The 259,497-nt window shown below is 45.9% G+C and overlaps 9 protein-coding genes and 2 pseudogenes across 18 annotated transcripts; 6 read left to right on the forward strand and 5 right to left on the reverse strand.

Annotated features, from left to right (window-relative positions):
• Positions 1–42,729: 42,729 nt before the first annotated feature.
• On the forward strand, positions 42,730–48,221 carry LOC310922292 (membrane-associated progesterone receptor component 1; the record flags this gene model as incomplete). Its single annotated transcript, XM_083882746.1, has 3 exons — positions 42,730–43,051; positions 44,976–45,131; positions 46,288–48,221. 3 exons carry the CDS (start codon positions 42,730–42,732, stop codon positions 46,386–46,388), a joined length of 579 nt encoding a protein of 192 aa, XP_083738872.1. The 3' UTR covers positions 46,389–48,221.
• A 38,520-nt stretch (positions 48,222–86,741) lies between these two features.
• Positions 86,742–120,692, forward strand: LOC310922125 (solute carrier family 25 member 43-like; annotated as a pseudogene). The gene is made up of 5 exons (XR_014592767.1): positions 86,742–87,018; positions 90,265–90,504; positions 91,495–91,667; positions 119,233–119,361; positions 120,409–120,692. The product of XR_014592767.1 is annotated as a solute carrier family 25 member 43-like (transcript).
• A 2,902-nt stretch (positions 120,693–123,594) lies between these two features.
• On the forward strand, positions 123,595–125,588 carry LOC310922252 (ADP/ATP translocase 2-like). The gene is given in 5 exon segments (XM_083882705.1): positions 123,595–123,729; positions 123,846–124,055; positions 124,059–124,332; positions 124,448–124,588; positions 125,193–125,588. Coding segments are annotated over 5 exon segments (894 nt in total). The 5' UTR covers positions 123,595–123,618; the 3' UTR covers positions 125,351–125,588.
• A 5,703-nt stretch (positions 125,589–131,291) lies between these two features.
• LOC310922285 (STING ER exit protein-like) lies at positions 131,292–164,836 on the reverse strand (annotated as a pseudogene). Its single transcript, XR_014592768.1, has 7 exons — positions 164,695–164,836; positions 164,400–164,517; positions 164,215–164,256; positions 163,966–164,104; positions 162,952–163,041; positions 162,737–162,829; positions 131,292–131,771 (listed from the first exon to the last, which is right to left on the reverse strand). The product of XR_014592768.1 is annotated as an STING ER exit protein-like (transcript).
• A 1,126-nt stretch (positions 164,837–165,962) lies between these two features.
• On the forward strand, positions 165,963–174,288 carry LOC310922107 (ubiquitin-conjugating enzyme E2 A). The gene is made up of 6 exons (XM_083882458.1): positions 165,963–166,153; positions 166,399–166,479; positions 166,589–166,614; positions 172,229–172,318; positions 173,327–173,415; positions 173,812–174,288. The coding sequence occupies exons 1-6, from the start codon at positions 166,110–166,112 to the stop codon at positions 173,938–173,940; spliced, it is 459 nt and encodes a 152-aa protein (XP_083738584.1). The 5' UTR covers positions 165,963–166,109; the 3' UTR covers positions 173,941–174,288.
• A 1,056-nt stretch (positions 174,289–175,344) lies between these two features.
• Positions 175,345–186,628, reverse strand: LOC310922106 (NF-kappa-B-repressing factor-like; the record flags this gene model as incomplete). The annotated part of the gene is made up of 3 exons (XM_083882457.1): positions 175,345–180,019; positions 181,956–182,077; positions 186,426–186,628. The coding sequence occupies 3 exons, from the start codon at positions 186,626–186,628 to the stop codon at positions 178,032–178,034; spliced, it is 2,313 nt and encodes a 770-aa protein (XP_083738583.1). The 3' UTR covers positions 175,345–178,031.
• Positions 186,629–187,539: 911 nt separating this feature from the next.
• LOC310922309 (septin-6) lies at positions 187,540–216,624 on the reverse strand. 6 transcript variants are annotated; one of them, XM_083882771.1, is made up of 11 exons: positions 215,895–215,949; positions 209,587–209,701; positions 202,467–202,662; positions 200,572–200,758; positions 200,180–200,341; positions 197,185–197,281; positions 196,761–196,929; positions 195,710–195,842; positions 194,853–195,043; positions 192,503–192,546; positions 187,540–188,277 (listed from the first exon to the last, which is right to left on the reverse strand). In XM_083882771.1, exons 1-10 carry the CDS (start codon positions 215,919–215,921, stop codon positions 192,543–192,545), a joined length of 1,281 nt encoding a protein of 426 aa, XP_083738897.1. In that variant the 5' UTR covers positions 215,922–215,949; the 3' UTR covers positions 187,540–188,277; positions 192,503–192,542. The 6 variants fall into 6 exon arrangements, with proteins under 6 accessions (XP_083738897.1, XP_083738896.1, XP_083738898.1 ...); XM_083882772.1 differs by lacking the exon at positions 187,540–188,277 and adding an exon at positions 188,290–189,712; XM_083882770.1 differs by lacking the exon at positions 192,503–192,546 and having other exon boundaries at positions 187,541–188,277.
• Positions 216,625–231,794: 15,170 nt separating this feature from the next.
• LOC310922028 (ankyrin repeat domain-containing protein SOWAHD-like) lies at positions 231,795–233,022 on the forward strand (the record flags this gene model as incomplete). The annotated part of the gene is given in 2 exon segments (XM_083882314.1): positions 231,795–231,884; positions 231,888–233,022. Coding segments are annotated over 2 exon segments (1,008 nt in total). The 3' UTR covers positions 232,806–233,022.
• An 8,880-nt stretch (positions 233,023–241,902) lies between these two features.
• Positions 241,903–243,915, reverse strand: LOC310922312 (large ribosomal subunit protein eL39). Its single transcript, XM_083882778.1, has 3 exons — positions 243,807–243,915; positions 243,477–243,580; positions 241,903–242,206 (listed from the first exon to the last, which is right to left on the reverse strand). The coding sequence occupies exons 1-3, from the start codon at positions 243,807–243,809 to the stop codon at positions 242,158–242,160; spliced, it is 156 nt and encodes a 51-aa protein (XP_083738904.1). The 5' UTR covers positions 243,810–243,915; the 3' UTR covers positions 241,903–242,157.
• Positions 243,916–244,024: 109 nt separating this feature from the next.
• On the reverse strand, positions 244,025–251,128 carry LOC310922310 (regulator of nonsense transcripts 3B-like). 3 transcript variants are annotated; one of them, XM_083882774.1, is made up of 10 exons: positions 250,893–251,115; positions 250,556–250,662; positions 250,337–250,443; positions 249,507–249,605; positions 249,042–249,152; positions 248,309–248,352; positions 247,527–247,715; positions 246,881–247,023; positions 245,869–246,181; positions 244,025–245,042 (listed from the first exon to the last, which is right to left on the reverse strand). In XM_083882774.1, exons 1-10 carry the CDS (start codon positions 251,070–251,072, stop codon positions 244,896–244,898), a joined length of 1,440 nt encoding a protein of 479 aa, XP_083738900.1. In that variant the 5' UTR covers positions 251,073–251,115; the 3' UTR covers positions 244,025–244,895. The 3 variants fall into 3 exon arrangements, with proteins under 3 accessions (XP_083738900.1, XP_083738902.1, XP_083738901.1); XM_083882776.1 differs by lacking the exon at positions 244,025–245,042 and having other exon boundaries at positions 246,043–246,181; positions 246,940–247,023; positions 250,893–251,128; XM_083882775.1 differs by lacking the exon at positions 244,025–245,042 and having other exon boundaries at positions 246,043–246,181; positions 246,889–247,023; positions 250,893–251,128.
• A 68-nt stretch (positions 251,129–251,196) lies between these two features.
• LOC310922311 (NADH dehydrogenase [ubiquinone] 1 alpha subcomplex subunit 1-like) lies at positions 251,197–252,234 on the forward strand. The gene is made up of 3 exons (XM_083882777.1): positions 251,197–251,557; positions 251,753–251,842; positions 252,139–252,234. The coding sequence occupies exons 1-3, from the start codon at positions 251,456–251,458 to the stop codon at positions 252,157–252,159; spliced, it is 213 nt and encodes a 70-aa protein (XP_083738903.1). The 5' UTR covers positions 251,197–251,455; the 3' UTR covers positions 252,160–252,234.
• The last annotated feature ends 7,263 nt before the right edge of the window (positions 252,235–259,497 follow it).

Raw genomic sequence — 259,497 nt, forward strand, 5'->3', positions numbered from 1 at the left:
GAGCAGGTCCTTTAACTTTGCTTTTTTTTATAGCATATCTAGCATTCAGGAGAATCTGGATGATTTTCTTTTTTTTCTTAAACACTTCAGCTTCAATATCTCTTCATACAGTGATGTTATTGATGTACTGCAGATGTTCTGGGGCCTCACTCCTTTTTAATGCAGTATGAATCAGTCCATGGCAGATGGTAGGACTGTGCTTTTAGTCTTGGGGCAGTTGGTTTTAAGTGTACTGCATATCTCTCTACATGAAGGCAAACTGAGGCTTGCATTCTGCTGCCAAAAGAATAGAGAAAAATGCATTGGCAATGTCAATAGAGGCATAATACTTTGCTGTCTTGGACTCCAGCTCATACTGGAGCTCTAACATGTCTGGCACAGTAGTACTCAATGGTGGAGTTACTTCATTCAAGGCCTGATAGTTTACAGTCAGTCTCTATTTTTTTTAGATTTGCGCACAGGCCAGATGGGGCTGTTGAAGGGTGAGTGGGTTTTGCTGACTACTTCTTGGCTCTCTAGCTCACAGATCATCTTGTGGATGGGAATTACAGCATTTTGAGTTGTTTTGTACTGTCAGCAATGCACTGTTGAAGTGGCAATTGGCACTTGTTGCTCCTTTCCTTTCAGAAGTCTTACAGCAGATGGGTTTTTTGATAGTTTAGGCAAGGTGTTCAATTGTTTTACACTCTGTCTCTACAGCTGCTATCTTAAACGCTTATCTGAGTCCCTTTGGGTCTTTGAAATACTCATTTTGGAGGAAGTCTATGCTCAAAATGCATGGGGCCTCTGGGCCAGTCACAGTAGGGGGCCTCTTTTACTTATTTTCAGTTAGACTAACATCAGCTTTTACCAAGTAAAATTCTGTGATCTTTTTGTTACACTAGCAATAGAAACAGATTTTTCTTCTACGTCTTGATGGGAGTATTGTGCACTGTGCACCAGTGTTAACTAAGGCTTTGTATTTTTGTGGTTCTAATGAGTCAAGCTAATGAATCTACACAGTTTAAAAACCACGTTTTTTCTTAGCCTCAACATGGCTAGAGGCAGGGCCCCTCTAAGCTTGGTTATCTGTCTTTTTTTGGGTAATTTGAGTTACTTTTTTCTTAGTGGAACTTCTTCTTTGAGTCTTGCTGTTCAACAATTCATGCTACTGTTGTGCCAGATCATTAGTAGATTTTTTATTTCATCTTTTCATGGTTATTTCACAATTACGCAGGAGGGACCACAGCTTACCTTGTGGGATGTTTCCTCTATCTTTATCTGGAGAATGTCTATGTTTGGTGCTAGAACTTCTGACTTGTACTGCTGAGATTTGGAGAATATTTTCTTTAAGTTTTTTGTGGTTCTTTTTTATTTTGTCTTTTAATGTCTGCATACGTGTTTTCAGAGCTGCAATTCTTGCATGTGTTGGACCATGCAGGGCATCTGCATATGGTTGGAGCTTCTTTGCTATATTCAGCACAGTCTCCTCTGTACCATTCTGCTTTATTATTGTTAAAACAGAAGAGTATTCTTGTGGCCCAAGTTGTACAAGTTTTTGCCACATCACGGGTGTACATGGTACCAAGTCTGGGTTCCTAGTGTTTAGGTCATCTGAGAAGACAATCTCCACCACTGCCATTTTTTTCAAGCGTTGAAATCTTTGTTCTATGATCTATTGGGTTTGCTGCATATAGATTGTCTGCACACAGATATCTTTGTGCTGCACTTTTCAGGACCTGTTTTTAGACACTGCAAGGGATAGCCTCTTTCATTATTCTTTGGTTGATAACTGGATTATGTGACAGGGATCTTAAATGCTTTGCTTTAGTGCCGTCCAGCATTGTAGCTTTGCTTGCAGTATTCCAAAGATGGACTAACCAACTAATATAGATTCATCTGGTCTTTGAGTGTAATCCTTTCTTAGATTATGAAGGTTTTTCAGGGAAAAGGACTTAATAGTGGTTCCTGATCTTGTGTCAGCTGGTTGGGCATCTGATTTTGTGCTAGCTGGTTGGGCTCCTGATTTTGGGCCAGCTGGTTGGGCTCTTGACCTTGTGCTAGTTGGTTGCACTCTTGATGTTGTGCCAATTGGTTGGGCTTTTGATTTTGTGTTAGTTTGGTTGGCTTCTGACTGTGTGTCAGTTGGTTGGGCTTCTGATTGGGTGTTGTCGGGAGGCATTGAGGGTCTTTTACTTGCATCATCATCTACTGGTTGATCTGTTTTGTATGTGCGCTTTTTTGCTGGGATGACTGCCAGTGTTTTAGACTCACTGTTTGGTTTAGTTGCGGTCTTGGGCTTATTGTCTGGTTTAGCCGCTGACTTAGGCTCCCTATCTGGTTTAGCTGCTGACTTAGGCTCAGTGTCTGGTTCAGCTGCTGTCTGAGTGACTGGGGTAGCTGCTGATTTATCTCTTTGTCCCCCTGCTTCTATTTGCTGTCTTACTGTATCTAGCACCATGTGATAAGCATATGCCAGGGCCCAGCTTATTGCAATAATTTTTTTCTTCTTGCAATTATCTTGTCACTTCTCTTTTAAGTATTTCTCTATTTTAGCTGGGTTTTGAATGTGTTCATGTGGAAAGTCTCAGGCTATAGGGTCAGAATTTTTTTTCAGGATTTGGTTCATATCTTTCTATTCTTCACACCACTCAGGATTTTCTACACCTGGGCCTACTTTTGGGTCTACTTTTGAGTCAGGGGTCTCATCAGTTTCTCTGGAAATCTCAGACTTCACTCTGGAGAAGCTGCAAACTATATAGAGGAAGTTCACCAGTTGAAATACAAGGAAGGTGGTTTTTTAACATTTAGGGGACACTGAACATTCCCCAAAAGTGAGGTAACTGACTCAAAAGATAAGAGGGACAGGAAAGACTGAAAAGCTTCATCTTTATTTCTCTTCTAACAAACTGGGTGCAATTATTCATAAATTTCCAAAACATGCTACTGGAACTAGGACGCAGGGTAGGACAAAGAAACTATAAACTAAGCATACCTGGCACAAACTCTAGCACCTGTATAAACTTTCTATAAATCATGATCACTGAGCTTAACAAAATAGAAATCTAAATTTGGGCACGTCTAGTGTAAAAATTATGTCTTAAAGAAAACACTGGAGCTATTCCTGAAAAAGAAAACAAACTTAGGGACCAGAAAGGTATTAAAACTTCAAAAAAGCCTAGGGAACAGAAACATAGAAAGGACTCTATTCTAAGAGACATTAGGAATTCAAGGAGCAACATGGCTACTTTATTGTACACAAAATACAACTAAAATGCAATTATTCATTAATACAAGTATTTTCTACTTTCTCGAGCCATGCAGTTGGGTGCCAATAAAAGCTATATTGTCCTGGTTTAGGGAAAATTTGGGAGGAAACCTCCGAATGGGGTTCCTCTGGAGAGAAAACCCTAAAGCCCTGCTCCCCTGCCGGTCAGGAAATGAACTTCCTAGGAGAAAAGTGGAAAAAACTACTTATTTGACAAACAAAATGCCGACAAGCATAAGGAATGAATAATATGAAACAATAAAACATCTCGCCGCTCTGAAAAGAGATGGCAAAACTGAGAGAAGTCCTTGCCAGGAGTTAGCTCAACTCTCTCAGTCTCTTATCAGTCCCAGTCCCTTCGGTGCTGGAAAATGCCAAGGTCCAGGCCCGGTGGGCTGCAGGCACAAGATCCCAGTCCTCCTCTGGGTTTTTCAGTCCAGAGCAGATTTAAACAGTCTTAAGAAAAAACAAAAAAACAGTCTAGGAAGCTTCTTTGCCTCAGCTAGCTAAACTAACTAAAAGGAAAAAAAACCTACTTTCTGGCTGTCGTCTGTGTATCCGATGAACACATCATCCTGAGGAAGAAAAAAAAATGCAGAGGAGTGAACACTGTTTTTCAAAACAAACTGTGCACTTCATTCCCTGCTTCACTCTCAGAACCAGTCTTAAAGGTACAGAACACACAGCACACACAGAACAGACGATCGGGGATACAAGCATCATAGTCACCCTAGGACACCATCTGCAAATTGAGCAGGTCTGAAGTGCAATTTGCCAAGATGTACACTGTTGCCATTTTTCTGAGGAAAGCTGCACTTTAAATACACTGGCAAACTTATACCAGAAAAGTCCTGACTCTGAATGGGTATTTTCAATAAAATTCTCACTTATCATGATCGATTCTCAAAAATAAATTATGCAAAATCACAGCCTATTTGCCAGACCTTTATATCCCCTCCAGAAAATCCATATTGCAGCTATTTCATTTATGAATAAGTTGCTTATTTTCTGTAGTTTTTCTGCTAGCGGGAAGCACAGAAAACACACAGGGCTTCTGCCCCAAGCAAACCAACAGAAACCCCCACAGAGGCCACAAGCTCTACTGTAGAGGTGTCTTGTCTCTGCCTCGGCTAGCCCTGACACCTCGACAGTAAAGGGTACGGCTTGGTAACAGGATGAACTTCACCGATCTCTATGAGTTTTTGTTTGCCCGAAGGAGTGAAGCAACGACAGCAGGAAAAAAGAGGGAGGCTGTTCAGGGTTAACTGCTGGCTTTATTCATCAGGGTATCTGCCCCAGCAGACACTCCTCAGCAGAAGCAGCGGGAACAAAGAGAGCGGGGAAAAAAGCGGGAAACCCCCCAATGTAACACCTTTTATTGGGGGGAGGAACTCAGGGATGGGTTTAACTGGGGACAAATCAGGGACTCTGGGGAAATGGCTCTCCAGGTAAATGACACACATTGTAACAAATCAATAACTCGGGTGGGGAGACAGCTGAAGTCTTGTCCAATCACTTGGGGTCCTTACTGGAACTTTCCACACTTTGGGGAGAGACCTCAAAGTGACAGACAAGACCCAGGGGCTGTATAACTTATGACTGACATATAACTGGGGTTGGGGTAAAACCAAGGAGGGTTGAACATGGGTGACATGGGGCAAACCATTACAACTTATAAAAAAGAATATTGTCCTGGGCTGACAGTGCTCTCTATCCCATAATCCCATATCGTGGACTCCTTTGTTATGTCTAAGAGGTGTCCCGTCCCTGTTAGGGGGGCGGGCACTTTCCTGCGGGTGCTTTCCGCTGCTGCTGCTTGGGCTTCCTGCTTTTTAGGCGTGCTTTTGCTGTCTCGCAATTCTGCTATTTTCTTGCCCTTTCGTTCTTTTGTTTTTTCTTCCTTTCTTTCTGCCGCCTCTGTGCTCTGTTTGGTTTTTTTTCCCCTTTTTCCTCTTCTCCCTTCCCCCCCCCCCCCCCCCCCCCCCCCCCCTTTAAGATTTAGGACCGGCACCCAGAGCTGATCTGGCTGGAGGAGTCCGAAGAGGATCGAGGATCGCCGGGGCTCGTAAAAGAAGCTGCGCGCCCTCCCCCTCACAGTAACCTGAGCTTTTTCTGTTCTTTTTTTTTTTCCCTTGTGTCGGGGGGTGTTTATTCATTTGTTAATAAACCGGTTTTCTCCACTTTGTGTTCAAGAGATTCCTTCCCAAACCCAGGGTTGGGGGGAGGGGTGGTAGAGGTTTTGTTATTAGGGGATTCATTGAAGGTTCTCCCCTAATTCAAGCCAAACCAGAATATATTTTTGGTGCGTTGGCCCGGGAAACTGAGTCAAAGAAAGTGGAAAAAACCTTAATAATAATAATGGTGATTCTAATTGTTTGGTGGGTGTATCAGGATTTTTTTTTCTGGACTCGTAATGGCATTCGGGGTGAAAGCCTGTCAATATTTCTGATCCCTAGGGTTTTTTGAGGTTTTATTGCCTCTGTTGTGTCTAGGGTTATTTCCTTACCCAGAGATAGCTTTAGCATTTCTTCTTATACGTAATTTATGTAGCCGTGGGGCACTAACCAGAATATTGAACGGGCTTGGATTGTTTGTGATTGTTTACAAGAAGCTTGTAAATATGTTTGATGATTCATTGTTATGGCTGGGCACTCAGTTTGTTAGGGGAGAAGCAGGGGAAGAGGTTTTTCAGCCTCTGTTTTCCCTCTTTTCCTTTGAATTGTTTATATCTTTATTAAGAAATATTCAGTTTCCCCTGAGTGTTAAAGAGACCATCTTTCTGACATTTAATTTAGTAAGCATTCTCTATACTGTCTGCAGTTTATATAAATTGAAAGCTGTGATTTCCAAAGGGGCTAATGAGACTTCTGAGTTACCAGCAAACCCAAGTAGGAGAAATCTTGAGTGGAGTGGGAAATGGGAAGATATGGGCCAAATTTTAAAGGAATTTTCCGACCCTATAGCCTGGGACTTTCCATCCGAACAAATTCAGAACCCAGCTGAGGTGGCAAAGTATTTGAAAGAGAGGTGCCAGGGTAATACCAAGGAGAAAAGGATTATTGCAGTGAACTGGGCCCTGGCATATGTTTATCGCACTCTCTTAGATACTGAAGGGCAGCAGACAGAAGACAGGGAGCAGGGAGATAAACTAGTTACTATCCCAATCACTCAGGCTGCAGCTAGTATCCCAGGCCCCAGGCCAGTAGTCGAATCAGACAGCAGGGCTCAACTGAGGGCTGTTGCTGCTAATAGAAGAGGCGGAAAGTGTACAACTAAGACCGATCGCAAGGTGGAGGATGATGATGATAATCCAGGAGAAGGACCTTCACCAAAATCAGAAACTACATCGAGGGGTGTAGATTCTGGAGCCAATATTGATTCCTTTTCCCTAAAGGACCTTCGAGGCCTGAGAAAAGATTACAGACGACAACCTGATGAATCTATAATAAGTTGGTTAGTCCGCCTTTGGGATGCTGCAGGGGAGGCTACAGTTCTGGATGGCACTGAAGCAAGGCATTTGGGATCTCTGTCGCTAGACCCTGTTATTGATCAGGGCATGATGAGGGAGGCTAGCCCTCACAGCCTCTGGGAACGGATTCTGGATGGTGTAGCACAAAGATACCTGTGTGCAGATGACCTTTATTTGCAGCAGACACAGTGGAGGACCATAGAACAGGGGATCCAACGTCTGAGAGAGATGGCAGTAGCAGAGCTTATTTTTTCAGATGATGTAACAACTAGGAATCCAGACCTGGTAGCATGTACCCCTGTAATGTGGAGGAAACTTGTGCGACTTGGGCCATCTGAATACGCCTCTGCCCTAGCAATAATGAAGCGAGAGGAGACAGATGAGACTGTGCTCGATATGGCGAAAAAGCTTCGAGCATATGCTGACGCTGTACATGGCCCAACTCATTCCAGAATTGCAGCTGTGGAAACACGACTGCAGAAATTAGAGGACAAAATAGAGGAGAATCATAGGAAACTCAGGGAAGAGATTAAGGAGGACTTCCTCCAAATCTCGGCTGTGCAAATTAGAGGCCCTGGTATCCAACGCAGGCGCTCCTTTGATGGGGAGAGAAGGTACACCCCACGAGCTGAGTTGTGGTTCTTCTTGCGTGAATCTGGAGAGAACATGAGGAGATGGGATGGAAAGCCCACTGCTGCTCTGGCACAACGGGTACGTAATTTGAAGGAAGGTAGGATTCAAAGAGGAAGTCTCAATAAACAGAGAGCAGCTCCAGTTATTCGCAGCCAAGATGTCAAGTATGATGTCGATGATGACATGTCCGATCCCCTTGAAGGAACCTCTAAGACATATACCCCAGGAAAGAAGGATAATCATGCTTAGAGGGGCCCTGCCTCTAGCCAGGTAGAGGTTAGGGAAAATCGTGTGTTTTGGACTGTGTGGGTTCGTTGGCCTGGCACATTGAAGCCACAAGACTATAAGGCTTTGGTTGACACTGGCTCGCAGTGTACCTTGATCCCATCGAGATGTGTAGGGGCAGAATCGATTTCTATTGCTGGTGTGACTGGGAGATCACAGGACTATACATTGGTGGAGGCAGATGTGAGCCTGACTAAGAATGAGTGGAAGAAACACCCTATTGCGACCGGCCCAGAGGCCCCATGCATCTTGGGCATAGATTACCTCCGGAGTGGGTATTTTAAAGACCCGAAAGGGTTCAGGTGGGCCTTCGGAGTAGCGACTGTGATGGCAGAAAGCATTCGACAGTTGAACACCTTGCCTGGACTGTCCGAGAACCCGATCACCGTAGGACTTTTGAAGGGAGAAGAACAAGTAGTACCAATTGCCACTTCAATAGTGCATCGGCAGCAATATAGAACCACTCGAGATGCTGTGATCCCCATCCATAAGATGATTCGAGAGCTGGAAAGCCAAGGGCTGGTCAGCAAAACCCACTCACCCTTTAACAGCCCCATCTGACCAGTGCGGAAATCTGACGGAGAATGGAGATTGACTGTGGATTATCGTGCCTTGAATGAAGTGACTCCACCTCTGAGTGCAGCCGTACCAGACATGCTGGAACTGCAGTATGAGCTGGAGTCCAAGGCAGCAAAGTGGTACGCCACTATCGACATCGCAAACGCATTTTTCTCTATTCCTCTGGCAGCCGAATGCCGGCCTCAGTTCGCCTTTACATGGAGGGGAGTGCAGTACACCTGGAACAGACTGCCCCAGGGGTGGAAACACAGCCCCACCATCTGCCATGGGCTGATCCAGGCCACACTAGAAAAGGGTAAGGCCCCAGAACATCTACAATATATTGATGATATCATTGTGTGGGGAGACACAGCAACAGAAGTGTTCGAAAAGGGAGAGAAAATCATCCAAATTCTCCTGGAAGCCGGCTTTGCTGTTAAGAAAAGTAAAGTTAAGGGACCTGCTCGGGAGATCCAGTTCCTAGGAGTGAAGTGGCAAGATGGATGGCGTCAGATTCCTACGGATGTTATTAACAAAATTACAGCTATGTCCCCTCCAACGGATAAGAAGGAAACACAAGCTTTCTTAGGTGCCATAGGTTTCTGGAGGATGCACATTCCGGAATACAGTCAGATTGTGAGGCCCCTTCATCTGGTTACCCGCAAGAAGAACGATTTCTATTGGGGCCCTGAGCAGCAGCAAGCTTTCACCCAGATCAAGCAGGAGACTGCTCATGCTGTAGCCCTCAGCCCAGTCAGAACAGGACCAGATGTGAAGAATGTGCTCTACTCTGCAGCTGGGAGTCATGGTCTGTCCTGGAGCCTTTGGCAAAAGGTACCTGGTGAGACCCGAGGCCGACCACTGGGATTTTGGAGTCGGAGCTACAGGGGGTCTGAAGATAACTACACCCCAACAGAAAAGGAAATCTTGGCCGCCTACGAGGGAATCCAAGCTGCTTCAGAGGTGATCGGTACGGAAGCACCACTGCTCCTGGCACCCCGACTACCAGTGCTAGGGTGGATGTTTAGAGGAAAGGTTCCCTCCACCCACCATGCCACCTATAAGTGGGCACGAGACCGAGGGGTGGATCTAACCATGGACAGCATTTCTCAAGTTATCCATGACTGTGAGACGTGCGCTGCCATTAAACAAGTCAAGCGGATGAAGCCCCTCTGGTATGGAGGGCGGTGGTCTAAGTACAAGTATGGGGAGGCCTGGCAGATTGATTACATCACACTGCCTCAAACCCGCCAAGGCAAGCGCCATGTGCTGACCATGGTAGAAGCCACCACGGGATGGTTGGAAACCTACCCTGTGTCTCATGCTACAGCCCGCAATACTATTCTGGGCCTTGAAAAGCAGGTCCTTTGGAGGCACGGTACTCCCGAGAGAATTGAGTCAGACAACGGGACTCGTTTTAAAAATAATCTTATTAAAACCTGGGCGAGGGAACATGGCATTGAATGGGTGTACCATATCCCCTACCATGCACCAGCTGCAGGTAAAGTGGAGAGGTACAATGGGTTGTTAAAAACCACCCTGAAAGCATTGGGTGGGGGGTCCTTAAAAAACTGGGAGCAGCATTTAGCGAAGGCCACCTGGCTAGTTAACACCCGAGGTTCTACCAACCGAGCGGGTCCTGCTCAGTCCCAGCTCCTTAATATAGTAGATGGAGATAAAGCTCCAGTGGCCCATGTTAGAGGTTTGTTGGGAAAGACAGTATGGATCAACCCTGCCTCGAGTACAGGCAAACCCATCCGTGGAATTGTCTCTGCTCAAGGACCGGGTTATACATGGTGGATAATGAAGAAAGATGGAACAACACGATGTGTACCTCAGGGAGATCTGAATGTAGGGTGAAACAGAAGGAAACTTGTAAGTGTCAAAGGTTTGAGCAAGTAAGATGAATGGAAATGTGTGTGTCAAGGGTCTGAGTAAGTGAGATGGAAGTTTTTTATTGTGTGTCCACGATATGGGATAAGGGGTGGAATGTCCTGGGCTGACAGTGCTCTCTATCCCATAATCCCATATCGTGGACTCCTTTGTTATGTCTAAGAGGTGTCCCGTCCCTGTTAGGGGGGCGGGCACTTTCCTGCGGGTGCTTTCCGCTGCTGCTGCTTGGGCTTCCTGCTTTTTAGGCGTGCTTTTGCTGTCTCGCAATTCTGCTATTTTCTTGCCCTTTCGTTCTTTTGTTTTTTCTTCCTTTCTTTCTGCCGCCTCTGTGCTCTGTTTGGTTTTTTTCCCCTTTTTCCTCTTCTCCCTTCCCCCCCCCCCCCCCCCCCCTTTAAGATTTAGGACCGGCACCCAGAGCTGATCTGGCTGGAGGAGTCCGAAGAGGATCGAGGATCGCCGGGGCTCGTAAAAGAAGCTCTGCGCCCTCCCCCTCACAGTAACCTGAGCTTTTTCTGTTCTTTTTTTTTCCCCTTGTGTCGGGGGGTGTTTATTCATTTGTTAATAAACTGGTTTTCTCCACTTTGTGTTCAAGAGATTCCTTCCCAAACCCAGGGTTGGGGGGAGGGGTGGTAGAGGTTTTGTTATTAGGGGATTCATTGAAGGTTCTCCCCTAATTCAAGCCAAACCAGAACAAATATAAAACGAGGAACAAATACATACATAAAACTGTTAAAACCAAAAACACACCACTACACTCTACATGCCGCATTCTCTCTGTAAAAGAGAGCTTGGGGTCGCTGACAGCTCTGACATAGAAAACAAGCAACTAGGCAGCAGGGGCTTGATTCTTGCTGCTGCAGACATGGGAAAACTCCAACTGCAGGAGAATGTCTTCCAAGGCTGGAAAAGGCACCAGCAGTGCTGCAGTAGCTTCTCTGCTTGCTGGGAGCACAGAAAACACACAGGGCTTCTGCCCCAAGCAAACTGACAGAAATCCCCACAGAGGCCACAAGCTGCGTGCAGTGCACTCTCTGCAAAAGAGAGCTTGGAGTTGTTTAAAGCTCTGTCATGGAAAACAAGCAACTAGGTGTAGCAGAATTTCTCAAAGAACGATGGCATGATCTATATTTCCATTGAGGTATGAGCTACCCCAGCCTGGGCCTCAGATTCATGCCTGTGAAGCTTGTGGCGCAGTTAAAAATTATGTTAAGGTGTTAGCGAAGGACAGTGGTTTTTCTAGGTATTAATAGTTATAGTGAGTAGTGTAAACATTTTAGCCACTTTAAGCATGAATTAAACAATGTCTGTTTGCATTTTCCCTTATGTTGTATGCCAATGAGAATGTATTTGTAATTGTAAACTATATAGAAGTGTATATAACCTGCCATTTTAGATGGAGTAAACGGAGAACGAATGTTGACCATATTGGTTTAGACGTGTGTTTGCTCCCATCCAGCTTTCCATTATTTTTAATGGTTTCCTTACATCGACTAAGCAGCAGGGCCTTGCTTCTTCCTGCTAGAGACACAGGAAAACTCCAACTGCAGCAAAATGTCTTCCAGGGCTCGAAATGCAAGACTTGTTCTGCAGGAGCTTCTCTGCTTGCTGGGAGCACAGAAAACACACAGGGCTTCTGCCCCAAGCAAACCGACAGAAACCCCCACAGAGGGGACAAGCTGCATGCAGTGTTTTCTCTGCAAAAGACAGCTTGGAGTTGCTGACAGCTCCCACATGGAAAACAAGCAACTAGGCAGCCAGGCCTTGGTTCTTGCTGCTGCAGACACCCGAAAACTCCAACTGCAGCAGGTTGTCTTCCAGGGCTGGAAAAGGCACCACTGGTGTTTTAGTAGCTTATCTGCTTGTTGAGAGGACAGAAAACACACAGGGCTTCTGCCCCAAATAAACTGACAGAAACCCCCCCAGAGGCCACAAGCTGCATGCAGCGTTTGATATAATTAGCCCTCCGCCCGCCTGCGAGGGCTTTGGCTGGCTCAGTCCTTAGAGGCTTTGGAGGGAAATATACCAGGAACAAAACAAAAGATATCAGAAGAGGCTCTATCCCGGGACCTTTGTCCCAGGTGTTTATTCTTCAAGGCTTCCAGTGGGGAAAGAGACAAAACAAGGAAAAGCAGGGGTTTATATAATCTTCTTCACAGGAAGGGATGGCTGGACCCCAGACAATTAGGGCGAGAAGGGAAGGAAGGGTTAAACTATATGGAAGAAGGTTCAAGGGGTCCTGGAATTCCTACCCACACCCAATCCCCACAAACCATTCCCTAGCTGAATTACAATTACCCCTTTTTTTGTTTAACAAAGTTAGAAGAAAAACATTAGGTTCATTTTGACACAGAATGTGGCTTTTCCCACCACTTACAACTGGTGGGGAAGCCAGACTGCTTCCAATTCGCTAACTCTATGTGGTTGACTTCTGAGGTAGAAGGTATGAGACCATTGATAGCCTTGAAAACCAGACGACATAGGATCCCGAACATAATTGTTACAAGGAAAAGAATTACAAGAAATAACAAAATTGTTTTAACTATAGAAGTCCACTGCCCTGTGAATCCCCAGCCCTTGAACAGTTCTTTGATCCAATCCTCAGATTCTTGTTTCACTTGTCCAATCAAGCTGTTCATGCTTCGAAGGGCAGCGTGGATGTTTGGAGCTTTAGAGGTCAGGTTCATGCAACAGAGTCCTTCAAATTCCTGGCATTCATGTCCATGCAGTAACAAGAGGAAATTGATAGCAGCACAGTTTTGCAGTGTTGCTGTCTGGTAATTTCCTCGTCTTCTAGGAGAGAGCTGACGGTGGTGGACGTCAGGTTTGCCTGTTTGACCACCCAGCACTCTAGATGGCCCAATTCACCTAGAGCTTTGGCTGCTGTGACCCACGGAAGAAACGAGGACACAGCAACTCTTTTTGACTTGGCCCAATGAAAAATTTCTGAATTACAATTTGGGTCCAATTTGCGAGCACTCCTCTTTTGAATTTTGTTTGCCAATTTGTTTTTGTGAGTCCATTCACCAATTAAGGTTTGGTTGGGTGTCAATACAGACAACCGCCCTATGGTACATGGCCCTCCTAAAAGTCGAGATCGAATCCCTGCCCATGCCCGATCCCCACAAATCAAGAACAATCCCTTAGGGAGGCTTTTGGGACTTCAGTGAGATGGGTTGTCAGCTGCAATATGGCTTATATTATGACACCACCTTTTTGCAGTAAACTTCCCACGATATTGTCTTATATTGTGGTACTCGTCAGTGCTATAAGGTTTTGGGACAACAGAGAAATGTATGCAGTATGACACAGGGGAAGAACCCAATAACTCTAACTCTTGGGGTTCCTGAGCAATATTGGGCAAACTTCACAACCACTCCTCTAAGGGGTTCATGATCACCACAGCTTGCTGCTAATGATCTTTGTGTGATCGAGGGATGTGTGACTCTGGAATTTCATTGGACCTATATGTGTCCAAACCTGCTGGAAATTTTCCAGCCTGCAATGGAATTCCTACCAGACAAGTGGACATAGGATTCTTTGCTGCTGCAGTGGACAAACATATGTTTTCCTGCTGAAGTGTCTGTGCCAGGGTCACCCAAACGTTTTGACGTGGCTGAGGGACGATCCATGCCGTTACCAGACTGTTTAGCATTAACAAGGTGACAACTTGGATGGGGTTTATCACAGGGTTGAGTGTGAGGTAGATTTTCTCTAAAAGGGGAAAACAAACATTTTAAAATATGTTAAAAGTTTCTGTTTCTGCCAGAAGGAATCCACACCTAGGAAGATTCTTTTTCCTCCATCCGGCGGCGTCTTCTCTTTGAAGCAACGGCTACTTGCCTCTCATCCCCTTCCGCTGGAGCTGGATTTTTGGGGACAAAAGATTTCACCCACTTCTGGGGAATCCACCGAGGGCCTGAGGGAGAAGCCACACATGCATAGCCATGACCCCAGGTCACGAGCTCATAGGGACCTTTGGTTTCCCAAGTCTCTGGGTCCCTAATCGAGACTGGTGGACGCTGCGACAGTTTGAACTGATTGCCACTGTTAAAATGACGTACCACTGGTGGACTGATGTTCTCAAATGAACAGTTCAGAAAACTGATGGTAAACATGGCTTTGCAGAGCTTCTGCTGCAGAGACATCCACACGGTTGAACTGCTCTGTCTAGCCAAGACCTGCTTGAGCGTCTGGTGTGCACACTCAACCACAGCTTGACCTGTGGGGGAGTGAGGGATGCCAGTTTTATGTTTCACTCCCCACTGCTGGATAAATTCCAGGAACTCCTTGGACACATACGCTGGGCCGTTATCAGTTTTGATTTCTTTTGGAATCCCCAACACTGAAAAAGCTTGCACTAGGTGCTGCTTGGCACGCACAGACTTTTCTCCTGCGTGGGCAAAGGCATAGACTGCACCTGAATATGTGTCAATGCTCACATGAACATATTTGAGGCAACCAAAACTAGGAATGTGTGTGATGTCTGTCTGCCACACTTCACAACTGCCAAGGCCCTGGGGGGTAACCCCCATGCCAATCGATGGTATGGCCTGGAGCTGGCAGTTGGGACAGGTGGCTGCAATGGCTCAAGTCTGACTCTATGTTAGCTGAAACTGATGAATCAGACCTGGCACATTTTGATGATATTGTTGGTGACTCAGCTTTGCCTGTTGGAAGACGTCATGGAGACATGCTTTTTCAACTGGGGCAGCAAGGGAGTCTGCATGACGATTCGCCTCTGCAATTTCACCTGGCAAATCAGTGTGTGACCTTACATGCATCACATAGAACGGATGCTCTTTAAGAAAGATTAAATAAATTAGCCTTGAAAGCAACCTGAAGAGATGTTCATTCTCTATTTCTTTGAGCACGGCCTGCTCAGCTCTGGACACTATCCCCGCTACATAGGCAGAGCCTGTTACCAAATTAATTGGTTCTGAGAACTTCTCAAAGGCTCTTACCACTGTGGCCAGTTAAGCCACTTGGGAGGATCCCTCCACAAACTCAACATCAGCTTCCCAATGCTGAGTCTGTGGGTTTCTCCAAGTCATCACCGACTTGTGAGAAGCCCCAGATGCGTCCGTGAACAGTGTGAGAGCCTTGAGTGGTCTCCGACTCCTCACGAGGAATGAGGTGGAATTCCTCATTGAACAACTTGTGAGATGGGGCATGGACTGATATTTGTCCCCTGTAGCTGTCCAGAGATAACTGGAGACTGGCATTGCCCTGGAGCAAATGCTCAAACATCTCTTTGGTCAATCTCACAGGAGAGTTCCTTCCCTCCTCAGAAAGTTTGACCAGGAGGTGAATACATGCAAAGTCACAACCCGCCAGTTCGCACAATCTCACCCTGGCCTTCCGAATCAGCTGAGCTATCAACTCTTGTGGCTCAGTGATGGTCTTGGATCTTTGGTGAGAGGAAAACCCACTCTGTGATCAAGAGTGAATCTCTCTGCCCCTCGATCCATTGGAATATCAAACGGTGCAAATGTGGCAGCTTTCCTAGAACAATGAAATGGAAAGGCATGTTCGGCTCACACCGATGAGCCTGCCTCTCTGACAAGGCCTTCTGTACTTTTTCAATTGCCGTCTTTGCCTCTGGGGTCAGTTCCCTGGGAGAAACCAGCTCCCTCTGTCCCTTCAATAAATTGAAAAAGAGAGGTCAATCCTCATTTGTGAGGCCTAGCCAGGGTCTTACCCAATTCAAAGACCCACACAAGGAGTGGAGATCTGCCAGGGTTTTGAGATTGCACTGAATTTCCAATTTCTGTGGGACAAAGGTCCTTGCAGTGATTTCCAAGCCCAGGTACTTCTAAGGTGGCATCCTTTGAACCTTATCTTCCTGCAATTGAAATCCAGCAGAGGTTAAAACCTTAACCACTAGGTCAAGCGTGTGTTGGAGTATAGAGTCATTGGAGGCACACACAAGCAAATCGTCCATGTAATGCAGGATGATGGCGTCATTTCCCTCGGCACGTACCGGAGACAGCAATGAGGCTACAAATTGTTGGCATATAAAAGGGCTTGATTTAAAACCTTGCAGCAAAACTCTCCAATGATATCGCTTCATTGGGGCTTCTTGATTAATGGTGGGAACCGAGAATGCAAACTGTGGGGCATCTTCTGGGTGTAATGGGATTTGGAAAAAACAATTCTTGATATCTAGGACAGCAAATTGCCAATCTCGAGGAAGCATTTTTGGAGTAGGCATCTCTGGTTGGAATGATCCCGTGTTCTCTATAATTTTGTTTATTTCTCGGAGATAATGGAGTAGCCTCCACTTGTCCTTCCCCAGTTTCCTTATTATAAAGACTGGGGAATTCCAAGGGTTTGTTGTCACTTCTATGTGTCCTTGAGCTAATTGCTCTTCTAAGAGCTCCTCAAGCGCCTTGAGCTTCTTTTTATTTAGCGGCCACTGTGCTACCCATCTTGGGGTATTATCCAACCACATTAACTTTTGGGTAGGGCGCTTCACAGTGGCTATTTTCAAAAATCCTAGGGTGTCTTAGGAATGACCAATTGGACTCCCCACTGGGACATGGTGTCTCTCCCCCACAGGAGGGCCTTGTATTCAGCAACAAACGGATGGACGCTTGCCAATTTTCTGTCAGGTCCCTCAATTTGCACTATGTTTTTTGAAATATTTCCCAATGCGATTCCTCCTATGCCCTGACGTTTGCCTGCTACAGGTTGCAATTCCCAATGTGATGGCCACATGGTCCGTGGCCGTGTCTAACATGCCGTTCTCTTGGAGGTGGTCTGAGCCACAGGCTATGTTGCACACCATAGAGGGTCTATCTTCTCCCACCACCTCCACCCAGTACACTTCTAGGAATTTTGGAATTAGGTTTGAACTACCCAGCCTGGGCCCCACACCAAGGCCAACTGTAAAGACTGTGGTGCAGCTAGAAATTAGGTATTAAGGTGTTAATGGGAGATAGTGGGTTTTCTAGGTGTTAATAGGTATAGTTATTAGTGTGAACCCTTTAGCCACCTTAAGGAGTAAGTGAAACAATATCTATTTACATTCTTTCTGTGCTGTGTGCCAATGGAAATGTGTTTGCATTTGTAAATGTCCTGGGTTGCAGTGTAGGATGTACAAAAAGTATTAATTCTATCGCCATCTTCATGAACTGTTGAAACCAGGTGGGCTAGTGTTTTCCCAAGCCCCCTGCCTCTTCTGCTAATGGCCCATGAGTCACAGGTAACTCCCTCCAGGGGTTATCTCTGTTAATGGGCCATCAAGGACCCATTTCACACTTCTCATGCTATTGTGAGATGCTCTGCCCAGGGGGAGGAGCCAAGCATTCTCACCTGGATATAAGCTGGTATGTGGGACAGTGCAGGGGCACTTATCCACTGGATTCCCAGAGGAGCAGGGCTACCAGACCTTTCTACAGGATCACTGCTTCAGGAAGAGCACCTCACCTGGACTGCTTCCATCATCCTGCTCAGGTTGTATTCTGACTCTCTCAGTGATCCTTCGTGTTATTGCATTTATTTTATTATACTTTTACCTTTTTACCTTTCTTCTTATTAAATTATATCTCTGACTTGGAGCCTCTCATTCGTTTTGCTTTCAAACCACAACATTTTTTGGTGCCCAACGTGGGGCACGAGGCACTGAGAAAAGTCAGAACTACAGTTTTGTATTTGAGAAGACACCTGTTTGCTATGATGCTCAACATGCTTACATGTGTCTTATACCTATCTCTCTATATTTTTCCACCCATGGGGCACTATCTGCCGGTCTTAATGCTCCTGTGTAGACCAGGGCATGGTACTAAAATTGCCTTATTGATCTATTATGTCCATTGCTTGATAAACTCCGAGGCAATGAACAGCATTCAGAATATATACCCAGTTTTGGATTCGTGTCCTGGTCTAGGATGCTACATCTGGGGCCTCAACAATCTCACTCAGCCCCTGTGGGGAGGAGTAAAGAATGATTTTTTTCCAGCTTTTTAGGCATCACACAGCAGTTTTTGAAAATATTGAGTACCCTCTGGATGCCAAGGACAGTATTATGTTATTGTCAGCCCTGCTTTCTCTTCTCTGCACAGCCCTTTGTTTTTTCTGCACCATACTTAGGATCAAAACACCACCTGGTGTGATACAGCGTGTTCCTAAGGAAGAGGAAGAGGGAAAGAGAAGCAAAGCAACATCATCAGCATCTACACAGACTGTCACAGAGGAGAAGGGAACCAAAGGCAAGGCAACAGTGTCCTCATCTACACAGACTATTGCAGAGGAGAAAGAAGCCAAAAGTGAATCAACAGTGTCCGTGTCTACACAGACTGTCACAGAGGAAAAGGGAACCAAAGACAAGGCAACAGTGTCCTCATCTACACAGACCACCACAGAGGAGAAAGAAGCCAAAAGTGAGGCAACAGTGTCCACATCTACACAGACTGTCACAGAGGAGAAAGGAACCAAAGGTGTCGTCAGCATCTCCACACAAACCGTTACTGAACTGGAACAACCTAAACCAGTAGCAGTTGCCACCACTCAGAAAAGAAGTCAAGGAGCAAATCAGTCCGTGTAGTGACTGACAAGGATGCAGCAGGACCTTCGCAGCCAGCAGAGGAGACAGAGATAGAGATTATTACTCGCTCTCTATCCCTGGGTGAGTTGCGTGACCTACGAAGGGAATTCACCCGCCAGACCAACGAGTCCATCCTGACCTGGCTGCTCCGCATCTGGGACGCTGCAGCCAATGACACCATTCTGGATGGAATTGAGGCCAGGCAACTGGGATCGCTGTCCCGGGATGTGGTCATTGACCAGGGGATTGGGAAAACCCAAGAACCTCTCAGCCTCTGGCAGCGACTGCTAACAAGTGTGAAAGACAGATACCTTTGTAAAGAAGACCTCCAAGTGCACCAAGGAAAATGGAGCACAATAGAACAAGGTATCCAATGCCTGAGGGAATTTGCTGTGCTGGAAATAATTTTTTCAGAAAACGAGAGATTTCCTAAAAACCCAGATGATGTCCAGTGCACATCACGGATGTGGCTGAGACTTGCACAGCTTGGACCAGAGATGCACTCACGTTACCTGGCAACACTGCAATGGAGGGAAGGTGAGGACAAGGTGAGTGTCTTGGCTAATAAATTAAGAATTTACGAGGACACTGTCACCGCCCCAGTTCGCACCCATGTCTCGTCTGTGGAAACGCGACTGGCTGAGCAAGTCCGGAGCCTGATTGAAGAAGGCCATCAGAAATTAAAAGAACTTAAGGAAGAAATTTATCATATCTCACCAGAGCCGACGAGAGTCTCTGCCATTAGAAGCAGGCATCCCCCAGCCAGGGAGAGAGGATACACACCACGAAGTAACCTCTGGTCTTTTCTTTGAGAGCATGGAGAAGACATGAAGAAGTGGGATGGAAAACCCACCTCCTCCTTAGCAGCCCGGGTACGTGAACTGAAAAGAGGAACACCTACCACAAGAAGCCCATCTAGAATCAAGGTTGCCCCAGTCTCTCAGAACTCCAGACGGTACAGGAATGATGATATGACTGATCCTCAGGAAGGGACCTCAGAAACATACGTACAGGAGGAGAACAATGTATGCCATGACCAGGAATAGGGGTGCCCTGCCTCTAGCCAGGAAGAGGAAAGGGATAATCGGATCTACTGGACTGTGTGGATCTGATGGCCTGGCACATCTGACCCACAAAAATATAAGGTCTTGGTTGACACTGGGGCCCAATGTACCATGATGCCATCAAGGTATGTAGGAACAGAATCCATCTCTATTTCTGGGGTGACAGGAGGGTCCCAGGAACTGACTGTATTAGAGGCTGAAGTGAGTTTAACTGGAAACAATTGGCAAAAACACCCCATTGCAACTGGTCCAGAGGCCCCATGCATTCTCAGCATAGACTATGTCAGGAATGGATATTTCAAAGACCCGAAGGGATATTGCTGGGCTTTTGGGATAGCCGCAGTTGAGAAAGAAAACATCAGACAGTTGAATACTTTGCCTGGTCTCTCAGATGACCCCTCTGCTGTGGGACTGCTCAGAGTCGAAGAACAACAGGTACCAACTGCCACAACAACAGTACACCGCTGCCAATATCGCACTGACAGAGACTCTGTGATTCCCATACATGAGATGATTCGTAAACTGGAGAGCCAAGGGGCGGTCAGTAAGACTCATTCACCTTTCAACAGCCCAATATGGCCTGTGCGTAAGTCCAGTGGAGAATGGAGACTGACGGTGGATTACCGTGCTCTGAATGAAGTCACGCCACCACTGAGCGCTGCTGTGCCAGACATGTTAGAGCTTCAATATGAGCTGGAGTCCAAGGCAGCAAAGTGGTATGCGACCACTGACATTGCCAATGCCTTCTTCTCCATTCCTTTGGCAGCACAGTGCTGTTGGAGTCCAGGGCATCCCTCTGGGCGCCCTGGGAAGTCACAGACCTCGGTAGAGAGGCCTGGGACCCAAAAAAGAGGGTCTGGGGTCTGTGCAGGGGGATTTGCCTGGCACAGAGCCCAGGAAGACACAGGCTTTGATTTTGGTCCATGAGAAAAACATCTAACACGGAGAAGAATTGCAAGTCACAAAGGTGTTACTGAGAGTAGTGTAGTTATCACTGTGCAGAAGATTTTGTAGTTATGGATTTTTAGAATGTAGATGCAAAGGGACAAGATGGTGATTTTAGGGCGGTGCCCTGGGTTCTTCTTCTTCTCCCTTGGCATCCATCTTCTGCAGTGACGTGGGCACAAAATAGTTTCAGTGGATTGGATCAAAGTAGAAATGACCCTGTTAGTATAGGTGATAGACATTGGCATAGAATTGTAAACAATGGGTACGTAGTTATCTGTATAAGAGGTAGCGACCTCCCATCACACAGGGGAGTCGCCTTGTGTCCGAGCTGCTGTGAACACCATGGCCGGACACAGGAGGGGAGTCGCCTTGTGTCCGAGCTGCTGAGAACACCATGGCCGGACACAGGGGAGTCGCCTTGTGTCCGAGCTGCTGTGAACACCATGGCCGGACACAGAGAATTGTAAGATAAGAACTAATAAACAACGCGAGAAACCAGAAAAGCAAGACCTTGAGACTCCTCATCATTCTCGCGCCGAACACCGAGCACCGAGCTCAGCACAGAACACAGAGACACAGAGTCAGACAGCAGACCCTAAATCCTTCAGAGGTCAAGAGGGAAAATCACTCCCTTTGTGCCCACACGAACCACCAGCCAGCCTTGGAATCTCGGGTGAGGAAACAACCGGATTTAAACCCCGAGAATTGGCGTCCCTGGGTGGGCACATGGATGGGCACACGAGTGGGCACATGGATGGGCATGAACGGGCACGAATGGACACAGGTGTGGGCAGAATCGGTGCTTTCCAGTGGACACAGCAAGACCTCTGAAGGAAAGAAGACAAGCTGAGAAGACAGGGGAAGAAATCTCTAACCAGAGACGGCAGCTGATTGCAAATTCACCTCGGACCGACGAGTTCCAAGGGCCCAGGACTCGTCTCCTGAAATCTGCAGGTCGGTGATCAGGAAACCTCCGAACTGAGTTTGAGAACACCTGCACTGCATTCTTCGATTTTGGTAAGAACAGTTAAATTTAGAACACGGGAGGAGACCCTCTCCCGGGAAAAATAAGGGAAAAACCTCCGTGCAGCAGCAGTGTAGCGGGGAGGGAGGAAAGAAACACTTTACCAGCTGGCCTCCAGCAAGCACCGGGTTTGTCTGTGGCCAGCCGCGAGCAGCGGGTTCTTTTTCTGGCCGGCAGCCAGGCAGGTCCTGTCGTCTGTTATCAGCAGACGGGTCTCATACACCTCTTACAGGAGGTGGGGAAGGGGAGAGCCATCAGCCTCCTCTGAGATTTAATAGGAAAGGAGAGATATCAGCACCCTCAGGATTACCGCAGGGAGGTAAAAAAACCCTCGAGACAGGAGAGTCAGCAGGTCTCCTTGAGTTTAGCACAGGGGAGACACCAACTTTCCTTGTGTTTGCCACAGTCCTCAGGAATTCAGTCCCAGAAATTCGTCTCGGGAAAGTCAAAACTTCTAATCCATCCCAAGACAAGGGCATGCTTGTTTTCGAGGCATGTTCCGTGAGCACGGGACACTTGCCGCAGCAGTGGGGGAGGGAGAAGTGAGACAAAGTGCATCCAGGAGTTTTTTCAGCCCCCCTCAGACACAGCGCGTTCAGACACAGCGTGAAAGTTTTCCACTGCCCTTTCCCCTTCAGCCCGTGGACAGACAGAGAGAGGGGGGAAGGGGGAGTGGAGGAGACACCAGGAAAACAGGGAAAACAAGCCCAGATCGCGTCAGTGGTGAGAGATAACACTGCGGCGTGTGCGCGCGAAAACGATCGCGATGGGGGCAGCCGGGGAGTGCCCCGTGTCGGGACAGCGTGGGCTGCGGGGGCGGCACGGGCGGAGCAGGGCCTGTGTCCCGGGGCGCGAGTGAGGAGCCGAGACAGGCAGAGAGAGCAGAGTTGGAAACTACAAACCCCAGAAAGCCTTGCGGTTGGCGCATGTGCAGTAACAGAGCCAAGATGAACGGCGCAAGTGCAAAGCAGGAAACTACAAATCCCAGAAAGCCTTGCGGCAGGCAGAGAGCAAGTGGGATGCAGCTGGAGCAGTGGGATCGCTCCAGGCGGGACAAACCCCGACAGAGAGCGAGACGCGGGCAGCGCCGGGGCGGCACAGGCAGTGCCGAGGCAGGCGGTGCCAGCGCAGGCAGGACCGGGGCAGGCAAAGGCAGAGCAAGCAGGGAGGAGGCGTGGCCAGGGCGGAGAGTTTCTCCAAGGCGCCACCCCCTCAGAGCGAGCGCTGTGAGCCTGACCCCGCCCATAAGCGGCACTTTGACATTGTCAGTCCAGTTCCCTCAAGTTTTCCTTTCAGCAAAAGGTAGCCAGGTTTCCCTTAAATTCACTGCACACACCCTTTCTTCATTTATCCTTCGGCTACATGCTGGGTTTACCCTTTTCTTGGAGTTTTAAGGTTCCCACTCCTCATCCGGGAGAGGGAAGGGTTTTTCTTAAGCAGTGCTGCACAGGGATTATGTGCAGCAACAAGAGTTTTAAGGTCTCCACTCCTCATCCAGGACAGGGAGGGATGCCAGGGAAGGCAGTAACCCTCGGGGTTAGGAGGGGCTGCATTCAGGCAAAATAATAATTCAATTAAAGTTACAGGTTTTCTGAATTCAGAAGCAGAGATCTGGAAATCATTGGATGTTTGCAAAGCAGCTGCATGATCAGGAGCAAAAGACTTATTGTCATGACATGGAAAAGGATTTTTGATTATAGTGTTGATGTATTTGGATCCAAGTTGATTTGTGTTTTAGTATTGTATTGACATTAGAAGTGATTTCTATGTGGTTTTAAGTTTAAGATTTGTTAAGTAGGCAAAGTTGAATTTAAGATAAGGATTGATAAAGTTTAAGTAATAGATTTATATTTTATAAATTTAAAGTTTTATTGTATGTAAGTTTTAAGTGTATTTTATGTTAAGATAAGTTAAATAAGTTGAGTATATTAAGTTTTAAGATAAGATAAATAAGTTAAGAGAATAAGCTTTAAGAGAATAAGTTAAGTTTTAAGTTAAGTAAGTTAAAGTTAAGATAATAAATAAGTTAAAATAATAAGGTAATAAGTAAGATACGTTGGTAAAATAAGATAAGTTTTAAGATAATAAGTTAAGTATATTAAGTTATAAGATAGATAAGATAAATAAGAGAATAAGTTTTAAGATAATAAGTTAAGTTTTAAGTTAAGTAAGTTGAAGTTAAGATAATAAATAAGTTAAAATAATGAGGTAATAAGTAAGATAAGTTGGTAAAATAAGTTTAAGATAATAAGTTTTAAGTAATAAGTACTGTGAATTGTATCATGATACATTTCAAAATTCTTCTTTATGTTCTTTAGTTGTTTAAGCATTTCATAATTGTTGTTGTTAAGAGCTTTGTTCCAAAAATGTATTAAAGGATATTACTCTAGATAAGGCCAGGGGTTTGGCCACACCTTGACTTTAACTAGAGGAGAGATGTGTTCATCAACAAGCACAGATGTTGCATGTGAAACTTTTCCTGATGGATTTCAGGTTTTAACAAGAGTTGTGCATTTTCCATCAAAGTACAGTTTTAACTAACCTATGGCAAAGAAGTAGCTTTTGTTTCTGCAGATACAGAACATAAGTGAATTTCTGCAAAGAGTGTGGAAATCATGTCAGGCGAGGAAGCTCTGATGGCTTCAAGAGTGGAGAGGAAAGCAGACCAATGTGAACCAGTGTCAAGACTGCAGACGTCTTTCAATCTGCGTGCAAGGAGTTATGGCTTGGGTTTTCTTTTCATTCTGTATTGCATGAATTTGTCAGATGGTTCAGAATCAATTCATGAGAGCACAGAGCGGTTGGGAAATGGAGTGAACAAACTCAGAGAAGAAACCAGATCACGGATGAATGGCATGTTTGATTTCTTCAACCTTTCACGGTTGTGGAAGAAAATTTTGAAAAAAATTGTATGTATTTTATTGAGACTTGTAATTCTTCTCATGATCAAGTCGTGTTTGCTTTAATGCATATGGCAAAGCAGCCAAAGAGGTGTTTTTTGGTGAAAACAAAGGGGGGAGATGTTGGAGTCCAGGGCATCCCTCTGGGCACCCTGGGAAGTCACAGACCTCGGTAGAGAGGCCTGGGACCCAAAAAAGAGGGTCTGGGGTCTGTGCAGGGGGATTTGCCTGGCACAGAGCCCAGGAAGACACAGGCTTTGATTTTGGTCCATGAGAAAAACATCTAACACGGAGAAGAATTGCAAGTCACAAAGGTGTTACTGAGAGTAGTGTAGTTATCACTGTGCAGAAGATTTTGTAGTTATGGATTTTTAGAATGTAGATGCAAAGGGACAAGATGGTGATTTTAGGGCGGTGCCCTGGGTTCTTCTTCTTCTCCCTTGGCATCCATCTTCTGCAGTGACGTGGGCACAAAATAGTTTCAGTGGATTGGATCAAAGTAGAAATGACCCTGTTAGTATAGGTGATAGACATTGGCATAGAATTGTAAACAATGGGTACGTAGTTATCTGTATAAGAGGTAGCGACCTCCCATCACACAGGGGAGTCGCCTTGTGTCCGAGCTGCTGTGAACACCATGGCCGGACACAGGAGGGGAGTCGCCTTGTGTCCGAGCTGCTGAGAACACCATGGCCGGACACAGGGGAGTCGCCTTGTGTCCGAGCTGCTGTGAACACCATGGCCGGACACAGAGAATTGTAAGATAAGAACTAATAAACAACGCGAGAAACCAGAAAAGCAAGACCTTGAGACTCCTCATCATTCTCGCGCCGAACACCGAGCACCGAGCTCAGCACAGAACACAGAGACACAGAGTCAGACAGCAGACCCTAAATCCTTCAGAGGTCAAGAGGGAAAATCACTCCCTTTGTGCCCACACGAACCACCAGCCAGCCTTGGAATCTCGGGTGAGGAAACAACCGGATTTAAACCCCGAGAAGTGCAGGCCCCAGTTTGCTTTCACCTGGAGGGGCGTGCAGTACACCTGGAACCGACTGCCCCAGGGGTGGAAACACAGCCCCACCATCTGCCATGGGCTGATCCAGGCTGCACTGGAGAAAGGTGAGGCTCCGGAACATCTGCAGTACATCGACGACATCATCGTATGCGGGAACGCCCCAGGGGAGGTCTTTGAGAAAGGAGAGAAGATTATCCAAATTCTGTTGAAAGCTGGTTTTGCCAATAAATGAAGTAAGGTTAAGGAACCGGCTCAAGAAATCCAGTTCCTGGGAGTCAAGTGGCAAGATGGACGTCGCCAAATCCCCACAGAGATAATAAACAAGATCACTGCCATGTCCCCACCTACCAACAAGAAGGAAACACAAGCTTTCCTAGGTGCCATAGGCTTTTGGAGGATGCACATTCCTGAGTACAGTCAGATTGTGAGCCCTCTCTATCTGGTTACCCGCAAGAAGAACGATTTCCACTGGGGCCCTGAACAGCAACAAGCCTTTGTTCAGATCAAACAAGAGATAGCTCACGCAGTAGCCCTTGGCCCAGTCAGGACGGGACCAGATGTGAAGAATGTCCTTTACTCTGCAGCCGGGAACAACGGTCTGTCCTGAAGCCTGTGGCAGAAGGTGCCTGGGGAGACTCGAGGCCGACCATTGGGATTCTGGAGCCGAAGATACAGAGGCTCTGAAGCCAACTACACTCCCACTGAGAAGGAGATCTTGGCCGCCTATGAAGGAGTTCAAGCTGCCTCAAAAGTGATTGGTACTGAAACACAGCTGCTTCTGGCACCCCGATTACCAGTGCTGGGGTGGATGTTTAAAGGAAAGGTTCCCTCCACACATCACGCCACTGACACCACATGGAGCAAATGGATTGCTCTCATCACACAGCGCGCCCGTATTGGAAACTCAAATCGCCCTGGGATTCTGGAAGTTATAACAAACTGGCCAGAAGGTGAGAATTTTGGATTATCATCTGAAGAAGAAGAAAAGCAAGTAACGCGTGCCGAGGAAGCCCCACCGTATAATGAGCTACCGGAGACTGAAAGACGATATGCTCTCTTCACTGATGGCTCCTGTCGAATTGTAGGCGCTAACCAGAAATGGAAAGCTGCAGTTTGGAGCCCCACACGACAAGTTGCACAGGCTACCGAGGGACAAGGTGGGTCAAGTCAGGTTGCAGAGCTTAAAGCTGTCCAGCTGGCTTTGGATATTGTTGAACGAGAGAAATGGCCGAGGCTCTATCTCTACACTGACTCATGGAGGGTAGCTAATGCTCTGTGGGGGTGGCTGAATCGCTGGAAAAAGGCCAACTGGCAGCGCAAAGGAAAACCCATCTGGGCCGCTGACATTTGGCAGGACATCGCTGCCCGAGTAGAGAGACTGACTGTGAAGGTTCGACACGTGGACGCACACGTACCCAAGAGCCGGGCTAATGAGCAGCATCACAACAACGAGCAGGTGGACAAAGCTGCCAAGGTGAAAGTATCACAGGTGGATCTGGACTGGCAGCACAAGGGAGAACTGTTCTTAGCTCGTTGGGCCCATGATGCCTCTGGTCATCAAGGAAGAGATGCGACATACCAATGGGCCCGTGACCGAGGGGTGGACCTTACTATGGACAGCATCTCCCAGGTCATCCACAACTGTGAGACATGTGCTGCAATCAAACAGGCCAAGCGAGTGAAGCCTCTGTGGTATGGTGGACGATGGCTGAAGTACAGGTATGGGGAAGCCTGGCAAATTGACTACATCACCCTTCCCCAAACCCACCAAGGAAAGCGCTACGTGCTGACCATGGTGGAAGCCACCACTGGATGGCTGGAAACCTACCCTGTGCCTCATGCCACTGCCCGGAACACCATCCTGGGCCTGGAAAAACAAGTCCTGTGGAGACACAGCACCCCTGAGAGAATTGAGTTGGACAATGGGACCCATTTCAAAAACAGCCTTATAAACACCTGGGCCAGAGAACATGGCATTGAATGGATATATCACATTCCTTATCACGCACCAGCTGCCGGAAAAGTTGAACAGTGCAATGGACTACTAAAGACTGCCCTGAAGGCACTTGGCGGGGGGACCTTCAAGAATTGGGAAATGAACTTAGCCAAAGCTACCTGGATGGTCAACACCCGAGGGTCTATCAATCGAGGTGGTCCTGCCCAGTCTGAACCCTTGCACACAGTCGATGGGGATAAAGTCCCTGCAGTACATATGAAAGGCATTTTAGGGAAGACTGTTTGGATTAATCCCACCTCAGGAAAAGGCAGACCCATCCGTGGGATTGTCTTTGCTCAAGGACCTGGTCACACTTGGTGGGTAATGCAGAAAGATGGGGAAACCCATTGTGTACCACAGGGAAACTTAATTTTGAGTGAGAACAGTGTGTCACATTTTATTCTCTATGTGTATGCATATCTTTGTAAGAATGTATTGATTTGGATATGATGTAGATGGTAATAGAATAAGGGGTGGATTATGTCCTGGGTTGCAGTGTAGGATGTACACAAAGTATTAATTCTATCACCATCTTGATGAACTGTTAAACCAGGTGGGCTAGTGTTTTCCCAAGCCCCCTGCCTCTTCTGCTAATGGCCCATTAACGCCTTTGGGGTGTCTTCTGCTAATGACTTTTGGGGTGTCTTCTGCTAATGGCCCATGAGTCACAGGTAACTCCCTCCAGGGGTTATCTCTGTTAATGGGCCATCAAGGACCCATTTCACACTTCTCATGCTATTGTGAGATGCTCTGCCCAGGGGGAGGAGCCAAGCATTCTCACCTGGATATAAGCTGGTATGTGGGACAGTGCAGGGGCACTTATCCACTGGATTCCCAGAGGAGCAGGGCTGCCAGACCTTTCTACAGGATCACTGCTTCAGGAAGAGCACCTCACCTGGACTGCTTCCACCATCCTGCTCAGGTTGTATTCTGACTCTCTCAGTGATCCTTCGTGTTATTGCATTTATTTTATTTTACTTTTACCTTTTTACCTTTCTTCTTATTAAATTATATCTCTGACTTGGAGCCTCTCATTCGTTTTGCTTTCAAACCACAACAGTAAACTATATAGAAGAGTATATAACCTGCCATTTTAGACAAAATAAACTGAGAACGTAGCATTAATCATAGTGATTGGATCTGCATTTGCTCCCGTCCAGCTTCCCATTTATTTTAAGGGTCCTCTCAGTTTATAGACTTCCGGTGATTTCCCATCTGCTGTGACCTTTGCTGGAACAGGAATGGCCTGGGCAAGAATTTGCCCCTCTGCCAGGTAAAATGGTGGGTGCATGCTGCGTGCCAACAGCATCAGGCCTGTTATCTTTCCCTTAATGTTCATAGGAGCTATCTTAATCTGTGAGGGCGTGTATGCTGTGTCCCCAGTAACAAAATACTCACTGTCCAGTCCCATGTAGTAAACCGTCTGGTCCTGTGAGGTATTTGACAGGTCCACTGTAACAACAGCCCAGTCAGTAGACCTGAAATGAAAACCTTTGGTAGTCATGAGCCTAAATCGGCCTCGCGGCTGCCAAACCTTGTTAGTTGAGCATTTGGCATTTTTTTTTCTGCACCTCCACACCGTGTGTCCCTTCCTCCCCCTTTTTTTTAAGAGAGAGGCTTTTGTCAGTGCAGGTCCCGCTATATTTATATCTTTGTGCGCAGTGATATTAACTGTGGGTACACACTGTAAACTCAGGTTTTTTGTTTGTTGAACTTCTGTTTCTGGTTCTGTGGGCAGGCTCTGGCGAAGTGTCCTGGCTTTTTGCAATGGAGGCAGATGATGTGCTGCAGCTGTTCTGGTGACGTTGGTTGCCTCCTTTTTCCTCATACCGCAGCTGCCGCTGACTGTGGGTGTGCCAGTCCTGGATTCCTTTCAGGTCCTGGATTCCTTTCAGGTGCACTGAACAGTTCTGCTTTCTTGGTACAGGCTTCTATCATCCGTGTGAGGCTAGGAGATGCCTCCAGGGGAAGGCTGAGAATAATTCTACGACATGTCTCATTAGCATTCCTTTGAGCCATCTCTTTTATCAATTCTGCCTGCACCACCAGGTCTTGCACCTGTCTTTCCACTTGTGTTTTTAGCCGGTCCACAAACTGCAAGAAATTCTCTGAAGGAAATTGTGTTATATTGAGGAGGGTGGGGTTATATGGGAGGAAGGGTGGGGCGGGGAAGCCAAAGGCGGGAACGGGTTGGGTGGGGGGTAAGGGGTAGGAGTGGGGATTAGGGAGGAGAAGGGATTGTGGGAAGAAGGAGGAGGAAGCTCATGGCAACCTCCACAGCACTCCACCACATGTTTCTGTGGGTGAGTCGGGAGTCCTGTGCTGATATGGTCTGTCCCAGGGTGCTGTTTCTGTCAGGGGGCTCGTTAAACCGCTACGGTTCAGGAACAGAGAAATCGGGAAAGAAAAAAGGATTATTCGAAGGATTTATCTGTGTCTGCCTGCTGTTCTCTGCCTCCAGCAACTTCTTACGAGCTTGTAAGAATATTGGAATAAATAAAGAAGCTTTTTTATCACCATTTTCAGCTTTTAGAGTTAATAATTGTCCAATTTTGTCCCAAAATGAAACGGAATTTAAATCCTGCAAATCAGAATCTGGAATTTCAGTGGTTAGCCAGCAAACAAAACTTATTAGTAGCTTTTTAGGTATTTTAACATTGGATAAAATATTTTTAAGGTGTGTTAGTATTCTCTTCTGAGGGACAGACAGCCACACGCACATATTTCTTGATGTTTTAAAGGCTATTTGTCCAATATCTACCTCCTGTCGCAAAAAACACACAGCACGATTTTCCCAACCCCCGCTCTCTGCCGAGAGAACAGAGACAGGCGGGGATAAACCTGCGGTGCCGGGAGACAGCGTCAGCACCACATCCCACCGGCTCCACAGGCACGGGAAGGATCCCGCTGAAAGGTATAAAATTTAAAAAACTCCTGAGTATATGTTAAAAGTCTAAAGTGTTAGAGCCCTTAATTGTTGTATAATAAGTATATTAATATTTTAAATAATTTGTAATTGTAAGTTCCTGTGATGTGGCAGTGGGGAGCCACCTCCATGGTCCCCCTGAAAGGGCAGGGGGGCCTATTTGATCGCTGAAGGCCAGCAGCCACCCCCCCCCCCAATGCCGGAGCAGGCCCGCCTGCCATCGGAGCTGTGGGGGGGGGGGGAGGGCCTGCCGCTCCCGGAGCTGCCGTGGCGCCGCCGGGACCCCAGCCGCCGCCACCTCTGCCATGGAGCTGCCGAGGTGGCGCGGCGCAGAAAACCCCTGTGCTCCCGGAGCCGCCGCAGCGCCGCTGGAACCCTCGCCGCCAGAGCCACAAGCTAGCCCCGCCGCCGCTCCTCCGCGGCGCACACCCCCACCGCCATGAGACCCCGGTCGCCGCTGGGGCCGCAAGCCGCGAGCCGGCCCCGCTCCTCCTCCACAGCACCGCCGGGCCGGCGCGGCACACCCAACCACCCGTCTCCACGAGGCAGCCGCCTCTGCTGCCGGCGACCCCGTGCCGCCGCATATGTAAATTTAAAAAACCCCAGTGTAAACTGGGACACTTTTAGAACCAAAAGTCCCCCGCCAAAACAAACCAATATAAAATCTAAACCCACAAAAAGACAGTACTGAACTGGCTATACCCTAAAGTGTTGATAAACTGCTTTTTTGTAACTCGCTGTAACTTAAAAAGTGCCCAAATGGGAGGGGTACCCCCGGAACAGCCTGGCAAAAAGTGAACTCCTAGCACGCCTGCGAGGGCGGAGCTCCTGGCTCTGCAGTGACCTAAGACTGCAAAGCCGAACAGACCCTCCTCCTCAAGGTGAACCAGGAAGGGCTGACCATCCCTCGAGCCACCCTTTTGAGAGCTAATCAATAAAGGCATTTTAAGGAAAAAAAATACTCTCTCCACCCATTTTTAACACCGCCACTATAATTTGGCCCTTGGGACCCGACCCGTGCCATGCAACCCCCAAAATGTGGTCCAAGCCAGGCTGGGGCGACCTCACCGCTGTGGACCTCTCCGGCCAGCAAAAACCCGAAGGAAAAAAACCCACGTTTATTCCCAAGCCATGTCTGTTGGATCTTAGCGCCTCCAACAACCACGGCTTCCACGATGATCCACTGGCAAAACTCCTCCCTCGCTAGGAGCTAATCCCAGGTAGCCGCAATATGGAGAGATTTTTACCTGCTTCCTGTGGACTGTGGAATAGCGTCAGAAGTTCTTGTCCCGGGCTGGATCGCGTGGGGTGGTGTGAGTTATCGGCCCTTCCCCCAAGCACCCACAGCCACGCAGAAACGGCTGAGAGAGGTGGGGGTAGTTGGATCCAGTCAAAAACTTATGGGACCCCTAAATAGGGCTCCAGCTACTGCATGGGCTTTTAATATTTCATAAAAACCGACAATGAGCGCCAACTGATATAATTAGCCCTCCGCCCGCCTGCGAGGGCTTTAGCTATCTCAGTCCTTAGAGGCTTTGGAGGGAAATATACCAGGAACAAGACAAAAGATATTAGAAGAGGCTCTTTCCCGGGACCTTTGTCCCAGGCGTTTATTCTTCAAGGCTTCCAGGGGGCAAAGAGACATAAAAAGGAAAAGCGGGGATTTATATAATCTTCTTCACAGGAAGGGATGGCTGGACCTCAGACAATTAGGGAGAGAAGGGAAGGAAGGGTTAAACTATATGATAGGAGATTCCAGGGGTCCCGGGGGAAAAATCATTCCCCTAGAGAATTACAACTGGAACCCAGACTTGGTACTATGTACACCCATGAAGTGGCGAAAACTTGTACAACTTGGGCCACAAGAATACTCTTCCGCTTTAGCAATAATGAAGTGGGATGACATGGGGGAGAGCGTGCTGGATATGGCAAGGAAACTTCGAGCATATGCAGATGCTGTGCATGGCCCAACACATGCCAGAATCGCAGCTGTGGAAACCCATCTGCAGAAATTAGAAGACAAAATAGAGGAGAATCACCATACACTCAGAGACAAGATTAAAGAGATGAAAGAAGGCTTTCTCCAAATCTCAGTGGTAGAGGTCAGAGGTTCTGGCACCAAACACAGACATTCCCCAGACAGAGAGGGAGGGGGCATCCCATGAGGTAAGTTGTGGTCCCTCCTGCGTGATTGTGGAGAAGGCATGAGGAGATGGGATAAAAAATCTACTGATGATCTGGCACAACAGCTGTGTGAATTGTTAGATGGCAAGACTCAGAGAAGAAGTTCCACTAAGAAGGAAGTAGCTCCAGTTACCCAGGGAAAGACACAAGACCAGGCTTAGAGGGGCCCAGCCTCTAGCCAAGTAGAGGCTAGGGAAAACTGTTTTTTGGACTGTGTGGATTTGTTGGCCTGGCACATTAGAACCACAAAAATATGAGGCCTTGGTTGACACTGGTGTGCAGTGCACAATACTCCCATCAAACCATGTGGAGGAAGAATCTGTTTCTATTGCTGGTGTGGCAGGAGGATCACAGGATTTTACTTTGGTGGAAGTTGATGTTAGTCTGACTGGAAATGAGTGGAAGAGGCACCCTATTGTGACTGGCCCAGAGGCCCCATGCATTCTGGGCATAGACTACCTCCGAAATGGGTATTTCAAAGACCCAAAGGGACTCAGATGGGTGTTTGGGATAGCGGCTGTAGAGACAGCGGGTGTTAAGCAATTGAACACCTTGCCTGGACTATCAGAGAACCCATCTGCTGTAGGACTTCTGAAGGGGGAAGAGCAACAAGTGCCAATTGCTACTTCAACAGTGCATCGCTGACAGTATAGAACAACTAGAGATGCTGTGATCCCCATCCACAAGATGATCCGTGAGCTGGAGAGCCAAGGGGTGGTCAGAAAAACCCACTCATCCTTCAACAGCCTCATCTGGACTGTGCGCAAATCTGAAGGAGAATGGAGACTGACTGTGGACTACCGTGCATTGAATGAAGTGACTCCACCGCTGAGCGGTGCTGTGCCGGACATGCTGGAACTGCAGTACGAGCTGGAGTCCAAGGCAGCGAGGTGGTATGACACTATTGACATTGCTAATGCATTTTTCTCCATTCCTTTGGCAGCAGAATGTAGGCCTTAGTTTGCCTTTACGTGGAGGGGTGTTCAGTACACTTGGAACCAATTGCCCCAGGGCTGGAAGCACAGCCCCACCATCTGCCATGGACTGATTTAGACTGCACTGGAAAAGGGTGAGGCTCCGGAACATCTGCAGTACATCGATGACATCATTGTGTGGGGGAATACTGCAGCTGAAGTGTTTGAGAAAGGAGAGAAGATCATCCAGATTCTGCTGAAAGCTGGATTTGCTATCAAGAAGAGCAAAGTTAAGGGACCTGCTTGAGAGATCCAGTTCCTGGGGATTAAGTGGGAAGATGGACGGCGTCAGATTCCCACTGATGTCATCAACAAGACCACAGCAATGTCTCCACCAACCAACAAGAAGAAAACACAAGCTTTCCTAGGCGCTATAGGCTTTTGGAGAATGCACATTCCTGAGTACAGCCAGATTGTGAGCCCTCTCTACCTGGTTACCTGCAAGAAGAACACTTTCCACTGAGGCCCTGAACAGCAACGTGCCTTTACCCAGATCAAGCAGGAGATCGCTCATGCAGTAGCCCTTGGCCCAGTCAGGACAGGATCAGATGTGGAGAATGTGCTCTACTCCACATCCGGGAGCCATGGTCTGTCCTGTAGCCTTTGGCAGAAGGTGCCTGGGGAGACTCGAGGCCAGCCACTGGGATTCTGGAGTCAAAGCTACAGAGGTTCTGAAGCCAACTACACTCCCACAGAGAAGGAAATTTTAGCAGCCTATGAAGGAGTCCAAGCTGCCTCAGAGGTAATAGGCACTGAAACACAACTCCTCCTGGCATCCTGACTACTGGTGCTGGGGTGGATGTTTAAAGCAGAGGTTCCCTCTACCCACCATGCCACCAATGCTACATGGAGTAAGTGGATTGCTCTCATCACGCAGCGCACCTGTATTGTAAAACTGAATCGTCCTGGGATTTTGGAGATAATTACAAATTGGCCTGAAGGTGAAAACTTTAGTCTCACAGATGAAGGGGAACAGGAACAAGTGACACGTGCTGAAGAAGCTCCACTGTACAACCAACTGCCAGCAGAAGAAACACGCTACACTCTTTTCACTGATGGTTCCTGTCACATCGTAGGGATGAACTGGAAGTGGAGAGCAGCCGTGTGGAGCCCCACTTGACAGGTTGCACAAGCTACAGAACAAGAAGGTGGATTGAGCCAACTTGCTGAACTCAAAGCTGTTCAATTGGCCCTGGACATTGCTGAAAAAGAGAAGTGGCCAAAGCTCTACCTCTACATTGATTTGTGGATGGTAGCCAATGCTCTGTGGGGATGGTTGAAGAAGTGGAAAAAGGCTAATTGTCAGTGTAGAGGAAAACCAATTTGGGCTGCTGAAGAGTGGAAAGACATTGCTACTCGGGTAGAGAAGCTACCTGTAAAAGTCCACCATGTAGATGCCCATGTCCCCAAGAGTAGAGCTACTGAGGAGCACCGAAACAATGAGCAGGTAGATCAGGCTGCAAAGATAGAGGTGTCAAAGATAGATTTAGATTGGCAACATAAGGGAGAGCTGTTCCTAACTCGATGGGCCCATGAAGCCTCAGGTCATCAAGGCAGAGATGCCACCTATAAGTGGGCACGAGACTGAGGGGTGGATCTAATTATGGACAGTATTTCTCAGGTTAGCCATGACTGTGACACATGTGCTGCAATCAAGCAGGCCAAGCAGGTGAAGCCCCTATGGTATGGTGGGCGGTGGTCCAAATATAAGTATGGGGAGGCCTGGCAGATTGATTATATCACACTACTCCAGACACTTCAAGGTAAGCACTATGTGCTCACAATGGTGGAAGCCACCACAGGGTGGCTGGAGACCTACCCTGTGCCTCATGTTACAGCCCGTAACACCATTCTAGGCCTTGAAAAGCAAGTTCTTTGGCGGCATGGTACCCCTGAGAGGATTGAGTCAGACAATGGGACTCATTTCAAGAATAGCCTAATCAACACCTGGGCTAGGGAATATGGCATCGAATGGGTGTACCATATCCCCTACCATGCACCAGCTGCTGGGAAAGTGGAAAGGTTCAATGGACTGTTAAAAACCACCTTGAAAGAATTGGATGGGGGATCTTTCAAGAATTGGGAGCAGCATCTAGCAAAGGCCACCTGGTTAGTTAACACCCGAGGTTCCACCAACAGAGCAGGCCCTGCCCAGTCTGACCTCCTGCATACAGTAAATAAAGTCCCTGTAGTACATGTGAGAGGTTTGTTAAAGAAAACAGTTTAGATCAATTCTGCCTCAAGTACAGACAAACCCATCTGTGGGATTGTCTTTGCTCAGGGACTGGGTTGTACATGGTGGGTAATGCAGAAAGATGGAACAATATGATGTGTACCTCAGGGAGATCTGATTGTTGGATAAGAACCATGTGTAAATATCACCTTTTGTTGAATGTCACTGCTCATTGTCTGTAAATAGCTGTATATTGTTTTTATATAGATATATGCATATATAATGTATGTGTTTGTAGAGTGAGAATTCAATTAGTTTTGGTAGGTTGACGATATGGGGATAAGGGGTGGAATGTCCTAGGGTGACTATGATGCCTGTATCCCCAATCGTCTGTTCTGTGTGTGCTTTGTGTTCTGTACCTTTAAGACTGGTTCTGAGAGTGAGCAGAGAAAGAAGGAGGGCGAAGTTTGTTTTGAAAAACTATTCACTCCTCTGCACTTCTTCCTCCTTGGACTGTGTGTTCATCGGATACACAGACAGCAGCCAGAGAGTTTTTTTTCCTTTTAGTTAGTCTAGCTAGCTGGGGCAAAGGAGCTTCCTGGACTGTTTTTTTTTTCTTTTTCTTTTTCTTGGGACTGTTTAAATCTGCTCTGGACTGAAAAACCCAGAGGAGCACCAGGAGCTGCACCTGATGCCCACCGGGGCCTGGACCTCGGCATTTTCCAGCGGCAAAGGGACTGGGATTGATAAGAGACTGAGAGAGCTGAGCTGACTCCCGGCAAGGACTTCTCTCAGTTTTGCCATCTCTCTTCGGACCAGCGAGAGGTTTTATTGTTTCATATTATTCATTCCTTATGCTTGTGGGCAGTTTGTTAAATAAATAGTTTTTTCCACTTTTCTCTTAGGAAGTTCTTTTCCCGGACCGGCTGGGGGGAGGGGCCATTTGGGTTTGCCCTCCAGAGGAACCCCATTCGGAGGTTTCCTCCCAAATTTGCCCTAAACCAGGACAGTTTATGGATCTGACCCTTTACAAGACTCTACTACTTCTCTCACGTCACTGCTGCACAGAAGCTCTGATATCACATGGATTCTCCCAGTCCTCCACACCAGTGTTGACCTCACACCTGGGAGACAGCCACCAGTTCCAGCAATTCTACTAACAACGCAAGAGACAAAATAAAGTCCGGTTTATATTAACAACCAGCTACCTAACTCCAGCTACCTAACATTTAACTTTTTTAACCTTAAAAACCTCATTTGGAGCATAAAACGTAGAGGTCCGACACTGGAAGACTGCAAGTCTATAAGTTAGGGATGAGGATGTCCATGTAGCCCTCCAGTCTCTCCGTTCGCAGCCATACGGAGCCGAGAATACAGCATTGGAACAGAGTGCCTCATAGAAAGTTCAGCCGCTCGCCTCCGCCACGGAACACCCGCCGGCGTTACCCCAGCCCTGCCGCCAGCCAGGGGCTTCCCATGTGCAGCGCCCGTCCGAGTAGCTCCTCCGGCACGGCGGCTGCCGAGGGGCCGGTCGGGCTGGAGCCTTTCCCGTGCCGGGAACTGAGGCCGTGCCCGTCCCGATGACCACCCGCCTTGCCTGGCCCCGCCGCCACTCACCGGCCGCCGCCCGCGCCCCGCGCCACTCCGCGCCCACTGCCCCGGGCAGCCCCGCCCGCTGCCGCCGCCCAGCGGGCACTGGGCACGGGGCATCGGCCCTAGCTCCCGCGCACCGCGGGAGAGCGGCTCAGCCCGGTGGGCATCACTGCCGGGACGCGCTGCCTCCGCCCGAAGCCTGTGCGTGGCCTGGGAGAGCACCTTAGACAAAGCGGAAGTGTTTGACACTGAAGGAATTTTGGCTCTTTCTCAAGCCTTTGGGGCATGGGAAATCCCTCCTACCTCCAAGGCTTCCTACTGGTTTGTTGTCCATGGAATCGTACAGACTCCAGCCTGAGAAATTTGTAACAACTCAGCTGTGAAGGCACAACCATGGCATGATCATGGAATCACAGAATATGCTGAGTTGGAAGGGACCCATCAAGATCATGGGGTCCAACTCCTGACCATACACAAGACACCCCAAGAATCACATCAGGTGCCTGAGAGCATTGTTCAAACACTCCCTGAGCTCAGACAGGCTTGATGCTGTAACCACTTCCTTGGAGAGCCTGTTCCAGTGCCCAACCACTCCGGGTGAAAAACCTTTTCTTGGTATCTAACCTAAACCTTCTCTGACTCAGCTTCATGTGATGGTAGTGACAGTTTTTGGGGCTTGGTTCCTGAGACACAATGTCTCGGGAAAGCATTCAGCTTGACCAAAGTCAGCACTCAGCACATTACCTGGAGGGCTCAAGACAGTGCAAGGCATCTTCTCAGCAACATGATTCAGGTAACATTGTTCACGCTGTGGGATAACTTTGAGGGTCTGAAAGATTTTCCCATTGAGGGCATTGTATAACTAGAACAGATGGAAATGCATCAGGCCAGGAAATCAATGGAGTGCTTCCTTAGCCTGTTGAAAACTGTGTTCTACTGGATCACTATGTAGTGTCAGTTTGTGTCAAATCAAGTTCAGTGACTGAATCAACCTCAGCTAAATAAACTGAGATGAGAATCCATTCATCTTGTTGAATTTCTGCAACTAAAATATTGCAAGGTTACACCTGGAAAAACTTACAGTTTATTGATAACTCCCATCTTCTAATCGTTGAATCTATTAATGTTGAAGTTGGTTACCAATTCCCATTGAAACAGACTGACCTGCTCTGTTGCAGAACTGGCACTGCATCACATTGGCAGAGAAGTAACAGGCCCTCCTTCAGGGATGCAGTGACACCAGTGAAGACAGCTCATGTGTTCCAAAATGCAAAGTGAATGTCTCCAGTGTAAGTAAAAATAGGTCCTTGTGAACATGTGTACATGACATGAATAACACTTCCACATCCAACACTAATGGAGCAGAGATAACATTTCCTAATCCCTCTAACAGTGCTACTGGTTTGACCTGATCTGGGAATGCATCATTTTTCCTTCACATCATCCAGTTATTTCTGATATATAAAATCCTTCTGGCTCATTAGACCTGGAAGGAAATCCAAGTTGTTATTTTCAGGAAGTCAGGGATTTCATTTACTCTTTCAGTGTCAGAGTGTGCTTCCTAGGGATACTAAGACTCTTATATTGCAAGAATCACATGTGGATTTGTTTTCTTTTTTCCTAGCCTCTTCCAGAAGTATCTGCAGCTTGTGTTTTGACATCTGCCTTTCAAAAAAAGGAGCCAATACTGAGAATTCACACCTGGATTTTCATCTGAGCATTAGCATTTATGAGCATTGCATACATTAGCATCTATGCAAACTTGTAGCCTTAGTTTAAATTAAAATGGTCAATCAGGTAAATCAGAGAAAGGAATTCCTGTGAAGGGCTTCCAAAGGAACAATGAGATAAAATGAGGCCCAAAACCAGCTTGGCAAGAACAATATCATGGGGAACCCAGGAAAAGTACACTTCATTTAGAATCATTAAATTTGCTCTAAAAAATGCATTAAATCTACCAGACGATACAAAGTGGAAATAGCCCAGTAAGAAGGATGAGGTGTAGCAGAGCTAATTTTGCATCATCTCTAATAGGTGTACGCTGCTTATTTAAAAATACAAGTAGGAGTATTTTAAAACTGTTTGAACTATCCTGACTTGCAAGGATATTAAAGTTGTCTCAGTTGCAGTGTTTTCTTCAATTAATAAGAAGAGAGCATTATACTAGAACACTGCTGAAGGCTATCAACACATCTCATAGATGTAAACAGAATAGTTTCAAGGAGAAAGCTACTGTTGTCTATAAAATGGAGAAGGAAATCTGTGTGGGAGCATAGCTAATGCCAGTGGTGTTTAACTAGAGCTGAGGCCAACTCCTCTCTGACTAGAACCTCAGCTCTGTTTAAAGGAATTGCCAAGTAGGCTTGCTAGAGGGAAATGTATAACAAAAGGTTCATGAATTTAGGTATTTCCAACCAATGTATTACAATTTTATTTATATCCTTTTATCTCTAAATATCTGCCCTTATTTTTTTTGCTTAGGATGCATTCTAAGGCATACAAATTTTTTTTAATAAAGAGCTTAAAAGTTGGACCACTGTAACTTCCAGTACCAGCACTTGCATGGCAAATAACTTGAGATTGTATCAATCTTGGCAATGTTTCCTGACCCTTCTTAATCTAAGAATGAACTGTTCTTAAATAATTTCTCTTGGATATTAGGCATAAAAAGCTTCATTTCCCTGCCTCAGTGTCTGGTTCAAGGTCAAATTCAGGGTTGGAGTTGTTTTGGAGTCTTGGGGTTTTTTCCTCACTGTTTAAAAAAATGTAAAAATCCCTCCAAATTTCTGCTTTTTTTCTACATCTATTCATCTACAACCTAATATCAACACAATGAAGTGTGTCATGTCTACACTGAGCAGAATTAACTAGGTGATACAGCTCCCAGTTTTAATAATTCTGAAGTTTCAGAGATTTCTCTAGTATCCAAAATAGGGTCAAAATGCAGAGCTACTTTATTAACAAGTACAAATCTCAATAATCAGATCAATGAAACAAGGAGTTTTTCAAGTTACAGAGCAGGTGGAAGCAAAAATCAGTGCATACCATGACAGGAGAGATCTAAGTGCTGATCAATAAAACAAGGAGCTTCCCAAAGGAAAGAGCAGGTGAGACCAAACACCCTCCCTTGCAAGAGCCAACATGTCTAAACATCTTAGTTCTCGAAGTCCTTGCGTGTATCCCAAAAGGCAAAACTTTATCCATACCTGCAGTGACCCACAGAGTTAAAAAATTTCCTAACACCAAGAATTAGAAAGTAAATGAAATGCACTTCTTTCAGTTTTCTATAACTACATGTCCCAGTGTTTAGTAAAAGCTGCCTGCTTCCCCTGAAGCAGTGATATGAACCATCTGCCAAGCTATAATGTGAGATTAGGTTAACAGTTGGACTCGGTGATCTCAGAGGTCTTTTCCAACCTTAATGATTCTATGATCAAGGCTGGTACACTACATTTCTTCTCTATGTGTACCCTGAGGTACTGACTTGTGTAGAGGGAATGACGATACTCTGGCAGGACATTGATTTGTGTTCTTTTTGAAGGACACGATTTGCAGAGGCAACTACTCAGACCTAAATCATCACTTCTGCTTTCTCACATTCGATAGTAAGGAGCAGATGTCACCGGTTGTATTCTACCTGTATTTGGGGCTCCATTTGCTCCACCATATGAACACCATACCAAGTAGATACATCTAAGTTAGTGAAGCACAGATGGCACCAACGAAATACCTTTCAACTGATTTAGTTAAAAGGGGATGTTTATTTCAGTGCTGGGCTCACGCAGGATCGCTCCCTAAAGGCGTGAGCAACTTTCTATTGCTCCAGCTCTCTATTTATCCATAAAAGTCATGCATATTCCAAGATGCCTATACATATTCATCATCTGTCTTCACCCATTCCCCACTCGGTATTAAAATTAGTTGCATACTCATTGCGGCTGCATAGTCCTCCTCTTCTTTTGGGTCAGTGGTCGTTAAAATGAGTCAGGCATGACAAGAGGAAGTAAGGAATGTCTTCCTCGCTTACTGAACTTTTCACCTTTGTCCCATTGCTATGACTACCTGACCTGCTGATCCCTTCATTCTGGTCTTTATTAGTTTCAGTGTCCAAATTTATGATGTATGGGTCTCTCTTGGCTGGCTCAGAGTATTTATCCAATGTATATCAATTTTGCTTAAATGTTTCCATTTGTGCATTGCCCCCACTTTGGCTGGCTCTGAATTTACCATATGTAAACCATTAATCTTGGTCAACTTCTAATTCTTTTACTACATTCCTTAACTTCTAGCTCCTAAGCATCTATTTCTTTAAGCTTAACAGAATACCATGGTTCATTAGTGTTTCCTTTAGCTTAAGTTTTAATTCACCAAAGCCTCCACTGAGAAGAAACATGAATACAGAACTTTGTGACAGGACAATTTTCTTTTTCATGTTATATTAGTACATTGTGGTTGCTGTTTCTGTAGTTTTGTGGGGCCTGGAGGTAATATCTGAATGAGCAAAACCCAGAAGTTTGGTAATTTCTTCCCTTTTCTTCTATGTTAAGTTTGACAACATTTCTAGAGCTACTGCCTTGCCAAGAGAGCAAAGATGTGCACTAGCACAGCTGGAGCAAGTGCAGGGAATCACAGAATGGGTCAGGTTGGAAGGGACCACAGTGGGTCATCTGGTCCAACCTCCCTGCTCAGACAGGGTTAACCCAGAGGCACAGGATTGCATCCAGATGCTTCTTGAATCTCTCCAGTGAGAGACACTCCACGAACTCTCAGGACAGTCGGTTCCATTGTGTAGTCACTGCACAGTAAAGAAGTTCTTCCTCATGTTCAGATGGAACTTCCTGTGCATCAGTTTCTGCCCGTTGCCTCTTGTCTCAGTGTTAGGCACCACGGAGCTGAGCCTGGCTCCATCCTCCATCCAGCAGTACCCGGCTGGTTCGCAAAGCCCATCGCGGCAGCCCTGACACGGGTCTAACGCCACCCTGAGGCTATTTTTTCCGAAATTTCTGTGGAACCGTGTGCCACGGAGCCGCCGCAGCGGCCTGGCCTGACCCGACCTGCGGCCGGGGAGCCGCCGCCATGGCCGGGCCCGCACCACCCCCTAGCACCGGCGGCAGGCGCAGACCCGCCAAACCCGCCCGGCCTGGGGGCGACCCCGTGCCCGGGCCTCAGCCCCGCCGTGCCCACCGCCCCTCCCTTCCTGCTGCCGCCACCACCCCTCGGTCCGCCCCACCGAGCCGGCTGTGCTCCGTGCCGCCGCTGCGCGCTCGGAGCCCGCGGAGCCGCCACACAGTACAGCGCCATGGCCTCCAAGGAGGTGGCGGTGGCCGGCGAGGAGGGGGCGGCGGGGGAGGGCGGCGGGCTGCTACTGGAGATCGCGGGCTCCCCGCTCAACCTGAGCCTGCTGGGCCTCTGCCTCTTCCTGCTCTACCAGATCCTGCGGGGCGAGCGGCCCGCGGCACCCGCGGGCGAGGCGGACCCGCCGCCGCTGCCCAAGATGAAGCGCCGCGACTTCACGCTGGAGCAGCTGCGGCCCTTCGACGGCGTGAACGACCCGCGCATCCTCATGGCCGTCAACGGCAAAGTCTTCGACGTGACCCGCGCCAGGAAGTTCTACGGGCCCGGTGAGGGCGGGGGCCTGCGCACTCCGTGCGTTGTGCCCGGAGCCACCGGCCAGGGGGAGCGTGGGGCGGGTCAGGGCCGGTGCTGGCCAGCAGCGCCTTCCCTCAGCGGGAATCAGCGCTCCTGCCTGACCCCATCCTGGCCCTGGTCCCGATGCGGAGGTTTGGAAAGGGCTCGGCTGGCCAGGAGCGCCTTCCCTCAGCGGGAATCAGCGCTCCTGCCTGACCCCATACCGGCCCTGGTCCCGATGCGGAGGTTTGGAAAGGGCTCGGCTTGCTTACAGCCGGGAAGGCTGTGCGCCCCTGCAGCGCTGGGAGAGCTGCGTGCCGGTGAGCCGGCGGGCAGGGTGACTGCTGCCGCCTGAGCTCCAGAGTCGGACCCCGGTGTTGTAGAAACTCCGGCTTTGCCAGTTTACGTTGTTTCATTATTCTCAGTGTTTTCCCATGACAGGCTACACGTATCATAAGGGGTTGGGCGGCTTTGTCGGCCTGGGTTGCCTTTGCCTGATGGCAGGCAGCAGAAGCGTTCTCTCGGTGTTGACATTCCCTTCCCAACTTTTAGTGGGTATCACTCTATTGCATAATATTTATACTAAATACTTGACAATTTAGATTAAACCAGCTTTCTACCAGGAGCGTAGTTCAAACGTGCAAAGATTGAATAACCTATACTCGTAGAGCAGCCAATGATGAGGTGGATGGGAGTATGTGTATCCAGGTGAAAGAATTTTATCACCTCCACGAGGGCAGGGGGTTTTATTTTTATCAGAGGCTGCCTGTTAAAACGGCTCACTGAGGCTTGCTGATTTTTACCAGGATCTGCCTGGCATAACCATTCCTGAGCTGTCCAGGCAGCCTAGTAGCTGCAGTAGTGAGCTGCCAGTGCTACTTAGAGACAAGGAGAAAAATGCAGGAGACACCATGTTTTTGGAAGCGTTATGTTACTATTTTTGGGCCAAACATAGATGAGGCTGTCACTGAATGATGCCAGGCTGTAACTTTGCATTCTGCAGCAGTCAGGATGATATGTACAGCAAGTTAGATGTGTAGCTTTGTATTTGTGCAAACTAAAACCCACTTGACATAAGATCCAAGCTTTAGATGCTGCCTTCCTTGATGACAGTAAAAGCTGCCTGTTGCATCTGATTTTGTAATTGCTGAATGGTTCACCACAATGTCTGGCTAGTTTGATTTTCATTTTAATGGAAAAGCAAGATTCTTTTGATTAATTTAGGAAAAAGCACACTCTGGAAGTTGGCATGTGCTCTACAATAACCAGAGTTCACATCTAACTTCCTTAAGCTCCTTTTAGAAGAACTTTGAATGTCTAGTTGAACATGCAGTATCTCAATTTTTGACTTGTCATGCAAGTTAATAATTAATAAAGTTTAGTAAGAGTTTATCTTGATGTCTCTGATCTGCTGTGAGTTGCATGTTTTGATCATTTGAGTTCATCTTGCATTTTGTTTTAATAGATGTTTCCTCCAACTTGATAATTTTTAGTAGCTCCACTATATTTTCTGTCAAGCCATCCTTTCATCTCAAGTCATGAGTATCTGTTAGAAAACTTTTATTTCACCCCAGACATAGAAATCCTTCCTCTGTTCCTTATTCTAAGGATGTGCGTCTCAGTCTGTATGCTTATCCTTACCCTGTTTATATGTGCCATGCACTGTTGTGTGGTTCGTTGTCCTGATGTTTCAGCAAACCTCAGTATCTTTCTCCATGATTTTGTTTCTTGTCCTCTTCCTCTGTTTACTCTTATTACCAATTAGAATAAAACTTTAAAGGATTTCAGAAGCTTGAGGCACCTGATGCATGGCTCAAGGTAGAAACTCATCTATTTTAGTTTAGGGACTCTGATCCACGAAGATAACATAGCATCCATTACCTCTGCAGTAATGCTGCTTATGTTTTTATTTTAAAGAGGGCCCGTATGGGATCTTTGCTGGAAGAGATGCATCCCGAGGTCTTGCCACTTTCTGCCTGGATAAGGAGGCACTGAGGGATAAGTATGATGACCTCTCTGATCTCAACGCTACACAGCAAGAGACCTTGAAGGACTGGGAGTCACAGTTCACTTGTAAGCAATTTTAAACCTATTTACAAAGAAGTAGTTAACTGGTAATAGGGGAAGCAATAGTTAAAAGGCTGTAACCAGCCGGAAGCATCATATATATATATAAATGATGGAAATTGCATGCACTGATAACTAGTATAGTGGAAATAAAATGCGTTTTCTTTTTAAATCTAGTGTTGAAAGATTTACTATAACCAGCTACAATGGAATTTTCTCCACATGATGTCATTAGAAATCTCAGTTCTGACCTGATGTGCCCCTACTATTTTAGCCCTCTTCCTGTTTTAATTAAGACCATTAATCATGCCACACTGAATGGCTGTTTTATTATGCTAACAAGCTTGTCACAGAAACCAGAAGTGTGCTATCAAATATCTGACTTGAACTAGTGTTAAAATCTACCTTTACAAGTGTTGAGCATCAGGACTGACAGTGAAGTCCACTCTTTTTATTACTGTGTTCCTATTAAATATGGCAAATAGTTGCTTTAAATTGTTATGACAACATTGCTAGTCTGAAATACCTGTAATCAGGGGCTTCTTTTGCTTTGTTGAAGTTGACAGATAAGCAACATAGTATAGCTCAGTCCTTATATGTATATGATCTTGACATTTTTACATTCTCAAAAGGAGACATAAAATAAATCAGAGGCTTAATCACATAGTCGGATAACAGATCCATCTTTATCATTGTAAGAAAGGATCTCCCTTCTGTCCTATTGAACATTCTTAATACACATTACAAAAAATAAAACCCCCTCCATGTTGCGTATATGTGTGCACATATGTAAGTGCGTGTTTAATGGATGTAAATAGTCTAACAATGCCTTTGGTTGAAAAACCAGCTTTGGCATTGGCAAGAGAAATAATCTAGGATTCTGTTTCTTTGGCTGGGTGAGTCCATCAGTTTGTGTTTATTCATGTTTTGGTTTAGGCAATTTATTGAGTTACATTCACTTCACATGATTCTTACAACAGTAATAGTAGTTCAGGTAGAAGTTGATTTTAGCTTTTCTCCTTTCCCCTGGTGTTTGGAACAAGTTGCTCAGAGCTTTTTTTATTAAAATATAGCCATCCTGTTCATTCAGAAAACAGTTGGAGGAGTTTTAAAAGGTGTCTCTTCAGGGCAGAAAAATTACTTGGATTTTTTTTTTCCCCAGTTAAGTATCATCATGTTGGTAAACTGCTGAAGGAGGGGGAGGAACCCACTGTGTACTCTGATGAAGATGAAAAAGATGCCCAGAATGCAAAGAAAGAGTAGATATTGCAGTGAGGAAGAATCTATTTTTGAACAATAAAGGATCATTTGTAACATTCCACTTCTGTTTCACAAGGTGAAGCAGCAGCAGCAAGGCTTACAAAATGTCCAGAGGTAGAGTGAATGGTTTCTTTTCAAAGATTTCCTTTTCAAATTCAGTGGGAAGCTTCTGAAAGTATTTTGATCTGTCTTCCTTTAAACCCACATAATAAGTATGCATGACAAATGTCTGTGCAAAAATAAACTGCAATTTTGGTAATAAAGGACTATTTTTCTGCTATTATCATTTAGTGCAAAGTAGGTCGAAATCAAGTTTTTCATTACCAACCTAGCACTATGGACACAATCACATTAATAACTTCACATATGTAACACAAACATCACTAAATCTTTTGTGTTAGCTTCTGCAGGATCTGGCCCCTGGGTTGTAATTCCTTTAGAAAAGGGACTATATCTTGTTTATCCACAAAGCATTATACTCATTTGTTGTGCAATGTAATTCATTATTATGTAAGATAATTTGGCTTTCAAGGCATTGCATTAGCGACTTACAGATGAAACACTAACTGCTTTTCAAAAAGATCAAGAATTTGAGAAGTTAAATCACTTTTAAATATTTAATAAAGACTGATGAATGCTTGATGTATTCAACATGCATAATTCTGCATAGACTAATATTCTCTGTTCACTTTTAAAGCATATCTATAGTGTTAGAAAAGTTTAGATAGAGTGGAACTAAGCATCCCTAAAGGTACACCATGGAGTGTGACTTGACTATTGTTCATTCGATTTTCTTCTTAGTAAAAAGCGCTCCTGTGAGAGTTAATGGAATTATATTCAACATGGAAGATCAGCTGCTCTTAATTCCTAGGCCTAAAAAACAAGAAGTTGCTGGTATGGCATGCTTAGCAAGTGCTCTTGTACATGCATCTTTACCTAGCAGAAAACATTACTGGTCAACATAGCTTACATAAGTTACATACAAAATAAAACAGTGTAAGCTGTTTCTGCATTGAGGCCTTTGTTGGTTTGGAATGCTGCCATTAAAAGAAATGGCACAATCTCATGCATAACCAGCAATGCTATACCTGTGGACCTGACTTTTGAGTTGCTTTTTACTTATTTTCTCTCTTGGCTTACCTCTATGCTTAATTACTAGTTTTTTTCTACGTGACCTGCGTCCTACCAGAGAGGGCTGGGTAAGTGGATATGACCAAGGAAAAATGTAAATGTTCATCATCCAAAATACTTCTCTAAAACTTTCTTATAAATTCCAAGATAACTAATGATTTGCTGATCACTTGTGAACTTGTCCAGGTGATTCTGCTAGTGCAGAATATCCAGGGTGCCTGTATGGTGTAGTTTCCTCTATTTCATTTCTCTGGCTCAGCTGTCTGGTGTTTCAATTTGGCAACATGACCAAAATGATGAACCGAGTCCTGAGTGGGAAGGTGTAAATTAGGCAAAAGTGTTCGGAAGTAGAGTGTGTTGCACAACAGCAGCTTTCATAAACAAATTGACACAACATATTAAAGTGCCTGAGACCATCTGTGGTGAGAACAACTGACTCTCCCTCAGTCCTAACACTGTCCTGGGATTTTCTCTTGGTTGCACTGGGCCTTCCAATGAAGGGTGAGGTTGTTAGAGCCAGAGAGCTTGTGTAAAGTGGTACTGTATGAACCACCTAACGAAGGTCTAGAGAGATGTAGACCTTGTCATGACCTTTGTGTTGCTATTTTATTTCTAGAGACATTTATACTCTTTGCAAACTACTACTAATAGTTTACCTCAAATTGGAAATGTGCTTTTATTTGTTTAAGGCAGAAAATAAAATACCCTTGCAAAATGGTGGTGTTTGTTTTTATTTACTGCAACCAAATGTTATATTTAATACTCCCCTAATGTTTTGAGTTTTATACTGTCTTTCTCCAATGTATCACATTATCCAATACATAGATTGAGTAAAATATGTTCTAATGGAATGCTTGTAAATGCAGTTTGCTAGTAAAACTTTAACAGAATATTAAATAGAGAACATGCTCTATTGCAAAAACAGTGTTAGGCAGGAAAAAAAAACCCAAGTAATTGTTAATACAGAGCAAAAGCTGGAGCTTTGGAAGGCTGTAACCTATCCTTCAGTGGACCTAACCACCTGACTCCTAAATTATTCCGTAACGTCTCCCAAGGAACTAACATTATTTTAAGTATTAATCAGTACATCAAAATATTATGCATCACAAAAAAAAAAATAGTAACAAAAATAATGCAGAAAACAGGCAATAACAGAAGACAAAGCTTATTGTTAATACTTCTTGGTGAGGAGGTATGACACTGGTAAGACTGTTACTTTTTCAGGGAAAACAGAGAACTTCTTGTGAAAAGAGAAGCAGCATGTCACAAAAACTGCTCATAAAACGCCAGGCATGGGTTTTACTTCCTTCCAAAGTGCTGAAGAAAATTGATGAGTTTTAGCTTCCCTTTTAGTCTGTTCATTACAACTTGAACCCTTCCTTCAACAGTGACTGGCAGCAACGACTATGCAAAAAGAACTATACCAGGTATCTTATCAGGCTGTACATTAACCAGGTAGGACATGATGTCCTGGGTTGCAGTGTAGGATGTACACAAAGTATTTATTCTATCACCATCTTCATGAACTGTTGAAACCAGGTGGGCTAATGTTTTCCCAAGCCCCCTGCCTTTTCTGCTAATGGCCCATTAACGCCTTTGGGGTGTTTTCTGCTAATGACTTCTGGGGTGTCTCCTGCTAATGGCCCATGAGTCACAGGTAACTCCCTCCAGGGGTTATCTCTGTTAATGGGCCATCAAGGACACATTTCACATTTCTCATGCTATTGTGAGGTGCTCTGCCCAGGGGGAGGAGCCAAGCATTCTCACCTGGATATAAGCTGGGATTTGGGACAGTGCAGTGGGCATTTATCCACTGGATTCCCAGAGGACCAGAGCTCCCAGACCTCTCTACAGGATCACTGCTTCAGGAAGAGCACCTCACCTGGACTGCTTCCACCATCCTGCTCAGGTTGTATTCTGACTCTGTCAGTGATCCTTTGTGTTATTGTATTTATTTTATTTTACTTTTACCTTTTTACCTTTCTTCTTATTAAATTATATCTCTGACTTGGAGCCTCTCATTCATTTTGCTTTCAAAACCACAACACATGATGACCAATTAAATGCAGAGAATTTCACTAATCTCCCTCATCTGACATGTCCAACACCTGTCACAAAGATCTACTCTAGGACAAATCAAAACAACTGTGTCATATCATATTTCCAGCCAGGAAAACTCATACTGTTAATTGCTTTGTAAAATTCAGGTATTCTTTCACCTGGACTTCACCTGCCCTTAATCACCTTTATTAGCTCTTCCTGCTGTTTCAGTTAAACAAAAACAAGTTCAGTATTGAATGCTTCTGTTGAAAGTGATGTAAGAGGTTTTATGGAAGGTGAGGCATTTCTATGCATTGCCTGGAATCCCTGGATTAAGAAGAAAGGGCTTTATATTATAATTGCTGTATTGTATTGTATTTCAAGCAGATGGACTGATTTAATAATGGGCCTAGAGTATTTCTGCTTTAAAACCAGCCTGTAGGATTTTGACTTCAGCATTCAGCACAAGGTACGACCCACAGGTCCCATATTTTCAGTAACAAAGCATTGTTCACCCAACTTCTCTTCATACCAGCTCTATGAGGAGGCATTTTCACTAGTTCTGTACAGAAAATTAGATTTGATGGCAAGATCTGCAGTCTCAGGGCCCAACTTCATACATGTCAGAATAAACAGTGTTTCTATAAAAAGTACCCAGCCTCTGTGGGGATTCACGAGAATGAGACAGACTTAATTAGCCTATCTAGTCTGGTGACTAGGATGCCTTGGTGAGGACAAACAGAACTTTGAGCTTATGAGAAGATGGGATTAGAAACCTGCTTAAGGAAGAAGATTCAATCAATCCCCTACGACGAAGATGTTGAAAAATGCATGAGTTATTTGTATGATCTTTTAACCTAACTGTTGTAGTAGAAATTATTAACCTTACTGAAATGGTATAGAAGTTCTTGGAAAACCTGAGTAAAATCGAATTCTGATCATGAATCAGTCTTCCCGTCTCTCCATCAATCGCCGATAAGCCTCTTGGAACAGCAGCTGGGCACAATAGCACGTCAGGTTCAAACTGAAAGGTGTGAAATTATGCCAGAAATGTCCCACATTTCCATTGCTGAACTATATAAATGCTGCTTTTAATGCATCTTTTAATCTAATAAATGTTTTAATTGCCAAAACATCCTGTAACTTTCATATGTGGGGGTGTGACATTTATAACAACTAAAATACAATCTATAAAGCCATGCATTTTAAAAGTTTTAAAGCAAGCTGTTACATGAATCTTTAAAGATTAGCCTTCAAGATAATAAAATTATATTAAGCAGTCCAGTGTATGAAAAGGTAGGGCTCATATTAAATGTGCTGACAGGAAAAAGAAATTCTTCCCTGTGAGCATGGTAAGGCTGTGGCAGAGGTTGCCAGAAGAAACTGGATGCCCCATCCCTGGAAGTGTTCAAGACCAGGTTGGACACTGCTTGGAGCAGGTGGAAGGTGCCTGTGCCCTTGGCATGTGGGTTGGAATAAGATGGTTTTTAAGGTCCCAATCCAAACCATTCTATGATTTTGTGAAAAGTAAAATTATTATTTAAACACCTGAAATCAGGTTCTAAATAATGTCAAATAGGAAACACAAGTTCTCTTTTGGTATGAAGATTACAATGATGTCTCACATTTTAAAGTGCATGCATATTTTATTAACTAACAATGTTTTACATGGAATGAGGACTTGGGAGATAAAGCAAATCCTTTATCAGTTTCAGTTAATGCAGGTGAATGCATGAAGCAATTACAGAAATGAAGTATTTATTTGTTATTGGTTATTGTGACAGCATGTTGATAAAACACTGGAAATTTACACTGAAGGTAATCTACTTCCTTCTCCTCCAGATTAACAAAAAGAAATACTTCCTCACCTGTCACCAAAAGGCCTGTCTCATGGGAAATATGTACTCATGGACACAAAACTGTCTATAGATTAACAAAGGGGGAAGTTTTGTTATCTTTATCTTTATTCTGCAAATATTGCATAGAGAAAAAACACCCTTGGTATGTCACATCAGTGCAACCGAAAACATTTTACACAGTCAACAAATACAATAATCCCTCTTAATTATAACTGTATAAAATACTAAAGGGGAGACTTAAGAGGGGCATAAATGTTCTCCAAAATAGTCAGAAAATATTTCTGTCAAGAAAATAACATCTTTTTAGATAAAAGTAATAGATTAACAGTACTTTGAGTTGTAGATATTTGGAGTGAGGTTTGAGCTACCCCAGCCTGGGCCCCACGCCAAGGCCGACTGTGAAGCCTGCGGTGCAGTTAGAAATTAGATGTTAAGGTGTTAACGAGGGACAGTGGGTTTTCTAGAGGTTAATAAGTATAATTATTAGTGTGAACACTTTAGCCACCTTAAGGAACAAGTAAAACAATATTTGCATTTTTCCTGTGCTGTGTGCCAATGAGAATGTAACAACTGTAAACTATGTAGAAGTGTATATAACCTGCCATCTTAGATTAACTAAACAGAGAATGTAGCATTAATCATAGTGATTGGATCTGCATTTGCTCCTGTCCAGCTTCCCAATTATTTTAAGGGTTTCCCTTATCTTTATTGAGTAGCAACCATTTGTCATTCATGATCCTAAAAAGGCACTGAACATATGAACAGAAAGACTGATGAAACCTGGCTTAGAAGCCTATAGGAATCACCAGTATTGAAGACTGGGGGAAAACCTATCTACCACAAACAATTACAATTATTCTTTTTTATTACTATTTATTAGAGCAGAAGTTACAAACATGGGTAAGATCTTATGTAATGAAGGCAACATTTTCACATTAACTTCATTTACTGACATGCAATAACTAAAGCATAAAATGAAAGCTGCAATAATCAGTGTATTGAACTTCAAACTCTATCTTGCTAAGGGACTTTGTCCAAAAGCAATTGGGGCTGTCTTCTAGATATAGCCAGATGAATAAATATGGATATAACTCAAGCTCCTAGACTGCATTTTCACATTTTTATCTACATGCAGCACAACTCTGACAACATTTCACAATTCCTCTGGAAAGCGTTTGTAAGCAAACTCATACTAAACAGCTACATCACCACATGTGCTTTCAAAATCTTGTGAACTGTCAATCTGCATTTACATGGGGACTGTCAGCAGGCTGACATGCACTGCCCTTTCATTATCTAACAGTCAGAGCTTTGCTTAGACAACTATTCAGATTCCTGGAAGCACTACATTGAGCATAAGTTCAGTGAAATCCTTCCTCCCAAAGGCCAGCAAGTTTTCAGAAACACCTCTAGAATTGTGAATAGAAAACAAGGATTTTTCTAGTGTGGGTTTTACAGAAGATGGGACTTTTTTCACATTTGGAAATCTATTATTTCTCAAAATTGAGTATAAATATCCCCCACACCTTCCAAGTTCCATCATTATAACAATCTGATAGAGGAGGCACTTCATATGCTTGCTCTAGGATTGACAATTAGGGTTTTTTCCAATGACTCATTATTAGTAAATACTGTAATTTACATGATTCCCTGCATTCAATCAAAGTGTAATGCTCCAAGATCTCAGTCTGTGTCCTTTCAAGTTCTTTAGCCACTAGTCCATCAAAGTTTGTTCTGGCTCTGGGGAAAGTTTTGGTCCTGTTATCCAAAAGGCAAATACAGATTCTGCTTATGTGGCTCACTACACCAGTTAGATATTCTAACCAAAGGAACTACCTAAACAAAAAACAAAACAAAAAAAAAAAAAAAAAAAAAAAAAAAACCACCCAGTAGTTCATATACCTTTTAATGATCAAAGAGCTTTCTTCTCCAACTTCTTTATAAAAACTTCAGAGCTATAATACAGTAGCTGTTCAGCATCCTCTTCTGGGCTCTCCTCCACAGAAAGTATCTGAGAAGGGGCTTGTCTGAATTATCTCAAGAGGAAATAGAGAGCATCCTCTGACATCTGCATCCATCTCTCTTCTCAACATTAATTTCCTCTCATCTCCTATAGATAAGAAAAAGTTTCTTGAAATGAGTTTGCCAGGTTGTCGAGGTTTGAAAGCAAAACGAGTGAGAGGCTCCAAGTCAGAAATACAATTTAATAAGAAGGTAAAAAAGGTAAAATAAAATAAATAAAATAAAATAAAATAAAATAAAATAAATGCAATAATACAAAAGACCACTGACAGAGTCAGAATACAACCTGAGCAGGGTGGTGGAAGCGGTCCAGATGAGGTGGTCTTCCTGAAGCTGTGATCCCATAGAAAGGTCTGGTAGCTCTGGTCCTCTGGGAATCCAGTGGGTAAAGGCTGCTTGTATTGTTCCAAATCCCAGATTATATCCAAGTGAGAATGTTTGGCTCCTCCCCATGGGCAGAGCATCTCACAATGGGATGATGAGTCATGAAGTGGGTCCTTGATGGCCCATTAAACAGAGATAACTCCTGGAGGGAGTTACCTATGAGTCATGCAGCAAGGCATTAATGGGCCATTAGCAGAAGACAGCCCAAAGGAAGGGGGCCTGGGAAGAACACTGCTATTGCCATAATACAAAGCCTTCTGATGATAGTTTACATACCTTCCTGCAAAGTCTCTCAAAACAATCTTTATTGTTTTCATTCCTTTCAGTGATGGACTTCTGTATTGACCACTGGGGTCAGAGAGGTGTTCCTCTCAATGACCAATCCTTGACCAAATCCCAAATACTATATAAACCCTAAATCATAATAAACTGTTCTTCTTTTCCCTGCTTCTACCTGACAGGTGAGTGTGGTTCTTTTTGTGTCCCTAACTGTGACAAGTGGTGACACCATCCATGTCTGGACTGCAGCTGGGTCACATCTGGTGACCGCTCGGGAGAATTGCAGGGCGTGGAGTCAGATTGTTTTCAGGTAACGGCTGTGTGTGTGTGTGAGTAGCCTTTCTGGAAATGATATTCCATCTCTCTGTGTCTGAGGCTGTGGCCTTGGAATTCTGGCAAGGCAAGCTGGAGCAGAAAAAGCCTCCCATTTCTGGCAACGATCTTAGGCGTTTGTATTTTTGTGGAAAATACTACTTTTTTTCCCTGACGGTGTGAAAGCCCTGGCATGGGATGCCTGGGGCCAGTTTGGTGTCTTCCTCATCCGGGCTTTGACTGCACGTCGCGATGCAGCTCTGGTGGAGTTAGTGGAGCTCTGGAAACAGGTTTATGATGTTGTGGCAAATTATAAGAGCTGGGTAGCTCCCGTGGGGGCCTGTGTTGCCCCTGGGGCCGCGCCGGCCCCGCCCATCCCGCCCGTTCCTGCGCCCAGGAGGCGGAGGACTGGGGGGCTGTTTCCTCCCCCCTGCGCCCTCCCGGCGCCGGGGGGGAATGAGGGGTCGTTAACTCGACCCGCGCCTCTGTCGGAGGCCGGAGCCGGGGCGTCTCCATGTGGCATTGCTGCAGAGGCTCCGCCGGAGGCGGCTGCGGCGGGCTCGGCGCCGGACTCGACGCCTGGAGCGGTGAAGGAGACCCCAAAGGGTGAGCAGTCCGTTCCGCCCCACACGGGGAGGACGGCGCCCCCGATGGGCCCCCGCGGCACAGGCGGGACCATGCCGGCCCCTCCCCTCCCCGTGGCTGCCCCGCCGGGCGCGGTGAGTGCCGTCGCCCACGGCGCAGGGGCTGGCCCGGGCCCGAGCGGCCCTGCGCCGCACCCCGGCCTCTCTGCGGGGACTGCCCCGCCCGCGCTGCCTGCGCCCGTTCCCTCTGCGCCTGCCGAGCCTCTGGCTGTGGCGGGGGGCGGTGCCGCGCCAGTCCCGCCCCTCCCGGCGCCGCACCCCGCCCCCTTCACGGGTGCAGCCCCGCCCGCGCCGCCTGCGCCGGTTCCCCCGCCGCCTGCTGAGGCTGTGGGTGTCCCAGGGGGCGGAGCTGCGCCGCTTCCAGCCGCGCCCCTCCCGGCGCTCCGTCCCTCCCCCGTGCGGGATCGGCGGGGCGGCGGGGCAGCGGGGCGGCCTTGGTCCGTCCCCCGCCGGGTTCGCATGCCCCGGCTCGGCCCGTGGCTGAAGCAGGGTCCCCTGTGCGGGCTGCGGTGGCCAGCGCTCCTGCGCTGCCGGCAGACACGGGTTCCGTTGGGGCTGCAGCGCCCCCAGAGCCGACGGGCCCGGGCCCGCCGCCCCCCACAGAACCCGGGGCTGCAGCGGTTGCTGGTCCCAGGGAATGCGCTTCGGGCACAGGCGGGGGCATGGGCCCCAGGAGGCCAGCGCCTCCCTGGGGAGATCATGACTGTTCACCTTGTGTTTTTTTGAGTTTTCTCTTCACAAGACAGAGAGCCGGTGGCGAGAAGACGGCTTGTTCTGAAGCTACTGGGCTGGCTCAAGCTCACTGAATTGTGGTTCTGGCCAGAGACTGTTCTGAACTATTTGTACCCTGTCTGTCCCTGGAATGGACATTCTGATCCTCTCCCTTGCCGCTTGGCATTCTGGAAAGGACTTTCTCTCAAGACAACCTAGTCACCCTTTGAGAGTTGTTCAAGAGCTGTTGGACCAGGATCGTCTGGAACCTTCGACCAGTCAGTCCTTGGGACACTCCTGTTTTCTGCATCAAGACAGAACTCTGGGAAATGGAGGTTGTTGCAAGACCTCTGAAAAGTTATTGCCATGGTGAAAAGCATGGGGATGTTGCAGGCTGATATGCTGTCGCCCACCATGCTTCCCACAGATAGGCTGATCGTCATTGTGAATCTGAAAGATTGTTTGTGATTCGGTTGCATCCTACAGGTATCATGGCCCAATGGAATGATGAATGTCCGATCCATTGCACGTTTTTGGACTTGGTCATCCTGCCCCATCTGCCACAATAGACGGGAAAAAATAATTGTTTGAGCTAATTGCTCGATTTCAGCCGCAAAAGATGGCGAGATACATTGTCTGAGCAGATTGCTCGACACCAGCTGCAAAAGACGGCGATCCTTTTGTTTGAGTTTTGCTCGATTGATAATTAAATGCAGGCAACAGTGCTTGCAATTGATGGGGGCAGATTTTTGTAAAATCCATACTCTCGGTTTTACGGGAGGCATTTGAATGGAGCTTTGTAAGCAGTGTTTTTCTGCAAAGTGCTCTGAAAGTTTTTTAGGGCAGATCACCTGTCATCTGCCCAGCCATGAGCTATTGCACATGGCAAAATTCTTTAATAATACCCAGGAGCCAGTGCACTGTCGTTACTGATGATTTGGGAAGGACAGGAAAGGCCATTGTTACTTGGAGGATGGATCTGAGTGGCCAGTTTGGTAGGTCATGAAGATGGGTCAGCCCAATTGCATTGAGGGCTGCTGTCATGGCATTTCCAAGTTTTCCCAGGAACCTTTCAATTTGGTCACAGATTTCGCTTGTGTTGCCGACATGGCACAGCAGTTGAGTCATTCATTTTTGAAGAGAGTCAGCGATGCTGCTTTGTTTCATTTGTTGATGACTCTGTGTTGTGTCATTGAGGCAAAAAAAAAAAAAATTTTTAAACAAAAATGAGGAATGCAGGGTGAAACCCTGCAGAGTCGATTGGCAAAGCTTTGCATGCCATCAAGCACCTTACTGGTGCCACAGAATTCTATGAACCCTGCCATGTTGAAAGCTGAAGACCGTGACCAAATGAAAGGCAGCAAATGGAAGAACCATCAAGTGATGATTCAGATGCAGAGGATGTGAGTGTTCACTCCGATGGTCCTTCCACCAGACTGAACAATGTTCATTTTTCTTTTTTCCTTTTCTTTTTTCCTAATGCAGAAAGGGTGAGATATTGCCATAATACAAAGCCTTCTGATGATAGTTTACATACCTTCCTGCAAAGTCTCTCAAAACAATCTTTATTGTTTTCATTCCTTTCGGTGATGGACTTCTGTATTGACCACTGGAGTCAGAGAGGTGTTCCTCTCAATGACCAATCCTTGACCAAATCCCAAATACTATATAAACCCTAAATCATAATAAACTGTTCTTCTTTTCCCTGCTTCTACCTGACGGGTGAGTGTGGCTCTTTTCGTGTCCCTTACTATGACACACTGCCCCACCTGGTTTCAACAGTTCATGAAGATGGTGATAGAATAAATACTTGTGTACATCCTACACTACTTGTGTACATCCTATACTACAACCCAGGACACAGGTGGACAGGGAGGGAAAGGGAGATGTCTGTAAGGGTATCCACCAACCAACTGGAAGCACAGTAAATTGTAAAAAAGTCTGTAAGAACAGCCAGTAGCAATCCTGTATGAACATCAGATGTATTTTAGCTATGTAAAAATTTACTCACCTGAGACAGTATTTCCCACACAGCTGTGCCACACATTGAATTGTCTATCAATGTTTTAGTTGTCTAAAGCATGTCGTTATCATGCATGTTGTTAACAGTTGTGGTGGTGGGTTTTTGTTAAGTTATTATCCCAATGGTTTGTTCCTGTTACCCCCTGATGGTTTGGTTCTACCTCAAGTTTTCCCCTCCCTTGCCAAGCTGCCATTCACCCCTAGACACACCTGTTGCTTTATTCACCTGATGTCAATCTCCCCAAACACCTGCCCTTATTTCCAGAGGGTTCTCTGTCAATCCTAAACCCTGCCTGGGAAATCCCCGTTTCTTCGACATCCCGTTGGTGCACATGACCCTTTCCACTCCCCTTGCCTTCCCTATAGGCTGTCAGACTTTGGGTCCCTCCTCATCCCCCTCCCCGTTGTATCCCTGGTTGGCTGGAAATCTGTAATCTCCCCTCGTTCTTCCCCCGGTTAAAAGACACTGTAAGCGAGGGCTTTTTTGGTTTTTGCCGTGGCATCCCTTGGGGTAATAAATCCTCAAGAAGCACGCAGGAAAGCCTCTCTCTGTCCTTCGCTCTGATCCAAGGCGCACCACAGCCGAGAGCCGTTGAGAGCAGGCAGCTCTGCTCTACACTGCAATCTGAGCTTGAGAAACAGCAAGCACAGGAGTGGCCACTCCAGGTGTGGGGGCCGGGGGTGTGTGAGCTATCCAGGTGTCTCTGGCCCATTGCGCCAAACAGTATAACCACCCATCTGCTAATGGCCAGGACAGATACTGTGCTACCCAATTAAGTAGACAAATATTACTCTTGAGCTGCAGCTGTGTGTTTCAGAGCTAAACTGAACAAATCCTTAATTGCAGAGAAGTTGCACTGTTTTTTTCATGCCATGCTTATACCTTTTAAAACCAAAAACCATTCATCGCTGTAAGAACTGTGGCAACCTCACCTGCCACAGACCTGTCAAATTAAGTCCCCTTAGCTGTGGTGTCCCTCTCTCTCACCTCTCTGGAGGGTCTCCTGAAGGGGCAAGCCATCATGAGGGGTAACATCTGGTGCTGCCATAGAGGTGTGATGTGTCTTGAATTTCACTTTTTTGTGCAACATTTTCTTACATTTTTTCTGTATCTTTCTGAGCAACTCCAGCTGCATGCAACTGTCCATCTCTGAAAAGCCACATTAATCAGATAAAAGATTAGAAGAAAGCTTTTTTTGCTTTTTCTTCATTTTATGAGCATTTTTCTCCTTTTTCCTGGATTGTCTCTCACTTTCCTTCATATCTTAATTTACTACTAGACCTCTTGCACAACTTTTTAAGTTTATGTTCACACTGCCTTCCCAAGCCCTCATGGACAGAATTAGAATAGGAGTTACATTGGCTGATTTCCTTCTCTTGACCTTCCAGAGCTACATTTTTATGGTAAACCAGTAATTTTCTTTCCCTGGCTCATGCAGACAAGCACCCTCTATTACAGCTGCAGTAAATTTCTTCATACTTTTCTGCTCTCTTCACTGAGCCGCCACATGCCTCTCTAAAGTACTCAGAATCACTGATCTCTTTGAACAAATCCTTTAATCTGCAAGCAGATCTACATGTTCCATATGGTACAGTGCCTTCATCTCTACCATCTTCTTGTTTGAATTCCTTATTATGGATCTTCCAAGCTGATCTCCTGGCCAGCTCTGCTCTTCAGATACCATATAAACAAATTATTATCTGTGGGTCCAGATTCCAGACAGAGACGTGTCCTTGGCTTGGAGAAAAGGAGCGGACTCACACTTGGTGGTAATTAGGAAGGTTTATTCAGGGCGATGGCCCCCCTGTGAGAGTGCGAGTGAGCTTTTGGGGTTCATACCTGCCCCTAAGTACAGGGGCGTTCCCTTTGGAAATGATACAGGGAGCATTGACATGGCCATTTTGGGGCAAGAGGGGTGTGGGGAACTTGAAACTGGGCTGAGTCACCTAGCTTCGCCAGGGTACTCAAGTGCTAGGGTGTGTCAATAGGTAAGATACAATGGAAGACACAATGGGCTGGGAGAGGGCTATTGAGGGGGTAACGGCAGGTATTTGGGAAAGGGGGATGGGTAGGAATGAACTATTACAGAAACTTATTAACAAAAACCATACAGAACTTTAGAAAACTCAAAATGCACTGCAACACCTTATTATGAGTAACAGTAGTACACTCCAAAGAATGATTCAGTTCAGCATGTGGTAAGTTATCAACAATGAGTGAGTCATTCCTCTGCACTTGCAGCTTTTTTGCAAGCTTGCCCCCATGGACCTCACTTTCTAACACTTTTTCTGTTGACTCATGTTGCTTCGCGTATCTGTCTCTCAGGCCAGTCCAGCGGTCGGCTGGACCACCCTGCTAGCTCTGATACGCCCCAACAGTACCTTTGCGTGGGTCTTTGGCTCCGCAGTACCTTTGCCTTGGCTGTCACGGCCGTGGTTCGAAAGAGGGGACACTCTTAAGGCTCAGGAAGAAGGTTTTATTCGGGGATCACAGGGGCAGTCCCTGATCCCAGGCCTGTGCCTCTGGAGAGTGACCCAGGGCCTGGTTTGCAAGGGGTTTTTGTTCACCAGAAATCTCAGGGGTGGGCACAAGTTACAAGACCAATGAAACAAAGCAAGGTGGCTAATGCCAAATGCAATACACAACATTAACGAATCAGGTAAATTGGGGTGGGGTCCTGGGAGATCCACCAACTGTCCGACACCTCTCCGAAGGTTTCGGGCCTGGGAGATGATGGGCGGGGAGGGGAGATGAATTGAGATGAGGGAGAAAGACAATGGGATGACTGAAACTCCAGGCAAAGGATTAGGTTGCCTTGGAAACTCTTATCAACTTCTGATAAGAACATTCCAGGACAGGAGCTTTACCTGGCTAGGGTTAAAGTCCAAATCACATCAAACTTACAACTAAAAAACCTATGAAACAATTCCAGCACCCCCACACCTCCCCCTTTTTCTTTTATTTGTGTTACTGTTCTGGAGTGTAGATATCTGAATCGCACTCGCTGCTGGAGTCAGAGTCTGGTGGGAATTCGATGGCAGGTGTCACTGAATGCACCGAGGGGGTAGTAGTGGGGAAAATTGCATTCATGATCAGGCTTTTGACCAAACCAGAAGCAATGGCTACAATTAAAATGATGAACAGAAACAGCAGTCCGGTTTTGACCCTCGAGCTGGCAATGTTAGAGAGTCCAACACCTTTGAAGAGGTTGTCAAACCAGTCCGCTGTTTCTTGCTTGATGGAATCGACCATTCCGCGCAACTGTTGGATTGATTTTTTGACGTTCTCAGCCTTGGATGATAGAACTCAGAAAAAAGGGTTAGTTAAACAAACACTGAAAACATTCAGCTGGAGGAAACAGCTCTTCTGCTTCCTCTTCCTGCCAGAAAACCCAGGAGGGAAGAGTAATTGGGCGAGAAGGACTTGCCTCTGGGCCCGCTTTCTCTTCCTCCTTTTTCCTCCTTCTCCAGGAGGCCACAGTGACCTGGGGTACTTTTGTTTCTGAAGCCTTGGGGACATAGGGTCTCACATTTCTGGAGGGGATCCACCGCAAGCCGGTGGGAGTGGAGACGCAGGCATACCTGCGCCCCCAGGTGATCAAATCGTGAGGACCCTGTATCCTCAAAGTTTCTGGATCTTTGACAAGGACTTTTGGCCTTTCCTGGGGCTCTAACTGTGAGCTCCCACGGAAGTGCCTTGTCACCGGCGGGTTCATGGTCTCAAAGGAACAGTTAAGAAAATTCAAAGTGAACACAGCACGGGCTAGTCTTACAGATGGTGGTTCAATTTTGAGGATCGGTTGCTGCTGGCTGAGGACTCTTTTGAGGTTCTGATGAGTCCTTTCCACAATCGCCTGACCTGTCGGAGAGTGGGGGATGCCGGTTTTGTGTTCCACTCCCCATTGCTGCAGAAAGCTGCAGAATTCCTTGGATTTGTACGCTGGCCCATTATCTGTTTTCAGGGACCTTGGGATGCCCAGGACAGAGAAAGCTTGGATGAGATGCTTGATAGCATCCCCAGCCTTCTCCCCTGTGTGGGCAGAAGCGAAAACAGCTCCTGAGAACGTGTCCACAGAGACGTGCACGTATTTCTGCCTCCCAAAGGGGGCAAAGTGCTTGACGTCTGTCTGCCACACTTCACAGCTGGACAAACCACGGGGATTCACGCCTGTGGGCATGGATGGGATGGCACATTTGTGACATTGTGGACAGCCGGTCACAATCGCTTTGGCCTGGTCATGGGTTAAGTTAAACTGCCGGACCAGACCTGGCGCATTTTGATGGTGAAGCTGATGGCTGATTCTGGCTTGCTCAAAACGGTTTGGCAGAGGGGCCACCTCCACAGGGGCAGCGAGAGCATCGGCTCTCCTGTTTCCCTCTGCTATGAACCCTGGGAGCTCTGTGTGTGATCTGGTGTGCATCACATAAAAGGGTTGCTTCCTGTGGGAAATCAGTTTGACCAGCTTGGAAAGCAACTGAAACAGCGTGACGTTGGAAACCTCCTGCAGCACAGAATGTTCTGCTCTAGAAACCATCCCTGCAACATAACTCGAATCTGTTACCAAATTGAAAGGTCCAGGGAACGTCTCAAATGCTCTAACGACTGCGGCCAACTCAGCGACTTGAGGCGATCCTTCCACCTCAACAACCTCTGATTCCCACCTCTGGGTGAGAGGGTCCCGCCAAGTCATAACTAATTTGTGGGACTTTCCGGACGCGTCAGTGAAGACGGTTAGAGCTTTAAGAGGCTCCTTGCTTTGGACACTTTTTAACTCCAATCGAAATTGGGCATCCGAATTGAAAATTTTGTGGGCAGGCCGATGAATAGAAATTTGGCCAGGGTAGTTATCTAGGGCAAACTGCAGTGCTTCGTTCTCTTGAAGCAAGTGCTCTAACATTACTTTTGTAATTTGACCCGATGTTAATTTGATTGGCATGTGAATGCACTCAAAGTCACAACCAGCCAGTTCCCTAAGGCGAACTCTGGCTTTCCGAATCAGGTCAGCCATCAATTCTTGTGGCTTTGTCATCCTTTTGGTCCTGTGGTGGCTCAGAAAGACCCACTCTATAATAGAGAGAGGATCTTCTTTGCCTTGGACCTCCCTTGATTTTTGGAGGGTTTTCCTGTTCCATTGGAAAATCATCCCATGGAGATGTGGCAGCTTTCCTAAGATGATGAAACGAAAAGGCAGGTCAGGTTTACATCTGTTGGCCTGTCTGGTGGACAATGCGTGTTGAATGTTCTCAAGTGCAATCTTTGCCTCTGGGGTGAGGGCCCTGGGTGAACTCAGTTCAGCTCCCCCTTTTAACAAATTGAAAAGGGGGGCCAGGTCTTCGGTAGAAAGACGCAGCCAAGGTCTCACCCAATTCAAAGCTCCACACAGCTGATGGACATCTGCAAGGGTCTGAATTTGGGTCTTGATTTCCAATTTTTGAGGAACAATTGTCCTCTTCCCAATTTCCAGCCCTAGGTATTTCCAGGGTGGCATCCTTTGAATTTTGGATTCTTGCAGCTCAAAACCTGCAGAAACCAGTGTGGACACTGTGAGGTCAAGTGCATGTGCCAACAGGTCGTCTGTTGGTGCGGAAATCAACACATCGTCGATGTAATGATGGATTATTACTTGGGGCACCGCTGCACGCACAGGTGCGAGCAGGGAAGCAACATACCTTTGACAAATCACAGGCAAATTTTTCAAACCCTGAGGAAGGACTTTCCACTGATACCTCTTTCGCGGAGCCTCTCGGTTCAAGGTGGGCACCGAGAAGGCAAAGCGTGGGGCATCATCAGGATGGAGAGGAATGTGGAAAAAACAGTCTTTTATATCAATGACAAACTCCAGTTTTCGGGGAGCATGCTTGGGGCGTGCATCCCTGGTTCCAGGGATCCCATGTCCTCGATTACCTCATTAATTTTGCGGAGGTCATGGAGGAGCCTCCACCTGGTCTTATCTGCTTTCTGAATGACAAACACTGGAGAGTTCCACGGTGAAGTGGTCTCTTCAATGTGGCCTTTTTTCAGCTGTTCTTTCACAAGCTCATTGAGCGCCTTTAACTTTTGCTTAGAAAGTGGCCACTGCTCTATCCAGACTGGTTCATCTGACAGCCAATTCAGTTTCTGGATAGGGCGCTCCCCAGTGACCACTGCCTGAAAAACCTTTGGAGGGTCAGGAATGTTAATTGTGACCCCCCATTGGGACATCAAATCTCTTCCCCACAGAGGTTCGTCAAAATCCAAAACGAAAGGGCGTAGAGTGGCCAATTGCCCTTTTGGCCCTTCAATTGTCACTGCCTTTTTTGACTGCTTGGCCAATTGCAAACCTCCAATACCGTTTACATGTTTGACAATGTCCTGCAGTTCCCAATTTGATGGCCACATCCTTTCTGGGACGACCGTCACATCAGCAGCTGTGTCCCAAGCTCCTTTAAGGAGTTTGGATTCCCCACCCACGGAAAGCTTACAGTAATCTTTTGGCCTGTCTGAGCCTATCTTTTTTACCACAGCGACAGTGGTGTCTCCGTCCCTTTCTCCTTTGCCACTTTCTGTGGCACTGTCCTCTGGACTTGCTTTTACTGCAAGCCCTTGCACTGCTGGGATGGCCTGGGCAATAATTTGCCCCTTTGGTAGAAAGGTGGGTGGGTTTTCACTGCAGAGCCACACAACAAATCGCTCTGGGTCAGTTGTGATTGTCCCAGGGGCAATCATTATGTCTGAGGGGGTGAACTTACAGCCTCCGATGACCACAAATTTTGTCTCCACCATGTGCCACGTGCCGGGTTCCTTTGAGACCATGGCTGTTTGCCACTGACTGTCCCGCAGGTGAAGAGGCTCTGCCAACTGGAGCCTAAAAGGCTCATACCTGTCCGTTGTTGTCAAGGATCCTGTTGGCTCAGGCAATACTATGTGCCTCGGTTCCCCTTGTTTTTCCAGGTCCTGTGAAGAGAGAGACAAATCTGATTTAGATGACCTTTTTTCTTTTTGGGTTATTTGGGCTGCCCGATTGGGGTCTTCACGCTGGGCAGTCCCGTGCTCCCTACTTAGTTTTTTGACAACCTGGAGTTCTTTTTGTTCTCCCTCCCCTCATTTTCCCTTTCCTGTTTTAAAAAATTGTCAAATCGTCCCTTCAATGGACACTGGTTGATCCAGTGACCATTCTTTCCACACAGAAAACATGGGCAGTTAGCTTGTGCAGGAGTGTTCCTCTTGTGTGGCTCTGGTGTTTTAGGTGTTTCCACGGCAGCAGCGGTGATTTTCTGGCATGATTTCCCCTCTCTCAGGGCTGGTTTTCTGCAGTGTGGGACGATGGCGCTCACGGCTTGCAGCATCTCCTTGAGAGGAGGCGTTGAGCCTGGTTGTCTGGGTATGAGGTTTATGGCAGCAGTGCATTCCTCGTTCGCATGAGAGTATGCTAACTGCTGTATCACTTGTTTCTGTCCCTCTTCTCCAATCAACTGCTGTTCAACTGCTGATGCAAGTCGCTCCACAAACTTGACATAGGGTTCTTGTGGTTCCTGAAAAATCTCTAAGTAACATTGTGAGGGACCATATGGTTGCATTTTTAAAAAAGCTTTGCAAGCTTGATTAGCTACAAACTCAAGGACATTTGGAGGAATGTTGGTGGCCTGGTCTGAGGCTGCTTTCCAATCACCCTCACCTAACAGGTGGTTTAGGGTAATAGAGTTGCCTGCGTTGTCAGTTGCTGTGGTTGGATCTTCCCGCAAACTTGGAAGGGCATCTTTCAGCAGTTTTCCCCAAGTGACCTCCCAAAGCTCAAACTCCATTTTGCTTGAGAGGCACTTGAAAATCTGCCTTAAATCAAATGGGACAATAGTGATCCCACCAAAGGAAGAAAACAACATGCCTTTGAAGTAAGGGCTATCTCGTCCATACTCCTTCAAGGCCTTCATGAGGTCCTTAACAAGCGTCTGTGACAACGCTTTCCAGGTGGCAACAGTCGTTCCCTGCCCCCGGCTCCTGCGGTACGTCACCGGAGTAACTGTGGGCACACCACCTGGGTTCATGCCCCCCGGCTTCTGACTCTCTCCCGCTGGGTTCCCAATCGCAGCATCAGCTGCGGGCTCCGGGACAACTGAAGCTTTGCAGCATGTCTCAGAGCCCCAGTTGTATGCTGGGGGAGGCTCCCAGCCTGCCTGTGGCACGGGCGGCTGGAAGCTCGGAAGAGCGTTCCCCAAAGGAGGTGCAGTTGGGAAAACCGTGTCACCGGGTGGGGGGTAGGGCGGGAGTGGGGGGGCAGCAGCACCTGCGGCGGAAGGGGGCTCTAGGGTCCATGCTCCCATCGGCAGCGGCTGCAGCTGGTGGAGGGGGGCCAGGCTGGACAGGGGCGCCCCGGCCGTGCTGCGCGGGGGCTGCGGGGGGGCAAGCTGGGGCAGGGGCGGCGCCTCGCTCGCGCCGCAGAGGGCGGGGAAGGGGCTCCACGGCGCGATCGGGGACTGCCGCGGTGGGGGAGGGGGAGCCAGGATCACGCGGCCCGCTCCGTCCGGCCGCGGCTCCGGGAACGCGGGAAACGCGGCGGCGGTGCCGGTGTTCGGGAGGGCGGGGGGAGCAGCAGCCGTGGTGCGCGGCAGGGGAGGGGGGGCCGGCCAGGTGGAGGGGAAAGCAGGCGGCCACAGCTCCGGGAACGGCTGCTGCGGCGCCGGGAAAGTGGGAGGAGGGGGGAGGGGCTGGGGCGGGTACAGGGCAGTGCCGGCCCGGCACGGAGCACGAACACCCCACTCCAGGGGCGGGGACGGCAGGGGGGAGGTTTGGGGTGGAGTCGGGGCAGCGCCTGCACTGCAGGAGGCGGGCACACCCTACCCCTGACTCTGCGGGGGTGGGGAAAGGGGTGGGGGAAGGGGCGGGGGCAAGCCTTGAGAGGAAAAGAGGGGCGGGTACAGGGGAGGGCCGGTGGGAGGGGGAAAGGGATTCTGGGAGAAAGAAGGGGGATGGGGAAGTGAACAAAGAGAGGATGGCTGCTCCTCGTGGCTGCCGCCATTACGGGGGCACTTTTCTTTGTTCTCTGAAGAGGGGGGGCCCTCTGCGTCTCCCTTTGGGGGGTTTCCACAGCTGTTTTCGCTGCCGATCCCGACAGGGGGTGTCAGGGGCTGTTTTTCCTCCTCGGCAAACGAAAAACGGACTCTGGGTTTGTTGGCTGGGGAAATCGGGGGGGTAGCGGGGCGGGGTTTGGACGTCCTGGCCAGCCAGGCTGCCCCGGGAACCCCTCGCAGCCCGGCCGTGGCTGCAGGGGGGAAGGGACCCCGGAATTCTTAAAGCGCCCGGACAGGGGGACCCCTGGGGGGGTCGGAGCACTTTTCAGAATACCTGGGGGGGTTTTTGGGGACTTGGGAGACTTGGAGGGGGGGGGAAAGGGGAGACTTGGGGGATTTGGGGGACTTCGGGGAGGCAGAGGGACGGGACAGGGGGGGCTTGGGAGATTCGGGAGAGGCAGGGGGAGGGAGAAGGGGGGAAGGGACTGAGGGAATGCTTTGAGAGGATGCAACTTTGATTTCTTGCATTCCTGTGATCTCTTTTAAAGCGGCTTTTATCTGCCATGGCCAAAATGCAAATTTTGAAGCTAGGACATCTCCTGACTTCGCTAACTGTTCCAACTTTTTAGAAGCATTTTCCCAGAACCAAATGCTGTTTACCTGGTCTGAATTAACATTCGGAAAATGCAAAAACAAATACCTAATAAATTTTTTCAGTTCCTTTTGTGAGTATTTAATTTTGGCGACAATTAAAACTCCAATTTAACTTTTAAAAACCTCTTTCTGGGTGGTGTTTAGTCCGTTTCCCATTCCGACTAGCTGTTACTTTTTTCACCACTCCTTCCCAGCAAAACCACCCCAAATCCCTGTGGGCGTCCTTTCCTGGGGGTAAGGGCCTGCTCAGGGCAGACCCCCGGTCCCCCCTGTCCCGTCCCTCCCAGGCGTTGCGCAACCTAGATCCCTGAGGCTTTTCCAAGCCTCTGTGGTGGGTATCCTCCCTTCCCTTCGAGGAAAAATACTCACCCAGCCCTCGGGACGCTGGAGACGTTGCTGGGGCAACCACAAGCCAGAAGGGGACTCCTCTGGGCAGGAGCTGTTCCCTTCGTCCACCAGGGGCGCTTTTTGAGCCACCCCAGTGGTCTCGTGGAGTGCTGAAAACCTCGGGACACGACAATGCGATATCCTCTCAGAAGGTCTCTGGGTCACAGGGTCCGAGCGTTCCCTCAGGCCTCCGTGTCAGCCCCCACGGCACAGCCGGGTCGAAAGGCATCTGCAGGCCCCACGTTGGCGCACCAATCTGTTCCTTCGCGTATCTGTCTCTCAGGCCGGTCCAGCGGTCGGCTGGACCACCCTGCTAGCTCTGATATGCCCCAACAGTACCTTTGCGTGGGTCTTGGCTCCGCAGTACCTTTGCCTTGGCTGTCACAGCCGTGGTTCAAAAGAGGGGACACTCTTAAGGCTCAGGAAGAAGGTTTTATTCGGGGATCGCAGGGGCAGTCCCTGGTCCCAGGCCTGTGCCTCTGGAGAGTGACCCAGGGCCTGGTTTGCAAGGGGTTTTTGTTCACCAGAAATCTCAGGGGTGGGCACAAGTTACAAGACCAATGAAACAAAGCAAGGTGGCTAATGCCAAATGCAATACACAACATCAACAAATCAGGTAAATTGGGGTGGGGTCCTGGGAGATCCACCAATCACTGTCCGACACCTCTCCGAAGGTTTCGGGCCTGGGAGATGATGGGCGGGGAGGGGAGATGCATTGAGATGAGGGAGAAAGACAATGGGATGACCAAAACTCCAGGCAGAGGATTAGGTTGTCTTGGAAACTCTTATCAACTTCTGATAAGAACATTCCAGGACAGGAGCTTTACCTGGCTAGGGTTAAAGTCCAAATCACATCAAACTTCTAACTAAAAAACCTATGAAACAATTCCAGCACCCCCACAGACTCAAGTTCTCCAAGAGTGATCACCAGCCTATAATTACTATCTACTGCAATTTCTCTTGTGGAGGTTTTGTACAGTGTAAGAAATAAAATACAAGTTCCCGAACTCAGTTGAATGTTGTTACTGTAAAGTGCCTTCTTGGTTAAATACCGTTAACCTCGTACCTATTGTAAGGCCTTATCTGTTAAATACTGTTTACCTCATACCTCATACCTATTGTTATTCTAATTGCAAATTCCTTTCCTAAATGACTTCTCTGTTAAATGCTACTTACCTTGGACCCATTTCTTTGTAACTGTATCCTTCCCGTCCAGTATCGCCCCTACTGCTCCCCGCATGGCAACTGATGACACCACCCGGCATGCAAATGAGGAGAACTCCTATGGGCCTTAGCACCCAGCAGAAGTGGGATTGACACCTAAAAACCCCTAAAGCCAGCGAGCCATGGCCCAAACAGAACTCCAAACTACGTCAGTGAGCAGGGAAAAGCATAGGGCTACCTGCTGGGGCTCCATGTCTTGTCACCATGAGTTGGACAGCATCTTCTCCGCATGACTACCCCAGACTTTAAATGAGCCAACGTCTTCCCAGGGACTCTCGCGAGGACAGAAGCCCCAGCTCTGCCCTGCGGCTAAGCTGAACACCTCCTCCCCTGCGTCGTCCATCGGGAGCAGCAGTGGTGTGCGCTATCCCTTGGGCCCCCACCTAGAGCTGACCTTAATAAAGGCATTAAAAAGGAGCAGATCTCCTTGCCCATTCATTTCATACAGGACTCACTTCTATGAAGTGCTGACCATGTTTGTTACTCAAGCTGATGTCAAACCCACTACCATCATCAGACACCACTCGCTTCCACCAGGATTTGTTTGTAGTGGTTTTTGGCTCTAAGCAAACATGTGCATAGTGTGGTGTCTGGTAGTAGTTTAGTAAATAATGGATGAATTCATCAGTTTCATAAACCTTCTGCTTTTTGCAATCATCTTCCTCAGACACAGTCTGCATGTGAACTACCTCCAGTGCTGGGTGGTGCCTTCCACAGAGAGGTTCGATGACCCTGCTGTCCTGGGTAACTGTGATCAGCAAAGGCCCACAGCCTTTGGCGGAGGAGTTGCACACATCTCTGCCAGGCAGTCTGTCAGAGCTCGGGGCTGAAGAGGGATCATTTAAATTTGTCCTGACTATGTGACAAGTAGGTGCATGGAAGTTACTCACATCTCCTTCCTCACAACATAAACCACTACCTTTTTGGGTTAACGAGCACTTAAACTCCTTACATTTCAGCTCTTTGTGTGTACAATAAAGGGAGTTATCAGCTCCTGCTGTGTGTCTTTAAATGCGGTTTTAGAAAATAAATCATCTTTCTTTACACACAGTGAATGATCCGCTTTTTGATTTGCCAACTGTGAAACCAAGAAAAGAGAAATTTATTTAACACACCACGTTCACAATTAAGAAGGCCAACGTCAGATGTAATGGGGTCCTAAAATTCATGCAGAATGACAAGGGTAGCCTCTAACTTCAGCTCACACTAATTACAGTCCTTTAGAAGTCTTTTACATTAAGGATTGGGAAAAATACACATCTTGTTAAAAGCTGCAAGCAAATTTTTCTCTGCAAATAGAGGAGACAAAGCCATATTAGAAATTAAAACCCCTGTTTTCATTTGAAACCTTTTTTTTTCCCAAAGCACTAAACTAAACCTGCAAACATTAATCTGTGTGCAAAACTGTAGCAGAATTTCTTAGAGAAGGAGGGCATGATCTATATTTAGAGTGAGATTTGAGCTACCCCAACCTGGGCCCCACACCAAAGCCTGTGAAGCCTGTGGCGCAGTTAGAAATTAGATGTTAAGGTGTTAATGAGGGACAGTGGGTTTTCTAGAGATTAATAGGTATAGTTATTAGTGTGAACACTTTAGCCACCTTAAGGAACAAATAAAACCATGTTTGTTTGCATTTTTCCCTGTGCTGTATGCCAATGAGAATGTAACTGCAATTGTAAACTATATAGAAGTGTATATAACCTGCCATTTTTGACGAAATAAACGGAGAACGTAGCATTAATCATAGTGATTGGATCTGTGTTTGCTCCTGTCCAGCTTCCCATTATTTTAAGGGTTTCCCTCGCTTTACAAAACACTCAAATTTTTATCACTTCTCTGCTGACTTTCTCAAGACATTATCTGAATCAAACTGAAATAAGCCTGGTAATGAGTCCTGGCCAAGAAAAAAGAAGAGGCTATTAGAAATGCAGCTGGTATAATCTGTGCCAGTTTAATTCAGTCACTTGTAGACCTGAGACCAAAACAAGCAGAGAGAGCATCACTTACATCTCCACTCCAAAATTCCTTGCTTGCAATACTGGATCAAGTCTAATAAGGGATAATACAGCCTTTCCGGCCCTATTTTTTACTCAGTAAAGATAAGGTCTTGAAAAAGAACCAAAGGCAAAGTTTCTGGGTAAAAATGCACTACGTTTGCAGTCAGGGCAAGACTGAGAGCAGATTGTCACAAGACATGAGCCTCAGGCCTTCTCAGTGTTCAGTCAGCCCCAAAGCAGTCTTCTGAATAGCATCAAGATATCAAATGTCTAGTGAATTATTCAAGCTCTAATAAATATCCTTAAAAATTTAAAATATGTTTTAAAATAGTCTTACTTTCACCTGATTTAACAGTACTGTAAGCAGTCTGACAGACTCCACTCTTCTCTGAGCTAGCAGGGATTTCCTTTCTTCCCATTCAGGCATATTCTCTGGCCACTGCTATTCTTCAGCTGGTACCTTCTGCTGCTTTGAGGGATGTTCCTCATCTCCATCTATCTGCCTCTCCTCTCCTCTAGCACTTAGCTTTCCTTTTTCTCTCTTGAACTTCTTTTCATCATCACTTCTTTTTCTAGGTAATTATCAATATGGGACAATTTAGATGACACTTGTTTTAGATTTTGGATCCTGGGCAATTGGATGTAAGTCTTTGAAGTGCTAATAATAAGCAGTCCTCAAGAATCACATGTGGCTAACGAGGAATCTCATTTGCTTAAATAACATGTTAAAAAAAACCCATAAATTACATACACCCAACTGATCACCACTGTTAGAAAGTTGTCTCTTCAAATAGTTTGTATTCTTGGGGTTTTTTTATAAGCACTGCCAAGACAACAGCATCACATGATTGTTTGTCCCCAGGGACATAACTAGAAACTAATCATTTGGATCTAATCATTTGGATCTAATTCTTAAATTAACAAATCTCCCCTACAGATTAGCATGAGGGTCCCATTCAAGAGGTATTACAAGAGTAATTCAGGGGCTATCACTGAGCAAGGCTTACCCAGAGCCAAGGCCGTTTCTGCTCCTCACACACCAGTGAGGAGGCTGGGGGTGAACAAGGAAATGGGAGGAGACACAGCCAGGACAGCTGATCTCAACTGACCCAAAGAATATCCCAGACCATATGACCTCATGTGCAGCAATGAAGCTAGAGGAGAAGGGGGGGGGGGGCATTTAGAGTGATGGTGTTTCTCTTCCCAAGTCACTGCTATGTGGGGTGGAGCCCTGCTGTCCTGGGGATGCTGAGCACCTGCCTGTCCTGGGGAAGTGGGGAATGAATTCCTTGTTGTGCTTTCCTTGTGTGTGTGGCCTTTGCTTTACCTATGAAACTGTCTTGATCTCAACCCTCGCATTTTCTCACTTTTACCTTTGTGATTCTCCTCCCATCCCACTGGGGAGAGGGGGAGGGAGTGAGCAGCTGTCGTAAAACTTAATTACCAGCTGTGGTTAAACCACAACAGGCTATTGTCCCTTTTTAGAAACTTTGCCCTGTAGGAAGTGGCTCTACCAAATAATCAACATGACACATCACAAAAACCTCCAGAAAATTCAAGGAACGGTGTTCACACAAATGGCTTATTAAAAATAGGGTTTTAAGAATTATTTGAATAAGGAAGAATTAGCAACGAAAGCATAGCAATGCTTTTAGAGACCTAGCATTAGATTCACTATGCTCTGCATTCTAAATGTCTGCTTTTTTCAAGAAGGTGCATAACATGATTGATTACTAGTGAAAGTTTAGGATGCCATCAAAACACATTATCTAAAGAATTAAAACTTCAATATACTACTATTACTCATATGCAAATTTTAGAACACTGCACTAAAGATATCAACAATAAAAAATAACACGCAAAAATGGGTAAAGACAGAAAAGTATTCATTTCATAGCTTTGGACTTTCTAGTCAACTGGGAGGCACTGAGAAATGTACATCACATTAATTTTATTTCAGGACATAAGGACATTAATTTAAGATGTTGCAGCATAAAGCAATACAAAAAGCCCACATGCAGAACCTTAAGGAATCAATCCTCAGAACAATTTGAGAGCAACAGCTCTCTGATTTCACTGTAGGCCCACAGAATCATAGAATAATCCAATCTGAAAGGAACCTTGGCCTATCTCCAGTTCAACCTTTCTCATAATCCAGACTCCTGCTCTTGGGTTTCGGTTTCTTTGCCCAAGATTCAGGTGGTGGTTCTGGTGGGTCTTTTTCTACCCTCTGCCCTCTGAAGGCTTTGAGTCTGTGCTTGGCGCGAAAATGAACTGGAGTCTCAAGGTCTTGTTTTTTCTCTGGTTTCTCACATTGTTTATTATTTCTTATCTTACAAGTTCTCTGTGCCCAGCCTAGGTGTTCACAGCAGCTCGGACACGATGTGACTCCCCCCATGATGGGAGGTCGCTTTGCTTTTATACAGATAACTACGTACTTATTATTTACAATTTCATACCAATGCCTAGCACCTATACTAGAAAGGTCATTTCTACTTTGACCCAATCTCCTCAAACTACCTTGTGCCATCACCACATCAGAAGATGGAGGACAAGGAAGAAGGAGAAGAACTTAGGGCAATGCCCTAAATCCTCCATCTTGTTCCCCACTCTAAGAATCCCAAAACTACCAAATTTTCCACCCGGTGATTAGCTACACTACTGTCTGTCACACATTTGTGACTTGTAATTCTTTTCTGTGCTGGAAGTTTTTCTCATGGACTGAAAGCTTGTGTCTTCCTGGGCTCTGTGCCAGGGTCTCAAACCCCCCTGCACAGACCCCAGACCCTCTTTCTTGGGTCCCAGGCCTCTCTACCGAGGTCTATGACCATCCAGGGCGCCCAGAGGGATGCCCTGGACTCCGACACTTTACCTCTTCTCTTGGATCAATACAGTTGTGACTAGGATGGGTGATGATTGTGGGATACACACAGGGCTAGGGGCTGCGGACAGAGGGGATGTACTAACCATTTCTACTCTGCAATGGTCTAATTGTTATGTATGCAATTACAACCCGAGACCAATGGTTACACATATATTTACCCACAGTAGGAGTTTATTTCTGTTACAATTTTGTGTGCCTAAAAGCATGTCTGTGTTTTCTCACTGTGAAAAACGAGATTCACTTTCTTAGAAAAAATATATAAGTTTATTAAAAAAAATTTTAAAAATAGACAATTAGGCGACAGAATGAAGCAAATATAGTTTCTTGGCTGAGGGTGCCTGGCACCAAGCCAGCCAGCATACCTTTACCCTTTCAGATCCTTTGCTTTTAAGGATCTCTGTGTTACATATTCAATAGACCCTAATGCATGATTCAAACATTCTTTTTGGGTTTGATTTTCTTTTGTTCAGTTTCAACTCCCCCCCCAATCATTTTATCTGGTAGATCCATCTGTAGGTGGCTCCATTCCTTCTGGTAACATAGGTCTCATAAATTCTTCTCCTGAGGTTCTGGTTATCTTCATTTGGATAAGATACTTGATATCAGAGGTTCAATAGCTTTGGTCAGCAATCTTCATGCAGGAATGCAGGGTGACTCCCTCTACCTTCTGGTTTGGTCAGTTTAGATATTACAAAGAGAAAAAACCCCCAGTCTTTTACTTTTAACACTATGTTACAATCAGAAATACATTCATCACCTTTCTAAACTCTATTAATAAAAGATAATACAGTACAATCTTCTCACATTATACATATAGTATTCATTTTAATGTTTGCGAAAAGCCAACTATATAATGTGCATTTATAACACTCACTATACAAGCTGATAAAACAAAGATACTATGTTTACCTACAAATGTTTTTCTGGTCTGGTTGCCTTCTCCACAATTGTTGCTTCTTGTGTTAGGAAGGTTTCCTAGGAGTTATTATATGCTGACATTTGTTTGAGGGTTTTTATCTTAAAAGATAAAATTGTGCTTTGATGATACAAGTTTCCAATATACTCTAAGTTATGTGATTTTTTTTCCTCCTACATAATTTTTCCAAACCCAAACAGGCAAACTGGCATTTGAGATCAGTTTGCAGCAGCAGTGTCATTATATTCCCCTACTGCTTTTCCAAACCTTCAACAAGTTGAGAAACTTTAATGTTTTAGCTCTTGAATAGAAGGTTTAATGTAGCCATAAAAAGCTATTTCTTTCAAGATCTGACTGTGCCCCCTGGATGCAGAAAACCAGTTCCTTGCTGGTAATTAATCAAATTACGTGTCTATACAATCTATTTTATATTCTGTATTTCAGGGAGCAAGCCACTGTAAACTGTGGTCTTTTGCAATTGTGGAATATCCTGCCTGCTGGGTTCGAGCATGGAGCTGGAGCAGTATGGAGGGCTTCTCTGGGAAAGGAGTCAGGGAATGCACAGTGCCATCACAACCAAATGAGTTTGCTTTAAAGCCTGGCAACCAGGGCAGATAGACAAACTTCTCTGGAAGCTTCAGGATTAGGCTGAGGAGGAAGATGGTTGGAAGAAACTCTGAACATGAAGCTTGTTTAAATACATAAAAGGAATACTCTTGGCTATGTTTCTGCTTGTGGCTTCATAATGTCATTCCAGGAATTATGTCTGGGTGTTACGTACTGCTTAAGTAATTTAAAAGCTAAGATAACTTTCCTGATTGAGAATATAGGTGTAGGTCCTCTACCTCTAGGTTGTAGAGTCTTTAGGAAAACTTAAACATCAGAGTTGTATTTAATTTTGAAATAGAAAACTGAAACCTGTTCCAAGGGACAGTAAGAAAACACAGGTTTTTTTCATAAATAACAATGATACAACCTTGCTTACTGCAGTTTGCTGTCATTGCAGGTTTGACTCAGGAAACTAAGTTGTGCAGTGATGAAATATGCTTTCCTTAGATACTAATGTGATCAATTACTGAGTGAGAGGCAGCTCACCTACACAACTGCTTTCTAGCAAGGAACAAGTGAATAATAGGTTGAATGCTGCCATCCCCTAGCTGGCTGTACAGAAAACTTGTTAAGCTTTCATGTCTTTAAGGTAATATTAGAAAGTAGCTGGTGGTGTTTTCTTTTTTCAGTGTCTAACTTCCCTGTCCAGACTTTCTAATCATTCTGTATGGTGATAGGCTTAATCTACAAGGTTACTTCAGAAATACTTTGTACATAAGTGGGTGAATTTGCTTAGAGGGAAAGAAGGAGAGGAAGGAGAGGAAGGAGAAGGAGGGAGGAAGGAAGGAAGGAAGGAAGGAAGGAAGGAAGGAAGGAAGGAAGGAAGGAAGGAAGGAAGGAAGGAAGGAAGGAAGGAAGGAAGGAAGGAAGGAAGGAAATTACTTTAAAGATCATCTAGTTACAACCTTCCTGCCATGGGCACAGACACTTTCCACTAGATCAGGTTGCTCAAAGCTCTATCCAACCTGACCTTGAACATATCCAATTTTTTAATGTATGACAGGTTTTATTTTGGAAGGTCCCTTTACAAAGGAGAAAAAAAACAACAGACTCACACCAACCACCTTCTCCAAGGATCGTTGTGGGAAACTGAGGTCATCTGGTGATTTTTTTAATCAGCCAGAACAAGTATGTAAAAACTTGCCCCAAAATGAGTAATGGAAATAGGAAGACTATGGAAAATACCAGTGCTCACTAAGAATCTTAAGTTTAGGCTTGCCTTGTGCAGATGAGAAACAAAAGAAAAACCCTGGAAGAAATATCACCCTTTTCTTTGAAGTCTTGAAGTAAGGTTTGAAATCTTCTGTTTCCAAGCACTATTAATGTATAGCAAGTTATAACCATTTATTGTTGTTTTTCTCCTCCTTGATGGTTAAATGCTTTCTTCTCACCAAGAAAATACAACACCATAAGTAGCTGAGTTACTGGAGAGAGATGCAATTCTAGAGAGATGTCTTTTAGGTCTTTTATTGATCTGAGAATAGTCCATTGGATCAGCAGCAAAGCATTTTTGCCAAAGGCAGACTAAGAGTCATCTGACGCTTCTGTTAGATGCACTGTAAGAAGATACTGAATATAGCTTTCAGTTCGAGTGGAGTTTTTTTTGTTGGTTGTTTTTTTTGTTTGGGGTTTTTTATTACAAGAAACGGAACATCCTGTTTTGGAGCAAATCTGTTCTACTACCTCCATACTGGCTGTTATCTCCTCACTCCACAGATTCTGGTCTCAACTTGTATCTCCTTTCCACTTTTGTCTCTTCCCTCCCTGTGCCTTTTTTACTTTTCTCTGGCTGCACACCAAGAAAACCTGAACTAATTGACCTCGTAAATCTTATTAATGATGTTCACTCAGTTACTCAGTTCCAGCATCAACACTGTTTTAAATGTATATTATAAAGTTGGCTTTTCGCAAGATGTGTGCTATATGATTAATAACGCTGTGGTAAGGATATAATTTTTTTATTTCTGCTATTAATAAAGAAAATTAGGCATAGTGGTAGTAGTTGATGTAAGTATGCTTAAACTGTCTGTTTGGTCAGAATAACAGCCAGTGAACATGTAAAGAAGACTCTGCTACTGATATACCAACTATCAGCATCTACCATCTGAAGAAAGTATGGACCAAGGCCCAAGCTGGAGGTGATAATGAAGACACAGCCACGAAACACGCATGCTCTAAAAAGGCAGACCCAAGGAGGGACCATGCTAAACAGTTCCTAAAATAGGGAAACTAGTTTATGGAAGAATATGAATATGCAACAGACCAATGCAATAGAACGGGTATTTAAAGAATGTCTCTGCAATAGCAGGGGGTGGACTTGGCATTTAGCCAAGTCACCCAGCTGTCCATACTTTGCTTTTTTTCTATCTCCTAATTGTCTTAAATTTTTTATTAAACCTATTTCTTAAAATTTACTGAAAAAGTGAACCTCGTTTTTCACAATTTGAGGACTCATCCAGCATATACCTCGTCCCTAAAACCCAAAAAAATCCAGAGCAAAAGAGGCGTCCTGCCTGAGTTTTTGGTGGCCCAAAACTTTGTTTTTCCTAGTGAGAATTGAGGATTGCAGATAAACATCTGAAAAGACAAGCAAAAATAAAGAAAAAGCAAGTAAGACAAAAGTAAAAGGCTCCCTAAAACTGCAGTATTTTTTGCTCCCTAAAAACCTTGTGCACGAAGAACCTGAGAAAGAAAAAGGATTATAAGTATTTCTCAGGGGAGCGGGTTAAAGGGGGTCTGTGTGGTGTGTGAATGAGACACTGGCTGAGTACTCCAGACCGGTGAAACGAATGTGGTGGCTTCTCGAGCTGCAGTTTCATTCTCTTGCAAAAGGAATGGCCAGTACAGAAGCAAAGTGAAAGATAAAAAAGGAGTGAAAGTGACCCCCGAGTGGCTAAAATAAGAGTCCCAAAAAAAAAAAAAAAAAGGAGTTGTAAAAAAAAAACCCAGGTGGCTGAAATGGTCCCAAGGAGGAGTTGGACCCCTCAGAAAGAGAGCTGATAGTTTTCCCATACAATCCACTAAAAAAACGGAATAAAAAAGGAGATCCCCTAAAATGTTGCCAAGTTGAGGGTTATGTAAGACCCAAGAGCATTTGGGGGTTGGCCAAATATAGGTATTTTTCTTTTTTGCCAAACTGAAGAAAAAAAACCACAAAAAGGCTTGCAAGTGTAAAGTCCAAGACAGCTAAACTTTAAAAAAGCTGCCAGAATGAGAAACACTAAAAGCTTAAAAAGTGTGATAATCCAAGAACATCTGGGGGTTAGTCAAATACCTATGAGTAAATACTAACAAATAACTTTTAAAAGGCACCAATCTTTTTGTGTTGTCTTTGTGTAAGTAGAAGTAAGTGCAGCTAAAGAGAAGGTGTGCTTGTTGTGGAGTTCATTTGTGTTAAAGAAGTGAATTGTTGAAAAAGTTAAAATGTCTGAATGGCAAAGAGAAGGGAACTGCAGGCCAGAGTGGAATTCTGAGAAGTTGTGCTCGCAAAGAGAAAGAATTGCGAAGAAATTAATGAAGAATTTAGGTTTAGGAAGGTTGTTTGTAATGACAGAAACGCTGAAAACAGAATGGGAAGAGGAGGAGAGGGAGGAAGATTGGAATCTCTTTGAAGTGTTGGCCCGTGCTGCTGCCTGCCTAAGCTCTGCCCACAGTCACGCTGTGCTGCATCTCTGCAGCTGCACCGCCGCCCGTGCTCCCGTTCACCTCAGCCCCCGCGTCAGCCCTAAATCCACCGAGAGTTCGGTCTCACCCAGCCATGGCTGCCCTGACCGCGGCCACTCCGCCTGCCACACCAGGGGTCCCATTGACTTCGACCACTCCACCCTCATCCACTTTCCCCGCAGCCCTGTCCTCACTTGCTTATGTTACAACACAAGCGGCTCACACCCCCTCGTTGTTAAAAGACTCGGCTTGGAGTCCTGTTTTTCTCCCCTCTGCCTTAGAAAAATTAATCCATGAAACAAACTCTGTTCTTATATCTGCAAAAAATAACTTTCTCTTTGAGACAGGAAGCCTAGTTAGAGTCCAAAACTGTCTCGATTTGAGTTTTGAAGACAGAAAGAAGGGAGAAAACCAAACGCCGACAGTTACATCTAAAAGAAAAACAAAGAGTTTGGTTTTCAAGAGATGAATATTTTATAAAGCCTTTAGCGACTTTAAAAATAGGTCCTAAAGAGGAAGTATTCCAATTTTTGGTTGATCTTAAAACAGAGAAAACATGTATCATTAAAAACCCAATAAGATGTAAGGTAAGTAAAGAAATCTCAGAAATGGTGACTGTAAAAAAAAAAAAAAAAAAAAAAAGTTTGAAGCATCTGTCATAAAAAAACGTAGTAATTAAAAGGAATACCAACATATGGATGAGAAATATATTATTAATGCCTAAATTGGGTCTTAATGTGTTGGGAAAAGATCTAAGAATATTATTAAGAATGAAGGCTATATCAGAAGAATAATGAAAGTTTGGCAAAAGTAAAAATCCTCTTAGAAGAAGAGAGAAATTGTATTGATGGTTTGTAAGAAAATCTTACCAAGAAAAGAATGTAGCTTTAAAAGTGTAAAATGTTTACTGATTGGGAATAATACTTAAAAAAATAATTAGGAGAAAAGAGGACTGTTTGAAAAGGGATTAATGCAGTTTTACAAATTAATAGAGAAGTTAATTTTAAAGAGTTTTTGGTTTTGTTGTTGTTTCCGAGGGATGTATATGATAAAAATGAAATTTGAAATGTTTATCTTGTAACATAACAGTAAAAAGCCACCTCCATGGGCCCTCCCCTTGGGGGGGGGTGGGGGGGCAGTGAAGGGGGAGTTGCCTGGTCGCTTAGAAACCGCCCGCAGACACTCTCTCTCCGACCCCAGAGTAGACTGCCTGCCGCCCTGAAAGAGAAAGAGTCTGCCCCCCCGCCAGACCACCTTAAAAACAGAGCTCCATTCAAAGAAGCCCGGCACTGCGACTCCCAACCCCGATGCCGGAGCGAAAAGGACCGCCACCGGAGCAGCCGGCACTGCCGCCGCCGCCGGGGCCGGGGAGAGGGAGGGCTTGCCTGCTCGCCACTGCCGCGGGGCTGGCTCCCAGAGTCCCCGCCGCTGCCGCCACTGCTGGAGCAATGCCGTGTGTCCCCGTGGTCCCCGCTGAGCCGCCCGCCCCGGCCCCGACCCCCGCCGCCGAGCAGCCGGCCGCCCGGCCCGAGCCCGGCGCGAAAAACCCCAAAGCCCGCAAAACCACCATGTGGCGCGCCCAGACCGCCACCCCGCTCCAAAAAAAAGGGAACCCACGCCCGCCACGTTCCATCCCCACCACACAGCCCCGGCGCTGCCCACCATCGAAACTTCCAAGACACCATATCTGATTGTGAAACTGCCATTAGAGCCCGCAGCCCCTGCTTCCCGAGGGCGACCCTGTACATGCAAATTAGAAATCCCAGGTGCATCTCGGGACTCTTTTAACACCAAAAACCCCTTATAAAAATAAAACTAAGTAAAATTAAAACACACAAAAACCAATACTAGGCCGTGTAAACCCTAGAGTATCAGGGGAACTGATTTTTCCAGTTTTTGTGACTCGCTGTGACTTGAAAGTACCAAGCCAGAAGTGAGACCCCAAGGAAAACAAAGGAAATTCAGAACTCTGGGAACACTCCCAGCGAGGGAAGAGTTCTCCAGCTCTGCTGAAACTGCCTGCAGCAGAGCTGACAAGACCCTCCTCCTCCACGGCGCATCAGGCAGCCAAAACCCCTCGAGCAACCATTGTAAGATCTGATTAATAAAGGCATTTTAAGGAGATTAATATTATCTCCGCCCATATTTATAACATATATGTAATATAGACTGTTGGTTTAAATTTTTTTAAGAAGGTGCATAGTATTATGTTGTTAAAAGAAAAAGTTTTCTGTGCTTTGAGGAAGGAGAAAGGTGGTGTTCAAGCTATTAGAGACAGTAGAAAACAAAGACCAAGCGATAATTAAGTAAATCAGTCTTCTCTGCCCCCGCCACCCCCCCAACTGACCCTGTTCCCCTGCCGGCTGCCTCCGTACGTGGCCATCTCGCCCGCCCCAGTCCCCGTACCAGCAGCTGCCCCCCGCACGTTGCTCCCGTGCCGCTGGCTGGCCAGCTGTCCATGGCTGCCGCGCCTGTGTTTGCTCCAGGCCAGACCACATAGCCGAAAGTCGCTCCAATAGACATGTCGGGGCATGTCCCCAGCCCCAGTTCCGGCAGCATAAGTTGCAGCAGCTCCACCGAAAACCCCGCCTGTCCCAACCACAGCCGTTTCGATCACCCTTCCCCTGCCCGAAGCTGCTCCAGCTGTCCCGGCTCCAACGGCTCTGCCCTTGATGGCTCCGGCTGTGCCGAGTGTAGCCAGCAGAGACCATGTGCAAAAGATCCATGCCCCAATTTGGTTTCCGCCGAAAAACCCTGTCCTGTCGGCTGTTCCGGCTGCAGCCCCCGCCAAACCCCTTTCCTTTCTTGGAGGACTCAGCCCCGGGGCGGACCCCTGCCCCCATCCCTCCCTCTCTGCCAGGCCCAGCCTTTGCCACTCTCCCCATAGTAAGGACAGCCGCTGCTAGCCAGAGGGCTTCTCCTCTTAAAGGGAGAACACCATACCAACATAAAAATAAAAACACAAAAAAAGCTAAAATAAAAAAATTAATTTATTCCCATTACGAGAAGTTCCTATAGGAGGGAGAAGCACAAAGTTTGCAAATACCCTTTGACTTCTTCAGAAGTCAGAAATTTTAAAAAGGAAAAGGGTTGATACATGAAGATCTTATGTTAGAGGTCTTAAAAAGTTTTTTTGAAAATTTTGGAAATTTTTAGAAATTTTTTAGAGGTCTTAGAAGTTGGGTTTTTTTTTTAATTTTAAGAGCATTGATATTGCCTGAAGAGATAGCTATAAGATATCAAAAGGAGGGATGACCTCAAAAATAGAAAGGTATTGTTTTGATGGAACAGACGATTAGAGTCAAAAGAGTTGTGAGAGTTCTAGCGTTTGATAAGAAGAAAGTAGAAGTTTAAAGAATGTGGTGAAGAAAAAGAAAGAATTATGAATTAAAATAATTTTTTTTGTTATTGAGAATATTTTTCTAACAAAATTAATGCTCAAATGCCATAAGTGAAATGTGTGTTAGAAGTCCAAGTGTAACCCAAATTGGAACCTAAAAGTAACACCCTAAAAAGTAATGTTTGAATTGTGAAACTGTTGTTTATGAAGTAAAGAGAAATAAATGTTAAAAAGGTATATCTTCACAATTCCAAAAATAAGAAGGACAGTTCTTTAACCCCACAGCCTTAAGATGCTTTTTCAAGTTTCACAAACAACTGAAGCTGCAGTATGACTAACGACAAAAAACCTGCAAATTTTGAATCAACACCAACAAAATCAATAGACCAGTATAAAAACTTAAGAATGAACTGTAACATCCAAACCAAGTGATACCAAATTGAATTTTAAACAGAGCTAAGTGGTGATAAACTAAAAAAGACTCAAGTAAATTTAGACGTTTTGAACAAAGAATTTTCTCTATTTTACTTCTCTGCATAACACTTAAAAATCAGTCGTCTGTCAAATCCTCCTACCTCTGTTTCTTCACAGATACAAAAAAATAGACTTTTAAGTAACTCTACAAGTGTGAGTAATTAAAATTGAAATATGTAATATTGTTTTAAAAGTGTTTGTCACCCCATTGTGTAATATTGCAAGTACATAAAAATCACAAAAAAGGACTGACTCCATATCCCTAACATTTTGGCTAATTTATTTTAAGTTCTATACCTTACAGAACAGACAATATGTTTTTACCTCTTTTATTTTCCCTACTTTTTTGTGTGTTTAAAGTAGCTCTTTCATACTAACTTAAAGACATTTTATTACTTATTAATCTGTCTTGTTTAAAGAAGGAGGGCAGAGAAGAATGCCTATGTGAAATACCAAGAGGATATGTTAGTGCTCACAAAATATAGGGTGAACTACTACCCGGCAGAGTGGGAATTAAGGAAAGAGTTTTCAACTAAACTGGTACTGTGTCAGAGTTAATACAGTAGCTGTGATTCCTTTGTGTACACACACAAACATGCAGATATTTGTAACCAACAAGGGACATTCTTGAGTTATGCTGGCAGTGTTGTCCCCACAAAAAGGTACAAATAATTACTGATAGAAATCTAGTTCTGTCAAGTTTATTCTCAAGAGCAAATTTTTCTTCTACTATTTGAAAGTCACAAAAAAAGATATAAAAATTTGTTCTTCTAAGTGGGTGGGTCAAAAATAATTTAGGGTACTAATTATATAACTTTATAAGGTAGAAAACTTTGTCATTCACCTCTTAGACAGAAGTTAAGATATTAGTTGAGATAGATTTTTTTCTTTTTTAGGAGAATTCTTTGTGTGTTTGTTAAAAGACTTTTAAAGGTGTTTTGTTTTTCACTATTTATATAAGATGTCAAAATTTTTCTTGTAGTGAAATATGAGGAGAAATATTATGAATAACAAAATACTTGCTGCTTAGAAATATCATTGCGGTATATGCAAATTTTTTTAGTAATTTTGTTTCTTTCCCTGCTTAATGGCATTAAATAGCACTAAATTATTATAAATTTTGCAGAAACTGTTTTGGAAGTTTTACTTAGTTTTCCAGCTTTTTGCAGATGAGACCTATCTCACAAAACTGGTGGTGCTAATTGCTGTCAAAGGGGGTTCTCATCTATGTTTCTAAGGAGTATCTAATCTCTCAAATCAATGCATAACAAATTGAGTGAGTGTTTTTGCCTTAAATAGAAATAAATCCTATAGTGTATGTATCTTTCTAAGTTCTCCTAAAATAGTGAAAAAAATCTTCTAAAATAGCAAAAATTCATTGTCTTCCTACCCCAAAAACAAACTGAACAAAAGATCTGCCCACCAAAAACCTTCAATATAATAAAGCTCTAACATTAAAATATTTATTAAGTTAACAAATTAAAAATAGCCCATAAATACCTTAATAGAAAAAAAAGAAGTAAAGGAGTAAAAGTAGTTTCCTTTATTTTGCACTCTGTAGTTTAAGTTTTTTTTGTTGAGTAATTTTTTTTCTCTTTAAGTTTCCTTTTAACCTATCCCTCAATCCTAGTTACAGTTAAAAAAAGTTGAGGCTTTCAAAAATTAAATAGTTTTAAAAGTGATTCCCTAAAGAAAAAGATGACACCCTAATTTCAGTAAAATAATCATGCAAAAAAATCACAATACATTAAATAGCTGAATTGAAGATGCAATTATTTTAGTTTTACTCAAAGTGCAGCTCTGGCCAGCACAAATAATTGTCAGTTCTAAAAAGGCTTTGCAGCTGGCCTTTGGATTAAAAAGACTTTACTGCCTTTTAGTGATGCATGTATACATATATCCTAGTAAATGGAGATTACCAGTGCCTATTGAGTGAAAAAATACCTAAAAAACGGTAAGAAAATTACAGTTAAGAAGTGTCAAAAATGATTTGCCTAAAAACAAACAAAAAAAAAGGTGACAAAAAATAGAGAGCAAGACTGAGTTAGCCACTGTACTTGCCACCAAAAAGATCATATACTCCTACTGTAGATTGTGACCCCATAAGCATAAAGAGTGAAGGTATAAGCCATACCAAACCTCTGTTATTCCTTTTTCTGTCACTCATTCTTTGTCTTTTCCCTTATAAGATATTGGCAAAATCATGCTACAAATGCTATAAAAAGTTGTATATGAAAAAGACACCAAAGTTCCTTTCTTATTACACATACCCATATCAACAGTCACTGTTATAACCCATCCAAATTAGATAATTGTATTCACAATGGGAAAAAATATTGGATTGTGGAAAACTTAAAGACCAATAGTAACAAGTTGGAAAGTAAGTGTCCAAAAGGGGAAAAGATGGATTTGTTTCACATATGCTGTTAAGAGTAAAGTCCAAAATTTAGTAGAAGAAAAACTAATAAATAAAAAAAAACAAAGCTAACACAGCAATCAAACCCAGTACAAATTTCACTCCAAAATTTGTATACTAAACTAGACCAGCAATTAAAAAAAGAAATAAATATCTCAAAACCGAAAAAAATCTGTTTGTTGAATTAAGAGAAATAATAAACAAAGAACTTAACATAACCAACTGTTGGGTCTGTAGAGGGGCTTTGATGTCAAAAGAACAAAAAAATCATAGTGTTAAAGAAACAAAATAATATAAAAAAAAAAACTTTTGAAGAAGCAAAAATGATCTGTAAAAAAATGAACAAATAATGCAGGCTAAAAAACAAAGAATATGGCTCAAGCCAAATGAATTATAAAAGAAAGAGTGAGGAATTGTTATAAATGTGTATTATAAAGTTGGCTTTTCGCAACGTGTGCTATATAGTTAATAATATTGTAGTAAGGATGTAAGTTTTTTATTTCTGCTATTAATAAAGAAAATTAGGCATAATGGTAGTAGTTGATATAAGTATGCTTAAACTGTCTGTTTGGTCAGGATAACATCCAGTGAACATGTAAAGACTCAGCTACTGATACACCAACTATCAGCATCTACCATCTGAAGAAAGTATGGACCAAGGCCCAAGCTGGAGGTGATGATGAAGACACAGCCACGAAACACGCATGCTCTAAAAAGGCGGACCCAAAAAGGAGCCATGCTAAATAGTTCCTGGAATATGGAAACTAGTTTATGGAAGAATATAAATATGCAACAAACTGATGCAATAGAAAAAGTATTTAACAAATGTCTCTGATATAGCAGGTGTGGACTTGGCTGAGTGCCAAGTCACCCGGCTGTCCGTACTTGGCTCTTTATCTATCTCTTAATTGCCTTAATTTTTTTATTAAACCTATTTCTTAAAATTTACTGGAAAAGTAAACCTCGTTTTTCACAAACGCAGAGTGCTTCAGGAGCAGTACGCGGTGGTTTTGTGTAGTTGTGCGGTTGCTGCATTCACACCCTGTGGAAATACGTTTAATTGTAAGGAGAAAGGGGTGTGTCCTGAGTGCAGCTGGGTCACTGTTGCGAGGGCGCTTTTTTTCCGGCTACATAAATGGAAATAATGTCATAATCCATGAATTCAGGTGCAAACAGGGGTAGGGGCACAGTCTGGGCTCACCCGCGGGCAGGGCTGCTCCGCTCCGGACATCCGCTCCCGGTTTTCCGTTTGTCTCCAGAGCGCGCGCCCGGGGCGCGCGGAGCCCTGCACCGCACCCCCCCCCCCCCCCCCACCAGCAGCCGAGGCGGGCGGCGCCACCCTCACTGTGGCCGGGCCGCTCCGTGTGCTCCGCTGTGGCGGGGCCGGCGAGGCCGGCGGGGCCATGGCCACCCTGCGCCAGGACGGACGGGTCACCGCCCTGCAGCGCCTGGGCTGCGCTGGGCTGGCGGGCGGGCGGGCTGAGTCTCAGCCTGACGGCGCCGCAGGAGCTGCTTGACGGTGCTGGCGCAGGTGGGCACTGGGCACCGCCGGCGGTGGCTGCGCGGCGCCGGCCGCAGCCTGTGCTACACCGAGGGCTTGCAGGCCCTCTGGAAGGGGAGCCTCACGGCCTGCCTGCGCCTCTGCCCCTACGGCACCCGGCAGCTCGCCGCCTCCCGCCGGTAAGCGACCGGCCCGCGCGGGGGCTCCAGGGGTCTCCGGGGACCTGCGCTCCCGCGCCGGCCTTGGTAACAGCGGAGGGGACCGGATGGAAAGTGCCGAGTTTAGTCTAATGTCTCTGTCTCTGCCGGGTGGTCAGCTGGATGTGCGCCCCTTCTCCCCAAAGACGCGGACCCTTGCTTATGTTAGGAAAATTAATCCGCAAACGCCAGAGGTTTATGTCCAAAAAGGAGACAGAGTTCTTTGACTTTATTTGAATAAAGGGAGAGGCCATGGAGCATTTCCCCTGGGGTCTCTCAGATTTTTGGAGGACGCAGCCTCCTATTTATCCTAATTTCCTGGCTGCATTTCCCTCTCTCTTTCCCCATTGGCTGAGGTACTTCAGTGGTACAGACTTCCCGGAGTGCCTAATACCTAAGATTCCCCTTTAATGTATAACACCCCTTTTAATTTTTAATTCTTATGGAGTTTATGGGTTTTCCCCATTGTTTCTTTCAATATCCAATTTCATTTATCAGCAAACCTACAGTTTGTTTGTAAAGGCAAATATCTTCTTTTCCATTCATCAATCAGTGGACTCGTTCCCATTGTTTCTTTTATCTCTCAGTGCTAGTTTTACCTACCAGCAGACCCACTGCTTGTTTGTAAAGACAAATCTGTCACTTATAATTTTATTTACCTAATTTATTCAGTGTGTAGCAATTGTTAGGGCCTGGTGATATGCCAGCAATTGCTTATAAAATCCTAAGTATTCTTCACATGATGAAGAGTCAATAGTCTGTTAAAATTCTTTTGCTTAGGTTCATTTAGAAATTAAGTTACAATGCAACCTGCAGGTGTGGCTGTCACATCTGTTCTTTGCAACCAATTTGTTTAATTAATTTATACGCTCTCAAGTATTTATGTTGTCTGTATCAAAGAAAATAACAAAATCACAAGTCAGATATTTTACCCTATCATGCAGGAGTTGTTAAGCAAATTTGATCAGTTTTCACATTGATAAGTTGTAGCCCTGGTTCGTGCCTGAGATGTTTGGTTTTCTGAAATTCCTTTCCCAGGGAATTTTCTGTAAACAAGAGACATGTTTTGGTAATGGCAAAATTGTTTACATATTTTCCCTAGGAGGGACTTCTTCATGTCCCTCTGGCATGACCAATGTGATTGAAGAGGTTTGTCTTCTTGTCACCAATCAAATTGGTCTGTGTAGAATAGTATAAAAGGGGAGACACTTCCTGAGAATAAAGGAGTCGTTTTCAGCCTTCTGAAGTCAGAGTCTTTGTGTCATTGTGGTGTACTACAGCATCAATAAGTGACATTATTTGTTTTAAGATCTTGTTTTTGATAATACACAGATATTAAACTAAGTGCTGGAAGGACTGCAGCAGGACGAACATGGAGCAGTGCTGTTGGAGCTCTGCCAACCATGCTGTTTCCTAGGATTCCCTTCTGTTGCCAGTATCTCAGCCTTTGCAGAGTGCCTGACTGCGCACACCAGAATGTTTTGCCACTCTGTGGGCTGGGCTTTTTTTTTTTTTTTTTTTTTAATTGCAGTCAAATGTTCATGGTAGCACATGACATTTCCATCCAGCTGGGTGATGAGTTGTTCTGTTCTGGGCAGCAGCACAGCCCCACTGGTGCTGCCAACCCTCTGGGTTTGTCACTCATCTGCCCCAGCAATTCACTTGCCCATCACTGCCTGCACCCTTCAGGACACCACAAATTAAGTGACCCTAAAACTGGGTAGCTTTTTTGTGTCATAATAGATGCAGTGGTCAAACAAAGAGCAAGATAATGTGAGTGGGAAGGCACAAACAGTAATTTAAATGTAATTTAAAGGTCACAGAAAAGGCAGTGTGTTGCACCAACATAAAGCAGTTGATTTTGAGCAAAATAACTTCATTGTTTGTTCAGCTTCAGACAGTGTATTCCTTTTGCAAGGCTAAAGTTTGTGTCTAGTTTTCACAGGGTATTCTGAACTACAGGTAGAAGTAGGCTACCAGGAAATTAAATACAAGGTGCCTATGCTTAATCCTTGATATAGCATTTGGGGGTTTTTGAAAATCTTTTCTACTGGGAGAATTGTGTGCATACAGGCAAGAAACACAAAAAGAAATGTTACAGGGCAGCTTAGGTAAACAGTCTCAGGAGGAGCAGGACTGAGCACAGTCAGCACCCCAGGGACGGTGACTTCACGCTCCCTCAGCAATTACTTTGCATGGATTCTTGTCTTTCCATGGTCATTTTAAATGTTATCAAGTAGAGCTTAGAGATACCCCACCACCTTCCCCACGTATTTGTGCACACACAGGAAAATTAGGCTGTGGGTTAGGGACTGCCTAAGACACAAGAAAAAAGGTTTATGCCCTTTTGCTTCTGCTTGGCTGGGCTTTCTGCCCTGGGTACTCCCAGGACTCAAGACAAGTAGATTCAGAGATTTGTAATGCAGTAGAAAATGCACATTCATGTGAAAAAAAAATCAAGTGAGTGAGCAGTGACTTGTAAATATTCACAAATTATTTTGTTCTGCACATGGTTACACCATGCAGGTTAAATGTAGATGTGCTTTTTAGATGTTTTAGTTAATGCTTCCAAAATAGAATAATATATTTCTTTACCTCCAGCTAAAGCTCTCAAATGTTTTTACTTGCTTCTCGCTGCCTCTAGGACATTACTCCCTGATGTAGGAATTTCCTGTCATAGAAAAGTCCTTCAGTGCACCACGAATGCATGATTTGTGTGTGGGTTTTAAAACTGTACTACAATTTCAAATTTTCAAATTGAGACTTAAACTCCTGAGCATAATAGCGCCTGGACATAAGTCTTCTCTAGAGGCGTGTCCCTGTGAACCTTCCTGTCCCAACATAAGTAACAGAAGAAGATTCAGTTGCTCTCAGAAGGCCTGTGATGTCATTATCTACATATTTCCTCTTACATGATAACCCTAAATGGCAGGTTGGACCAATGTCTTTAACTGATGATCGGATAATTTCTTGCAGATGTGTTTTAAATCATGGTAATTTTCATCCTGTATATGGAAATATTAAAGAAAGATTTTCATCCTGTAGATGGATGCTTGTGTGGTGTTACATATAATAAGATTGAGGATGAATCACATGTTAAAATTTCAATTCCTGCTGATGAAGTGGCTTGTGGACAGAAGAACGTTTGCATCAAGAATCATCTGCCCTAATTTTTCATGTGTTTTCTTCAGTGTCATTAATAGTACTTCTTTTATGTGTTTGCTTTAGACTTGTTACCCTTTTCATGGATGAGCTGGGCCATATCTCCCATTGGAGAGCCATCATGGCAGAAAGACTGGCTGGCATGGTTGCCACCATCGTGACATACCTCACTGATGTGATTAAAACACGGCTCATCATGCAGAACCAGCTGGAACCATCTTACAAAGGAATTTATCATACTTTTTACAAGATTTATCATCAAGAAGGACTCTGCATTCTACCATGGTGTTTCACCAGCAATATTAGGTAAAACAATACTGGGGTGAAATCACCTCACTGACTGGTTTTTGTTGCAGCTGTGTAGTGTGTTTACTTGCTCACTTGATTTCAAAACCAAATAGGAATGTTTTCTTGTAGAAGATGTGGAGATTTGCAAGGCACTGCAATACTGATAACCTTTGCTGCAGCTTTATTACTACAAATTAGGACCAAGTATGTAGCATTTTATATATGATTAAGTGTTCAGCAAAATACTCTTTTCCTTCTTTTATAGATTATCTAATTGTGCTTGGATGTACAATTTTCACCATTAAACTCTTAAAAAACATTTATATACACACACAGAGTGCTTGTAATTCCTGTTGAGTGTGTCTCCTGAGCTATTCAGTGAAACCAGTGTGAGCTGTAGCATATACTAGGTGTGAAAAGTGAAGATTAATTATATTCTCTTTACATTAAATTAATTTTAATTATTTATTTACTCTCCATAGCCTTTAAAATGCCATTTAACTGAGTCCACTTTTTCACAATATGGCATTAAATAAAATGCGTAACAACAACAATAATAATAAATTTATAATCCCACTATAAAACTGATGAGAGCATGAAACAAGCAAAAGAGGACAGAAGTATCCCTCATCAGCCTGACTGAAGACATAGCTCTGTTTACCTGTGCAGGTGCTGGGGTTGGGTTGGACTGGGAAAGAGCTTGTCACAAGAGAGAACCTGGAGAAACACCTGACCTGTCATGAGACTATAGCAGTTAATAATTCTGACAACATGCACATTCTGATAGGTAAATGTATGCCCTGATCAGCATATCTAGGTGGTACAATATGGGTGTTTGGTGGTAAACCAGGGACTAAAGAGTAAAGTTCTTCAAAATCTGGATTAGGTTTGTGGAATGTGAGGTGTAAATTGGCAGCAGCTCCTCCCATCTTCCTAGTTATGTGATGGGCAGCTCTCTTCTCTTGGTGTACAGTGTGTTGATATAATCCTGTCTGGTTTGCTTTCTAGGTGCTGCCCCATTTTCTGCAGGCTCATTCTTTGTTTACATCCGTCTGGACAAAATCTGGCAAGAACCCATAGTTTGTTTCACTCCTCTTCAGAACTTCATAAATGGCTGTGTAGCAGCTGCTGTGGCACAGACACTTTCTTTCCCCTTTGAGACTGTCAAGAGGAAGATGCAAGTACAGAACATTCATGTTACCAGTACTTTGTCGTAGGTGCTTGGTGCAAGAGCTTGGGGCAAGACTAGCCAGGTGATGGTGATCATGGGGGCCACTTTATTTCTCTTACCAGTAGACTACAGAGACTTTGGCTTTGGGTTTTTTGGGTTTTTTGCTCGTTTGTGGGAGTTTGTTTGTTTGTTGTTTTGTTTTTAAAGTCTGGAAATCATTGCTACAAATGGGTTGTTATACCTTTAATGTGAGTTCAAGTACTATCATGGGATATGTGTATACTCTCAGACTCCGTCTCTGTAGCTTTTTTTTCTTTTTTCATAGCAGTTCCATCAAATTCTCAAATTTCAGAATTGGAAAACCTTCAGTGAAATACAGGCTGAAAGTTTGCCAGCTGAAGAAATTCAGTCTCCTTGGTGGTAGGCAGGATGAATGAGATTCATGTAATTTTCAAAATCTGTGTGTCTGCTGTTTATGCCTCACCACAAAACAAACTTCCTCAGTATTAAGTGTGAAGGATCATAACTGTCCTTGTTCTTATTTCTGACTCCTCTGGTTAACAAGTGGCTTACCATCTGCAGGTGCGCCTGTTTTCCTGGAGCATCAGCAAAACAAGAGTTACTATATCTTCCTGATCCTTTCTCCAGAACTATGCAGGTGTCTGGTGCAGCCTACCGGCTAGCTCGTTCACTGATCCGCATACAGGAGTACAGCCTTGTACCATTTAGGTTTGGTGGGTCTGAACCTCAAGCAGGAATGTGGCAATTGGCATGAAAGAAAGGAGGACTCTTCACGTGGGTAGCAACCAGGTTTATTCCACCCAGAGACCCACCTCAAATGTGGTCTCTGGCCCTCGGGTTTCAGGTTAAGTACAGGGGGCGTAGACAGAGCAAGGGAGAATCTAGAACCAATCCAGGAGGGAAGGGGTGTGACCCAGAACAGGGGGCACTTAACAGAACAATAAAAGAAGGAGAGAACCTGAGAACTTGCCAAATCACCAAGCATCTCCACCAGAATTTTCCAGTCTTTTGGGCAGGATTACAGGGTGAACGACAAGACCCACCACCAGGGAAAAACCACAGGGGATTTGGGCATGGGGACATTGGGACAAACCATTACAAAACAAATAACAAAAACATACAGCATTTTTGGGAAACCCAAAATGCACGCCGCAACACAGAATTTTAACAATAATGATCTAAAAAAGACCCAAACCCCAAAAAACAACCACTATCCCACAGCTTCCATCTCACTGACATAATTCACTTGCTGATGTTGACTTTTCATTAGAACTTCATCAGTAGAGAGACAGTGAATAGCTTTCATCATATGGCCATTCTCTGGCAGGGGCAGATGAGTTTGGGTTTTCAGCCTAGTTCCTGGGAGTGCAGATTTATTATTTATTTATCACAAAGGGAAGCTTTTGTGATGTTATTAGAAAAACAGTCACTTATTGTGGCAGCCTTATATAGCTCCTTGCCCCCTTCATCAAGTGGTAGCCAGGTTGCCAAGTCACGAGGTAGCAAAAGGTCAGTGAAACTGTGAATTTCCCTCTCCTGCTCTCTGAGTTCCCCTTTTCAGGGCTCAGATGCTGTGTCACAGAAGCCTTCACTGCTCCCTCTCCATCTTGTAGCAGAGAACCTCAGCAGAAGGAGTAAGGGCTTTTATCAGACCACTTCATGTAGCTGATGTGTCCAGAAGTCAAGGTTTAAACTGAACACTTTCATCAGGTATCTTATAAAATATTTCATACAAGAAAGAGATTCTGAGAACTAAAACTTGATCATTTTATCCAGCTGTACCAGTGGGTCTAAGAAAAGCAAATACACCTTACAAGCCTCCTTAGGCTCACAGCAATACTGCTGCCCTGAAGAATAAAAGAAAATAAAAGCATTTACTGTGCTGTTTCCCTTTTAATATTTTCTGTTGATGCAACAGTTACTTGAACATTCAGCTTTTGTGATCAGTTCAAAAGTAGATTTTGGCTGTAACTGGTGTGATGTTTTGTGTCAGGCCGTGTCTGGACAGGCATGTGAAGTGGGACAGGCCTGCGTTTCATTTTCCTGCCACTAGGCCATGCTCTTCCACCGAAGGAGGCTTAATCATCTGATCAGCACTTCCAGCAATACGGGAACTGGATTTATTGCCTAAATATGTAGGATATGGAGAGGCTGTTAGACATTAAAATCTGTACTCCAATATTTAATAAAAATTTTAGTTATTTATTAAATTATGTTTGGCAAAAAGCGAGCAAGCAGCGCTGGGTGCGCGGGGAGTCTGCGCTTCACCAACATGCACACCAACTGTTACTTCTGCAAATATTTATTCCATATATTCATACATATGCATAAGCATTTCTCGGCAGTTCTCAGTAGCCACCCCTCCTCCTCCCCATTTCCCGTTGTGGTGCCTATTGTCTTTATCTGCACATGCTGCGTATGCATGGGCTCTTTCTTGGTGGTCTTTTAGCCTTTTCTGGTGGTCGTTGGGAGGAAGGTGATCTTCCTTATTCATTTTTGCTGATCTTAGGTTCTCATGCAATTTTGCTTGCATACGCAGTTTACATGTTTGTCAAATTTTCCACCTGTTGTTCACCATATTCCATCCAGTTGCTTCCCCTCTAGCCTTATCTGGCAGTTTCTCAGAATTCATCTTTGTAATAGTCTTCATTCCCACAGTAAAATCTCATCATTATATATTTTTTTTTCTGACACGAATCATAGTTATATCTCTCACAAGGCTAAAAATACTTAGCACAAAAACAAAAGTCTCATTAACAGAGAGGGTTTCTTCCTCATAAGTGCATTGCAACACTGAACAGTGATTTTCTGAGCTTAAAGACACTCCTCCTGTTCAGTGATTTATTCTGAAGGCATGGGAGAAGGCAAAGGTATTTCAAAAGAACGAGCTGCCTAGGTGTAAAATCCTGTAATTTGTTGGGTACTGGAAATTAATTCATGTAGAGTTGTCCAGAAAAGAGACCTGTTGAAAACTGCAACCCACATTGATACCAAGAGCACACTGGAACTCCTGCAAGGTTATCCAAGAAGTTTGGGTTTTCCAATTAGCACCAGAGTATGGCCCAGCTTTGCAGGGATAAGCTCTGCTTTGTGTTTGCTGGTCTGTGCAGTTTGTAGGGTGCTGGTCAAAAGAGAGAAATGCCTAGTACAGCACCAGGAAAAGTATCATGCAAAGGGATGGACCTAGAAAAGGGGAGAATAAAGAAAAGGAAAATAACTTCAAGACATTTCAGAGTTCTGTAGAAAATGGGGGAGCAGATACTTCTGATCACAGTTTTTCTCAGACATCTTATTCTGAGCAGCCTCTAGTGATTCAGCTTTCTGGCTGATAGAAAGAGGGAGTTACCAAAACCTTCAGCTACCTTTGGGCCTTGGGTGTGCTCTGCAGTGCACATGGAGACGTGCTGGGCTTTTTTTAAACAGTGAATGCTGGGTTTATGGTGTATGAAGAAGAACCCAGAACGCTGTGGAAGTCAGTATCAGATTCCTTTTCCCTCCCTTTTGTCCCACCAGTCTGACAGATAGAGAGAGTATGTTGCTAAAGAAGATTTTTCCAGTGAAGCTGCTGGTGATGGAGAGCTAGGGAGTTGTAAGACAATCTCAGGAGCTTCAAAAACTGAGAAACTAGGACAAAAGGCTATCTCCATTGATTCTGGGGTGGAGAACAAACATGAGACCAGGACACCCAGTTCAGATCTTTACCTGATATGCTAAGCAGTCTTAGAAGAGTTAGTTCCATTCATCTCCACATCTGGACAATGCTTGAATTGTTTGCATAGACTAGGAAATTAATTCTGTTATGGGAGGAAGGATAAGGTGCTATTTTTGATCTCCATTGTAATAATCTTGCTTCATCCTTTCTCACTTTACATATCTGAATCCTACACTTCTGACATTGGCTGCTTCTGTCACTGACAGCTGTGGGAGTAGGAGCTGACTGTCTGAACAGTTCTTGAGGAAGAATTGTGTTTTGGTGATGCTTTATGATGTCAGATTTGCTCTGTAAGCATGGCTTCTGCCTTTGCTGTTAGAATTAGCTTTATCAAGTTTACTTTTTTATTTTAAAGATGCTGTGTTTGCTATATTTACACTGTTAAAAATGGGCGGGAGATAATATTTTTCTCCTTAAAATGCCTTTATTGATCAGCTCTTAAAGGGATGGCTCAAGGGATGGTCAGCTCTTCCTGGTTCACCTTGAGGAGGAGGGTCTGTTTGGCTTTGCAGTCTTAGGTCACTGCAGAGCCGGGAGCCCCGCTCTCGCAGGCGTGCTCGGAGCTCCCTTTTGCTGGGCTGTTCCAGGGGTATCTTTTCCCTCGGGTACTTTTTAAGTTACAGCGAGATACAAAAAACTGTTTATCAACACTTTAGGGCATAGCCAGTTCAGTACTACCTTTTGTGGGTCCAGATTTTACATTGGTTTGTTTTGGCGGGGGACTCTTGGTGCCAAATATGTCCCAGTTTGCAGTGGGGCTTTTCTAATTTCCATACTAGTGGGCCGCACGCGGCAGTGCCTGGGGGCACGGGGCCACCGGCTGCAGCAGCGGTGGCTGCCTCGTGGCGGCTGTGAGGGCGCAGGAGTCTGGGCAGCTCTGCAGTGGCGGGGCCGGCTTGGGGCCGCTGCAGCAGTGGCGGCTGCCTCGTGGCGGCTGTGAGGGCGCGGGGCCGGGCCGGTTGTCGGCGGCTCGGGGGTCTCGCGGTGGCCTACAGCAGCTCCATGGCGGCAGCAACTGCGGGCCGGCTCTGGCGGCCTGGGGGCTGCTCTGGCCCCAGCGGCAGCTGGGGTCTCATGGAGGTGGGGGATGTTGCACCGCCCTGGCAGCGGCTCCGGCGGCAGTAGCAGCGGCAGCTCCGGCGGCCCGGGGGCTGCTTTGGCCTCGGTGGCTCCTCGGCGGCAGCGGTGGGGGGAGGTTGTCAGCTTCTAGCGAGCAAACAGGCCCCCCTGCTTCTGCAGGGGGACCACGGAGGTGGCCCCCACTGCCACACCACAAGGACTTACAATTACAAATTATTTAGAACATTAATACACTTATTATACAACAATTAAGAGGATTTTAACACTTTAGACTTTTAACATATACTTAGGAGTTTTTTTAAACTTTATTTCTTTCAATCCCTCCTCTTTCTATTTGATCGGGTTTTTGACTCGCATCAATTTTACTCTTGGTAATTATTTTTTGTAACTTCTGATATTGGTTATAAATCTTTTCTGCTTTATCAAGTTTTTTTGCACTAGAGGTCAGTTCTAGTACACTTGCAGGCTTTCAGGGGCTGATTCTTAAAATTTGAAGACTTGCCTGTACTGTGGAGGTTATACCTCGAATAAGGAGGAGACTTGCAACTGCACTTAAAATTATGAATTCTATTTTCTTCCACCAGGCTTCTTTTAGGGGCTTAAAATTGTTTCACCAATTGATATTAATTAAGGGTGTCCACTTTTGGGTAGTTACATAGGCAACTTTTCTTTTTCTTTTGGAAATGTTTTGGATTACTCTATTTTTATTATCTGTTTCAGAGCAGCATTTTGATGAATTAAACTTCTCACAGATGCTACTTTCATTTGCTAGCAAATAGTCTACAACGAATTTTATTTGGTATACTTCTGCTCTTGTTTGGGCTATTTGATGGCTCATATGATCTAGGGCCAGGACTGTTTTATTTGATACAACTTTTAATATTGCCTGCTATCGGATAATCTGGTTTAACATATAAATTAGGGTTTTGTACCTCCAGGACTTATCTTGTACCCAGGTGGCTGACTTGTATGTTTTTATGATTTTTTCTGGGGTCTAAACTTTACTTTTCCAAGTTTGAGAATTGCTCATATCAATCACAGTTTGGTTTTGTTTCGCAATTACTTGCCCAATTTTTGGGGCTTTCCCTGAGGTGTTTTGGGTGTTGAAAGGGATCCAATTTTGGGCCACATCTTTGACCACTAGGGACTTTTTACAACCAATTCTCTCTATCAAATCAATAAACAAGTTCTTATTGAGGGGTTTGCCTATTTCAGTTTTTCTTATTGTTAGTGGTTCTTCTTCTATGAGGTCTATAACTCTTTCTAAAATATTTATTTCTTTTAGACAAAACCATTCTCTTATAGAGCACTCTCCAGTCAAGCACTGCCTAAAGGTGGCAGCATTTCTTGTGATCCAATATTTTTTTCTCTCTTCCTGACAGGTTGAGAGTTGGGAGTCAGCAAAGCAAGTGGGATTTGCGTTGGTATAAACTCTGATTAAGGACTGCGAGTTCTCCCCATCATAGATGGGGGAATATCCTTTTGAACCAGCTCCTTCTATCGGTCTACTCATCATTAAGACCATCATCAGTCCTCCCAAGAGTCCAGTATGAACCTTTTCCATCTTTAGGTCTCACCTGGCCTTGCCTCTTGGGTTTAGGAGCTCCTCAGGTTCAGCTTCCAGAGTTTTTCTTCTATACCGTCACACTTGGCTGTTAGTTTTAGGTAGCTTTCTTGGGGTGTGCTCTATGAGAGATTTCCAAATTTTTGATTTTTTTTATTAATAAGTATTAGTAATTCTTCTAATAATTTATACTAACTAAAAGCAACAAACAGTCCCACAACTTCAGTGATTGATATGAGTTCCCAATAACAACATTACAATTTCAACAACAAACTCTTAATAACAATATCACAACAATATCTATACAAACAGTAATCCAAAATTGTTTTGTATGTGGTAGCTGACTTATATAGGAGTTTTTTGTTTGGATTTTTTTTTGTTTTGTTTTGTGGGGTTTTTTTCACTGGGTTTTTGCTTTTTTCTTGAGGGTTATTTTTAAAGGGTCTGAATGTGGAATAACAGTCCACTTGGGAAGATTTCTCGGAAGGTTTGGGCTTGACAGATTGTTCGGAGGTGGCACTGGTCCTTTCACTCGGGTAACATGGGTCCAGCCTTTTTCCTGTGTTCAGACCGCAGTATGGGTAGTTAGCAGCATCTGGAAAGGACCTTCATATTTTGGAGTCAATGGAGTACTACTCCAGGACTTAATTAATACCCAATTCCTCAGGTTAATTTGGTGAATGTTTGAGTCAAGGGGAGAAGTTTGGGGAAGATATCCTTTTTTTCTGAGATTTTCTAGTGTTTTCCCAATTGTCATTATATACTTCTGGGTTCCGGTTTCTTCTTCTTGGTAACCTCCAGTGCTATAGGGGGTTAACAAGAATGGAAGTCCAAACATCATCTTATAAGGGGAAACCCTTATGTCAGATTGGGGCCTGGTTCTGATTCACAAAAGAGCAAGAGGCAAGCATCTGAGCCAATTTGGCTGTGTTTCTTTAATTAATTTGGTTAACACATTTTTGAAAGTCATAGAGTTTATGACACTTCTAATTTTCATTACTTTCCCCCTTAATAGCTTTTCCAATAAGTCTTGCTCCTCCTTGATTGCCTCATCAAGAGATAACTTCTGGCAATCTCTTTTCAGGTGTCCCGCTTCCCCACAGTAGAAACACTTCCGATCCTCTCCTTGCTTTTTAGGGGTCACCCAGGGTGGTAAAACATTCCTTTTTCCTCTTACTGGCTTCCCGTCCTCTCCGTTGGGTGGACTTTGGTTGGACACACTTTCCCTAGCCACAACTACCATAACTCTGGCTTTCGTTTTGGCTTTCTCTTCCTCCCTTCTTAGATAGACCCTTAAAGCTTCTCTTAGTAATTCATTTATTCCTTTTTCTTGCCAGTCCTCCATCTTTTCTAATTTCCTCCGAATATCGGGCAAAGACTTGATGACAAATTGGGTCTTAAGTAGCACCTGGCCTTCAGGGCTTTCAGGGTTAATATTAGAATATAACCAGAAATTTTGTTTTATTCTATTCAGCCACATGGCCAGGGTTTTATCTTTCCCTTGTATATTATCAAAGGTAAGCTTTGAGTTGTTGCTACAGGGAACTGACTCTTTAATCCCTTTAATCATCAAATTTCGATAATCATCCATGTTTCTCCTGTCTTCTTCCCTATTCGGGTTCCACTTTGGGTCACTTACTGGTAGTTTATGATCACCTGGGGGCCCCATTCTATTCTCCCTTTCTCAAATCTGTATCCCCGCAGTTCGAATCATTCTCATTTCCTCTGGGCTAAATAAAATCTTAAATATAGAATTCATCTCCACCCACATAAAAGTATTGGGACCCAAGAATTGATCTATTTGTTCAGACGCCCCTACTGGGTCTTCTACTAAGGTTCCCAGTTCTTTCTTGAAGTTCCTAACTTCTGAGGCTGTCAGGGGGGCATTTACAAATCCCACCCCTCCGGCAACTCCACCCATTGGAACTTCTCTTAAAAGAAAAAGTTTAGCTCTAGATCGGGTATTATAGCAATGTCCTCCTGGATTATTTTCAGAGGAAGGCTCTATGCTTGAGGTGAGCAAATTCGGTTCCAAATTGGCAGGTGGTGCTGGAACCATGGATGGCAACGGAGAGGGAATATGGCTACTGTTAGGGGAGACCAGAGGTATTACTGTTGAGTAGAAGGGGTTCTTACTTGATGGAGGGAGACTTATTGAAGGGCTGGTTAGGGAGGGGACACGGGTATTTGCATGTAAGGTCTGAGGATTAGAGGGAGGAATAGGGGAATCAGTTTGAGGAAGTTGAGGGGGACTTATAGGTGGGGCGGAAGGTATGGGAGGAGAGACAGGGGTTACAGTCTGGGAATGTCGAAAGGGGTTTACAGGTGGAACCTGGGGCATATCTGGATAAGCGGGAGGGGGAGGTAAGTAGCTGAGTGGATCCCAAATAGGGCTATTTTCTTCTTCCTTGTTCTTATCACTCTTTTTGCCCTTGTAATTTACAGATCTTTACATTCTCCCTACTTCTGCTCTGTTCTTGCCAACAAGCAGCATACTGTATTTGTTCTATTTCTATATCCCCTCGGGCTCTCAAATGTTGGTTTGAGTACACATCCAAGGGTCAATTGTTCCATGCCATGGCCATTCTCCAGGTAGACTTAGAGTAGGCCATACCTCTACACAATAATGTATCATTTTGATTTTATTCAAAGCTTTAATACTCTCCTCCCTGTCCCACTGTTCTAACATTTTTCCCAGTGGGCTCCCTGGAGGAATATGAGGTATTTTCTCTTTCTCCTGTTTTTCAGCGTCTTTTGGCTTACTTATCCAAGTACCCATTCTCACTTGGTAACTTCAACTAAAAATTTTTTAAAGCACTTTCACTCAAATCCACTCAGACTTAATTCACACTCACTCGTGGGCTCTGGAAGCAGTTTGTATGACCCGCCCTTAGGGTCTCGACCCCTGCTACAGCCAGCCCCCAGTACCCGTCAGTGGCCTGAGCCCACCCTGTTAGGGCTTCAGCCGCCACCCCAGCCGGTACCCTCTTTCACTCCTGCACATCCGGGGAATCCCCATAAGCAGCCGGCCAACCTGGGCCCAGGGTTCCAGTTACTACTTACTGCCAGGATTCACACACACAGCATGCGACTCACTCATACGCCCTATCGTTAAGTCCCTCGCACTTTGGAACTTCCCTAATTTTTTCACTCTCTGCACCCAGTAGCATCCTTTTGGGCACCCCCGACCAGTTCTACCTCTCCATACTCAGTAGCATACACCTCTCCTGGGTACCCCCGACCAGTACGACACCCTCAAACCCGGTAGCGTACCCAAAAAGACCCCCGACCAGTGCACTCTCCATACCCAGTAGCGTACCCCTCTCTTGAGCACCTCCGACCAGTGTGATCTTTCCTGTACCCCCGTCAGTTACCTCCAGCTAGTAACCTTGGCCAGTACCCCTTGCTCTCCCCACACCCCTTCAGGCCCTGGGAGCAGCCTCCTAGCCACCCCTCTAACCTGTGCTGGTGTGGTGCATGCCTCACACATTCATCCCTGGCCTTCCCGCACGCTTTAGGCGACCTGGGCGGTTTGCCCCTACAGGTCTAGGGAAAACCTACAGCACCACTCACCCTATGACGTGCCACTCACACTCTAATCAGCCTCCACACGTCCGGAGGGGGGTTCACTACACCCCTGGAGACGCCTCTCTCACTCTATTTCCTTTCGCTTCTCCCTGTTCCCGACCACACTCCTCGCGGAGGTGTGGAAATGTGGTAATTAGGAGTCCTCAATCACTCTGGGAGTTGGAACTGCCGGCTCCCGTCTCACACATACACACAGTCGCATATTTCCACTCCCGCCACCAGGTTTATACTTACCCGATGCTCCTCAATGGTATCCCTTGAGGCTGGCGTGGTGTCCCTCGAGGTTGGCGTGCGTTGTCCTCTTTGGTCCAGGAGGCCAGCTGTCCAGGAGATCCAAGGTCGGGCGGCGCCTTCCCGTCCTGGTCCTCTTCTGGGCGTGGCCAATCCCAGACGAGCTCCCCAAATTGTTAAAAATGGGCAGGAGATAATATTTTTCTCTTTAAAATGCCTTTATTGATCAGCTCTTAAAGGGATGGCTCAAGGGATGGTCAGCTCTTCCTGGTTCACCTTGAGGAGGAGGGTCTGTTTGGCTTTGCAGTCTTAGGTCACTGCAGAGCCGGGAGCCCCGCCCTCGCAGGCGTGCTCGGAGCTCCCTTTTGCTGGGCTGTTCCAGGGGTATCTTTTCCCTCAGGTACTTTTTAAGTTACAGCGAGGTACAAAAAACTGTTTATCAACGCTTTAGGGCATAGCCAGTTCAGCACTGTCTTTTGTGGGTCCAGATTTTACATTGGTTTGTTTTGGCGGGGGACTCTTGGTGCCAAATATGTCCCAGTTTGCAGTGGGGCTTTTCTAATTTCCATACTAGTGGGCCGCACGCGGCAGCGCCTGGGGGCACAGGGCCGCCGGCTGCAGCAGTGGCGGCTGCCTTGTGACGGCTGTGAGGGCGCAGGGCCAGGCCAGTTGTTGGCGACTCAGGGGTCTCGCGGTGGCCTACAGCGACTCCACGGCGGCAGCGACTGCGGACTGGCTCTGGCGGCCTGGGGGCTGCTCTGGCCCCGGCGGCAGCTGGGGTCTCATGGCGGCGAGGGGTGTCGCGCTGCCCCGGCAGCGGCTCCGGCGGCGGTAGCGGCGGCAGCTCCGGCGGCCCGGGAGCTGCTTTGGCCTCGGCGGCTCCACAGCGCCAGCGGTGCAGGGGGGGACTGTCGGCTTCTAGTGAGCAAACAGGCCCCCCTGCTTCTGCAGGGGGACCACGGAGGTGGCCCCCACTGCCACACCACAGGGACTTACAATTACAAATTATTTAGAACATTAATACACTTATTATACAACAATTAAGGGAATTTTAACACTTTAAACTTTTAACATATACTTAGGAGTTTTCTAAACTTTATTTCTTTCATACACCTGAATGTTTTTCTTAAAAGAAATGTTAATTAATATGAGTGAATCTTACTGAATATTTGTGTCCTCTATGTTGTGCTTATCCTAATTTTATTCCTTTGTCTTCCTTTTTTCACTTTGCTCCTGATTGGCATGTTAGAGAATTCAGAGGTACTGTATGCATGTTTCAGCATGGAAATATGGCTTTTGTTGTGCATCTGTAGAAGGGGATTCATGAAAGAGAGGGTTATGTTCTATATTAAGTCTTTTCCTGACTTTTATGATGCATCAGTTTCTGAACAAAAACTTACTGGTCTTTATATCATTCTGACTGTTATTCTTGGCTTTTCTTCCTTACCTCACAATATAGTATTCTTTGTTAAATCCAGTTTCTAAGCCATATTCAAGTACTGCCCTTTTTACCTTGCAGACTTGCATACAAGAACACTTTTTTCTTTTTCAAATTTTTTTCTACCTTTGTAGTGGTGTGGAATTGGGGTTTTTAATTTTTGTATAATTTTTGTATCTAAGTTCTGTAAAAGGTTTCCTTCCTACCCCCACATCCTCGCTTCCCTTGATCACAGTCTTAAGTCACATAATAGGCCCGGGCTAGCCCATTGTATGTCCCTTGATGGCCCAGGCCCAACCCATTGTATGTTATCAATACCCAAGTCCAGCGCCTTTTCTATGCTGATAGCCTTGGCTCTAGTCGTTAAGAATCTATTATATCTTATCTGTGAACACACCCAAGGGTCTTGATGGCCCAGGCAGGCCAGATGGCCAGCCAGGGCCTCCGGTATCATCCCACCCCTTTCAACCCTAAATGGTAATGTCACATCCCCTCTTTTTGGTCACTCCCCTTAATTTCCATTGAGTTCCACCCCTGTTCATAAGGGCAGAACAGACCCAAAAAGCTCTCTCTGGTCCTCACTCTCGGATACACACTCAAGACTGGAACACCTGGGCATATGCCCTGAACAAACACCTTTTTTACCACTGATTGTGAGTCACTCCTTCTCCATAATAAGCACGCTTCTGCCCGGGGTCCGGACCTGCCTAAAACTTCACCATATCACGACAGAGCCCAGCTAGCCAGAGGGTTCTCTGAGAACGGTGATATACCTTTAGCAGGGAAAAATTCCTTTGAATGACTCTGGGTCTAAGGAAGCACTGGTAATGTTTCTACTTTCCCACATCTTTTTTTGGCCAATGATAACCTTCATAAGTGCCTATTGGACTGAGCTGTGGCATTTCAGTAAGGGAAGATGAATTGAAAGCTGTTACAGGCTGTGCAGAAGATTATTAGAATGGCATCCATCCCAGGCTATGTATGGAACTGAAAACATACAAACATGCAAATGGTCAATGCAAACCCAATAGCCAAGTTTGTCACTTCCCTCTGTGCTCAGGATGTGCAGAGGTGGGCTCAGACACCCCTGAGTGGCACTTTTCAGCCTCTGTCCCAGACTGACCTGTGACCTTGGAAGATTTTTAAGCAAAATGCACAGATGTCCTTAAAGCTTCATAGACACTCTGCAATTACTCCTCACCTGCTTGCATGAGCAAACCTTGGATTCTTGTATTTTGAGTCCAAGATTCCCCTAATTAGTTTTTTTTTCCTTTCAAAGTTCTGTGCCAGGGTTTAAAAGATGAGCGGAACTTGCAGCTCGGTTTTAAAAGGAGTTTATTAAATTTCTTATCTCAAAAGTCTGCGCACTGCCCTACACCAAGCTTAGTGTGCTGAAAGACACCGCTGCCAAGAACACGAGACCTGGTGTTCAAGGTCTTTTAAAGGTTTCTAATCCAATTAACTCTTAAAACGTACTATATTTACAGTTTTATACCAATAATCACTACCAATTATGGACACACAATTTTCTACATCACATCCATTCTACCAATGTCTTTGTGCCACCGTCACAGCAGAAGATGGAGTCGAAGAAGAACTTAAGGCTCTGCCCAAAATTCTCCATCTTGCTCCTATCTACTTCCATTCTAAAAATCCAAAACTAGAAATTTTCACCCTGTGACAAACTAAACTACTATCTAATTTAAATTTTTGTTGTTTTCATTTCATCCATAAGTGTTGGGAGTTTTTCCCATGGACTAAGGTCAAAGGCACTGCTTTCTTGGGGTCCCAGCAAGGGTCTCGAAGCCCCCAGGGCAATTTGAGGGGTTTTCCCCGTGCCCTGGACTCCAACATTGCATGGTTTTCAGAAGCTCAGCCCTGTCTCCATATTTTAATATCTTTGACTAAAACCTTTCTTAAACTCTTCTTCACCAGTAAATGCTACTCACGTATAGCTTCGCCATCAAACCTTTGTAATATAGAATAAATCATACTGTGTCCTGGTATTTATTCTATCACCATCTTGATGAACTGTTGAAACCAGGTGGGGCAGTGTTTTCCCAAGCCCCTGCCTTTGGGCTATCTTCTGCTAATGGCCCATTAACGCCTGGCCCATGACTCACAGGTAACTCCCTCCAGGAGTTCTCTCTGTTTAATGGGCCATCAAGGACCCACTTCACAACTCATCATCCCATTGTGAGATGCTCTGCCCAGGGGGAGGAGCCAAGCATTCTCACCTGGATATAAGCTGGTATGTGGGACAGTGCAGGGGCACTTATCCACTGGATTCCCAGAGGAGCAGGGCTGCCAGACCTTTCTACAGGATCACTGCTTCAGGAAGAGCACCTCACCTGGACTGCTTCCACCATCCTGCTCAGGTTGTATTCTGACTCTCTCAGTGATCCTTTGCGTTATTGCATTTATTTTATTTCATTTTTACCTTTTTACCTTTCTTCTTATTAAATTATATCTCTGACTTGGAGCCTCTCATTCGTTTTGCTTTCAAACCACAACATACTGTGAGTAAAGTGCAGGATTCAGCTCATTTTTGGTGTTGACTGTGCTGCATCCTCAAGTTGTGAGGACATCTCTGTGGGGAAAGCATTATTCAGTGCTTATCTTTTTTTTTCAAAATGCAGGCTTTGACTTTGCTTCACTCCTGCAAACAAACAGGCTTCCTGGCTTTGGCTGGTGTAGATTGTTGCCATGCATCGCCCAGGAAGTAGCCTCTTTTCAAATTCAATCAGTTTGGCCTCAGCTGCCTATAAATCTGCAATGTCTTGGGGTTTTTGTTGGATTTTTTGTTCTTAGGAACACAAGATGCTCTGCAAATGTGAAATCTGTTGTAAGTTATGTAAATGTTATGCGTTAATAATGTGAAGAAATCTAAGCAGTCCTTTCCTTTGTGAGATACCTTGTTTAAAGTAAAAGCCTCTTTTTAAAAAGGAATACAGTTATTTAAGTATTTATTTAAAAATAGTCCCCTTGCATGGTAAAAGTTAGTCTAGCAAGAACCCAGTGGCTGGGTTATAAAGAGTTTTGAAAAAGAGAATGATAAATGTTCCTTCTCTCTGCTGAGATGACGAGCAGTGCTCCTGCTTTGCTTAAGCATGAGTGACTTGCAAAGAGTTCTGTCATTGGGACAGTCACTGGGCTGGTGTGCAGCCTCTGGAAGCTCACAAGCTGTAGTGTCACTGCTGGTGGTGAGATCTGTGTTCTTGTCAGCTGGGAATATGAAAATTATTGGAGTCATGACCTGGTTTAAAATTAAGAAATCCTTTTTGGATCATGTGGTTCACACAGCATCTCAAAAGCATACATGCTCTGAGACTTTGGGCAGGAAAACCCTTTAATAGTGAACAGCATGAAACAAAAGTTTTCAGAAATTGAGCCATTTGACCACATGAATTCCATAGCATGGAAGCAAATAAGGAGCAGTATTACTACTTCTAATATAATTTCCTCAGTGAGGCTTATATGGTTACTAGCTGTCTGTCCTTGTCCTTGCCCTTACCCCCAATAACTTTTGACTCTGCTGTCCAACTTCAAGTAAACTTGACAAAAGAGTGGAGATTTCAGAGATATGAACTTCCATCAAGTGTTCTGAAAACAAGTGCAGATAGGTGAAATATTTAGAATCTCATATCTAAGGGGGAGGCTGCAGTGTGAGTTCTTACTTTTCTTACTTATCTCTATGATCTCACGCTCACCACCTTCTTGCTGCTGGGGTTCAGGCATTAGCCAGGTTCCCATGCCCTGGGTGGTACTTGAATTTGAGACCAACCTGGCTCCTCTGATTATCAGCAAATACATAATAGATGACAGACTCCGGTTGTGGTAAAATCCCTTCTTTTCTTCTCTTTTTTTACTATATCTGAATAATTTGAGCTACCTGAACTTTTAATTGTTTCATTGATGTTGTTACAAAGATATTTTATACCACTTTCTGAAGCTGTTGCAGAGTACTGCTCTGCTGCTTAGGGAAGTATTTGGTCTGGTAAATGGTCAAGACAATGCCTGAAAAAAGCTATGGATCATAACGTAAGTTTTGCCTTCTGTAACAGCCTAGATCAGCTTTTATGAATCTGAACAAATCTCAGAAGCATTTCTCTTATATCCCCAGACTTCCACAGGAGAAAAGCATGAGGATTGACTGTCTGTCAAGTTGGAACACCGAACAGTGTTAGTAGGAAAACTGGATAAGAGGAAGAAGTTGTAGATCAAGAACTGGAAGCAGGACTGGGCTGCTTTAACTGTGAGGTCTGCCTTGACTCTAAACCTGTTCATCCAAGAAGCTGTGGTGTGATAATTATGTAATTCTCACCTTGAGGTAGATTACCTTTGCAGTGCATCACAGTGGCCTGCTGAAGAAAAGCGGGAAAACACATTGCACCTGTTTGAAATGCAGGAGGTCTGAGGGATGGCAGAATGCAATTCTCTCCAAATGATCTTCCCAGACACTAAAGTGGCCACAATGCCCCCAATCTGAGATTTGGTAGTTGTTAGGAAAGATGGGACAGGAAGGACTTATGAATATGACTGCATGGTAAGAAATACTGTAGATGTAAAACCTGAGTGAAATAGGAATGAAAGCCAGTTTCGAGATGTGTGCATGGCAGGCAGGAAGATGGTGATTAGCTGAAGACAGGAAAACAAAACACAAGAATGTTGCCTTTCCACCTTGGCAAAGACATCCAGGAACAAGTACATAAGAAAGAAGTCTATAGAGTTTAGAATATAAAATGACATGGTAATGTAGTAGTTCTTATAGGCTGCATGCAAAGTTTGTAGGTTTTGTATCTCACGCCAGTTGGTCACTGTAAATTAGAATATTCATCACAAAAAGAGATATAATGTATTGTAACAAGGTGATCGCTCTCTTCTCTGGCCCTCTCACCCCTCTTCCCTTACCTCTCTTCTCTTGGCCCATCCCCTCTCCTCTCTTTCACCTCGCTTGCTCCTGTTTTCTCCCCACGTTTTTCCCTGCTCCTACCCTGTTTTTACCCCTTAGCTCTCTTCTATATCTCTCTCCCCCCATTCTCTCTTTAGGGCTTTGCTCCAGCCGAGGCTGGTGGCTGGAAGCAGGCCCGCTTTACCCACGACCCTTGTAATAATAAAGCCACGTGTTTCTAGAACATCTCAGGTCTGCAGAGTTCATTGTCCCTGCCCTACATGGAAAAATTTCTACAGGTAGTGTCAGCTGATCATGTGTGGCAGCCTGTTACAGCTGCCTCAGCTCTGTCATCAGTGTGGTGTGAGCGAGAGCTCTTTAATCTGCTTTGGGACAGATCAGATGGTGTTGGGGGAGATGAAACGAGGAAACCTTATAAATATGATTGTTTGGCAAAGGATTCTGAAAATATGAAACCTATAATCGAAGCAGAAATGAAAGCTAGCTTTGAGATATAGGATACCAAGCCTTAGTTACTATATAACCAAAGAACAATGGTCTAGCCAGCTGAAGGAGAATCCCTTTTGATTGAACAATACCCTCCTGCTGGGTGAGGGATCCAAAGGTCAATGCAGCAAGAGAAGAGTCTAAAGAGTAGCTTTTAGAGTTTAAAATGTAACACAGTATGGTAATGTAGTAGTTCTTATAGGCTGTATGTAGATTCTATAGGATTTTGTGTCTTGTACTGGTTGGTTAGTGTAAATTAGAATATTCACCACAGAAAGAGATATAATGTATTGTGACAAGAACTTAGCTCTCTTAGCTCCTTCTCCCGCTCTCCTGATCTTAGCTTGCCCTCTCCCCCTCTCCCGCTCTCTCTCCTGCTCTCTCTCCTGCTCTCTCTCCTGCTCTCTCTCCTTCTCTCTCTCTCACTCGGGCATACTTATAGCTGTGGCTGGCAGCTTAAGCAAAGCTCTTGCACCCACGACCTATGCAATAAACCGCATGTTTCAAGAGCTGCCCTGAACTCCAGAGATCTCTCCCATTGCCATCCCACCTGCTCCTACAAGATGGGTTAACTCAGTCCACCTTTTTAAACTCCATAAGCTCACTCAGCAGACAGGACCTGACACAGTCTGGGTTCGCTGCTGTTCATACACAGCTATTACAGACTTAACTTTCAGCCAGGAGACAATAATGTCTTTGGAGTTACAGCTATTACTGTTACCCCCAATGCGGGTACTTCTGCATCAGTTATACAGGACAGCCTTGTATCCATTTGTCTGTGCTTAGAGTGATGTGCCTATGACATGAGGGGTGACTAATGATGGAAAATACTCCATAAACAGGGAGCTAAAACTTGATTGACGCTCTCTTGTGGCCACAACAACCAACTGCAGCGCTACAGGCTGGGGACAGAATGGCTGGACAGTGACCAGGCAGAAAGGGACCTGGGAGGACTGGTCAACAGCTGACTGAACATGAGCCAGCAGTGTGCCCAGGTGGCCAAGAAGGCAAATGACATCCTGGCCTGTATCAGGAGTAGTGTGGCCAGCAGGACAAGGGAAGTGATTCTTCCCCTGTACTTGGCACTGGTGAGGCCACACCTTGAGTACTGTGTCCAGTTCTGGGCCCCTCAGCTTAGGAGGGATGTTGAGATGCTCAAACACATCCAGAGGTGGGCAACAAGGCTGGTGAAGGGCTTGGAACACAAGCCCTATGAAGAATGGCTGAGGGAGCTGGGGTTGTTTAGCCTGGAAAAAAAGGAGACTCAGAGGTGACTTTATCACTCTACAACTACCTGAAAGGTGGTTGTAGCCAGGTGGGGGTTGGTCTCTTCTCTCAGGCAACAACTGACAGAACAAGAGGACACAGTCTTAAGACTAAGTTAAACTTCTCCTATGCCAGGGGAAATTTAGGTTAGACATCAGAAAAAAGTTCTTCACTGAAAGAGTGATTGGGCAATGGAATCGTCTGCCTGGGGAGGTGGTGAAGTCACCATCCCTGGATGTGTTTAAAATAAGACTCCATGTGGCACTCGGTGCCATGGTTTAGTTGATGAGGAGGTGTTATGTCATAGGTTGGACTTGATGATCTCAAAAGGTCTTTTCCAACCTAGTTCATTCTGTGATTATGTGATTCTGTGATTCTTTTATAGGTGATTTATTTTTATTTGGTGTAAATCCTTAACTCAAGGTAAATAAAAGTATGACCTGTGAAAAGCCCCAATCCTGTTAAAAATTAGTTTTCTCCTCAGTTCCTAGATAAGCAGCAAGAGATGCAGAAACTAGCATTGCCATCTACTGTAAGAAGTGTTGGACCAAGCCAGTCTGCCTAAGAGTTTGCACAATTAAATAAATTAGTGCTAATGTGCATGAAAATGATGTACCCATTTGTAGGGCTTGAGCTGAACCATCATGAGGCATTTGGAAGCCACCCAGAGCTGCCCATGCAAGGGGTCTGCACTGCCTTGAGGAAAAAGACTTCTATACTCTGTATTAAAGACTTCTTCACACAGCAAGTGTTAAAGGAGAGGAAGCTTAGGCTCAGCAGCAAAGGATGTATTCTTCACAAACTGTGAAGCCTCAGGGTACAACAGGCCTGATGATATATGTTTAAAGCAAAGAGTCAAGCTTTTGACCAATCATGAAGCTGTTTTGCTCACTTGGTGCCATTCTTCCCAGGAAGGCATGATTTGGCCTCAGTTCAGGTTACAGAGGAGGGGACAAGGTGTTCCTGGAATGCAGGACGCTGGAGGTCAGCTGTGCTGCTCTGAACCAACTGTATCCTGATAGCTTGCCATAGTTTACCATCCTCTGTGCCTGAATACCTTTGGGTGGACTTTAACCAGGTGTAAGTCAGCATTACCAAACCACTGCCAGGGAATGACTGCAGAGTTAGGCTGACCTTTAGGAGGAAGAATTGATTAAGCCCAAGAGGAGGCCTTTTCCCCAAAAATATTAACACATATTTGCATTTTATTTTTTTTCATTGCAGTTGAAATAAATGAAAAGCTAGACTTGACAATACATTGAGTAATATAGCCAATTTATTAATTTATCCGATAAAGAGGGTGAGCAAAGCACAATGCTGGGTGGGCGAGGGGTCTCTGCCCCAAGCAACGCACAAATTCAGCTCTCAAATTCAGCCCCTGATCCCCCTATTGCTGTTCTTCAAACAATTTTTCATCTATCTCCCACTTTTTGCAGTCTCTTTTGAAGTGGCCTTTCCTCCCACAGTAGAAGCAGGTTAATGAAGTGGGATTTTCAGTTTTCTTTAGGCTCCCATTTGTTGTTTGAATAGGGATTTTCTTAAAATTTCCTGGGGACGCACCCCCTTCTGAACTTCCCTCACTGCTGCCACAAAAACCTTAGCTTTTGCCTTTGCCTTTTCTTTATCCCACCTTACATAAACCTTCTGTGCCTCTCTCAACAATTCCTGTAATCCCCTCTCCTGCCAATCCTCCAATTTTTCAAGTTTCTTCCTTATATCTTCCCATGATTTCACCACAAACTGGGTTTCTATTAATGCCTCCCCAACCGCTCTGTCAGGGTCTAACCCTGAGTACATTTGTATATATGCTTTCTCAGTCTTTCTAACCAGTTGGTTGAGGCCTCATCTTTTCCCTGGTGTTCACTAAAGGCCTTGCTGATGTTTTGTCCTCTAGGAACTGCTTCTCGGATCCCTTGAATAATCATGTTCCTGAGATCCACCATGCTCTGCCTATCCTGGTCACTATTGTGGTCCCAGTTAGGAGCCACATTTGGCCATTTCGCATCTCCCAAAGGTCCCAGTGGATTATTTCTTTCCCAAATCCTCATACCCACTTGTCTTATCATTTGCTGTTTCTCTGTGCTCAATAGAATGCTTAAAATTGCTTGTATCTCTGCCCAGGTATAGGTATTGGGTCCCAGGAACTGATCCAACTTATCAGACACCCCCAGGGGATCTTCAAGTAATCTCCCCATTTCCTTTTTAAAGGTTCTTACATCTCCTGTGTTCAGGGGTACTGATGCATATCCAATAGCCAACCTCCCTCGGTCCCCTATTATCGGTACCTCCTTCAATGGATACAACTGGCCTCCTTTCATTATCACTTCCTCTTCATTATTACTATCTCTGCACCTCTCCATTGGAGCCTTTTCCCTGCTTCTTGTTTGGTGGAAAGGCAGTGAATCTGGCACGGGAAGTAGAGCCATAGGGGCTTGAGGTGCAGGAGGAGCCGTAGGAGCTTGAGGTGCAGGATTAGGTACCGCTGGGGGCAAGACCAGCTGCGGTGGATAAGGAGGGGGTAAATTGTCTAGAGAGTGCCACAGTTTCCTATCTTTCTCCTCCTCCTTGGTCTTTAAAGTGAATAATGGAGAAGGCCAAGACCCATGCCACAGGGCAGCATAATCACTCTCCTGATTAAAAGGTTCCTTCTCATTTACATATATGCTTAAATCTTGACAAACCAACCCTCAAATGACCCATACATTGGCCAAAACAAATTATCAGGTTGTATCATTTCCTTAGTCCATTCTACCATACAGTACTGTATAATTTTCTCCTTACTTTTCCCTTTTCTAGATTCCCATTCATCCCAAAATTTTAACATTAAACCCAGAGGACTGTCCTGAGGTATATCTAGTAAAGTGCTCCCTTTCTTTCCTGTACCTTGGCCCTGTCCTGGCCCTTTGGTACTCCGCTGGTCCATGCCAGCCTCTAGGTCCTTGCCTGAACGTTGACCCATTTTACCCCGATTGGTGTTCCCTCTAATGCCTCCAGCCCCTGATTTTAATAAAAATCCCCTCAATCAGTGCCTCCAGCCCCCGATCTTGAGATCCCTTCAGTCAATGCCTCCAGCCCACTGATCTCTATTAGAAATCCCTTCACTCGCTTTGTCCCTTCACCTGCCGATCCCCTCGCGGGAAGTCGGAACTGAGATTAGAAGGACCCCACTCTCGCTTCATGACTAGGCCATGTCTCACACACACACCAATCATACCCCACCCAACTGAGTGATACTTACAGTCTGATCTTCTCGCCTGGATCTTCGTGCACTAGAATTATGGGTGATTTTATTTTACTGCAGTATTACCAGGGAGCTCAAAATTTCTTGCTCACATTTTTATTCTAAAGATCTCCTTTCTGCCGGGGAAGTCCTCCAGTCATCCAGGACCATCAAAGGTGGGGCACACCCTCCAGGGATCAGTCATCCTTTCCAGGCATCAGGATATCATGTTGGGGTCACCAAATTGAAAAAAATGAAAAGCTAGACTTGACAATACATCAAGTAATATAGCCAATTTATTAATTTGTTCAATAAAGAGAGTGAGCAAATCACAGTGCTGGGTGCACGCGGGGTCTCTGCCCCAAGCAATGCACAAATTCATCTCTCAAACGGTGGTCTCTTATACCATTCTAGGCACTTCACTTCCCCAAATTTTCAGTTATTTTTAATGCTTTTCTTCATAATAAGCAGTTGTGGTTTTTGAAGATCTGTTGGGGAGGTGGTCTGAGATGGTCTTCTGATGTCTCTTCAGTCTCCTATTCTTCTTTTAAAATATCTTTTTCCACTAGCATTATTTTTGGTTATACAGTCTGCTTAAGCAAGCATATATATTTTATTAGTCAGCATACATTTTGCAAGCCTCCTCTCAATTATTACAGAACTTAAAGCTTAACATACCTCAACACCTGTTGAGGGCCCCTCTCTCAGTTACAAAACCGCAAAGTCAGCATGTTTCAAAATATCTTTGTAAAGCCTTTCAGTTTGTTAGTCCCACTTCCTCTTGTTAAAGGATTGCAAATTCTTCTATACTAAAAAACGACTTATACAAAGGATAGTTTAAAACTTATACTACAAGGTGGTTTAAGGCTTATATTGCAAATAATTACAATTTTGTTGTTAAAACAAACTGTTAGCTAAAAGCCTACTGTTGTATAGTTGCCTTGTTAAACCCTACTTCCATGCCTTTCTTAGTTGACTTTTTTTAAAACTCTTCTTTATAATAATCCCATGGTCTCTGTCTACATTGCCCGCAGACGCACATGCTATTTGATTGACACGAATCGCAACCTGATTTCTCACATAGTGGAATGAAACACTTTCAAGAATCCAGTTTTCACTTGAGTGAAATTTCTGTTGGCTGGAGTGGTATTAACTGGAATGAAAACTGCAGTCCTTGACCTTCAGTTTCCTTTAAACTACAACTGCACTTGCCTGTTGCATGTGCCCTTATTAACCCAGACTGCAAAGACTTCTTTTTTTAGCTTCCAGATTAAGTGTGAACTCTTGAGCTGTGTGTAAATTGTCTTCCTGTACTTTTTTTTAAGTGATCAGAAGTGTTGGACACCTGAATCTGTTGAAAATATGTAAATAACAAGCAGTTTTACTCTATCCACTATCAGGGTAGCATACCACTGATGACAGCTATTCACTGTTAGTTATCTTCCATTCTCTTTGCCAAGAGTACTGCGTACTCGAAAAATAAATAGTAAATATTTGTACCAACAAACTTTATGAACAGGGAAGAGGGGAGAAGTACATGAATTAAATTCATGAATTCATAGTCTCTGATACATGTGAATACAAATAATTGCACACCAAAATGTCCCAAAAAGCAAGTGAAAAGTTTTTATCTGCACAGGAGAGGAGCTGAGGGAGGTAATTGAAAAGGTCTGTGGGATCAGTTCCCAAAATGGGATTATGTTGTTCTGGCAGTTACCTTGTAATGCAGACAATGGGAGAGACGGTGTCTGAAGAGTCTTCAGGTAACAATTAACAATTAACCTGCAGTTGTGACACTATACCCTTATTTAAATAATTTGTTTATTTTAAAAGAATATGAGTGGAGGTATTGGAAACCAGATAGAAATCTTCCAGGACCCTGTGCACACAGGTTCAGAGCCAGAAAGGAATGCAGGAGTTGGTTTGAAACCCTCGGAGAAACTGAGATACATAAAGTCACAGAGACATGAAGTGGGAATGTAAGTTTTAGTTTTAGGTAAGTAAAAATATGCCTTAAGTGCCTTAAGCAAATAAGAGACTGCATTATTTAATAAAAAAGCCCTAAAATCCAGTTTAAAGTTCAGTAGCATTGCCTTTTCCAAAGTTAACTAAGTTCTTGATATAACATAAACATAGCATAGCATTGCTAGATAGAACAGATAGATTATGTGCGTTGACCCTGTGTAAGAAATGCGACCATTGTTGTACAACTGTGTTAGACCAGGATAGGTGCAAAAAGACAGTAATAGCATCGTGTTTGTAGCTGATTGGATGATTTATTAATATAATGCATTGTATCGGGGGTAGTGCGGCCATTGCTTCTGCTTCTGCTTGGGACATGGGGACTCTATGCTAGGCCTTTTGCATAATGGCACAGACTCTCTGAACTTATTACCTTCGTGAGACTGATCTAGCCATGTAATAAATTACTTTTACAACAAACAACAGCTGCTCCTGTTCCTCTGTTGACCCGCTCAACCTCAGCATGCAGGTAGTTGGGCATTTTTTTGTACATGACTCTCTTGGATTTAGAGTGTTGCAGTAGAACCTCTGTGGATGTGTTGCAGTGACATAGTCAACTTGGTGGGCTCTGGATATAAAAATACTGTGTTTGTGAGAGAGCAGGTGAAGCCAATTCTGCATTTGATGTGCTTTAATAATTTAGAGAACCCACTGTCCATCAGAGGTAAAAAGATAAGCAACTTAGCCCTGCTACTACTATGAGTAACACCTTGGCTCTGTTATCAGCACAGGGAGCTGTATCCCCAGCCTCCTGCATTTTGAGACAGCTGCAGCTGGGAGGAAGTCTTTTAAAGAGTTCCTAACAAACAGGTTTCCATGCAGCAGCCCATAGTGTCAAGGGGTGTCAAAAGCAAGGAATTCCAGCTGCATTAAATTCTCTGTCATAAACCTGACCTTTTTGGAATGAGATTAGCTGTTTGATTTGTATGTCATGGTAGGTTTCTACAAAAGAGGTAGAGAAACCAGTTTGATCTCTTTTGTTGCTTCTGTTTTCTGGCTCTGGTGCCATAGGGTGGTTGTGAGGGTTGCAGTGTGGTGGACATGCTTAGATGAAGAAACACCAAAACCCACAGCTACTGTTTTTCATGAACAACAGTGCCAAATGAAACACATTTGCAGTATTATTCTTTTATTAATACATTTTAATTTCATTTAGCTATGTTCCAAAATACTGAAGCTTTGACTACACACTGACACAGTTTTTTGTTTTCCTCTTGCAGTAGGTGATTCTGAGATTCTGTGGACAATTGCTATTTAAATACTGTGCAAAGGGTCCTAGAAGCATACAGCTTCCGTAAAGCAGAAAGGCTGGCAACACATACTTCATTTCATAGACTGAAATCTTAGAAACAGCTCTGTCTGTGGGGAATGGTACTATAAATAATTTCAGTAAATCTCTTAAGAGATCAGTATCTATGGGCAGATTGGAAATCTAGAGGTTTGACTTACCTGTTCCTTTTTAACCGCCTTCTGGAGGTGTTCATTGTGTTACTGAAACCTGCACTGTGCTTGTCACTTCTTTTGGTGTTGCAGGCAAGAGTACTGTAATCAAAACCTTTGATCTGTGCCTTTGCAGTGTGTACAGTAATGAAGGAGATTAAGTCAAACTCACACAGTTAAATTCTGGCAGGCCATGCCCTGCCTACCACAAAGGGACTGAAAAAAGAAGGGAATCACATATTAATAGCATTCTTGTGTTCCTGAAACATTTCAGAAACCTGTCTTTCTTTACTGCTTGGCTACTTATAACTTCATTTACAAAAAAAAACTAATGGAACCTGGCTGACAGTCCAGAAAGCAGAGCAGAGTTTTGAATTCAGTTCTCCTACAACTGCCATTGCATTTTTAGGGATACTTTAATCATTTTAGTTTTCTTCTAAGCACTGCTGGTGCTAATATCACCATTTTTATGGAACTGGTTTCTGAAGTCTCGGAGCACTCAGCATCTTCTGCAGTACAGACTTGAAAGTCTTTGTGCAGGTTTTTACCTGTTACCTGCCGTAAGAGGTATTTCGCATGCATTGCAATGAGGCAGGGAAAAAAAAGAGAAAAAAAAATCATGATCTGCGATTTTTTTAGACAAAGAAGACTATGCCTTTAGTGTGGGGGGTAATCAGGGGGTTGTTTTCAGGCTTTAAATTTTAACAGTAGACTTGCCAGTAACTATTTGATTAGCAATTTCTCTTATATACATAGAGCATGAGTTTTGATCTGTTTGCCTTTCCAGCATCTCAGTTGCCAAGTACTTGAAATGCTATTGCTAAGGCACCTAGAAAATGTCATCACCACTTGTGAATTGATGAGGCTTGCCATAGGCTTAGCAGGTCTGAGAAGCTACAGGTTATTCTGGACAAGGAGTGAAAAATCGCTACACTATATGGTGTTTCAGATCAATGTGGGGATCATGATACTCATGTTCATCAATCAATTAACTGTACAAGCCCCATTTTTATCAAACTTCTACCTTAGGATGATAATTTTGCAAGTCATCAACCTGTGTCCTGGGACCCCTGACAGCAAAGTGTCACTTGCCATGTGTTTGAGTGAAACCCTGATTTGTCAATGCAAAATAAAACTATGGCTGCATGTGCACAAATGAGGATGGGATTATTCAAGGTCAGGTTATCCTGTCTGTGCTAACTCAGTAGGAGATTATTGAAGAAAGGATTTAGCTGTTAAAAATGACCAACTACACTTCTTCCATGTGAACAGACACTATACTGCAGTTTGAAGTTCAGCTGCTAGCCAACAGTATTCTCCCCAGCTAACTTGAACTAGTCCCTATCAATTGAACACATTGATATTGGAGCATGGGCACCAACTGCTCACATGCAGCACTTGGTAGGCCTGAACAGCCTGGGCTGAAATCTCCATCCTTCCATTTCTGCTGTGCTGCTGCTCCTAAGCCTGTAGTACAGTTCATGTTTCTCACAGCAGTGCAGACAGCCTCAGCAGCCAAAGATAAGTCACCTGGTTTGATCAGTTACAGGAAGGCAGTGTGACTCTGTTGCTTCACGTATCTGTCTCTCAGGCCAGCCCAGCGTTCGGCTGGACCACCCTGCTAGCTCTGATACGCCTCAACAGTACCTTTGCGTGGGTCTTGGCTCCGCAGCACCTTCGCCTTCGCTGTCACGGCCGTGGTTCGAAAGAGGGGACACTCTTGAGGCTTGAGGACAAAGGTTTTATTCGGGGATCACAGGAGCAGTTCCTGGTCCCAGGCCTGTGCCTCAGGAGAGTGACCCAGGGCCTGGTTTGCAAGGGGTTTTTGTTCACCAGAAGTCTCAGGGGTGGGTACAAGTTGCAAAACCAATGAAACAAAGCAAGGTGGCTAATGCCAAATGCAATACACAACATCAACAAATCAGGTAAATTGGGGTGGGGTCTCTGGGGAATTCACCAACCACTGTCCGACACCTCTCAGAAGGTTTCGGGCCTGGGAGATTGATGGACGGGGGGGGGAGAAGATGCATTGGGATGAGGGAAAAGACAATGGGATGACCAAACTCCAGGCAGAGGCTTAGGTTGTCTTAGAAACTCTTATCAACTTCTGATAAGAACATTCCAGGACAGGAGCTTTTGTCTAGCTAGGGTTAAAGTCCAAACCATACTAAACTTATAACTAAAAACCTATAAACAATTCCAGCACCCCCACATGGCTCCAACCTTCCCTCTCATAGTGTTCCACTGCCAGGAATGTGAAATATCTCTACCTGGACCTGAGCAGCTGGCATGGGGCTGATGGGATATGTGGCTCTGGTTTGGATGGTTTGTCCTCACAAGGGTGGGATTTATTGCTAGTAGTGACATGGCAGAAAAGGAGGTACTGTGTGAAATTACTGTTCACTTTCATACCTATCAAAGAGTGAGTTCTTCCCCTTTTTAATTTATATTTTAATGCAAATTAGATGTTTTCGGGAAGAATCCAGATCAGTTTGTTGAAACCTGGTGTTGACTTATATACCAGAATGGAGAAAATAATTAATTACTTAGGTTTTTCTCTGCTTGTTCTAAATCCCCCTGGGTGTCTCTTGACAGGCCCAGAGTCCTTGGCTTCCCCACTATAGAGGAGTCCATTTTACTGGCATGGCTGACTGCTTCCAGCAAACTGTGAAGAACAAAGGTGTGCTTGGACTTTGGAGTGGACTCACACCCAGTCTGCTCAAGGTGAGGTTTTGCTTTCATCCCAGTCAAATACTATCCTGAAGGAATCAAGACAGTTTTGGACAGTTGGGGATAGAAAGCTCATTACATACCTTTGTACTTAGTAGCTTATAGATGACAGAATCAGTGACAAAGCAGGTTATAAACCAGCCTTGGAACTTGGTTTGGTTGTATTTCCCCAAATGCAAGCTCGGCTTCTAGATGTCACCACTTGAAAGTTCATTTCAACATCTTTGAAGAAGGGAGTGCTCCTAACACACAAGGTGTGGAATGCATGGGGGATTGCAAGCAATCCACTTAGGACAGCTAAACAAGTTCTCCTTCTGACCTGAGCTTCAGTAATTTGACATGTTGTTGTGAGCTGTAAAAAAAAGTGTGCTTGTATAAGCCACTTGCTCAGAAGTTCAAAGCAGTGCTTTCAGCCAGCTATTTAATGCATGTGTATCAGTTACTGCAGCCCTTGCTGAGTTGAAAGCATAAAATAAAGCATGGTAGCTTAAACAGAAGGTAATTTAATTTACATAAATACATTTTATAGTGCTGTGATGAGGATTACCTACATAGAGTACTACAGGTCAGCTAATGAGTGCTAATTGAGTGACACTGGGATTGATTGTGATGGCCTGCCTGTGACTGCCTTACCTTAGCTGATACAAAGCCAGTAGCTGCTGGTTCTGCATGGGGCTAAAGAAGAAAATTGTGGAGTCATTCTACTGTATGTAGAATAAATTCCACATTTCCTGCCAGGTTTTTCTGAGATTGCTTAGGATGTGCTTGGGTATTTGACAAGTTCTGGTAATCTATAGGCTAGCATAGACCTTCTTCCTCACAATATTGCTATAATTAGTTATGTAACAACAATAAACTCCTACTTTTAGCACACTGCAGCTGCCAGCATAGTTTGAGATAAGACTCTGATTTTATATAAATGAGGACAAGGTCTATAAACAGATAAGATCTGAAGTCCTTGAAGTTCCCTTTTTTTAAACATCTAAGCTATGGATGCTACTAGTGAGTCTAATTTTTTTTCTTCTATTGCTTTTTTATCAGATTGTGCCATACTTCGGTGTTATGTTTAGCACCTTTGAATTCTGCAAGCAGGTTTGTTGCTACAGAAATGGTTATATTGAATCTCCTTTAAATTACAAGCTAACACCTGGCGTTGACCAGAGCTTACACCCACAAGAACTGAGAGAATTAAAGCTCCTCCAAAGGGAAAAATTTGAGCCAAGGAAATCAGCACTTGAAAACTGACATCAGAATGTCCACTGCAAATATACAAATACCTTTCTTAAGGAACTTTGCAAGAAAGACATGCTGAGCTACAGATACTGACATTTTAGTGGACTGCATGGTTCTTGTAGTGAGACACCTGTGACAGGAAAGAATAAATCTGTATTGCATTTGCAGAATGGATATAAAGAATATGACTGGCAAGGACATACTGAAGAGGAAAGATGCAACTAGTTTGAAAACTCTATACTACTGGAACTTGAAATGACATTATTTTAGGTGCTTTTTAATACTGAATAGCCATTTGAGATTAAACCAGTTGCAGAAAGGCAAGAGAATAGAGATGAGAGTATAAATTGTCTTTGAAAACATTAAGAAAATTGATTTTTTAAAAGCAATCTGAGATACTAAGTCAGCCAAAAATAATAAAACAGAATAAAATACATGCAACATGCAAGAATTTCTATGGAAATCTCCATGGTTTTTAGTAATACTGTGTGGATGTGGCATTCTACAGTCAGAATTAGTTCAGTCACTCCTAAATACACTCCTCAGTTTTTGAGATGTACTTGAGAATAATAATTTTGTCTGAATCTCCAACATAAAGATGAATGTATGCTGCTGCAACTGTGCTTTTGCTAAGACAGAACTGTAATGTGCAAAATGGACTGTAATACACTGGAATGACAATCTTGCAAACTTTAGTGCATACTCAAAAATATTCCTCCCTTTCTCATGCATTGTTACTGCATGTATGTGAATTATTTCACACTTTGAAAAATAATTTTCCTGAAGTTCTTTTACTGAAATATTTCCTGGAAAATGCAGATCTTAAATGTGTTAGATATTTCAGAGCCACAAACTCTGTCATGTTGTTTAGGTACTTTTAAAGCTCTATTTTTTATATTTTTTTTTATTAGACCACTTTTTAGTTCTAGTGCACAGACCTAAGCCTACTATGCTGCTCTGAACTTGCACACAATATAGCACCATGTATACCACCTGTGATTGATCCACTTGAACCATGTGCTCCAGGAGCTGCAGACAGGCCCTGTAGGTAGGAACCTCTACAAGAGCACCAGGTTACTGCCAGTGCCACTGCAACAGATGAGCCTCTTGGGAGCTTTTGGACAACAAAAGATCATCTCATGTTATACCTGAGGAACCATGGTGTTGCTACAGTTCCTTCGTAGAAGTTCAACTATGGAACAGTGCCATCCCACTGCCTTCTGATAGAAATCCCAAACCCCATGTCCATGTAGGAAGCTGGCTATGCCCCTGACAGCATGGGAATCACGGCAGCTCACAAAGGTGTGTGCACACTGGCTCCAGCTTGAGCTGCAGCAGCCTGGGCTCAACAGCATTTGCTGCTTTACACAGCTCCTCATGTGTTTTTGTATGGTTTATAACCCTTGATGGGTGAAAATAAGTAAATCTCAGAAAGTGCTTGGTTAGAACATGTCACAGCAGGATGAGACATTGGCAAATCCATCCAGGAACAGTCTGTAACTGTGAAGAGAAACTTGCAGAAAGATTTGGGATAACTGTAAGGCCTGCCTTGCACCTAGAACTCATTGTTGATGTATCTTACAGCTGAAGTCTTGCAGTATCTCTCTTAATGGACTTGCTCTGTTCTGCTGCAGTGGTGCTTCATACTGATTTTTTTTCTCAGCAAAAAAATGCAAGCATAGATAGCAAAAAATTAAGATGGTAGAGAGCAGATCTGGTGGCTCATGCATCACTCTGAGGCTGTAAGTGCTTTTGGTTCTAATCAACCTGCTTAGTGACCATGTTTCTCTGTGCCTCAGTTTTCCCATGGGCACAGTGCAGGTATAATATTGAGACTTACTGGACATGTATGGATATGGAGATGTGAATTGTAAGCATGTTGGGGAGGAATGGATTTCTTGCCTTGTCCAAGCATACCTGTATGTGTTTTTACTAACACTGTATTTCTAAATAGATTTTAAAGATTGAATGTGTACATATGAATGTCTGATCAGCTCTTCAAACCTTGTAAGAGTCAAGTGAGTCAAAAAGTTATCTCTAACTTGTTTCTGATGTGCTACTACCACCTTTGTATCATAGTGCACTCCTATGACCTATCAAGCACTAACCTTTTATTAACCAAGCCTGTCCTTTGTAATCACAAATACACATGATAAATCCCCAAAAGGCAGCACTAAAATATTTAAGATGTCACTGTAAGAAAGCCCTTCATCAGTGGTTCACTAACATGTGAAATGGTGTATGACCAAGAAGAACCAGTCAATAGCAATGCTAAACTCTTGGATAGGGGAAGTTCTACTCGAGTGATGTTTGGATGCCCCTGTGTGATAGGAGGGTGGGTAGTACCTGCTGGGATATGTTTGTCTGAGCATCTCAGCTGAGCTCAGCACTGTGACTACAGAAAGACTCGATATACGACCTGGAGCTCGGTCACTCCTGGAGCCCTGTGTCTGCAGGGTGACAGTATGCCGAGGGGCCTGTGAGGGCGGGTCTCGGCTACGGATGAGAGAGATGGGGGCTTGTACGTGCCCGCAGATGAGGCAGCCTCAGAGCCCGCCCTGTTCCAGCCTGCGCCGCGGCTTCTGCTGTGCCTGGCTGCTCTCGCCATGGCATTGGGATGACGCAGAGAGGCTGGGGGGTCGGGGTCACGGATGGCCCCGTCACCGCCATGTGGTGTGCCTGGGGTAGGGATAGGCGGTGTGACCGGGCCGGGGCCGCATATATATCCCGCCCGCGGTGCTGATGGGATCCTCCATGCCAGGATACCCCGTCTCGGTGTACTCCATTCCAGGATGTCCTGTCCCGGGGAGCTCCAGCCCGGCCGCGGCCATGTGCCCCCACCGGTTCCAACGGCGGCCTCATCCCCCTGAAGCGGCCACGCCCCCTGCCGCAGCCAATGGGCAAGCGGGACGCACGCCCCGCCCACGCTCGCGCCCCAGCCCCTATATTAACGGTCATTGCGGCGCCGCCTCCCGCCTTCTTCGCCTGGCATCGCCTCCCGCTCGCTCCGCTCCCGCTATGACCAATGCGGCCGTGTCCTTCGCCAAGGATTTCCTTGCCGGTGGGGTGGCGGCCGCCATCTCCAAGACCGCCGTCGCCCCCATCGAGAGGGTCAAGCTACTGCTGCAGGTGAGCGCCGGCGGCCGGGGCCGTCCCAAGGTCGCCGCAAGGAGAGGGGGGGCGGCGACGGTGGGCTGGGGGCTCGCGGAGGAGCGGCGCTGACAGCGGCATCTCGGCCCCTGCAGGTGCAGCACGCCAGCAAGCAGATCTCCGCCGACAAGCACTACAAGGGCATCATCGACTGCGTGGTGCGCATCCCGCGGGAGCAGGGCGTCCTCTCCTTCTGGCGCGGCAACTTGGCCAATGTGATCCGGTACTTCCCCACCCAGGCCCTCAACTTCGCCTTCAAGGATAAGTACAAGCAGATCTTCCTGGGCGGCGTGGACAAGCGAACCTAGTTCTGGCGGTACTTCGCCGGTAACCTGGCATCCGGGGGTGCCGCCGGCGCGACCTCCCTCTGCTTCGTCTACCCGCTTGACTTTGCCCGGACCCGCCTGGCAGCGGATGTGGGTAAAGCCGGGGCCGACCGGGAGTTCAGTGGGCTCGGGGACTGCCTCGTTAAAATCTTCCGCTCCGATGGTGTTAGGGGCTTGTACCAGGGCTTCAGTGTCTCTGTCCAGGGCATCATCATCTATAGAGCTGCCTACTTTGGTATCTACGACACCGCGAAGGGTAGGTTGACCAAAACGGCACTAAAAGGGAGATACTGGGCTGCGGCAGGCCTGTAGTGCATTTCGATAGTGCTGGTGGCTTACCTGCCGTTTTTATCAAAGCCTCTCTCCTGCAGGCATGCTTCCAGACCCAAAGAACACCCACCTTGTTGTCAGCTGGATGATTGCTCAAGCTGTCACTGCTGTCGCTGGTTTGGTCTCCTATCCTTTTGATACAGTTCGTCGTCGCATGATGATGCAGTCTGGCCGTAAAGGAGGTAAATTTCTACCTCGCTGTATAAGAGTTATTGGGTATCCCTGAATCGATAGCTGGTGGTGGAGCTGAAGTGAAGGCAGAGTGGCTTGGCTTTCATCAGCCTGTGTAGATATCCTCATCTCTTTTAAGCAGAGGTGTAGGAGGGGCTGTGGAAGCAGGTGACAGGAAGGAGCACAAATGGGTCGGCCTGTGCAGCACACCTGTAAGGTGGCATGCACAAGTCAGGTATATGTCAGTAGGTAGGAACAGCAGAACTTGCCCAAGGATGTTGCAAGCCAGTGTCTCTGGGACAAGAAAAGACAGCCTCCATAGCAGGCACAGCCTGGCCAACTGTATAATAGCTTTTGGGTTTGGAAGTGTTGGTGTCAAAGCAAGGAGTTGCTGCCTTCTGCTTGAACTGGTCCTTCCAGTGTCTCCCAGGGACAATGCAGCAGCAGCACCATCTCTCCTGGGCACTCGTCCTCTGATGTGCGAGTATTGGAGAAAGTCAGACAAGAAATGGGATGTACTTAAGCTTGTAGAGCTAGTAGATACGTGAGGCTGTTTCTGACCTGGATGTTGGGGGTTGTGGGCATCCACTTCCTAAAGCTGTCTGTCTCCTGCAGCTGACATAATGTACTCCGGCACTCTTGACTGCTGGCGGAAGATTGCCCGGGATGAGGGCTCCAAGGCCTTTTTCAAAGGTGCATGGTCAAATGTACTCCGAGGAATGGGTGGTGCTTTTGTCTTAGTCCTGTATGATGAAATCAAGAAGTATACATAAGTTGTTTCCTGTTGTGAACTGGCATGTTGTTCTATGTAGTCTGTGACCATTCATGGACTTGTTTGAAAACCATCTAGTTACTAAACAGTGGCAGCTGATATTTATACAGGTTGGCGTGGGGCAGGGGTGACTGCCTGCCCTGTCTTTATCAAACTATTCCCCCTGATGGGACTCATGATGGTTTCTGTTTCAGTCACTCCTGCTTAAAGAATACAGAGAAATAAAAATCTGAAACCAATTTTCCTCATCTCATGTTTGTTCTTACAGCAGTTGAAGTATGAGGGGGTTGGAGGGGGTCTCAGCAGTTGTAGAGAAAGAGAAAGATGAACCATCTCCATCCTGCAAGCCTCAGTACCTGCTAAGTACTGGCAGGTAAACACAATGCAGGCTGCCAAGGAAGCCAGGTAGGGTTTCCTCCAGTGATGTAGGCTGGAATGGGGACTGGCAGCTCTGAAGGGCTCACCCAGCTGACCTCCCTGAGACTCCACTAACCAGAGATGATGGACTGTGTGTGCCACAGTCCTGCCTCTGGCTTGTCTGATCCTTGGAGCTTGTGAAACCTGATTTTGACTGTGCCAGGTGCCTAAACTGTCTGTAAAGCACAGCACTCCCTATGGCACTGAATGCCTGGGAGACTGGAAGAATGTCTAAGGGAGTGTTTGCTGCTCCCTGGAGGAACAGAGCTTGGCATCATGTTCTCTGCCTTAGAAACTGTGCTACCTACTTGAGCATGTAGGTAGCTAGAGGACACAAGTGCAGTTAACTGCTGCTGTTCTGTAGCTTCCCTGGCCTTGCTCTCACAGAAGGTGCTGTGCTGTGAGGATGCAGAAGCTGAGCAGGGATAGCTTCTGTACCAGCTATGCTTGCTAGGCAGGGAGGTGCATTCCCAGGCTCATTCCTTACCCCTGGAACTTAAAGTTCAAAATTCCAAGGGAAGGGGAAAATTCCTTTATGCTGCTGGGACAATTTGGGGAAAACTGCAAGATGGAGCAATGTGTATGGTGTGGCCTTTACCCAGATATCTCTGTAGGTCTGTGCGTCACCCCAGCAAAGCTGCCTGGTTTCTGCCCAGGGATCTGGAGTGGTGAGTGGATGCTCTCCTGGTCTTCTGCCCTTCAGATCAGTAAGTCTTCTCACTTCTCCCATGCCTTTGGTCCTTTCTGGCTGCCCAGGCCTGCTCAAAGCTGTTGATTTCAATCACTGAAACCAATCTCAATCACTGCCCAAGGCAGCTAAACAAGACCTTGTGTTGCAAAGGGCAAGAATTGTTTTTATTGCTGGAATCTAAGTGGAATCTAAGCAGGGCAGCCAGGCATGAGAGTGCAGCACCTTCCTGGTGCAGGTGGTGTTGGCTTGCCAGGGTCCCTGTGAGTGGGCATGTGCCTTCCTGATGGGAGACAGTCATGTGCCTCACAGTTGAGCCAACTGTCTTTGCTGATGATTTTCAACTGCCCCTGGGCTGCTGCAGTGTGAGATCCCCCACTGCCTGCTGTGGAAATGAAACAGGCTGTAAAGGTGAGATGTGAAGCAATGCCACAAGCAGTGGGCAGTGCTGGGGGCACAGGCAGCAGCTTAGCAGGGGATTGTGCCCTGGGGCAGCTTTACCAGGGAGCCCTCTCCTGTTGTACAAGTGCCAGCTTATTGATTAAGCACGCTCAGCCTCCTGCTGCTAAGTTCACCTGGATTTCAACGGCTGTTCTGAAATACTGCTGGTTGCTGAGTATGGGGCATCCTTTCCTAGCCTTTTCTCCACAGGAGATGCACAGCCAGGCCATTGGCACAATAAGGTAAGTACATATTTTCTTCCTGCACACAGTGGTTGGTGACTGAGGCACTGAGTTTGGCTGCTGTGCCAGGCTGCAAAGGAGCTGAGCTGGGGGATCCCTAAGTCCTTAAGATCTACAGATTGTGCACTGGACTTGGGATGCAGGGCTGGCACTGAGTGAAATGGGTTTGAGCTACCTGCCCTATTGACTGCTTTGGGGATTCAGGAAACAAGAATGTGTTCCATGGCTCTTTTTAGCTCTGACAGGTGGGAGATGCAGGGCAGAGCCCACAAGGGGTTTTTCCTGCACTCCACTGTTGGGTAGCACAGGCTGGTAGGCCTTCTGGGGTTTTAACCTCCCCCCTCCTGGCAGCTCCCTGAGAGCAGCTTTATCTGGGGACCAGGCTGGAGGGGTTCAGCTGCTGCTGTTGCCTGCCACAGGAGCACACTGTACAGGGATTAAGGGCTTTGTTCTTGTGGGGAAACTGAGGCATGAAAAAGGGACTGCCCCAAGAATGGCATGGATGGGGGTAGATTTTCCTTTTAAGTGTGATTCTGCTGTGGGAAGGGCTGAACATCACACATGTTGTGATTTCCTCTACAGGAGCTGTGTCCAGCCTGGTGTATCAGCTCCTTTGCTGGTGGGAAGGGATGAGTGAAAGCCTGTAATGCCACTTTTGTCTCAGCCCCTTGCCCAGCAGCCATAAATCCTAAGCTTAGGAGGTGTTGACGCAGCACAGCTGCATGGAGGATCATGTGACAAGCTTGTCAGTGGCTGGGGCAGGTGGTGATTGGTGCAGAAATGGTTGGAATGGCTCAGTGTGCATCAGCCTGCCCCAACTGGGCTGTGCCTGGCTGTGTGCTGAGTCTTGCAGTGGAGAGCATCCCACCCCAAGGACTTGACTTGTAAAAGACCAGCAGAGTGCCAGCTCATCCACTCCACTGTCCCCTTCAGCAATCATTGGGTCACTCCAGGCTCTGTCTCTGGGCTTTAGATGGAGCCAGGAGTGCCCCTGCCTATATGTCCTTGTCACTCTTGGCAGGCATTGCCCCAGCATCTGGTGCAGAGGGGCAGGGTAAAATGCATGGTGGTTTGGGCTATAGGGACAGAGCTAAGCTCACAATGCCTGCAGGGACACAGCTCCAGTTCTACATACCCTGGAGCCATACTGAGCTGCTGGAGGGGATAGTGGTTTTGGGAATGAGTTCTCAGGACCTGCCAAGGTTGCACACCAAGACTGGCAGCATCAGGGAGGTTCTGGGAGATGTCATCCCACCAGTGGTTTGCTGGTTGTTTCTTTCTGATCCTGTTGGGATTGATGGGAGTTACAGCCCTGGCTGCAGGCATGGGGATGGAGATTTTCTGGCTGACAACAAAAGAGAGATTGGCCACTGGTGCCTTGAAATCTACCCAAAACTCCACTATCTTGTGGCCAGCTAGGTTCATAAGGATTCTTCAGCAGGGAAAAAAGCTTCTATTCCATCCTTGGAGCCCAGCCCTGGAGCCCTTTAAACAAGCCCATAATTTTATATTTTTAAAATGCCTGGATGTGGCAAAGCCCCATGGGCTCTTTAGGATAGCACCAGCAAAAGCTGAGACTACTTCGATTCAGGCTGATCAGTTAGTGCTGCTCCCAAGCTGATCACTTTGTCATACACATTGTTTTGTATATTTATCAATGTGCATTTATCAATGCAACAGTCTAGGGAGTCAGAACGAGCCATCTGCACATCAGTCAGTGAGTAGAATAGCACAAACATGGAGCACAAGGAGAGCTGTAAGGGTTGACCAGAAACTTCCCTTCAGAGGGCAGGAAAGGAGGACTCTATGCTGCTCCCCAGGCACAGCTGGGATTAACAGGGAGAAGGCTGGATTCACTGTTACCACTTCTCTTAAGTGTTTAGAAATTGCGTGGAGGTTTTGTACAGGTTACGGGAAACCAGGCAGCATTGTTACATCCAGAGCTGTTCTGACATGGTAAATCAGACTAGGGTTTTGTGAAGGTGCTTGAAAACTGGTCTGGACTAAGTCATGAAATACAGTAAGTCTGGCCATGTGTGCCATTACTTTTGGAACAGATTCTCTCCTTCACTTTTATTTCACATTTTGTGACACCTCTGCATCTGGACAAGTTCTTACATAAATATGGTGCTCAGTTAAACAAACAAATCTATCACTTACCTGTATCTGCAGATTGATAAAAACAAATGTTGACTTTTGCAGTAACATGAAATCCGACTTTTCTTTGGTCTGAATTCTGCTACAGATTGCCCATTTGCTAGCAGGGTATGGGAAACCCTGCAGGACAGCTGGTTTTATCTATTACAACAGGACATTTCATCAATCGTTTGAACTTGGTGACCCTGCTTCCTGTTGCTACAGTCAGCTAATATATTTTAATTCATTTAGATCTAGAAATGAAAAACCCAACTTGATTTACACTGTTGTGAACTAGCTCTAGTTGAAGTAAGAAATACATAATAATGTATTGGGTCAGATTCTCTATGTTGGAGTTGTTTCAGCCATGGACTGCATAACTAGAGTATATCAAAAGCATCTCAGAAGCAGCAAGGTACTCCCCTTTCTGACTGGGTCCATGCACAAGTCCTGAGCCAAACTAGGCAGATTTCCAAACATGACAAACACTGATTGAACATGGACTGGCCTTCCAGAAGCTTGTGCTGTGCTGTCTCAAGGCTTCAGGTGGCAGCTGAGGAAGTTGATGGCAGTTGGTAACAGCTACTTTGGACAACTTGTGCTGAGCTGGGGCACTCACCAGATTTTCTTTGTGCCTCACCAAACTGCAAAGACAGTCCTATCCCCACTTGGTAGCCCCTTCACAGCCCATCCTCAGCCTTTTGTCACTCCCAGCCTTAACCCTGACAATAAATTACACCATCCCCAAGTTAGCTTGTTGTTCTGGTGTCACTTGAAGCAAGACCACACTTCATCCTTGGACAACTGGAGACTCAGCATCTGCATCTCAGCAGTTCTCACATGGTTCAAAACCTTTTTTCAGATGTCAGTCTTTTACTCTTGCTTGGGGAAAAAAATCTGAATTTTTATAGAGCGACTGCCGTTACCCCAGGCTCGGATCACTCCCAGAGGAACCCTGAGGCACTCACCTGGCTGGACTGTGCTACCACACTGGGAAAGGGGTTTGTGTATCCACGCACGTCTCCTGCCCTTCCCAAGTACTGCACACCACCAAGGGCCTCTGGCCACAGGCTTCTGGAAATAGGCTTCAGATTAGCAGGTGATGAGCAAGGAACAAGATCAACACTGCATGAGTTAACATGAACACCTGCTTACCAGCCTGGCATTAAATTTTCACAGGATCTACAGACTCATCTCTGTTAGCTCTGGGCAGACTTTACTCCCTGTTTTACTCCTTGTTTTCCTGAGAAAGAAAGGATAGATCCTTAGGTAAGCAGGTCTGAGTTTTCCCAGTCAGGGTTATAAAGCCAGATGGAAAACCTTTATTGATTATAGGAAGTTTTCCATAATAATTGTGGGAGATGGAAGCATCTTGTTCATTGCTCGCATTTTATGATGCATTTACTTGGTAGAGTAAGAACATCTCAGGAGAGGTATTTTAGTTCAAATCTGTAACATGGTATTTAGTTCAACATAGAGCAACAAAAACATGGGCTAGAGAGCACTGTTATTACATCATGCAAGAGGCACAAAGTACTATTACCCAAACAACGTACTTTAAAAAGTGGTGTGTAATGTTGTCTATCCAAGTCCTTAGTGGTCAGTACATTCAAAACAAATTTTCCTTCACATTTCACAACTCCAAATACTGATACTGTTTTGCCCAATGGGCTAGTTCAGATGTGCAGTTGTATTCTTTAATGATCACTGGCTGTATCAGTAACTTCCATGTATTTGAACTCATTAGTAGCAGTTTTTATTTACAGTAGTTTAAAACAGGCTTGGATTTTATATTCTTGTATGTGTTTGTTGTGACAATGTAATTCTGTTCAACTGCAGCCTTGTGATGTTCAGCAGGAGCTGAGACTGCAGTGCTGCAGCCCAGTCTGTGCTGCCTCTGGCAGGTCAGGGTGAGCAGCAGCACCATGCCCAAGGCATGCATTCCAGTCATTCCAGACTGTGTTGGAATAGCATGGCTCAGGCTGCTGCACCTTTTGGACACGTTTAAAATAACAAAATTAACAATAGGCATAGAGCTTACTTTTGTAAGGATTTCTTTGTTGTACAGTTACCTGTCGTTCTAATGTATTCAAGGAAACACACTTGAAAACTACAAAATAAAAAGACTAAAGGTGAACTTGGGAAGGCACTCAGCAAATATTTTCTTGAAAGTAAATATTCTACCTGGAACAGCCTGCTCATAACACTGGGTCTGTAGAGAACTGCAGTTTGAGCAAAGTCTCCAGTGCCATTGGAATTAAAACTGATACCCAGAGTATCACTTATACAGAGGGATACAGAGAGGTTCTCATCCTCCAAGCTGGCTGCAGCACAGTGCAACTCTTGAACATTGATACTTCTGCTTTGTTGACAGAATTATGATAGCTCTTGGTAGTTTTCTCCTGTCTCCGAATACCCAGTAGATACACAGCATTTCATTTGAACTGGTTATCAATCAGGGTTCCCTTCATCTTGGCTTTCTTGACTTCCAACTCAGCCTGAATAGGAAAATAAAGGCAGAATTAAATAATGTCTGGATAATTTTCCCTTCTGAAGGAGTTTGCAAGATCTTTATGCGAGTTTGTGGAGTTGAAGTTTTAATTTTGTGTTATAACTATTTTGTTTAGCATTATTACCTTAAGTTGCCTCACTATGGATGAATATCAAGTCTTGGTAATGTTTTTAAAGGCATGAGAAGATTTGGTATTATTTATGGACAAGTATAAATATTCATCAGAAAGGAAAAAATCCTAGAAAAACAATATAAACTTATGGATGGATAACAAGTTTTGGTAGTGTTCCTCGAGACATGAGAAAACTTGCTATCACCTATGGACAAATACCAAGTCTTAAGACTTAGTATTGCTTATGGATGGATATCAAGTTCTGGTAGTGTTTTCAAAGCATGAGTGTCCTGGTTTAGGATAAATTAGGGGAGAACCTCCAAAGGAATTCCCTAATAACAAAACCTCTACCACCCCTCCCCCAGCCCTGGGTTTGGGAAGGAATTTCTCGAACAAAGTGGAAAAAATTGGTTTATTGACAAATGAATAAACACCCCCCAACACAAGGGAAAAGAAAAAAAAAAAAGCTCAGGTTACTGTGAGGGGGAGGGCGCAGAGCTTCTTTCACGGCCCCGGAGATCCTCGGACTTCTCAGGTCAGGTCAGATCCGGTGCTGGTCCAAATCTTCGGGGGGGGGGGGGGGGGGGGGGGGGAAGGGGAAAAGAAAGGGAAAAGAAAAAAAAAACAGAAACTGCGAAAAAACAGGCAGCAGATGAAAAGCAGCGGCGAGCAAAGCAAAGCCAAGCAGCCGAGAGAGAGAGAGAGTGCCAGCCGAGCCAACAGCAAAAGTCCCAGCCCACCCCTGAAAGGGGACGGGGACGGGGACGGGACAGCTGTTAGACATAACAAGGTAGTCCATGATATGGGATAGGAGGCACCGTCAACCCAGAACAATGAGAGACTTGGTATCACTTACAGACGGTATACTTCCACAGTATACACCTATGGATGAATTTGTTATTGCTTATTTTAATAATATTAATCTTAAGTTTGCTTAAGTATATCTTTGTTAAACACATTAAGTTTCAAGGAAATTATACTATATTGTATTTTACTTTATAGTAGCAAAGGTTTTAAATGCTGCTAATTTTCTAATTTATGTATCTCAGTAACTTAGAAGTTATACCAATCCTAAGTTCTGTTAAATTGATTTCTAATTATGCTTTCATTTTATAGAAATTAAGTAATTAAGTTTAATATTGTCTATTTTATTTATTGTTATTAATTGTGTTGATTGTATTGTCTTGCTTTTGTAAGTGCCTGCAAAGATCCATATGGGAGTCTTCTTAAGTAAAAAAGAAATGGGGAATTATGGGAGATACCATTTTAGATTAGGGTGAGAAAAACTTTCCTCCCATGGGCCTTTGCAGACACATGTTAATATTTCTTAGGTTTCGTTGTTTCATTGGTTTGTTAAGTTTATGTAACCCTGTTACCATATATGCACACCTGCCAGAATGTTCTTCCTTCCCTTGGACCCCATTGGGTTATTTTTGCCACAGTACCACACTCCTGTAACCCCATTAGTACCCCTGGTTCTTGGCCACCCCTCTGCACCACTTTTCCCCATCCCTATTGGACCCTGACGTCAGGACCACCCCATTTGGTATATAACCCTGGATCCTTGGCCCCATTTTGGCTCTCATCCCTGGAACACATTTGAGGCTGTACCCACGATGCATGTGTCAACAATAAACAGCCCTCGGATTTTCAAATGGGACCCCATCTCTGTTGTATTTCTCTGGGGAATAGTTTTTTCCCCCAGGTCCCCTGGAGTCTGTGACCATATGGTCTGACCCTTCCTTCCCTTCTTGACTTCATTGGCTGAGGTCCAGCTATCTTTTTCCTGTGCAGTAGACTATATAATGCCCTGTTCTTCCTCGTTCTCCCTCTCTCCCTCTGGATCCCTTTGGGAATAAACGCCTTGGAATAATCCAGGGAAGAGCCTCTTTTGATATCTTTTGTCTTGTCCCTGGTATATTCTCTCCAAAGCCTCTCAAAGACTGAACTAGCCAAAGACCCCCAGGAGGCGGGCGGAGGGTAAATATATCAGTTGTCACTCAACGTCTGTTTTTATGAAATATTAAAAGCCCACGCAGTAGCTGGAGCCCCTATCTAGGGGTCTCAAAAGCTCTTGAGCAAATTCAACTACCCTGTCACCTATCCTGCCATTTTTGTGGGGCTGTGGGTGCTTGGGGGAGGGGCCAGGAGCTTGCCCCACACCAGAAGCAAGTCGGCCCCGGGACAGGGACTCTTGACGCAGCAGCAACGACAACCCACGGTACACAGGACAAGGTAAGACTCCATCATGTTGCGGCTACCCCAGGTATAGTCCCTGGCTGGGTGGGACGCCTGCCAGTGCGATCGTGGAAAGCGCGGCTGCTAGGGGCGCTAGGACCTGGCAGAAGCTGATTTGCATAAATCGCGTGGTTTTTTGCTGGCCGGAGCTCCGCGCAGCGGGGTCACTCCGACCGGCAGAACCTGCGTTTTCGGGGTTTTTCCAGCACGGATTGGGTCCCAGAAACCAGGCTACATCGGCTCAACCCTCCCCCACCCCCACCCCCCTCCTCCCCGTGCCCACGGAGAAGCGGCGCCGCGGTTCCCCACCCATATCTGCCTTATCAGCAGAGAGCACGGATCGGACAGGGTCGTGCTGTGGTTTTTTTTCGCGTCAGGAGGTAGATATTGGACAAATAGCCCTGTGAAAAACGAGGTTCACTTTTTGGTAAATTTTAAGAAATATGTTTAATAAAATAATTAAGACGAGATAAAAAAAGCCAAGTACGGCCGGCCGGGTGACTCGGCATTCAGCCAAGTCCACACTTTGCTATCTCAGAGACATTTTTTAAATACCCTTCTTATCACAATAGTTTATGAATATTCATATAAATCTATAAACTAGTTTCCATATTCCAGGAACTGTTTTGCATGGTCCCTCCTTGGGTCCGCCTTTTTAGAGCATGCGTGTTTTGTGGCTGTGTCTTTATTATCACCTCCAGCTTGGGCCTTGGTCCGTGCTTTCTGCAGGTGGTAGATGCTGATAGTTGGTGTATCAGTAGCAGAGTCTTCTTTACATGTTCACTGGATGTTATCCCAACCAAACAGACAGTTTAAGCATACTTATATCAACTACTCCCATTATATCTAATCTTCTTTTACCAATAGCAGAAATAAACTTATATCCTATATCCTTACTATCTTATTAATCATATAGCACACATCTTGCGAAAAGCCAATTTTATAATACACACATATAACAAACCCCACTCCTTCTTTTATAATTCATTTGGCTTTGAGCCATATTCTTTGTTTTCTAGCTTCCATTATTTCTTCTTATAGACACTTACTTTCTAATCAATCACCACTGGTCTTCAAGTTTTCCACAATTTAATATTTTCCCAATTATGAATACAACTATCTAATTTGGATGGGTTATAACAGTGACTGTCGATATGGGTATGTGTAATAAGAAAGGAACCTGGGTGTCTTTTCATATAGAACTTTCAATAGTATCTGTAGCATGATTTTGCCAATATCCTATAAGGCAAAAGACAAAGAATGAGTGAAGTGACAGAAAAAGGAATAACAGAGGTCTGGTATGGCTTATACCTCCACCCTCCATGCCTATGGGGTTGCTACCCACAGCAGGAGTATATGATCTTCTTGGTGGCAAGTACAGCAGCCAACCCAGTCTTGCCCTCTATTTCCTTGTCAATTCTTTTTGTTTGTTTGTTTGTTAGTTTTCAGACAAATTGCTTTTGACTTTTTTTTTTTTTTTTACCGTAATTCTCTCCACTGTTCCTCAGGTATTTCCCACTCAACAGGCACTGGTAATCCCCATTTACTGGGATATATGTACACATGCATCACTAAAAGGCAGTAAAGTCTTTTAATCCAAAGGCCAGCTGCAAAGCCTTTTTAGAACTGACAATTAATTATGCTGGCCAGAGCTGCACTTTGAGTAAAACTGCATCTTTAGTTCAGCTATTCCATGTACTGTGACTTTTCCGCATGATCATTTTACTGAAATTAGGGTGTCATCTTCCTCTCTGGGGAATCACTTCTGATACCATTTAATTTTTGAAAGCTTCCACCTTTTTAACTGTAACTAGGATTGAGGGACAGGTTAAAAAGAAATTTAAAGAGAGAGAAAAAAATCTACTCAACAAAAAAATAACTTTAACTACAGAGAGAAAGAAAAAAAAAAAACAACTTCAGAAACTTCTTTTACCTCTTTACTTCTTTCTTTTCTATTGAAGTATTTATGGACTAGTCTTAACTTGTTAACTTAATAAATATTCTGATGTTAGAGTTTTATCATATTGAAGGTTTCTGGTGGGCAGATCCTCTGCTCAGCCTATTCTTAGGGCAGGAAGACAATGAATTCTTGCTATTCTAGAAGATTTTCCTTCACTATTTAGGAGAACTTAGAAAGATACATACACTATAGGATTTATTTCTATCTAAGGCAAAAACACTCACTCAATTTGACATGCATTGATTTGAGAGATTAGATACTCCTTAGAAACTTCCATGAGAACCCCCTTTGACAATTAACACCACCAGTTTTATGAGTTAGGTCTCATCTGCAGCCAGCTGGAAAACTAAGAAAAAAACTTCCAAAACAGTTTCTGCAAAATTTATAGTAACTTATCAAGCAGGGAAATAAATGAAACTACTAGAAAAATTTTGCATATACCACAATAGTATTTCCAAGCAGCAAGTATTTTGTCATTCATACTATCTCTCCTTATATTCCACAAGAAAATCTGACATCTTCTTATATAAAAAAGAAAACCAAAACACCTTCAAAAGTTTCTTAACAAAGACACACAAAGAACTGCCCAAAAAAAGAGAAAAAAAAAACTAAAAAAAAAACTTCTCAACCAATACCTACATCTCAACCTCTGTCTAAGAGGCGAATGACAAAGTTTTTCCACCTTATAAAGTTATATAATCAGTACCTTAAATTATTTTTGATCCACCCACTTGAAGAGCAAATCTTTATATCTCTTCTCGTGACTTCTAAATAGTAGAAGAAAAATTTGCTCTTGAGAATAAACCTGACAGAACTAGATTTCTATCAGTAATTATCTGTACCTTTTTGTGGGGACAACACTGCCAGCATAACTCAAGAATGTCCCCTATTGGTTACAAATATCTGCATGTTTGTGTGTGCATACAAAGGAATCACAGCTACTGTATTAACTTTGACACAGTACCAGTTTAGTTGAAAACTCTTTCCTTAATTCCCACTCTGCCGGGTAGTAGTTCACCCTATATTTTGTGAGCACTAACATATCCTCTTGGTATTTCACACAGGCGCTCTTCTCTGCCCTCCTTCTTTAAACAAAACAGATTAATAAGTAATAAAATGTCTTTAAGTTAGTATGAAAGAAGTACCTTAAACACACACAAAAACAGAAAAAATAAAAGAGGCAAAAACATATTGTTTGTTCTGTAAGACATAAAACCTAAAATAAATTAGCCAAAATGTTAGGGATGTGGAGCCCGTCTTCTTCTTGTGATTTTCATGTACCTGCAATATTATACAGTGGAGTGACATAAACACTTTCAAAAAACAATATTACATATTTCAATTTTAATTCCCCACACTAGAATTACTTGAAAGTCCATTTCCTTTGTAGCTGTGAAGAAACAGAGGTAGCTTTTGACAGACCGGACTGATTTTTAGGTGTTATGCAGAGAAGTAAAACAGAGAAAGTCCTTTGTCCATAACTTCCAAATTTACTTGAGTCTTTTCCAGTTCATGACCACTCAGCTCTGTTTAAAATTCAACTTTGTATCACCTGGTTTAGATGCTACAGTTCATCTTTGGGTTCTTACACCGGTCTCTTGATTTTGCTGATGTTAATTCAAAACTTGCAGCTTTAGTTTTTCAGCCATACCGCAGCTTCAGTTGCCTGCAATACCTGAAAAAGCATCTTCCCACTGTGGGGTTAAAGAACTTCCTCTCCCATTTTTGCAATTGTAAAACTATACCCTCTTAACATTAATTTCTCTTTATTTCATAATTTAAACATTATCTCATAGGGTGTTACTTTCAGGTTCCAATCTGGGTTGCATCTGGACTCCCAACATACATTTTACTCGTGGCATTTGAGCATTAATTTTGTTTAAAAATTTTCCCAATAACAAAAGATCTAATTTCATCCATAATTCCTTCTTCTTCTAATTCCTTCTTATCAAACACCAGAACTCTCACAACTCTTTTGACTCCAATCTCCTGTTCCATTAAAACTATTCCTTCCTATTTCTGAGGTCACTCCCCCCAGCATTTGATGTCTTATAGCTATCTCTTTAGGCAATTTCAGTGCACTCCCAAAAAACCAAAACCCAAACCAAACAAAAACAACTTCTAAGACCTCTAAGAATTTCCAAAATTCTCAAAAAACCTTTCAAGACCTCTAACATAAGACTCTCCAAGCTTCTGTCCCACCTTCAGGATTCCATCCAGTCACTGCCTGGTCTCCTCTCTGCCATCCAACAGCCCGAACACCACCCCCTCCCTTTTTCCCCCGAGGCACAGAAAATTCATCAGCTCAGCAGCACAGCACCATGTGCTGCATACACCATCTTTCAAAACAAAAACTCCTATTTTACTTCAGCAGTCTATATTACACATACATTCACTCAAGAACAACAATAACAACAACAATAAAAACTCTTCAAAATGAATTTCCCCATTAATCTGCAAAACTGCACCAATCCTCTTTTTAAACAGCCCTCTTCTTCTCCCAGTCTTTCCCAGGTATGCATTATTCCCCAACCAGTAAACATTTTACACCTTTTTTTTTTAGGTCACATTCTTTTCTTTAAGATTTACTTACAAACCATCAATACATTTTCTCTCTTTTTCTAAGAGGGTTTTTTTTTTCTTTTGCCAAACTTTCATTATTCTTCTGCTATAGCCTTCATTCCCAATAATATTCTTAGATCTTTTCCCAACACATTAAGACCCAATTCAGGCATTAATAATATATTTCCCATCCATATGTTGGTATTTCTTTTAATTACTATGTTTTTTATAATGGATGCTTCAAACTTTTTCCCTTCTGCAGTCACTATGTCTGAGATTTTTTTACTTACTTTACATCCTATGGGGCTTTTAATGATACATGTTTTCTCTGTTTTAAGATCAACCAAAAATTGGAATACCTCCTCTTTAGGACCTATTTTTAAAGTCACTAAAGGCTTTATAAAATATTCATCCCTTGAAAACCAAACTCTTTGTTTTTCTTTTAGATGTAACTGTCGGCGTTTGGTTTTCTCCCTTCTTTCTGTCTTCAAAACTCCAATCGAGACAATTTTGGATTCTAACTAGGCTTCCTGTCTCAAAGAGAAAGTCATTCATTACAGATGTAAGAACAGAATCTGTTTCATGGATTAATTCTTCTAAGGCAGAGGGGAGAAAAACAGGACTCCACGCCGAGCCCTCCAAGAACGAGGGGGTGTGAGCCGCTTGTGTTATAACATAAGCAGGTGAGGACAGGGCTGCGGGGAAAGTGGACGACGGTGGAGTGTTACCCCAGCCTTTTAGAGGGGCAACACGTTGTGACGTGAAAGTGGACCTTGACAGAGGACAGCAGGCAGCAGCTTGGTGAATCATGGAAAGCTCTTTATTATCTGACTCCAATAGGCTTATATACATTTTGTACAGAGGGCCAAGATTGGCCCAAGGAGGTTACAACCTCCTGACTCCATTGGTCAATATGACCATCAGTCAAGTTCTCTCTCAGAGAACAAGAATGCAAAACATAGAGATAATTTCTAAGAATACAACATTGTTTACTTGAAGCAGCGTGAGAAGCTGCTGCAAAGACTCAAACACTTGAAAGCAAGAAATTCAGGGATGACATCTCACCCTTTTTACCTTTAAAAAAAGAAAAAAGGAAAAAAGAAAATGAACTACAGTTCAATTTCTGTTCCCATGGGAGGACCAGTGGTTCCTCCTCTGTTGACCTTCATTTGGTCACGGTTTCTTGCTTTTCACATTGCAGGGTTAGAGAAATTCTGTGGCACCTGTAAAGTGCTCCATGGCATGCAAAGCCTTTGCCAATTAAATTTGCAGGGTTTCACCCTGCGTTCCCCGTTTTTGTTTTTGAAGAACCAGGCCTCTGTGGCACAACAAAAGGTGCCTCAGCAAATGGAACAAGCAACATTGCTGACTCCCTTTAAATTGAACAACCCATCTGTGTGCCATGTCGACCACAGAAGTTGAATCCGTGACTAAATGAAAAAGTTTCTGGGAAAACTGTGGAAATGCCATGACAGCAGCCCCAAACAACCAAATGGGCTGCCCATCCTCAGGGGCTTCCAAAACTTGCCCTCAAAATCATCCTTCCAAGGAACACTGGCCTATCTCATCCTCCCAAATCATCTGTAAAGACAGTGGGCCCTTGCACTAAATTTCTGAATATTTTTGGGCCGCAAAAGAAATCCAAAGGATTCTTGCCACTCGCAACAGCTCATGGCTCCAGAGCATTTGGCAGAAAAACACTGCTTGCAAAGCTCCAAATTCCTCCCATAATACTGAGAGTATGAATTTTACAAAAATCTGCACCCATCAAATTCACAAGCATTGTTGCCTGCATTATCAATCGAGCAATGAGCTCATACAAAAATGATTGATTGCCATTTTTGCGGCTGAAATCGAGCAATAATTAGCTCAAACAAAAAAAATATTTTCATTGTTTGTTTTTTCAAACAATATTTTGCCGCCTTGTGGCAGATGGTGCAAAAATGATCCATTCCAGAACATGCAAGGAATTGGACATTCATCAGCCAGTGATACCTGCAGGATACAAATGAATCACAGAAAACAATCATTCAGATTCAGAATTGAGGATTGGCTTTTTTGGAGGACTTATAAAAACCTCCAGTCCCCAGAGTTCTGTTTCGATGCAGAACACAGGAACGTCCCAGGACTGGTTGAAATTTCCAGATGATCCTGGTCCATCAGCTCCCAAACAAGTCACGAAGCGCGATGAATGGATCTTGAAAGACAGTCCATTCCAGCTGCCAAACAGCAAAGGAGAAAATCGCAATGTCCGTTCCAAATTGTTCCAGGACAGTCTTTGATCAGAGCAACAGTCCAGTGAAATCCAGGCAGCTCAATACTTCAGAGCAACTGCCTTCTCACCACCGACTCTTTGTCCTGTGAACAGAAAACTCAAACACAAATTAAACAATTTAGGTCCCTTCAGGGACACTGACAGGGAGAGGTGGGTATGGGATTGGACTTTCCCCACAAACCTCCATCGGCTGTGGGGACTGGGAAGACTCTTCTGTCCGAGCACACTTCCTCTTTGCACCCCACTGCCCTTTTGACAGAGGCTGGCCTTTCACATGGCTTGCCTGGCAAACATCTGACATGTGATTTGGCCGTCCACACCTTCCACAAAGAAACAAGGGAGTGATTCCTCTTTTTTGCACTCTCTTTCTTTGTTTCTTGTTGGCCTTAGCATTAGTCTTGCTGGCCTGAGCATTAGATGAGGCATCATGCACCTCTGAATCCTGTCCTGTGTGTTTCACAGAGACAGGGGTGAGAACTTGTCTCACTGCACCTGCAGAACTGGGGAATCCATCCCTGCCCTGCAGGGGGCGCCGTGCTGACTCACGGCCGCTCACAGCATCAGCCTCGGCTGGGACATCACCCGAGACTGGGGGGGATCCGGCATCCCGGGACCCTCTGCAACGGGGGAACAGCCGCTTGTGACCGCGCTGTTCCTTTAAAATTGACAGATCGGCCGCAGCTGCCTCCACAGGCGCGGGGGGAGTGCCCCGATCGGCAGGGAGGGGCGTGTCCCTCGGCGCCGCTTTCGGACCGGCAGCTGCTGCCCGACCCGGCACGGGAGGAGACCGCAGCGCTGCAGGAGGCGTGTCCTGCTTGCCAAGCGCTGCCCCCACAGGCGCGGGGGGAGTGCCCCGATCGGCACGGGGAGGGGCGGGGGGGCTGGGAGGCTGTCCCGGCCCTGCATTCACAGCCGTGGCTGTGACTCTGATGCCGCCCGGCTGCACCGCGTGGCGCAGGGCTGGCCCGCCCTTTCTGACCGGCGGCACCGGCCGCTGCGGGGGAGTTTTCTCCCGCCCCGGGGCCGTGGGGGGTGGCCCTGGGCTGGTCCCTTCACTCCTTGGGGCCGCCCCATCCCGTGGGGGCTGGGCAGGCTGCATTGCCCGCCCCGGGCTGGCCCCACCGCTTTTCGGGGCCGTCCCGCCCCTCACGGAACACCTTATTGACATTCCACAGTGCGGACAGTCCGCAAAAACCACCCCTCCCCCCCGATCCAAGAGCGCTCCCGGCGCTTCCAAGGCCAGGAAAACATGGGGGGGGAGGGAAGTGGGGGGGGCGATTTTTCCCCTCTGCCGCCGCTTTTTCCGCAGCGGCTCGGGACTGGGAGGGGGGGCCGATCCCGAGGGGCTTTCACAAGCCCCGAGTTTTTCCACACTCCATCGCCGATGAGGCGTGGGTGCGAAAGGGTTCTGCTCTGCAGAAGACCCCGTGCCCGCCTCAGCAGCTGTGCTGAGTGCAGGCAGGCTTCCCGCCAGGCTGCTGCGAGGAAGGAGAGTCGGCTGTCCCACCTGTCTCTGTGGAGCCGGGACAGGAGAAATGACTCCATTGTCTTCCCTGGCACCCAGCCCGATGGGGCTGGAGCTGTCCTCAGAGCTGGAAGGCTGTACTTTAGGCAGCACTTTCTCCAGCCTGCTCCAGGTGGCTATCAGTTTCAAAAGTTTCACACTGCGATTTGCAAAGAAAACCTGGAGCAGATAGTCGCCCAAATACTTCCACTCTGCTGTAGAAAAAACTTCTTCAAGGCTGCAAAAAAACCCATGAGTTCTAGCATAATATAACAATTTCTGGAGAGCATCTCCAGGAAAGGAGACTTCTCTCCGCAGGACCTCAAGGCAAAGGTCCACCATGAGGGTTTCCTCATCTGAGGAGGGTTTAGAGATCATTATCTCTTACCACGATTGCCTCAGGCAGAGCAGCTCAGTCTCTCACTGGGCAGACAGGTCCACCGACGTGCAGTTCTCTCACAGTCAGAGGTCACCGGTGTGACCTGTTCTCCCACATCAGGAGTCCGATCAGACACGGACAGTGTCCAGATGTGCCGTTCAGACACAAAGGGTCAGCAGATGTGACCCAGCTGCAGTCCAGACACGGAGGGGTCACCACTTGTGATGGGAGACCCCTGTTCCCACACGTTCGGGGTCACCACTTGTTACCCCAGCCCTTTAGAGGGGCAACACGTTGTGACGTGGGAGTGGACCTTGACAGAGGACAGCAGGCAGCAGCTTGGTGAATCATGGAAAGCTCTTTATTATCTGACTCCAATAGGCTTATATACATTTTGTACAGAGGGCCAAGATTGGCCCAAGGAGGTTACAACCTCCTGACTCCATTGGTCAATATGACCATCAGTCAAGTTCTCTCTCAGAGAACAAGAATGCAAAACATAGAGATAATTTCTAAGAATACAACATTGTTTACATGAAGCAGCGTGAGAAGCTGCTGCAAAGACTCAAACACTTGAAAGCAAGAAATTCAGGGACAACAGTGGAGTGGTCGGAGTCAATGGGACCCTTGGTGTGGCAGGCGGAGCGGCTGCGGTCAGGGCAGCCAAGGCTGGGTGAGACCGAGCTCTCGGTGGGTTTAGGGCTGACGCGGGGCCGAGGGGAACGGGAGCACAGGCGGCGGCGCCAGTTGCGGGCAGGGGCAGGGGCGGGCAGGCAGCAGCACAGGGGCTAACGCTTCAAAGAGACCCCAATCCTCCTCCTCCCCCTCCCATTCCGCTTCCCGCGTTTCTGTCATTGCAAACAACCTTCTTGAACCTGAATTCTTCATTAATTCCTTCGCAGTTCCCCCTCTTTCCATTCAGACATTTTAACCCTTTCAACAATTCACTTCTTTAACACAAATAAATTCCACAACAAGCACACCTTCTCTTCAGCTGTACTTACTTCCACTTACACAAAGACAACACAAAAAGATTAGTACCCTTTTTTTAAAACAAAAATTTGTTAGTTTTTACTCATAGGTATTTGACTAACCCCCAGATGTTCTTGGATTATCACACTTTTCAAGCCTTTAATATTTCTCAACCTGGCAGCCTTTTCCAAAGCCCAGGTGTCTTGGACCTTACACCTGCAAGCCTTTTTTGTGTTTTTATCCTCAATCTGGCAAAAAACCAAAAATACCTATATTTGGCCAAACCCTAAATGCTCTTGGGTCTTACGTAACCCTTTTAATTCAGCAGCAAGTCTAAGTGTCCTTTGCTCTCTTCCTTTAAGGGGTCCAACCCCTTTTCCTGGGACCCCATCCCAGACCAGGGGGTTCAAACGTTTCCCCCACCCCCCCCCCCCAGTATCCCGTTTTCCCAGTGGATTGTATAGGAAAACTATCGGCTCCCTTCCTGAGGGGTCCAAACCCCTCCCTGGGACCGTCCCAGCCACCCAGGGTTTTTTACAACCCCTCTTTGCTCTGGGACCCTGTCCCAATCACCCGGGGGTCACATTCACACTTTTTGTCTTTCGCTTCACCTCTGTGCTGGCCGTTTCCCTTGTGAGATAACAAACAGCATGAGAAGCCACACCACACTCGCTTCACCAGTCTGGGGTACCCAGCCAGTGTCCCATTCACACACCACACAGACCCCCTTTAACCCGCTCCCCTGAAAAATACTTACCAATCATTTTCTTTCTCAGGTTCTTCGTGCACGAGGTTTTAATGGAGCAAAACATACTGCAGTTTTAGGGAGCCTTTTCCCTTTTTCTTACTTGCTTTTTTCTTTCTCCTTGCTTGTCTCTTTGGATGTTTACCTGCAATCCCCAATTCTCACCAGGAAAAACAAAGTTTTGGGCCACCAAAAACCCAGGCGGGGCGCCTCCATTGCTCTGGATTTCCTGGGGTTTCAGGGACGAGGTATATCCCGGCAAGAGCCCCCAAATTGTGAAAAACGAGGTTCACTTTTTAGTAAATTTTAAGGAATATGTTTAATAAAATAATTAAGACAATTAGGAGATTAAAAAAACCAAGTGTGGCCGGCCGGGTGACTCGGCATTCAGCCAAGTCCACACCTTGCTGTCTCAGGGATACTCGTTAAATACCCTTCCCGTTATATCGATATATGAATATTCATAAAATTCCATAAACTAGTTTCTATATTCCAGGAACTGTTTTGCATGGCCCCTCCTTGGGTCCGCCTTTTTAGAGCATGCGTGTTTCGTGGCTGTGTCCTTTTTATCGCTTCCAGTTTGAGCCTTGGTCCGTGTTTTCTGCAGGTGGTAGATGCTGATAGTTGGTGTATCAGTAGCAGAGTCTTCTTTACATGTTCACTGGATGTTATCCCAACCAAACAGACAGTTTAAGCATACTTACATCAACTACTCCCATTATATCTAATCTTATTTTACCAATAGCAGAAATAAACTTATATCCTTACTATCTTATTAATCATATAGCACACATCTTGCGAAAAGCCAATTTTATAATACACACATATAACATCTATTTATTCCAATATTCTTACAAGCTCGCAAACAGCTGATAGAAGCAGAACAAAGCAGACAGCCACAGATAAATTCTCCAAATAATCCTTCCTTCTTTCCTGATTCCTCTGTGCCTGAACTGGAGGGGCTTAGCGAGCCCTCCCGACAGAAACAGGACTCCGGGACAGACCATACCAGCACAGGACCCCTGGGTCTCCCACAGCACCGCGTGGTGGAGGACAATGGCGGACACCATGTGCTTACTCCCTCCCCCCACAATCCCTTCTCCTCCCTAATCCCCGCCCCTACCCCATATCCCCTACCCAATCCATTCATGTCTTTGGCTGCCCCACCCCACCCTTCCTCCCACTGCCTCCCCCTCCCTCCGAGCTACCACGGGGATGGGGGCGGGTCCTCTGAAGCCTCCAGCCCCAGTGGGGACGGGAGGGGAGCGGCTCCCAGCCAGCAGCCCCGGCAGGGGGGAGCTCCCCTCGTGGCAAGGGGACATGAGCAGCCACCCCTGGGACCTCAGAACGGGAGCGAGGGGGAGCTGCCCCTTGCCAGACCCCAGGGGGTGGGAGAGGAGATACCTCCTGCTTCCCTGGGCACTGAAAGAGCAGCAGAAATTCTAAGAACTCAGACAAATGTTGACGAAGGCATACTCTCTGTGGCACCTGTTGTTTATCTTGGTAGGAGAAACGCCAGGAGAACTTATCAGCCGTTATCCTATCAAGATAAAAAGGAGATTTGCAAAATACAGAGAGAATTTGGAAGATCCAGTGAAATTTTAAAGGCATGATGAGGGCAACTTTTAGTTCAAATGAGATGGTTCCCAGTGAAATAAAAGACTTATTCAGATGCCTGTTAACTCCCTCAGAATATGATCTGTGGGAAAGCAAGTGGAAAAGGGCATTGTCAACACTATTACAGGAGATTCACCAAACTCCTGGTGAAGCGAAAGATGATGGTAATGATATTACACATGATCATCTGTGTGGTGGAAGTGATTTGCACTGTCCAGAAAAGAAAACTCAACTATTATCCAAGTCAATTTTAGATAAGATCTGTAATATTGCAGAAAAAACGTTTTATCAGTTACCAACAATTGAAGTTAAGGGTAGCTATGTTAACATTACACAGTCTCCTTCAGAGAATTTCTTGCAGTTTGTGGACCGTCTGAGAACACAAGTGGAAAGACAAGTGCAAGACCTGGTGGTGCAGGCAGAATTGATCAAAGAGATGGCTCAGAGGAATGCTAATGAGACATGTCATAGAATTATCCTCAGCCTTCCCCTGGAGGCATCTCCTAGCCTCACACGGATGATAGAAGCCTGTACCAAGAAAGCAGAACTGTTCAGTGCACCTGAAAGGAATCCAGGACCTGAAAGGAATCCAGGACTGGCACACCCACAGTCAGCGGCAGCTGCGGTATGAGGAAAAAGAAGGCAACCAATGTCACCAGAACAGCTGCAGCACATCATCTGCCTCCATTGCAAAAAGCCAGGACACTTCGCCAGAGCCTGCCCACAGAACCAGAAACAGAAGTTCAGCAAACAAAAAAACTGAGCTTACAGCGTGAACCCGCCTTTAAAACAACAACGCGCAAAGATATAAATATTGTGGGGCCCATACTAGAGAACGCCTCTCTCTTAACAAAAAAGGGAGAGGACAGGACACACGGTGTGGGCAAACAGAAAAATAAAAATGTCAAATGCTCAATTAACAAGGTTTGGCAGCCGCGAGGCAAATTTAGGCTCGTGACTACCAAAGGTTTTCATTTCAGGTCTACTGATTGGACAGTCATTACAGTGGATCGGTCAGACATCTCACAGGACCTGACGGTTTACCACATGGGACTGGACAGTGAGTATTTTGTTATTGGGGAGACAGCACACACACCCTTAGAGATTGAGGTGGCTCCTATGACCATTAAGGGAAAGATAAGATGCCTCATGCTGTTGGCATGCTGCATGCACCCACCATTCTACCTGGTAGAGGGGCAAATTCTTGCCCAGGCCATTCCTGTTCCAGCAGAGATCATTGCAGATGGAAAATCACCGGAAGTCTACTGGACAGAGGTGGTGGGAGAGAATAAACCCTCTATGGCATGCAACATAGCCTGTGGCTCAGAGCGCCTCCATGTGGAGAGAGTGCTGGACACAGAGATCGATGTAACTGTGATACCTGAGGCCCTGTGACCATCCCATTGGGAATTGCAACCTGTATCGGGAAAACTTCAGGGCATAGGAGGAATTACAATGGCAAAAATTTCAAAAAGTATCATGCAAATTGAAGGACCCGACAGAAGATTGGCAAGTGTCTGTCCTTTCATTGCAGATTATAAGGACCCCCTGTGGGGGAGAGACACCATGTCCCAGTGGGGAGTCCAATTGGTCATTCCTAAGACACCCCAGGATTTTTGAAAATAGCCACTGTGAAGCGCCCTACCCAAAAGTTATTGTGGTTGGATAATACCCCAAGATGGGTAGCACAGTGGCCATTGAGTGAAGAGAAGCTCAAGGCGCTTGAGGAGCTCGTGGAGGAGCAATTGGCTCAAGGACACATAGAAGAGACAACAAACCCTTGGAATTCCCCAGTCTTTGTAATAAGGAAACCGGGGAAGGACAAGTGGAGGTTGTGCCATAATCTCCGGGAAATAAACAAAATTATAGAGGACATGGGACCACTCCAACCGGAGATGCCTACTCCAAAAATGCTTCCTCGAGATTGACAATTGGTTGTCCTAGATATCAAGGACTGCTTCTTCCAAATTCCATTACACCCAGAAGATGCCCCATGATTTGCATTCTCCGTTCCCACCATTAATCAAGAAGCCCCAATGAAGTGCTATCACTGGAGAGTTTTGCCGCAAGGTCTTAAATAGAGCCCTTTTATATGCCAACAGTACGTAGCCTCACTGCTGTCTCTGGTATGCGCCGAGAAAAATGACACCATCATCCTTCACTACATGGATGATGTGCTTGTGTGTGCCCCCAATGACTCTATACTCCAACACACGCTTGACCTAGTGGTCAAAGGTTTTAACCTCTGCTGGATTTCAATTGCAGGAAGATAAGGTTCAAAGGATGCCACCTTGGAAGTACCTGGGCTTGGAAATCACTGCAAGGACCATTGTCCCGCAGAAATTGGAAATTCAGTGCAATCTCAAAACCCTAGCAGATCTTCACTCCTTGTGTGAGTCTTTGAATTGGGTAAGACCCTGGCTAGGCCTCACAAATGAGGATCGACCCCCCTTTTTCAATTTATTGAAGGGAGAGCTGGTTTCTCCCAGGGAACTGACCCCAGAGGCAAAGACGGCAATCGAAAAGGTACAGAAGGCCTTGTCAGAGAGGCAGGCTCATCGGTGTGAGCCAAACGTGCCTTTGTTCTAGGAAAGCTGCCACATTTGCACCGTTTGATATTCTAATGGATTGAGGGGCAGAGAGATTCACTCTTGATCATAGAGTGGGTTTTCCTCTCTCACCAAAGATCCAAGACCATCACTGAGCCACAAGAGTTGATAGCTCAGCTGATTCGGAAGTCCAGGGTGAGATTGTGCGAACTGGCGGGTTGTGACTTTGCATGTATTCACCTCCTGGTCAAACTTTCTGAGGAGGGAAGGAACTCTCCTGTGAGATTGACCAAAGAGATGTTTGAGCATTTGCTCCAGGGCAATGCCAGTCTCCAGTTATCTCTGGACAGCTACAGGGGACAAATATCAGTCCATGCCCCATCTCACAAGTTGTTCAATGAGGAATTCCATCTCATTCCTCGTGAGGAGTCGGAGACCACTCAAGGCTCTCACACTGTTCACGGACGCATCTGGGGCTTCTCACAAGTCGGTGATGACTTGGAGAAACCCACAGACTCAGCATTGGGAAGCTGATGTTGAGTTTGTGGAGGGATCCCCCCAAGTGGCTTAACTGGCCGCAGTGGTAAGAGCCTTTGAGAAGTTCTCAGAACCAATTAATTTGGTAACAGACTCTGCCTATGTAGCGAGGATAGTGTCCAGAGCGGAGCAGGCCGTGCTCAAAGAAATAGAGAATGAACATCTCTTCAGGTTACTTTCAAGGCTAATTTATTTAATCTTTCTTAAAGAGCATCCGTTCTATGTGATGCATGTAAGGTCACACACTGATTTGCCAGGTGAAATTGCAGAGGGGAATCATCATGCAGACTCCCTTGCTGCACCAGTTGAAAAAGCATGTCTCCCTGACGTCTTCCAACTCTTGGGTTTTATGTTTCTCTCACCTGAGATTCCAAGGCTGGTGGTTCGTGTGGGTCCAAGGGAGTGTTTTTCCCTCTCCGACCTCTGAAGGTTTTGAGTCTGACTCTGGGCTCGGTGCGAGAATGATGTGGAGTCTCAAGGTCTTGGTTTTCTTGGTTTCTCACGTTTTTTATTAATTCTTATCTTACAAGTTCTGTGTCCAGCCAAGATGTTCACAGCAGCTCGGACATGATGTGACTCCCCCCATGATGGGAGATCACTCTGCTTTTATTCAGATAACTACGTACTTATTATTTACAATTCTGTGCCAATGCCTATCACCTATACTAACAGGGTCATTTCTACTTTGACCCAATCCACTGAAACTACTTTGTGCCCACGTCACTGCAGAAGATGGATGCCAAAGGAAAAGAAGAACTCACGGCACCACCCTAAAATCTCCATCTTGTCCCTTTGCACCTACATTCTAAAAATCCCAAAACTACAAACTCTTATACCTAGTGATAACTACACTACTCTCAGTAACACATTTGTGACTTGCAATTCTTCTCTGTGTTGGATGTTTTTCACATGGACCAAAATCAAAGACTGTGTCTTCCTGGGCTCTGTGCCAAGCAAACCCCCCTGCACAGACCCCAGACCCTCTTTCTCGGGTCCCAGGCCTCTCTACCGAGGTCTGTGACCATCCAGGGCACCCAGAGGGATGCCCTGGACTCCAACACCAACAGGCAAAGTTGAGTCACCAACAATATAATCAAAATGTGCCAGGTCTGATTCGTCAGTTTCAGCTAACACGGAGTCAGGCTTGAGCCATTGTGGCCACCTGTACCAACTGCCAGCTCCAGGCCATAGCATTGATTTGCATGGGGGTTAACCCTCAGGGCCTTGGCAGTTGTGAAGTGTGGCAGACAGACATCACACACATTCCTAGTTTTGGTCGCCTCAAATATGTTCATGTAAGCATTGACACATATTCAGGCACACTGTATGCCTCTGCCCATACAGGAGAAAAGTCTGTGCATGCCAAGCAGCACCTAGTGCAAGCTTTTTCAGTGTTTGGGATCCCAAAAGAAATCAAAACTGATAACGGCCCAGTGTATGTGTCCAAGGAGTTCCTGGAATTTATCCAGCAGTGGGGAGGGGAACGTAAAAATGGCATCCCTCACTCCCCTACAGGTCAAGCTGTGGTTGAGCGTGCACACTAGACGCTCAAGCAGGTCTTGGCTAGACAGAGCAGTTCAACTGTGTGGATGTCTGTTGGGGAAGATGAATCAGGGAAACCTGATAAATATGATTGTTTAGCAAAAGATTCTGAAAATATGAAACCTATAATCGAAATAGAAATGGAAGCTTACTTTGAGTTGTAGGATACCGAGTCTTAGTTACTATATAACCTGAAGACTATAGCCTAGCCAGCTGAAGGAGAATCCCTTTTGATTGAACAATACCTTTCTGCTGGCTAAGAGATCCAAAGGCCAATGTAGCAAAACAGAAAAGTCTAAAGAGTAGTCTTTAGAGTTTAAAATATAACACAGTATGGTAATGTAGTAGTTCTTATAGGCTGTATGTAGATTCTATAGGATTTTGTGTCTTGTATTGATTGGTCACTGTAAATTAGAATATTCATCACAAAAAGAGATATAATGTATGTAACAAGGTCCTCGCTCTCTTTCTGCCCTCTTTTCTCCTTTCTGGGTCTCTTGCTTGCTCTCTTCCCCCTACTCTTAGCTCTCTTTTCCCCCTACTCTCTTAGCTCTCTAGCTCTCTTACCTCTGCTCTCTTACCTCTGCTCTCTTCCCCCTGCACTCTGACCCCTGCTACCTTGCTCTCTTGCTCCCCTCTTCTCAGCTCTTACCCTCTTGCTCTTTCTCCCTCTCTCTTTGGGACTTCCCTTCAGCCGAGGCTGGTGGCTGAAGGCAAGGCCCTTTCTACCCACGACCCTTGCAATAAAACCACGTATTCTAGAATATCTCAGGTCAGCAGAGTTCCTTGACCCTGTAATCCACGGATGATCCTACAGATGTCTCCGCAGCAGAAGCTCTGCAAAGCCATGTTTACCATCAATTTTCTGAACTGTTCATTTGAGTCCACCAGTGGTACATCATTTTAACAGTGGCAATCAGTTCAAATTGTCTCAGCATCCACCAGTCTCGATTAGGGACCCAGAGACTTGGGAAACCACAGGTCCCTATGAGCTCGTGACCTGAGGTCATGGCTATGCATGTGTGGCTACTCCCTCAGGCCCTCGGTGGATTCCCCAGAAGTGGGTGAAACCTTTTGTCCCCAAAAATCCAGCTCCAGCGGAAGGGGATGAGAGGCAAGTAGCCGTTGCTTCAAAGAGAAGACGCCGCCGGATGGAGGAAAAAGAATCTTCCTAGGTGTGGATTCCTTCTGGCAGAAACAGAAACTTTTAACATATTTTAAAATGTTTGTTTTTCCCTTTTAGAGAAAATCTACCTCACACTCAACCCTATGATAAACCTCATCCAAGTTGTCACCTTGTTAATGCTAAGCAGTCTGGTAACGGCATGGATCGTTCCTCAGCCGCGTCAAAACGTTTGGGTGACCCTGGCACAGACACTTCAGCAGGAAAACATATGTTTGTCCACTGCAGCAGCAAAGAATCCTATATCCACGTGTCTGATGGGAATTCCATTGCAGGCTGGAGAATTTCCAGCAGGTTTGGACACTGTCCTGGATTGCAGTGTAGCATGTACACAAAGTATTTATTCTATCACCATCTTCATGAACTGTTGAAACCAGGTGGGCTAGTGTTTTCCCAAGCCCCTGCCTTTGGGGTGTCTTCTGCTAATGGCCCATTAACGCCTGGCCCATGACTCACAGGTAACCCCCTCCAGGAGTTACCTCTGTTTAATGGGCCATCAAGGACCCACTTCACAACTCCTCATCCCATTGTGAGATGCTCTGCCCAGGGGGAGGAGCCAAGCATTCTCACCTGGATATAAGCTGGTATGTGGGACAGTGCAAGCAGCACTTACCCACTGGATTCCCAGAGGACCAGAGCTACCAGACCTTTCTACAGGATCACTGCTTCAGGAAGAGCACTTCACCTGGACTGCTTCCACCATCCTGCTCAGGTTGTATTCTGACTCTGTCAGTGATCCTTTGTGTTATTGCATTTATTTTATTTTAATTTTACCTTTTTACCTTTCTTCTTATTAAATTATATCTCTGACTTGGAGCCTCTCATTCGTTTTGCTTTCAAACCACAACAGATACATATAGGTCCAACGAAATCCCAGAATCACACATCCCTCGACCACACAAAGAGCATCAGCGGCAAGCTGTGGTGATCATGAACCCCTTAGAGGAGTGGTTGTGAAGTTTGCCCAATATTGCTCAGGAACCCCAAGAGTTAGAGTTATTGGGTTCTTCCCCTGTGTCATACTGCATACATTTCTCTGTTGTCCCAAAACCTTATAGCACTGACAAGTACCACAATATAAGACAATATCATGGGGAGTTTACTGCAAAAAGGTGGTGTCATAATATAAGCCATATTGCAGCTGACAACCCATCTCACTGAAGTCCCAAAAGCCTCCCTAAGGGATTGTTCTTGATTTGTGGGGATCGGGCATGGGCAGGGATTCGGTCTCGACTTTTAGGAGGGCCATGTACCATAGGGCGGTTGTCTGTATTGACACCCAACCAAACTTTAATTGGTGAATGGACTCACAAAAACAAATTGGCAAACAAAATTCAAAAGAGGAGTGCTGACAATTTGGACCCAAATTGTAATTCAGAAATTTTTCATTGGGCCAAGTCAAAAAGAGTTGCTGTGTCCCTGTTTCTTCCGTGGGTCACAGCTGCCAAAGCTCTAGGTGAATTGGGCCATCTAGAGTGCTGGGTGGTCAAACAGGCAAACTTGATGTCCACTGCCATCAGCTCTCTCCTAGAAGACAAGGAAATTACCAGACAGGCCACACTGCAAAACTGTGCTGCTATCAATTTCCTCTTGTTACTGCATGGACATGAATGCCAGGAATTTGAAGGACTCTGTTGCATGAACCTGACCTCTAAAGCTCCAAACATCCATGCTGCCCTTCGAAGCATGAACAGCTTGATCGGACAAGTGAAACAAGAATCTGAGGACTGGGTCAAAGAACTGTTCAAGGGCTGGGGATTCACAGGATAGTGGACTTCTATAGTTAAAACAATTTTTTTATTTCTTGTTATTCTTTTCCTTGTAACAATTGCATTCAGGATCCTACGTTGTTTGGTTTTCAAGGCTATCAATGGTCTCGTACCTTCTACCTCAGAAATCAACCACATAGGGTTGGCAAACCTAAAGCAGTCTGGCTTCCCCACCAGTTGTAAGTGGTGGGAAAACCCAAATCCCGTGTCAAAATGAACCTAATGTCTTTCTTGTAACTTTGTTAAACAAAAAAGGGGGAATTGTTGTATTTCTCTGGGGAATGGTTTTTCCCCCCTCTAGCTAGGGAAACCAAGATAAAAAATGGGAGGACTGGACAGAGACAATGCAGATCCGATCAGTGTGATTAAAACTGCGCAACTCCTTTATTTCAACAGAAATGGCATCTTTTATACATTTCTATTTAGTTTACTTTTTTTGGATAGCTCAGTCATTGGCACGCAGCAAGGGAAAGAATGCAAACATACATTATTTTACTTACAGTTAAGGTGGCTTAACGTGCTTATTAACTACTTCACTCAGTGACCTTCAAATCCTAATACTTTTCTCAAACACTTTAATAGCTATTTCTAACTGCGCCACAACTTAAAGGAATTTTAGCTGCGTCATGGCTTCAAGGCCTTAACAAGGCCTCAGATCAGGCCCCAGCCAGGCCTCAAGTCAGGGCAGTTCAAAGTTCTGATATAAATCATGACCTCCTGCCCTGAGGAGATTAGCAACATATCCCCCTTTTTCTTTTTGAACTTCCCAGACCGAGTCAAAGACGTGACTAATTGCATTTCGCATACACTTCAACACACAAGGCGCTACTATTAATACAACTATGATAATGATAAACAAAATGGTCTCCTTTTCCAGTTTTTTTCTAAGAATTCTTAACTTAAAATAACTTAAAATAATTTAAAATAACTTCTGTCAAATAATTATACAAACTAATAAATTCACACACTCTAAAACTAATTTTGACCAGGTTCAGAAGGTTCAGGATTGTCTGATGGTGTTCTAGGTAGATCGTTGTCCTCTTGATTGTCCTCTTGATTGTTTTCACTGCCCGATGGTATTCTTGCCGAAGGACACGCATGAGTAAATCGACTCGGCACCCAAACAAGACCAGCTTTTGTGCATACACACATATATCCACGACTATTAAACAACACTTGACTTGGTCCTTGCTATTCACCCGTCTGCATATTTTTATAGTAAACATAAAGTCCTGGAATTGCCTGCGGCCTTCCCTCTTTTACTGCGTGATGGTGTATCATGACTGCAGGTTCCTCCCGACCTTCTGCTAAACATAAATAATCTAAAGTAAACAATACTTTTGACAATCTACTAACCATGTCAGTGTCATCGGTCTGCTTTTGTTTTGCAAGGTATTCTTTCAGGGTGCAATTTGCTTTTTCAACAATAGCTTGACCTGTGGGAGAATGAGGGATCTTTGTGGTATGTTTCACTCCCCATTTCTGCATGAACTTAGCAATTTGTTGTCTGACATAGGCTGGACCATTGTCGGTCTTGATTTTTACAGGCACACCTATGACTGCAAAACAAGCAGACAGATGCCTCTCTACATGCAAACTTTTTCCCCCTGGCTGTGCTGTTGCCCAAATAAATTTTGAATGCGTATCAACAGTGACATGGACGTATTTCAATCTCCCAAACTCTGGGACATGAGTTACGTCCATCTGTCACAACTCTAAAGCTTTCAGTCCCTTTGGGTTTGTGCCCAGCCCCAGTCCGGGCCCGTGATGACTGCATTGAGGGCAGGCACGCACAATTCCTTGTGCATCACTCAAAGGAATCTGAAATTGTCGGTGCAAGGCTCGTGCATTTTGATGAAATGTCTCATGGCTGTTGTGAGCCTTTTCAAACTTGTTTTCGGGAGGAGCATGGACGACACCTCTGACTGCAGCATCAGCTCGTGCGTTGCCTTTTCCCAAGCTTCTGTTGCATTGATGACTCCGAATGTGCATCACACAGAAGACATGATGACGTTGCTTCAGCACATTTCTCAGCTGCAGGAACAGTTCTCCAAGATGTTGATTCTGGGTTTGCCTGAGGAGTGCATCCTCGATTCTCTGCACAACTCCAACCACGTACAAAGAATCGGACACAACATTGAGTGGTTTCTTGTTCCAGGTCTGCAAAGCCCAACAGACAGCTTTTAATTCAAGGGTTTGCAGCGTATCTCCTGCTTCACCCTTAATTACATGTTGCAGCCATTCTCCTTTTTGCTGCCAGACACACGCGGCCTTTTTCATTTTTCGGCCAGCATCTGTGAACACTGTTCTGCCTTCCACTGGTTTCAGTGAACACAAAGGCCTCTCCAACCAACGGTGTTGCGTGATCAGATGCCACATTGGTCCCTTTGGCTGTCTGTTGTGAACCACACCTGCAAATCCCAACAATGCTTCTTGCAATGCAACTGCGTGCCTCAACAACCATTTCAAGTCTTCATCTCTTGCGGGAATGCTGATGTCTGCTGGTTCTCTCCCGTCTATTTCAACAATTCTGTCTCTGCCTTTCTTTATCAAGGCAGCAAAAGCGTCTGTCTTGCTCATGACATGACACTTTGGCTGCACAGGCAGAAACACCCACTCAATAACAATTGCTGTAGAATCAGAGACTATTTTTTGGTCAGAGTCAAATTTTTGTTCAGATTTTTGTTCAGAGCGGTTCTCCCTCTTTTTCTTTTGCCATTGAAAGACAATGGCAAGCGGACAAGCTTCAGCGTTGGACAGAAAAAGCGACAACGGAAGAAGTTCCACACGACGTGCACTCCAACCACGTTGAAGCTTTTCTGACACCGTCAGCAAAGCTTTCCGTTGCTCAGGGGTACAAAATCTCAAACTGTCAGCATCACTGCCATGAAGCCATGGCAGAAATGGTTGCAAGTCATCATTGGTGATGCTAACAATGGTTCTAACCCATTGTAGGTCACTAAAAAGTTTCTGAGCATCATGTAAGGTGGAAATGTTGTCATGTAAAGTGATCTTTTGGGGACGAATTTGTGCATCTGTGATCAGCCATTCTAGATATTTTTAAGGAGCTGATCGCAGTATTTTTTTAGGCGCAACTTTCAGTCCCTGATGCTCTAATTGTGAAATCAACCAGTTAATTTTTGTCTTCGACAATGGGCACTTTGACGCAATTAAGATGTTGTCCATGTAATGGTAGATCAATATGTCAGAGAGTTGCTGACGAATTGGTCGCAAAGCCTACTCAACAAACAACTGACACATGCATGGAGAATTTCACATTCTTTGCAGCAAAACGACTCATTCATATCTTTTTGTTGGAGCCATTCGATTTGTGGACGAAACTGTGAAGGCAAAACGTTGAGTGTCCTGTGAGTGGAGCGGAATGGTAAAGAAACAGTCTTTTAAATCGATGACAACAATGCTCTATCTCTGTGGAATCATGGTTGGTGCTGGCAGGCCTGGTTGCAAGGCACCCATGGCCTGCATCTGCGCGTTCACTTTCCGCAAGTCATGCAGCAGTCTCCACTTGCTTGACTTCTTTGGGATGACGAAAATTGGAGTGTTCTATGGACTAACAGATTGTCGAACGTGTCCTGCATCAAATTGTTCCTGGATCAGCTTTTCTGCAATTTGCAGCTTTGTGTCAGTCATGGGCCACTGCTCGACCTATACAGGGTTGTCAAGTCAACCAGGTGATCTTCAGGATGGGTGGCTGCTCTGCAGTGGCCACTAAGAAAAATGCGGGTCCGTGGTCAACACCAAGCCAAGCTGGGACAGTACGTCTCTGCCCAACAGTCCTCGAATCTTGGCATGCAAGGGCAGGACGTACGGTCGTGCCACAATGACTTGACCATCCTCGAAAGTGATGCAAATGGAATCCATGCTGATTGAAGGAATCCTCATTCTGCCCACTCCGATGATGTGGTTGGTCAGAGCTTGCAAAGGCCAGTCAGAAGGCCAATACAGTTGATTCAGAATCGAAACGTCTGATCCCGTGTCAAGAAGAAGCTGTCGCTGAAATTGTTCAGCACTACACTGTAAAATCACAGTTCTGACTGGACGATTATTCAAATCCACAGTAAAAAAGACTTCATGGCCAGTGGACCCAAAACCTCCATCCAGTCTCTCTTTTTGGTGTGGCTCCCTTGGTTGTCGGCGATGTGGCAAAAAGCTTTCAAGAGCCACAATCTGAGCTATTCTGCTGCCCTTTGGAATGGTCACAGGTGGTTGCAGGGCATAAGTTAGAATCTGAACCTGGCCAGTAAAGTCCGCATCAATGAGTCCTGGAATGACAATCACTCCTCGTTTGCTCGTGGAGGATCTGCCAAGAAGCAAACCTCCCACAAGAGACTTGACACTATACAATGGGCCACAAACATTGGTGGAAATCAGGGTAACTTCTTTGTCTTTTAGAGTAACTTCTTTAGCTGTTTTCACATTCACACTGAGACTCTCCAAGTGGCAGGTTTGTTTTTAACTAAATATCCATCACTGGCGTCTTTTGGGACAAGGCATCGACTTGTATCTTCGCGCAGTGCCGCGACGTGCTGTTCATGGAGTTTCCCGATTTTTTGCAAGCTTCGGTGGCATGACTGTCAGTGTTGCACCTTTGGCACCACACAGGCTTTTGGCATGACTGCTTGACATGACCTGACTCACCACACTGGAAGCAAGTCATGTTGTGTAGCCTGTTGCTGCGTGAAGATTTGTCCTTAGATTTACTTTTTGTCAAAGCAGCAGCAAGGATATGGCCTTGCTGTTTGATGGCATCATGCATGGTCGCCATGAAAGCTGCATTCTGGCTATTTTGTTCTGCCCGAGTTGCTCTCACAAGCATCTCATCAACAGGACTTCCTTGGGGAAGTGTGGCTAGAATGGTTCTGGTGTGTGAGTTGGCGTCAAAAGCCAAGGTACGAAACAGTTTATCTTGCACTTCTTCTGTCAAATCTGGAGCATCTTTCAAAGCTGCTGCCAACCTATCAATAAACTGAGACTATGATTCACTTGGGCCTTGTTTGATGGAGGCATAGGGTAATGCCTTTTTCTTGTCTGGAATCAGCAGTATAGCTTTAAATACCAGTGATTGCGATAGTTGATGCATCTCGACAGGATAGGTGAGCTGAACAGCAGATGATGCATATGTACCATGCCCAGTTAACATGTCGGGCTGGATGACATACAATGGATCTCCCACTGTTTGATGTTTGCTGGCTTCTTTTGAAGCCAGACGCTTCTATTCTCGCTCAAAGATGAGAAGCTGTGATGGTGTGAGAAGCAATGAAGCAATGTTTAAACAGTCAGATGGACAAAGCAGATCAGCAGTGTATATGTACTGTAAAATGTTTCTTGCTGCCTCTGATCTGAGTCCATAATTTGTTATAGTGTCTTTTGCTTTTTGTAATATTTTCTAATCGTAAGGCTGCCATGGTGCAGTGTTATTCTCAATTATCACACGGCAGGAAAGGGCACCAGCTGCATCTCAGTTCTCATCCATGACTGCTGCTCTCGCTGCTGCAGCCTTGTGTTCTGCAATTGGGTTACTTGAAAACGCTGGCACTGGAATGTCGCCCCTGACTTTCTTGCTTTCGAGTGTTTGAACCTTTGCAGCCTGATTCTCACGCTGCTTCATGTAAACAATATGTATTCTTAGAATTTATCAGTATGTTTTGCATAGTTGTTCTCTGAGAGAGAATTTGACTGATGGTCATAGTGACCAATGGAGTCAGGAGGCTGTAACCTCCTTGGGCCAATCTGGGCCCTCTGTACAAAATGTAGATAAGTAGAATTGGAGTCAGATAATAAAGAGCCTTCCACGTTTGACCCTGCTGCTGCCTGCTGTCCTCTGTGAGGGTCCACCCACATCGCAACGTGTTGCCCCTCCAAGGGCAGGGGTAACACTGGAACATCAGAAACTGATGGAATTCCTGCTGAAGGAATGGATTGAGGACTTGTAAATGTTTGTTGTTCTTGTCTGTTGGACATTTGAATAAGTTTGGAAACTATTTGCTGCAATTCTGATGAATGTTGTTTGTTTTGTGGGGCAGTGACACATTGTGGCTGTTGTTGTGATTGCCGTCTGTCACGGGCTGCAAAAGCTGATACTTGATTGTTGTCCACGGCTTCTGAGTCTGAATCAGAATCAGAGGGCAGTGGGTGCCAAGCTGGTTCAAAGCTGTGCGGCTGCGCTGGTATTTCATTCATTGCAGCCGCTTCTGCTGCCATTGCCATGCGAGCCGTTGTTGCCAGGCGATGCAATGCTGGCTCTCCCCCCGCGGGGGACGGGAACTGCGCTGTCTCACCAGGCACCGCTGCGCGCCGAGGAATGACGTCGATTTCTGGGTCGCTATGCGCCCGTGCGCGCTGACAGTAAACCGGCTCCACCTGCTGCGCCACGTCATTTCGGTCTCCGCCTCTCGTTCTGCTCTGAACTCCGCCTCGGCTCTGTGTCACTTGGCTCTGCCCATCCCCGCCCTCAGCTCCACATGAATCTCCGCCTGTCTTCATGCCCACTGAGTGAAGCGACTGTAACACTTCCGTTTCGCTCTCAGTCTGTGTCGGAGGCAGAGGAGACAAGTCCTCTGCCTGGGTCACCTGATCAAGGACATCCTGGGGGGTAGGGCTGACTGATGCGCTCAAACCACGGATCGGCCGATTACAGAGACCAAGAATTTTCGCGGTTTTGGGCTTTTGTGGCGGGGGGGCTCTGATTTTTTTTGTGCTGCCCCCTTGAAAGCCTCAGTTGCTGCTGTGGCCGTTTTTTTCTCTGCCGAGACAATTTGCAAGGTATGGAACACCTTTTCCCACATTACACCAAGCTCCTGTGCAATCTTCCCTTCTTTCCCTCTGGATATCACTGTGCTCCAGAGTAAATCACCGATCTCTCTCCATTCGGTAGTACTAAACATCAGGGAAGGTTTTTGCAACTGTCCTTTCTTTCTCGCCCATAGGGCCAACTGCTCTAGTTTGCATTCTTTAAATTTTTCACCTCTCTTTGAGAGAATATTGTAAAGCAGCCGCACCGCAGCACCCAAATCAATATCCATATCTCTTAGTCTTTCTTTTTTTTCTCGATGCGGTTTACCTTCGTCCACGGGGTGGCGCTGACGCGACAACCACCGCGGCTCCAGTCTCCCTGTTCTGTCCCGCTCAGCCTGTCCCAGCTCGGTCTTGTCCTGGTCCGCACTGACCGCACTGCTTTCACGTTGATTCCGAGGCAGATCCAAGCACAGAGTCTTCAAGGGAGTCCACACACGTTCAGGCTAGGACTCCTGAGTCCATATGCGTTTAGGCTAGAATCGTCTGGAGGACTCATATGCGTTTAGGCTAGAATCCTCCAGGAACTCTTTATGAATTTAAACCGGGGCTCCCGCTGCACATCTAGACGCTTTCAAAAAGCAGCAAAATTTTGTCGCGATAAAAAAAAATCCATCTAAGTAAAAATCCATCTAAGTAAAGGTTGTCCCTGTGATCCGGGCACCAAATATAGCTAGGGAAACCAAGATAAAAAATGGGAGGACTGGACAGAGACAATGCAGATCCGATCAGTGTGATTAAAACTGCGCAACTCCTTTATTTCAACAGAAATGGCGTCTTTTATACATTTCTATTTAGTTTACTTTTTGGATAGCTCAGTCATTGGCACGCAGCAAGGGAAAGAATGCAAACATACATTATTTTACTTACAGTTAAGGTGGCTTAACATGTGCTTATTAACTACTTCACTCAGTGACCTTCAAATCCTAATACTTTTCTCAAACACTTTAATAGCTATTTCTAACTGCGCCACAACTTAAAGGAATTTTAGCTGTGTCATGGCTTCAAGGCCTTAACAAGGCCTCAGGTCAAGCCCCAGCCAGGCCTCAAGTCAGGGTAGTTCAAAGTTCTGATATAAATCATGACCTCCTGCCCTGAGGAGATTAGCAACACCCCCCGGGTCCCCTGGAGTCTGTGACCATATGGTCTGACCCTTCCTTCCCTTCTTGACTTCATTGGCTGAGGTCCAGCTATCTTTTTCCTGTGCAGTAGACTATATAATGCCCTGTTCTTCCTCGTTCTCCCTCTCTCCCTCTGGATCCCTTCGGGAATAAACGCCTTGGAATAACCCGGGGAAGAGCCTCTTTTGATATCTTTTGTCTTGTCCCTGGTATATTCTCTCCAAAGCCTCTCAAAGACTGGACTAGCCAAAGACCCCCAGGAGGCGGGCAGAGGGTAAATATATCACGTCTCCTCGCCTTTATTGTCAGCTCTTTATTAGCAGAGTACACCGGGCCCCGAGGCGTAGGTCGCTCTCAGGGACAAGAAGTAGCATGATGCTATACCTTCAGTACTCCAATTAAGTTTCCTCTTCTTGTCTGACCAATGCAAACTTTTCAGTTCCAAAACCAGGAGCAAGAGTAGCTCAAGTGCTTTGCTGACATACAAAACGAGGATCATCTTTGATATTGTAAAAAGCTCAAGACCAACTGCCCAAGAGACAATTTCATACTTTCTATCCTCAGGTGGAAGCTGCACAATTCCTCCCCCTTTCCATCTACTACCCTCCTGTCACAGGAGGTAAGATCAGTTATGACATTCTTGCCATTTATTCTTCATGTGCCCCTTGCAGTAGCAGCTGAGCTGCAGATCCTCTGCAAGAGCCTTGCTGTGCCCTGATGCCTCATGGCAATGACCTGCTCTGCTAAGCAAGCATGAGAGCACAGGCTGGCAAAGCCATGGCCTGATTTCTCCTTCCCTTGTTCCTTGTCCAACAGGTCACAGAAAGCCTCCCTGCAAGTACTCTGCTGGCTGCTCTTCAGTTAGCTCTCCAGGCAATGGCATGCAATTTTAAGTTCAGGGGGACTAGAAGAACATCTCTATAAAACTTGTAAAGGAAATCTCATCCTCACAAAGCTGCAAGTTGCCCGTGACTATATCAGGACCTCTCTATACTTGCAGTCGGATCTGCAAGATAGCTTTTGTGTATAAAGCCAACACAGAGCTTTGTGTCCAGCACCAAAGAAAAACTCACCAACTCTTGTAGCCTTTTCTTGCTCATGCCTTTGCATTCCAGCTGTTTCTTAATCACTTTTGCATTCTGTGCATACGAGTCTGCAATCTCCCTCTGAAATACACACGTCACTTTGCAACAGCAAACCCCAGAGTAACATCTCGTCCAAACAGTGAGACCATTGCTGGCTCTGCCCAGCTCAGATGTAGCTGCCACTAAGGGTATCCAAAACTCACTGCTTCAATCTCCTCCTCCTCTTCATCAATTGTGGAGACTGTGACAGAACTGAACTTGCCCATAGCTTTGGTCCGTTTGGTCATCATCACCTGGGTGAAAAACGAGAATATTTTGTTAAACCTTGGCAGCAGTTGTGCCAGTAGGGATTGCTTCCTCTTTCCAAAGCTTTTAAGGCTTCTTATGCAAGCCATCAAGATTACCTGAACTCTGTGAGTGGCAAAGGGGAATTATGCTCAGTGATTTCTGGGCTTAGAGGTATTATTACAAGAAGCAAGCTCACTGGTATACAGTAGATGAGCCAGACTTTGAGAATCACTGTGCAGACTACCAACCTGACCTACTTACAATTGGAAACTTTCTGTTAACTGAGCCTAAATATCAGGCACAGTCTAGATTTTAGAGTTTATTTTACTCTCCTTTAGTGCAAGGACTCCAAGCTGCAGTGACCGCTGTAGCAATATATCTGAATAACTTAAGCCATTTCCTGTACCAGCCAAACTGTTTGTAGATAAGAAGACACCTGCAGTCTTGTTTTTCAGAATTCTCAAGGATTCATCAAGGCTACAGGAACAACAACAGGTCTAAAAATAATGAGCAAGAGCCTGGGAAAGTGTCTACAAGAAATGCAAAACTCAGAAGACACACAGCGTGGTGATGGACACTTGACCAATTAGGTGCCCTGAAGGATGTGTGCCTGTCTGATGGACAAATGACTTAGCCAATTGAGAGACTCCTGTATGTGTGAACAGTAGTGCTAGAAACTATAACTGTGGCTTTATGTAAACAATAAATGGCTTCTGTTGGAATCATATTGATTTTTGTGTTTCAGTAGCCCATTTTCCCCCTGCAACCTCTGTCAAGGAAAACTTAAAGGAGAGACATGGACAAGACACCAAATTGAGTTATTGTTCAGAGGTCGTTTCCTTTTTCTTTTTTCTCCCCTCTGCCCTCATCATTATTTTATACACAACATCTTTAGAAAAGCAAAGATAACCTTCTCTAAAGCAAATCACCTTTTTAGGAGGTTCTTGTTTCTGAGTATATATGTTTGTTTTCCCAAAACCCTGGCCAAATTTGACCACAGCATCATCAGTAATGAACATCACAGGAGCATTTTTCTGTTGGTGTTGATAAAAGAGCAGCAGTGCACACCAGGAAACAGAAATATGCACAGCTGAGAGGAAACCCAGATTCTGGATTCCTATGGTTTCCTCATAAAAAGATTCTAAAAGTCACTCAAAAGACTAAAAAAGGTCACTCACTTGCCACACTTCTTCCTGAACTGCCGCTCTATGCCTTCGGGTCTGGGGACAGAGGCAGTGCTTGAGCAGAGCACACGGACACAGGGTCTCCGTGCCTGGCTGGTGGCTCCCAGCTGGGCAGGGAGGGCAGCCCCTTCCCCGGGCCTGGGGCTCAGAGGGACGGGGGATGCAGAGGCCAAGCCCACCTGCACAGGAAGACGCTCTCCTCCTTCTCGGCGTTGCAGAACTTATGGGCGTGCTTGGCCGCGTCCATCACGAGGCCGCGGTCCCGCGGCCGCATCGGCAGCTTCTCCAGCTGGCAATCTGCGGGGAGCGGCGAGGCCGGGCTGGCGGCGGGGCCGGGCGGGCACCCCCGCCGGGATCCCCGAATCCGCAACCTCCCTCCGCACCCCGCATCCCGAACCTGCACCCACACCCCGCCGCCGCCTTCTCGGGCCCTCTGCGCCGCCGGGCCGCGGCCTACCCCTGCCCTCGGCTCACCGAGCACCAGCACCATCTGCCCGCACAGGCAGTAGTAGACATGCAGCGGCTTCTCCCCATCATCGTACTCCTCGCGGTCGCAGGTATTGGAGCACACGACAGACCGCGACACTACCTTGGGCATGGCGGCGGCGGGCTCGGAGCCGCCTGGCCCGGCCCCCGTGCGCCCGGCCCCGCCCGCCGGGGCGGCTCCGCGGGGCTCCCGGCTCTCCTGTGCCCCAAAAGGCCGGACACTGGACAAGGCTCTTCTTGTCAAGCACCCAGAGCTCACACGGTTCTTACTGCACAGGCTGGTATAGCGGGAAAGATCCGGAACGGCAGATTCGCAATGCGGCCATGATAACAATGTTAACTTTCTTTCACTGGATTTTCTCCCGTGTCTTTCTTCAGCCGCCTCCCCACACAGCTGGATTATATGAAATTACAAGTGAAGATAAACTCGAGAAACAGAGCCCAGCCAGCCTGCTTTACATGACAGCGGAGAGATTCTTTATTCCCAAAAGCTGTTAAAGAAACGTAGAAAATAGCTTATTTTTCCCTTGGAAAACACTCTCAGGGGAAGCAGAAAACGCGGTGTAGCAGGTTGTGCTGGTTTTGACAGCAATGGAGTTAATTTTCTTCACAGTAGCTGGTATGGGGCTGTGGTTTGGATTTGTGCTGGAAGCAGTGCTGATAATTCAGATGTTTTTATTACTGCTGAGCAGGGTTTACCCTGAGCCAAGGCCTTCTCTGCTCCTCATCCCACCCCAGCAGCGAGAGGCTGGGGGTGCACAAGGAGCTGGGAGGGGGCACAGCCAGGACAGCTGATCGCAGCTGATCCAAAGGATATCCCAGACCATATGGTCTCATGCTCAGCAATATATCTGGGGGAGAAGGAGGGAAGAGGGGGCATTTAGAATTATGGTGTTTGTCTTCCCAAGACACCGTCACGTGTGATGGAGCCCTGCCTGTCCTGAGGAAGTGGGGAATGAGCTCCTTGTTTTGGTTCGTTCGTGCACCTGGCCTTTGCTTTCACTATTGAACTGTTTCGATCCCAACTCGCAGCGCCGCTGCCGCACCGCCCCCTCCGTGACACCGCTGTTCACGTCACACCCCCGCCCTCCGCCGCCGTTGGTACCGCCCCCCAGGCACCGCCCCCTGCCGTGGTGGTAGAGGCTGGGCCGGAGGCTCAGCCACATCCGGCTACGCCCCCCTCTCCCCGCGCCGTTGGTACATCCCGAGACCGTCCGGCTGTCGCCGCAGGAGTCGGTGCCGCCCAGACCCCCCCTCCCCCCCCCCCGCACCCGCCGTAGTGGTGGAGGCCGCGATCGCTTCTGTCCGTCAGCGCCGCCGCCGCCTCAGTCGGAGCTAGAACTTCAGCCGCGCCCGGCGCTCCCTCCGGCAGTGTATGCCTGAGCTATAACCCTCAGCCCGCCATGTCCACTCCGGCCCGTAGGCGCCTCATGCGGGACTTCAAGAGGTACTGAGGCCGCGGGACGAGGGTAAAGCGGCGGGCGGGCGGGAGGAGGACGAAGGGCCGAGCGCTACCGGGGGAGGAGGGGGCAGCACAACATGGCGGCGGGGTAAGGCGCGCTCCGCTGATTGCGTAGCGCGGGCGGCGCTGCCTGGCGCGGGTTACGCCGTTTGCGCAGGCGGCGTCCTGGGTTATGCCGTTTGCGCAGCGCGGGGGGTGCGGGACGCGCTCACCGTCCCTGTGCCCCGCAGACTGCAGGAGGATCCCCCGGCCGGGGTGAGCGGGGCCCCCTCTGAGAACAACATCATGGTGTGGAACGCCGTCATCTTCGGGTGAGTCGGCAGGGAAGGGGGCGACGGGCCGCGGGGGCCGCTCAGCCGGCGGGGAGTTGGAGCTGGTCTGCCAGCGGGATAACGCTGTGCTTTGCTTTCCCTTCTCCAGGCCCGAGGGGACTCCTTTCGAGGACGGTAAGTGCGGCGTGCGGGGCTGGTGTTTGGCTTTCTCGGGGTAAACTGCTGCGGTTTGACACGGCCTTGGTGTCACTACCGTAGACTCTGCAACACGTGTGGGCCTGGGGATGGCGGGGGGCGTGGGTGCATGTTCATCTGACCTGACCACACACGTGTGTGCCTGATTTATGTAAATATTAATTTTCTAATCCTACTCTCAGAAAGTGTTGTAGATTTAAATTGCTATGTTTACTTACAGAAACATACAAATTAGCTTGTACAGTCTTGCTTGTAATTGCTACATCTATTATAAGTAATTTTAAGGATCTCTACAAACTTTTCTGTTGAACTCTGGATCATGTTTTTAAGGACATTCATGTTTGGGTAACCATCAATAACTTGGTATAGAACTGTTGTCTTTTGTTGGAGTTCTGTATTTTTTCTGATGCTGCAAGTGTTTTGTGAGCAAGTTCCAACATGAGCCAGCTGAAGTAGGAAATGGGCTGAATATTTAAAGAAGTTCAGAAGAGTGCCTTTTTCTTGTAATTTTTGTTCTGTTACAATTGGTATAATTCAGGGCTTAAGGTTTAAAATACTTTCTTTTTAAGTTTAAAAGCTGACTAAATAGGTCCTGGTGACATACCTGTAGTTTCCATCTGGTCTTACTGACTTTGATAGGTTTACTGATGCTGTATGAGTACTTAAGCATCTTGTGCAATCCTGGTAGACATGAAATACTGTCTAACTGAAATCAGTGATGCATTTTTTTTAATACTTTCAGTGTAGGCTATAATTAATCTTAGATCTCCATGACTCATGATAAAAGCATAGGAAAAACTCCTCAACTCTTATGTTGTTCTTGGCTAACTCCCTTGTCTTTGTTTATTCTTGGTGTTTGCACCTGTGGATGTGCCTCTAAATTGCAGATTGTATTTCTCTGTGACGATTTTGAAGAGTTTAAATATATCAGGCCCAAGAAAACTCTAAAGACTCACTTCTTTTTAATGTATTTCATTAGTTTAAAAATTTGCTGGAGTAGCTGCTTCAGCAGTCTAATGTTTAGAACTTGGACTTAAAGCATTGCATAATAGAACAGCTAGACTAAATGTATTTTGCGGTCTCATCTGGTAACCCTTAAAGAAGGGCTCACTTAAACTTCTGTGGGGGTTGCTAGAGCTGCTTAGGCTCTTGGAGCACTGCTGCTAATCGAGTGATTCACTGTTTGGAGCAGAAAGCTGTCTCCTTGCAGTGTGCTAAAATGCAGGTTCTTGCCATGCTCAGGCTTTTCCAGCTCAGCGTGTGGTTAACAGATGCTAGAAGGGCTTTTTTTTCCCCATTTATTTCCATTTAGCTGCAGAAGGTTGAGGACTGTTTTTGAGAGCCTTGACATTGATTTCCTCTGTGCTTTCTGAAGCAGCATTGTGTCTTTATCTTGGATACTGACAATATGTTGCGCTCACAGCAGTTTGAAGTTCAGCTTGAGGCTGCTGCTGTCCTGCTTTGGTTGATGTCATAATGTAATCTCAGGTTGTGATGGGTTGCCCTTTTCTTAGCAAAGTCTGTTTTTTCACACTGTGTGCTCAGGAAAACATGTCTTGTGTTGCAGGATATCTGCTTCTCTCTTCTCCTCTGGATGTATCTTACCTTACTAGATAAAGCACTAAGTGGTGCCTGGAGATACGGCTTGTTGGTGCCTCAGCTGTGCTTTCCCATTCAGTGAGTAGAGTAGCACAGTTAAGATAATGGTAGTGCAGTTCAGCTTCATGTAGGTAAGAGTAAGGAAATTTTAATTTAACAGCATGTTAGTTTGGACTTGCTTTGCAGCTGCACAGGCCCTTATGACTCAAAGGTTCACTGAAACTATAATCTTTCTCATGAAGCCTTTGCCAGTCAGTGTTCTTTTTAAATTTTAGGAACTTTCACTCCATGGTGATACTGTAAAATTTCAGACAGCTTAGTTCTGGTAAAATTAGCCTGTGAAATTTGGGGGAGTTTGTTATTCTAGAGGTATAATAATGCCAACATCATGAGAGTTACTGTTCTTTATCCTCGTTCTGGTGAGGCCCTTCTCTGCTTGCAGCTTCTGAGGTGTCGTAGTTTGTCTGGGCTGCAAACCTGAAGTTGAAACACATTTGTTTATTTGCTGTGCAGCATTCTGCAGCTGATATCACTCTTTTTCCGCCCCCAGACTTTGGAGGGTGTTTTCACAACTCGGTGTGCAGGCTGGCTCAGCTTAGGAGCAACCACTAATTTAGATCAGCAGCATAAATTCCATCTTCTGGTTTAAGAGGATTTGATTGCAGGTGTCTGCAGTAGGACTCTGGGGATATTTATCGTGCCCTTCACCATTCTTTATGTGCGTGGCATCTAAATTGGTAATGCTGGCACATCCATGGAAATCCAGGCTGTCCCAGTCCTTTAAACCTGTTTCTCTGAAACTGGATGATGATACTATGGTTAGTGTAGGATTCCTGGCTTGAAGAGATTTAAGTAGTTCAGCTATTGTGGTATCCTGCCTTGCTGAGATTCTGCAGGAGGCTTGAACAGAGAACACAAGGCATTTGTCTTCTGTGTGGTTTATGCCTTGCTTATGGAATATGGATCCTGTATCCTTGTGTAGGAGTGAAAGAGCTCATCCCTGCTTTTTGGGCAGTGGAACGGAGGGGTTGCTCTTGGGGGCACCAGTGAGGGGGCCCTGCAGGGACACAGGCTCTGCTCTCTGCAGTTGCTGGGGCTGGTGCACAAGCCGTGCAGAAGCCTCTCTTGGCTGTGTCAGGGTCTCAAATCCTGAGGTGGAAGTGATCAACAAGGTAAGTACAGGGAAGAAAAGAGAATGTTCTTCTAAGATTAGTGGTGATCCCAATATCAATAATGACTATAAATATGTTCAATGTCTATCTAGGGTAAGTTGTGAGAAATATCAGTTGAAAGCATTAAAATTAGCAACAGAAGGGACTGGACACTGAAGGCCTCATCCCCAGCAGTGTGTTGTGATACCTGTTGTGGGCTTTCAGTGTGAGTGACCCTTGGACTTTGGTGCATCAAATCTCTGGATTTGTCCTTTAAAAAAGCTCAATAGTGAGGGTTTGCATACTGTGGAGCATTTCCAAAGAGCCATTGCCACTCTGGGCCCTGACTTGGAAATCTGACTAGGTAGATACTCCAGCTGGATATTACTCCAGATGAGCCCTTTGGTCAGATTTGTGTTAAAAGTAGTGCTGTCCTGTCTCTGGTGAGACAATAGCTTCCCTTTCTTTCAGTAGTTTTAAATAGATTCTAAGACCAAACTGCTTCTGTTACTGTCAAACCTGTGTGATGGTTTGTGCTTGGTTTTCAGCCTACTGCTTGCTTAGTCATTCCAGCCTCAGGAGGAGGCTACTGAGAATCAAAACTGGGGCAGGGAGAGCTGAGAATATCTAGAGTCAAATCTCTAAGCATTTGGTTCTAAGGGGCTGATGTCTGCAGCTGGTAGAAGTTGTTACTAACTTCCCAGTCCTGGGTTTCAAGCTGATCTCAGACCTGGCTCTGTGCCTCTGGACTAAAGCTGGAGTAAACTTGAAAACCCCACTGCAGACTTCCACTAATTTGAACAATCCTAACTCTACTGTTCTGGCTTGTTTGTTTCACAGTGAGATAGCATAGTGTTGGCTCTCTGCTGTTACATTGTTAGGCTGCTAATAAAAAAACTAAACAATGCATAAATGTATTTTTAGGGTGTTGAAACTTCCCAATGCTTTAGGGAAAGTGCTAAAGCATCTGTGCTGTGTCTTCATTTGCTAACTGGAATGTCAAAGCAATGACCTTCATTTCTTGCAACTCAGTATTACAGTTTATCTCCTTATAAAGAAAGGAGTCCCTGGGAAATCTTGCAGGTCCTTGCTGATCTTAAAAAGAAAAAATGGAAAACCAAAAATCTGTTCTCTCGCATACAGTTGTTGTCGCATGTTTGTCAGCCAAACAAAGGAATTGCTTCATTACATTAGTGCTGGAAAACTCCCTCACAGTAGGAAGCAAGGGCATTGAGCATGGGAGGAACAGGGGGAACCTGACTCATCACTGATACATAAAGATGCCCTTTCAAAAAAGGCAGTATGCCCCACCAGCAGCTTGTTCCAGCTGTTACTGTCAGGTGCAGTCCTTCTACAGGAGAGCTGTATATTTATATGAAGGTGCTTCAGATATTTCTCTCCTGGGCATACCCAGGAACATCCCAAGCTGCCTCTGGGGTTGGTTGCTCTTGGTGGTAGCGTGGTTGGGAGGAGCTCACATGGTCTGCAGTGGAGTGGGCGGAGTTCCTTGGTTACCGAGCTGAATCAGAAGTAGTCTTAAATCCCCTGAACCCATATGTGCAGCTTAGTTGACAGACTTCTTATTCTCAGATTGTCATAGCCTGAGGAGAAGGGCTAAAATAACTTATGTTTGTGCAGGCTGTTAAAATGGTTGGATTGAGACTCAACTACAGTCTGTTTCTGCTTATTCAGTCTTTCTCTAAAGATGACCAGTTAGTGTGAAGTAAATGGTCAGGTTTATACTTTAAAGTGTCAGATTTGGATGCTGCATTCAATACTACTTTTCTGCAAGACCTGATTTACCTTACAGTTGTTGAGAAACATGACTTTTTTCTTTTTTAATTTAGAGGAAATAAATTACAAGGTCCTTGCCATGACAGCGTATTCCATAGATAGGACTCACCAAATGATGTTGTGTTACACAGATGGTTCTACACCCGCTGCTGTTGTTTGTACAGTATACTGAGATTAGGCTCTCTGGAAGAAAACCCTAAGGGCAGATTTATTTCCCTACATTAACCTTTTGATTGGTTTTGGCAATAAAAATAAGTCACAGGAAATACTCTTGTACCAGTACTGTCTGGAACTTCATGATTAACTCCATGAGAGTAAAGGAATTGCTGTGGGATTGCACAATGTGTCTTCCATATCCAACAAGCCTGTGTGAGCACAATAGTGTCTGTGTATTGTGGGGTGTCACGATCCGCTAATACAAGCAGGGGTCATGATGGTTCGTTAACTGATCTCAGAGTGCAAAAACAACACAGAGGGGATTTCAGTATTAATCAAAACAAATGCACCTTTATTGAGTGCCAACAGCAAATGCAAGGAAATAAAGTAGAGAGAGCAAAAGGGGAGGGTAATAGCTACCAAGGAGAGACGAAATCTTCGTGATCCGGCCAATAGATCCATCTTCTTCCGTGGGGAGATCTCAAAGTCTTTGGTTAACTCAGGGGTCTTTTATAGTCTTTTTGAGGTCCACTGGGAGGGGGGGGACAGGACAGTGGAGAAGTCCATTGCAAACAAGTACAGACATGCCAGTTCTGAACAGGACAAGCCCGTCCCAGCAGTGAGCAGGACCCATTGTTTCAGGACTGATTCCCATGGGAAACCAGTCTTGGTCCAGTGAACACACCTGCAGGCAACACTTGGCAAACATCCTACTTCAGTCAAGCCAGCGCCCCTGTGTTAGAATTTTAAGGGTCTCAGTCCTTGGGGGGCTTCAATATTTGTCCTTGACGGCAATTGTGAGGCAAATGAGGGATCTTCGGACCATCTCTTACATGGGGGTTGCTACTTACTCATCCCTTGTGCAAATTCATGCTTATCTCTTTCAACTCCAGGAACTTTCAAACTTACAATAGAATTCACAGAAGAATACCCGAATAAGCCACCTACTGTCAGATTTGTCTCTAAAATGTTTCATCCAAATGGTAAGTACTTACACAGTGCCTGGGTTTATTTTTGCTGTTTTGTTGGAGGTTTGGTGGGGGCGGGAAGAGAAGGCTGGGATGTTTTTTGTTATAGCTTGCTGTATAAAAGGTCTACTTATAAAAGTTTTCACTGTCTACTAAGGCAGCAAAATTGCAGTGTGGTTGTGTCATTTTGGTAAGGATGGATATGTGAGCAGTGCTCAGGCTTGAAAAGAAGGAGGCAATAAAAGGAGCCTTATCTTTCAGGTGTTACAGCACAGTACTGAGACACTCAACTGCCTGTTAAGCCTTACAGAAGAATTTTTTGTACTTAAATAGCAGTACTTTGGGCTGTCTGTATGTATTGTAGACATAGCATAGTGACACCGGTGAATGCAGCTGTCTTCTATCACTTTTCTTCCCCAAAATGCCTGTAAGAATGATATACCATGAAATATAGTGTTAGGGTCCAGCTATAGCCAGTGACAGTAAGATTCTTTAATTAATCCCCTTCCTTGGTAGCTAAAAGCTGGAGAGGTATTCCTTGCATCCAAACAAATACTAGCTTTGTGCAGAAATACCAGAAACCTTCCAACATGGGAAGTGTGGGTACAGTGCAGAGAGGGAAGGTTCTCCTGTAGCTGCTGTAAGGTGACTGGACTGTTGTAGAGACTTAATGGAGAAACTTTCAGTGTGAACAACTGTTTGTGGGTGTTCTTTGGTTCATTTCTGGGTAGCTAAATTTTTTTGCCTTAAAATCTATTCATGGTTTTCCACAGTGGTAGTTGCAATGATACAGAGAAGTTTGTGAGAGAATAACCAGGGGTTGAGTTTAAATACTTCAGGCTTCTGTTGGTGAGGAGCTTCACTGCTTCCTATCTACAGGCCTGTTTGCAGGATTTCAGCCTCAGACACTATGGACTGTTGCAGTGTGTCTGTACATAGGTTTTCAGGATTGGGCAATACTAGGGAGAAAAGCCAGTAGCTGTATAAGTTGTGGTTTAAGCTGGTTTTTTTTACCCTTTCCAGTCTATGCAGATGGTAGTATATGTCTGGATATCCTTCAGAATCGCTGGAGCCCCACTTATGATGTCTCCTCCATCTTAACATCCATACAGGTAAAAGAACTCTACATGAGGAGACAGAATGACATTAGGATGCTTGGACAAAAACAGATCAGGGAACTTTTTTTCCCCTCTCCTAAGAGTCAGTATAGCAGCTATACCTTGATATTGGCAAAGTGTGAATCCTTCCCATGTGTAAACTGGCCAGGCAGTGACACAGGTGGTCACTGCAGGGTCCCACCAGCGATGCATTGCTTGGCTGTCACAGTAAGTCACCTGCACTGTGCAGGGGTGATGCTGGTGGCCAAAGGCTCTAAAGCCTTCCAGGTGCAGGGATGCAGTGTGCTGCACCTGGACTAACATCTCTGCTCTGACTAGTATGTATAGTTTAGAGAATGTGTTGGAAAACTGTACTTTGCAGTGCCTAAGGATCTTTTTCTCTTTGCACAGTCCCTATTGGATGAGCCAAATCCAAACAGCCCAGCAAACAGCCAGGCAGCTCAGCTATACCAGGAGAATAAGCGGGAATATGAAAAACGGGTTTCTGCAATAGTAGAACAGAGCTGGCGTGACTGTTGACCCAGGATGATGCAAATGAACACTGTTGATGAAGAAAATAAAGTGTCCGAGTCATCTTTTTCCTCCTAGCATTTACTTTGCAAGCAAAATAGCTGTTGTGCTGTTGCCACCCTCCCTTGCTGAAGCTGCTTCTCCTTGGACATCAGAATGCACCCACTTTGAAGTCAAACGTTCTGTACTTGGGTTACTTGCAAAAGAGTTACTAATGCTGAATTCATTTTCTTTGGTCTCCCTCCAGTCTTAGGGCAGTATTGTGCATTTCTGTAGTGTACACTAAGCTTTGAATTGTAATTGTGTTATACACAGTGATGCTTATGTGTAGCTTGATAAAAGGGATGTTTATAAACATACACATTTTTTAACTGATATTAACTAAAGTGCTGATGTGTCCAGGCTGGTCACTTACCTCTACTATTGGTTTAGACCCCACTGCGTTTGTAAGTACTGGGTGAAGAAATCATCTTTTGTTTCCCTTTTGTATTGGTTTATCAACTCCTTTACTGATGTTAAAAAAATCAACTCTTCAATTCATTCCAATTCAAAGATTTAGTAAGACCCTGGAATGCTTGCTACTTCTGCACTTCACATGCAAGATTTATGTACAGATCTACATAAATCACTATGGCTGTGGTACTTGGATCTTTGCTGAGAGGGTGAGAAACAAGCCCTTTTTATTTTAATTACTGTTTTAAAGGACATGCCTACAGAAACTATCAGTAGGTTTCTATAGTCCTGTCACCGAGGCATTACTGGACAAAACCAGGTAGAGCTGTGGTACTAGGCAAAAGGCCTTCCACATTAAAAAAGAGGTAAAACCTGACCTGTTCCAGCAATGGACTTACTCTCCTTCGGTGTCTTTCTCCTCCCCCTTTAGCTGAGAAAGATAAGTTATTTGGGATCTAACTTTGTCTTGTGGAAAGTTTGAATTAAGTCCATGGTAGGCACTCGAGTCTCTGCAGTTTCTGCTCTTCGTAGATGACCACGTGGTTTGTGTGAGCTACTGCTGCATGCTTGAGTTTGTTCCCTTGAGTTTTATGAAAGTATTTTTTCAATTCTGAAAAAAACATTTGTAAGTCCAGTCACTTTTTTTGTAAGGCAAGTTTGTACCTTTGGATACAGAACCTTAGGCAGCAGTGTGGGACGGAACCTGCAATTGTGTTGTCCACTGTTCCAGTGTCTTTTGTGTGTACATTGGTCTGTTAGTTGAAAAGTATAACTTTGCACAAGTAACCCATGTAAGAAACTGTACATTTTTCAAAAGTTGTAAATAAAGTGTAACCTTAGTGCTTATTGTATAATTAGGCAAGAACTGTATAACTGTGCTTATTTAACTGGGCTGCCAGCAGTTGAGTGTGGGTTGAAGCTCCAGCACTGTGCAATACTTCCTCCTCTGGGCAGCAGGGGGGGGAGAGGTGTGCCTGGGGTAGTGCAGGGGAGGGGCAGTGGAGGAGACAGGGCTGGCTGCACCTGTAGGAACGCCAGGGCAGGGACTGGGCTGGGGACAAAAAGGAGCCTGTGACCCTGAGTTAGCTACAGCAACTTTGTGAACTCAGTCGATACAGGAATCGCATTTATTTTCCTCCTGTCTGAGCAGGTGGAGAACAGGATTGATGATGAGTGGCAGATAACAAAAGCTGGTTCTGTTGCTGAGCTCCACAATTATAAGCAGCTGGGCTCTTTCAAAAAAATTAATGCAGATTTGTGCTTCAGGGACAACAGCTTGTACTCCAGAACAGCCTTGTGCCTTACGTGGAGCAGCTGTAATGCCTGCTGCAGGCACAACCCTTTCAGAGGGGACCAAGTCCCTCTAAGGCCACAGAGGCCCTTGTAGCAGTCTCACCATTCTTGTGTGTTTCACTAGTTTAAAAAACCTCAAAACAATGGAGTGGACTCTTAGGGCAGCCAGAAATGAGCAGCACAGAGGTGCCAAAGAAAATCAATCCCACCTTCAGCCTTGCTCAGGCAAGGCCTTTATGCACAGACTCCATTATAGCCCCCGTGGTGCCTCTCCTGAAGGCTGAGGCTCTGCAGCCCCCCTGGGATCAGCAATGCTGCCACGTAAGGCCCTAGCAGCCAAACCCAGAGCCCCCCACCAGGTCCTGCACAGGCACTGTGTGTGGCAGGAGTCAGCTACAACCCAGGACATGAAAGAAAACATCCTGCACAGACTGTCTGGGCCAGCTGCCCCTGCTGAGATACAGTGACTACAGCTAGGCTCCACCTCTCCCAAAAGAGGCCTTTTTCATCTTGAATACCAGTGATGCTCTTACTGCCTTCCTTGGCATCACCAAGCTCTAACAACCTGGGGCAAACCCAAGTTAGGGAGGAGGAGCTTCACTTCTTCTTTCCCTAGAAAGTACCAGGCTTCTTCCACTCCTACAGCACCATTTGCTAGAGCCCAGTGTTCTTGAGAGCAGAATTCAAACATAGGGAGAAGAAATAATGCACAAAAAATAACCCCAAACAAAATGGAAAAAACCTACTTTCAGAATTAACTGCCATATTTTTTTCTCAGCAGCAGCAAGTTGTTACTCAGCAGGCCAAGCAGGCAGAAGCTCTGCTGCAGCCAGGCAGAGAGGAGAGGATGCTTGACCTCTGCTTCCTGAGTTCCACCTGCCAGGGCAGTCTCTCCTGTTCCTCAGCACCCTGCAGGGATGAAAATCCCTCCAACTGCTCACCACCAGGACATTCTGAGGTTAGGCATCCTCACCTCAGCCCTGAGAGGATTTAAAAACAAAGCAGAACAAGAGGTGGGAAAAAAGGTAGAGGAGGGTGTAATGATTTGGAGAGGCAAATATAAGCAGCAGAAAACTGAAGGTGGTGTCTGAGACATGGCAACAGGAGACCAGACAAAAACACTGCATTAGGACTGGCTTAGCAGTACAGGGTCATCTGCAGACCCCACTACTGACAGAATAACCAGCATTTCTAGGCATGCTTCACTCCTGGCTCTTCCAAGGTCAATTGTTATCCTTTAAGCTTCCCAAGCATGAAGAGCTCCAAGGCTCACAGAGCACTGTGTCCTGTAACCCTGCCGGCAGAGCAGCACAGATGGAGGTCAGAAGCTGCTTCCCTGTAAAGGAGGGAAGCACTCTGGCCTCCCAGTGGCATAAGCTGACCCTGGAGAGCTTCCACACTCACACATGGTCAGAGCAAGGCCAGAAGTTTCCTGGGGAATTGCATTCACTAGACACAAGCACCGGTACAGGGATGAAACAGAGAAATAACCAGGCACAGATTTGGTTTTGTTCAGGTTTAGAGAGTTAAAAGTAAAACTCCAAGTAAAAAAATAAGTTATATAACAGTCCCCACAAGCTACATGAGCAACTTTGAGCGTGGGCTCTGCATTTACCTCCAGTTTTTATATTTCACACTTCACCATGGTATCTGCACATGTTAACTGTTCTCCAAGGTAGAAACATGCTGGAATTCTCTCAGTCCCATTCGCTGGCAATGAAGGTGCCCTTCAGTGATTCTCAGAATGGGAGACTCAAGGTAGAAATCTATGAATAAAACTACCACTAAACTGGTTAAGGTTTACATACTGTACATACACACAGCAGAGACAAGACCTTGATATATGTTTTTTCTCAAGAATAATCAAGTTTTCACACTTTTTTTAATACAAAGTGTGACAAAACCTTTTTTTTTCAGAAATAAAACTTTGTCATTAATACCAATTTTACATACAAGTTTATGCCCCCAGATTGCATTTCCTTTGCTTTTTAATTTTTTTTAAAAAAGGGGGTTTTTTTCCTTCCTTGCTCAAGAAGAATAAGAGACCTATAATTTTAAATTATGTCAAATTTCTTCTTGTTGGACATGTGTTTGCTATTACAAAACTATTAAAATGTGAAGGAACAAGTTATATCAAAGACACAGTAACAGCACTACTGCTTTTGGGTTGTGCTAATGTGCTTGAACATAATTCGGTTGGTCCTACACACCTAACAACATTTTAGAAATTATATTGCCAAAGTAAAAGTCATTAAGTCATTAATGTCATTATTACCCACAAAAAAAATGCAGCATCTCTTTCTTGAGTCAAGTGTCCAGGAAACTCAGTCTCTGGTCAAAGGGGACACCTCACCTCAGTTTGCTTGGGGCATGATAAGCTCATAATGCCCAACCTGGCCTTCCTGCTTCAGCTGATCTAACAGATCTTCCTTGCGCCGCTTCCTGCTCACCACCAAGTATCTGTTGTGTCCCTGCCCATGGGATTTACTCTTAAGACCATATTTTTGGGCAATTTGATGTATCTGCTTCCGCTCATCCATGGTCAGTTCTCTAGAGAAAGTCAAGTCAATGTGACTGTCTGAGCGTGCATAGTTTCGAATGATCTCTTCAATATCTCTCTTAGCGATTCTGTTCACCCTTTCTACATCAAGCCCAAGTCCTTCCCTTTTGAACTGCTCCTTTACTGAAATAGGCTCCCTAATTCCTTCACCATCTTTCCCTAGGCCACCGCCTGTCCAGCCCATCTTTCTTAAAATTTGGTTCCCAATGTTGTCTTCTTTGATCTTCTGTTTGAAAGCCTCTTCAGCTGATCGACCCCGAATCTCATTTCTGGAGATGACGTCTTCAACAGTGCCTTTCTTCAGGTTATTAACAACAGTTGGCTGAGTCTTTTTGAGGATTTTCACGGCTTCCTCTGCTGCCTCATGCTTGACAGATTTCTTCACTCCAACTGCTTCTGCGATGAATTCATCTTCAAGCATCACTTTGCATTTCCATCGCATGCCCGTCATCCTCTCAAAGACATACTCCACCGTCATCTTGTTGAACTGGGCGGTGTCGTTGAGGGTACACACCGGGTTACTGGAGTTCTCATAGATCACCAAGTCCTTCAGGTCCTTCTTCCTCCCGGAGCCCCGCGACGAGCAGCCCACTTTCTGCACCTGGGTCACTTTGAGGGATGCTATATTTGACTGCATCTTCTGCAGGATTTTCAGTGCCTCCTCAGCTGCTGCGTGCTTGCTGGTCTTTTTAGTGCCAAATCCCTCGGCCAGGCAGTGATCTTGGAGATACACCTGACAACGCCACGAGCGGTTGGGCATTAATTCATACTTATATTCAACAGACATTTTGTTATATGAGGCAGAATTGTTAAGTATTCCTATTGCATCACTGGCATTCTCTGTGAGGACAAAACTAGTCCAGTCTTTATTGGTATTCGTGGAACCTTTCATGGATTCAGTACCAGGCTGCATTGGGACACAGTCCCTGTTGGCAACTATGAACTCCTCGTGAGGTTTGAGAGCGGGAGGGAAATCCGGGTGGCACACGCCAGCCTCACACACCACCAGGTCCTCATGGTAGGTGTGCTTGAACTTCCGCTGAACGACTTGAACTTCCACGGATTTCTTCAGCAGCTTCACTGCCTGCTCTGCGGCTCGATCCCGGGATCCGTTCTTGCTGCCGGCATAGCCGGTGGCCAGGTAGACATTCTGACATCGCACCTCACAAGCAAAGCCATCTGTCAGGAGCTTCTTGCTCTTGGGGAGGTCAGCAGGGGCGATCTCTTTCAGAGGAACATAAATATATTCAGGGTTTGTCTTGCATGCCTGAATCGAACGCGTCAAAAGATACGTGAAGTTAATTTTATCCGTCCCAGTGTTTGCATCTGGATTAGTGAGATTTTTCCAGACAGCTGCTGACAGTTTCTCCATAAAGCTCTGCTTCAGCATTATTGCTGACGGAGGGAAAGTCTCTGATGCAGATGGGGCAGTTGAAGGGGAAACAGAAACCTGCAAGGCGGTGCTTGTGGTGGAGTCCACACTATTCACAGCCTTCTTGGCTGCTGCTGCTGGGCCTGCAAAGCCAAGCCCAGCTGAGCTGCAGAGCTGGGGATCCACCTCTCGTGCATTCACAAAAGAATTTGTACAGTGTTCAGCTGGCTGTGCCATGCTGTTTGTATTTGCCTCCTGGTTCACCTCCTGCATTTGGTTATCCAGAGAATTGTCCTTCTTCCCATCCTTCTCAGCACTGGTGACAAAATGTATGGGCTCAAAGCGTGGTCGCGCTCGGAACCTGGGGACCACCTTTTTGGGTGGCTCAGGAACCTCTGCCGGATCTGGACCTATGAGATGGAAGGAAATTATACAGTTACCAATATGTTCTATGACAGGAAGACAGTGTTTTCAGAAAGTGATCTTCAAGAGAAGCCTGCAGGCTCTGAACACAGGATTTGCATTCCTTAGCCAAAACCCAAAAGGTTTCCTTCCAAAAGACATTATCAAAGACAACCAGTCATTTTTGTGCAGGTCACTACAGTGGTATTTTCACCTTCACAGCTACCACACAAAAATATCTACATATTTAGTCACATGATGCCACCTTCCAACATTGCCCACTGACCCACCTGGTCATTAGGGAGAATCAAATAGCTGACAAGCAAATATGTTACATCTAGGAGATGGTTACACAAGACTTCTCCTGTGGAAGATTCAGTACCCACATGCTAACATGGTACATGTGTGTAATTTCATCAGAGGAGCAAAAGGCCAGCTCAGTGCCAGGAAATGCTGCCTAATCCAGTGTCAATGTGTGTGGCCCTGCTGTAGGTCAGGCTGTCTAGACATCAACCACCACAGCACAGGTATCACCATCCAGCTCACTGCAGGTGAAAACGACACCTGCACACAGCATAAACAGCCCTTCCTTCGTAATGAAATCAGGTGACAAAGCTCTTATGCATTAAATCCTTTGTCCATCAGTTTTGATGAATTATGGCAAGGTTTGCATTTTTTCCATGTTTTTGATGGTTGCACTGCAGCAGCACCTAAAGGCTCTTGCCAGCAGAACAGCTCATTATGCCATCTATGCAACAAGCCCTAGAGAACCCTCAGGGCTGCTGCCTGTGACAGACAAGGGAGAAGAGCAGTATCTCCTCAGTTTTGCAGCTGGCCCATGGAAGCACAGAAAGATTGCTGGCTGTCAAAATAAGGGAAGCAACTTTGGCAGAGCTAGAAATTATATCCAAGCCCAGAGGAGTCCTGTGCTGTCTGACCATTTGTGCCTCACACAGCCACACTGCTGACTGACATGGGCCTGCCTGCACCCAGGCACAATTCCCGCCCCTCTCCAGAGGGAGGGCAGGTGTCACCAGATGGACAAGAAAAGGACACTCACACATTCAGTGTCAGGGCAAAAAAGAAGGAAGTTTATTTTGGGTTTAGGGTTTAAATAGGTTTTGGAGTTTGATCAGGGATTTGGACCATGAGGTTGACACCTCTTTGATCCCACTTGTCAACCTAGAAGTCAATCAATTTGTCCTTTCCCCAGTAAGGAATGCACAGTTTACCAAACATCACTCTTTTTTTCTGTTACAATACATGAAAAAACTCCAGTACAAAATGTAAACATCAGAAGGCTGAAAAATCAGGGCACCAGGCAGGCAGCTCTGAAGGTGCCATGGAGAAGCTAGCAGACAGAGCCATCGAACTGCCAGCCCTGTCTGCCTGCTGCATTTCCTCCACTGGAAAAGCTACAAGCTGGAACACTAATCCCTAAGACCATAGGACTTGGCTGACATATACAGCACTCTTCCAGGCTCAGCAGGGAGAAAAAAAAAACCCAAAACTACATATCATGTCAACTCCCCATCCCCTCAAAGCTCCAAGCAGGTTGTAACTCAAAATCAATGAGCTGAACTCCACATCTCTATGTACATGTACAATCCTTCCTTGGGTCAGAACATCACCCCTCACCACAGCAGACAAATCCAGACAGGTATTCGATTCCAGACACCATCCCTAGGGGAAACCAATTACCTGATAATTGAAATGAAAAATGGTAATTTCTTAAGCAAAGATAGAACTCTGTGTGAATCATGCCCAAGGCAGAGGGGGAACTGTTCTGCAGTCCAGCAGAGCACACCATGGGCACTTCCCTCCAGTTTGTTGTGCCAGCTGTCCCAGAAGCAGCCTCATAGCACACTGGTGTCCCCACGCTCCCAGTGATGCCCACCAAACAGGGACAGGGAAGGGGTCATTGACACAGGCAGATGTACTCACTGTCTGATGGAGAGCGGTATCTCTTTAGCTTCCTGTTGGGCACCAACTTGTATGACCTTGTTTCCCCAATGTCGATGCCTTCAGCCATCTTGAGAACCTTCTCCATGACCTGCACACTGTATCTGTGTGGGTTCAACAGCAGAACACCTCAGAGCCAGTCCCACGGGGCAGCACACATGCACACACAAGCTTTTATTATGTAAAACAAGAACTAAAGATGCCTGAGACACAGTAGCAGGTGCAAGGGAGATGCTCTTCTGATCCTGCTGGAGCAGAGCACAGCACTGACCACTGTCCCCCTGCCACAGCTGCTCTGGCACGGGCACACAGCCACACACCAGCTGACCCGGCTCTGCATGAACCCACTTCTGATTAAACCATGCAGCCACCACACTGACAGTATTCTAAGCTGAAATTTCAATACATTCTCTGACAAAATGCACTGTTTGGCAGTGCTGCCAGGAGCACTAATGAACACTGAGGTGTGAAGGAGGAGCAGCAGCTTCAGTGAATCAAACAGAGCTCAGACTGGCACTGGAGTCCTGTGTGGGGCAGCAGCCAGAGCCTGCACATCACCAACACTGCAACTGCCATGTCAGGTGACAAAGGCACTACTTAGCCTTCATTGACCACTCTTTAAAAAGCCAAACTAAAGTCTACCTGGGTGCTGTAACCGAAATGTTTTAGGTTCCTGAACCACGAGAGAGGTGAGGTTGCTGTGACAAGCTATGAGCAAACCATGACCTTGCTGCAGCACCCACAGTTCCACACAGGCCCATCCCTCTATGCCTTACATCCCCCACCAGCTCAGTTTCCCATTGCTCTGGGGATCTGTCACATGATTTCGAGTCATTTGCACCCTGAGTCTTAACAGGAAAAAAACCCAAACCTTTCTATCCAAGGAGAGCCTACAAACAGCCTGACAACCTCTGACAGCTTCACACCACGGTTCAGAATGAAGGAAGAGCAATGCTGCACCTGTTCCATGGTATGCTCACCTTCCAAAGTCAGAAAGCATCAGGGCACTGCCCACAGACAGGAGCCCACAACTGTCCCAACAGCCAGGGCTGCAGTGATTTGCACCAGCTTCTAAATACTGCTGTTCCAAGGGCTCTGGAAATCTACTCAAACTGCACTCAAGAAAGGTTTTTTCTGCTCCTGATTTAGAGGGCCAGGCAGAAATTAGATCCATATAAATTTCTGGGTGAGAACTCTGAGCTCAGACTACTGTAGTCCCTGCTTCACCAGCACAGCTCAGCCCTCAGTGGAGGCAGTGGAACCAGGAATGGGAAGAAAATTCCAGGAGGGATCAAAGGGAGATGAGATAGTGGTGATACCCTGTTGTGGGTTAGGATTTTTCCTTTTGTTTCTTTCTCTCATGGAATTTTGTCCCATCTGTTGCTAAGAGAAAATAATGACCAGTACTTAAGAGAGACTAAAGAAATGGCCAAGGTGGGTGAAGTGTGCAGCTTGCTACTCTCTTACCTGGGGGGTTTTCTCTTTGGAAAGGCAAAGATACCATGAGATTTTGACTGGGCTCAGCTTCTCTCCCTCTCTCACTGTTGGCATCGGAGGAGGACAGTTGAGCTGTTGCTTACTGTGAGGAGAATTTGCTGCCACCACGAGAGCCCAGCTCTGTACTGCTTTTCCGGCTGTGGGTGAGTCTTTGCTCATAAGAGCAGCCACTGAACTAGGACTTTATTAACACCCTACCTCACTGAAAAGGACCCTCATCATCTACTTGGGTGCCTCAGGGGAAAAAACCCGGGACCCGACTCCTTCCCAGAGGGCATGTCTCCCAGCTGTGTAAGGCAGCTGCTTGCAGAAACCCGGCTGTGGCTGCCCAGCCCCAGTGTTTTCTGCCGCTGCCTCGGGCTTTTTTTGCTACACTTTAATCCTGCACTCCATGTCCACCTAATTCCTGAAGCTCCCGCTAGGGCTGCGCAGTTTCTGTTACATTTTGTTTGCCACCCCTGGGGAATCATTGCACCGCGCTGCCTGGCCAGGAGCCAGCAGTGCCCCTGCCAGCTGTGCTTGGAACTGCATTGCAGGGGAAGGTGCCGCAGCCAAGAGAGGCTGTCACTGGGTTTGTGTTCTGTTCCTTGGTGCTGCCGCTGCTGGTGTTTGTTTGCCTTGTTTTACATATACATACCAGTAAAGAACTGTTGTTCCTTTCCCATATCTTTGCCTGAAAGCCCCTTAATTTCAAAGTTATAATAATTTGGAGGGAAGGGGGTCATGTTTTCCATTCCAAGGTAAGTTCCCGCCTTTGTTGGCAGACACCTATCTTTCAAACCAAGACATACCCTCATCCTCTTGCAGCCAAAGGGGAGAGGAGTGGGAATCTGTTTCTCTCTCTGGCTTACAGGGACAAGATGACATTACCTGTGATGGACAATGTCCCTTTCCAGCAGGGTGCAAGAACAGTGTCAGATTTGACACCTGTCATTCTTCACAAAAGATGGAGACCTTTAGGGCTCATATTTCTGCTGGAGGTGGGAAGGAGATTAACCAATCTCAACATGTGTTTGTCTAATCTGGCCAGAGGAACCCAGTGCCTCCAGTACCTAACTGAAGTCTCCCTGCTGTGACTTTAATAGGTTATCCCTGATCCCTGTAGCTCTGGAGCATAATGCTTTCCTGCACCACTGCTCCCATTTTCAGCCACCTTTAACATATCTGGGAATAGGAGTACCTTCTCTCATCCATGCCTAAACTAAATGGAGCCTTTTATTTAACCCCTTCCTCACAGACCATGTTTTCTAAGCCTTCTGGATGCTCTCCATATCCTCTCCAAGCAGAACACTCACTCAGTTTTCATAGCAAAGACTCTGATCTGTTCTTCACAGAACCACAGAATAGTTTTAGTTGGAAGGGACCCAAAAGGATTATCAAGTCCAAGTCTTGAGTGAATGGCCCATACGGGGATTGAACCTACAATCAGCACCCTGCTCTAACCAGCTGAGATACTCTGAAAAACAGGTAGTCTTCAGCTGGCAAGAAATCAGCATTAGGAAAACAAAACCCCAAAACAAACACCAGTCAACAAACTTAACAGAAAACAACAAAAATCCCTCAAACTTTGAAGCTATTTACTTGATAAATCAGCAACAGCTCTTCCAAAACAGCAAAAGGCAGTTCCAGGGAACACTGCAGGTCCCTTCCTTCCCCAGGCAACTGTAAGTAAAGCTAAAATTATTTTAACAGTACAGTATGTTCCTGTGCAGTGCTCCCAGCCAGGCACACCAGCTCTGGGAAAACATCTTCACTGATAATGGCTCCAGACTGCATCCTGCCCAAATCTCATCTCCCCTGAGAGCTGCAGGTGAAGGAGTCCATCACAGAAAGTATGTGCACTGACATGCTTAAACTGCATCAGGTTTTGGGATTTAGAACCTTTCCACACACTTGTTCACTTCTATTACCAGCACCTTGTAACTGTTTATTGCACCATTCCCAAAAGCCCTGGCACAGAGAAGGTCCCCCATTAGGACAGCACACAAACACATTAAGAAGGACCACATAGACTATATGAAGAAGACATTCTCAATTTTAACATATTGTTCAAGCTTTGGAATTTGAAACTATTTTAAATCTATGTTAAATTTTTGCACTTGCAGAGCACATTTTAGTACTTGACCCAGAAAAAAAAGGAAATAGACAGATCTGTATTTCAAGATAGTGTTTTTGCTCTGTAGAGATGACACAAAGTACTCCCCCACAAGGCTGTGGGATGAAACATTATTAAAAGTCCATCCATGTGCCATCAATGCTCACAAGCTTTTCTGTCACTGCACAGTTTGCAGAAGTTGGTCGTTAAGCAACTGCTTCTGTCCTTCCGTCCAGATAAAAACAATCACATCATCAAAGGTGTCACTGGAACGTGGGTGACGTTTCTGCAGATCTCCACAATCTGGCTATGGACAGTACTGCTGGATGAAAGGATACCCCTTCCATTCTCCAGGCCTATTTCTCCCAGAAAAGGTGAGTGTTCAGGGGACTGTACAGGCTGCTTTGTGCTCAGAGGAAAACTCTCTCCTCAAATGACACAGAACAGCACCACAAGCTTAATGAGTCCTAGGGGTGGGACATCAAGAACTACTTGCAAAACGCACAAACTTTTCCAGTGGCTTGCTCCCCTCTACGTACGAACACCAGCATATTCGAGCAAACAAAACTGGCCAGGGACAGAAGTTCTCTTGCATCAGCCCCTTTCATCCCAGCTCTTCTGCAGCTACTTTCTAAAACGCATCTGGGGCCGAGATTCGGCCACGACGGGAGCCTGCGCCCCTTCCCCCCGCGGGGGCTCCCGTCCCGGCTTCAAACTTCCACCCTGACTCCTGCCCGCAACACGGGTCGTCCTACTGAGCCCCCGCCGTCCTGCGGGGCACCCCCGGCTGACAGCGAGCGCCGGGCCCGGGGAGCCGAGAGACTGCCCGCCCGCCGCCCGGTGTGTCCCCGGGGCCTCACCTGCAGCCCATGAAGACGTGGTTGGTCCAGAGCACGGAGAGCGCCAGCAGCTGGTCGATGGCGGCGCCGGGGTACGCGGGGAGGTGGCGGAGGATGAAGCGGCGGCGCAGCGCCCATTGCCGGTCGGTCTCGTTGTACTGCCGCCACTGCTCCAGCACCGCCTCGGGCACCGCCTCCGGCTGCGGCTCTGCCGGCGGCGGCATGGCGGGCAAAGGCCGCGGGGCCGAACCACGCCGGGGGCGCGGACTCACCGGGCCCGGGCGCGTACGACGGGACCAGGCCCCACGTGTGGACCAGGCCGCGGCTCGCTGCGGGCCACCGCAGCCCAGCCTCAGCTCTCCCGTCACCTGCCCACCCTGGCCCCGTTCCCTGGCGGTCCTGCCCCGCAAGTACCGTCGCAGTGCCAGTTCCACTCCCGGTTCTGCTCCCGTCACTCGCGCGGAGCCGAACGGCGCGGCCCGGCCGGCGCCACGTCACGTGGCCTCGCGTCACAATCGCGCGAGACGCTGCGAGAAACAGCCGCCATGGCGGGGCCGGAGCCGCGGGCCTCAGCGCCCCCTGGCGGCGGGGCTGCCACGTGTGGAGAAAGGGGCGGGGCCTGAGGTGAGGGGGCGAGGCCAGAAGGGGCGGGGCCGGAGCGGTCCCCGAGGCAGCCCCGGTCCCCACGGTCCCGCTCCCCGCCCGCCCTCCCCGGAGCCCGGGGATCTCTCCGTGGAGCCCGACCCTGCCTCAGCCCTTGCCGAACAGCCGCGGTCGCCCCAAGGGCGGCCCTGCCTGCGAGGATGCGCTGCCCGGGGGCGGGAACCGCCATCCTCACCGGGCTTCAGCTTCCCCGTGACCATCCGGAGCTGTCCGGAGTGCCAGGCCCAGCACCGCCGGCCCCGCGAGCAGCATACACACCACAGCAGCCGCGCTGGCTTTCGTGTTTTTTATTTAAAATTTACATGAAAGTTAGAAAGGTAACAGGCGGAACAGTGCTGGTTCCTCAATGTTTGCCGTGTAAATACAGAACGCGGTGCCGCTTTCACGCACTTGCATTTGTAGAAAGGGAACGAGGCCGGCACGGGACGGCGGCTCGGGGAGCATGCGAGGCGCAGGCAGGGCAGCACGGGGGGCGAGCAGTGCTCGGGCGGCTCCAGCACCGCCGGGACACTGCACCCCGCTCACGGCGGGCGTGGAATTCACCCTTACACCAGCCCCGGCATCGCCTCTCCCTGGCACTGCCAACTTCTCCTAACTTTAAAGAACAAGAGGAACGGTGGAGTTAGGAAAGAGAAAGTACTTGACTCACGTCCACCAGCCAATGAGGCTCTCTTAACAACATGGTGAGACACAGGAGGACACCAGTGAGAACACACAGTTCTTAATTTATTTCTTTGATAAAATTAAATATTTCGTGGCTGCCAACAGAGCAAGTTGCACCATGTCTGTATTTCCTTTGACTCTGAATGCACGGTTTCCAAAACCAAACAACAGCATATTGAAAATATTCCTTAGGCTTCACCCCTCAGGGAAGCCCATGACATTTATATTATTAAAGACAACATTAGAAAAAACATATGCTCATAACAACGTTTGAAAATGTATTTGCTACATCATTAGTCCCAACATCACACTTCTGTCGCTCTTCAAAATTCCAGGTCATCAGTTCCCCTCGCGTCACCGTCTTGTCACACAAATTACAAGACACTTCAATTTTAAGTATCATGCAAGTCAGTAAAAGAGCTTTTTTCCAAGACACTAACACTGAAGATTTGTTCACCCCTCCCCAGACATAAGACCCTTAAACTCTTCCAGAAGTGGCAGTCTTCTCCCTCAGACAGTGCAGCTGGCGAAGACAGATTAAAAAAAGCTACAGAGAGAGAAAAGGGGGAAAAAGAGAAAAATCAAAAGATTAGCAAAAAAGAGAAAGACATTCAAAAAGCAAGACAAAGAGATACAACATGGAAACAGCTGACAGAGGAGAGATGGAACCTCCTTGTGGTACCTCAAGTACTTCAGGGAAATCACACAAGTAAAAACCTTTCTTTCTTTAAAGTCTTTTAAAATATTTCACATAACTTTAAATAACATTCTAATAAGTCAAATGGTCAGGAAGAACAGTGACCTGCAGTATGGTAAAAAAAAAGTCACATTCAATTGTCCTTTTGGCAGATAATCTAGAAATCGTTGACAGATTAATATTGACTGTTTTTGGGAGCAGGGAAACATTCAAAAGTAGAGGAAGAAAATACTCAAATAATTTTAACTTGCTAAAAAAATCCCAAACAAACCACAAAGCAATCAAAGAGCTCTATGGGAAATGAAATTGTATTTTGGTGAAACAGAATACTTGAGAAAATACACGGCAATCAAGAGTTTGGACTGCCCTGACTGCTGGGAACGGAGGCCAGGCCATGGTTTGACCTGGGGCTGCTGCTGTGAGCAGGAGCCAAGCTGTCCCTCTGCTGAAACTGCCCCTGAGCCTGTGGCATCACCCAGAGCACTGCTCAGGTAAAACCTCAGCAGCAGCTGGCACTAAACAGCATCACCTATCAGGGCTAGGCCTGATCTGTGCTTATCTTCTCAAACCTCAGGATCTGGAGGGGGTTTGTGGAGGCTGCCTGGCAGCACACATCTGATCTTTCAGCAGGAGCAGGATGTGTGGATTCACCACATACAGAGCACTGAGCCTGCCCAGAGTGCGACTGAAGGATCAGGGACACAACAAGCAACTCTGAAATGGAAACAAGGATTTACATGCTAGTCTTCAGATAGCATGAAAAAAGCTGAAAAAAGCAAATGAAAAAAAACAGATGATGTCATAAAAATGACACCAAATATAATGAGAAAAGAGTGTTTTATCTCTGAACTATGTGATAATTAAACTAAGATGGTGTTGTCATTTTAATGTTGTCAATAAATGTATTTAAACTGCATTGTTATTTTACCAGCAAAAATAACTCACAGAACTTATTTCCATATCCCTTATTTAGCTGGGTGGAATGAGACCAGGAAAAAGGGGAATCCATTAATTGTAGGGGGAAAAAATATGGCAGGATTTAAAGTTAGAGCATCCAGAACCTTGTTATGACTAATTTTATATTGTTTAATAAAAGCAATAACCGCCAGTACATAGTAAAGACAATCACAACGAGGACATAGGAGAGAGCAAGGATAACACCCTAGAAAGGTCACAGCTGAAATGCTGTCATGTTTTATTAGACCCTCTGATTTAACAAATAAATGAAGGTCCATTCCAGGCCATTGTATTCAGGGGTAATTACTCAGTACAGAGCCATGGGTTACTGTAAAAGAAGGGCAAAGAAAACAAAAAAACAAAAGAAGTAAATGTTAACCAGAATTCACTGTCTGATGAACTCTTTATATAAAAACAAAACTCAGTCAGAAATACACAGAGAAGACACTTGCAGGCAAACCACAGTTGCACTTAGCCAGAGTGAACTCCTGGCCCAGTGAGCAAAACACCCTCCTTTTTAGCACAAATCTTGCAGTAAAAACAAGGCTTTTGCTGAATAGAAAATATGAGAAGAAACCTGTCAACATCTGTACAGTTCTAAAGAGGTGCCAGATTTAAAAAAAATAAAGGTAGTATTTTTTTTTTGCCTTAAAACTAGAAATTGTTGGAATCACTGAGAAGAAAGTCAATGAAACAGCATCATCTTTCTTCAGAAATACTGATATGTACAGCAAGGTGACCAGCTTTCCCTGAGATTGGATCCAGGTCAGCACACTGAGAGGGAGACCAGGCAAAAGACCCTTCATGACCTCTGCAGCATTCAGAGAACACTTAATTGCAAAACATGGATCCAAATTTGAGACTTCCTCAAGCCTGGAAACTAGAGGTTTGGACTCAGGCCCATGCTTGTGAGGATGTCAAGTTTTGCAAAAAGTCCTTGAAAGTTATTTGAGTCACACATGGCAGCACAGGGGGTAATGAGGGCTTAGGGACAGCAAATTAACATGGGGAGAGGGCAGCCAGTCTCTGGAGACAGCACATCCCACCCCATGGCAGCACCAGGCTGCAGCCACAGCAGGAGCTAAATGCACCCCCCAAGCAGCTCTGACAGCATGGAGCAGGGGAAAAGCTGAGCAGTGGGAAAGGGGACACTTGCCCAGGAGCAGTGGGCGTCCTGCTGCTGCCCAAGGGGCAGGAGGAATGTGGCAGGAGCCCCTCTGGCCAGCAGGGTCCCTCACAAGAACAACCCCAGCAGCCAAGAGCTCTGGTTTAACCCCGAGTGGTGAGCCCAGGAGGGGAGCAATGGGAAAGGTGAGCAAACAGGCACAATGGCACAGCCGAGGGTGGGGCATTCGCCTCTGGGGCCAAGGGAAAGGTTCTACAAGAAACCCAAACTGAAAATGAAAGAAAAAGGCAGGTTAATGGTTTTATGGATTAATGACAAAAAAAAAAACAAAATAAAAATACAAATTTTCCTGATGCGCATGCATACACAAAAAAGAAAATGTTGCTAAATGTTAATAAGGTTTAAACTGACTACAAAATATGCTTTATGCAGACACACACACTCACTCAGCAGTGGGATGAACCAAATTTATTTTCTAAAACAATCCTTTCACCGTTTTGCATGCTACAGGACTCATCAACTGTGACTTGTTTGTATCCTTGCAAAAAAGCGAAGCCCTGCAACACTTTATGGATCAATATGGAGAGTGTTTTTCTAAATCCTGGAAAAGTACCACATATACATATTTAATTTAGCAATGACAAATGCCCATTGAAAAAGGCACTGTCTGCATTTGTGTAGTGGGAACAAAGAACTTCATTTGATTCAAAGCCCAGCACACAACAGTGTACAGTTATGAGGACTGCCAAAAGCAATCCAAAACCAACAAAAATCAGTAATGTTCACTCTAACTACACTTTAGCTGTGCATTCGTACTCAGCACCAGAATGAACACTGTTATTCTTTGAAGTTTTTTTTCCACATTCAGAGCCTGATAAGCAGAGAATTGTTCTTTTCATTGTTCTACAGTTACCATTGGCAGCAGAGACATTCATTCAACTGGACAGCTCAAGATGACTGCAAGCGCCAGTTCGAGTCAGTGCAAGACCCTTCTGCAGTTCTTCTGTTAAGTGGAAGGTCCCATTTAAATTACATTCAAATGCCTCTCACTGACAGCATAATGTTTACTTGCTTTTCCATTTCCCTTGATGGAGTTAAGAGGGAAGGAATCCTGGAATCAGCTTCTACCAGTTTAAGGGTAGACCATAATTTAGTTTGGACTATCCAGGAGAGAATGTAAGTCTTAGCTTTGTCTGCAGGGAAGGGTGGACTCAAGGGTGAGTTTTTTTAGGGTGTTTTATAGTTTACTTCCAACAAGGTCCCTTCTCTGAGAGGCCTGTGCACCTCAGCCTGGGGCACTGTCATACTTGCCTTGGATAATGAGTATTGCTGCTCTGTCAAGAAGCAAGAAAATCCTGTGGGAGGTTTCCTCTTCCTCTCACCAGAGAATCATCAGCAAATTAAAAATGCTCAATTAAACCCACTCAACCTAGCTGTAAGTAGACCACTGTCATTAGCAGTTTAACTAATAACCCTAATGAAGATGATAGAAACTAGTCTTGCATCTACCTTCACCTTCACTGTAACCACAAGTTAACATTACAGCTTGGAGCAGTGGGAAGGAAGGAGGAGAGAGACATTTTCATGGCTAGCTGGGCTGTATCATCAGCACCACATCTCCATAGCAATTGTTGCCATAGTATCAATGTGGCCTGTGTGATTAAAGAATATAATTTATTTTTAAGAGAGATGGAAAAAAGAGAACAGAGCCAATGAAGTGCAGGGAAGATTTAAAAGGAAGAGGACATAATCCTTATTTTTCTATGTTCCATATCCTTAGTCTCTGAATTTAACTTTGCAGAATCTTTAAAGATAATTACATACTTTTTCTACAACTGCACATCTAGAGTAACTGGTAGAGCACATATAGTGGGGGTGAAAGCAGAGGAAGACAGAGATAATACTTATAAGCTTCAGGACTTGCACACGGTCTGCTTTTTTAGGAAAGGTAACTGATCCCACTGTGAGGCTCTATTAGTTAATGACGCTTACCAGGACAATGTGTCTCATGCATCATGCAGCCAAACAGCAGCTAACTGTAAAACAGCACACATGTAAGACCTAATAATGATGATAATGATGTAACAACAACAACAAAAAAATCAACTGAGACATGATTTGTGCAAATTACAGAGCTTGGGTTTAAACAAGTCACCTGTGAAAGAAAAAGGCTATTGTACTGCCAGCCAGTAGTAAACAAGCTACAATTAAGCTCCAGCTTGCAAAATTCATGGATTGTTAAGAAAAAAAATTATGATCTAAATACTGAAATACAGTATTAAGGACAATTGAAGAAGTTGCAGAGCAAAGAAAGTGGCACCATTTCTAGCACAGCAATTTTCCCGGAGGAGAAAGAGGCTTCCTATTATCTTCCCAAGCCTTACTGAAGCACTGACCTATCTCTGTTATGGAGTTTTATGTGCCCTTAACTGACAAGGACAGTACCAAAGCTTTTCCATATCAACATGCTTGGTGTCAAGGAGATGTTCTGAGATGAGAACCACTTCAAGGACCAAGAGTTTGACTTGGGCCACAGCAACTAATTGCTGATACTATAGGGCTGTTGCCTCCTTTTTCTGCATTCCTGACCCTGACTGATCTCAAGGCTGAAGTCTGCAGTCCTGAGTGAGCAGATGTCTAAAGGCTCTAAACATGAAAGAACCCAGCTGGGTATTCCTCACACAGTCCAGGCTAGAGAGAGGTCTGGCCCCAGTCAGTCTCAGACTCCTCAGTATGAAAAGATATTAAAACCCCCTGAAGGTGATACAAATGAAAAAATCAAAATTGGCAGTGGAAAAAGGAATGGGCAAGTGAAAAGGGCAGCACTAATTAAAAGACTAAACCAGGATCTCATTCTTGTAATTGGGTCTTTCCTCTGTCTCATTTGATCCCAAGCTTAACAGCCACAGGCTTTTTCCCTGACAAACAGTGCTGTCAGCACTTTGGGCATGCCCCATACTGTCCAATTTAACAGCACTCCTTTGTGTACTTTAGACTGCATAGTGTAGGCAAAGATTGCCCCAGGGCTGTGCAGAGGGGAGATCATGGCAGTGGTACAAAACCAGACCCCTGTTTGTCTGCACACCACTCTCTGCACACCTGCACAGGTGGCACAGCACTCCTTTTGGGAAATGTACCACAGTGAAAAGGAAGGGAACTGTTCAGTGCTGGAAGAACTGGGAGATCTGTTTCACTCTACAGCTGGTTGCTCTTGAGCAACTGCAGAGCTTCAGGAGCCTGGCACAGGCACTGCAGACAGCCCAGATCCCAGACCCTGATGAGGGGCTGGATCCTGTCACACCAGTCCCTGGCATGGGGAACCCCTGTTACAGCCATGCAGTATCTCCCACTGCTTCTGTGGAGAGGAAAAAGATGATTTAGGACAGAAGAGTACTAGTGTTAACAAGGTGCTATGACCTGTCCCCTCATTTTGCAGTCTTACATTCTGCAGATTCCAGAATTCAAGACTGTTAGTCTCCCTGAATAATTTCCACAATCTTCTCAACCTAAACAAGTAAGAACCTGAGTGGGAACATGCTCCTCTCTGAGGGTAATGGGATATCCCTGCTACCCACACCCTAGCTTTGGCAGCTAGTATGGTTCCACTTAAGCGCGTCCAGAGGAGGGCAACAAGGCTGGTGAGGGGCTTGGAGCACAAGCCCTATGAGGAACGACTGAGGGAGCTGGGGTTGTTTAGCCTGGAGAAGAGAAGACTCAGATGTGACCTTATCACTCTACAACTTCCTGAAAGGTGGTTGTAGTCAGGTGGGGGTTGGTCTCTTTCTTCAGGCAGCAACTGATAGAACAAGAGGGGACAGTCTTAAGCTGCACCAAGGGAAATATAGGCTGGATATCAGGAAAAAGTTTTTTACAGCAAGGGTAATAAAGTATTGGAATGGTCTACCTGGGGAGGTGGTGGATTCACCATCTCTGGATGTGTTTAAGACTAGATGTGGCACTTGGTGCCATGGTTTAGTTGAGGTTAGGGTTGGGTTGGACTTGATGATCCTGGAGGTCTCTTCCAACCTAATGATTCTGATTCTGATTCTTTAGAAGCACTGAGAGACCAAGGGAGGAGCAGGGAATCTTTGAGAATGAAAATAAGTTCATCCTCTCCCATGCTGTCAGAAGGCAGAGGGAGATTAGTACTGCTCCCTGCTCTTCAGGATGACAGCAAATGTTACATGCTTCCAGATACTGCTCAGCCTTACTAGGGATTCAATCTGGCTGCAAACCTTCCCCTGATAAGGACTGGCTATGTTGGAGGGAGATATGAACACCCAGAAAAATAGTCAAGGAGAACCATTACCAAAAAGCAAATACCTCTGGGTTAGCAACTTACTTTTTTCTTTCCTTATCCCTTTTAAGAGTTTGCGATCCTCCAGCCTGTTGAGCCTGTGACTGAAGCAATTCAGCTGCTGTCTTCCTTTGTTTAAATGCATTTACTTCATCATCCAGAGACTTCTTCTTATCCTCTAGCTTCTTCTTTTCATCCTGATGCAATTTCTTCAGGCGATCAAACTTTTCATGCAGCTAAAGGGAAAGGAGAGAGGTGAGCAGGATGCGGCACTACCAGATATTCTGTTCACAGGAAAACAGGAAGATGGAAGGATCTCTTGAGATCTGAACCTTTGAGTCTCCACTGGTCTCCACATCATTTCTAGCTCCTGAGCTGCCAGTGCCCAGACAAAGGGCAGGGAACAGCTTCCTTCCACAACAACTTACAGGCAGTGTTCTAGTAATGCATCATTGTGCAGACTAAGAACAGAGGATTGGGAGAGCATAAGTGTAAAAAAAAACCCCTAATCCATCTCCAGGGGTCTCTGCCTTATTCCTCTTTAAAGGTCAGTAAATTAATGGATTTTTCACAATGCTAAGAAAGTTTTATGGGTGTATTTTTTGTAAAACAAGTTCATCTCAAGGGCTGCTTCTCTCCTTGACTTTTACCACACTCCACCTCTCCATCAGAATCATGACTCTGGCCCTTTCCTGGTGCAGTAAGTTGTACAGAACAAGCACTGTGATTCAGTTTTGTCCTACAGACTGAACACCTTAACATCCCCATCCAAGTTAAACCTTAGACTTCTTGGTAAGAAAGTCCTAAACCACACTCTGCAGAAAGTGCTTTGGCAACATCTACCTACTTGGGAGTGAATCTATCACTCACAGTCATGAAGACACAAGTACTGCAGTCTTTACCTCTTTTTCAGCCTCCTTCAATTCTGCTTCTTTTTCCTTGACCCTCTGGACAAACATCTGTCTCATTGCCTCTTCCTTTTTCTGCAGTTCTCCCAGAAACTCATTTCTTTTGGCTTCATAAGTTTCTTGTAAGCTGAAAAGGAAGAGAAGTCCAGTGATAAGACTTGGGACAAACTGCTTTCCTATACCCTCTGAAATCAGGCCCTCACCATTACTATTGCTTTGCACACAATACATTTGCTACTCACTCATCCACATGTGCCCAAGGTCTTCTTTAACCCATGATTTTTGGCACTTCTCTGTATATTGAATGTTAGACAATTCAAAGAGACCAGCTGTCAACAAACACTAGTTCAGAGGAACACTGCTGTTGATGCCTTAAGATTTTAGCTTTTATATTTTTCAAATCCTGTACTGCATTAGTGCATAATTTAAACTCCATATAAAGCATTAGTTAACTGTCTTCACATTTTGGTCAGACAAAACAATCCCTCTGGGCCTGAGATCCAAGGACACCCTACAGCCTTAGGCCCTGAAAAGTATAAACAAAAGTAAATTGGGGAGGAGCAAACTGGGGGTAAATTACTTCATTACCTGAAGCCATAATTGGAGGATTAACACCTGATATGTAAATAGACCAAACTTATATCTGCCTGAAAAACTCATGACCATCGTCCATTTTGGGTGTAGCCCCTTGGGGAGGTTTGGTCTGCCCTTAATGTATCTGAAGGCCCTTCATTAAATATATCTGCTTTTATCCTTTAACTTTGTCTGTCCTCTGTTTCTAGGTACGCCCAAAATAGGCATCACTGTCTCTCTGCAGCAGAGACATTTCTACTGCCATACTTGCAAATTCACAGTTAGTCCTGCACATCCTCCCTGTATTTTCACCTTCTCCCAGTCAGACCTTTGCTGAAGTCTGGATTTATCTGACCTGGCAGTTTTTCTTGCTGCATTGTTTTTTTCCGTGCTCCCCCAAGGACACACACAAGCAAACAGCACATCCAACAATGCCTCTCCCAAGCTCTCCTGTCTCCTCCAGGGATCTCACCTGAAGGGTTTGCTGTCTGGATCAGTGTCCTTGAAACCCATCTCTTCCAGTTTACATCTCCTGTAGAGCTCATAGTGGCGTGTGTGGGTCTGCTCACGAAGGTCTTCCATGTTCACGCGGATCAGCATCTCCCGCAGCTTCACAAAGTCACAGTGAGCTTCATTCTCCACTGTAAGAAGACATGGTAAGGAAGAAAATGGAGACAGAAACTAAGATCTCTTCCCACATTCCCCAATTGTGTACTACTCCAACAGGTTTAACCCCAGCCCTTCCAAGCAGAGAAAACTGGCACTATGGGCCTGACACAAGGATTTAACAAAGGATAATTCAAGTCCAGCAGGGCCTTGCTCCTTTTATGAAAGCCCACTGCCTCCTTGCACAAGTGTCACCATTCATGCCATGAAAATCCCAGGGCTCAACTCACCCTGCACTGTGCCCCAAGGGTACTGACGAGCTTTCATCATTTTGTTTCCTATTTTCAGTTCCTCCGTACTCCCAATCACTGCAAATGGCAAGTGGGCCTGGAACATATTTAATGATATCCACATTAGTCCCTCTCAGACCTGGCTGACCCACCAGCACACAGAGATGAACACAGCCACCGAGCAAGACAGTCATTATGCACATGCTAGTCTCAGGGAGTCTAGTCACTGGCCACTAGTCCAAGACAAGGGGTAGCAGGGTGGGTCCTTTTTTTGGAAACCTTGTTTAGTGGTACCACTCTATATCCTCTACCTGGCTGCTCCTCCCAGCCACAGTCTCAGGTGAGATGAACCAGTGCAAGACTGGCATCAGAGTGACAGCTGGAACAGAGTGCTGCAGCTCGGACTGCGGTGCTGTCCCAGGGCTTGCTGTGCCTGAGGAGAACATCTGCACAAGCACAAAAGCAGTAAGAGGTCTTGGAGCCTTCTTGATTTTATCCCCCCACCACTCCTTTAGTTCATGTTGGAGCACAAGACACCTTGCTCCATCAGATCATGAGATGGAAGTCCATTCTTCACGCCCAGAGTAACAGCTCCTTCCTCCCTGCTTGCTTCCGCCCTGGTGAGGAAGGGCTGAACATGTCCCCAGCCACTGTGTCCAGTGTGACCCAAGGTCACACTCTTCAAGCTGAGATATGCACTCCACATTACACAAAGGCTTACTAAGAACAAGAGGGATTTGCTTTTCAGAAACTCAGAAATCAGAAATAGTCACTTCTTAGTAAAGATGATCTCTCTGCAGAAGGCAAAAAGAGACTTGCCCAGTGCAAGCTCAACAAAATTGGAACTGAAACCCTCCCAACACCTATCTAGGCTCTGAAGATCTCACCTTATAGTCTTCTCATTTCCAAAATTCAGGCAGCCAAGCAAACCCCCCAGACATTGCCATCGTACTTTGCTGCATTTTTCTGTAAGAGAGATTTCTCCCCACCTCCCTTGCTCCTGGGAACTATGCTGCATTCTGTCAAGCTGCAAGGAAGTCAAGTGCAAAATTTCAGCACTTTGAGTTCCCAGCTCCTTGCACCAACCCCTTCTGCTGAGTTTTGTGAAGTGGCGTTTGTTAGGCAAAGCTTTTAAAGTGCACCAAATTGTGGACAATTGAAAGGGCCTCAGGAAGCCAACTACATGGAAGATCAGTGACCCTAGATTGCTCTCAAGAGCAGGTAGTGAATTCCACAGGTTATCCAAAAACTTGGACAAGGTCATGGCAGCTGGTACAAGCAAAAGATTTCAGAGATTATGTTTTTGCTTTCAGAGTGTGGCTCATACAGTCAAACTGCAAACAAAGCAGAACTGCCAGCAAGCACTCACAGAGATAGGCTCTTCCCCCTATATTCCTCGGCCCCCTGCCCTCGCATGGGACACACACAGAGTAAGAGTAATATTTGTCTTATGTTTATAATAATATCAATATTTGGATACAAGTTTTCCAGACCTGAAAAATTGCCTTGGTCAAATTCTGGCCTGCTTCATCCCCATAAACCTGGTAATTCTGACTGTAAGAGGATTAAAGAGTTGATTTGTCTGTGCAGCGACTGACACAACCCAGAACATCTGCAACCCGAGACAGCAATTCCCTCCCAGGAGACAAGTAAATGGCTGAAAGGAAAGACAAGCAGAGGTTCACTTTCACCCTCAGAAGGGCTAACACTGAACTGCTCTGACCAGGAAACCATCACTGACAGCTCCTACATAAGGACAAATTCCATGTTTCTTTCAGGCCTCTCCAGAACACTACAACTATTAATACCAAATCAAGAGGTGGTATAAATGGACATCAGCTAGACCTCTACTACATCCACAGCAGTAAAGCAATCAACTTCTCCTACTTGATTTCCTGTGAAAAGCCTTCTGGAAAATGGGACCATGATCAGGATGTGCTGCCAGAAGGGCCAAGGGACAGTTTGCTTTATCCTCAAGGAGCCACAGACAGGAACCCACGATGCTGGGAAGGCCAGAGCCAGAATAGGCACCTGCAGGCACCTTGAGGCATGTCTGGCCTAAGTTGTGTACTGTTTTTCACACCTTGCTAGTTAAGTTGTGTAATTCCTTGCCACAGGATCCTGGAAGTTTACTGGTGGGAGGCCATCAGGTGATACATAGGACAGGAGTAATGACAAACCCTTGAGCTGAAAAGAGTTTAAACACTGATTTCTTATATGTCCCTCAACAGATACACACGAGGACAAGGAGGGTATTAAAAGTCTGTTTTCTGACTAGAAAAGCCCACAAGAGAGGCAGTAGCCTACCACAAAGCTCTCCTAGCCTAGGATGACACTACAAGGATGAGATTCTTGTGAAATCCTCTGTTTTTAAGACAGAAAATAAATGGGAAAGTAGATTTAAGAAACATCCCAATATGGGCCACCAACCCCTATGTAGTGATGCATTCCCTACACCTCCAGCAGGTGCTTCCAAATAGGGAAAGAGTTTCAGTTTACCTTTAGACATTTTAGGAAGTTTAGCTGGAAGGTTCTGTGGATTTCTCATTGTAATTGGCTCAGCACCAGCACAAGAACATGGATTGGGCTCTGAGAGTGTAACTCAAAGCCTCTTGGTGATCTTATTGGCAGCAAGCCAGGTTTTCCCTCCTAAAACATTCAGTATTTCGGAAGGAGCACAAAAGGAAGTAAAGGCTTTTTGGCATTGGCTTAGCAAGGTGCCAGAGGTTTTCTCAGATGCCTGTGCACAGCTTATTATTTGTTTTCTGTTACATTTGTTATTTTGATATTTTTCATTATTAAACCTTTTAATTACAAAACACCTCTGAGGAGCAGTCTCACTCAAATTAATTATAGCCACTTCTCTGCAAACGCTGGTCCCTCAGAAATTGATACATTAGCATGTTGCTTATTAGACTCTGGCCACATGTTAATCTGTATCACCCCTACACGGACAGCGCTGTTCTGGGAGAGGAGGAAGAACCGAGTCACTTACATTCATTGTCCCATTTATCTCTGCCACAGATTCATCATCTGTCGGGAACTGGTAGATCTGCACTCCATTACTGACCAGTTCACTTGTGATTTTTATTTTAAACTTGGTCAGCTCACTCTTGGAAATGGCATCAGATTTGGCAATGATGGGAATGATGTTCACCTAGAAAAAAACAGAAGTATGAAGTAATCAACTTTGCTTCTGGGAGTTTCTCTAAGTCTGCAATACAACCTTCAAAAGCTTGTAAGTGCTCAATAAATCTACAAAATTATTTGCCAACTCAGTCGTTTCCACCAGAAGGGCTATTCGAGGTGGGGAGATCCTCTGGAAAAGCAGCAACCTTTTCACTATGCAAACAGTAAATCTGCCCAGTAAGAGTTACTTGTGCCAACCTTGCTGTCGAGCTTCTTCATCGTCACCAAGTCCAGGGATTTCAGGGAATGGCCTGTCGGAGCAATGAAGTACAAGCAAGCGTGGATCCGGGTGTCATGGTAGTTGTGCAAGACCCTTTTTATCTTCAGTTCTTCCTGCAAGTAGGCTTCAAACTGAGCATCAATGAACTCAACGATGGGTTTATAGCTTTGGTGAAAAAAAAAAAAAAAAGCTTTACATCTCACCATCAGAGAGCTAAACAAATAGGACAATGCCCCTTGGCTTGCTTTTAAGAAACCAGCTGTTGATAGATTTCACTTTTCATTTTCTACTTTCTGAGACCAATTCTCTCTACCTCCCTTGCTCCCCACCTGTAAGAAATTTTAAAGTTGCTCTGCTGACAAGGAGACATGGTCCTACATCAGACTCTAGCAGCCTGTTTGTCAAAACACAGTACTGGGATTCAGCAGAGGTCAGCAGATACACCACCCTCTCCAGGGAAAGTAGACTCTCATATTTTGAAATGCGAGGGTGAGAGACTTTCTAAAGCAAGGCTAATGTAGACTCATTTGTAGCAGTGTGTAACCCTTGCTTGCACTCAGGGAGTAAATGGCTTGCTGCTCTTACAGCCCTGAGTGCTGCTGGTAGAAGAGACAGCTTCATTCAGTACTACCTTTGCCCAGTGCTCTGAGGCAGGAAATTCCTGCAACTCCCTTGCAAGGCCTTCTGAAATACAGAGCCTGCCAGACTCATAATGTAAAGGACATCAGTGCATTTTAAACAAACTTTAAAAAAATATCTAACAGACCCACAAAAAAGCAAATCTCATCAGCAATGTCTCTGCAGAGATGCACCTTGGAGACTGTCTGGTGTAATTGCACATCCCTTAACCAACACACTCCAGCCACTCTGGGATGTGAGCTGCCAGAGACACTCCCCCAGGGTATCTCACTGCACATTTATTGTGCTTCCTTTGGCTCTTCCCATGGAAGAGCCCTGCCAAAAGTGGATATTAAGCCAAGCAGACACTAAATCACACTAGTGGTTTGGTCAGCAGCTTGAGGTCAGCACAAACCAAAACAAGCCCAGATGCCCTGGAGCATTTCAGTCTCCCCACCAGATGAATTTGGGCAGAAGGTTGCCAGCAGGGCAGAAATTGCTCTGACAGCATGAGAAAAGCTGCTTTATAGTTGAAGCAGTGCTGACACTCCAGAGCTTCTGTCCTCTCTTCTACCTGTCCCATCCCAAAGAGGCGACAAGCAGGAAAACTGCAGTACAGTCAGGCCCAACTAGGGCACAGGGAGAATGAAAAGCCAGGTCATGATATAGCCTCTCTCCCCCTGTCCTGGGTTGCAGTGTAGGATGTACACAAAGTATTTATTATATCACCATCTTCATGAACTGTTGAAACCAGGTGGGCTAGTGTTTTCCCAAGCCCCCTGCCTCTTCTGCTAATGGCCTTTGGGGTGTCTTCTGCTAATGGCCCACTAACGCCTGGCCCATGAGTCACAGGTAACTCCCTCCAGGGGTTATCTCTGTTAATGGGCCATCAAGGACCCACTTCACAACTCCTCATCCCATTGTGAGATGCTCTGCCCAGGGGGAGGAGCCAAGCATTCTCACCTGGATATAAGCTGGTATGTGGGCCAGTGCAATGGGCACTTACCCACTGGATTCCCAGAGGACCAGAGCTCCCAGACCTTTCTACAGGATCACTGTTTCAGGAAGAGCACTTCACCTGGACTGCTTCCACCATCCTGCTCAGGTTGTATTCTGACCCTGTCAGTGATTCTTTGTGTTATTGCATTTATTTTATTTTATTTTTACCTTTTTACCTTTCTTCTTATTAAATTATATCTCTGACTTGGAGCCTCTCATTCGTTTTGCTTTCAAACCACAACACCCCCACACTCACCTGTCCTCTTTGTTGATCTGATCCCCAAAGCCCACTGTGCTCACAATAGTCAGCTTGAGGTTGACATTGCTCTCCTGCAGGTCATAGGTACTGGATTTCAGCTGGACCCCAGGCTGTGAGTGAGATGCTGGTTCACCTTCAAACTTGGTGTTGAAAAGGGTGTCCATGAGGGTGGACTTACCAAGGCCAGTTTCCCCTATTGGAGAAAAAGAGAGTTGAAACGTTCTGTTGAATATTAATATGGGTTAGCCTTTCAGCTTCCAAACATTAACAGGGATGAAATTGTAGCAGATGAAAGTAGATCTCATGCTCCCAAGGGAGTGTCTGGTAAACAGAAAGCCATGAACAATGGGAGGTCTGTATTCTGGGCAAATTACATTTCACAGTCTAATGGCCATTAATGTCATTAGAAAATAGAGATTAAAAGAGGTGAAAAGGCAAAGGGGAAAGCATTGTTCAAATCCTGCTTAAACCCACAACTACACTACAGAAGATGCTGTTTTCATTTAAAAGTGGGAGAGGAAATGGAGCTCACTGCCATTTCCAAAAAAAGCTGCTCCAGGATCAATGTCTCTAATAAGCAGCCACAGAAATAGCTTCCTTCCATGCAGAAACCCTGAGAGCTGGTTTGAGTCCTACAGCAAGTTGTGCAGTTGGTTTCTCATAACGAGTTGGAGAATCAGCATTCTACACTGGGAGGGGGCATTTTCTGTATTACCTGGTTTCATACTTTTAGGAGCTACACAAGCTGTACAATATTGCAAAATCTGCTTCCAAAAGTTCTGCCAGTATTGTCAGTATTCTGCTAGTATTCTAACAGTATTGAACTGCTATTTGGATTTCATTTATCAACAGGCAACTATTTCCTTGTCTGGAAAGAAGAGACAAATCCCAGAGACCAGTCTTGAATTTGTGTTAGATACATCTCAGGAAGAATAAAACAAATCCCTCTGTGCACACATTTCACAGGGCAGCCTCCCTTACCAAACTCTGACAGAGTCAGCTCTCCAAGCTCACAGGATCTGACTTGCTATGCAATCTGGTCTGTTGCCTTGTGAGGGCTGCTGTGTTTTGGGGAAACAGCAATTTCTGAGCTGCCCAGATGACTTTTGGAGAAACTTCAGGAGCAGCTGAACCCCACCTTCTGTAAAGGCTGCTCCTCCAGCCTGCTGTGGGACCACAAGGAGACTGTGTCTGGCTGCAAGAACATTCCCCTCCTTCCCCCAGCCCTCAGTTCCCAACCAAAACAACTTCACCATTTTCCCACTTTGCTCATAATAAAAGAGCTTCTTATTTTTTGTAGGTTTAGAGCTCTGTAGGAGATCCAAACTTGCATGAACTGCCCAATTCAAGAAGGGGAAACTCCTCCCCATCCTTCCCCATCCAAATGTCCAAATCTCTAAGCCTCACCCCTGCAAGCAGGCAAATTCCTATTCTGGCCTCAGAAGGGATTTTCCTCACTCAGGGCTGAAGTACATGGTAGAGCAAGGCAAACACAGAATCATAAAATCATAGAATGGTTTGGGTTGGAAGGAATATTGTCTAGTTCCAAGCCCCAAATCCCCTGCTCTGGGAACTGAGCAGTCCCTGATTGCCAGGATGGCATATCCAGTGTCTCCAGAGGCAGCAAGATCCATTAACATTTCAAAGTCAATGTACACCTTGAGCTGCAGAACTGCCTGGAAGCCAGCTTGAGAGCTTGTGCTCCATCACCAACCAACACCAACTACAGCTAGAACAGTCACCAGTGGAGTTGCTCTTTGCATCAATCTGGTTTTCAATCTGAAGAGAAGGAGCCAGCACCAGGAGCTGGCATGGCTGCAGTCCCTTGTGCTACCTCAATGCATCAGCTGTACCTACAACAGCAGTGGCCAGAGCAAGGGAGGGGGACCCAGTAAAGCACAAGGCAACCTCTGTTGCTGGAAGAATAAGCTGGTCCAACAAGCCCTTCATTGACTCGTAATCTCATTGCCTGGACTTGTCAGGGACCATTTGCCCCCAAAAAGGAGCAGGTGCACAAATCAGACCAGTGCATTGCCATGGTTTGGACAGGGATTTTGAGAGTTAACAGCCAACAGCCTGTATGGCCTCCAAGGCTGTTCTCAGGGATTCCAGGAAAACAGCAGTGTAAAAAAAGACAAAAATCTAAACAGCCTAAGAAGGCTGCAGCATTTCCAAAGCCCCTGCCAAGGGATGGGTGGGACAGAGCAGTGAGCTGGCTGCTTGCCTGTGAATGCCAGGAACCCTGATGGGACATCTCAGGATAGGGGAGCCCCTCAGCCCTGCAGTGCAGGAGCATCACCCACACACAGTCCTGCAAAGCCTCCTCCTGTGCCACTGCCCCACAGCCTGGCAAGCCCTGGAGCAGCTCCAAGGCTACAGGACAGGGTGACAGGGGAGCAGCAGCAGTGACCAGGGCAGGGAGCTGCTCTCTGCAGTGTATACACAAGGTCATCTATAAACCACACTGGCTTCTGGGCAGACAGCACCCTGTAAGTCACCTCTCGTTTCTGCCTCCCTCATTCTTTTGGATGAAAGATGTTCATATGAGGCCAAGACTATTGTTTAAACACATCCTGAACTTGTTAATCATTGCCTGCTTTAAATCCATCTACAGTGTTTTTTCCAGCAGGAGTGACTTTAACTGTCAGAAGGGCTAGGAGAAATGTTTAAGAGATGCAGAACATGCTTTTGCACTCCACCTCATGCCAGCTACACAGGGCCAGCAAAGACAACTTTGAACTCAAACACTGACTTTTTTCCTTTTGGAAGGGGAATATCAGAACTGTGGCATTTTTCCACAGGTGGGAGTTGCCCATCCAAACACCTTCATGATTAAAACATCCAGGCACTAACATGGCATCTCATATGAAGTCTGCACTCCCAAATTTACACTGAGCCAGCAGATACCCCTGTCCCTGTACTGTGTAACCCCACTGACTTGACACAGAATAAAAGCCTGCCAGGGAAGACAGAAAAGAAAGGAAAGACTGTCTCAGCTGAAAGAATGTTAACACTGACAGAGTGACATGAAATGGTAAAAGACTAAAGACACTAATAAAGTGGTCTGCTGTGTTAAATATGAGCAGAGATAGGGAGCAGTGCTATTTTGAAGGCCAAAATGACAGAAGGAAGAATTTCTGAGTCTTCTGGGAGTTTCTGCCTCACACAGAGGCAACTTTTTGCTCACTGGAAGATGTGAACGGTGCCAACTGCTTCTTGTAAGGACAGGAGTCCAGATGGAACAGACAGTCTGATTAAAAAGGACAAGCGGTCTGTGCTTGTTCCAGCCAGTGGCACTGGAATCTTCCCCAAAAAACAGAAATGATGAACAGGGATTAAAAGAGGCAGAATTACTTTGAAAAAAAGCAGCAGTGTACACAAACCGAGTGAGAGCAATCGCTGGCAGGGAGATTTTTTCCTGATGTCAGGCTTATGGACACATGTGATTTGATCTCCAAAACCATACTTAGGGATTATGCAACTCAACAGTGGTCTGCTGTCCCAAAACAGGGCTGACAAAGCTCTATGGGGAGGACAGGGCAGAGAGAGTGACATTTGCTGGTAGAATTCTGCACCAGGAAGATGTGACAGCAATGGAAAAGCTTGAGTGTTGTACCTTTCATCATGGGATGGAGTTTTGCTGTTAAGTCTGACAATTTTCAAGGACATTAAAAAAAAAAAATGGCCAGAGCCTACACCCCAGATTCTGGATATGCAACAGCCCTACATCAGTGCTCAGAAAGCACCATCCACTCTTAATGCCCAACAGCCTGGCTGTGCTGGGCTCCCCACACATCCTCTCGTTCTCCTGAGACGTTCCCTGCTCCAACTGCACGTGCACATGGTATCTTCACTGCTCTATGGAAGCACTTCATCAAATCTCACATTGATGGAACAGTGGTGGAACCACTTGCAAAACTACAGCTGGGACAAGCTCCTAACTTCCCAAACCAAGACAGGCATCTTCATGCTGAATGAACTTTCATGGCTTCTTTTCACAGAACTTTTAGCATTCTAAGCACCTGCAACAGTGAGCTGAATTATACACCACAAAAGCTGTACCTCCTCTTTTTGTGCCTGAAAATTTAATTTGCTTTTCCCTAGCATGTGCTAAGTGAAACAAGCAATTGCTCACTGCCTCTCCTTCCCCACAACACTCAAAATTTAAGAGGCCCCAATCATATCATCATCAATCGACTCTGTGGGAGGACAGGGGAGTCCTTGGAGTATTTCCCTGTTCAAAGGCAGCAGCTTTCACAAGAGCTTCCTTTCATGAGAGCAGCATGTCCCCTTCACAAGATTAACAACTGTGGCTCCAGATATCAAATAATTCAATTTTAAAGAAAATATATATGCATGCACAGCCTTTTCATGTGTAGAAATGGGAGCTAATCCATTGTAGCAGGTTTGCTGAGACAAGCCCTGAGGCAACTCAGACTGATAAGGCCATCTCTCAAGGAGAGAGGGAAAAATAGTTTGCTTCATCTGACAGGCATGCAGAGACACCACACAATTCCCCACTGCCAGGCAAAGGCTGGACTGCAGGGACAAGGAGGGCAACAAGGGCTCACAAAATGCAATGAAATACCACCTCGGAGGAGCACCCAGTTCTCGGCATCCACCCCAGGGTACCAGCAGCACAGGGCAGGAGAAGGCTGAGGAGACAGATGGCTTTTTGATTAGAGAAACTGTTCTCTCCTCAGCTGGTTGCATCAGTGACCACAGAAACAATCACTGGGCAACTTCCAGGCTGTACAGCTCATCACCCCAGAGAGCTGCCTGCTGGAGAGCACCAAGAATCCTGTGCACATCCCTCCCTCCCCCAAGGTGAGAGCTCCTGCACATGAGACTCACTCCTTTGGAATGAGACCTCAAACAGTCTTGGTACAGTCCTGGGGGAAAAGTGAACTATTTCTGCCACAAAACAGCCTTTCTCATTGCACTGAATAGGCCAGTTAGAACAAATTCCCTGCAAATCCTGAGAGAGAGGAAGGGGCAAAATCCTGCTTAAATTGGGATACTAGTTTAATGTAACTACAATTTACCCTGGCCAAAACAGAAACTTTACATCAAAAAACAGCAGCCTGTTCTTCCTCTTTTCCCCCTATCTCACTGAGAAATACAGTCAGCACAGAAAGTCTCAGCCATTAAACACTTCTCCAGCCTTTGCACTGAACTAAGAGGCAACTAAAATTTTATCATGTCAGGTTTAGGAAGAAAATGGTTGTACTGAGAAATAAAAGATCAGAATAACCATCTGCAACACCTAAGATGTAATGAGAGGTTTTCTTATTTATTCTAGTTTTGGCTCTAGTCTCATGGGAGAGACAGCTTTCAGCAAGAGCTAAAAATTGCTCCACTCTGGACATGCCGCTGAAAGTCATTTCTGAAGCTTTCCTTGGCTTCTCCAGCAAGAGCTGGAGGAATTGCTGGTTCGGATCCAGTATAACACAGAGTAGAATTATCACTGGATTTTTTGTCCAACAGATGCCACACACAGCTGAAACATGGGGGGCAATGAAGTTCCTTTCTGTCATGTTTAGTGGGCTGTCTATGGGATCCTCATCCAATCTTCATTTGCTTCCTTGTTCTTCCAATTTTCATCCCAAACTCTGCTGTACAAGTGAAATCCAATTGAATAAATGACAGATGAACACTGGGAATTTTTGATTTCTTTCTCTAGGATGTTTAAGTGTGGGAGCAAAGATTTGCAAATATTTTTTTAATGAAGTTTATTATATTTTTCTATAAAGTTTCTTTATTTCAAGATTGTGTTATTACTATTCATAAAAAACTGACATTAGTAACTAAGGTACATTGATCTTGGTGAGTCCTTCACCTCAACAAGTGATTAATGCATTCCATTTCTGCCCTGCAAAGAGGAAAGCACAAGCATTCAGCTCCTCTCCACACATCAAAGTGAAGATATAACTACAGGAGGCACCCGCTGCTACACCTAGAACTTGTAAAAACAACACTGCAGCCCAGTAAGTGAAAAAGGAAAAACTTTTAGACTTCAGTTGTGGGGACAGGAGTTTCCTTAGGTCATACCACATTCATGTACTGTGGAAATCACCTAGAGACAGCCTGACAATGACTTCCACTTGTCAGCAAAGTTTATCATCTCACAGGAATGTGGTTGTAAGGAAAATTGTCTTCTCAGCTCCATTTAACAGGGCTCAGCTCTCCTCTCCTTGCTCTACTACTCTCATTTCAGACTTACCCCTGTTCTGGCCAAACACCAGGTCCATACTATGAGCTGCATCTCTCATGGGAGGGGACAGAAAACCTCTGTGTGGATGTGGAGCTGACCACCAGCTGAGTCTCCAGGAGGTATCCACAGCTGCTGCTCTCCCCTCTGCCACACCAGGCACTGCTGGGATCATCTGCACAGGGCTTAGTCCGAGCAGCCGTGGCCACGCAATAACCTCCTGCTCCCACAGGCAGGGCACTGGCAGCAGCAAACCCATCATACAATTATTAATTCTCTATTTTTAATTTCCTAATTCACCTTCCCAAACTCTGGTACCAAAGCTATACAGTGTTTTACTTCTGTTACCTAAGAGAAGGGATTATTTGGGACAGACACCAAGTCCTGCTACAGTGCCAGGCCCCAGCTGTGATCCACACCACATGTCAGCTTGGATAACTGTCAGAAGAGTTAAGGCTTGGCCAGACACTATCTTAATTCAAGTATACACAGAAGGGAGGAGAAGAAAATAGCTTTTAGTGGTTTAAGAGGAGCATGACTAGTATTTTGTTAAAATAATAATAATTATAATAATAATTCAATACTTAACCAAACAAGACCTCATGACAAAGTACTCTGGCATGAGTACATATTTTCTTTTAAAAATGTGAAATTCAAACATATGAGGAAAAGAAAGATCATAATAACAGCCTGTGATTTTAGGTATTTTATTTCACTGCTTGGTAAAAAGCCATACTGCAGAACCCCAGTGGGGATTTCTCAGAGCACCAGTAATTCTTGTTACTGAAAATAGAACAGTTAGGGAAATTTAAATCAAAGCTAACTTGTTAGTGCTGTAAGCTATGAGCTACATTCAGCTGCAGAAAACTTTTCAGCAAGAGAACTTCCCAAAATGGAAATACTCACCCACACACAGGATGTTGAAACAAAACCCATGATTAACCGACTTATTAACCAGCTGGTCAGGCAAGCTATCAAATCCTACATGTCCAGAAAGTGGAACACTACGACAGCCTTCACCCTGAAATACAATGAAATAGTTGTGTCATTTTCAAGCAAAATATACTTCTCTGTATAAACCCTTAAGACCTCCCAAGTGGAATCAACTGCACAGTCCAAGCAGAGATTTGCACAGATCTGTCAATCATGCCAGCATGCTTCACTCTTCTCTTAAACAATTCCAGAAGGCACAAATGGAACGTTTCATTTGCCAAGCATTTGAAGGTAGCCCTGACAGAATAACACTAAAATGTGCAAAACATGTACACAAACACAGCTGCTGAAATGAAGAGGTAAAAAACACTTGTTTCTTAAAAAATATGCAGAAACTCAAGTCTCACCTTATACTGAAAACAAAAAGAATCCTCTGTGCAAAGCAATGTATTAATGACACCTCCTCCTACAAGCCTATTACCATTCACTTTATGTGAATTGGAACTCACATGTAATTCCCATTCACAGCTGCAATTATAGAAACTAGCTAGAAACAGTAAGGAAAACTGTACCTACAGGAAAACAAAGCAGAGAAAAAGTGTCCAGAACTGAGCTGCTCATAACCCCACAGGCCTGAAGGAGCCTGCCAAGAGGGTTTGGGAGTGGAGGTACCCAAACCTCCTGCTAGGGGCAAGGGCTGCTCCTGCCCAGCCACCCAAAGGACTTCCTGAAAAGCTGCTCCTGCACCCTGCTCTCTCCTGTGCTCAACACCTCTAATCTGGTCTCCCCAGCCAAGAGGAACATATGGTGCTCCATGCCCAGAACAGCCACAAGCTTTGGGAGGAGGGTCAGAAATTTTCACCTGGCCAGTCTGTGCCAAGGCACCCTGGGTCCCAACCCTGCCCAGCTGACATGACATGTGGAGGCTCAGCCTCAGAAATGGCACCAGACAAAATGAAGAGTCAGTGCTGCACCCCTGTATTAGTGTGTACTGGTAAGTTGTCCTCCTGCAGCCCCAAAAAGGTATTTCCCTGTTGGAAGCAAAGGCTTTTCTTAAAAATGTATTTTAGTGTGAAAATCAGAAAATTCCCCTCTAGTTTTCCACCAGTTTGCAAAAAATACTACAGCCAAAAGGTAGTAGTTTATAGGGTGTGATTTTGAATATATTCTTTCACAATCATGCTTTCACATCTCTTGAAAGCCTATTTATAAGGAAAGGCATACTGGTTTTCCCTCTTCTGCTAATGGCACTGGTATTTTAGGCTGGAAAAACATCCCCAAGGAGTACATTTACTACAGTAGCCTGTCAGTACAATTTCTTGTTTTGTTACTGTTTTGCTGTTGTGGATTTGGGTTGTTTATTTTTTTTCAAATATGAGGCTCCAAATACACTTCAATCATTAACCATATTTACCAGTCTATGATGTGTAAATATGTTTCCCCTTAGCCAGATTTTGTGTATTAGTCTGACTCTTCCTGACAAGATGTTCACCAAGTATGGTGCTTCATTAATTCCTGAGCACCTTTCCTCCTAATGACATGTTCATGAGGAAGGCACTCAGGCTCCCCAGCAGATTCTGGTTTTGCCTACTGACAGTGCAGTTGTGAGGTCCAGTAATGCAGAATCAGCTAAAGCAGAAGAAAGTGAGGCCATCAGACACACAGATTTTGTGACAACACATTCAAACTCTCCTAAACTGCATTCACCAGAACAAAACCTCAGCACTGGGGAATCTCATGGCAGTGTTGGACCTGCAGCAACAGCCCCACGGTCCTGGTGAAGAACAGTCGGGGGACAGATCCTGTGAAGGCGCAAGAGAGAACCACCAGCAGACGGCTCCAGGGGAAGGAGAAATATCAAGTGTATTTTTAATACTCAGCCTTAAAACCACACCACTGGAAGACTGCTTGAACACTACTCTTCCCCAGGAAGTGTAGGCAGGAGTGTGGGCTCTCATTAAGAACAAATCATCCCCTCATCCCTAAATATAAGTGTGATCCAGACAGAACAAAATAAATGGTAGAAGTTAAGCTGCTCTCAGCTATGAGGCAGCATTTACCATCACACAGGATTCAGCCTGCAAGTCATTTCCTGTAGGTTCTTTTTCTAGTTACCTGTGGTTTTACAATGCAGTTAAACCACACTTCATATCTGGTACAGGCCAGGAAACAACTATTGCAAAATGTGATTTCCAGTCACAGCAGCTAAGCCTCCATGTTAAGTACGCAGCCATAAGGTATATTGTGCTACTCTGCCTAAAAACCTACAGCCTCCTTGGCCAAGGCATCAAGAGGTTGGATGCAGCAGAAAAAAAAAAAAAAAAAAAAAAAAAAAAAAAAAAAAGTTTTAAGATCAGTCTGGTTTTGACACACATCAGAAAGTTGACAGCAGTTACCAAACTAGTGGAGAGAAAAGAAACATTTTCTGTCTGATCCACCAAGAAACAGTGCAAGTCACCAGTCTTCAAGCACCAAGTGGTATCTCTAGAGCACTGCTATATATAAACAACATCATCATAAACAATATATGAACACAATGATTAGTCATCCTGAGTGTATATTAAATGTAGGTTTGGATTCCCTTGTTCAACACTGAAGGAGAATGTTAAGCTTATAAGCTTTTTGCTGATAAGGTGTTCAAGACTCTTCCATCATTCATCTCTCAAACCAGATCAAATTTAAAACATATAAAGAGGTACCACCAAGGGAAGCAAAGTTTAACTACTGTATGCATGAAGGTTTTTTCCAGGAGCATCAGTGAGTGCTGGATGGCTGAGAGTCCTTTGTACTCTCTATTTTAAGGTTACATCTTCTTGAAACGAAGACAAAGATGGAATCTCTGGAAAGCCAGTGTGAACACTGGAACCACACCAAGATACCAGATGCCTTTTTTTCCCCATACACACAGAGTGACCTCCTGCCTAGACAGACTGGGCTGTTGTTGCTTGGGAGGAAGTGAAGCATGTTTGTCACAAATGAGATAAAAAGAGCAACACACTCTCTTGTTGTATTATCAGGCAGGGCTATTGCAGAGTGAAAGTAAGGAGCAGACACTTGGAGAAGCTATTTTACTTCTTCCTTTCTTAGAGGGATTTATACGGCCTTTTGTAAGGGCTTCTCTGTGCCACAGAAGCCACACAACCTACTCTAATTCTTACAGAAAACTATCCAAATCATATGGAAAATACAAAGATGTTATATTGAGTCACCCCAAGCTTGAAAGCACCATACATTAACTATTAGTTTACATAAAAGGGGCAAGATTTAGTCTTCAGGTGTTTGAATTGCTCCAGGGTCCTTGGGATGAAAAAACGATTAGAGAAAAATCTTGCTGAATGCACATCTGTGCCCTGATCTACTTAGCAGGACAAGCAGGTCACTGTCACCTGCCAATGTCCTCAGAGCCCTGAGAGGCTGTTGCCTCTTTGTGGAGATAAAGCAGGACACACGCAATGGTGCTGCTCATTGCAAATATCAACACTGCATATTAGGGACTATGTCTGTGGCCAGGTCTAAAGGAATATTGAGAAAGGATACCATGGCAAAGGCAAAGCCTCCACTTGGTGATATTCAGGCAGAGCACAGCAAAGAAAATAAAGAATGTTACAGCTCTGAACCCAAGGGACCCAGTGTCCAAATGAGGCCCACACAGCACAAAACTGCTCTCAGAGGCTGCAGTACAATACTTCATCTAGTTAAATGTTTCTGTTCAGGACACTGACAGCTGACACTTGGTACTTCTGACACAATTTCTCACCTCTTCCCAAATGAGAACCACTTCAAACCCTGAGGCCTTGGAGACTCCCTTAGAAAGATTTCCAAATAGCCACAACAAACACAGCAGCACCATCCTGTAACATAACTAAATCAAGCAACGCTCACAGAGCTCCCCCACCACTGCCAGTGCTCACAGCAGCTACCTCCTGCCCCTCTGCTGCCCTTAATGCTGAGACCTGGGGGCTGAACCCCCAAACCTGAGACAACTCTTGCACAAGAAGTCAAATGTCAAATGTCAAATGACAACGCAAGGCAGAACCTGAACTCAGGTTTCCACACCACAGTTTTCACACCGTCTTTAAGCCAGAACATCAGATCCCTTCTCATGACCTTGGCGTTATGGCATTCACTTCCCTAGATTGCATTTGGTTCTGATTAAACAGCAAATTAGAGCAACACTCGTACCAATTATTTCTCACTTGTGCAAGTATGAAATTCTCCTATGTAATGAAAGAATTATCCAGCAGACAGTATAAACATCCTCCACAAGATAAATGTAAACTAGGAATGTAAAGTCTAGATTAAGACTTTGTATTATTTTTCCTTGCTCAGCTGATAAAAGATCATCAAGAATATAAAAGAAAAACACCAGAAAAAATGGGAAGGAAACAGTTTTGAATCAGGCCCTATGGAAAGTAAGAAGTGTCTCACCAAAGGTCCTGACCATCAACCACCCTCTCCAGGTGCACTGCATCACTCGGCCATTCAACATTCACAAACAGTCAAGTGCTTCCGAAATCTCAAATTCTGACAGCTCTTAAGATTACACTTCTTTATGCTCCTAACAAAAGGCTGCAGAAATGCCATGCAGTTTGGATACATTCCCAGAAGTCTCCTCCAGCAGTTAAAAGATACATATCAGCAGCCGCAATAATTTTTCTGACCTCTACTAGAGACTGAGAGTTGGACAGTGCTTGGCAAGCCGGTCCTCTGCACCCATCCTCCCTGCTGGCAGAGGACAGGAGAAGGGGCTCAGCTTCGTGGTGACAAGGCCATCTTGCCCACCTGGGGAGAAGGGGGTTTCACCAACCATCCCTGCAATAAGTGTGGGTTTGATCAAGGGTTCTCTGGGACAATGGCAGGGTGGTAACCCCAGCTCCTCCACAAACTCAGTCCCAGCTCTCACACCTTAAACCCTGTTGGCACACACAGAGCCCTCTGTACCATCAGGACATTACAGCTGACTGCTCCAAGAACCAGACATGACCAGATGCCCAAGACCTTGGCTGACAAGTTATCTGTTCATAAAAGGACATTTTCAATTTGCAGCACACTAATTTCAAGTGTCTCACAGCCAGCTTTCCCTCTTGCCTTCAAAACGAGGCTGTGTGGTATAATAAATTCATTCCAGACCACAAGCAGATGTCTCAAACTCCTGTACATTATCTAAGGAAAGCATAACGCTCAATTCCTTTAAAAGACAGGGGAGCAACTGAGTCACTTCACATATTTTGGCAGTCACATACAAGGCAATGGGTATGTCCAGAAGAAAATAACATCACAAACTGGTAAGGAATAGCTACATCTACCCATTCAGCAAGACTGGGTCCATGCTAAAACATACTGCTTTGAAGATGAAATTGGAGAGCATTCACCTCAAGTATTACTTCTGTATTAACATATGGCCATGAAAGTTGGAAGCCCATCAAACCACAGTCAAAACCTTTCCACATGCAAACACGTTACAGATGCCTCCTTAGCATTTCTCTGACAAACGCAGAGGTGGCTCAACTCCCTCTGCTCCTCTTCTGGATAATTCTCCGCAGACACACAGGGATCTTGCGCCACACTAGGCAGGCGGGCGAGCACGGCGGCGGCCGGTGGCACCCGAGGACACTACCGGGGACCCTCGGGGACAAAGCGCAGCACGGACACGGTGCTGGTGTTTGGTTCCCACAGCTCCTCCGCGGCACGCGGTGCCAGACTGGAGACCTTCCTTTCCCGCATCACGCACTACCGAACACAGGCTGATGGTTTCTTTGGGAGGAGAACAGCATCCCCGGAGAGACAGGGATATCATTGCCGTGCCCTGGCCCGACGAGGGGCCCCCAGACCCGGGTAAGGGATGCATGGCCTGGCCTCCCCAGCGCTGCAGCCCGGCCAGCCCCGGGCAGCGCAGCAGGTCCGGCCGTGGCCGGGCCCGGGGGCACCGGCGGGGCAGGACCCCCGGCCCGCCGCGGTGCGGGCAGCCCAAGGTCACCGGAACGGGTTGCAGCAGGGGATACCCCAACATTCTCTACTCCAGGTAACCTCAGCTCTCCTCGGGTCGGCCCCCAAAGTCCGACCCTCCGGGAGCCGCCGCCGCTCCGAACCGAGTCTCGGAACCCGCGGGAGGCCCCAGGCCGGTGTTCTCGCAGCCCGCCCAGTGCCCCCCGATCCGGCCCCGCCGCCCCAGCCATGCCTGGCTCTCCCGACCGCTGCTCCAGCGCTGCCCGGTCCTGGCCCCCCGCCCCGGTGCTGCCTGGCCCCCGCGATGCGGCGGCCCTGCGCGCGCCCGCCCGCACCTGCCGCGCCACCTCGGCCGCCGCCATCGCTGCCCGCCCGCCGCACGTTCCGCCCCGGCCTGCGGGCGGCTCCGGGCGCGCCCACCGCGCCACCGCGCGGGGGGGCCTCGCCGCGCCCCCGAGCCCGCCCTGCCCGTGCTCCCCGCCCCGCCGCCCCCTGGCCCTGCTCGGCCCCACCGGTCCCGCCGCCGCGTTCTGTGAGGTGCGGGGCCGCCGGTCCTTCCCCGCGGCAGCCCGCGATAGTGCGGTCGAGGCTGCGGGCGGGGTAGGCAGAGGTTCGGGGCGGCAGCTAGAGTGGCCAGGCGAGAGCGGAGTCCCGGCCCAGCGGTCCCGAGCCCCCGCCGAGCGGGTCCCCAGCCCCGCGGGCTGCCCGGCTTCCTCTGCCGCCCTCCGGCCCGTGCCCGCTCCCAGCGCGGGGAAGGGTTCCCCGCGCCGACTCCCCGGAAAGGCGCAGGAGGACCCGTCCCGATGCCCTGCGCCCCCTAGGGTAACATGGGCCAGGCCGGGCCGGGCCCGGCCGGAGCCGTGCAGCCCCGAGGCTGGGCTGGGGTTCGCGGTTTGGGTCCGTTCAGGTCCCCCAGCCTCAGCAGATGAGTTGCTATTTCAAGCGGAATGTCGCACTTGCCTTGTCCCAGGTCCGCTGGACGGTTCAGGCCTGCCCGGGCACCCGGCTGAGTGCGGCTGTGCCGAATTCCCTCCTTGTGGCACCACAGCTCCTTTCCCGGCCCTGCTCGTCCCGGTGGTGCAGCCTCAACTCCCGGCCTATCATGATCACAGCTGCAGCTTCGAGGGTGTAGCTGGTGCCGCTTGGGTTTCCCTTCATTTGATAGCAGCACAAGCACCAAACAAGGCTGAGAGAGAGGAAACTCAGTCCTTCCCCAAAGTAACTTTCCCGGCCCCTGGATTCCCGAGTAAAGTCCCCAAGGTTGTCACCCAGATTTTATCATGGTCAGAGCTCACCAGTGTGTTCAGTCCCTAATGCAGACATGACCACAGTGTCCCTAAATGGGAGGTTTATTTTGCACCATTAGTGCCTTCATTCCCCAAGACCAGCTCCTTATTTCCCTCCTTGTTTTCCCCAGATGCCACTCAAGTGTTTTCAACTGTTCACCAGGATCTCGTGGCTGTGTGGTTCAAGTTCTCTGCCTCCCTGAGCCCACAGAAGTCATCAAAACCTAGTGACAAAACCAGGCAGCTCCAGAAAGGGAGCAAGGGGACAATTACACTTTCACCACCAGTTGTTTGGGGTTTGAGATTACACCAACTCCCCACATATCCCAGAAAAACTGGTCCAAGTGGTTGGAAAAAGGCAAAGGCCCTCAAGGGCTGACGACCAGCTCAGGGCAAGTCAGAGCAGGGCTAAAGCTTAGGGAAGGCAAAGAAAAAAGGTTCAAGGGGCTAGTGTGGCTTTTAGCTGCCTGACCAGCTGCAAAACCACCCGGTGACAATTCAGCCATGGGTGTGTTATAAATGCAATGGCAAATATCAGATTAATAAAAAGACAATTTATTAATAACACAATATTGAACACCAGCAAAATGAGAAAACCACAAAATAGGAAAATATCAGCGCCGCGCCGGGTGGATAGGGGTCCGCACACCAGGGTACAAGATGCCCAAATCCACGCCGTGCAGTTCTCAGTCCACCCTTTTATAGGATTTTTCTGCCCTTAGGCAGTCCAGGTGTCCAGGGTGGGCTGAATAGTCCGAATTTCTTTTCAATGGCCTTCCCGGATCTTGTCAAGTCCCGTTAATCCATTCCATCCATTCCGGGAAGGTTCTTTCTTATGCCAATTATACAGGTCAGTCTTATGTTGATTTCAGTTTGCATATCGTGCCAGGGCGTTGATGAAATCTGCATCGTCGTCAAGAAGGAATTCTCCTTGCATTGGCGAGGAAGTGATTCTTATTGGGGCTGGCTAGCGTCTTTGTTCAGTCTGATGATCCTTGTCCTGTTTCGCAACTGAAGCCGTGCAGGCTGGGGGGGAAAGATTTGCTTCCTACTGGATTTTACATTTTATTAACATTGTTCTTATTATACATCGGATTATTATTATTTCATACACGAATTTTTATCCCAAATTTATCACAGTCCCCTGCCTAATAATTCATCAAATTAAAAATTCGTCTCCTTTATTTATTTTGACCTCAACTCCAATTGAGATCACACTCTTCCCAGTCCTCCTGTGAGGATTCATCACCTGGTTGAAGTTTCTGTCCCTCTTCGAATCTCCTCAGGGCTGCTGCAGCCCTCCCTTTACCCTTTTCTTCCTCAAGCTTCATTATCTTGGACACCGTTTTCCCTTGTGCTGCCTCTGGGTCCATGGGAAGGGAGGCTATCTGCATCCCTTGGACGACTGAATGGATCAGTCGGATGAAACAGGGGATCAGACATGGGAGGAAAATGATGCCATATTGTTTCTCCAATTGCTCATACTGTTCACTGAGCGATTTCAATCTTTCTTGCTCAATCCTCCTCTTTCTGGCCTCAGCTTCCTGTCTCCTTAGTTCCAAAGTTACCTGCTTCATTTTACTCTCAGGGTCCATCCCCTCCTTGTCCCTTGAAAAACAAAAGGTCTGATCAAACTGCAAACACACGCGATTATCACCTGGGGGCAATAAGTTGAAAACGATGGGTTCAGTATTAAAGGAACCTATTTCCTCGTGTTTGAGATTCTTCCCCTCCCAATACAATTTTCCACCCATGTTACATATTTTCAGTTTCGTTTTGTCGTAGCACAGGGGATTCACTTTGAAATAGGCAAGGAAAGTAGATTGTCTTTTTCCTCCCACCCATACAGTTTTGTTACATTGGTTACATGTTTGCACCGGGTAAGGAATTTCGAGTTCGCGCCTCTGTCTAATGAGTGAGTGAGCAGGGTCCCTGAACAATCCGCCCTTAGGACTTGCCCCTGAGTGTTGGCACCGGACCCCTCCTTCCAATTCACAAAGGTGAAATCGAGTGCCATTAGCCCAACAATCACCCAACTGCCTTTCCAGAGGACAATCCATTATCTGTCCAGTTTCTGGAGCTGTTAAGCACCATTCACACTTTGCGGGGGGATTCTCCCCCAGGAGCGCCCCTGGAAGGGCCCCCTTGACCCAGCACACGGCTAGACTCAGGACTGTCAGGATTCCCCACCGAAATACCCCTCTGCCTTGCCCTTTGCCCATATGTAAACATACGGCGGGGTAAACCATCTTCTCGGCAGCAAGGGTGTGCTTCAGGGGCCCGTGTAGTCCTGATGGCAAACCTTCTTTTGTAGGTTGCCCACCGGGATAATTTGATTGTATCCCCTCAGCAAGGTACTTTGATGGTCCTCCGGCACTCAATTGCCAAAGCCTCTGCTTTAGCGTCCAATTTTCCCCTTATTCCCTTTCTGTAAATTTGGTACCACTCAGGAGAGTCTAACTCCAAAAGTCTGGCCCGAGTGGCAAGTATTAAGAGACGGCTTGTGTTCTCCTGCTCCTCAATTAGACAGTTAGTACACAAACCCCTAGGTCGATTCCCTCCTCAACAATGGGTGACCCAAACTTGTTTACAGTATACACATTCAAAATTAATAAAAGGAAAACATTCACACTCTGAGGTATTGCAACTTATCTGACTGGTCATTTAGGTTGACGCTGGAGCTTGATTTTGAGTTCTCCTGGAGGAGTGGTGACCTTCCAGTCCGAAGTTTTTGGGTCCCCGATCTTTTTCACCCTTGACGAGTGAGTCCAACCCTTTTCTGCGGTTCGAACTGCGGTGTCAGTGGTGAGCAGCACCAGGAACGGTCCTTCCCACTGCGAGGCGAGAGGGATTTCTTTCCAAGTTCTGATCAGTACTTTGTCTCCCGGCTGAATCTGATGGATTGCAAATCCGAGAGGGGCACTTTGGGGAATGAGTCCGCGCCTTCGAAGCTTCTGTAAATTTTTGTTTATAGTGATGAGATAAGGTTGCAATTGCACATCCTCAACTCGGGGATGTCCCACCGGCATTCCGTGTTTGTATGGCATCCCATACAACATTTCAAAGGGGGACAGCCCCGTATCAGAGTGTGGCATGGTTCTTACATTCAGCAGAGCAAGGGGAAGGCATTTCACCCAACACATTTTCGTTTCCAGCATGAGTTTTGCCAGTTGTGATTTTAGGGTTTGATTCATTCTCTCCACTTGTCCCGAACTTTGAGGGTGCCAGGGGGTGTGATATTGCCATCTGATTCCCAAAGCCTCGGTTAATTGTTTTATGATTTTTGAGGTGAAGTGAGTCCCCTGGTCTGAATCTATGCAATCCACAATTCCATACCTGGGGACTATTTCTTCCAATAATACTTTGGAAACCGTTTGGGCTGTAGCTTTTGCCCTTGGGTATGCCTCTACCCAATGTGTCAATTTGTCTACTATTACTAATAAGTACCTATATCTTCCGACCTTTGGTAAATCAGTGAAATCCACCTGGATCCTTTCAAATGGCCTATATGAAAGAGGACGACCTCCCCAGGCCGTTTGTCTGTATCTCGATCGATTCACCTTCTGGCAAATCACACACCCTTGTACCTCCTGTTTTGCCAATTCAAAAATTCCCTGGCACCCGAAAAACTTCAAGAACTGGTCAGCCAATGCCCGTGTTCCCCAGTGAGTCTGTTCATGCAAACGTCTCAGGATTCCTCTGGCTGCACTTTTCGGGACCAATTCCTTCCCTGTAGAGAGCCTGACTAAAGAATGGCTGCATTCCAAAGGACATATACTATGCGGCTAGTAAAAGTTTAAAAGGTCAAAGTGTCATTGAGGCAGACCTGGTTTAGTTAACAAAATGCAGAAGCTTCCTGAGGAATGAAGAGTAAGCCATAAAGATAAGGATAACACTAACAGTGGGATTAAGACTTAGCAACGTGTGCGTCATTGGCTGAGAGCCAATAAGGAGTTATACTTTTGCCATATGTATGAGCTAGTTATGAAGTGTATAAAAGTGTAAGACAAATTGTAATAAGACGAGATATGCTGACCATGAAAGCATGAGGCATGTCTACCACGGCTCAATAAATCCCTTACAATTGGCGCCCGAATAGCCAATTCCCCTTTCCCTCTTAAAAGAGCTGTGATGGGTTCGGGTCACTAAGACGGCGGATCTCGGCGCTGCGCCTTGCTTCATCGGAAGAAGTCGTCAGGCCACTCCGCCCAGAGGGGTACATCGGTGCACTCTGCCGATACGCGCTGCCGAAGCCTGAGGGTTGCAACGGTACCGAGTAAGCATGGACAGGCAAGCGGCGTATGAACTTTTTACTACTTTTCTTAGGAAGCGGGATATTAAGGGTGTAGATTTAGATAAAGATCTGCCAGCGCTCTTGGCGCATGCGCTCTCGTATGGGTTCTTTTCAGACCCTCATAGTGTTCATGATTTAGCTGAGTGGCGCAGATACGGAGATCGTTTGTGGGATTTAGTGTTAGATGATGATAAGCCAGCAAAAAAGATGAGTAAATTTTGGAAAGTAGTGCAGAATGCGTTACTTATGGTTCAGGCGGAAAAACGAGCGGCGGAAAGCGCTCGGTTAGCGCAGGCGCGAAACCGGGACTACGATCCTTCCGCACCTAATCCCCCTATGTTCGCGTCGGTAGAAATCCCAGAGCGCCCCCCGCCAGCTCCCCCTTTTCCTGCCGCTCCCCCGCCAGCTCCCCCTTTTCCTGATAATCCTGCCGCTTCTCCGTCAGCCCCCCCCTTTCCTCATAGTCCTGTCGCTCCCGCGCCGGTCCCACCGTCAGCCTTGTCCGGCTTGCCGCCGGTACTCCCATCTGCCGTTCCGGTTCCGCTCGGACCACCCCCCCCTCCCAGTAATGCCACGGAGCCGTTCCCCGGTGCCCTGTCGGATATCGCGGAGGCTATGGCAAAAAAGAGAAGGGAGGCATGGGCAGCGTTGGCTAAGCAAGGCATTAATGACGGCGATTTAGATCTGGCAGCGGCGGCCCAGGAACAAGTTCCGGCAATGTCGCTGGCATTCCCTGTTATTTTTCACCAGCGTCAAGGGGCGCCCCCGAGAGCGGACGTGACACAGTTAGATTGGAAACTGCTAGCACAGCTCCGTGCCACTGTAGCTCAGTTTGGGGTCACCAGCGAGCCCGCAAAACAGATGTTAGATTATCTTTTTAACTCCACGGTCTTGTTGCCCGGAGATATTAAAGGCATAGCTCGGTTAATATATACCCCCACCAGAAAATACTTTTTGAGGCGCGCTGGAAAGAGGAAGCAGCCGCTTCTGTGGCTTTGCCGCGCCCTGCGGGAGATCCTCTTCAAGGAATTACATTAGATGAGCTCATGGGCGATGGTAACCACATTCCTTTAGAACAGCAGGCTGCGTTAGGACCGGAAAAGCTTAGAGAGGCTATGACGGTTGCAAAAAGAGCCATGGATAAAGTTCGGGATCCGGGAGGTCTCCCCATCTATATGGGAATTAAACAAGGTCGTGAGGAACCTCTTGGTGCATTTGTAGATAGGATTATGACTGCTTTATCCAAAGCAGGCGTTGCTGATCACATGCGTGATGCAATCCTGAAACAATGTGTTATTCAGAACGGAAATTCATCCACCCGGTCCCTTATCTCGACTGCACCCGGAGATTGGTCGGTTCGTGACTTGTTAGACAAGGCTGCAGCACTCCCGGCTGGCAGTCAAGTTTTTATGATACAGGCATTAGAAAAAATAGGGGAAAAGATAAGTGAAGGTCTGAATAATCAGGCACAGGCTCAGCAACAGGTTTTAGTTGCCCTTGCACCCCTTCAGGCCCCGGCAGTGCAGCGCCGTCCAGCTCCCACAGAAGCTCGGATGAAGTATTTTCGATGTGGACGTACCGAACACATACGTCGTGAGTGCACCGCGACACAAGGCGACAGTGGACTGGTATCTTCTTAACTCTTCAGAACTTGCGGAAGCCCTGCTTAATGCCCCTAGCCACATCACCTCAGCACCGCTGGCCCCGAAGCATTTGCAATGGTTAGGACAATGGCAGTGGATTGTTAAACCCCTTCGGGAGGATAAGCCTATCCCGAATGCGCTTACTGTTTTCACTGATGCTGGACGACGATCACGAAAAGCAGCTGTCACATGGAAGATCCAAGAACAGTGGCATCATCACATTATTCAGGCCACTTCACAAGACAACCTGCAAACCTTGGAATTAGTGGCGGTCATTTAGGCCTTTCAAACTTTTGCACAGCCTGTAAATGTTATCTCAGATTCAATGTATACTGTTAGAGTTGCGTCAAGAATAGAAGATGCGAGCATCAAGGAGGTCAACAACCCACGGCTAGGAAAACTCTTCATGCAGCTACAGAGAACACTACAGAATCGACAGCACCCATACTCCATATTACACATCCGAAGCCATAAACTGGAAGAAGGTTTAGGAGAAGGCAATGCCAGGGCAGATAAACTAGTAGCAATACAACAACCAGCTCCTCTCCCGCGCACGACGGCAGCATGAGAAAGTCACAGCATTTTTCATCAGAATGCCAAAAGACTTGCTCGCGAGTTTAAAATTTCACTTAACGAAGCTCGAGCAATAGTGAAAGCATGTCCCACTTGTAGTTTCCACAATGGAGGCCAAGGAATTGGCCTAGGAGTCAACCCCAGAGGTTTGGAGTCTAATCAATTATGGCAGATGGATGTAACTCATTTTGCAGCATTTGGGAAACTGAAGTATATTCATGTTACAATTGACACCTATAGTCATTACATTTGGGCAACCGCACAGGCAGGAGAACAAGCAAAGCACGTTGAGAGACACCTGCATGGCTGTATTGCAGTTATGGGTGTTCCTAAGGAAATCAAAACAGACAATGGGCCTGCCTATGCCAGTCAGAGATTTGCAAAATTAGTTAGTTTTTGGAACATTAAACATGTTAGGGGAATCCCTAATGTCCCTACAGGTCAGGCAGTAGTAGAACGAGCCAATGGCACCCTGAAGCGGTATTTAGAAAAATATACCGATCTACACATTCCAGCAGAAAGATTGCTTAGGGCTTTGTTTGTATTAAATCATCTTTGCCTGTTTGCTGACAGGGATGTGCCCCCTGTCATGATGCATTTTCAGAAGGACCCCGCACCCGTCCCTCCTGTATATGTTACCTATAGAGACCCCAAAACTGGTGTGTGGCAAAGCCCTGCTCAGGTTCTTTACTGGGGAAGAGGTTATGTATGTGTTTCCACCCCTACAGGCTCTCAATGGATTCCTGCTAGATGGACACGTCCTGCAAATCCACAAGAGCAGTCCGGAGGAAAGAAGGCGACACAGGCTTCAGATAACACTTGCACCATTGCTGCTAACAATACAGAAGCAGTTTGGGATCTCCTTCCACATCAAATCTGAGGAGGACGTGCAGCTCCACGTCATTCCCCTGTTGCATGAACTTAAAAAATAACTCTGAGTCCATCCATGCCAAGATAAAACAATTGCAGCAACATACAGCACTGTTACGCAGGGATGATACATTCTTTGGACTTAATCTTGGGGACTGGGGTCTTACAGGATGGCTTAAGGGTTTGGTTCAATTTATACTTGTAGGATTAGTTATTCTGTTTATGTTATTGTTACTTTTGCCTTGTATTTTGCAATGCTTGCAGCGCATGTTAATGTCAGCATTTACATCAAAAAATGTTGCCTTACTTGCTGTAAAAGAAAACGGGGGAGATGTAGAGAGCCTGACTAAAGAATGGCTGCATTCCAAAGGACATATACTATGCGGCTAGTAAAAGTTTAAAAGGTCAAAGTGTCATTGAGGCAGACCTGGTTTAGTTAACAAAATGCAGAAGCTTCCTGAGGAATGAAGAGTAAGCCATAAAGATAAGGATAACACTAACAGTGGGATTAAGACTTAGCAACGTGTGCGTCATTGGCTGAGAGCCAATAAGGAGTTATACTTTTGCCATATGTATGAGCTAGTTATGAAGTGTATAAAAGTGTAAGACAAATTGTAATAAGACGAGATATGCTGACCATGAAAGCATGAGGCATGTCTACCACGGCTCAATAAATCCCTTACACTTCCCATCTGGCAATTTCCACTTTCCCATTTCCAATGCCCCTCCTATCTCTTTGAATCCTTCAATGTCCTTTTCTGAGGGACATATTTGGATTTCGGAGTCCTCCTCCCCGACCACCTTGGGGACGCTCACCGTGAGCAATGCTGCCCTTTTTGCCTCCTGATCAGCCAGGTTATTACCGTGGGTTTGAAATTGCAGTCCGGTCTGATGCCCTTTCACATGGACTACTGCAATCTCTTTGGGTTACCTGATTGCCTCCAAGATTTGCCGAATCATTTCTCCGTGGACCAGACCTTTCCCCTTCGTATTTATCAAACCTCTCTCTTCCCAAATTTTTCCAAAAGTGTGAACCACCCCACACGCATACCGAGAATCAGTGAATACGGTCCCCCTTTTTCCCTTCAACCTTTTGAGAGCCCTTAGGAGAGCATAAAGCTCACAAGCCTGGGCCGACCATTCGGGTCTCAGGGGGCCCGATTCCACCACTTTTCCCGTTCTGCCATCCACCACTGCATACCTCGATTTTCTTTTCCCTTCCACTACTCTCGCCGACCCATCCACAAACCATTTTTCTCCCCCTTCCAATTCCTGGTCCTCCAAATCTGGTCTTACTTTTGTCTGGAGTTCCACAATCTCAGCACAGTCATGCAACAGTTCCTCGGAAGGGTCTCCAAACATGAACTGTGCAGGGTTCTGTGCTGAGGTGGTTTTTAACTCCAATCCCGGGGAGCTGATCAGAATGGCTTCATATTTCAGAAGCCTAGAGTCGGTCAACCACTTTTCTGCCTTTTGTCATAGAATATTTCTCACATCGTGAGGGGTGTAAACTATCAAAGAGGCCCCGAAGGTGATTTTCCTCGCCTCCTCTACCAGGAGCGCCACCGCGACTATGGCCTGTAAGCACGTAGGCCGTCCCCGACTCACAGGATCCAGGATTTTTGATAAAAATCCTATGGGTTTTCTTTTCCTGGCCCATTCCTGAGTCAGGACTCCCTGTGCAGTTTGCCCACTGACATCTACAAACAATTGGAACTCCTTATTCACGTCTGGGAGGGTCAGTACTGGAGCAGTCATGAGGACCTCTTTCAATTTTTGAAAATCCAATTCATCCTGATCAGTCCACTTCACCCTGTCGGTGTTTAACCTTTCATAAAGAAATTTCACTTTTTCACTGAAACCTTCAATCCATTGCCTGCAGTACCCCAGGAGCCCTAATACTTGGCGTATCTGCCTTTTAGTTTTTGGAGCGGGCAATGCTATGATTCCCGCGACCCTCTCAGGGTCTAATTTCTTTTTCCCTTGGGATAGCCAATGACCCAAATATTTCACTTCGGGCTTCGTGAACTGCAGTTTGGATTTTGAAACTTTCAGACCCTTATCTCCAATGAAATTCAGCAATGCCACAGTACATTCCCTCACACTTTCCTCAGAGGATCCAGCTATTAGCAGATCATCCACATACTGCAACAGTTTTGTCCCTTCCTTCGGGGTGAATTGAATCAAGAGGTGCTCCAGAGCCTGTCCCAACAGATTAGGGGATTCCACAAATCCTTGGGGAAGCACTGTCCATCTTAATTGTTGTTTTCTGTTGGTATCGGGATCCTCCCACTGAAAAGCAAAGTAATCTCTGCTTTTCTCATCCAAGGGGCAAGTCCAAAATGCGTCTTTTAGGTCAATCACACTATACCACACATCCTCGGGCGTGAGCCGATTCAATAAAGTATATGGATTGGCCACTACCGGAAATCTAGTCCTGGTTCGAGCATTCACTGCCCTCAAATCCTGAACTAGCCGATAACTTCCATCTGCCTTTTTCACAGCCAGTATAGGGGTGTTATGGGGGGACATGCATGGCTCTATTTTTCCTCCCTTCAAAAGATCATCGATTACCCGTTTCAATCCCTTTCTCCCTTCCAGGGGAATGGGATACTGTTTGACCCGTATAGGGTCCTCGGGGTTCTCGATTATGATGTGAATGGGATCTATTTCTAGTTTCCCCACCTCTCCTTTAGAGTGCCATACCTCCGGATTGATGTCTGCCTCGTCCTTCTCGGTGAGCTTAAACATTTTCACCACTAGATCGGAACTTTTTACATCTATGCTAATTCCAAGGGCGATAATCATATCTCTCCCTGGCAAGTTGTAATTAGCTTCCTCCACCAACAACAAGTTTCCCAAGCAGACTTTGTTTTCTGATTCAATTTCCACATTCTCTATCACTGGCACTCTAAAAGGATCCCCTTTTGCACCCACCACCATAACTCTCTCTTCACTGGCCGTACACCCCTTTGGTAAATGCTGTAAAGTGCTCCTTTCTGCCCCGGTATCCACCAGAAAAACGATCTCTTGACGCTGGGGACCTACTTTCAATTTTACCAGGGGCTCGTTAGATGTCCTGGTCCCCAAGGTGAAGAGCCCCTGACACCCCTAATCCTCCTGAAAAATCTTTTCATCTTTCATCCTTTTCTTACAATCCCTCCGAAGGTGTCCTGCCTTCTTGCAATAGTAACATTCAGGCAGTTCCCTTCTCGTGACTGGGGTTGTCTTGCGGGGGCCTTGAGGCTTTCAGGGTAAGGTTTTATACTTACCCGAAGCCTGCTCCTGTCTTTGGACCTCCTTCACAGCTGCTACCAAGACCTTAGCCTGAACTTTCTGTTTTTCGTCCTCCCTCCTCATGTACACCTTCTGTGCTTCCCTCAGCAATTCTTGCAAGCTCTTATCTTGCCAGCCATCTATCTTTTCCAACTTTCTCCGGATGTCCTCCCAAGATTTTGTTACAAACTGTGTTTTGAGCAACACTTCCCCCACGGGGGAATTAGGGTCCATCCCAGAATATATCTGCAGACTTCGCCTCAATCGCTCAATCCATTCGGTGGGGGACTCCTCTTTCCCTTGACATTCATTGAAGGCTTTACTGATGTTCTGACCCCTTGGGACGGCTTCCCAAATGCCTTGGATTATGATATTTCTCAGGTCTATCATGTTCCTTCTCCCGTCCTCTGTCTGAGCGTTCCAACTCGGGCTAGAGCTGGGCCATTTTTGATCCCCGGGTGTCCCTTGTGGGTTTCTCCTGTCCCAGTCTCTGATACTCGCCTGTTTTATCATCTCTCTTTCCTCGTTGTTGAACAGAGACCTCAGGATTGCCATCAGATCCTCATAGGTATAGATGCTGCTTCCTAAGAACTCATCCAACCTATCTGCCACACCAAAAGGATCATCCAACAATCGCCCCATTTCCCTTTTAAAAGCTCTTACATCTCCTGTGTTGAGGGGAACATTCACAAACCCGATAACCCCGGGGGCCGTCGGTACCTCCCTTAATGGGAGTAAACTGTGTCCCTCATTCTCGCTTTCTCCCCATTCATCACTCATCATCCTTGCTTTCAAGCGGGTCCTGCTAGCAGGGGGAGAACTGGTGGCTGTGGGTTGTCTCCCTTTCCCGGACTGCGGGGGCGGAACTGCCGCCTGTGCGGCAAAGGGGAGTCTCTCCTCCGCTCGGGCCAACCCTGGTTGCGGCGGAAAGGGTGAATGAGGCCGTTCCCATCTTTGCGCAGACGGGATCTCAGAGGGGATTCCGGTGGTCATGGCGTCTACCGACGGGGGTGCCGCCGACAGACTCAGTCTGGACGGAAGAGGTAGGAGAGGGGGTGGCAGCAGAGGGACTGCCAGCGGGGACAAGGGGTGGGAGGCCTGGCTCCCTACTTGGGATGCCTGTGCCCCCATAAGCTGGTTTTGGGGGTCCAAGGGAGCCGTGGGCACCACTTGCTCTGGAGAGGGTGGTGAGTTCGGCCCATTGTAAGGAGGTGGGAGATGATCCAGGGGGTCCCAGGGCTCGGTCCCAGTTCCGGGCCGCCCTTTCTGTTTCATCGGGAACAAACCTGCTCGGGTGTTCAGCCAGAGCCGAGCATATTCCCTCTCCTCAGGGTCTGAGGGGCTCTTGTTTTCCACATAGCGATTCAGCTCACTACATGTCCAACTTTCAAATGATCCTAACACTGGCCACGTAAGGTGGCTCTTCAATTCTTCACCACCCCACACATCCATGCAATAGTACACCATCTTTTCTTTGGACTTCCTTTTTCTCTGAGGGCAATCTCCCCAATGTTCTAACATCCAACTCAGGGGACTATTTCGGGGGATTTTCATAGTTCCCTTTCCCTTACCAGAGGGGAGTTTTTCTGCGGTCTTTTTCTGGGGTTTGCTCTTTCTCTGTCCCATGTTTCACAAGTCTTTCTTACCAAGTCTGCAAATTCTCTCTGAGTCGGCTTTCTGCCTGTGCGTTGTGTCTCTGGTTCTTTCTCAGGGGACTGGGGCTTTTCCGATTACTCACCCCTCCAGCGAGCTGTGCCAAGGGGTCCCTGATCGGTACTCAATCCTTTCCTGGATTCTATTTGGACCCTTACCTTGGTCCGCTGGCAAAAAGGGTTTACCAATTCCCGAGCTCTACAGGACGTATCCTTCCTCTTTTCGCCCACTCCGTGATCGGTCCCTGTGACTTTCCTAGTCCCAGTTTTGACGAGCGATATGAGAGAGTTTTCACACGAAATCGCTTCCTTCGCGGCCGACCGTTCCCCTCGCGGGAAGACGGAAATGCGACCTTGAAGTCCACACTCACTTCGTGATCAGATCACGTCTCACACACTCGCCCGATCACCCGCTCAACCAGCAGTACTTACAGCTCCTTTTCCTGCGTGGATGTCTTCGTGCACATAGACGTTTTACGAGCAATGTCAGCTGCGGCTTTTTGAAGGCCCTCTGCCTTCCCGAGCTCTTTTTGCCCCCGGATCCGTCCTCTCCCCTGTCCTTTTTGTGGTTTTCTCGTTCCTAAATTTGGTTCGGAGGTTCGGGTGGAGCCGCAGGGTCTCCTCACTCACCAGGCCGCCAAAATCGGCGGGGGTACCCTTCTGGGTCGCGGGTCCCCGCAGCCTCCTCCGAATCCGAGTCACGGCACCAAATCTGTTATAAATGCAATGGCAAATATCGGATTAATAAAAAGACAATTTATTAATAACACAATATCGAACACCAGCAAAATGAGAAAACCACAAAATAGGAAAATATCAGCGCCGCGCCGGGTGGATAGGGGTCCGCACACCAGGGTACAAGATGCCCAAATCCACGCCGTGCAGTTCTCAGTCCACCCTTTTATAGGATTTTTCTGCCCTTAGGCAGTCCAGGTGTCCAGGGTGGGCTGAATAGTCCGAATTTCTTTTCAATGGCCTTCCCGGATCTTGTCAAGTCCCGTTAATCCATTCCGGGAAGGTTCTTTCTTATGCCAATTATACAGGTCAGTCTTATGTTGATTTCAGTTTGCATATCGTGCCAGGGCGTTGATGAAATCTGCATCGTCGTCAAGAAGGAATTCTCCTTGCATTGGCGAGGAAGTGATTCTTATTGGGGCTGGCTAGCGTCTTTGTTCAGTCTGATGATCCTTGTCCTGTTTCGCAACTGAAGCCGTGCAGGCTGGGGGGGAACGATTTGCTTCCTACTGGATTTTACATTTTATTAACATTGTTCTTATTATACATCGGATTATTATTATTTCATACACGAATTTTTACCCCAAATTTATCACAGGTGTCAGAGCAGTCATGGATAAGAAACTTCTGGAAAGAAAGAGGACTGGGAGCTTTTGGAGCAGAAGAATTAGTTCTGATTTCTAACAAAATTAGGGTACAGACTGCTGGTGGCTGCAGCTCCCAGCAACGCCAGGCACGGACTGTGCTATAAAGGGAATCACGGCAAGAGAGGAAGGCCAAATTCCCCGTGGGATGAAACACTGGATGACAAGGACCCAAACAGTGTCCCAGGCTGGGTTTCCCTTACATCAGAGAGACCCACCAGCCACTGGGAACATGGCCTCTTGGGGCAGTAACTTGGGCCTTCCTGAGCACAGCATCAAGGAGAAGCATGGCAGTCATGGGGGGCTATTTCAGGGGGCTGTAAGGCAATTGCTTCAGTAAGACAACCTTGGGGTGCTGCTGGGGTCAGAGAAGGTGTCCTGGGACCAGTGTCATGGATTCACACATGCCAGACAATGTAACAGGGTCTGACCCTGGGATCCTGCTAAGAATGCTGGGTTCAAGTGAATGTTTCCAATGAGTCTTTTGTTAATTCTTTGGTTACAGCTCAAGCTGGTGCTTCCAGAGAGGAACCTCTACCCAAATTCACACCTCTCAGTTATACCCCTGACACTCATCACCCAATCCAAGTCAATCACTCAATTCTGGTTAGCGGTACCTTGATTTCTTTCTGGGTTTCTCTTGAGCTGGGCTGGCTGCCTTCTGATATTACTTTATTCTCCTGGGATTGCCTCCTTGGTCCTTATCATCTCCATTCTGGTCATATCTGCTGAATCCCAAGAGTGCTTTGTTAGCAGCATCGTTTTATCAAAAGTTTGTTTGGTCAGCTCTCACGGCCTAAGGCTTTGCGTACTTCAGGTGCTAATGCTGAGCCAGCAGTGCTAAACGAGACTATTCAGGCAGGAGAATATAGTTCATCAATTTCTCCTGTAGCGTCAGCACTGAGCTGCCCAGGTCCCCCGTGCCTCCGTCTGGTCCCACGGTTCTGCACGCTCCCTGTATTCCCGCACCCTCCCTTGTATTCCCACACGCCCGGCCGCGCTCCCTCTGCGACGCCGCAAGCCAGTGTGGCCGGGGGGGCAGAGACAGCTCGTGTTTGAGGCCATGCCCAGCGGCAGCCATGGACACAGAGTGACCAAAGGTCACCTGCACCGCCCCGGCAGCGCCGCAGCTTCGCCACCGTGCCCGTTCGCCGTGCGGAATCGGTTCTTCCTTCGCCTAACGCCAGGAGGGGAAGCGCGGGGTGAGTGCTGGAGAGCGTGAGCTGTGCCCTGCTGGGGACAGCCCTGCGAGAGGCACCGCCATGGCCGGGCAGGAGCGGGAGAAGAGCGTGACAGAGCAGAAGGTAGCTGCCATCTCCTGGAGGTTCTCCTTCCTAGATGCTGCCCAGCCTTGAGTGGGCGGCCTGGCCCGCAGCTCCCATCTCTGGCCAGCCACACTGGGGAGCAGGGAGCGTTTCCATACGCTGCAGAAGATGGACACCAACAAAAGCATCAACTGGGGCAGGCACAGCTTGGGGAGCTGGGGTAGGACTTCAGGCAGGCTCTCCATTAGCCCCACCAGTACCCAGAGGAAGGAGCTGAAGGAAATCCTCCTGCAGAGCAACAGCCCTGGCAGCACCATACGGTCTGCCACTGCTCAGAAGACATCCAGCAGCAGCAGTCTTCCTGCAGGGCTGCACCAAGAGCAGATGCCTGAGCAGAGCCCTGATCTGCTGCCCCTTGTCCTTGATCCTCTGGAGCACGCTTGGCTGCTGACGGTGGCCGAGGGTGATGTGGACAGCATCATCAAGCTGCTGGACATGGATCCCAGCCTGCTGACCAGGAGAGATTTTGTGACAGGCTTCACTGTTCTCCATTGGCTTGCCAAGCATGGCCACCATGAGAGCTTCATCCAGGTCATCTCCCATGCCCAGAAGAAAGGCTACCCTGTCAACATGAACATCCCCACAGCCAGTGGTGGTCTTACCCCTTTGCACCTGGCTGCCTTGCAGGGACACGAGGTGCTCATCAAGGTGCTGGTGGGAGCTTATGGGGCAGACACCACCTGCAGGGACCACAATGGGCACAAAGATTGGCAGTACCTGCCAGCAGACACCTCCAGGGACCTGAAAGAGCTGGCAGGGGCCTTGGAGGAGGATTTGGTCCAGCTGCACTCTCACAACACCAGCAACAACTGTAAGTCATCCAGAGAGGCTGGGGCAGGGCAGAACTCTGTGGACTCCAGGGCCAAGGGAACAGTCCAGCACTCCTGGAGCCTGTCGACCCTCCAAGGCTTTGTTAGACAGGCATTTGCTTTCTTCCATGAGCACTGAAGCTCTCCTGGCTCCATTCACTGGTAAACCCATGCTGAATAGCAGCTGGAAAAGCCTGCAGGGAGCTGGGAACTTGGGTGCTCAAAATCCTGGCCAAGTTAGGATTAAGCCATGGCACCATGGCCACCCTGGGTCTTGTGGTCTTTTGGGGCTGTTCTGGTGTGTGTGGAGCACCATGGCCATTGGGAGCAGTACCTTGGGACAGCCCTTCCAAAAAACTGCCTGTCTGCAGAGGAGGTTTTGCCCTGTGCCCCTGTGGGTGGGGACTCCTTGTTGCATCCCAGCAGATCCCCATGGTTGGGGCTCATGTCAGCTCTGCTGTGGGGAGCTGCTTCAACACCCTGCGTGCCCACAGGAGGATGTGCAAATCCCATGCTGCAAATGTTTTCCAGCTCCCTGTGAGATCCCCTGATCTCTGCCATATGCACTTTCTCTGGGTTGTTTGTTTATGACAGCTGATTATAAAGCTGTTTCTCAGTAGAGTAAGAGCTAAAGGCCCTGTTTGTGAGAAGAGTCCAGGCCAAGAGAAGTCTTTCAAAGTGCAAAACAACTCACACTGGCAGCCCTTCCTGTAAAGGGCAGTTTCCCCAGGGAAGAAAAAGAGAAGGCTGGAAAAATGCCTTGGGAAACCCCATTTTCAATGCCATAAGCAAAAGGCTTATTCACATGCTCTCTATGCAAATTATTCCCAGAAAGTTCTTAGTTCTCTGTGTTATCATAGGTTGATTTTTTGTGCAAGAATTTTAATATTCTTAATCCTTGTCCCCCATTGGACCCTTCCCTCAGACTCCACCTTAACTTCCCACCCACACCAGGGTGCATAAGTACCCCTGCCTGACCCTGGCCCGGGGCTCTTTGGCCTCATGCCCTTGGCCCATTGTTACTGCCTTGATCCGGTTCGTTCCAATACAGTGGATGCCTTATTGTTTGTTATTTTTGTATTATTAAATTACTTTTTGGACAACTGGATCAAAGCTGCCTCTCTCCATCAAGTTGCCATGGGGCTGAGTCCCAAGGAAACTCAAAAAAGGTCTGACCATCTGGGCTCAGACCCTCAGGAGTTTCATCTTCCCTTGAGATCTCCATCCCAGGAAGCCTGAAATGCTCAACCTCATTAGGAATGGGGGCCAAAGCAAAGGAGGAAGGAAGGACACAAGGGGGACAGCATGGGGTGGCTCCTGTAGGGACTAGAGTTCAGGAACAGCTCTGAAAAGATGATTCATTCTCAGAAACTGTGGAAAAGGTATGCGAAGGCTGTGAGATTATTGCTACTGAGAGTGTGTGTTGGAGTCCAGGACATCCCTTTGGATGACCTGGGACCCAGGAAAAAGAATTTGAGCCCTGGACAGGGGGGTGTGGAGCTGGTCCAGGGGGGTTGGAGACCTTGGCACAGAGCCCAGGAAGACACTGAGTTTGATCTTAGCCCATGGGAGAAAATTCCAGCACAAGGAGAGGAATTGCAAATCACCAGGAAGTGAAAATAGTAGTTTAGCACAGTAGAACATGCAAAATTCAGTAGTTTTAGGATTCTTAGAATAGAGGTAAATGGGAGACAAGATGGTGGAATTTGGGTGGTACCTCGTGTCCCTCTCCTTCTTCCTCGTCCTCCATCTTCTGGGGTGGTGATGATATAAGGTAGTTAGAGTGGATTGGGTCAAAGCAGAAGTGACCCTCTTAGTGTAAGCACTAGGCATTGGTACAAAATAGTAAATAATCTACACGTAATTATCTGTATAAATGTAAGGTGACGTCCCATCGGTGGGCAGTCGCCTCATGTCCCAGCCACTGTCCGGACCTCGGCTGGGAGCGGAGAAAAACTTTGTGATATCAAATAATAAACAACTCGAGAAACCAGAAAACAAGGCCTTGAAGACTCTGCTTCTTTGTACCAATGTGACTCGGGGCTTTTAGAGGGCAAGGACTTTAAACAACTTGAATCTCGGGTGAGAAAACCAACCCGAGAGGTGTGGGCCTGATATGTCTGAGTCTGAAAGATTTTTAGCCTTGTTATAAATGCATATTATATAGTTGGCTTTTCGCAAATATTAACATTCTCGGCCAGGCACCCAGGGACAGCAATTCTCGGGTTTAATTGGTTCTTTATCACCCGAGATTCCAAGGCTGGTGGTTCGTGTGGGCACAAAGGGAGTGATTTTCCCTCTTGACCTCTGAAGGATTTAGGGTCTGCTGTCTGACTGTGTCTCTGTATCTGTGCTGAGCTCGGTGCTCGGTGTTCGGCCCGAGAAGGATGAGGAGTCTCAAGGTCTTGGTTTTCTTGGTTTCTCGCGTTGTTTATTAGTTCTTATCTTACAATTCTCTGTGTCCAGCCAAGATGTTCACAGCAGCTCGGACACGAGGTGACTCCCCCCCGTGATGGGAGGTCGCTACCTCTTATACAGATAACTATGTACCTGTTATTTACAATTCTGTGCCAATGTCTATCACCTATACTAACAGGGTCATGTCTACTTTGATCCAATCCACTGAAACTACTTTGTGCCCACGTCACTGCAGAAGATGGATGCCAAGGGAGAAGAAGAACAACCCAGGGCACCGCCCTAAAACCACCATCTTATCCCTTTGCATCTACATTCTAAAAATCCAAAACTAATCTTCTGCATAGTGATAACTACACTACTCTCAGTAACACCTTTGTGACTTGCAATTCTTCTCTCTGTTAGATGTTTTTCACATGGACCAAAATCAAAGACTGTGTCTTTCTGGGCTCTGTGCCAGGCAAACCCCCCTGCACAGACCCCAGACCCTCTTTTTCGGGTCCCAGGCCTCTCTACCGAGGTCTGTGACTTCCCAGGGCACCCAGAGGGATGCCCTGGACTCAAACAAACATGACTACTATATGTATAATTGTACTCTATTATGTTTTATTAATAGAGTTTAGAAAGGTAATGAGTGTGTATTTTCTGATTATACCAGAGGGTTAAGACTGTTTTTTTTTATCTCTTCCATGTAACGTCTAAACCACCAAGCCAGAAGTTATGGGAGAGGGGGTCACCTTGTGACCCTTCATAAAAAAAACTGTTAACTTTCTGTTTTCTTATCTAAATGAAAAGAACCAGAAAACCTCAGAAGAAAATTTATACCCATGTTACCAGACAGAGTGGAGCCACCAACAAATAAATCTATTAGATAAGATGATCTGGGATACTTAAAACAGATCAAAAAAGAATGTTTGATTAACATCTATTGAATATTCAACACAGCGATCCTTAAAGGTAGAAATCCAAAAGGGTGAAGTGTGCTGTTGGGAGACCTTGTGCCAAGCACCCTCGGCTGAGAGAACTTCACCTATTCTGTCTCCTTATTGTCTTTTTTTGTTAAACTTATAATTTTTTTAAAGGAGAGTGGAACTCGTTTTTCACAGCCTGCTAGCAGCTACTAACTTTTTCCCAAGGAAAAATTTCTCAAGTTTCTTCTCAAAACAATCTTGGCAAACAACTATCCTTTCTCAAAACAATCCTTCTCCAGGTGGTGTTTTGCTGTTTCTCTAGTTTAACCAATGGGATTAGAGAGGTGTTGTTCCTATTCACCAATCATGTTAAGTCTGTATCGGAACACCTTATAAAAGGTAGTAAGAATTAGAAAATAAAGCCTTCTTTTTCTATGCTCTTTGCCTTCTGAAATACTTGGAATCTTTCTTTCGTGTCCTACAGCGACACTGAGAGCATGCTCAAAAATGAAACTCTGATGAACATTGCTGCAGCAGTGTAACAGCACATGTGTGTCTCAGTCACTGCATTAAAAGGGCAAAGCCCCTGCTCGCCTGTTTGTGTTTTGTTCACCAAGTGGAGCTCTGCCCTGGTGATTTCAACTTGCTTTTTACATTCTCAAAGGCCAGGACTGCTTCAAAATATCTTCAGAAAAACAACAGTCCCTTCCTCTTTCTCATCAGCATGAGACTATTCCTACACCCTTAAATAGCAGTCCCATTTGAGAAGTGCTTCTCAGACAGGAATTGGGGAGTTTCTGTTCCCCAGGGCAGCACTTGCAGGGACAACTCTTTTAGAAGGGCAGTTGTGGTTTTCTTTCCAGCTGCCTTTCAGGGGGCCTGCAGGGGTGACCGAGGGACTCAAGGTGATCTGGCCTGGCTACACAGGTGCATTTGCATCTTCATGCAGAAAGATACACAAAGACACACAGGTAACTTCCTCTGGGGAACTAGAGCTGGGGGGTTTCACAGATCCTGAGCAAACTCCAGTTATATTCAGACTTTTGAAATGCTGCTTGGGCACCAAAATAACTGTCTTGGTTTGGATAGACAGGTATCTGCCAAGGAAGATTGGAGTCACCCTTATAATGTAAGCCCCGCCCCCTTTTCAAATTATTATAAATTTGCAATTAAAAGGCTGTCAGGCAAAGATTTTGGGAATAGGTATAGCAGTTCTTTACTAGGGATATTAAAAATACAAATGTTGTAATACAAAAGAATAAGCAAACAAACAAACAAGAAATCCTAGAAAACGCTGACAGAGTCAGAAATACAACCTGATGCCCTGTTAGTCAGGGCGTTGGAAACAGTCCAAAGTCAGCCCTCCTGGAGTGGCAGATGTGGTCCTGTTGGAAGCAGAGATGGTCCTGTGGAGCCAGGGGTCCAGAGTTGGGTCCGGTCTTCCTTTGGGAGTCCTGTGGGAACACCGGAGTGCCTGATGACACTTGTGGCTCCTTTTTATCTAGGTGGAAATGGTTTGGCTCCTTTTCCCTGGGTGGAGCATCTCACAATAGGATGATGTAATGTGTCATGTCATTGGTGAGTTTTAATGGCCCATTAACAGAAGATATCACCATGGAGGTAGTGGAAGAGTGAACAGAGATAAGAAGCACTACTCCATCTGGTTTTAACAGCTGGCTTGGGAGGCAGTGGAAGACTGAGCAGAGATAAGAAACAATACCCCATCCGGGTTTTTAACAGCTGGCTTGTTATCAGAGAAGGCAGTTACCCCCTCCCTTCTGGAGTTACAACAAATAAAGAAAAATCTCCCCAACCAAGCTTTGGCCACCTTTTTGTTTTGGTCAAGTACTCTTAAGTATTCAACACTTGGTCTCCTTGGTAACTTATGGGGAAAAAATTCTTTAAAGTAAAAAAGGAACAAACTTAACTCCCAGCAATAACCCAGTCAGCAGTAATGACTTGGAAGAGCAGCCTTCACATGAGTGAACAGGGATCCAGTGACTGGATAATGCCCAGTCCAGGTGCCTGTGTGGACATATAGATGGGTCTGGACATCTTAATCCCTGAGGTCAGCAGCAGATACATACAAAATACACTAGAACTAGATTTAATGCCTGATCTACAACAGTTTTGTAATGCTTTAACTCTAATAGATTGAAGATGTTGGCAATACAGCTCCTTCTGGAACTGCTGTGGCCATGTCCATGCCATGGGAGAGCAGGCTGGCTTCTCACAAGTCTGCTCACACCAGCATAAACTCCATGAACAGCATTGGGTGAAGTTCTGGTAACCAAAGTGCTGTTGATAAGACAGAACTGAAAAATATTTTTGACTTATTAGTCTTCTGTCACCCTTTTGCAGCTGTCAGGGAAGGGGCACAGGATGGTTCTTACATCCTCCTCTGAGTAAGGTACAGAGTTAACAGTGGAATTAATGAGAATTTCCTTGAAGGAGCCATTTCCTTGGCAATAGTACCTGTGGTTTAGTCATGCTCCACCGGGAAACACGGACTTAAACGTTCCATTTGAAAGTAAAATTTCGCTGACAAATGCTGCACCTAAATACGACAAAATGATTTTCAGTAATTGCCTCCCCCTGAGAGATAACCAAAACCCTCTAAAGACAGCTTTCCCATGTTTTGGTCATGGGTTAGACCCTGTGTTCTGTGCTGAGACAAATTAGACAGGGACTTCAGAAAGAGCAGGACCAGAACTCTGCCTTTTTAGATGTGTTATAACATCCTTGCCATGCCACCTCCTGCCCTGGCTGGGTCCCTTTCCACTGAGAAAAAAAAAAAAAAAGATTTCCTTCCAGTGACCCACCCCTTTGTCTTGCTCGGTTCATTTTCACACCTACAGAAAGGCAGTTGATTTGGATATAGAGACGTTTAAAAAAACATTCCTCAAGTATACAATCAGTTCTAACTTTGCTTTTCACTCAGAAAACAAAACATATCCACCAAAATCAAAGGACTAGAATATCCAGATATTTTTTCTTTAAAGCTTCTGTTGATGTCTGTTATCATGTGTTAGCCCAGTTCTGCAGATTCCTGATCCCCTCACAGGGAGGAGAGGGCAGAGAGCTGCCACATGTAATTGCGTCTTTTTCAGAGTGCAGCCACGGCCTTTCTATATCCCAGCCAGCCTCTCTGTAGAGAAAAGCTTGAGAAGAATTCAGGCAGCAATTCAAGCTCACACAACCACACACGTTACCGGCTAGCTCAGCAAGAGAGGCAGAAGGCTCCCAGCTCCAGATCAATTCCAGCAAGCGTTTATTCCATGTGCCAAAGGTGAATCAGGAGCAAAAGAGAGAGACCATGTGATTTTTCTGAGTTATATAGTGTCTCAGGTTCGTGGGTGGTACAGGGGGGCAGGGCAGGGGGCAAGTGACCATAGGGAAGAGAGGAACAGGACACCAGGCCCCATAGTCAATGGGGAAACAGGGAAAGGGGATACCATGGGGTGGGTGATGGGCTTGTGAAACACAGAGAGAAGATTGCACAATGTTTGCAAGGAACCATGGGGGAGAAGCCTTTGTTACACCTGAGAGGGGTCGCTTTTCCAAGGCAAGGGAGTTGGAAATTCCTTTAATGGCACAAGGGACTCCATAGCCACAGACAACAGAAAACATTCAAATCCAGAGATATTTGTTTGATTAAGGTTATGCAGAAGATTGAGTTTAACCCAAGTTTAATTTGTACTAAATTTACTTTGTGTTATCCCTTAATGTCCAGTTTGAAAAGCAGATGCAGTCAAACAGGGAAAATAATACAAGGGGTTATTTTCCAAAACAGTTCCTTAGTAGAAGCTACTTCCATCTAATGAAAATATTAGTCATGATAGTAATAGGGAGACTTTATAATAAATAGAAATAAATTGCTCTATCTATTGTTCAGGAAAGTTTTCCAACAAATGCCATGGAAAACTCTCTTTCCATTCTCAAGTCCATAAAATTAATTTTCCTCCTCAGCCAGATCCCCATAGACACAATTACAGAGAGCTTTTTCTGCCAGCAGTGATGTGGAGAGGCTGGAGGAGGTTTGCTGGGTGCTAAGGCCAAACTTCAATCCTCAGCAGTGCTATTATTTCCTGAACACTCACTTCAAAAAGAGTGCAGAAGAGGTTTAAAAATCATTGGGGTCAAAGTGGCTGCAGCACATGAGCTGTGGGGGTGCTGGAATTGTTTCATAGGTTTTTAGTTAGAAGTTTGATGTGATTTGGACTTTAACCCTAGCCAGGTAAAGCTCCTGTCCTGGAATGTTCTTATCAGAAGTTGATAAGAGTTGCCAAGACAACCTAATCCTCTGCCTGGAGTTTGGTCATCCCATTGTCTTTTCCCTCATCTCAATGCATCTCCCCTCCCCGCCCATCATCTCCCAGGCCTGAAACCTTCTGAGAGGTGTCAGACAGTGATTGGTGGATCCCCCAAGACCCCACCCCAGTTTACCTGATTTGTTAATGTTGTGTATTGCATTTGGCATTAGCCACCTTGCTTTGTTTTCATTGGTCTTGTAACTTGTGCCCACCCCTGAGACTTCTGGTGAACAAAAACCCCTTGCAAACCAGGCCCTGGGTCACTCTCCAGAGGCACAGGCCTGGGACCAGGGACTGCCCCTGTGATCCCCGAATAAAACCTTCTTCCTGAGCCTTAAGAGTGTCCCCTCTTTCGAACCACGGCCGTGACAGCCAAGGCAAAGGTACTGCGGAGCCAAAGACCCACACAAAGGTACTGTTGGGGCGTATCAGAGCTAGCAGAGTGGTCCAGCCGACCGCTGGACTGGCCTGAGAGACAGATACGCAAAGCAACAATGAGCCTCTGTTGAAACATCTCTGGCAATGCTGTTTGCTGCTTTCCTGTTGCAGTGACTTACTGCTTCCCCCGATAATGAACTAGAGTCCACTCTTACCAGACAGGGTAAGAAGCTAGAGGATACCTCCGAAGTATCCTGAAGTTGGCAAAAATCCCAGCCTTGCTCACCCCAACTGACAGAACCCTGCAGCATACCTTAGGAAGGAGAGACCTCATGACCTCTGAGATGTGTATTTCTTAGCATTTACCTGTTTGGCACATGCTATGCCCAGCATTATTTGCTCTGAGTTGCAATACGAAGGAGATAAATCTATTTACCTTTAATGTGAAAAGCAGCAACACAGAAAGTATGGCAGCCTGAAGTTTCCTCAGGAAGCTGCCTCTCAGAAACAGACCCATGACCTGAGGCTGAACCCAGGAATGAACCAGCACCTTGGCAGCCCTCAGTGTCAGGATGGGCTTTGCCACAGCCAAGAACAGGCTCACAGCAACAGGGTTTTCCTGCTGACCAGAGCAGCTCCCCCAGCTCAGTGTTGCGAACAGAAAGGACTGGGTGCAGAGCCACAGCCTCCTCCTCCACTTCCCTGTAGTGAATTGGTTTCACAGGCCCCAGCAGAGAATACCAGCACAGGGGTGGCTAGTGTGCCAACTACCCTGATACCTTTAACCCCCTTTTTCCTCTCCCCTTTTTAAAATAGCTACAAACTCTCCCTTTGAGCCTCATCTTAAATTTCTACCTGTCTGCTGAGAATGTTTAATACTAACCTGCACCTGTGGTTGGCGTTGACTTATCAAACCAACCCAGACTCCCGAACAAAACTCATATTATTTAATATTCTAGAGACTACACAGACATTATGTGCCACACTCTACAGTACTGTATTTTTAAAGAGATTTTCTTCAGGTCTGATTTTGACTTTTTTTTAAAATTGGTACTTCGCTCCTGAAGGTTTACAGTAAGTGAAAAGGAAGACACAGCCTACTCTACCTGAAAAGAGCTGCCAAGGTTCTTCATATTAAATGAGAATATAAGTAACATTATCGTGAATTTTATTATTACAATCCCACAACATACATATGAAATAATTCTAAAACTGAAAGTCATTCAGGTCCATATTTATTAATAAGCCTGTGCACTGTCAATGCTCATGGTGATGCCTGAAAGAACACTAATAGAACACAGTCTCCATGTTTCAGATACAAAGATTTTCCCAGTTAACGTCAACATCCCAGACCAGCTTATAAAAACCCCACACTGGGGACTGCAGTCCAGCACCACAGAAGGAATGACTTGAGAATGTTATCAATCTGACACAGAAAGACCAGTGTTCATTAGAGCTCCCGGGACAGTCTCTCTTACAAGCCCAGTTTGGTCCTCCTCCAGTGTCTCCTTTTGGAGTTGTACCTAAGACAAAAGCAGAGTGAATTAGCAAAGTGCACACACACATCTGTAAAACGTGAAACAGAACAGCATATAGAAAAAGTCTCTTCCATGAAAGCACAATAATTTGTGAGCATGTACTTGTCCATCTTAAGAATAAATGCTTTCACCACAGTGTGGGTGAAACCACAGACAGTGTTAACAGAGTTGCTCTCAGCAAGAAAATGGCAGCACTCCCACAGCAGGAAGTGCTGCAATTGCAGCCTGCTTTAACACAAAGCTTGGACAGAACCAATGGCCAAGCTACTCAAGTGCCAGGAGATAAAAATCTGTGATTTTGCCCTATGGTCAAGTATTTAAAAGTACTGCAATTTATCTGAAACAGAACCCAGTTTTAACCTGGCACGTGGAAGACAAGGATCTAGCTAAGTGCACGTACCACTGATCCTGCCTAGAAACAAGTTGGAAGCAGCTACAGGAACAGAACCTAGTAATGCTGGGTCACTGCCTGAGCCAGCCAGTGCTCCTGTTGCCCTCCTCACTGCTTAGGACAAAGAGAGAAAGAGAAGAGGGAATTCTGTTGCCTTAAAAAGCCCAGATGAAGGAGTGTATGAGATAAAAAACTATGCTGCAGTTTTCAACCAGAGGGTTTGGACAGGCACCACCCTGTGCATGCACCATGTGCACCCAGTGTGTCACAGCACTCAGCATTTCTCTAAGCACAATGCTAGAGAAAAAAACACAACAGGAAAGCAAGAAACTATGGCAAATTAATTCTACAGTCAGGTGCCAAGCACGTCATACTATCAATCTGATTTCCCATACATCAAACAAGTCCTTTGCTCTCTTACACACCATCCCCTGAACCTCGGAGCACCCATGCTCAGGAACCGTTCCTTGAAAATGTAGGAGCCCAAAGGAGCAGCTATGAGAGAAGACAGGTATTGGGGAGGGGAGCGTCAGGAACAGAGAAGCTACCAGGGAACAAAATCTGGAATAAATCATCCACAAGTACAGTTTAGGTTTTCACTTTACATGTACCATCACTGAACGTCTGTGGACACGTGCAGAGCACTGGTGCAAAACCACTATAGAACAAAACGGTATGGAAGCCCCACACTGCCTCAAGAGGCCTCACCTGCCCTACCATCCCTGCATGGCCTTCACGGCCACAAAACTCCGCTTTTGCTGGCATAAACGCCGTCAGCTCCCGCCTTCGGCCTGTACCGCTCAGGCCTCCTGAATAAGCCTGCACGGCCGCAGCTCCTCAGAAGGCACTAGCCGAGCTCGTTACCTGATCTTATTGCCAGTTTTCATGCGAATCCACTGCGGGATGGGCCGGTTCTGTTTCTGCTTCTTGGCGAGGAAGCGTTTGATCTTGAACGTCTTGTGCGACGACTGCAAGAGAGCGCAGCGGTCAGTCCCTCACACAGGCCCGGCACAGGCCCGGCACAGCCCCGGCCTCGCCAGGCCTCGGCGAGCCGGGAATGCCGCACCCGGCTCCCTCGCGGCCGCTTCGCCCCGCCGCCCCCGCGGCCCGCCGGCCACGACCCCCGAGCGCGGTGGCCTCGGAGAGAGGGCTCGGGGCGCGGCAGGAGGGCGCGGATGGCCGCGGATGTCTCACCATGGCGCGGAGCGGCGCGGCGTCCCGGCGATGGCGGCGTCCGAAGAGGCGGAAAGGGGAGGCGGAGCGGCGATGGAGGAGCGAGCGCAGCGCCCCCTACCGGCCCGGCGGTCCCGCACGCAGTGAGGGGCGGCAGCGGCCGAGCGAGTTTGTGCGAGTTTATTTGGGTTTAGTACAAAAAACAGCTATGGCTAAAATTCGCTAGCTTGGGAGGAACTGCTACTGGTTAAGTCTCGTTCTGGGCTGTAAAACAATACTTCAAGTTATGAGGAAAGAGGAAGCAGTTCCAAGAGGGCAGGACTTCAGAAGCATTTCAGACTTGAGAGAAGAGAAGATGCTGGAAAAGAACAGGATGCCCAAACCAGCTACATTTGATTAAAAATAAGTATTTCAATGTAGGGAGACTTTACATGAGAATTTATCAAGACATATTCAACTATTAAGCCAGCTTATTCATACACTCCAACTTAAGTTACTTTATCCAGAGAACCACTGAAGAGGACGGTCTCTCCCTCCCTAAGATGGTTACTGCACTGCCAGATGTTCTGCTCCTTATGTGCCAAAAGGCTCCTATCCACTGGTACCTCAACAACCCCAGCTTGTGTATGTGTCTCAGTGCTAGACTGACACACTCCAGCTTTCACTGCCTCAAGTAGGAGCACCACACAACACAGCAACACCTGTGTTAACTCCAGGCAACTTCAAGTTTGGTCTGCTTAAGTGCATCCAACACTGGCTCTAATAGACTTAGGGTAGAGCTCTGGCTTTTGATCCAGGTCTTGTTCCCTCCTGACCACAACTCATTTATTATCAAACTTAAGGCCATAAAGTCTTACTATTTCGCAAAGATTCTCTTCTCTGTTGTAGTCAGATGTTGGGAAAATAAATTCAAATAACTGAAAATATTACAATGAGAACACATTTCAAATTCCGAATCTACAACTGAGGTTTTTTAACCAGAAACATCCAACAGCACAATGCCCCCTTTTCTTCCTTTGTTCCTTTTTCACTCCAAAGGCACTTCTGGATTGCGTAGGACATGCTCTTTGGCTGCACAGACAGGCAGAACACATAAGGCTGGCACATGAATCACTCCTTTTCCTTCGTGTGACTGGTCTCACCCTCTTGTTTCTTATCCACTCCCTGATCTGGGGGCTTTGCAGCACTGTCTTCATACTGACACAATCTGCTCCGGCTTCGGGCTCCAGGCTGGTACAGCTGCATTGCTGGGCGATCCTGAAATAAATCAAAACTATTTAGACTCTTTCATAGTTCCCTGCTCTCAGGGTTATTATGGCATCATTTCTATGGCATTAGAAATGGCTCAAATTCAAACGTTTCAGGCTAAGTTTAATTATTCCACAGTGGTAGCAAAGTAACTTCAATTGTCCCAAATCAAGGTTGTCTCTGTTGAAAAGCAACATCCCTGTTCAAGCCACAAAGAACACTGCTCATAGTTGAGGTTATTTGTAACAAGTTTCCTGTTGAGTTGAAGCTCACACACTCTCAGAAGAGAGGCCAACTTCAAAGTTTCAAAACCCTGAGTTTCATTTATACCTGACAATGTCTTAAGTGATACAGAAAACAAGGACAGTGATGCTGCAAAACCAGATTTTGTAGAGTACATAAAACTACACTCAAGACATTATTTCTTGAGCCTAGAGGACATGTCATATTCTGCAAGTTGCAGTTTCCTATTTTAAGGAACCTGTTCAATCACACTCCCACTTTGAGATGCATTTTCAGGCACCTATAAGATCAGCAGACACAGACAGATTACTGATACTCTACCAACCCCCTTAAGAGATAGCCTATGGCACAAGTCAGCAAATAAAAAGGGATCAGTGTCTTACAATTTAGCCCATGTTTTCTTGAATTAATTCTTACACAGTGACAAAAATACTAGTTAAGCAAATTTTAGTGGACATTTCTAGCAATGGCAGTTTGTTGCAGAACAGGGAAAAGTTTCAACAGAGAAACCACATGGTTCTTTCCTTGAAGTGCTTTTATCCTAAAAAACACAGATCCCTATGAATCAACACATGAATTTAAAATCCAGCACCTTGTTTCTGATACGATCCCTCTTAATTGTATCCTCTTTTTTATCATCTTTGGTTACTTTCTCAGATTTGTCCATGCTGCTGGTAAAGTCTGTAAGATCATTTTTCTTTCCCTTTTCTCTGAGTAAGTCTCTCTCCTTTTTCACCTCTTCCTCTTTTCTTCTAAAAACCTTCTCTTTCTCATAGCGCTCTTTCTGCCTCCGACGTTCCTCTTCTTGGCGTCTCAGTTTCTCTCTCTGTGCTCTCTCATAGTCTCTGTCTCTGTCAAAATCTCTATCTCGGTCCCTGTAGTCTTTTACACACTCATCTTCTGATCTGTATGAAAACAAAACTGAAAATTAAGCTCAAAAGATTCATCAAACAGCTGGGAGATCAATGTAATAGTGGTGTAAATGTGCAATAGGAAGACAACACACTGGCAGGTACTGGGGAGCTCTTGGGAGACTGTGAAAGCCCAAGTCATGAATGACAGCCAGAGAGAACACTGACCACTAGTTTCCCAGCCTCCTACTTGCATAGCTGGCTGAGTCTCTTTCGGCTTTGAAAAAACATCTGAATTTGTCTGTCTTATCTGTATTTCTCACATGGCAAAACTGAAACTCAAACAGATCACGGAGCTGTTGAGATTTACATTTTCAACTTTGACTTTTTACAAGACTTAGAGGGACTGGTAACTGGAGAACACCTCTTGCCATGGTTATAATAATCTCATTGCAAGGACAGTGCTCACAGCCTGCTGCAGTCACCTACATATGGGTTCCCTTAGTGGAGTTCCTATAACGAGTTGTAAAAATATTAAAATTTGTCCACTAATGAAGAATTTCCAGGTAATTCACAGAGCTTTCTGTAATCATGGGGATGTGCATTGGCACAGAGAACACGGCCCATGCCTTATATGAAAAAAAGCATTTGAAAGGAATTTCAAAACATGGTCATGGCAGAGCAGCCTAAGCCTCAGTACAATCAGGAAACAAGTTATAGATACATATATATTTATAGCAAGTACTAGAATACTTTTTTGCCTTCTCTTCTTTTGTCTCCCCATCAGATCGTTTGGCAGATGCACTACTTGCATTTTTTTCCTCCCTCAGAGCCTCTTTTTCCAGTTTCTTGGATTTTTCTTTTCTCTCCAAGTCTTTTTCAGGCTTCTTAAGTAGCTACAAAGAAAACAGAAGTCTCAACTAAAAAGCTCACTCTAATACATATTGTCTGGCACAACACTGAAATTACATCAAAGGAACCATAGTCCAGTAAGAAGTAAACATTAAAAAATATTACTGCAAATCACAGTATTTCTAAAAGCTGGAGTGTATGAGTAAGCATTATTCACACAGCAGACTAGGATTTTTCTCCTAAACCAGGCTGTTTTAGAAAGCTTAAAAATAGTCTCCATTCCATAGCGAATTCACAATCCTGTTTACTGCAGCATGTACAACAGTCACATGACAAAAACTTTAAATATTACTATGACACATTAGAGCATGTAAACCTTTACAATGCTACAATGCCTACTACTGAATATTACAAAAAAAATTGGTCATTTACTAACACCAAACTCATGTGATTCTTCACACAATACCCAAAGTACAATTTTGATACTGAAATACAAATAATAGGGGAAAGGGAATGTAACAGTTTATAATAAAGAACTGTTCTAGACCTTAATCTTTGGTTCTTCTTTTGATCTGTCTCTTTCTTTTTCTGGGCATCTGTCTACTTTCTTCAATTTTTCTGCTTCTTTTCTCTTCCTTCTCTCCTCTTCTTTCCATTTTCTTCTTTCTTCTTCTCTTTGTCTTTTCCTTTCTAATTCTCTCCTCCTTCTCTCCTCTCTTTTTTCTTCTCTCAGTCTCTGTGTATGTAAAAGCAAAGAGAAATAGTGTCTCTCCACACCAGGAAACATCTCTTTAAGCCATCAAACAACTCACCTCAAAGCTGCCTCTATAATAAAAGAAAAAAAAAAAAAAAAAAGTCCTGTCATCTCTGTTGTTGTTGTGAACCTGAACATGTTGCAGCAGTAGTTTTTTTACTAATAAGCCTTAATTTGTACTGTCTTAAAAAACTCAAATACAACACTGGCCTCAGCCTTTATCATTCAAATTTTAATTAAATCTGCCCCACCTCTAATTTTCTCCATTGCTAGAAGTTAAAATAACATTATTTGCTAGGAGAAAGATCATCTACAAGCACTCAGCCATACTGCACTAAAAATGGAAGCACTAAAATGGAATCTGTTTTTTCAGTGCAACAAGAGGTGTTTTGCTGTGACCAGAATGTACACAAAGCACCACCATTCTAACATTCTAGTCCTTTAAAATATATGAACCAAAAGTTGACAAGTTGGGTCAAAAGCTCCTTCTTCAAAAGAAAGGGCAGAAATGTATCAACATACAATGACCAAATTGCACTTGCAAACAACAAGAAAATTCTAGAGGTAAGTCTTACCTGTTTATTTTTCAAGAAGTTCAATAAAGGAGTAGTCTTTTTAGCTGGAGAATAGATAAAATAAAAAGTAAATATTTTGCCTTATCCAATACTGCAACACCTACAACAAAGCTCTATATGAAGGGAAGCAGTCTTACACATTCCCCTGCCTGTCTCCTCTCACATACAGCAATACAGCAGTGAAACAAGTATTCCAAAGGTATCTCCAAACAGTAGCAACTATTAGGATTCTATAAACTTCTTTAGGATACTTATAGGATATCCATTACACCTATCTCTACATTCAGCCTGCATTAGGCTTTTCCCAGACACTCTCATTTTTAAAGAGATCCCTGAAGATACTTAAAAAGAGCAACCTGGTCATTTTTTGATGGTATTTTACCCAACTACACTATCTCTTAACTTCTGCCTGCATGGAACACCACTGATCACAGCACTGTGCATTAAACACCACTGCATCTCACTGAAATGCAGCCACTCCACAGCCTGGTCTGGCTAACAAACATCTGCAACAGGAAGGAACTTTGTCATCTAAACCTTATACCTACAGAAGAATTTAGAGCATGGGAACAAAACAAAACACACTGAATAATATTAGCCTAAATGTTTAACAAATACTAAGCACAAATACACAAAATAATTCAGTCTCCTCCAGGTTGAGCTTCAAATTACAAAATATATTTGTTTCTTTATGATCTAGGAAAATGTAACTATAGTACACAGATTTCCGTACCTATTAGCTCTTTGTTTCTTGCCTCTATTTCTTCCAACAAAGTTTCAGGAGTGGAGGTTAATTTTTCATCATCTGCACTGTAACTTTCCAAAAACTTCTTGTATTCTGGATCTACACAGAAGAGAACGGGAAAAAAAGTGGAGGGGAAAGAAGAGATACTGTAGCATGAAAAGTATTTGCATCATGCACTGCTCGATTAGATTTACTTAGGCTGGGTTGCTTATATGCCACCTTTTCATAAGTTAGCAGCTCTCAAATGAGCTGCTGTATTATGTTTGTCTGGGACAATCATATTTAACAAATTTCTAGCTGACAAAGCAGTGCTCATAAACTTCACATATAATTAAGCAAACATCCTATTGGTGGAACAGTGTCCTATTAGTGTCACAGTGAAAACGTTACATTCAAATTACTGCTAAGAGTTTCAAGTCTACACATGCAAAACAAACTAGCTTGCTGTTATACCATCTTCAATAGTTCCAGTTTTGGCATCCTTTTTCTTACTCTTCTTTTTTGCAGCTTTTTGGAAAGGTGCAAACTCAACTATGGCAGCATATTCCTGACCTGTTGAGAGAAAAAAAGTACATTAAAATTAAGATGAAACAGATATAAAATAGATTATATTGTCCACAGCTAAAGCAGGAAGGGAAGTCTCACAAGAAATATGCAATACTAGAAGAGACTACTTACACAGCATTAAAAAAATATTGTATTTGGAAACCCATTTAATAATTTAAAAAAACCCCACTTTACAGACAGCAGAATTCATGACCTTAACACTCTCACTATACTAACAAACCAGCAAATTCACAGACTGACAAGAAGGACACTAGATTTAAGACTGCCCATGACTATCAGTTCAGCCACCTCAGCAGCACCACACCACGTAATGGCCTCATTCTACAGACTCTGCGTTCATTGTGCAAGAAAGAATATTTAAAGTTAATGCAACTGAGGCAAATCTCAAATTTTGACAAAATATAGTAGAATGCAACACATTACAAGCAGGCTTTAAAGCTTTATCTTCTGACAAGAACACTACATTTATGGCTGCACAAATCCAGCTGGGTATGGCAAACACTGTGCTGTTACACTGCAAACCAGCTCTTTTAAAGGACTTAGATGTTATTGGAACTATATATGTATGTATTTCTAGATGTACTGAAACTGTTAATTGAGGCACTAAACCCAAACAAGTCAGATGTGGCTGCTCACACACACCCCTCCAAAACTCAACCAGCACAGGGCACAGACAGCAGGGAAGCAGCAACATCCATCGAGTGCCGTTCACTTGCCTTTGTGATCGACAAAAACGTAGCCGTCGAAGCGATCCCTGAAGAGGACTATGTCTTCCTGGTTCTTGAAGTTGATGTAGGCTCTCGAGAACATGTGCGGGTACAAGCTGCAGAGACACAAACCGAGAGCGCTGGGCTAACGAGGTGGCGGCGCCACTGGGGCCCGGCTGGCGGTAGCGGCGGCTCCCGGGAACGCCCGGACTGGGCAGGCGGCCGTACCTGGAATCGTTCGCGAAGAACTCGAAGTAGTCGTGCTCGGGCAGAGGCTGCAGGTGCTCCTCTAGCTGCTCCTTCGTCAGGCTGGGCGGCAGCCGGCGGATCACCACCTGCGGCACGGCAGGACCGGCGCTCAGGGCGGCGGCAGCGCCGGAGATGAGCCATTACCGCGCCTCCCCCGACACGTCCCGTCCCAGGTGGCCCCCGCAAGCGGCCCGTTAGCGGGGAAAGGTCCCGTTACAGAGGGGGAGCCCCGTCACCGGAGGGAGGAGGGGCCCGTTACAGAGGGTGACCCCCGTTACCGGGGAGGGCGCCGTTCCCGGCGGCGCGCAGGCCCCACCTTGCTGAGCGTCTCCTTCTTGTCCTTGGGCCGCTCCAGGCGATCAAGCTCGGCGGCGCCGGCTCTGCCGTCCGTGCCGGTGGCGGGGCCCGTGCCTGGCCCCGTGGCCAGTAGAAGCCCCGGCCCGGTGGAGGCCCCGCGCCGCTCCTTGGGCCTGGCGTTCTCCTTGTCCTCCTTCATCCTGATCCCGATCCTGACTCCGGACCCAGGCCCGGGCAGCGCGGCGCGCTCCCAATGACCGCCACCTCTCGCGAGACTCTACCTTAAAGGTGCCGCTGCCTCCGCCGGCCTACCACTCCCAGCGTGCACCGCGCCCGCCACCGCTGATCCCGGTGGGGTCAGCGACCGGGACTGGGACCGAGAGTGGTATCAGGCCGCGGGCACAGCCTCATTTCTTGCCAAGGGACTGTTACCCCACAGCGTTGTCGCTCCCGCTGCCCGCTCGGGCCCACTCGGCTGTGACGGGGCGCGAGGCAGGCCACGAAGGGCGTGGGGCAGGTCGGGAGTGTCCCGGCACTCGGCGCAGAGGCAGCGGCACCGATACCAGCACCGGCACCGGCGGGATGTGGTACGAGATCCTGCCCGGCATGGCCATCATGGGCGTCTGCCTCAGCATCCCCGGCATCGCCACCGTCTTCATGCACCGCTTGTGCCACGGCGGCAAGGTCAGCGCGGGGCGGGGCGGTAGGTCCCGAGATCCGGGACCCTGGGGCTCCGCTTCCCCACCGGGGCCGTCCTTATCCCCCAGCCCCCTGCATCCCTCTGAGATCCCTTCCCTCCCGGGGCTCCCCTTACCCCGCGCCCCGCCTTCCCTCGGGAGCCCCTGCCCGAGGCCTTAACAGGAAGTTCTGTGCCTGCAGGAGAAGAGGATCGCCCACTATCCCTACGAATGGACCCTGATGGAAAGGGACCGGCGGCTGTCGGATGTCAAGAAGCACTATGTGCCCAAGGCAGGTTTTGGGGGCGCTGGGCAGGTACCGCCGGGGGGAAGCGGGACCCAGGCGCTGCTCCCCCATCCCCGAGCTCTGGGACGACCGCTTAGGTGGGCACTGGTCATTCTTGGGGCTGTCAGATTTCACTCGGTGCCTGCAGCTGGCCTGCCTCTGGGGATGTGCATTTTAATTTTGTTCTAATTAAGAATATGGGTAATTAAATATAGTTTGAAAATCTGCATTTTCAGATATGCCCTGTTGCACATTAGTGGCAAGAATGAAGCAAATATAGCTGCTGTTTTTTTCTTTTTCAGGGTCTGGAGAACATAGACTAAGGTGTCAATGCTTTGAAAAATTCATGTATCTATAGAAAATTATTTACCTCTTAAATAAAGCTATACATGTGTTCAGCCCTTGTATTTGTGTTGCTGTGGTGGGGTGACCCTTGCTGGACACCAGGTGCCCACTAAGTAGCAGAATAAGGACTTTACAATTAAAACTGTAAAGCAGGTATGTTTTATTTCCAGCTGAGATGCTGTCATGGGTTGACAGAGTTTGGTTTTTTGGTGGTTTTTTTTTTTTTTTTTGTTTTGGTTGGTAGAGTGTTGTTCTGCTAGTGTAGAAGACAGGCCGTCGACGGGAGAGATCTCTGGAGTCCAGGGCTGTTATCCCTGCACTTTGAGGGGTAACAGTAACATGTTGCGATGTGGGTGGACCCTCACAGAGGACAGCAGGCAGCAGCAGGGTCAAACATGGAAGGCTCTTTATTATCTGACTCCAATCTACTTATATACACTTTTTACAGAGGGCCCAGATTGGCCCAAGGAGGTTACAACCTCCTGACTCCATTGGTCACTATGACCATCAGTCAAATTCTCTCTCAAAGAACAACTATGCAAAACATACAGATAAATTCTAAGAATACAATATTGTTTACATGAAGCAGTGTGAGAATCAGGCTGCAAAGACTCAAACACTCGAAAGCAAGAAAATCAGGGGTGACACAGGGTAGCTCTTGAAACATGCAGTTTATTGCATAGGTCGTGGTTGCAAGAGCTTTGCTTAAGCTGCCAGCCACAGCTATAAGCGTGCCCGAGTGAGAGAGAGAGCAGGAGAGAGAGGGAGAGAGAGCGGGAGAGGGGGAGAGGGCAAGCTAAGAGCAGGAGAGCGGGAGAAGGAGCTAAGAGAGCTAAGTTCTTGTCACAATACATTATATCTCTTTCTGTGGTGAATATTCTAATTTACACTAACCAACCAGTACAAGACACAAATCCTATAGAATCTACATACAGCCTATAAGAACTACTATATTACCATACTGTGTTACATTTTAAACTCTAAAAGCTACTCTTTAGACTCTTGCTGCATTGACCTTTGGATCCCTCACCCAGCAGGAGGGTATTGTTCAATCAAAAGGGATTCTCCTTCAGCTGGCTAGACCATTGTTCTTTGGTTATATAGTAACTAAGGCTTGGTATCCTATATCTCAAAGCTAGCTTTCATTTCTGCTTCGATTATAGGTTTCATATTTTCAGAATCTTTTGCCAAGCAATCATTTATAAGGTTTCCCTGTTTCATCTTCCCCAATAGCTAGGGCCTTAAAATTCTCTGGAAGGGACAGGGACCTATGGGGGGCAGGTTTTGGATTGACATGCAGTTCTGACCACTCAGAAAACGGAAGGTGACTTTTGGTAATACCCATATAAAAAGCTGAAGCTGGCTTCAAAACTTCCTCTTTCTCCCCCGTCTGGCGAGCAGGTGACATCCTGGGCATCTGGGGGGGCCACCGCGGGAATCGGGGCAGGCCGTGGCAGGCCCGTGCCCTGGGCCCCCTGGCTGTCGGCACCCCTGGCCCGGGGGGAGGATGGGATCTCCTCCCACCCTACGCTGGGCCCCGAAGAGCAGCTGCGAGCGGCTCAGGTCTTCAGATCTAGGAGGGTAAGAAAAGGCACCCACCAGCCATCTCCGGCATGGCTTTGAAACCTTTGCAGCTGCTGCGGCAGACATCACCTGACCACCACAGGCCTGGGCAAGCTTTAACTCTTTCCTGACACAGACTGAGACTTTCTTAAACTCTAACCCTTCTCAAAGATGAGAGAAAAGGCCAAATTGGAGACATGTAAAGGGACAATATGGAGATCTCAAAGTCAGTTAAGGAAGAGTTACTTTTTAGGTAAAAGAGATGACAAGTTGCCTTGGTTCTAGGCTGAAAATCTCCTATGGGTTATGGTAACAGACTGTAATATGCTAGAATAATCTTTTAAATCGTGGACAATATGAATTGGGGAGATGATTTGTGGATTTGAGCAAAGGTATCTGTGATGAACTGAGTGAATATTGAATTAGCAGCTGTGATTTTTGTGACCCCATGAGAGGTTGAACAGAGAGAGATGAGAAGAAACCCTCTACCAGTGAAGAAGTAAGAAGACATCTCTGTTCCCTGAGTTGAAAAAGATCCTTTGCATTTGAAACTGCTAATTTTTAAAAGGTACCACCCCAATTCTGTGAGTCTACCGCCCATATGTAGTCATGGGAAAGGCTATGTGATATAGAAAGTTCCACAACTGCAGAATCTCCTGGGCGGGCTGCTTTTGTGTGAGTTGGAAGCCACAAGCAGATTGTTTCTCCTGTGAAAAGTTACCAAACAACAGGAGAGACTTCTCTCTCTCTCAAAGACTAAATGCAAGACTGTTTTATAAATGGTACTGACCTGGAGTTCTGAGTTTTGCCTCTTTACATTGTTTGTAGAAAATGAACAGTTTGTGGTGGGAGAAAGTGTTGGTTTAAAAATTCATGTGTTTCTTTTCTTTTATGATTTTCTTCTTTTAGTGTATGTTAATAAAATCTATCTGGTTTTATTTCTGAGTTGAGCCTGCTTTTGCCTTTTTCTCCCAAAATGCTATCTCCCAATTAGCAAACATATTTGGCAAATGTAAAACCACCACATAAATGGTGCCGTGACTCGGATAAGCAAACCTAAACCACAAGAGACGCATAGAGGATTTTCCACCATACATGCGTACCTGGTCGAGACAGGTTCCAGGTTTAAATACACATAGAGCTCACAAAACCACACCTCCCTGCCCACCCATTCCCTGCCCATTCTCCACCTTCTTTTGCTTCATATTATAATTAGTCTTTTGTGGTGCCACACCTCCTGGTGATCGTGGGCAGAGGTCTTCTGATGAAGTAAGAAGTTTCCTCCCAGTGTTAGCTATTTAACCTCCATCTCTGAACAGGTACAGTGAAGGTTTGGCTAATTCCCAGGTCAGTTTGTCCTGACCAAAACCAGGAGCCTGGTTCTTGCTGGTTTCTTAATCAATTGGTTTTGTTTTATCAGGTCTTCACAATACCTAAGTCCTGCTTTACTGAGTTTTAACAATATATATCTTATCTTTATGGCCTTTACCTAGCAACTAAATTCCTATGTGTTCTGTTAATTGTTTCTACCTAACAAGTTACACTTCCATGTGTTCTGGAACAAGGTGTTTCTCTACTTTTACAAAATTGCTAAATAAGCTATATATATTTCTGTTCTCTCCTTCACCTGTTTAAGCACATTATATGCTTCTAAAATTCTGAATTTTCATATGCATATATGTTTCCCATATCACCACCAAAGCCATTCTGTCACTCCTGTCCTCAGCTGGACAGGGGAGAGAAAATACATTGAAAGGCTCGTGAGTTGAGACAAGGAGAGGGAGAGACCCTCCATCAGTTACTGTTGCAGGCAAATGAGACTCGACTTGGAGAAATTAATTTAATGTATTGACAGATAAGAGCAGGGCAATGAGAAGTTAAATCATAAAACACCTTCCCCCCACTCCTCCCTTCTTCCTGGGTTCAGCTTCACTCATGATATTTTCTACCTCCTCCCTGCTGAGCTGCACAGGGTGATGAGGAATGGGGGTTGTGGTAAATGTAATCCCATGTCTGTTGCTCCTTCCTCCTCAGGAGAGGGCTCCTCATACTCTTCCCCTGCTCCAGCATGGGGTCTCTCCCATGGGAGACTCCTGCATTAACTTCTCCAGTGTGAGTGCTTCCCATGGGCTGCAGTTCTTCATGAACTGCTCCAGCATGGGGCCCATGCATAAGGTGCAGTCCTTCAGGAACCAGGTGCTCCAGCAGGGTCACAATTCCTGCTCATGTGGGCTCCTGTCCTGGTTTAGGGCAAATTTGGGAGGAAACCTCCGAATGGGGTTCCTCTGGAGGGCAAACCCAAATGGCCCCTCCCCCCAGCCGGTCCGGGAAAAGAACTTCCTCGGAGAAAAGTGGAAAAACCTATTTATTTAACAAGCTGCCTGAGGCATAGATTTAGAAGAATTAAAGACTGTAGTCAAAATAGATAGTGCTGAGATAATGTAGCTAGGACTTCCCTTTTGCTAACAGAAGCCAGACTGAAAGAACTGATAATCCTTGGAAGGAACCGATCAATCAGAGGAGCTGTCAAACTAGGGCTTCTGCATCCTGAATAATCAATAGACCCCATGAATACAATACAATCATAAATCAAACAGTCCTGGGAAAAACAGGATTTAGCTGTCACAAACACTAAAGGTTAAAAAGTCAGAGCTGAGGAAGACAATCTTACTTCATCATTTTGGGACCCCACCCCATTAAAAAGACCACCGACCCATTTCAAAGAACAAACTACGCATGCTTGATGGCTTTTTGGGCTAATTACCATACGAAGCGGGGAATGGGAGGTATCAGAGCTATGAATATGCATTTGTAGTTTGTGTATTCAATACTTCTGTAGATAAAAGGCCCTGTGATGATCTGTAAATTGCGCGTGTGTTTCTGGGAGCTATCCCGCATGCTGCCCGGCGTCGTAATAAACATACACTTTCTAACTTTAAACTGTTAGAGAGTCTTTGTCCGTCATAGTTGGATATTAGTATTAGATCAATGTCCATAGTTTTTTAATAAATCATGCCCACAAGCATAAGAAATGAATAATATGAAACAATAAAACCTCTTGCTGCTCCAAAGAGAGATGGCAAAACTGAGAGTCCTTGCCGTGAGTTAACTCAGCTCTCTCAGCTCTATCAGTCCCAGTCCCTTCGGCGTTGGAAAATGCCGAGGTCCAGGCCCCGGTGGGCATCAGGTGCAGCTCCTGGTGCTCCTCTGGGTTTTTCAGTCCAGAGCAGATTTAAACAGTCCCAAGAAAAAGGAAAAAAAAAAAAAAAAAAAAAACAAAAAAAACAGTCCAGGAAGCTTTTTTGCCCCAGCTAGCTAGGCTAACTTAAAGGAAAAAAACCTCTCTGGCCGCTGTCTGTGTATCCGATGAACACACAGTCCAAGGACGAAGAAGTGCAGAGGAGTGAATAGTTTTTCAAAACAAACTGTGCCCTTCTTCTTTCTCTGCTCACTTCCAGAACCAGTCTTAAAGGTACAGAACACACAGAACAGACGATTGGCAATACAAGCATCATAGTCACCCTAGGTCATTTCCTCTCTATGGGCACAAAGGTCCTGCCAGAGCCTGCTCCAGCATGAGTTTCCCACGGGGTCACAGCCTGGGTACATCTGCCTGCTCCAGTATGGGGTCGTTCCTGGGGTGTAGGTGGATCTCTGCTCCATCGTGGGCCTGCAGGGGCACAGCTGCCTCACCATGGTCTTGCAACACAGGCTGCAGGGGAATCTCTGCTTCAGCACGTGGAGCACCTCCTACCCCCTGCCCCAAGGCCTCTTGTCATCCTGGAAGATCAGCTGCTGGGAATTCAGTACCCTGTGATCTACTAAAACATTTCTGGCTTCTCTCGTATAGTACCCGTGATCCTTTCCCTCTGAAGGTCCGTGTGTTGCAAGCGCTGCTGTTCAGAGCCTGCAGCCACTCAGTGCACCGGGCTGGACAGAGTCCCTGCCTGGCAGAGCACAGACTGGAGGCTGCTTTAGCTCTCGAATTGTCCAGAATGGCAAAAATATGACAAGCAGAGAATCTGCCTGGATCCCACAGCTGTTTTCTTGCTCATAGCGTCTTCCCTTCCCGGGAGACAGCAGCTGCTGGGAGGCGTTTCCGCGGGCTGGGCCGGGCAGGGAATGCCGCGGGGCTGCCGAGAGCGGCACGGGCTCGCCATGGTGACGGCACGCCGCCCGTGCCCGCGGGACCCCGCACAGCGGCGGGGACAGCGCCGGGGCTGGGAACACCTCCCCGGGGTCGGACACCCACCCCGGGATCGGAGTGCCCCGGGAGGCCCTCGCCGCTCCTGAGGACCCCCGACTTGGCCGGGGCAGCTAGGGAGAAGCAGCCGCCGCCCCGGCAGCGCCAAGAGGGGTGAGCAGGGGCGGGGTACGAACTAGGGGCGGTGAGGGACTTGCCCGCTGCTCCCTCCAGGGGTTATCTCTGTTTAATGGGCCATCAAGGACCCACTTCACAACTCCTCATCCTATTGTGAGATGCTCCGCCCAGGGGGAGGAGCCAAGCATTCTCACCTGGATATAAGCTGGGATTTGGGACAGTACAAGCAGCCCTTACCTACTGGATTCCCAGAGGACCAGAGCTACCAGACCTTTCTACAGGATCACTGCTTCAGGAAGAGCACCTCATCTGGACTGCTTCCACCATCCTGCTCAGGTTGTATTCTGACTCTGTCAGTGGTCCTTTGTGTTATTACATTTATTTTATTTTATTTTTACCTTTTTACCTTTCTTCTTATTAAATTGTATTTCTGACTTGGAGCCTCTCTCTCGTTTTGCTTTCAAACCACGACAATACCCAAATAACAGTCTGTGGTTTAACCCCAGCTGGCAACTAAGCATCACAGAGCTGCTTGCTCATTCCTTCCCCACCACCATGGGATGGGGGAGAGAATTGAAAGTATAAACAAAAAGTGTAATAATATTTAAAAATAAATAGAATAATAGTAACAAATTGGAAAAAAAAAAAACTGAGGAAAAAACCCTATGAAAGACAAGTGATACAAATGAAAACAATTACTCACCATTTGCAACCAATGCCTAGCCAGTCCCTGAACAGTATCTTCCCTTCTGCCCCAACCAAATATCCAGGTTATTTTTAAAGTAAACAGTAGCTCTCATTTAATTACGTCTGCTTTTTGAGGGGCTGTACATGGCCTCTGCCCTGTCTCTGCTCTCTTGCAGACTGTACCTGTGGAGGTTTTCTACAGACTGGAGTCCAGCAGGCTGATTCAGAGGTAAATGTTATTCCTCTTCTGTTTTAGCAAGCTTTTCCATTCCAAAACCAAACAGGGAGCTCGATGTAAATAAGTTTGCAATAGTAGCAGAGAAGTGGAAGTCAAAATCTTGCTACATGAAATGACCCTACTTATCATTAGCTTTACCGCCAGAGGCAAGAATAGCCACCCTGTGGGCATCTGCATTCTCCAGAAATTTGTCCTGTTTTGCATGGGTCTAGGTGGGGGTCTTTATTGCAGCAAATAGCCTTACATGGTGAATAAAGGCCTGCTCTCAGCTGGCCAAACTTGGATTCAGTATTATGCTTACAATCTACCTTCTTTTTATTCCATTCTCCAGTGCAGAACAGTGCCAGTTTAGAGAAAAGTGGCTTCAGGACATAATTGAAAATAAAATAGTGTGCACAGAAAGACTTGCTTCCTGATAAACAGCTCCAATTCGCCATTACCAATACTCTGCTGTGGAGAACTAAATAAACACGATGAAGAAAGAAAAGCTCTTCCTTAGCAGCATTT

The sequence above is a fragment of the Zosterops lateralis genome (genome assembly GCF_965231275.1).
Source record: "Zosterops lateralis genome assembly, chromosome: W".
NCBI classification, from domain to species: domain Eukaryota; kingdom Metazoa; phylum Chordata; class Aves; order Passeriformes; family Zosteropidae; genus Zosterops; species Zosterops lateralis.

Bases quoted from the DNA above. Each gene is read 5' to 3' on its own strand.
- LOC310922107 (XM_083882458.1), top strand. From the start codon at position 166,110: ATGTCCACTCCGGCCCGTAGGCGCCTCATGCGGGACTTCAAGAG. The intron at 166,480-166,588 runs GTGAGTCGGCAG...TCCCTTCTCCAG, and splicing joins TGGAACGCCGTCATCTTCGG to GCCCGAGGGGACTCCTTTCG. The intron at 173,416-173,811 runs GTAAAAGAACTC...CTCTTTGCACAG, and splicing joins CCATCTTAACATCCATACAG to TCCCTATTGGATGAGCCAAA.
- LOC310922309 (XM_083882768.1), bottom strand. From the start codon at position 215,921: ATGGCGGCGGCCGAGGTGGCGCGGCAG. The intron at 196,930-197,184 runs GTGAGTTGAGCC...GTCTTCTTACAG, and splicing joins CCCTTGGGGCACAGTGCAGG to TGGAGAATGAAGCTCACTGT. The intron at 195,843-196,760 runs GTGAGATCCCTG...CTTCCTTTTCAG, and splicing joins CCAGACAGCAAACCCTTCAG to CTTACAAGAAACTTATGAAG.
- LOC310922312 (XM_083882778.1), bottom strand. The intron at 242,207-243,476 runs GTAACGAGCTCG...CTTTTGTCTTAG, and splicing joins AAAACTGGCAATAAGATCAG to GTACAACTCCAAAAGGAGAC.
- LOC310922310 (XM_083882774.1), bottom strand. From the start codon at position 251,072: ATGAAGGAGGACAAGGAGAACGCCAGGCCCAAGGAGCGGCGCGGGGCC. The intron at 248,353-249,041 runs GTACGGAAATCT...TCTATTCTCCAG, and splicing joins AAGAAACAAAGAGCTAATAG to CTAAAAAGACTACTCCTTTA. The intron at 247,716-248,308 runs GTAAGACTTACC...TTACATACACAG, and splicing joins ACTTCTTGAAAAATAAACAG to AGACTGAGAGAAGAAAAAAG.
- LOC310922311 (XM_083882777.1), top strand. From the start codon at position 251,456: ATGTGGTACGAGATCCTGCCCGGCATGGCCATCATGGGCGTCTGCCTC. The intron at 251,558-251,752 runs GTCAGCGCGGGG...CTGTGCCTGCAG, and splicing joins GCTTGTGCCACGGCGGCAAG to GAGAAGAGGATCGCCCACTA. The intron at 251,843-252,138 runs GCAGGTTTTGGG...TTTCTTTTTCAG, and splicing joins AGAAGCACTATGTGCCCAAG to GGTCTGGAGAACATAGACTA.